At 41.1% G+C, this 288,358-nt stretch overlaps 2 protein-coding genes across 2 annotated transcripts; both read left to right on the top strand.

Annotated features, from left to right (window-relative positions):
- Positions 1-126,896: 126,896 nt before the first annotated feature.
- COL22A1 (collagen type XXII alpha 1 chain) lies at positions 126,897-255,766 on the top strand. Its single transcript, XM_032181166.1, has 60 exons — positions 126,897-127,268; positions 128,321-128,401; positions 128,994-129,107; positions 129,665-129,709; positions 135,660-135,713; positions 136,478-136,513; positions 153,508-153,561; positions 155,129-155,182; positions 156,773-156,826; positions 161,933-161,986; positions 164,124-164,168; positions 168,635-168,688; positions 170,466-170,519; positions 172,070-172,105; positions 173,165-173,194; positions 174,072-174,125; positions 175,049-175,102; positions 185,924-185,977; positions 195,165-195,218; positions 195,676-195,729; positions 196,686-196,739; positions 197,193-197,249; positions 197,402-197,455; positions 197,865-197,900; positions 200,640-200,702; positions 201,885-201,938; positions 202,756-202,797; positions 204,636-204,668; positions 207,868-207,921; positions 208,481-208,534; positions 209,698-209,751; positions 211,788-211,841; positions 213,416-213,469; positions 214,382-214,486; positions 215,013-215,057; positions 217,278-217,355; positions 220,802-220,837; positions 221,802-221,855; positions 228,227-228,271; positions 228,737-228,784; positions 230,730-230,843; positions 232,440-232,493; positions 235,158-235,211; positions 236,031-236,084; positions 237,439-237,492; positions 238,832-238,885; positions 239,690-239,743; positions 240,836-240,889; positions 241,561-241,605; positions 242,550-242,603; positions 243,598-243,651; positions 244,993-245,046; positions 247,627-247,698; positions 249,440-249,475; positions 249,730-249,774; positions 250,079-250,258; positions 252,473-252,539; positions 253,974-254,156; positions 255,005-255,082; positions 255,579-255,766. The coding sequence occupies exons 1-60, from the start codon at positions 126,897-126,899 to the stop codon at positions 255,764-255,766; spliced, it is 4,029 nt and encodes a 1,342-aa protein (XP_032037057.1).
- A 7,512-nt stretch (positions 255,767-263,278) lies between these two features.
- LOC116485676 (leucine-rich repeat-containing protein 30-like) lies at positions 263,279-264,079 on the top strand. The gene has a single exon (XM_032181165.1). It carries the CDS (start codon positions 263,279-263,281, stop codon positions 264,077-264,079), a length of 801 nt encoding a protein of 266 aa, XP_032037056.1.
- Positions 264,080-288,358: the final 24,279 nt, after the last annotated feature.

The following is a 288,358-nucleotide window of genomic DNA, read 5'->3' as shown; positions in this document are numbered from 1 at the left end:
GAGTTTTAGTTGTGCACCCACTTTTAGAGGCATAAGGCTTTTCAACCAAGGTCTTTTAAAAACAATCATTTGGAGGCACTATATTGTTTACCTTTCCTTCCTTTCCATTCCCATACCTCACTGTGCATTGGAGCTTTCATTCTGTCTCATTGCTTTATGTGCCTGAATTTTAGGACAAGGTTTTATTTATATTTATTGTATTTCACTTTGCTTTTACAGAGCTGTAGGCAGCCTTAACTGCTTTCTTGGAACACAGCAAGACACAGAAAGGGCAAGAGATGTATCATTTTATTTATAATGATACTAAGCCCAAGTACTTAAAAAATTCTCACCAATATCAGTGAACAGAAATTACCAATGCAGAAATTGATTTGATTAAATGAGAGGTACTGTGAAATAAGATAGCTCACATACTCCTCTGTTCATCACAGGAAGAACAAGTTAATACTATCCTTTAGTAAGAAATCTTTATGATAATTGGGTCTAGAGGTCCCAGCCACAGTCAAGAATATTGTTCTTGCCTGCCTGTAAAATGTATAGTCTGCACAAGACAGAGAGAGTGGGAGTGGAAAAGGGACCGTAGGGAGGAGGACTTACTCATCTTGACAGAAGCAGGAACAGAGCCCATCTCCAAAATCAGCATTAATTTAACTGCCTGTCCTTTATAGAAAAGCACCTTGTGAAATTAGGCAGAATTTGAGTGGAAATGAAGGCACTGCCCTATAATGAACAATACAGGCATAGGAGTGAGGTGGATGGTCATACTTACCAGAAATGCCCATCACTCAGCATGTCAGAGGAAGAAGGGAAAGATGCACACCTGATCCTCAGATAGGAGCTCCTCCAAGATAACATGAATTCTGTTCTTATAACACTATTTTCTATGTGTTGTGGAGGTCCTAATCTTCCTTTAAGCTAGTGACTGCAGTCTACAGGCTGCTGCTGCCCACTGCTTAGAAAGGACACAATCTCTGGGACAGAATGGAAAAGAGAATGGTAATGTTGCATTGAGAAATAAGTAAAGATAGACAACATTGGTGACTGTCAGAGGGGAGAAAAGTTCTGATTTCTCAGTTGTCAGGCTTATTTAGTTTCCATACATGGAGCCCTTTATTGTAGATTACTCAGGGGTAAGTCAGAGTGTGGAGTACAGTATTCAGGACTTATGGATATGAGAAGTACACTTCAAGGGACACCAAGATTGCACTCTTGCCAAACTCTCAAACAGGTAAAAAATGAATAGTAACCATTAATATGATGTATGATAGTGATCCCTGCACCTGTTTGCTTTCTTTAAGGGTGCCCCAATGGCTGAGGAAAAGCTGATGCCCAGATATAACTGCAACGTCAGTGAAGTTACCATTGTGAACCTGCAGCCCAAGAAGAATCCCATCCTCATCCTGCCAAAAGATAAGCCAGGAAGTGAACATAGAAGCTCTGGTTTCCATCCTCCTTCTCCCAGGATGTCAGAGAAGAGGATAGCCCAGGGAGAGAAAAATCTGTGGCCTGAAAAGGTAAAAAAAGAGGGGCCTTTGTCTCCAGGCTTGCATCGTGCGAATGAGTCGAGTAGCACAGAGAACATTGCCCTGAAAAGGCCAGTGAAGTTGGCTCCCCTGGAAATCCCTGTGGAAGTGAAAGAAGCCCAGCTCCAAAAGATTATGAGCATCCAGAGAGAAGCCCAAATGGCTGCTCAGAAGCTGACAGCTATCAACTCCATCAGCAATGAACCCCATGTGAAAAGAGTGAAGAATCTCTCCCAGGGGGAGCTGGAAAACCTTCATAAGATAAGGCTGAATGAGAAAGCTGCAATGGAGAATAAAGATAATCCCCTTTCTCCTAAAAGCAGCAGGCCCCTGGGAGAAATTCAAGTTATTTTGCCTCCAGAGACAAGCTCAAAGTTGACTAAGCAACCAGGTGTTGGAGAGGCTCCCAAGACACTTCATAAGCTGTTAATCCCCACTCTCCAAGTGGACATGCATGAAGAGTCTAACAGCCCTGACAGCATCCCTGATCCTCACCAGAACACTTCTAGACGCCGATTCAGGGTAAAGCACATGAAAGAGCAGCAAGAAGACCACGGGAAAGCCACACCCTTAAAGGTCACGGATCCGAGTGTGGGAGAAGGCAAGAAGAAATCCGCAGGTCAACGAACACAAAAAACCCTCAGCGATGCAAGCAAGCTCATTGAGAATGTAGCCAAAAAGCAGAAGGAGAGAGGAGCACAGCAAGGGGAAACAGATGAAGCTTCTTTTGTAAGGAAACAGTCTACCCGAAGGATGGCCTTAGGAGACATCATCCAGGTAGATGAAGACTGAATATCATGATATTGGTCATGCACGGGAGATTTAGACACAACAGCTACCCAGTAAAGTGCTTTAGACTGACTGCTTAGAAGTCTTCAGAAGAGTATCTAGAAGCATTAGTAGACCACAAAGTGAAAAGATGTTAGCTCGTTGAACATCTTCATACTTTCTGAGATGCACAGAAGTGTCAAATATCCTCCTACTCTGTTCAGTACTAGAAATGCCCTGGCTAAAGTCCTGAGCCCCGTGTGGAGTACAACATTTCAAGACAGATGTGGACTATGCAGGGAAAATCTAGTTGTGTCATGGGTGGAAGGACCCAGAGAAAAGCAGGATCCTGGAAAATCTTGTATCTGGTGCAAGACTGAAAGAAATAACTTTATTTGCTTTTGAGAATAGAGCCCTGCCCTTTTCATCTGTGGCTGAAAAGAAAGGAAAGACTTTGAAGAAAGTCTTCAAAGATGTTGAAGAAAGACTGAAAACGTTCTTCATATCCACTTTGAGCAGGACAAAAAGTAATTTGCTTAAAATTTAGCAAGAAACATTTAAGGTAGAAAAGGAGAAATAAATTTAAAGACAATAAACACCAAACAATGCTGTTTACAGAGATGAGAATCTCTGTCATTGAAATTTTAAATAATACATTAGACAAACACCTGCCAAGAATGACTTCAGAAAAGTTAATCCTTCACTCAGGCACAACAAGGGCTAGATGATCTGTAAAGACTTTCCACCCTTATTTTCTTGTGTTTTACAACCTGTCTCTTTCAGTTATGCAGTTGCAGGGCTACTAACCATGTCATCATCCTTTAGCACAAAAATATGCAATAAAAGTAAATTTCACTTTGCACTGATTCTTCTTCGTTGTCTTACAGCTGGTTTCAAGATATTCACCGAATCTTTCAAAAGGCAGTATCTAATGGATGACTGCTTCTCCTTGATTTCTTCAGATGTACTTCTGTTTATTCTTTCACAATCTCTTGGTAAAGGTTGGAATACGTAATACTTATATTTTGCCTTGTCTCAAACAAGTCTGTCTTGTACTTTTTACATTTTTACCTTTGGCCACCTTTTAACACCATTGTCATCTTTTGAAGACTGACTATTATTTTTATGCATTATATGAAAAAGACTAATTATGCATAGTCTCAACTAGCCTCAACCTAGTCCTGGAAGCTTTTTAGCAGTAAAATCTATTCTGTGTTTCTTTAAATAGCCATTATGACAAGCTGCCAGAAATGCTAGCACAGTGCAAATATTATTAGTAAGATTAACATGTAATGAGATTGTGTTGTAAATGGATTTTTTTTCAGCAAAAAATTGGAGGTTCATTATATCATGGTAGTTTTCTTGTTTGCTTGGCTGTGTGTTTTATTTTTTTCATTAAAATTTTGATGACACGCACCCTGATTGTTCTCTTAGAACAAAACACAGCACCTAGAGATACTTCTGGAACTCATTCTTGGACATGCAGTTAATTTTTAGGTGGTCCTGTGTGTACCAAGGAGTTAGACTTGATGATCCTTGTGGGTGCCTTCTGACTCAGGATATTCTATGATTCTGTGGTTCTTGAGTATGTGTTGCTGAAGGGAAAACAGATTTTTTGCCTTGTATATTTTTGTTGATCTTCCTTCCTTTCCACTCCTTTGTTTTGGCTTACTTGCATTCACATGTTTTTTATGCTCCACTTCTAGGTCTGTCTTTGTTTTGGGTACTTTTGCTATGGTTCAGTTCATTGTGCATTACTGATTGCCTGGTCTCAGGTTCTTCCAAGTATTTCATGAACTCTATCTTTAACCCCACATAGAGTTTTCAGTTCCTTACTGGGTGATTCATTTTCAAATCAAATGGAACAAATTTGCTTTTCTGTAATACCCAGACCTTTCTACACAGGCAACAAGCACTTGAATTGAGGCAACAGGAATTGAATAATCAGAGGCAGACCTAGAGGCAAAGTGTCTCATAGAAAGGGAGATATCTTAAGGCAAAGAGAAAGGGTTGCTTAGCAAACTGCAAATTGTAAATGCTCTAAGCACTTGTGTTATGTAAAATGAGACAAAATACTGAGAATAAGGGGCCAAAGAAACTACTGAAACCTTCCTTAATAGAGTAAGAGTCAATACAAGAATTAATGAAAATACAGATTGGGGAATAAAAGTAGAGGTATGGCAGCAAAGATATGAGGAAGCCGTATAAGATACTGGGAACATCTAGCAGCAAGAAGGAGAAATTATTTTTCACTCTAATTTTGACTGTTCTCAGGCAAAAAAAGACTAGCTGGCAGTAATTGCCAAGTTATTGTCTTGTAGGCTTCTTCAAGAAGTTAAAAGTTACCATACAGGACACGCTTTCTGGTGTCTTTCCCAGATACTCCTACACAGAAGCAAAACCAGCTGCAGAAACCAGGATTAAAATTGTGCCTAGGCTTGTCACAGCATCAGTAGCAGTAATTAAACAAATCACTCTGTGGCTTGCCACCAGCTCTATCTGTCAGTTTTCTATGGTGAGGGACATTGGGGAGTGAGGACCCTGAAACTATGCAGGCCGGATAATGCACGTTCAATTACAACCATTGTAATTGGTTGCAGAAAGTAAGGAATTAAAATCATATGCTAACCCAGAAGTTAAAATTACAAGGGATATGTCTTCCTCATGATGTCTGGGCAGTAAGGAGAAAGTCATTTATCTCATAAACTCAACTACACCTTTGACTCACTGCATCTACTTAATTGTGAATATAAAACTTCAATTTCAGTGTGTTTTGGTGGCATCTCACAAGTTCCCAGCAAGGCAGTATTCCATATATTGAATGTGATCTCCAAAGAAAATCATGGCTACTAAAATTTGTATTTGACAGAAGAAGCAAAAGAACAGCAAGACTGAACAGGTGAGTTCTTGAGTTTAGCCTGGCTTAACTTAGAAGCTACTTCCCTTCACTAAGGTGATGTGAGAAAGTAAACTCCTCAAGTGGGTATTTGAGTCCACACGGCTGGGACTCTGTCCTGGTTTCATCTGGAATAGAGTTAATTTTCTTCACAGTAGATGATATGGTGCTGTGTTTTGTATTTAGGATGAGACTAATATTGGTAACATGGTGTTTACATGGCAATGGGGTCTGCAGGGGTGGCTTCAGTGAAGCACCCAGAAGCTGCTCCATGTCAGATAAGGGCCAGCTCCAGAAAGCTGCAGAATGGACCTGCTGCTGGCCAGAGCCAAGCCAGTGAGCAATATTGGTTTCACCTCTGTGACAGCAGAGTTAAGAAAGGAAAACAAACAAACAAAAACTGCTGCACAACAGCAGCTTGGAGACAGGAGTGAGAACCAGCCCTGCAGCCCCAACATGAGTGCAGCAGGAGGGCAGGAGGTGCCCCAGGCAGGCAGCAGCAGTTTCCCTGTGGCCTGTGGAGAGGCCCCTGGTGGAGCAGGCTGCCCCCTGCAGCCCATGGGTCCCACATGGAGCAAATCTCCACGCTGCAGCCCCCCCATGGGTGGAGGAGCCCCCAGTGGAGCAGGTGGATGTGGCCTGGAGGAGTCTGCGGCCCATGGAGAGCCCCCACAGGAGCAGGCCCCGGGCCGGAGCTGCAGCCCATGGAGAGGAGCCCACGCAGGAGCAGGGGGTCTGGGGGGAGCTGCCCCCTGTGGGGGACTCATGCTGGAGCAGTTTGCTCCTGGGGGATGGACCCCATGGGACAAAGCCATGTGGAAGCACAGAATGGTTGAGGTTGGAAGCGACCTCCAGAGATAATGTAGTTCACCCTGCCTGCAAGGCAGGGTCACCTAGAGCACACTGCACAGGAGCATATCCAGGCACGTTTTGAGTATCTCCAGATGAGGAGACTCCACAGCCTCTCTGGGCAACCTGTCCCAGTGCTCTTTCTCCCTCACAGTAAAGAAGTGCCCTCTCATTTCCAGCTGGAACTTCCTGTGCTTCAGTTTGTGCCGGTTGCCTCTTGTCTGTCTCTGGACACAACTGAAAAGAGTCTGGCCCTGTCCTCTTGACACCCTCCCCTCAGAGATTAGTAAATATCAATAGGATCCTGTCTCAGTCTTCTCCAAGCTAAACAGGCCCAGCTCTCTCAGCCCTTTCATCCAATATAAATGCGTGCTGTCCTGGCTATTTATGCTGGTTAGGCCTTCCCACCCCATCTTATGCTGGCACTGCTTCTCAAACGGTGGTGCAGTGACCTGGAACAGGGAATTTAACATAGCAAATTCCTCAAAAAGATGAGTGTTCAACTGGGATCTGTCCCAGTCTTGATTCACTGAATTACTTCAGCCATGCTTAAGTCAGCATGAAGAAGGCAAGGACAGGGACAAACACATCCATTTTGGTGACTGACAGTACTTTTGTCATGTTAAAGTGTGTCTAAACTGTACTCTGAGGGCAATTAACTACTGTATCACAGTGCCAAGGAACACAGTGACATGATACCAAGTGTTGAAAAATATGGTCTCCATTCTTAAATTCTATATACTGAAGAATAATTTTGTCTTTGGTTTAGATACGCCTGGGCAGTGATAGCTAGAAAAGCAGTGTAGAGAATATAATGCTTCACTCTCCTTTTCAAATCTGTGCATCCTTCTGCTCTTCTAGAGTTTTTAAATCTTTTCAGTCTGAAATATGATGATAGTCACATTTTCCATAATGAAAAAGTGCATCACTATGAAAGGATCAAGAGAACTCTTGATCTTACCCGAATAATTTGAGAAGGATGCTCCCAAAATATTGCTTTTTGCTAGTAAAATTACTATGACTCAGTGTTATCTAATGTTTTCTGGTGTATAAAGTGAGTAATGAAAAAGCAGCCCTGTATACACATAAAACAGCATTTAGGATGCAAACTTGTTTTCAGAAGAGCCCCATAGAAAAAGTGAGATTAGGACAAAAGTTACTTTTGCAAGAGGGCAAAAGTAACTACTACTAACTACTACTCCAAGGTAGGTTTCGCAGAGAAGAACCAATCTCTGCTCCCATTTACATGCTCCCATTACAGCATCAGTCCTTGAAGTCAGTTCTGTTACTTCATCTTCAGACTGGCATCAGACAACATCTGACTCAAAAATGTGTCAAAACTGGGGATCATAGAATCAATCAGAGAATCATCTAGGTTGGAAAAGACCTTCAAGATTATCAAGTCCAACTGTCAACCACACCTACTGAGTCCCATCACTAAACTAGGTCCCTTAGTGCCAAGTCCACACATCTCTTACATACCTCCAGAGATGGGGACTCCAACACTTCCTCACGTAGCCCATTGGAGTGTTTGGCTGACACCCTTCTCGCTGTATCCTCCTTTCAGGTAGCAGCAGAGAGCAATGAGGTCTCCCCTCAGTCTCCTTTTCACAAGACTATTCAACCCCAATTTCCTCAGATGCTCCTCATAAGTTTTGTTTTCTAGTCCCTTCACCAGCTTCATTATCCTTCTCTGCACACACTCAAGCAACTCAATATTCTTGCAGTAAGGGGCCCAATCACTGAGGAAGACACAATCAGTGCACCTGAAATCTAATTGACTCATAAAAATATTCTCAAATATTGAGCAGAAAGACAAAAATTCCAGCAAATAAGACGAATCCATTCTTCTGTAAAGAAAGTTCTTAAAAGTTTGTTTTTTTAAGGATTCACATAATAGACTTAGATATGGTGTCTCAGTGGAAGTGTGAAGAGGGAATCCTGGAGACACTGGGTCCCAATCATGACTTGAAACAGTTGGGAGTGCTATGAAATTGCCAACTGTTGGGGCTGTCCCCCAGACTGTGCAGAAGTGTCACTGGAGACACTGCCTGGGTGTTTGCCTGCTGTTCTTTCTCCCTTCAGCCTGCGGCAGAAAAACTCAGTCTTTGATGAAAGGCAAGACATAGAGAAGACATTCAGGAAAGCTTATATATGTGAGGATTTGGAACAACAGGCTAAGATTTTTTATTTTTATTATTCCTTATTATTAGACTCCCTTTGTAATTGCCGTTAAGTTGGTAGTGATTGCCATATGGATTTTGTGAGAAAAAAACACCACAATTTTAGGAGATAACGATGTATTTATCAGCAGACTGAAAGAAGGGAAGGTAAAAGCCAGAAGCATGAAAATTGAGAAGCTCTCCAGAGCTTGATCTCACTCTGACTTCAGCTCTTGCTAGCAGTAAACTTTTCCCTGCCTCTTCGTGTCTCACGATTCTTCAAACTGTAGACTAGAAGGATGTGATGGATTCTCCAACACTTGAGACTTTCAAGGTTAAGCTACAGAAGGTGTTAAACAATCTTGTCTAGGCCTTGCTTTTATGAGGTTTTATGATAGGTTGAACTAGATGATCTGTGACATCCCGTCTTACCTGGGCTTTCCTATGATTTCTATGGTATCTATGATTTCTATGAATCACAGGGCAAGTCTGCATCTAGCAGTTGGTGCAAGTCTGGAGGAACATAAGTTGGGCCCAGCAGTAATGCATCAAAGGCTCTGCACTAGATTGTCCATGCACTTCTCTGGGATGTAACAAAGGGAGGAGTTTCCCACTGTAGAGGTTGTGATCGCTCTGGTACTGTGTGACTGGGAGTTTAAGCAAAAGCAGGGTCACTCCCAGAAGAGCTCAGCAATTCACAGTAGCAGGGAAATGCTGTTATTCTCAACTAGGATGTCTAGCTGTCAGTGTGAGACTTGGAGAGTGGAGAGTGTAAATGCTGGCTAGGATTTCTCTTGATCATGTAACCTGGGTACGTTCAACTCTTGGAAAAAGCTTTGCAACTTCACAAAAGAGCTGGCACCAAGCATGCCTTTGGGATAAATGTGCTAATGCTCTCAGGCCTTTTGTACCAACAGGTTGCCTTAATTTTCAGTTTGTGAGAGACATGATTTTAAACATAATTGTTTCGTCTGAATATTCACTGAGGCCCTGGGGTGACATGCTTTCAGGCAATTGCAGCAGAAACATCAATAAAAGGAGCAGTGCTGGAAAATCATTAGCAGAGTGTACTTTTAACTTTGTTCTTTGAGTACATGGGCTTCTACCCTGGGCAGGCTGCTAAGAGTTTTTCTGTCTCAAGAAATTTATTGTAGCAGCAGAAGTTGAAATTGGTTCAGTTAAAATAAAGAATGTGTGGAGCCTTTTGCTAAACCCAGAAGCAAACCCAAATCATGGGTTGTTAGAGGTACAAAACAGAGTGCATTTTTCTTTCTCATACTTCTCGTGGTAATTCCTCTTGGAAATAGGAACAGAAGCTCTGAAAGGCCTTTTGAGTGTTTCTGTCCCAGTAAGAAAGAGAAAGCAGCAAGCAAGCACCTTGTGAAAGTGTCAGACAGTTTTCAAAGCAAGAAAGATCCAGAAAGTCCAATAAAGTTAAGATAAGCAAAGAGAACATGAGGCCTTGGTGGAACCGAACCTTTTTATTAGATTTTGTAGTCAATGGGAAACTATTAGAAGCACTTCAGTGAATTTCTAAGGCAATCATTTTTTTCAGACCTTCTGTAGGTTTACCTATCCAACTCCTGACAGACACCTGAACAGGGATTTATTCTAACAGTACTACACTGCATATTAGAGGTGAGTCAAATGCACAGTGAGAGACATCTCAGCTCAGACTGGAGCTTTTCCCCTTATATTTCCATTTTCATTCTCATTTTGAGTGCCAAGATAAGAACATGGAGATCACTTACCAGTCACCATCAAGGGCAAAACAGACTTCACTTGAGGAATACTAAACTGATTTTTTGAGAATTACAGTAGGCTTGGATAGTGAAAGACAAAGACAAAAATATTAAAACTACACCTTCCCTACCTCCCACTATTAAGTCCTTGTAAGAAGGACATAAAATTATTAGAGTGTCTAAAGGAGGTCTACAAAGACGAAGGGTCTGGAGGGCAACACACATGAGAAATGGATGAAGTCGCTTGGTTTGTTCAGCCCAAAAAAGTCTGAGGGGAGGCCTCATGGCAGCCTGCAGCTCCCTCACGAGAGGAGTGGAGGGGAAGGTGCTGAGCTCTGCTCTCTGGGGACAGCGGCAGGACCCGAGGGAATGGCATGGAGCTGGGAGAGGGGAGGGTCAGGCTGGGTGTTAGGAAAAGGTTCTGCACCCAGAGCATGGTGGGGCACTGGGACAGGCTCCCCAGGGACATGGTCTTGGCAGCAAGCCTGCCAGAGTTCAATAATTGTTTGGACAGTGCTCTCAGAAATACGGTTTGACTTTGGGTGGTCCTGTGTAGAGCCACCAGGCCCAATGTCACCCTTCATCCTAACCCCTCTACCCCAGCGGTGCAGGGGATGGGATGGGATGCATCTGCAGGGCTGCTGGGGAATCCCTGCTGCCTGTGGGCCTGGAGCCCCTCCTGCCCTCCTCCTCCTGGGGCCTGGGCCCTCTGCTGCTTCTCCCTCGCCCTGGGCCTCCTCCTCAGTCTGTGCCTGCTCTGCCCTTTCGGAAATCTGCTTTCCCCAGAAGAGCTAACAGTCTGTGCCCTGAGGGAAACGCTACCCCTTTCCTAAGATAGGAAACTGAGAGATGAGCCCTGGTTTGAGTCACCCAAACCATTACAGGCAGTTAGGATGTAAAATCAACCTTCATAATCTCTCACTTCTAACAACCCAAGACTGCTGTTATAAGGACAGATTATGGAAGATTTTTTTTTAATTATTATTATTTTTCCTCTTGAAAGTGAGCATCATTTTTCATGCCTTCAATTAATAATTTTCCATCTCTAGGTTTTCTCTGTTCATTTTTTTTTTTTTTTTGATTTTAAAGATCTGTCAGTAGAAGGTAATGAAAATGTAAGCAAGCCAGGGTTGTGTGGGTGGGAAATAAACTTTGGTGTTAAATTAAAAATCACAGTTTGAGGTCTGGGTGCACTTCCAGTGGTAATTCATTTGGTAAATCAACTGGTTTGTCCTATCATCAAGCTGTCATTTCTAAGCAGTGCTGCACCAGGTCCCTGCCAGGGACTATTAAACAAGCCATTATTATTTCAGCCCCATTAGCTAACGGGATACACCTCTCTACCCAAGTAAAGATGCTAATCAGCTTCACCTTGAAACAGAATATTCAGCTTTTGTTTCTGAGATGTGACTTCCTGCATCATTACTAAATATCAACTGAAATTGTAAAACAAAGAGAGCATTCCACTTACAAAGGGGTGAGATAACCTGATCATTTCTTAACCTGGCAGTAAAGGAAAGTAGTGAAGACAAATCTGGGACCAGAGCTGCAGTTTCCATCAGGTATTATAGAATCATAGAGTCATAGAATATCCAGAGTTGGAAGGGACCCACAAGGTTCATTGAGTCCAACTCCTGAGTCCACACAGGACCACCCAAAAAGCATCCCATGTGTCTGAGAGTGTTGCCCAAACAGTTCTTGAACTCTGGCAGGCTCAGTACAGTGATCACTGCCCTGGGGTGCCTGTCCCAGTGCCTGACCACCTCTGGGTGCAGAACCTTTCCTTAACCCCCAGCCTGACCCTCCCCTGTCCCAGCTCCATGCCGTTCCCTCGGGTCCTGTCTCTGTTCCCAGAGAGCAGAGCTCAGAGCCTGCCCCTCCACTCCCTTCCTGATGGAGCTTCACGCTATCATGAGGCCTCCTCTCACTCTTCTCTTCTCTTCTCTTCTCTTCTCTTCTCTTCTCTTCTCTTCTCTTCTCTTCTCTTCTCTTCTCTTCTCTTCTCTTCTCTTCTCTTCTCTTCTCTTCTCTTCTCTTCTCTTCTCTTCTCTTCTCTTCTCTTCTCTTCTCTTCTCTTCTCTTCTCTTCTCTTCTCTTCTCTTCTCTTCTCTTCTCTTCTCTTCTCTTCTCTTCTCTTCTCTTCTCTTCTCTTCTCTTCTCAAGCTGAACAATCCAAGTGAATTCAGCAACTCCTCATACACCTTTCCCTCATGATGTATAACACAATATGCGTCCATCAACAGATCCACAAAGCTGAAGAAAGGCATTCTTGCTTCTAGTCATGAGTGGGCTGCATGATACTTGAGTAGATTACCTGAGACCTGACCCTGCCTGAGTTTTTAGTCATTTTTGTCTTCTGACTGTGAATCTGAGTCAGGCAAGGAAGTTATACAGGGACTATCAGCTTATGGCAGACAGCTGTAGATTCTGGTATACAATAAAATTCTAATTCATAGACCCTACAGCGCTGTCTATAGAGGTAAATTAAATGTCCATGACTGTTCTTTAACATGGAGGCCTGGTGACATGTGGCTATGCACATCCATACATTTTTACTCTCTTAAGTGCCATAAGATGTTGGCTGCATGTCAGCTACCTTCTGGAAATGATTCTTGGCCCATATGGATTCCTAGAGGCCCAGGGAATGCCTGGAAGGCCACCTGACAGGGCAGAAACCAGTCACCATGCATGGTAATGTGTCCTGGATCTCCTTAGGTTACTGATATGGGCTTTGCCTCAAAAGAGAAGCCCCTTTATTAATTTAGAATCCCCTTTATTAATTTAATTTACAGTCCCTGCAAGAAGTTATGGAAAATAAATATTTGTAGGTAAGATGTGATCCTTTGATATTCCTAGGCATGGTAAAGAATTGACCATATTGTGTGTCTTGTGCTGAATTTATTTAAAAGTGAAATTATTGTTTGAAAGGAAGGTGAGGGTATTCTTTCACTAGAAGTGGAAAGCTGTCACAGGGAAGAGGCTAACTGGTTAAAAAGGGGCAATCTGAAAAACTGTAAAAGAATAAAAATCGAGTCCTAGTTTCCTGGCTGAACATGATGCTCAGTTTATTCCACCTGATTCATTTTCCTCTTTCAGTTACCTTTGAAAGCAGTGCATGCTGTGAAGTTCCTTAGCTGCCTATGGTAATTTTCCCCTGACCTTATTTACCAAAGGATCAGACTTGGAATTCCACTTCCATTTTGTCAGAGGTAGCCAACCCTGCTGGTCTTCTGGACCTGGAGGGTTTCCTCTTCTCCAGCCCAAAAGCTGTGAGGCTGCTGCAGTTCTGTGTCCCCAGGTCCAGTCTGGAGCAAGGCTGAGCACTGGTTCCCAGCAGATAAACACACGCGTACCTCAGTGCAGACATTTCTTTTTTTTTCTGACATCCACATGAACAAAAACAGCACTTAGAGAAACACTGAGAAGGATAGTTTAATCCTCTTCTTCCTGCTGGCTGATTGGAATTGAAACCTGCTATTGGAATATAGAAACACAATGTGAGCCTCTCCAACAGCTGGTCTGGGACACCCAGTTTGCCAGCCCCTGAACCCCGGCCTCTTCCAGTTGCTGGCATCAAGATCTTTTATGCCAGTGGCCAGCCATCTCAGCTGGCAGCTCACTAGCATTGGCACTTCACACTCAGAACAGAGAAGGTACCTAGAAATAGGGATAAATGAGGATATAGGGTAGACTGTAGTGATTAAGCACTGTCTGACCAGTCAGACAAATGTACCGACAAGCAGCACAATAACATACAGCTACGTCCTTTTTCCTTCATTTCCTTGCTCTTGTTCCTCCCCAGTTCACCTCAAGACCTCCCTTTCCCTACCTTGAGTTCTTACTTTATGTGTTCCATAATACATTACTGTAACCCTCTTAAAACCTTCCATCTTAAATTTCACACAGTCCCCCAACACCATTCCCATGAGAAGTCCTCTACTCTTTAGGCAATAACCCCTTTAGGTTGCATGGATTTCTGGGGTGGGAATGTCTTTGGTTGGCCCCTCCTGGTGGGTCCCACACCAAGACAGTGCACTAGTCCTCCTATGATAGTGTGAACAGCAGCTGATTCAGTGCTCTGGTTTTGTCTGATTGGATTTTCACTGATTAGGTTATTAGTGTTCCTCCACCTCTTGTTGTTCCTCTGATCCTTTGTGTCTTTGAGTCTATGTGTTAACTTTGCTTAGCCTTTAGTCAAAATACCTGATATTTGCTTTTGTATATCAGCAAAAAGGTGTTGGATTAGTCTGACTCACCTACCTTGGTTCTGGATATGAAGAGAGGATAGGGTGCCCATGCTCCTAAGTTTCCAGTCAATCTAATTTGAAAAAAATAGAATCATAGAATACCCAAGTTGGAAGGGACCCACAGCGATCATTGAGTCCAACTCGTGGGTCCCCCCAAAAATACTGGGGACATGATTTATTAAAGGTCCTAGAGCTGTTACTGGCAGAACTGCTGGTAATACCCATGTCTCTTGTACCCCTGTAGTCTAGTACAATGTATGAGCATCATGCAGATAGATGGTGAATCTGTGCTTAACTTTTTGTACTCTATCCCCTCTCATCACAGACATTTTCACCTCTGTCATCATTTAACATAGTTGAATCGAATTGAATCAAAAGGAATCAAATAGAATAGAAGAGATTAGTCAGAAGGGACCTACAAAGATCATCAAGTCGAACTGCCTGGCCATGTCAGGGTTAAACAAAAGTTAAAGGCTTTATCCAAATGCCTATTGACTGCTGACAGGCATGGGGCATCAGCCACCTCTCTAGGAAGCCTGTATTAGTGTTTGACCACACTCATGGTAAAGAAATTTTTCCTAATATCCAGTCAGAGCATCCCTTTCCTCAAAATGGAAGTTTGAATTTCCATCACTGGAAGCACTGAATTTCTCAAACATCAGCAAGTGGCTGTGTCCTGCTGTCCTAGAAAGGGTTATTGCAGCAGCACTCCAGCAGATGGCTGGCTTCTGTCATGAATAAAGCTCGCCCAAGGAAAGTACATCATGCAGCAGCACTTGTACAGGAAGAGCAGAGATTTATTTCCTTCGGCTATTGATTAATACAGCAGTTCTCTTTCCACTTTGGACTCGTTAATGAGACTAAAAATAAAAACAGCTCTGTGCAGTTCAAGGAAGACAAATATGACAAAGCAAAGCAAACTGCTGACACAAAAAGAGTGCTCTTAAGAAAAAACACTGAATTTCATTCCTGGTTTAACTCTCATTCTTAAAAACTGGTACTACTAAAGTATTTATCACTTTTATTCTGGATGTATACTTTTTGGGTCATGCTAAAATAAGTGCCATTCCCCTTTTCTAGAACCAAAGGGAAGACGGAATGTATTTAAGCAAATAGATATGATTTGTCACAGCGGGAGTGTGAAAGATGAAACAAAAGAAGCCAGGCGAGATAATCTTGTGGTTCTTTTGCCTTCAGATCTGTGAATTAAAGTGAATGTGCCCAGCAGCAAAGCAAGCAGACCTTCAGAAATTGGAAGCTGTTGGACTCAGGTTGTTTCAAACAGAATCTTGGTCTGAAATTTTTCAGTTTTCAGTCTCATCACATACAAAAATAATTAAACCCCAGTTCTTTCTAACTATTGAAGTAAATTGTGGGGAAAAAGGGTCCCTAATCTAAGCATCGTAAGCAACATACATGGATGTTTATCCAGTACTGATGCACTGGTACCATCACTGCCATCTGTGCAACAGCAAAGTTGACTGAAAAAGGGAGATTTGCCATTATAAGCAGTAGAGGATAAAGTTATTGCCAGGCAGCCACATCTGTGGGGTGAATATTGTAGCACAATGAGTCACAGGAAAGAGGACTAAGGTGACTTCAGGGCCTGTCACCTCATCCATGTTCCTGCTTTGTACAAATCCATCCTACTCGTGCTTTTAAAAAAAATCTCAGACAAACATACAAACAAAGAAAACACCCCAACCTGTCCAAGAGTAGAGATTCCACATCTATTCCTTTATTTCCGTAGCTTTGTGAACATTCATCTTTTCTGTGACAATTTATCTCCCTAAATACAACCGAAGTCTATTGCTTGTTGACCTAACCCAGATGGCTATGCAGAAATATCTATTACCTTTCTCCTTCCAGCAACCTTCAACATATTTCAGGATTTCTGTCAAGTCCACCCTCAATTTCCTCTTTGCTAGGCTAAACAGTCCACTCCTTTCAATCTGTTTTCTTAGGTCATGTTGTCATGACTTCTGAGCTCTCTCATCCAGCTCTCTGAATGCTGTCCAGTTCAGCCATTTCATTCTTGTAATGTGGGGCCTGAGATGGAAAGCAGCACTGAGAGTTGCAAAAAGCTAGTATTTAAGAGTACTGGTTAAGCATCTTTAGGTTTGCAAATGAAAGCACCTGTTTTGCCATATGGCTGTTGTCAGTTCAACATGTGTCTTTCTTTTTTTGTTAGTGTAATGCCCTTCCCAGGTGAAGAGGTGAAGGGATTAAACACATTTGCCTGTATTCCAAGCAACAGTACTGGAGTTTATATTTGGAATGTGAACCAATCCATAAAAGTACTGCATTTCAAAGGCCCTCTTTCACATCCCATCTGTGCCATGGGAACAAACAGACCCATGGGTCATCCAGGGCAGTATTTTCTGTCTGACAGTTGTCGTCATTTATATTTAAAGAAGGTACCATTAACCTCACAGGAGATCATTGTGGGATGCTGTGGCCATGAGAAAGTGTTCTAATCCCGTGACAGAAAGACAGACTAATGCTTTTAAGTTTGATCATTTATGTACTCTTTTAAAAGCAGGGTATAATCCTCACTCACGGGGCTTGTTCACGTTCTCAGACTTCTAAATTCTTAGGTCCAGCAATCTGTAACATCACATTAAATCAATTTATTAACTTTCCTGAAGAAGTAATGGATTAGTAGTTATAGGGGAAGTGACATAATGGTACTTCATGACTTCTGCTGCCTTTTGGTAAGGTCCAACGTGACATTTTCAGATACAGACAATGAGCAAAAGATGGCGTGTGAATGACATTGGAAAATAACCCAAATGCACTCAGTCAGATTGAGTGGAGATGCTGATTAGGCTCCTACCAGAGTCTGTACTGAATCCATAATTACTGAGTTATCTTCATTAAAGCCTTGGATGATGGGAGGCAGAAGAAAATGTGTAGTTAACACCATGATGATGGAAAAAAGCTGAGATGAAATTATTTCTCTGTACTCATATTCATTTATGAATAGAAGAATATTGCAGTTACTGACATCACAGTTCAATACATGGACAAATCAGATAGGTATGAGCAACAAGTCACAAGGGTAGCAAAAGCTTTTGAGGATATGAAAGAATCTGGATTGTAAAAGCTAGAAGAGAGTGTCTTGGGAGACACCCAACAGCATTGCTCAGCTGCCTAATCAGAAAACTCCTTTGTTTTAAGGAAATAAAGGATATTTTTTTTTCCGAGTCCATTTGACAGACACAGTAATTACCTTACTCTGTAGCAAAGGAAATTTAGGATAATCTTTCCAGCTTTAATAACAGTTAGGTAGTTATACTGTCTTACAAAGGGGCTTCCAAATCTGGGAGTCAACTGTGAAGGCAACTGAAGGCAGGTGACCAAGATGTGGGATATATTAGAGAGATGTCATTCTAGATGAACTACGATTTTCTATATATTAATTAATCCAGAATTAGTTCACTCACAGAGGTAAATGTTCACATCTCTCCTGGCCTAAAATTCTTTTTCTCACCCTACCTATGCCAAGTTAGCTGTTCACACAATTCAGTAGGTACCAGACTGTGCCATCTTGCCACCCAAATACACTGCTAAATGATAGGAACCTACTTGCTTACCTCAAAACACGGATACATAAAATCACTTGCAACCTCACAAGTGAGTTAAAACCGTAACTTTTAGTGGAGCTAAACAGAAACTCTTTGTCCCCTGAGCTGCGTGCATATTAGTCATTCATTTAGATGGGGGAATTAATGGTGGCTGATAAAAAAAATATAATGGCAAAAACTGATGGAAATAGAAGGGACAGAGAACTTAGGGAAAGTTCAAAACCTTTAAGACTCTTTTGTCTTAGGTTTGGTCTTTGGTTTGCCTAGATCATGACAGGAGCGGAGTATTAAACAGCCAGCACAATTTGCAACACCTGACTAAAACTTTTAGTTCAGGAGAGGAGCACTTAACATTGGCAGTAGTAGGGAAAATGTTTTCTTAGGCTCCCTTTGAGACCATGAGTTAGTTCCTACAGGGAGACATTTCTGAAACAGTGTTGAACTCTTCATTAAAATCACCGAGCCAGTTTTTGGCTTCATTGTAATATTTCTTTCCATCACTAGCAAGAAAGCTCTAAAAAGCCCATGAATAGTCTGTTGTGATGGGGCTTTTCAGCAGACCCACATAACCCTCATGCCAGCGCAAGGAATATATCAAGCTGACAAGACCAGACTGAGATTAACATCCCATTTGATGCAACACATCCCATTCGATGCAACAAGAGTAATTCCTTAACTACTGTGACATTTTAGAGGTCAAATTGTTGGTCAAGCCAATATATGCCTTCCCATTTCTTAGCTACGATCAGTGATCAGGACTAATTATTATGTCTGAAACCTACCATGCTTGTTGTACCAGAAAAGGGTCCAGACCTGTACAATCTAGAGCCTAAGAACAGTGCTTTGCTTCATGACTTTCATGAGTATTCAGGGATGTGTTCTCCTATGAAATCCATACCCGAGGGTCAGACATTTATTCTGTGTATAGGATAGTTAAGACAACTTAAGCAAAAATATTTTTTTTTGTGAGTAGTCTAAAACCAAGATCAGATTGATTCACAAAATTTAGTTCCCAAATCAACTTTTAGCAAAACCCTGGAAGTTAAAAGTTTCATATTTATATATTGGGGAATTTTGGAAGGAAAAATGTAATTTTCAGTGGAAAATATTTTTAGTAAAGCTTTTTACCTTATGTTACAGCTGAGCTTTTCTTTCTGGGTTTATTATTTTTACATCTTTGCTTCTTAAGGTGATTGAATCAATCTTCTCACAGACCTGTCTGTGGGACAAAATGTGAATGGCTAATCCAGAAAACTACTGCTGTCATATTTTCCTGTAGTCTAGCTATTTCGTACAGTCATAGAATCATTTATGTTGGAAAAGACCTCTAAGATCATCTGGTCCAACTTCTAACCTAGCACTGCCAAGTCCACAATTAAACAAAATAACATAAAACAAAAGTTTACATGAGACATGATGTGCACATCTATGCTGTCAGATAAGTGTAGGTCGTGCACTCAAACTGAATTGCACCTCTGCTTTTTGAGATTGCATTTCAGGGTAAAGATTGTCATTGATTTTCATAGAACCGTAGAATCTCAGAATACCTTTTGTTGGAAGGCACCCACAAGGATCATCGAGTCCAATCCTGGCTCCACACGGGTCTGCCCAAAAATTCAGTTTTTGGGAAGATGCAAAGCTTTCCCAGTAGAGCAGAATGATATCCAAAATATGAGAAGCAAATTCCATTTGAAATGGATGTCATTGTTCCAGAAAGCAACTACACTTGGTCAGTAAAAGTTGTGAACTGTTTTTTGTCTTTTGGGCTCTCCTTCCACTGCAAGTGACAGTCTCACTTTTGTTACAGCTTCCTACAGTGTGTAGCACTGTGCATGGCTTTGCAGTGGGTAGAGGTCACCAGTAGAGTCTCACAGGGATGATGTGAGATCTTGTCTTAGAAAAAGAGCTGAATAACAAGGAGACAAAGCCCTCTAATAATATTAAATCATTCATGTTTGTGAAGACAGATGTCAAATGCACATAGTGATAGGAAAACTTCATGACACTGAAGGATGAGAAAATAAAACAGCAGATGAAATTCCTTATAGCTAGATTTAAAAGGATACATGGGAAACCAATCCTAAATGTATATACATAGTGATGAATTTTGAACCACTTGTTAAAAGAAGGTCTTGGGATTACATTAGGTAGATCTATGAAATGCTCAATAGCAGTTAAAGCATAACAAAACAAACACACACACGCACAGGAAGAACACAGAGAGGAAGACAATAAGGATTAAGTCACCTGATAAATCCTAGTATGACCAAATGTTGAGTACCAAGTCTGGCCCTTGTTGCTTCCCAAATAATTCCTCATCTTAATATGGATAAACTGCGAGAGAAGACTGGCAGGGATAGTCAAATGTCTGAGAAGGTTATAATATGAAGAACAAGTAAATCAGCTACAATTATTCAGCCTGCAAGAAAAGAAGACTTAAGAGGAATATGATAGATGCTTGAATGATAATGGAGATGTTGAACAGAGAATGATTGCACTCTGGTCTAATAGTAGTAAGGATCATCAAATAAAATGAGAAGTTGGTTCTTTGAACAGTGCGGTTTAGGTTTGAAACTTTCTGCAGAAAAATGTTTGCATGGGTTCAGAAAAGGATTGTATATTTAATAAGCAAGAAGTGCACTGTAAATTAGATACCACCCTCTCATCTAGAAACAATCTAACCTACAGATTACTGGAGCTAGGGAGATTATTCTGGGAAAGCTTCATTGAATATTTGTCCTGCTTTTCTCTAGGAATGTTTCACTGGTTAGTAGTGGAGTCAAGATCTGGGGCGACATGAAACTTTGGTCTGACTCAGTACAGTTCTTTTTATGTTCTTGTCATTTCTAAAACACGTGCATGATCCCACCGTTTTCAAAATGCAACTGGTAAAATCATCTTCTGGCTTGCCTCTCTGCCAAGTCGCCATACCATCCTGCCCTAGGCTGCCTGATGTGTGTTTCATGAAATTCAAGCTTCTCTAGTATTCCTACACAGCTCTCACAATTCCTTCTCCTCCCAAATTTTCCATCTGTTCATATTTTACATTATGTCTGAAGACGAAATTTGCAGTCCTTTGCATCCAGCAACAGTCTGGATCATCCAGTTGTGTGCTGTACTATATGAAAAGAATAATCTGTGATCTTCAAAGTTACTTCACTCCCCACTCATCTCATTCCACCTGTCTGATAAGACAAACCTTGTCTTTAGTTCTCTCCTCTCCTCTCAAAATTTCTATTTCTTTTTCTTATGCCTTTTCTCAAATGATATGTTATCTAGTGTTAATGTTTTTAACACGATAAAAAAAACACAATCAGCTCTTCAATTGGAAAATGCATTTTATATTCATAGATTTTTTTATTTTTTTTTATTTTATTTTTTTTTTACCACCTTGCTCACTCTGCACAGAAGCTGGCTGCATTAGTTGTCTGTTACTGCTGATGCTTATTCTTCTCCACGGTTTAAGGTCTTTGTCTAGTATGTATACTATACATAAAATATAGATATCCTTGTAACAAATTCATGTATTATTTACCTTTGACCACTTCACCAGCTCTATACCCTGTAACCTATCTTCCCTGACTAACTGTATTATTTCAAACCTTGAAAAAGCATTAGTTGGTTACCATTTAACATAAATTACCTTATCTCAGAATATCATCTTCATCTCTCAACCTTATTCCCTAAAAATTTCCTTCTAACATTTGCCTTGGCTTGAGGCCATGAATAAGCCAGATTCCATCTGGGTCATTATTTTTGTCTTCTGTATATGAAAATCTACACAACTTTGCTTTCTGGAAGTCATGGGAGAAGAAATTTGACTTTATCTTTAGATAAAATGAGATTTTTGCCTCCCAGTGGAATATAAAATGTGACTTATAGACCCAAAAGGTAACAAAATATGAAATAATTCACATTAGAATGCTATTTCTGCATTGAGAATGTTATTTTGTATTGAAAATATATGGAAAAAGTGTTTTATAAATATCTCTGGGCTTTTAAAATAGCTTCAAAAAGAGGTTGGCATAAGTAAGAATCTATGGCTGGTACTGTAAACAACATAAACTTCCAAACACCTAGCATACCAAATGACAGGTTAATATCTTGGGGGGAAAAAAAGGAGGAATAAATAAATAAATAAATAAATAAGTGCACGATTCTCACTTTCTTAGGATGCTCAGCTCCTTTGTATTTGAGTAATAGCCCCATCTCAAATGTGTGTCGTGAAAGGTTTTATACCCTCAACACCACTCACTGTCCTGTATTTCCATGGTATATAATGTGCAGTCTCTTGTATTTGATTTATGGCTGTCACACTGCTGTAAGTTGGGTTATAAATTCTCCAGCATGGTTCTAGAATTAAGCAAGGATGCTCAGCATACGAACAAGCTTTATTGATGTTGAGCTGTTGCAGGATGTACCAACCAGTGCAAGCTGGAGAAGAAACCATTTCAGATCGACTGTTTGGAGAGCCTGTTTCAGCTCAAATTAGAGACACAGTGCTAACTTAGAATAAATTTATTTTCTTATGGTATTGTTACAGGGTCGTGAGTGATAACAAGTACGTGAAGCTGATTTCTTGTTCATTCAAAGAATAAATATTTAATTTCAATGCAAGAACAGTTTTAAAGATTAGAAAAAAAAGTGCAAAAATAAGATAACTTAGCAAGACAGTGTATAGAAGAATCTCTCTCTCAATCTGCATTTAATTCTCAAGAACAAGAGGATTAAAAAGAATTCTTTGCTCATGTTTACAGATGAACTGCACAAAAAGCAAATTAATTTATTAGTGTATGTGTTCAACATTCAATGAGCAATATTTTTTTAATGAATTGGGACTTTGGAATTCCAGCTTGCTTGCTGAATGTAGGAACTCAAAGATGTAATTGGAAGAGAGGAAAGGAGAGGTCTCACCATCCTTACAGAGATGGAGATACTATATTTTAGTTTTACTTTCAGCAACCAAATCGACAGTCCTATGTCCAGTCTGCTATGAAACATCCTGGCTCCATCGAAGTCCCAGGAAAGAGACATTGATGTTGATTTACCATATTACAAGGAAAGGTGCACTCCGGGAAAATCCTTGAAATGTTTTTCAACAAAAAGGAAGAAAAATTGTTCAGTACTACTCCATCAGGAAAGCTCCATTTTCAATTTGTTGACTAAGACTTGAGCAGGTCATCACAGGCATTTTCAGAAGCCTTATTCCAATGTACCAGTATCATTAAAAGGGTCCTGATTCCAAGCGTGATATGATTGATTAGCTTGTTCCAGAACTCACCACCGCGGACAATACAGAGAGACAAAATGCAGCATTTAATTATAGAACTGTACTGTCACCTATGGTCAGCTATATAATCCAGAGAAACTACTAAATCTAACAGTAGTCTTAATTTGCAATAATTAAATCATATAAATTACATAGCATTTGGTCATCTTCAATATTTATATTATTACTAACTGAAACCAAATTGTATGTTTGTCTTTTACATTGCTTTTGCAGATTATTGTGGAGGGAGCCATGTGATTAATCTCATTTATTATATATGCAGAAGTTTGTTCCACTATGAATTCTGCTTACATATCAGCCAAATGAGCTGCTTCAAATAGTGATATTTTACAAAAAAGAGTTTCAAAAGGATGGGACATCATTAAGAAAGTTTTCTCCTTTTCTCTAGAATTTTCTGTCCCAAATTACATAGAAACTACAAATGCTGTCTTATTAAATATTGCATCTGTGATATGGTCTAGGTACAGTACATCTAAATTCATCAAATTAAAGGTTACCGTTTTATAAAAGTGATTTGTGAATGAAGAGTCACAGGAGAGATGGTGCAGTATGTGGCTATCGTTAGGTAAATCAGGAAATAAATACTTGGAGTATAGCAGGAAAAATCATTTGTGTGGCTTATCATTGTGCTTACAACTGCTTTGGATTAAATGGGATTTAGGTGTAGCTGGGCTTATCAATATGGGAATTAATTATATATGACTCAAGTAGTCAACTAAAGAATGATGTCTCTAAAGATCAGGCAATACATTTTGAAAGTCTTAGCTAGTGTCTTTCTATTTTTTCACATTTTGTTGCTGCTCTGCTTTAGTCTTTACGGATTTATTCCAAAAAATACTGCAGAATTAATAGAATTTTTATTTGATGTTAGATTAACTCCGTGAGTTCTTTCAATAAACTGTGAGGATTCCATAATTCATGATTCTGTAACTTTCAGGACTGGATGAAGTGGTGCAGCAGTGCTCATCAAACAGAAATTATTTATGAATCAGGATTTGGGAATTATAAATCCTGTAATTTATTGATAACAACAAAGCAAGATAATACGAAATAGAACCAAAATAACATGGTCTTGTGATACAAGTATTATATAAAAGCTAAATTGTGCCATACAGCACAATAACATGACAGAGCACACAGTGCATAAGACAACATGAGATGGCACCTATACTCTACTGCAGAATTTAGTATCTTTCTTTCATTGCTTTTAATAGCTTTGGGTGCAGAAAATTCTGCACTGCAGAAAAAGAAAAAAAAAAAAACCTACTATGCTGGATTTATTTTTTTTTTGAGACCATTTGAAACTGCTTCATGCCTTGAAATGCAAACAGTTTGGAACTATAACACATAATGCATATGAGACAATATATCTAAAAATATAAAAAGACCAGGAGTATTCCCCAGTGAACAAAATCTCTTCTTTCCTAGGGATTTATGAGTTGCCAACACACAGCTACTGATCTGAGCCTTGCTGACACCTGAATTTTCAGAAAATTTGTAAGAGAAACCTGTCAGAGCCCTGAGAGTCCATTAAGCTATCAGAAGAAAAGCACTGCATAATTGCAGCAATGTTATTGTGGAAAAACTGGCTGATGGTGGTGGCAATAGGGTTATATTTGGGATCAGAAAAACCAGTCGTTTCAGGCAGTTAAGGCACCGTGATTTGAAGTCTGTGCAGCTCCCGGGAGCGAACTGTTGTGGAATACAATGCCACAAAATGTTTGGAAGCAATATTCATATGGATTCACATGTGGCTGGTCGCATTTACTGAAGGAAGGGCTGTGAGCTATTTGAGCTGTACACCACTTCTTTGTGAAATCCCTGCACCACAATCACAGACTGAGAAGTTATTCTGGGGAAGTGCCGTGAAATGATTCCTGTTTTCTTAGCCACCTGCTGAGGCATCCATTCCTGAGGGGATGAGGCTAAACAGACCTTTTTGACCTGCTACAGCCATGCTCCTAACCGCAGGTTGAAAAGGGAAATCAAAAGCTCACGATCCAAACAGAAAGACTTGCAAAATTTGGGTAAATCAAAGTATACATCCATACAACAGTTATCATAGTCCTCTGAGCTGCTGGCACAGTGCTGTTTCGAGTAGAAAATCTAATCAGACAGCATTTTGAATTACCATCTACATATTCTTAAAACATTTTATGTTTCTCCCCACATCAGTGCAAAGATATTTTTATAGAGGAATGCTTTACCTTCTATTAATCACTCTGGTGATTCGAAGTAGAAGCAACAGCTTTAATAACTGAGTTTGCTTGAAGTATGTTGACAGATTATTTTTATAAGTAGTAGCTCAAATGCTAACTGCTAGAAAACATTTTAACACACATACTGTGCCACTGCTAAAGACAAAAATGAAGATCTTAGGTTATCTTCACTGTATGCAACCCTCATGTTTTGGTGCAGCATTTGATTTTATCTCTTACAGCTGATCAAGCTAATGTGTTGGTGAAAAACACCCTTTGCTGTTGGTGTCACCAAATTCTTGGGAAGCTTCCTGGAGAAAGCCACCACCACCATCCCACAGACTGGATATTTTCACATTAAGTAAAGGTAATAATCAAACATTGGGATGAAAAATAAAGTAACCTGAAAAAAAAAGTCTGAAGACTGTCAGCATAAATATTTTATCACTCTATTATGGGAAAAGTTTTGGTTTGCTGCTTTGGCCTAGAGGTGGGTGACTCCCTTTCCTTCTGCTTCTTTTCATGTTCATTTCCATGTTCATTATGTGAATGCTAGAATGGGAACAGTCTGAGACAGATGTTTCCTTTCCAGGGATATTGATACATATGCAGAATTAGAAGCTGTATTTATATATATGTGTATATATATGTGTGTGTGTGTATGTATATATATATATTTGTGAAATATTGAAATAACAAATAATGATAGAGCTGTAAATAAATTGTACAACAACTCCAGAAGCTGGGCAGGCATCAAGCAGGTTGTGGGTCCTTAAGAAATCTGTTACCTTCCTGCACTCACCTGCAGATGGGTTCTGTCATGCCTCTGAACAGATTTTCTAGTAAACCGTGGCTAAAATGCAATCCTGGAAAGTTTTAGACAGCCATACTAGGAAGACTAACTTCACCTCCTAATTCAGCAAATATGTACCCAAGTGCTTTGCTGAATCAAGCTCTCAATTGTATTGAGGTAATGATCCCTGCAGGAAACCTAAAGGGAACAGTAAAGGTGATGATCTTTCTTCATTAGCAAAATCTTTCTATACCCACACAGAAGATACAGATACAGACCGATTTCTGCATAAGGATGTGAGGAACTGACAAATGAAATGCCTCTCTTGCAGATGCACTCTGTCAGACAGGATGGCCATGAATTGGTCTTAACAATGTGCAAAGGATAACATTACTGTGCCTTGTCTCACTGACAGTAGCAGGGAGGATACTGGGGTGAGTGAAAATAACATCTGTCACTAGCAAAAGGGCTTACAGAAAGCGCCAGAGAGCTGCCAAAAGATTTTTGGTTGTGAGTAGCCTGGAGAAAAGGCAGTATGTAAAGGGGAGCTTTATTTTCCTGGAGGTATTATACCAGGAAAAACCTCCTGGAGACACACACTGCCCCATAGCAAGTGGATACCATGTATGTATCATATACAAAACTGGACGGAGAGGCTGACTCACCAGAGGGCCACAGAAATCGAGAGAGATCCTAATGAGCTGGAGAGGTGGGCTGACATCAAGATGTTCAGCAAGGACAAGTGCAGAGTCCTGCATGTTATTGGGGAACAACCCCAGGCACCGGGATGTGCTGGGTGCCACCTGGTCCTGGTGGACACCAAGTAGAACAGAAGTCAGCAATGCTGACCCTTGCTTCTTAGAAGGCTAATGGTATTCTTGGCTGCATTAGGCAAGGTTTTGCCTGCAGGTGAAGAGGTGTGATCCTTCCCCTCTGCTCTGGCGAGGCTTCACATGGAGTGCTTGGTCCAGTTCTGGGCCTCCCAGTACACGAGAGGCCTGGACCTACTGGAGAGAGTCCAGCATTGGGCCACCAAGATGATGAAGAGATTGGAGCACCTCTCCTATGAGGAGAGGCTGAGAGAGCTGGCACTGTTCAGCATGGAGAAGAGAAGGCTCAGGGTGGATCTTACCCATTTGTGGAAATACCAGATGGGAGGGCACAAACATGATGGAGACATCATGTGTGGTGCCCAGTGACAGGACAAGAGGCAACAGGCACAAACTAGAACCCAGGAGGTTAACGGGCTGTGGAGTCTCCCTGCTTGGAGATGTTCAAAAGCCACCAGGACATGGGCCCGGGCACATGACCTCCAGAGGTCCCTTTCAACCTCAGCCATTCTGCGATTCTGTGATTCCACGATTCTTTGATACATTCTGCTCTGCTTCCTTACCACAGCAACCAGAGACAAAACCTCAGAGATCCTGGTTGCAGGGAGCACTGAGGCCTTCCTGCTGTGTGTTGGTTTGTGACAACTGTCAGCAAGTGACAATCACCAGTGTGACCCCTTCCCAGACATCGGCAGGCATGTGAGAGAGGCCAGATGAAAAAACAGCAGCTAATTCAGTTCAGCGGTCTCCCACCTGCCAGCAACTACTACGGTAGTGCTGAAATAATTAATCATAGAGGGTCACTGTTATGTTCAACTTGGACTTTTTTTTCCCAAACCATTGGAAATATGTATACATGTTTTAATGAATTGAAATTATACACACATAGATACATACATATATGTTTCTTATATATATATAAATATATATATGTATAAAATGAATACATGTTACCCAATAAGTACTGAAATGTGACATAGTGGGATGAACTAAATTTGGTCAATTATTTTTCTTTGTAAAGCTGAAAACATTGTGGAGGGGAACGTGCAGTGCTCCTTCAACTTCAGGGTGAGCTGTAAGGTGGCAGAAATCACTATGTTTCTGCATGTGCCTATAACATTTAGCAGGCAGAGCACATTCAATAAAGCTGACCTGCCACCAAAGATGTGCCCAATTTTGGTGGAGCTGAGCTGACTCAAGCCAGTTGACACCCAAGGCTTTAATCCCAAACTGGGAAATTTTAGCAGAAGCAGAACAACTCCAAAGCTTTGGTGAATGTGCTGCTCACAGAGGTGCTCTCTTGAGTTGACCATATTTCCTGCTGTGCTAAATTAACACCTGGAAAGGCAGGACGTTGGTGCCGTCCTTTGCATCTCCTGCAACCCCCATTTGAGTCAAGCAGTTTGGGACTGACTGGGCTACCCTTCGAGTCTCACAGCCTGCTCTGATGAGCATTTGTCTATGATGACAATACATGGATTGCTACAGAATTGCTCCTTAAGGTAAAACAAACAAACAAAACAAAACAAAAAACTGCGGTCTGAAGTTTGCTGCTGTGGTGTTGTCAGATGAGAGACAGAGAGATGTGTCCTGGGGAGGGACAAAGGACTGGTGGCTCCAGCACACAGGGCTGAAACTGAAGCAGAAATATCCCAGCTGAGGGCTTTTTATTTAGACACTGATCTCAGGGAGGGGGTAAAAGCAGAGGCCACCTGTTTGCTGATCCAGAAAGAGCATTTCCTTCCCGGACTCTTTGGGAACGCATTTCGGTCCCTTCCCTGGAGGTGTCCCCCTCAGGGGACATTTCTCATCCCCTCGCTTGAGCAGGAGGCTCAGTCTGCCCCCCATACATTAAGTCTGCACCCCAATCCCCCTTCCCTCTGACATCTCCCTCATTGCCCCACATCCCTCAGCCTCCCTCAGCCTCCGCTCCCCCTCCCAAGCCCCCAGCCCCGTCCCCTTGCCGTCCCTCCCCGCTCCGGGCCGGCGGCGGGTCCTTCCCCGCCCACCATTTCCCTTCCCTTCCCCTTCCCCTCCCCTCGCTCCATAAACCCCTCGCCCGGCCCGCCCTGGCCCCTCGCCCGTCTCAGCGCCCGGCCCGGGCCGCTCCCACCCTCCAGGGCCCCGCCGGCACCCGGAGCCCGCTCGGCTGCTTCGGCGCCTCCTGCCCTGCGGCTCCCTCCGTGCTCTGCCTCTGCCTCTTCTTTTCTCTTTTCCCTCTTTTTTTTTTTTTCTCTCTCTCTCTCTCTTTCTTTCTTTCTTTCTTTCTTTCTTTCTTTCTTTCTTTCTTTCTTTCTTTCTTTCTTTCTTTCTTTCTTTCTTTCTTTCTTTCTTTCTTTCTTTCTTTCTTTCTTTCTTTCTTTCTTTCTCTCTTTCTCTCTTTCTCTCTTTCTCTCTTTCTCTCTTTCTCTCTTTCTCTCTTTCTCTCTTTCTCTCTTTCTCTCTTTCTCTCTTTCTTTCTTTTTCTCTTCTCTCTTTCTTTCTCTCTTTCTCTCTTTCTCTCTTTCTCTCTTTCTCTCTTTCTCTCTTCTCTCTTTCTTTTTCTCTTCTCTCTTTCTTTTTCTCTTCTCTCTTTCTTTCTCTCTTTCTCTCTTTCTCTCTTTCTCTTTCTCTCTTTCTCTCTTTCTCTCTTTCTCTCTTTCTCTCTTTCTCTCTTTCTCTCTTTCTCTCTTTCTCCTCTTTCTCTCTTTCTCTCTTTCTCTCTTTCTCTCTTTCTCTCTTTCTCTCTTTCTCTCTTTCTCTCTTTCTCTCTTTCTCTCTTTCTCTCTTTCTCTCTTCTCTTTCTGTATTTCATTTCTATCTTCTCTCTTTCTTTCTTTCATTTCTCTCTTCTCTCTTCTTTCTTTCATTTCTCTCTTCTCTCTTCTTTCTTTCTCTCTTCTCTCTTCTTTCTTTCTCTCTTCTCTGTTCTTTCTTTCTCCTCTCTTTCTTTCTCTCTTTCATTTCTCTCTTCTCTCTTCTCTTTCTTTCTCTCTTTCATTTCTCTCTTCTCTCTTCTCTTTCTTTCTCTCTTTCATTTCTCTCTTCTCTCTTCTCTTTCTTTCTCTCTTTCATTTCTCTCTTCTCTCTTCTCTTTCTATCTCTTTCATTTCTCTCTTCTCTCTTCTCTTTCTATCTCTTTCATTTCTCTCTTCTCTCTTCTCTTTCTATCTCTTTCTCCCCATCTTCTTTCTCCCCTTCTTTCTTCACTCCCTTCCTTCTCCCTTTCTATCCTCTCTTCCTCTCCTTCATTTCTCCCATTTTTTCTCACCTTCTTCCTTTTCTTTTTCTCGTTCTCCCCTCTTTTACTCTTCCCCTCTCTCTTTTTTCTCTCCTTTTTTTTTTTTCTATTTTCCTCTTTTCTTTTTTTTTTTCTCTTTTCCTCCCATTCTGTTCTTCTTTTCCTCACTTTTTTTTTTTTTATTTTTTCATCTTCTATTTCCTCTTTTCATTTTTTTCTTGTCTTTTTTGTTGTTGTTGTTGTTTCCTCTCCTCTCCTCTCCTCTCCTCTCCTCTCCTCTCCTCTCCTCTCCTCTCCTCTCCTCTCCTCTCCTCTCCTCTCCTCTCCTCTCCTCTCCTCTCCTCTCCTCTCCTCTCCTCTCCTCTCCTCTCCTCTCCTCTCCTCTCCTCTCCTCTCCTCTCCTCTCCTCTCCTCTCCTCTCCTCTCCATCCCCAGCAGAGGATGCAGCATTTTTCCCACCCCTGCTCCATCACCAGCACATCCCTGTGACTCTGCGTGTCTGCGTGTCCGTGTGTCTGTGCACTCCTGCCCTGCACACCCATCACCACAACACGTCCCTGGGGACTGACAGCTCTGCAGAGCGCACTTGGGCTGTGGTACAGGTCACCGGTGGTGCTGTGCTTGTGCAGGTAAGAGAACATCCTTGGTTTTACAAGCCTGGCACCTGGGACACTGTGACTGAACACAAACCTTGTTTTGTCCGTTTCTTTTCATTTTTCCTGTACACAGAGAGGTGGATCCAGTTCAGAAGATTTTTTTTTTCATTTGAATATGGAGACATGCAGGAACAGCATCTGTGTTTTAAAAAGAAAATTCAATCGGAACTGTGTTAAGCTATTTGAGGTTTGGTAATTTTTTCCTTAGTCAACAAAGTTTGTAGACCTGACTCACCTAGACTCTAGCTCAAGTCTTGCTCAGCCCTCGACTTGTGCTCGGCGGATGTGGAGAGCCTTCACTGCAGGTGGTAAAGCAGAGACGGGGAAGGGCTAATGCCCTCCTTGAGACGAACCACCCAGAAAGTTCAGAGCTGACAGGAGGTTTACAGATGTCAAGGTTGCATTATAATTGTTCTGTTTACACTTGGTTCTTCCAATCATACATTCCTTGGCATTTTGACGACCTAACACCTCCTTGTATTCTAACTGTGTGGCACTTCAGATTCTATTAGTATGTGGGAATACCCCGGCGTGTTAACGGGATAATGTTTTTTTTTTTTTTTTCAGTTCATGTTTATTATGAATGTGGTTTGCATCACTTTCTTGCTATAGCCTCCCAGTCTTCCTCTAAGCTGCCTTATTCAGCAGTTCTTTCCCTTCTGTATTTTTATAGAGCCAATGTTCTTAAAAAGTGTACTGACGGCTTCACAGCTGACACTTCACAGGCATTAGTATGCACGCAGTGCTGTGCCTGTTTGCATGTATTTTGATTAAGATCTTAAAATAACACAGCCCATCTGCACAGTGTGGACACTAATGGAATCATTCTCAGGAAGATGCACCTGCAAAATCTATGCATGGAACTGTATGCTGAATTTCTACCGAGGATTACCCTAGATGTATGCCTGCATCTCCTCCTTTTCTTTTGCAAATGCCAGTTTAGACATCGGACTGGGAGGATGTTTGTATAAATACTAAAGGAAACATAATATTTAATAAAATAGGAGGAGCAGTTTCTCCTAGGTCATGCAGTCAATCACAAGTTTTAGCCCACTTCAAAAGCTTCATGATTTTTTTAAGAGTAAGTATTTCTAAGCAGTTTTTATTGAACTTTTTAATTGAATCCTTCTGCTATTTCCTAGTGTGATGCTGCAATTCTTAATATATAGGAACTGCAGTTTGGATGTGTTTTTTGTCTGTGGATGGAAATATGCTCTGAAGTAAGCACCCAAGTAAGACATATCAAGTATATGAAAACATCTGTTAGAATTTACATCAGTGGAGTGTTTATGGAATGTTATTATGAAATAAAGTTGTAACTATATAATGCAGCTTTGCTGTTTATCTTTAATATGTGTGTTGTATTGCTGTGGATTCTGACAAGAGGCAGTGTGATGTTTTGGGATCCTTGCAGGGGGAAGCTGAGGCTTGGAGAAATTGCAGTACCATTCTGAACTTAGTGATAGGCAACCTGCCAACAGATGAATGTCATCTGTTTTTGGGTAGAATTATTCAAAGTAACTTGCAGAAGGGCAATCTTCAACACTTTTCAAAGTGAAGGGAAGAAAACAGGTCTGCTGGAGCAGTAAATGACAGTGCTGCTCTCTCCAGGGATCAGTTTGACCAAATCTTGCTTCATTAGTACAAATAGTATTCTCTATAATTAGAGCATTTGTCTTTGCAGTTTGTGTGAGACCTGTACCATGAATGAAAAGAGGCTTTTGGTTGGAACAGTATGCGTGATGGAAGGCTTAATGGGGGGGATGTATCAGTATGATTCATGAGTATGACTCATATTAGGATGGCGGAAGAACGAGGTCCCCAGTGGGTACCTAATGGAGGAGGAATTAGGTGGAAAAATCAGTTTGTTTCTGCATTTGTGGGAAGCTTTTTCTGAGCTCAAAGACCTAGACAATGTGTGGGTGAGCATGTCTGTAACACCTATACATACACATAAGTCTTTCCTTACTTCTGCTGACACTTCATACAGTTTTAGGGCAAATATCTTTGCTATGTGCCAGAGCTAGCTTTTCATTGTGGAAAGTATGATACTTTAAATAATAGGAATAAAAGTAGGCTTTTGTTTCCAACATGTGATAACTTCCTTGCTAAAATACGTTTCTGAGATTTGCTCAGCAATTATCTTGGCTTCAAAGGATATTTCAATTGTCACACTGTAACAGTTTTTGCTAAAACCTGTTTTGATTAATCACTGCCAGGTGATTGCAATTCCTCCCGTTTAAAAACCATTCTTAAATGGTTCCCCTTTCTCATAATGAAGAGCAAAACCTTTAAGAAAAAAGCTGCATTAGGTCAATGTCTCATCTGTATCACCATACCTGACTGGTACAGACGAATCCAGGCTATTTCAGCTGTTCAGGTAATGTTAAATTCCCCAAGCTTTCTGAGGTAAACTGTAATTTTACATGGTCTCCCACAACACCAAAATATCCTCATCCAACCTTTCCAGCTCTGTTTTCCCTCTTGAGGAAGATGTGGTGGTGCCACATCTTTCTTCCTTAGTTCTTTAGAGAGGAGCCATTCCTACACATCTTCCTTTGGCCAAATGAGTCTTAAGACATCAATGTTGGGTCCTTACTTACCAAAACTGTAGTAGACACTACCAGTTGTTATGAAGACATTTAGGAACATGAGAATTCATGTTTTGGGAACGAGGGAAGGGGGAAACAGCACCTACAGGAATTACTAATATAATCTACTTAATCACTGTAGCTGAGGAATTAGGAACTTATTTTTATTTTTTTTATTTTTTAGGAAACATAGGTAGAACAAGAAAAGAACACCAAAAGAAGACATTAGAAACTACCTAGTTAGGCTTTGAAAACTCTCTCTCTATCTATCAATTTGTTCAATCTTGTACTTCATTTTTCTTGGTGTTTACCTAATGGCTTGTTCTGTTGCTGCTGAAGGTTTTGTGATGCCCTCCACTGGAAGTGGCATCAGTCTTCTGAGGTTGTCATAAGCTAAACTCAACTCAGATGACCGTGTTCCAACTCATTTAGTGGTGCCAAGCAGGAGCTGGTATTTTGCTGGAAAAGAAGTTTCTGCAAAAGTCTCCAATTGTGCTCTTGGGAGATTTACACCTCTTAAGCCTTCACGTTGTCTGCTCAAGCCACACTCAGACTTTCTGTCTTCTTGGCAAGCAAGTATGAAATCTTGTGAGTTAAATTCCAACTTCTAGTCTTCAGTTTCAAAATTTGTTTAAAAAATAGCGGTCGGGTTCTGAGGTGTTTTTCAGAGGAGAGGATGTGTTTGTCCTAGATCTTGATTTATAAACTACGTTAGGGGTCAGTAAAGTACAAGTGGAATTAAGAATTTTTGCCTTAACACCATGGTTAAAAACTCCATTGGACTATAGTCAGAGGTCTCAGACAACTGATACTGCAGTGGCACAATGTGCTGCAAAGCCTTTAACAAGTCTCTGCACAGTCAGATCTTCTGTCTGTGAATGATGGATAACATTAGAAGAACCTCTTGAATCAGTTGTAACTGAAATCCTAAAAAAAGTTTTTTATTAATATGCTGCATTCTGATTTCTTAATGAGTAATGTATTCTCTACGAACTGGGAACATTTCCAGAATACAGGTTCCAAAATACAGGTTTACCTGGATTCAATTTTTGAGAATTGAAAGACTTGTCCTGTAACATCTTTCTAGTTTTCTGTCCTGGAGCACATCTCTGATGCAGAATTCTGGCCAAAGCTGTTATATGCAGGGGTGTGAGGCCCTGGGACTCCAAATTTGTCCTGGCATGGTTCTGAAGATGTGAAGCATAAGGAAGATGCAGAATGGGGCAGGCATTTTTTTTTTTTTTTTTTTTTTTTTTTTGTCTCTGAGACACGTGCATAAATTTACCTTACTGAGGTTCCAGCCCATTTCCATGACTCTTATGGTGTATTTGTACTCTTGAGAAATGTGCACAAAAAAATGGTCTTCAGAGATAATAACTCAACACTGATAACCCTAAAAAACCGTCTTCCATGTCAGGACTCTTCCCTTCCTTTTTATGATCTCCATTGCACTTGCTAGTGCTGGCTGCCATGGGAGTTGTGACCAGCAATTAAAATCCCCAGGTTGACAACCCCAGCAGAGGACCTTGGCTGGTGGCTCGGGGGAAGAGCGTGCACCAAATTCTTCTCCCCAATGTATTCCTGATTTTCAACTCCACTGACTAGGCTTAAATATTGTAGCAATTGCATATGGTCTGCAAAACGGGACTGATAGTTCTGGTTGAGGAAAAAGTTGCTTTTCTCTCTTTGCCTCTGTTCCTAGTCTGAACATGGGGGTGGAGGGGGCTGATAATATTTATTTTCCACCATCACTAAAAGGTCTATGAAGATTAAATAGCTAATGCTTTGCCTAGCAAGAAAAAGGTACATACGCATTATTATTGCCTTGGGAAAAGAGTTTCAGAATTGGCAGTAGGTGGGTAGATGGTGAGTGTATAGTCTGCTAAAGACTTGTGGTATAGATCATAAATTTGACCTGGCATGGGGAAAATAAGAAACAACCCACCTGTATAATAAACATTATTGATACACAACAGATGTATTACAACCTACTGGTTAGTGGAAAATTAATTTCACTAGGTGATACAAGTAGCGAGCTAGTTTTCATTTCCTTGTGCTGCTAGAAACAACTTAAAAAAAAACCAACAAAAAAACAACAGAGTTTGGTCTTGGGAGGTTGAAAGTTGGGCTGTAGAGCTATTGCCATTCAGATTATTTATAATATTGAGTTTTTCATGGCCAATACCTGGTATTTTGCATACAGTGATGAAGAAGAGTCTCAGACTTGTGACATAGTTTGAATTTTAAAGGCTGCTTGCTGTAAAGCAATATGAATATTCTTTAGTAACTTTCCATTGCTTGGTAGGGAAGTTAGCAATAGAGGGCAGGTGCCTGTGAGCGCTGGCACCTGCTTGGAAAGGCTTGTGCTACAGAAATAGCACCACAGCCCATCCTGAGCACCCCCTGAAGAGCCACAAATCCCACATCAGGGTGGATGTGGCTGCAGAGCTGGCCAAAAAGTGCAAAACCTGGAGCTGATGTGGTTACATGTCACAAATGCTCCTCCAGGCTATGTTAGCCTTGACAATTCATTAGGAATGAATGAAATTGAATTATGGGTCATGTATTGCAAGTGCTGTCAGTCCTGATTATGCGGTCATTTAGATTTCCTTTGCTCAGGGAGTACTGCTATCGCAGAGCTTATCTACTATGCAGTAGATGCAAGCTATCCTTTCCCAGCTTATCAGAATCTATTTACTTTGCATTGATTCAGTTCCTTAGAAATTAATCTTTGATTCTTTGCAAAATAGAAGGATCCCCCTGAGTTTGGTTTAAGCAACTCAATTTGATTATTGTTATGTCCAGAATATTGATTCTTAAGTAATTTTAATAAGAGATGTCAAGCCCACCATATTTCACATCACATTTGAGGGGAAGTTTAAACTATTGACAGTTTAAAATATTTTTTGGAGTCATGCTCTTTGATCAGAGCTTAGCCAATGCTTGATAGTTGTTTTGACTGCTTATTACCCAAGTGCAATTTTTGCAGTGCTGTTTGCTTAACCATGTTGAATTATGTGTCTGTTGGCAGCATCCAGGTAATTCTTTCAAAAGCAACCAAGTTTATATTGATTTTCATAAGAAGAGGTATTCTGTATATCAATTGCAATTACTTTTTTTGAGCTGGAAAGTTTAGAGATGGGGGAACCAGGGGAATTTCTGTTGGCTACACACTTAGTATCAAACTAATTACCACTTGTACAACAGCACAACAGTAATTGCAATTTTATCAGTAGGTAAAGGTTACAAATAATGTGTATGGATTGTCTTGGTTATTACTGGGGTTAGAAATGAAACAACAGCTTATACCCATTTCAGAGCTCTTCTTGTAATGGACATCCCTGCAACCCTTTATCCATTTCAGTGGTAGGACACAGCTTTTGCTCTGCAGCAAATGAAATACCCTAATTAAGTGATAAGGCAGGAATGCAAAGGAATGTGTGGTTTTCAGTACACTGTAATACTTAATTAGAGAAAAGTGCTCAGTGCTGTTCTTTGCAAAATATACCAGAAGATCTTCAACAAGCCCCACTGACTAGATCTAGACAGATGGTCAAAGGCACAATGGTTGTAATTCTTGAGTAGAAAATCATGGACTCACAGAATGGTTCAGGTTGAGGAAAATGGTTGAGGAAGGGACCTCTGGAAGTCATCTGGTCCAAACTCCTGCTCAAGCAGGGCCACCTACAAGTGTTTGTTGTTCAGATGGGACGTCTTGAGTTTTAGTTTGTATCCATTGTCTTAAACTAGTTGAGTCCCCTCTAAAAGGCACTGGAGCACAGTCCTGCTGTAGCACCTGAAGATCAGCTGGTCCCATGTGGGTGCTGGTAAGGCTCAAACCTACCTTATCTATAAGCTCTGCAGTGTCACAGCCCAGGGTGCTCTCAGGCTGAACACGGGACTTGATGAATAGTTCTGCAATGGCCAGTGACTCCATGTTCCTGAAGCAGGAAGAAAAAAATCATTCCTTTCATAAAGCACAAGGCTTTAGCGTAGGTAATAAAATTGTGCAACTTCTCTGGGAGGCTAGGGAACTAGTGAACTACTCTTTCCTAACAAATGGGTTGGCAACCTTTGTTTGAGTTCTGAAATTTCATAAGCCACCTCGTGCTTGAGTTGTTTCAAACCAATTTCTCCCTGTCCCGCTTTGCTGTATAATTATGGTACCACCTGTAGTGTATTTCTACGAGTTGTTTTTCTGTTTTGTGGAGGCTTTTCTTAATTATACGCATAAGTACTTTTATGATTCATTCCTGAAATTAAAGCAGTTTACCACGTGGGCTTATTTTATTCTTTGTCATGCCTTATTTTATTCTTTGTCATCCCTTGGGTTTATTACTGAGTGCATTTTCTTTTTTTTGTTGTTGTTGCTTTGTTTTGTTTTGCTTTGTTTTTCACTCAAGTTATTTGTTCATTTCTAAGTACTTTCTTCTTTTATTTCACTCTTCTGTCTTTTTTATTCCCTTCTTGTATTTCTTTTTACAGTGGATATCTCTATTGTCATCTTTTGTTCCCCTAGTGCCCTTTTCTCTTCCCTTAGCAGCTGTTCCTCGACTACAGGCCATGACCCCAAGAAGGCTGTAGCAGTTACGAGCGGGCTATAAAATTAAGTTGTTAATTTTAGTTGCAGCAATACAGGGTAGTCAGAGAAGTGCTGCTTTCCAGGACACCATCCAATAGAGCTGTATACTGACTCCCTTACTTAAACTGTTTCTGAGTTAAGACTAGTAATAACACATGACAAAGCAAACAGATAAAGCATAAAGTAACCTTGTGCCAAATTTCCCTGGTATGATCTACAACTTAAAAATGTTTCCTCTTACTTCAATTTCTTTTCATTTCCACTTCAGTGTTTATGCTTTCAGTCTCTCTCCCAGAGAGTATCTTTGAAGGTAATAACCCACAAGGTGGATCCCAGCCAGCTGAGGAAGCCACAGAGGGAGCTTGCATATACAGGGGAGACTTTCCCACCTAGTTGGAGGAATTCTTTTATCCTTCTCCTTGTTAATGATGTGAAAAATCACTGTATCACTGTCTGAATTCCCTTAAATAATTACCATTGCACGTAGCACAGGTAGGTATAGTTCCTGGGCAGGGATTGTGCCACCAATCCCTGTGAGGTTTGTGTGGCTGTTAACCTTTCTTGGGTCTGCCTGCCTCGTGCAGAGTGGCCCAGAATAGAATAAAACAGAATCATTAAGGTTGGAAAAGACCTCCAAGATCATCTGATCCAACCATCACCCTACCACCAATATCACCACTAAACCATGTCCCTAAGCACCACGTCCAACCTTTCCTTGGACACCACCAGGGATGGTGACTCCACCACCTCCCTGGGCAACCCGTCCCAGTGCCTGACTGCTCTTGCTGAGAAGAAATGTCTCCTCATTTCCAATCTGAACCTCTCCTAGTGCAACTTGAGGCCATTCCCTCTAGTCCTATCACTGGTTACCTGTGAGCAGAGGCCGATCCCCAGCTCCCCACAGCTTCCTTTCAGGTAGTTGCAGAGAGCAATGAGGTCTCCCCCGAGCCTCCTCTTCTCCAGACTAAACAACCCCAGTTCCTCAGCTGTTCCTCACAGGGCTTGCGCTCCAGGCCTTTCACCAGCTTCGTAGTCCTTCTCTGGACACGTTCCAGGGCAGATGATCACCTCCCTGACCCTGCTGGCTGCACTATTCCTGATACAAGTGAATATGTCTGAGACAGGTCCTTTCAGCCCAAGATGTCATGGTGGGTCACCTCACCTAGCTTTAGATGTCTGCTACCGAGTCCTCCCGCTCAACTGGACAGCCCTTACTCCCTTTGGTTTTGGGGAAGAAAAATGGGAGGTTTTACAGCATGATTCATCTGGCCTGTTTGAAATGTATTACTCCCTAGAAACGTCTATTCCTCTCTATGGCTTATAAAGGGACAGCAGTGGTTTGCTCGGATAGAGACAATGACACTGTAAATCTCTGTATTTGGTCAGTTTAATCCCCGTAATTTCTATAAGGCCTTAGCACATCAGTCAACAGAGTTAACAAGCAGGACTACATTCCCACAGACAGGCTGGGGGGGGGAACCATGGCTGTTGACCAACAAGCAGTGGCACCACAATAAATTAAAACTGTGGAAAAGTTTTGAATTGATTATTAGAGCAGTTTAGGTTGAGCAGGAGGCTCTGGTCTAGCTGTAGCAGGGTGATGTGACAATTTTATCCCAGATACCAGATTTAGGACCGTTAAGGAGATACACATTTTGACTATGTTGCCCACATACCTACGTGCTCAGTCATGCGCAGATGATATAGGAAGTTTTGGGCTGCTGGGCTGCATGTTATCTTAAAAAAGCTCTTCCCTGTCTCCGCCAGGGCCCATGCAGGAGGAGGGATTACACTGGCTTTGGGGAAAACTAGCCTTTGGGTTGATTTATTCATCCCCCATAGCCAATTTATGACAATGCTGTTATGAAGACAGTGTTTGTCTTGCATTGAAGATGGCCAGCAAAAATAATTGCTGGAGCATGGTGACAATTTTCTGTGAAGCAGACACTTACGTGTATGATCCTTTTGCTTATTCCTGTTATAAATGGGATAATGTTTATTAATTCTGATTTGTCATTAACAGGCTCCACTGAGCATGGATTTTTCCATTGTCAGTCCTAAGCTGTCTGCAGATGTTGACCTTTATCTGTGAAGTCTCTCAATTAAATAATGGTATTATGAATACTCTTGACCCATGCTTAGGTGGGGGGATCCATGCTATTGTACATACAGCTTTTCTGCCTCATTACCAGCTCTTCTTGTTTAGCTAACTTGTTTGCCTGATCCGATGATAAGTGCTAATCCCTTCTCTGTTCTGTGACATGATGCTGTCTGTATGGGAGAGCTTCTCTCCTTAAATATCCTCCACAAGAATGAGAGGGGCAAGGAGGCTATTAATCCCTTTTGAATCGTTTCTGGCTGTGTACTCATGGGATTTGTGAAATTCTGTCTATTAGATTGTAAACTCTTTAGGCACTGGGATCATGTCTGGTAAACAGGTGCCCTTTGCTGTCCCAGCAGAGATAACAAAGGAAAAGGAAGCTTTCCTTTTGGTGCAAGACTTGCCTTGCTGAACTGAGCTAAATTCTCAGCAATGTCACAGTAACCTTAGGCAAAACAGATCCTTCAGTGTCTAAGTTCCCTGTGTGAAAAACTGGCATTTTACGGACTAGCTGACAGGTGAATAGCCTGATTATAGCCCGTTTCTCATTCCTCCAGGACCTGTTTCTAATTCAGTTCATAGCAGAGACTTGCTGGGAGATGTATGCTGATGGGAGACTTGAGGCATGGCAGCATCTGGAAGATCAGTTGAAGGAGCACTTTATTTCAGGGCTTTAAAAGACTCAGGAGAGAAAAACTTGGAGGAATTAGGATGGGAAAATTATGTGTAACTCTTTAGGGCAGAGCTTGTCTTTGAATTGTTCCCCTGCCAAAATCCCCTAAGGTGCATTGAGAGGGAGTGTCACTAAACACTCCTAAATTATGCTTCAGGAGATGTAGGCAGGTTAAAAGAGGATTTTTGAAAGGATTTGTCCTACCTACCCCTGTTTTTTCCCACCTATGATGTTTATTCATTTACCACCTATGATGTTTATTTATTGAACAATTCCTCTTTCTTGCTGAAAACCTCCCACTCAGTAACTTCCTCCATTGCTGCGAGTAGACAGTGCCAACTGCGTGAGAGTGGTAGGTTTTACACTAGGTCTCACAACTCCCAGCTGTCTTACTGGGTTTTCAAGTCAGGTATCACCTGCTCAGCGTTCTGGAATTGCCACCATTCAAAGTGTGTTGTCTGCTGCCAAGAGACGAGTCTTCTTTTTGGGCATCTGTATGACTATAGGGCTTGTTTTGTCCTTTTAAATAAAACATGCGATGCACATTGAAGCAGCCCAGTCCTGTGATTCTTGGAGTTATGCAATCTTGTGTTTTACTGAAGATGATCCTCTTTAGGTCATGGTTTATCACAAAAGGCAATCTTGTGGTCTTCTTGAGCAAGTCAAACTGAATCACAAAAATAATCTATGAATTTGAGTCCTCTGAGGTGTAAAATCACTCTTACATATCCAAGAACAACTGAAAAGAATGGGAATTAAAAGCTAAAATTTGCAGAAGTGCTTGTCAGGTATTACATAGTGGGGGAAATTTTTCAAGTTTGTGTTATTATTTTCTAGCAGAAATAGGGTACCCGTGTCTTATTAAATAAATAAAATACCTGACACTTGAAGGAGAATAAACACTTAAATCATTCTGAGATGATTCCACTGACGTGAAAGTTTTAAGTTGTATTTGAAAATGCAGACAGCTTCCTTTGGTCACCATTGTATAAAAATAGTGGCATACATCTCTCTTTTAGCACCTGCTGGTTTGCCATAGGTTTTGGAATCCCTAATGTGTCCACAAGAAAAGCCGATGATTAAAATAAGTAGATTTTGAAGGTTGCAGAAGAAGTCTGAATGGATGCGGACTCAGGAATTACTTTACATTCAAGTCTATATTTGAGGAAAAAAAGGTGTTTTGTATCCTCTGTGGTCTTTCATTGTATCTCCTGAGTTCAGAAAAAAGCCTCTAACCTTGTGCACACTGATGCTTTCTTGCACAGTAAAAACTGACTCTTTGGGATATGGTTTAAGTGATGGATGAACAGAATAGGAAATAAAGGTAAGAAAATTAATGCAATCCTGCCCTTACGTTTAATGCTTTCTGGGAATAAATCCATGAAGTCTAGGGAGGGCTCTGTCACTAACAACAGCTTTCTGTGATTTAAGGTTTCAACAGTGTGTTTAGTGTTATATGGACTTAAGTGGAAAATGACTCCCAATTTATTGAGGCTTCTACTGTGGTTTCTTTATTTAGGAGTAGATTCTGTCATCCCAATGAAAAAAATATGGAGTACTTTAATCTGCTAAGAGGTATGTTGAGATACCAGTGGGATTGTCTGAACATCGATCTTTTTGCAAGCTGTGTTACTAAATCAGCAAGGCTAGCAAGGACTGTAGTCATTTCTGAAGAACATAATTCAGGGTGTGGTATTTCAAAAAAAAAAATGTCAAAGTTGGCTTCTCCTGATGTGATGAGTTCAGTAGGAACACTTGAAATATTGAAAATATTGAGCTTTTAAAATGTTTTCAGTAATTTGCAAAATGACTCAAATCTTTTTAAAAATTGTTTATGACAAATTACAAAAAAATAATGCACTCAGGCTGCTCTTTACATCAGAAGTAGATGAGCTAGAATATTGCTGGCAGCATCTTTTCTAGGCTAGTGCATCAGGAAATGCTTGAAATCAGACTAGAAGCTGGTGAGCTTTGATTGCCAGAGAGCAGTCTGAATTAAATGGGTATCTGCAAGTACTGGTGCATTCCCCAGTATTCATGGGGATACTGGGACCAGCACAGCAACTGGTCTTTAAGTGAAAGGGAGGGTGAGCAGTGCTTACGTGTTGTCTTGGCCCAGGAGGGAGGTAAGGGCTGGTGTTACCCAAGCAGTAATCATGGGAGGCACTGCAGTGGGGATAGCCCTTCATTGCCAGTCCTTTTCTGCTTTTGTGGTGGCTGTGAGGCTACTTTGGTCCCTGGGAGGGTGCAGCCTCTCAGGGCGGCGGGTGTTGTAGATCCCAAGTTCTGCCCACATCCTGCCTTTCCCAGCCTGTTTACTTGCAGGGCTCCAGCCTGCAAGAAGGGCATTCCTCTGCTGCAGGACAGCATTCAGAAACAAGGTAGGTCTTACGTGGCTGAGAAACACATGGTAGGCAAAGTACTCTTCCCACCTTTCTTTTTCTAAGTTGAGAAATGGGAGAATGTAGCCCAGTCCTAGATGATTGCTTTTCCCTTATAAATATTCCTTTTCTTTTGTGAGATTCACACCAGGCAAAAGCAATGCTGCTATTTATAAATTGTGGTTGAAGACAAGTGTCTCATTAAGTAGAAGAGTCATCTTAGAGTAACCGTTGAATGGACTTAAATGATTTGGTAATATATTTTAAGGGCTTGTCCTCTGAAGAAAGGTGGTTAAGCCTCAGTATCGGGGCAGTGATACTTCACTCTTGTCTAATTCCTTTTGGTCTTAAGATATATATTTTTTGTTATTGTTGGTTTTGTTGTTGGAGTTTCTTTTTGATAAGAAAAGAAACTGTTTTTGTTACACTAGCACATAGAGCTGCAGCTGCACATCAGAATGGAGTCAGGCGCTGAGATTCTGAAGATTTGCTGGTACAGAAAAATAATTGATTCCTGCTACTTGGAATCTGATGAAACTGAAATGTGTTAAGCCTTGATACTTAGCCTGCACTTGCATGATCTTTCCAATAACTCATGTTCCTTTGAAGTCATTTCATTGTCCTGACTCTCCTGGTCTTGAATTGTTGCCAGTGAATCTGAGTCCTCCTGGCGTAACTCATAGGCTGGAGTCATAAAGCTGACACTCTTGTACACTGGTATGCACTAATCTTTTTGCCTCTGGGATGTTATTAGGAACAGGATGACAACTTGTGAATATTTTCCAGGTATCATAATGTTTTACTGTATTGGAATGCTGAATAACATTGGTGATAACATCGCAGCAGTGTGTGACAGAAGAATAAGCATTTCTGTTGCACTGCGTTGCAGTGATCTGTGCTCTGGCTTAAGATGGACATGGAAAATCTTGGTGCTGAGACTTGTATTCTAGCTTTTAACATTGGTCTTTGCCTTTTAATGTTTTCAACCTTACAGGAACTTCACCTGAAAAGCATACAATAATAGGAAAAACTCTGGTCTAATGGCTCTTCAGTAGCATTGCTGTGGATATAACTGAATGCTTTATAAAAGTGACAGATCAGCTTTTACAGCATATGAAAACAAAGCTTTCACCTGAAATCTAATAATATGCTAGGAAGGGTGTTGCTCTGTAGTTTCTTTTTGTGTTTGTGTGTGTGTGTTTTATGGTGGACTCTTCTTAATTAGCAAAGTCAGAGGCAAGCTAGACAAGCTGCTACACATGAGTAAATGAATCAATATGTCAAACTAAGGCAGTGGTGTGGAAAGAGAATAAGGGGCCATTGTCAGTGAGAAGAGACTCAGGAGTGGAGGAGTGGATGTACCGTGCAATTTTGTCTGACAAACACTTTTCCACTGACTTCAGAAGTGGAAGGTGTGTGTCGAGTATGAAGAATTGTAACATGCTTTTGATCTTTTCAGTGTTTCACACACCTCAGAGGGAAATAAAATTCTGTCTTCTCAAAGGGGAGAGCAAATGTGAAGTGCTAGGGTACTCCTGTCTCAGTGACTTGAGAGTCAGAGCTGGTGTTCATACACGTGGTAGCACCAGAGAGATGAGTTAAACCTACAGCAGTCTTCTGCTCAAATGGTTGTTTCGAAGAATAAAGGAAACCCAGCACTCTCTTCTGGTCTTACATAGCTATTTCAAGGGGGGAAAAAATCCCTTTCAACAGAAAAATGTCAAACATAACTACTGCACTGTATGATGCCAATCATATAGAGAAGACTATGCCATGGGAAGGTGTAGTTTATGTCAGACAAGCTGAGTATAATGGCTCTCCAAAGCCATTTGTATCCCAAGTAGTGTTGAAGATTTGTTGCTTTACTGCACTTGCAAATATAGCAAGGCAGAATTCTAACACAGCAAATGTTTCTCCAAATCTAACTGTTACTTGAACAAAGATTATTTCTTTTCCCATTCTCTTTATGGTATTTTAGGATTTACACCAGTTATTGCTTTAGTGTAATTCTCCTCGGATGTCAGATTTGCCTGAGAGATGTAAGTCTTTGTGCCGGCAAGGCGTTTCACTGGAAATGAAAGCCACAGTCCAGCAGTTCAGATTTAAGCATGCTGAATTTCAGAGAGAAAATTCCTTCCCAGAATTTGGGAGTCACCCCAGCAACTCGCATGCCGTGCATGCCAAGTGGAAGCAGTATGGGTGGGAGCTGAATGGGGAGTGGGATTGCATCGGAAGACCTGAAAGTTAGATGCATAAACAACGGCTGAAAAATGTACTTTCTTAGGTAGCTTTAAAAGATGTTTTCTAGTAAAAACATAGTGAATGCAGTTGCTATAGCTACTGGGGGGGGGGGATTGTTGAGAACTTCTTGAGATACTTGCTGTTTAGTTGTACACAAATGCATAATTTTTCTCACTCGGAGGGTTCAGCATCACCTTGCGTTTGGCTTCTCTCCTAAAGCATTTAAACTGCCACTGGTAAGCAGCAGCAGTGTTTAGAGCTTCTGGAGGGCATATAAAAAGCAAGGTGCTATGCTGATCTTGAGGAATCTTTTCATTTTTTCTCTCTTTATTGCATAAGTAAAACACTGCTGATTTAGCTGAGCTGGTGTTTTATTTCATTTCTTATTTGCTCATCTGTTTGGGGTTCTTTTTAGGCTAAGAAATAACTATTGTAGAGTTTTATGATCACTTTTGTAGGGAACATTTTGAAATTTTTGAATATTACCTGAGCCTAGCAACTCAAAACTAGGCCCCAAAAACAAGTCGGGGTTTCAGATTAAAGCATGATGATGTAAGGACGCTGGAAACAGAAGATGAATGAATTCATTCTAGAGTTTCAGTATATCTGGTGATGGTAACTGATCACCTGAACAACTTTCTAGTTGTGGTGCAGGAATGTTTTGTCTCATAAATCAAGACTGAAAGCTCTCTAGAGCCGGAAAAGTACTGCCTCTTTTGTACAAGCTATAAATGAGATGCTGATATTTTAAGGATAATTTTGGACCCGCGTTACGGAGGAGATCAGATTGCACATAATCTTCCTTTTTATCTGCTAAGATCTGTAAGTCAGAGTTGTCCTCTAAATTTGTTGACATAAATATGAAAAACAGTCATTCCTTAAATTAGGTCTTATGCATACCCATGGAAAACAAGAGTTATAACCCCAGTTTTCATCCAGTAAATAAGTCTGTCAGCCATGCTAACACAGAGAACAAAACAGCAAAACAAGGACAATCTCATATATATATATATTTTAATTGAAATTAAAAGGTATACTCAAAGTAAAGAGGCAGCAACTTTATTTAAACTATTACTCTTCAGAAAACAACTGCTTTGTTTATTTATGTATGGGTAAATTTATGTGCATCTCTGCCTGTCATGATGGTGCATTAAATATTTTGCATTTGCCTTGATGTGAGAAGGAAAGCAACAAAAAACACTTGCTCTTTGCTTGGTGGGAAAGGAAATCTAGTGATAAAAAGACATAGAAAAGGTCAAGGAACTCAGTGCTTTATTTCACCTTTGTTTTTATTGGTGTGGTGTGTCCTCAGGTCCCCAGATCCTGGAGCCTACTTCCAGAGTCAGTGCGAGCATTTACATCAATTGAACATCAAGACTAACTTCATCCAGTTCAGTTTGTCTGTACGGAAAAGTCAAACTGAAGTTTCACCCTTTAGGCAATTCAAGATTCTAGAAATGCCCTTTTAGGTCCTGTGTCCATAATGATTCACCCAGAAATTAGGCTAGGTCCTGAATGGGATGTTCTTAAGCAGTCTTTGTGAAAGTATACACGATATATAGTATAACAGTTCAAAATGGCATTGCTCTTTGTAGCTTCACTTTGTTTCTTCTACCCAAACCTGCTTTTGTAACACAATTTCATCATTCTGGAAGGGGTATCTGCTTAGAAATCTGTATGTGCTTCTCCCCATTAGACAAAGTCTTTCTACTCAACTGTTTTCACCCTCTGCATCTGAACTGGCTAAAGTTTCCTATCGTTACTGTTAGTCTGTGAGTAGTTGCTGCTTTTGGCTGGCTTTATCTCACATTGACCGCACAGACATCTGTTGATACATCAGCATCTAAATCTCAGCTGTTTATCTAGGCTCTGAGGAAGATAAGCAGCACTTCTTGTGTGTAGCTCACTTGTTTAACTCATCCTCCTCAGAAAGAGATAAAATCAATCTAGGTATGGATTTGTTTTCTTCTCCATGAGCTAGGAGGGGGACCCACCCTGAGTAGCTCAAGTATAACACATACAATGTTAGTTAAGACACCTAATATCTGAATTTAGATTAAATAAAACCAAGCCAAAGCTCTACAGTGTCTTAGGAGACAGTGTAGTGTGAGAGAGCTTCTTAAATGCATCTCTAAAGTCCAGAAAGCACAGATGTCATTTGATTTAAGTTCTAGAACTGCTGTTTAAATGCGTATTTCTTTTCCATTTCTGCATTTTTTCCTGTCCTTTCTCCTCTACCAAAGTTTCCAGTTCTACATTTTCTTTCCTTTTCCTGTTAGCAGCTGTATGTCCTGCTGTCTGATCCTGGCATCCTCGTTTTCAGTTGTCTCTGCTTTTACTGCTTTCCTGATGTCACCATCCAGCCCTTGGCCATCCGCATGAACTGGTATGAGAACAAAGCACAGGGATAACGGGATAGCATCATAAAAAGACCTGTATGTAAGGATCAGTACTCTGTTTCTGAGATAACAATTCAGTCTGCAAGCTTGTCATTAGTTTTGGATTAATGGGAACTTTAGAAACATTTGAGTCCTTATTCAGTTAAAGTATCCTTCCTCTAATCATCACATAAAATCTTTGATATCTGCTACAGCCTATCTAGCCTCTCTCTCTTCTTTTGAGGTATGAATTCATGATATTAAAATACGAAAAGGAAAGGGAATCATGTAATTTTTAAGTTTCTGGTCTTTGACACAGCTTGGTGTCATAGGTGTCTTGTAGTTAATTACAAGAATTTGAGATATGAAGAAATGAGAATGTTAAGACCTGAGTTTGTTATTGTTCCATGTTTCATCCCCAAGCTTTATTTTTGTATAGCTGTCTTCCTTTCTGCTCTCTATTTCCTTCAAGAGAGTGACTGCTGCCATTTCTGAGACTTGTGAGAAGAATTAAAAGAAATGAAGCAGAGCGGAGGGGATCGGCTGCAATGAGAATTGAGGTGATTCAAAACCCTTCCAGTCAGTGTCAGGATTATTGACACTGACCCTTTGCTTGGAGCACAGACAGGCAGACAGAGCTTTTGTGCTGGGGTGGTAGATATTGACCTTTCTTATAAACTACTAAGAATCCTTCTGCAGCTGACACGTCCCTGGTGTGAGAGTTGTGTGTGAGCTGCGGAGCACAACTTTTGGTTTCTTACCCTTTCTGTAGAAGTGGCAGTAGTCATGAGAGCCCTTCATTGAGGAAAATTGGAGTAATTTGCACGCTTTCTCTGGCTACAGTTATTTTCTGTTTCATTTACAGCTTCCAGACCCTTATTTGCTATACTTCTTTTGACTTTTAACTTCTTCATTGGCATCCTGTTCTTACTCACAGCCCTAGAAACAGCAAAGCCAGGAAAAGGGACAGGAGTAGAGCTTTACTGCAGGTCTCCTGGCAGGATGATTCATGGGCAGCAATTTCCTCTCTGTTGCATTCAGAAACTGGGGGCAGGGAAGTATATTTTATCTCAGTCTCAGACTTAAGATCCTTGAAATTCTGCTTTTGCTTGAGTCTCATGTGCTCCCCTTACCTGCTAGTCCTGTGTTGATGGTGCTTACAATGTTGGGCAGAGATCCCAGCAGCATCACGGATCTGATTTTCAACTTGCCTTGACTCAAAGCTTGTGCTGCAATAAGGCTGTGCTTCTTAGTTCTCTCATTTCTCTTACTTTAAAGGAGCTTATTGTGACGGTGAAGGCATCTACAATGCAGACCCCTATGGTCAGAGAAGTTGCATTTTCCCTTTTCCTCCCATCCCTAGATCCTTTCATGAGAGAAACATTTTATGTTCAAGCCAAAAAAAAGTCTGGGTGACATTTAGGCACCTACTTCCAAGACTTTCAGTCTCAAATCCTCTGTACAGCACCAGGGATGTAAAGAATGGCCTTCTCCAGAATATGTGGTGGGAGAGGGTTGCCTGCAAGCTGCCAATTTCCTTGCCCATTCAGCTGTTCTTTTATTTTCTTTCTTTTAAAAGAGAGGTGGCAATGCTTGTTCTCTGTAGAGATGAGCCTGGAGATGCTCATCTGTGTGGATTTCAGGCAGTGGATCCCTCACAGGGGACAAGCGTTAAGTGAAAGCATCAGAGCAAGGCTGAGGATGTCACCCCCTTATCTGCACCTTCCCATGTGGTTCTGGGTATCTTCTGGTTTTATGGCCTTTGTTCAGAAATCTTTCGCTTTTGTTGGTGTGGTGTTGTCCTCAGTAGAGTTCTGGGTTTCTTTACAGAGGCCAAAAACATGAAAATTAGGCAATGAAAAGGCTTTGCGATTGATCTCTTAATCAAATGTAGCCATCCTTTCTGTACACACCTTCAGAAAATTTGACGGCCATTAACATGTTGGAACAAGTGGAGGAGAGATTCACCCACATAGTGTGCGTAGGATACATGTATCCCTGTATTTGGGAAATTATCTGTCCTCAGTAAAAATGTTGGGAAGTGGGTGGTTGATGAGTGTGTGGTACATTTCAAATGACTGTGGACCTTTTATTAACCCTTGGAATGAGAAACAATTGGTATGAGCTTATTTCTGGAACTTTTAGGGATTCTGGTAATCCCTTTTCATGCCATTATCATAATGCATTGGGCAAGAAATCCAAAGCAATGCTTCCCTGGATGGGCCTCAGTAGGACTTCTGGGAGATACATTCACCACGCTCCTCCCTGTTAGAAAAACATGTTGCCTATTTTCCAGATTTAGGCTGTTATCCCATCCCAATTCCTGGCTCCAGCTCTGTTAGCTGACTATATAAAGCCATGACATATGGGTCTTTTTACTGACATAATCCTGTACTGTACTAAAAAAAAATAATATATTAGGTTTCATTCCAGGAGCTGGAAGAACTTCCATGAGGATATAAAAAGCAGGAAATGGGCCCGGTATGAGTAGAGGACTCTCATATTGAATGGCCTCAAGGGGCTCAGTGTTAAAGGCTTCTTCCCAATAGTTAATGCGGGCTGGAACTGCTCTGTCTATGCCTGAAAGGAAACGGGGTTTGTGGGACTTGCCTCATGCAGGTTTTAGGGCTTAAGTCAATGGACTGGTGTCCTGTGACCCTAAAATAAATCAATGTTCTCCACACATATGGCAGTAAGGACAGTCAGAGCATGTTGTGCTGGGGATGTCTTGGGATTTTCTACTCCACTGAAAGTTTCTTCCATGGTTTGGGCTGTTAACTTCTTTGGATGTCATTTTGGTTTTTGACTCACTAACATCACTCCTTATTAATCTGGATAGCCTTTACACCAGTGGCTCTAAAATTAAATGTTTGAATTGGGCTCCTCTTTCCATGAGGATGCCAGTGAATAGTGTTGTCTATAATCCTAAATTGACAGTGTGCTTTGTATTACATGCAAGTGGTGGACTTTTCAGTTCTAGGATATGTGTGTACTGCAAACCCTGCTATGGTGACAATATGAGAGATGCTTCTGTGCTAAGTTTAAAAAAGTTGCCAAGGTAAATTTGGGGTTTTCGTAGCCAGTCCATAGAAAGATTTGATATACAAGAATACAGTTTAAATATGAAGTTACTTCCTCTGGACAAATCACTGGAAAGTTATACTTGGGGTTATTGCATCAAGGCTTTAGCCTGCAGACACTGTATGGCTACAGCAGGCAAAAATACATCGCAAAGTGCTTGAGCAGTACTTAGGGTATTTTAGAACTGCAGCAATTTGGCAGGCAACCAGTAATAGCTTGTTTTAAATCGTCTGTGGGGGATGCACTCACAAAGGATCAATTGGTGGGATAGACGATCTAAACGTGGGTTAAGGAGTCAGGAGCTGCCCAATTCCAGTTCTGACTTTCTCTCAGGTTTCCCTGCAAGAGCACATGCAATGCCACGGAGGTTAGAAGAACGTTTCTACAGCTGCAAAGTGGAGTATGCAGAAATTAGGAAATGCCCGTGCTGAGTTAATCCAGTCCCCTCTGGAGAATGTTGTCTGATCCTTTAAGACACTCAGTTACCCTTCTCTGTATGATATTTTTTCCCATCCAATTCCTGCCTTGTTCAGTCTCCTGGACAGACACCTGTCACTTAGCAAGCAGCTAGTTATTAATTTCCCCCTCCTGATTGTTCTGCATGCAATTTATTTGTTGCATGATCAAACTTCTTTCCAAATGCAGCGATATTAATCATTCACGGGGCCTGGCAGTTCCAGCACCAAGTGCTTCAGAGCACCAAGAGAGTTCAGCTAAGGCAAAGAAACCGATGGGTTTGGAGGCTCTGCTGCTCTTCCCTCGGTGCCCCATTTCATCTCCTGTCAAAATGACAGATCTCTTTGTCTAGCATTCACGCCAACCATCTAAGTGCAAGCGATCTGCTTTTTGGGGAGCAGTTTAGGAGCTGATTTTGAGACGTGATATTGCAAAATTTGGGAAGAACCACCAGCTCCCACAGTCTAAGTACTTACAGCAGGTGTTGGGGACCTCATGGCTGGCATGGTTCATGAAAGTCCCCAACTAACCAGCTGTGGAGCTGCTGACAGTCTCCTCCCTGGTTTCACAGATTTTCCATCGGTTGTAGTTAAACAAAGTACCTCGGGAGTAACTGTGGTGTTAGCAGAGGATTTTCTGCTCTATTATTCATTTGGGTTTTGAAATAATGCGCGCTGAAATCAATGGCCCTGTTTTCATTAACTACACTTGGCTTTAGATCAGGCCTGGAAAGATGCATGTCTTCCAGAAATGCCATGGGATGATTTCTTGAAAAAGCATTGAACAAAGATATACGATGGCATGAGCTGACTGGGGGGGAGAAAGCCCCATCTCTCTTTTATATGGTGTGCTTCCTGCTCATATCAGCAATAATTTAGATAATTAAATTGCTTAGTTCAGGAGTTGGAAGAGACACGATCAACAAGCTGACTCTACTAGATGTCAGATGTATTAGTGTTCTTTTTTTTTTTTTCTTTCTTTCTTTTTTTTTTTTGTTCGTGTGTGTGAAAAGCTGTATAATCGGACACCGTCTTTTCCACCCTAGGCTAACCTCTTCTTCAGAAGAGCATACTAAAGACATTTAAAATCACATTATGAATGCCAGCAGAGCTAGAACATTTATATGGTATATGGTGATGTGCAGCAGCAGACAAATGGGTGAGATTAAGAAAATCAATATCAGCACCCCTAGAATTTAACAGTGAGATGCACAGGTTGGTGTCAGGATCTAGTAAACCATTTCCTCCAGTAAAAGCTCAGGTATGTTAATGAGCACACTTCAGTCCCCAGCTAGACATGCTTTTTACATTCAGACTTGAATCACTGCTCCTTGCACTGTCCCTGAAGGGTCTTTGAACTTTTGCTTGCATGAGGTACGAGCGGTTTTATTAGATCGCACTGCTGAAATGATTGCCTTAGTATTGACTCCAGGTTTTTTGTTTGTGTGTTTTTGTTTTTTGAGTTAATACAGTTTTGTGACGGACTCATTTGTATAAAGGATGAAGGATCAAATAAATCGGTCTGTTTGGTGTGTGTGTGTGTGTGTGTGTGTGTGTGTGTTTTTTCCCATCTCTGATTCACAAAGGTTTTTGTGTCGGTGACATGCCTCAAACCAGGACAGAAGAGCAGAGTCTGGGGGCTGAAGCAGGGAATATCTAGTACTTGTGCTTAAATCACACATCCTAGAAATGCTCTGAAGTTTTCTGCTCTGCCACATTCTTTGTATCTGTCCCTTCTTTTCATTTTTGCAGGATGCCATTTCTAAGCACACAGTTTTACTTGTATTCTTTAATACAAGTTTTCCCTCCTTGTCCCCTGAATTACAATGATGTGACAGCACTATCTGAGAAGTGGGGCTAGAACAAAGTCCCTCTATTGTCCCTTCTGCATCCAGCCCAGGTAGGACAAAACCAGAGAGAGCAGGACAGAAAACCCCATTGTCTTATTTGCAAAGAGCAGGGGCTTTGTTTTCCAAATGAACCCATGTCAGGATATTCTTTTATTTTGGTTCAAACAGGAAAAAACAAACAAACAAACAAACAAAAACACAAGAAAATGCAGCCCGGCTATGTTGTTTCGTTCTGAATGTGTATGGGATGCTTTGGATGCAGAGCCCTAGCTGTTCTCAGCTTCCGTGATGCTCAAGAAGACGAAGCAGCATCCCTTACAACACAGGAGTACAAGAGAAGCCCAACAATGAGCAAAAGAATAAAATATTTTTGAGAAGAGAAGATCCAGTTCTCCTTCAGCTCCTTTTTTTTTTTTGTTTTCTTTCTTTTTCTTTCCTTCTTTCCTTCTTTCCTTCTTTCCTTCTTTCCTTCTTTCCTTCTTTCCTTCTTTCCTTCTTTCCTTCTTTCCTTCTTTCCTTCTTTCCTTCTTTCCTTCTTTCCTTCTTTCCTTCTTTCCTTCTTTCCTTCTTTCCTTCTTTCCTTCTTTCCTTCTTTCCTTCTTTCCTTCTTTCCTTCTTTCCTTCTTTCCTTCTTTCCTTCTTTCCTTCTTTCCTTCTTTCCTTCTTTCCTTCTTTTCCTTCTTTCCTTCTTTCTTTCTTTTTTTTGTTTTTTTTTTTTTTTTTTTTTCTTCAGTGCTGCTTTTTATGACTGTACATTTCCCAAAGTGAGTTTACTTGCCACGGATGCTCACTGACCTAACTCTATACCACCCTCCGAAAAAGTTAAATGTTATGCAGAGCTTGTGTCTATCTTCTGCATATTGTTTGTTCAGCTGTGAGGCTGTATGAATAGCTTGGTATTATGCCTGTATTTTAAGCACAGAGAGCTCACTTTAACGTTTACCAGCATGCTTTTCAGCCCCGATGCCATTCCTACATCATATTTGCATGTAGCCAGAACTATTAATTTCTTTATTCCCTGGTAAACTATTAAAAATGGGACCTCGGGCACAGAGTTTGCAGTTTGGTAGCAAACTTGGACATAATAGGGTTTGTCAGGTCTTTTTGCAGTATCACTTAATACATGTAAATGTGTCACAAAGGGATCCCCTAGTGATGCTTGCAAAATAAACAGAAAAAAGAGGTATTTTTAAAGGATGTAAATTGATTTATGCCACCTGAAGGAAAAATATTCCCAAGTGATAGGCTGAAGTAAATAGTAATAACAGAAAACCACGTTGCCCAACTGTAAACAGAGTCCCCTAAACATAATTTCTTATTCTTGGGTCACTCTGAAGCCTAGACTGTGCCAGTCTGGGCTCCTTTTCAACCCTTCCTCCTGGAATAGGATATAAACATTGATCAGATGCTGTGACCACAGACTGGGCTTTGTCTCATGGTGGTGAACTGAAATGGGAAGGAAACTGCTGTGGAAAACCTCTCACTAGAAATGCTTTATCTCCAACCTTTCTTCTAACACCCCCGAAGACTTCATTACTGGGATGTGAGTCTTGTTGATGTGGATGGGGCGCTTTCTTCTCCCTGAAACATCCATACATAAACCAGTTGCAAGTTAAGAGACTTGGTTCAATTCTCTGTGCTGTAAAAATGGATAAAATGATGTATTTTGGCCTGAATGCAAGAATAACACTGAACCACAAATGTGCATTAAAGCTACCACAGGTTATGATTCTAGATTTTAAGCAGATGTTCTGATTTGATTTGTGTTCCCCCTCTCCCCCTATTTTTAGTCCAAATGACTGCTCTGAGATACCTTTCAGCATTCAAAACACTGCAATGAACTCTTGAAGTATTTTAGCCTGGAGTGGGGATGAATGACTTCAAAACACAGCTCTCCAGTCCTTCTTTTGGGGCAGAAGTACGGGAAGCAAACCGTGCCCCCCAAGCTTTCCACGTTTGCTGTCTTCCGAGCCAGCCTCAGTTCATCCCGGCACCGTTCTGCTGAGTGACACCAGCTGCTGGTCTGCTCCATTTATCCTGGCCCCGTGTGGGTTAGCAGCTGGCAAAGGCTGTTTTTAATAATGTATTTATAAAACTTCACTGGTGTGCAAGCCCAGACACACAGAAATGACGTTTTGAGCTCCCGGTGCTGAGAGTGGAGAATGCCCCGTGGCAGATCTGGTTTCCCATCTCTCGCTGCCACCCCTAAGTGCCAGAAACCAATGTTTCCTGAGAAATACACAGGAGGAAAAACCTTGGGCTCCCATAAATATTTTAAATGGTGCTTGCCCCAATCCCTCCGCAGGCAGCTGCCCGATCAGTATTTCGGTAATGCATTTATTTAGAAGGAAATTCTAACTACTGTAGGGGACTGTGATATTTTAATGCCTTTTTTTTTTTTATATTTTACCCTGCAATCTCTTCCAGGGAGCTCAGACCTGAGCACCTCACTGTCTCGCAGGGACACCATCTGGCAGAGGTGTAAACTACAGCACCTGCTTGTACCCTTTGGATTTTGGGATGCTGTTTGAATAAAATAGCGGACTTTTATTTATTTATTTATTTTTGATCCTTTCTTGAATTTATATTCCACTGCTGGCAGATGCTTCCTACTTTTTATTTGCGGAGTGCAGGATGTGTTAGGTGCATTGTTTTCTTCTTGTCTGTATATGATACAGATTTTTTAAAATCAAGAGGCCTGTATTTTGTCCTTGGAATAAGAATTTACAGCTATGTCTCAATGACTACAGAAGATTTTTCATTTTTTTGCTTCCTAAGCCAGAATGATGTGCAATTTATTTCTGAGAGACATGATAGAAATTGGCCCAACATTTGACTGATCAAGACTGTATTTGAACAGATGCTGACACCACCGTTCTTTTTGTCTATGATTCCCCCAAAACCCTATGGCTTTGAAAAGAAATAGCCTAGAATGCATAATCAGCCCTACAGCAATGATCTACAATATAGTTGGCTTCTGTACCCATCAACAGAAGGAAGCTGATGTGCATGTTAAAAGACAGAGGAAGCAGAAATTCCTTAAGAAAATGAACCAAGAAATGTGTGCACTAAGAAAGAAAAGATGGATTCAGGAGCTGGGAGAAACTTTTCCAAAATGATTCCTTAGGCAATAAGAGATACAGAGTGGAAACTGTTTCCCCTTGCATGTATGAAGCTCAGTCCATAAAATTGCAATGACTTTATGATCTTTATAGTAAAAATTAGCTTTTAAAAAGAGTAAATAAATAATTAAATATTGAAATAATATAAAAAGAGTTAGCTTAGTGTTAGAAAATGTAGCTAAATTTTAATTGCCTTGCTACAATGCCTGCTGATTTCCGTGGCTTCAGACAGGGTAAATTTGAACCAGTGACCTTAAACTGAAGGTGTTCCACCCGAGCTTTTGCAATTCTTATCTAAATAGTCGAAAGACTCGTTCTGAAGCTGCTGAGTTTAATACTATAGATATCAACCGAGAGCAGCAAGCAAATGCATGAAAACAGCCACGTGTTTTTAGTGCTCAGCATTTCTGGGGCTTGGGAACGGAGATCAGCGATGGGTACAGTGGCAATGGGTTGTGTGTGATTTGCAGTGGGCTGTAACTCGGTTCCGCGTTTTGTTTCCCCTAACGATGAATGTGTGGGAGGGCTGGGTCAGGAATGGTTTCCACTCCAGTGCGTTGATTGTGTAGTTGGCAGTGGGCTCAATTAAAGTATAATAATCTGGTAATCTCTCTCCTTTTTTTTCTGTCCAGGCTGCTGCATGCTGAATAGAGCCAGTGAAAGGCTATAGCATTTGAAAAGTAGGTGAACTTCTTGCCTCTTTGTCTGAGTGGTTTGTGTCTGGTCAACAAAATGACAGGCGGAAGCGACAGCTCCCCAGAACGGTGCTCCCATGGCTTGCATCATTGCTTCTGTTTGTTTTTCTATGAGATAACACTTGCTCTTTATTTTCCTTGCTAGACTACAAATTGGATTTCTTGCGAGCTTCTCACCACAGTGAAAAGACAAGCTGATGTGAGGAAGGAGATATGTCTGTTATGGGAAGACACCGCGTACCCCATCTCCTGGTTCTTCTTACACTTGTGTTCGGTGGGGAGAGAACTGAGGCACAAAGAGCAGGTATGCAGCATCCCACTCCTGTTAAATAGCTGCTGGGGCTTTTATGTGGCTGAGATGCTATCATTGGTAGGAGGAAAACAATAAAACAAATTAAAAAAAAAAAAACAAGCAAGACATTTACTGCTGAAAAAACATAAAACAGACCTTAGGGATGGAGGTAACTCAGGGATCAAGGTTATGATTTAACTAGAGTTCCTGGTTCTGCTGTGGGCTTAGACAAGTTGGCTCAGCCACCCACAACAAAGGGAGAAGCGTGATGTTTGCTCATGGATATGCCTCATCCATGGAGACGGCATGGAGACCATTCCTTACGTTGTCTTCAGGGGGTTTCAGGTTAGACCTGGCTAATCTTCCTTCTGGCTGGCTTTCCTGGTGCACTAAACAGAGTCAAGGTACTGTACTCATTCTTCTGGCTCATGGTTCCTACTGTCTAGAATGGACCCTGACCTGGTTTTTGGCCTGTGCCAGTTAGCGCCATCCCCCAAATGCCACTGAAGGGCAACCTGCTGTAGGTGGGCCTGCTTGAGCAGGGAGTTGGACCAGATCACCTCCAGAGGTCACTTCCAACCTCAGCCATTCTGCGATTCTGTAAATGAGGGTGGTGTGATTGAGAAGTTGTTCCTATGGGTTGTCTTCACAAGGACACATTATTTTTTGAGGGGAAATAGGAAGAGATATCTAGAAGTGCTAGAGATCAAGGGGAAAATACAATTGTAGACCTACTCTGCTTATTTGTTATGAAAGCCCAAAGGTTTATTTATTATCTTTTATTTATTTATATATGTTTGAGGTGGAGTCTTTCCGTCTCTTTTTCTAGCGAAGATGCTATTCTGTAACCTTGGCTAATTTATAGTAAAGAAAAGGAGTTTTTAGACTCTCTCTGGCTAAGGAATAGCTGCTTTACAGTGATGTTATGTGATCTATGTAAGGCTTTTTGTATCAAGTTTAACAGGAGTAAGTACTTAGTAACAAAATAATGTGGAATAGCATTTTTTTTTTTTTTGCTTGTGGATCGCTCAAAGAAAGGAAATGGTGGTACCATTTATATGTTCTTTCTGTGATTACTTTAAATAATTTGGGTCTTATGACTTGTTTGTGGACTATTTTTAATGGCAATATAGCAAAATGGTTGACTCAGTGTCTGAGCTGGTGAATACAACTCCTAGAATTATGTTTCCACAGAGCATTCCTGTAATTACAAAACTGAAAGTTCACTTTCTATGAATTATCTCCCATATTCCCTTAACATGAACTGTTTCTGCCAGTAAACAACATTATAATAGCATTCTTGGAAAACAATCAATTTTGTCCAGTAGTGGACATTACTGTGCTAAAAATGCAGATTAATATTTAGTAAAAGCTTTTCTGCAGCATTTAATCTCACTGCCATCAGGTCTGTAAGCAAAGAATCACTAACTTTAAGAAAATGATCCCGAAAGACCATCTTTTTCTTCCCTGCAATACTGCCTGAATAGGCATTGCTTTTTAAACTTCAAAACCACCTTGTTTTAAGGCTCATTGCCCTTGAACACAGATAGGATAGATTCTTTCTGTTGTGTTTGTTTTTAAACTGCAGCCACCTCACCTGCTGAGAGTCATTAAAATGAGCAACAGGAAGGTCTGTACCTTGTGGGCTTTATAGTTAAACCTTTATATTCTTTAGTTAGTCTAATTTATTAAATATATATATATTTTTTTATGCATCATAGATTAACATAGTGGTGTTTTTTTTTTTGTTTTTGTTTTTTTGTTTGTTTTTTGTTTTTTTTTTTCATTTTGAAAGCAGAAATTTCTTGCTTAGCCTTTACTGTTATATCCTTTATATTTTACAAAGTGCAAGCAGAACTACACTTGGCAATCTAACCTATATACACGGATGTAATGTAATTGACATCCAATAATATAATTCCATATATTCCATCATCTTCATGCTATCGTTACCCTTGAGAGAATTGCTATTTTCCTCCTTGCAGCAATGTTCAGAAGGCTGCTCATGCTGCTGGTGTATCTATCCAGACCTTTCTTGCTCTGTGGTTAGAGAAAAGCATTCCCTCACTTACAAAATGCCATCACAGAACATGATCTTGTGTGGACAGGTTGTTCCCAACATGAACCCAAACCCATACATATTAGTTTTTCCCTTAGATACTGGAGGAACGGCAGCACCTGGGGGAGCTCTCTGGAATATTCCTTGCAACAGAAATTAACACAGCAAGAGATGATGTTCATTTTCATCACCTGCAACATTCTGGGACCTTTATAGGCTTGAGAGTTGGGCCTGTGTCATCTTCATAACGTTCAACAAGGCCAAGTGCAAGGTCCTGCATCTGAGTTGGGACAATCCCAAGTACAGATACAGGCTGGGTGGAGAATGGATTGAAAGGAGCCCTGTCGAGAAGGACCTGTGGGTGTTGGTTGATGAGAAGCTCAATAAGAGCTGGCAATGTGCACTTGCAGCCCAGAAAGTCAACTGTATCCTGGGCTGCATCAAAAGCATCATTGCCAGAAGGGCAAGGGAGGTGATTGTCCCTCTCTGTTCTGCTCTTGTGAGACCCCACCTGGAGCTCTGTGTTCAGCTCTGCGGTCCCCAGCACCAGAAGGACATGGACCTGTTAGAAAGAGTCCAGGGGAGGGCCACAAAGATGATTAAGGGCTGGAGCACCTCTCCTGTGAGGACAGGCTGAGGGAATTGGGGTTGTTCAGCCTGGAGAAGAGAAGGCTCTGAGTAGACCTTACAGCGGTTTTTCAGTGCCTAAAGGGGGGCTACAGGAAAGCTGGGGAGGGACTCTTTGTCAGAGGGTATATGAACAGAACAAGGGGAATGGCTTTAAACTAAGAAATAATAGATTTAGACTAAATGTTCAGAATAAATTCTTCATTCAGAGGGTGGTGAGGCACTGGCACAGGCTGCCAAGAGAAGCTGTGGATGTCCCATCCCTGGAGGTGTTCAAGGCCAGGCTTGATGGGGCTTTGGGCAACCTGGTCTGGTGGGAGGTGTCCCTGCCCATGGCAGGGGTGTTGGAAATGGATTAGCTTTGTGGTCCCTTCCAACCCAAACCATTCTCTCATTCTGTGAGGTCTGAAAACAGCAGCTGGGGTCAGCCACTCTCCAGGCACGTCCACAGAGGTGAGGCAGGTTTGAAGTGAAGCTGGGAAATCAGTCAGTGGCTAAGGCAAGGACCAAGGGTGACAACTTTACCTTAAAAGCAGCTTGCAGAGGAAGGAGAGGCAAATGTTTCTTGAATGCTCCTAGAAGAGATTCCTGAGGAGTTCACCCAAGGCCATGGATCCCTGATAGCCAAGCCCCACAGAATAACCATGCTCTCAGGGCCCTGGCAAGGATTTCAAAACTTCCACAGTGAATTTTTCAAGCATTTCCTGTTGTTGTGCTTTGGTTCACGTTAGTGAGCAGCCCTGTATTAATTTCCTATGAAACTGAGCTGTGAAATGCACTTCAGATGCACATGTAATGTATCTTAGTCACTGATGTGCATTTAATTGCTGGAACTTGGCTGGAACTAGTCTGATGTGAAAACACACAAACTGTAGAGCAAGAATGACTGGAATCACATATTTTCACCACTACTCCCAGATTTTCTGACCAAAGGAAGTAGGTTGGTTTATCCAGGTTAGAGCCCAAAGGAGGTCATTGCCATAGATGTAGTGGGAATAGTTGGGGAAATCAGGGTCCTATAATGAAACAGGACAGATCTGCCCTCAGTGGGTGTGGATAGATGTGGGCTAGCTCAGAGCCTGGCAAAGCAGCAGGGTTTAAAAGCAATTGCCAGCAATTCAGAGGACACATATAACATCTCCAGTTCCATGGGGCAAAGAAAAGCCCTATAAAAGGGATGCAGTGGCACAGGCACTTGTACGGACCAGCTCTCTGTCATGCACCATGTTACATGTGGTTTTTTTTTGTTGGTTTTTTTTTTTTTTTTTTCATGTGATTCGTTGTACTTCCTGAGGTGATGTGGGAGAAGAACTACTGGAGAAATGATGGCTGATGGTTGTGACCATAGATACATTGACTTTGTAGAGCAGTTTTCAGTCTTGAAACTGTAATTTGTTAGGGACTATAGCTTATAATAGTAAATTAAATATATCTATGTATACATTTTGTCCAGCTGTGGCATTATGTTGATATGTCTTGGTCACCTCTGGGTCTTTTTATGAATATACTGCTGGTTGGCTTGTCTGTGTTCAGAAAGAGATAGAAAACATCTCCTGGGAGATCTATTTTCTTGGCAAGCAGCTGACAAATATATGACCAGTCTGGTTTCATAAGGCAAGAAAACTGCAATTAAAATACATTTGCCTTTTGGATTACATAGGCCTCAGATTACAAATATCATGGCTGCAGCCAAAAGGGTGTTTGTGGAGATAAGTGAACTTTTCTCACACAAAGGAACTGCCCTTTGTTGTCAAGGAAGCCATCCCAGTATTCAGTGAGTCATCCTTTAGTCAATAGTCAATGGCAGAGAGCCTCAAAATCAAAATAATCTTGTTATAAACTTGCTTCACCAAGATATCATGCTGAGCAGAAGAAGTGCTTCTAGCTAAGCATAAATAAATCATAATGCTAATGCAAGAGGGAACATGAAAGCTTCACTACTCAAGGTCAGGATTGGCAAAGGGAAGGTCAGAGCAGGTCTCTTGAGCTGCCAAGGTCATTTCAGAGCATTGCCTGAGCAGAGGGACTGCAATGAAGTTTTTAAAAGAGAAAAATAGCTTCATATGCATGCAGATGGTGTAGGTGAAAGATTGAGCAAAGGAAGTTAGTAGTGCAGGAAGAGAAAGGCTTTGCATTTCAAAGAGAAGCGTGTGCCGATCTACTGTAGATGTCCTGAAACAGATGAGGTGAATCACAAGGAAGAGAGGCTGAGAATCTGCACTTTCTCTGCAGGATAGGGAGGTTTGCTGCCTCCTCAGAACAGCTTGCTGAGGAGCCATGCCCAGGGAATATTTGTTATATCTGATACTTGTCTTTCACCTTCCCTCAGCGATATATTCTGCCACTCCTGCAGGTTGCAAGAACGTTCACTATGACCTCGTGTTCATTTTGGACGCCTCCTCCAGCGTTGGAAAAGAAGATTTTGAGAAGGTTCGGCAGTGGGTGGCTAATTTGGTGGAAACTTTCGAGATTGGCCCAGATAAAACCCGTGTAGGTGTGGTGCGATACAGCGATCGGCCAACCACCGAGTTCGACCTGGGAAAATACAAAACCCGTGAGGAAATCAAAGAGGCCGCCAAAAAAATTAAGTACTATGGGGGCAACACAAACACTGGAGATGCTCTCAGGTACATCAACATGTACAGCTTTTCCAAAGAAGCAGGTGGGAGACTTAGTGATCGAACTGTTAAAAAAGTGGCTATCCTTCTGACTGATGGAAGGAGCCAGGATTACGTCTTGGATCCAGCCACTGCAGCCCGTCAGGCTGGAATTAGGATCTTTGCAGTGGGTGTTGGCGAAGCCTTAAAAGAGGAACTCGATGAGATTGCTTCAGAACCCAAGTCTGCTCACGTGTTTCATGTCTCCGATTACAATGCCATCGATAAAATTCGAGGGAAGCTGAGAAGGCGTCTCTGTGAAAGTAAGTAGAGCTCCCAGTTCTTCTACACAAAGAGAATTATAATAGGTGCAATTAACATTGGTCTGTGATTATTTCCTTCCATGATTACCTGGTTCTAAGTCTATGCTGATAGTTCTTTATTTTATTGTTTTCTGCTCTGTTCCCCTCTGTAAGAAGTTGTTTTACTACCCAGCGTGCAATGAAGCACTCACTTTCTGGGTTTTTCTGCCCAAGTCACCATTAAATACAAGACAGCTTCTAGTGGTCACCTGGAGAGCATAATATGACTTCACTTTTTGTTCTCATATAGTTTAGTTACTCTATTAGATTTTGTATTACTGAATAGATTTTAATCTATATCCAGTGTATTCTGGCATAGATGTGAAGGTTGACAGCTTATTCATACCCAGAATTTGATCTATTTTGTATATGAAATGTGCTTTTTTTTGCCTTTTTTTTTCCTTATTTTCTGGCATTATAATATGAAAAGAGTGCTCTGGATGCTTCTGAGATTAATCCTTTAGGAAACAAAAAGATACTTTTAATTTTTGGCCTTTCAGCATCCCAACTCTACTGACAACTGGTGTTCACAAGTGGTCTGACTACTAACCACATAAACCCTGCTGATGTTTTGAATGGTGTTTAATAAAGAACAGTGTCTGAAAATCACACAGTACAAATGAACTTTGAATTTCTAGCCCCTCGGAAAAGAACCGTAATAGCATTATATCTGCTATTAGTACTTCTTACCTAGGTCTGTGTTGCCTTCTCAATAAATCATTTGCCCATCTGACAGAGTATAATTCTATTTGCCCGTGGCTTTCTGAGCCCATACTAGGTCCCCACATAAGAGCATACCACTCATTATTAAATCCCAAAGGATTAATAGGATCATCCTTACTCCAGAGTGTGATCATTGTCACTTTCCAGGGTGTTTGCTTCCACCTTCACTGGTGGGTTTGTTGGAGAGAAATAAAACCACTGAAAGGGCAGGTGAAAGGGAAGAGTTTAGTTGTGTTAGATACAGAGAAATTTAAGGGGAAGGTGGACTGCTAAATGAATTGTTTCAAATGTGAGAACAAAAGGAATCAGACTGCCATCGATGAACATTATTAGTAAGAACATTATTAGTAAGAAAGCTAGCAGAGAGGAAGGAATTAGCTGAACAAACAATGAGTGGATAATGTGTACATTTGGAGGGACATTAAGGCAGAATAACAAAGTGTAAGGAAGTGAACAGTGACAAGGGGAATTGAGTATTTAAGTACATGGGACACAGTGAATGCAGGTAGATTTGAAAGAAATGGATCTAGGATAGGGGAGTTATTCCAAGGCAGCAAACACAGGTGCATAAAAATGTATTAATCTTTGCGATGGCATGATTTCCACAGGAACAGAATTTTATAGGGGATAGGTGTACAACAGGTGTTCCCAGGTGGTGTTTTTCTGATTCAAGGATGCTGTTGAGATGCTCTAATGTCCCTAGACATAAGGACATTAGGCTAAGGATATGGTTTAGTGGGGACTGTTAGTGTTAGGTCAGAGGTTGGACTCGATGATCTTGAGGTCTCTTCCGACCTAGAAATTCTGTGATTCTGTGATAGAACCTTCATTCCAGTCTTAACAGGGGAGACTTTCTACTCAATGTCTGGCCTCAGTCCCTCTCACCACACTGGGAGCCTGATCTGGTTCTGTTTTCATTGGATATCAAAAAGTATTTATTCTCTTCCTCTGTACAGCAGTCCTTTCTCTTTGGATGGCTATTACAGAATCACAGAGTGGCTGACGTAGGAAGGGACTTCTGGAGGTCATCTGGCCCAACCACGCTGCTCAAGCAAGGATACCTAGACCAGGTTGCCCAGCCTTGCTAGAGCAGGTTACATATCTTTCCCAAGTCTTTTCTTTCTAGAATGAATACAAGGAAACTGCTCTGAGGCAGAATAAACTTGTTTAATTTATCGTTTTGCATGTTTTGCACTTAGTAGAAGGTGTCCCTGCCCATGGCAGGGGGGTTGAAATGAGATAATTCTTAAGGTCCCTTCCAACCCAAATCATTCTATGATTTTATGTGAAATGAAGAAATTACGGGTGGTGCTGGAGCTGGCCGTTGAAGTAGGGTACGAGACAGCAAGAGCACCATCAGCAGAAGTGTTAACGTAGAGATCAGGTAACTTTCTAATCTGAATATGTGAAATAGAAATGTTTTGGAGGATGGCAGAGCTGGTGGAGAAAGAGACCCAGTCTATTCTGGTGCATGTGCCACTTTTAGTTGTGTTAATATGGTGGGAACAGGAGAGGGGTTCACCATAAGGGCTATAGGTATACATATTTAGAAGGTAAAACTTACAGTAGATGTTGTAGTTAACTTTCTGTAATTTTAATGTGACAACACTGCATAAAACAGGAATGTACAAACTACTGGGTGGGTGGAAGACGTGACAAGGGCACATGCCAAGTTGTTTGGTTCGTGCACATTCTGAGATAAAAGCATGTATCATCAGAACCAAGCCAGGGTTTTAATAGACATAATCTTCTGTGAGTTCCTGGGAGACACATGAATCAATGAGTGGAACTGGTAGGGAGAAAGTTTTTTGTTGTATTGACTAGTGATGAGTCTTCCAGTCCCTGTGCTACTGTACTATGGAACGTGAAGAGTTGTGCAGTGTTGCAAATACAGGATTTCATGCCAGCAGCTGCTCATAATCTCTTGTCTCCAGTCTCACTGGATGTCTGTCCTAGACTCTGTCATTCCGTCTTGTTATATATGACTGAAATTATTTCTAAGAATATGTCATTATGAGCATTAGTAACATTCTCGGTCTCACTTGATCTTGTGGAAGTAAGCATAGCAGAATCAAAAAATAACATGTCTGCTCAGTGAGACATGGTGGCAGTGGGAGATATTTTTGCCAAAAGTCTCTGTTACATTCTGGACTATAGTTAGCAGGCAAAAATGGGTGATGGTTTTACAAGACAGCAGGAGAGATGTATTCTGCTAAAAATTCCAGAGATGCTACTTGGTTTCTAAATAGGATTTCTGCTTATATGTTGTAGGGATAACAACAGACCTATGGAATATTTAAAAATATACTGGCACCTGCTTCTGGGAGGTAAATAGTAGGCTTATGCTTGTCAAAGAGAGCCAATTGGCTCACACACAGGTTTATTCGAAGCTGAACTTGATAACTTAGTATATGTATAAAGCTGTCAGACTGGCTCAAATCTGTTAGCTTTGGAGGTTAACAGTATCATCTGGTAAGCCTCAATGGGGGAGACGTTGCAATGGTTCCCTAAAACACCCGTATTTCTTAAATAACACTGATTCCAGTGCTCTGCACATTGTAATATTTGAGTTTATTGTGTTATCATTAAGCCAGACAAGGTACAGTTTTCAAAACTGACCAAAGACTTTCCAAAACTTTCTCACTACTCACTGGCTCCATAAAGAAGAAGTCTATGACTTGGACTACATCAACATGTATGATTTTGAAAAGAAATTTGGCATTAGACCTATAATCACTGCTAAGAGCTATTTTTTCTACATCTAATAATAGGAGAAGCACACACAGATGTTTTCTAAGGAAGTACTGTGCTCAGCATTGGTCTCTGTCCAGTAGTGAGCAGTATGTATAATGTAGCCCTTCCTACAGTCAGTTTTTTGTTGCCTGTGAGAGTGATTTGTATGCCACAATGAGTTTTTCTGCAAATGTGTAGACTAAAGAACCATGTCATCATACAAATCTCAAGTTCTTTACAAGTACAAGGAACTAGAGTTGAAATGTTTTGATATCTGGTAGGTACCAATGCTTTATTATTGATTTCAAAGCAAGTAACAAGTCCTGTGATGAAGTCTCAAAAGCAATCACATGTTCAGATGATACATAAAATGTATTTTTCTATTTTGTATGTGTCTTTCTTGACTTTGGGTTGTGTGCACAGTGCATAAAATAAGTCCTGTGCTGCTACTGCTCTATTTCTAATGCAAAAGGGGCTCTGACTTTCAAGACTCCAGCTTGAGTACCATTCAAAATAATATTCTAAAAGCTTCAAAGCTGTCTTTTCTTTGAAGTCAGCTTTCCTCAGGTTCATGGCATGTTCGCAGAAGACCTTGTCATCAGAAAAGAGGGCTGTTTCTTCTTGGCCTTCAATATTAAAACTATCACATATACTGAGAACAAAGGGTAGGCATCTGAATTGCCATATTTTGTGGCAATTCAGTGACTGACAATTCCTGAAAGACTTAATCACCGTGGTCAAATTTCAACTGAGCATTTAAATATCTGAACACATCAGTACTTAGCAATATTTACCTAACTGTTGACATGAACATTTTATACTCCTTGTTGAGCTCTGAGATTTCACTGTAAAAACATTTATTTCTAGATAGCTTTGCGGTAGACATCATGAAGTAGGGAAGGAGGTAGAACTCAACAAGCTGACAGGAGTGAAAAGCCTGAAATATTTTAATGAACTTAGTTGTGGTAGTTTTCTTTTGAACTTTGTGAGCAGAATTTGTAGACTTGGGAATCTGTAGACTGGTTTAACCTTCAGAGTTGGAGTATGACTCTGTTTGTGTTCTCCAAAAGTTCAGCTTCGCCGTAGTTTTGTCTTACCTGCTGGTATTGCAAGGTCATCTAGAAGCTGCTTTTCATTATTGTGATCACTTGTAGAGACCTTCCACAAATGTGAACATAACTTCTTGTCATCTGGGAAGAACTTGGGGCATGCCAGAAGTGGACCTATAAATTTACTTGGAAAAAATTGTGGCACATACCTCCACGTTGAGTGCAGAGAAGGTTGAGGTGTTCTGGTGTAACAGACTGGCTGAAGTCTGATTAGCACAATATGTCCCATGAAGATTTTCTAACTCTTGTGCTTCTGCCTCATGTATGCATCATGCCTGCCACAAACAGCATTTTTACTGTGACGTTCCACATTCAGCTCTTTAACAGTATATCCAGGATATGTGCAGCTACTAATTTTGATTAGTAATGATGATTACTATTCTTTTTGTTTTATTAGTAATCAATGATTTTGATTCTCACTTGCAAATCTAGGCACTTCCAGATGTTTTGGAAAGTCTGATAAAAGCTGAGCAAACATCTGCTGCTATTTTAAAAAACCTGCAGTGACCCAGCTGGTATCACCTCTGATGTCTCTTGTTGCTTCTTGATGCTCTTGTCACCCCCAGCTGCAGTGGTGGCTTTCTCAAACTCTGTAGCATCTCCAGTTTGTAGTAGTCTTTTCATGTCACAGATGACAGGATCACACATCCTTTCACTCCTACACTTGCTGGATAACAGCAGTTTCCTGATAAGGCATAAAAAATCTGTGATATAATTTCCAATTCATTTATCTTTTGCTTGAAAGAGGAGAAGAACTTTCACTTTTCATGAATGGTGGGCTGAGAGGGCATAAAATATTTGATGGGCTCAATGGGAATGACATGCAACTTCCTTCTGCTATTTGGTGGGTTGAAGGACAGCCTGATATCTTGGTTTATGGCTCCAGCAAACACAGCAAGGATATTCTTTTTTTCTCTTGCAGCATTTTTGTTTGTTTGTTTTCAAAACAAACACTTGCCTTAAATTCTTGAATCCAATTTCCTACTTGTTGTGGTCATCACCAGCTTAAACCAAAACCATTCCAGAGCTGGTGAAACGCCTGAGCTCAAGGTTGAGCTGTGACTTCTGGTTGCTCCAGTTCCTCTGCAGATCCTGTAGAAGTAACTGTTTTCCCAGAGCATAAATACAGTCCTGTATGGCTTGTGTACAATCTCTATATCACTTAAATAACTTCCTATTTCACTTGGGATTCTGAAATGAATAGGTTTATTCTGAGTTAGCAACAGTGCTGTTTTACAGCCAGTTAAGCCCAGCCCTGCTGCTAAAAAAGAAAGGCTTACTCTTCCCAGCTTCCTTCTCCCATCTGTCAGCACAGGCTTTTACATGGCCCCACCATGAACTACAGCAGGGAGACAATGAGAGTTGTTGCCTTCTTTCCTGGATTAATTTGCACTCTGATTTAGTTCACCGTGAAGCCACATGGCCATTTGCTGTTCCAGAGGAGAAACTGGCATGAGTGAGAACAAGAAATTAGAGATGGAAGGAAGAGCTGGACTGTGACTTTTGGTACAGAACTGGTTCATGCCAGCTTTATAAACCACATATCATTTGTTAAGGGCTTCATAATATGTTCTCACTATAAACATGAGCCTTTTTTCTGCCATCCTACGGTTAAAGTGTGCACAAAATGGATTGCTAGGCAGGTTCTTCCCATTCAAACTCATCTTCTAGGCTTCAGCACAGCTTACTTGCCTTGAATAATCTGCCTGTTTAACAAAAATATCCCATTGCAGACTGATCTCTTCATGATTTCATTACGTTTCCCTTAAATAGGCTGTTCAGTATGAGTAATTATTGCTGCCTTGCCACTAACTTAGCTTCTGGTTGTTTGGGGTGGTAGCTGTAACCACAGAGCTCTCCCTCCTTGGACATGCACTGTGCCTGGCTGGGAGCATCTTCCTGGTGGTGGGATGAGTGACCCAACTATTGCTCTCACTGCTACTACTTTGGAAAGGGATTTATCAGTTTGGTTTTCTTCCTGGATGCTCTGGAGAACGCAATATGCTAGTCATTGTCTTCAGGTAAGGAGGAAATTCAGCCCTGCAACAGCTGTGGTCTTGCTTCTGTTTTTGGTCATGGAGCAAAGGTGTGGATTGAGCACTCATCTAAATAACATATTTTTAGAAGTAACTCTGTGGCAGAAAAAGGAGTTACTTCTACTCAGATATAGCTGAAAAAAAGGAACCTGTTCCAAACCTATAGCTTCTTACAGACCACTGGGGACCTTACAAGGGGCTCTGAAGGTAGAGATATAATAAAATGGCATCAATTAACTCTTCTGCACTTGCCTTTCTTATCTCCAGTTTCTTTCTTTCCAGTTTCTTTCATAAAAGTAGTAGCATCATAAAACATGGGCAAACTTTTACATAAAACAATGAATCTCTGGACTGCCAACAATGTATTCTCCAAAATCACAGAATCTAGCTGAATGATAACATCTCTTCTAGCTTGAAATAGTTTTTCTTGCTTTTCAGTTAAGAAATCTCTCTGAATAATGTATAATGTGCAGCAAAACTAATTGTAAAGGCAGAGAGAAGATTAGACCCATGACAAATAAAAGTGAGCCCCAGACATTAGAAAGAAACATTGAGACACTCAGGGAAAGTATGGGTCTCAGTGACAGGAGAAATTACGTCTTATGAAAAAATAATGTGCCATTTAGAGAACAAAAAGAGGAAAAATACGGTGACTGTGGGAGCCTTTCCTAAACAGGGTAGGAATGAAAGAGAAATACTGAAATAGGAACAGACAAAAGACTGGGACATATTGTTGTGTGCTGAAAGTTATTAGTAGCTTGTGTTTCAACACCGCCTGCAGCCCTCATTGATTTTGCAGGAAATCAGGGTGCTCAGCACTTTCCAAAATGAGGCTGTGGAGCCCAATACTTATCCACCTGCAATCAAAGGAGGCTTTCTGTCTGCTCCAGTGGACTCCAAAAGACAGGGTGAAAGAGAGGGCTCATCCTTGGGGTAGTACTTGGGTGTTTCTAATGGACCTGGGAGGAACCCTCAGCGGAAATAATAACCTCTGGGCAGGTGCTCAGCAGGAAACTAGGGCAAGGCACACAAAAACCTCTAAGGTTTCAGGTTTAGTTAAAGACTTTTCTGTCCAAGCTGAACAGAGAGATGAGGAGAAAACCACTGCCAGGTGTCCTTTGAAAAGCTAAAGGGCCTATAAAGCTCAGCAGCTGTTGTGTTGTCAGGGCTTTTTTCCTCTTTACTTAACAGCCCTCTAAGCTGACCTTTCACTGGAAGAAGGCCACTTATTTAATCTTCTAGGCCTGCTTTTTTGTGCTTTATGTGCCACAGAAGTCTAATGGTATCTTTCAGCACGTGGAGCTAGGCAATCACCCACCATGGTTAGGTGCAACACTAAGTTAAAGATTTCCTCTGCTCTCCTTTGACTTGGGGACAAAGTTCTATTTAGGATAGGGAAAACCAGATCTGGAAACATGCTATGGACACTTAGCCCTAATTCTGCTAACAGAGCTGTTACAATCTATTTCAAGTGACAGAGAAGTGTGAGTGCTCATCAGAGCATGCCATACAATGCCTCAAAGATACCAGTCAAAGCACGCTTTTTTTATTAGGCTTTTTTTATTAGACTTTTTAGGCTTTCTCCCGAAACTTGGGGTATTTCCTGAGCCCCACAACCTCTTATGAAATAAATGTTTCTGTAATCCTCATATAGTAATGATGAGCTTGGTCTCTAAGGTTTTGTATTGTTTTTTCTTCTCCTGGCTCCATATTATTGAAGGCTGAAAATCCTGTGGTGGATAGCTGCAATGACATCTGCTACAGGTGATGAGGCTGCCTGAGTCACTTAGGCTAAAGTTTAGCACAAAAACTCTGTCCTGGTTATATACAAACTTTCTCATCAAAGAGTTTCACTGGGAAACTTGCGCCATTTTGCAGTGTTGAATCAAAATCTTCGTATCACCTGAAAGCTGAACTGCTTTTGGAAACCATTTCACTTGCAGAGTTGAACCATGAAAGCAAAACCTTGCTGAGACCTAATTAACCTGTCACATTAACAACGCCTGAAACAACCTGGGCAGGACCACCTATTTATAGGATCTGGGATGAAACCACTGTTTCCAGTTGTCTGGCTGAATTGTGTTTAGGACACTGTGATGTTTATCCCTGTGCCCAGGACTGAAGCAAATCTTGTCATCTAAATTTCTAAGGGCTTATTTTGAAGGTTTTTAGGTAGATCTCTGATACACGGAAAACTTGTCTGACTCTCTGCAATAGAGATCTTCACCCAGATGTTGTTACTGGAATTCAAACTCAAATAACCATTTCCTTTTTCATCCAGCACTAGCATAAAGTGAAGTGATGAATACTTTATTTTTTGGAAAGCTTATAAAGTTTATCAGTTCTTTCTGCTACTGAATTTCATTTCTTATTTTGCTCTCAAATGAGCTGAACCAACAGAAAAAATTGAATTGCAGTGTACTGGTTTGTTGAGAATATTTCTTCCCCAATGGTAGAGCCGCAGTGTGGTTTAGCTGGTGGACTATTTTTGTTAGCAAATTGTAGGGTTAGAGTTGGTTAGAGTTTCAATCCCATCGAGGTCCCTACAAGCTACACCCAAAGACCAAATTCCTTTTTTTTTTTTTTTTTTAATTGGTAATTGGTTTATAATATGAAACAAAAGCAGGGAGAGCATTTTGAACATCTAGGGTTTTTTGTTAGAGTAGTAATTAGTGTCTTTAAAATGCAAATAAGAGATTGTAACAAGCCTGGTGATATTGATGTAGTTACAAATGACAGAGAATGGTATCATTTTCTGGATGTCAGAAAATGCCTTTTGGTGTGCTCTCTGTTTTGGGAACTGTGAGTACTAACGCTGATCAAAAATAAGGAAGGTATATTTCAGGAAAATTAGCTGGATCAATCGGATACAGTGATTTTTGTCCCTCACTGTTCATAAACTGTTAAATATCAGTCTTGTGTGATGTCAAATTTCAAAACTCAGTTCATTTCATCACATCTTAATAGGAAAAATAAAGTGTCAGTTCAGCTATAACTTGATCTGTATTCTAGGAAATTAAACAATACATACGAACACACATATATTTATATATATGTGTAAGCTCTAGAAAACAAAGCTGTGTCCTTTCAGCCTGAAGCATCAGTCCTTCCTTTTTTTTTTTTTTTTTTTTTTTTTTTTTACAGTGAGGCAGATAAAAAGCCCTAACATGTTAAAACCCTAGTGAAGATGAAATACAGGACATTTTTACTGCAGTGTAACTACACACGATCAACCCAATCCACCACCTCTGGGCAAGCCTTCGTTTAGCTACACTGCAGTCAGAATCACTGTGCTTTTTTCCCCCCAGGGTTTTATAGCAAGATGGATAACATATATTAGTTATCTGCTATAAAAACCTCTCACTTTTGGCAGTGAAGACATAACATCTCTGTGAGAGGCTGCAATACTAATATAACACAAGTAGGATGGCGCAGCAGAATTTTAGTCTCTAGTGCTAACGCTTTTTGGCAAATCACTCTAATTCCTTGAAGGGTGTTTCTGAGTTTAAAACAGATGTTGGATCAGAACCGAGATCCATAAATTGAATTAAATGATATTGTATCTTTACCTTCAGGTGTCTTCAGTGGGATTCATATTTCCTGACTTCAGTGGCCTGAAAGCTATTTGTCTAGACCCTTTTGATAGTCAGTGAGAAGGAGTAGACACCTCCAGAGGGTGATTCATCCTTTTCTAAGAAGACTGTCCAAGACAGGTGGCATGATTCAACTTTGGAGTGCCTATCTCTTTTCATTAACTTCTGAGAGAGCTTAGATAACTCGCTTGTATCCCTCGCGTTGACAGCCAAAAGCAAATGAGTTGAATCTTTCCCACAGTACTCTGGGAATACAATAATGTTTGGTTCCTTATTCTAGTAAATCTGGCTGTTGGGACCTGCGTTACAGGTGCATATATAAGCTAGCGTGGTTGTGTCGTCCACATCACATTTCTTGTCTACTTATCTGAGGCTGTGGTATTTGTGCAGTTGCAAGAGACAACGCCAGGTTAGAAAAATATTTTCTAGTACTGCTAAATGTTTTGGGTCAAATGTTATATTAGTAAATTGCACTTTGTCCCTCAGTCATGTGCAGAAAGGACTACACTTGCAAAAAGAATTGTTTCCTCTCCTTTATCTTGGGATCCTTCCCAAGGATTGTGGTAAATTGGCTCTTGAAGTAAAGTGCACAGTGATAGTACCTTGTGCAGTCTCTTGGCTCATTATAGCAAGGAAATAATGCTTTAAAAACCAGCTAATGGCTGAAATACAATTAGGAGTAATAGAGAAGGAGACAGCTATTTTAATTAATGTTGTTGAAAGACACCTTCACTAAGGATAGCCTTTTTTTCCCGTTAATTGAAGCACGTAGGTTGCATCCTGAGACAGGCCCACAAATCCACTCTTGTTTAATGATCTTTCAGGTTATCACTGTAAAAAAGACAGACACAAAACCAAACTGTTCTCTGTACTGGAGTCAAAATGGGAAGGGTCCTAGCTCAGACCTGTTCACATGCTACCAAGTTCATGGTATGGGCCCATACCAGTCATCTTCCCATCTATGTAAACTAAGAATCATAGAGATCATGTGTAGGACCTGGTGAAAAAGCCCAGCTGAAGAACTGCTGGTGCTTCTTGTGGGTTTGGGACTATGAACTGGAAAGCTGGCAAGTGACTTTGGATCATCAGAGTGTCCACATATGGTAATTAAAAAGTCTTGAATAAAGTTCACATCAATGATCATCTGATCTCATCAATGTATGTAAATACCTGAAGGAAGGATGCAATGAAAGTGGAGCCAGGCTCTTTCCAGTAGTGCCCAGTGCCAGGACAAGAGAAAATGGGCACAAAATGGAGCTCAGTAGGTTCCCATCAAGCAGGCTTCTGTGCTGTGTGGGTGGCTGAGCACTGGCACAGGTTGACCAGAGAGGTTGTGGAGTCTTCTCCTTGGAGATCTTCAAGTCCCTTCCCTTCGATGGCTAGATTAAGAACCTTGGATATCTTCTTTCTTCTTTTTTCTTTTTTTTATTTTTCATTCCCTATGTATGCACTGCCCTACCCCAGGGGTCCTATCAGAATATACACATTGGCATAATCCCCCTGCCCTCATGCAGTTTAGGGAGAGCCTGCAGTCACAACTCACCTTCCAGAGACACGACCCCCTTCTAGACTCGTGGCCCTATTAATTCTGAGCTTGCTGCTTTAATGAAAAGGTTAACAGAGCATAGAGCCAGAAGGAAGCCATCATTATCTCAGCTTTATCACACAGGCCGTGAGACTCCCTGAACTGTGAGTATACAACGTCTTGGGCAAAAAAAGGCAAAACGTCCTAGAAAATTTACTCTGCTAGTTACAAATCAATATATTTAGGATGGTATCTGCTAACTATTCCTCCAAGCTATCAGAGAGATCTGGACTGGAATAGTGAGTCATGCATGTTGATTTTTAACAGAGCTGTTTGAGGAGACGAGTGTAAAATTTGCAGAGCTACAAATCTTTTGAAAATTCAACATCATTTCCATTGGCTATCTCTATTCCTGTTAGCAAGCACAGCAGCTGATGCTTGGCTTTTTTATCTGATAAACTGTTCTTTGACTTCACAGTGGCCTTGATGATAACCTGAAGAATTAATTTCCTTGGACTAATATTATATTTATGATGTATTTTTTACCAAGGTAAAATTTATATGGTCACAGTTTTATATGCCGTGAGACACTGCATGTTCACACAATGTAGGATGGCACACAGGATCCTCTTTATGGCTGGTTCAGAATCAAGGATTTTTATCATCTATATTTAACAGTTTATCCCAGTGGGTGGGATTTTTTTTTTCATTGTAAACCTTTTTGCATATTATAATTTAGCTAAAAATGCTGTCCAAGATACTTGCTGACATGATGAGAATAAGGCACAGGACCTCTAAGCAAATGCAATTAGTGCATGGATTACTACACTCTGCAACCACACTCAGCCCTACAAACTATTTTTGGGATGATTACATACCTCAAGTAATTTGGCCTTGGAGGTGGCTATATTTATTTGTCTAAGTGCAGGAGACCTGTAATAAAATAAAAAAAAAAGTCTCAGTTTTTTTCTTTGATTTTCATGGGTTCATGCCTTGGCCATAAATGTTACAACCCGTTGAAATTTCCAAACCCATCTCTTCGTTTCACAGGGACAGGAAAGTTATTCCTTGTTCAGATCCTACTGGAGATTGTTTCCTTTTTATTTATTTATTTATTTATTTTTAAAGTGCTCTTAATTCTTAATTTAGATTACTGCTAATGCAGTAAGATTTATTTTGTGGCTGTCATCTAAAGCTCGGAGTAGTTACACTCATTTGTGTTTACACTCAGTACTATCTCACTGCAAGTTATTTTCCACGAACTCCTAATGTAGTAAGATAATATATATTTTTTTTTAATTAACCAAAACCTCAGAGAAAGTATTAGACTCTGATTTGCCACAACATTGCACAGCTATTTACATCAGTCCTGAGTCATTTCTGGTGGATTCAATGGTTTTCTTCCGTTCACACAGCAGGGCAGTAAGAGATCTCAGAGGAAAACCTTAGGTGACCTGATTTACACGCACATCATGCTGGAATTAAGCTGTTTGAATACTGCAGCAGTGGCACACGTCGCCTGGTGTTTCCCAGCAGGTCTTGAGCCTAACCTTGAAGGATCTCTGCTGCTGAAGGAGCCACCCACATTGCTCTCCATCTCACCTATGTACTCACAGACTGCTGTGAGGTTGGGTTTGTAAGATATCCTCACCACGTTGGTGATTTTATTAGATTGTAAAGCACCGATCTGCTGTTAGATGTGGTGCATCTCCCTTCACTATGGGGAAAACTCTGAAGATTTGTGTGAGAGGCTTGGTGCCTAAAGAAGACGCATGATCTTGGTGTAAGATCTGTTTCCATTCTAAAACACAGCTTGTCCTGTGAAGCCAATGCAGAAAATCTCTTTAGGAATTTATTTGTTTGGGTATATGAGGTTGCACTGGGTATGGGGTTTGCATTCCTACATCTCCCTAGTGTGCTTCAGAATTCAGTGTGGACATGGCCTGGCTTTGTAGCTTTCCAGATTTTGTTTCTGCTCACTTGTCTTCTCTTGCTGATAAACAGACATTGTCGGTGTCATGCTAGGATGATGCAAGGTTGGGGCAGTTCAGGAGTGTTGCAGCAGCCCTTGAGGCCGTAATTGTGTGAAGCTGGCCCCTTTCATCTTCTGTTCTGTTCTTTTTTCTTCCCAATAATTGTCTTCCCTTCACCACAAAGTGTACAGGAGAAAAACAGCTTTTCAGGAAAAGTGTTTTCTACCCGTAAATCTGTGTTGCAGTGGGAGGAGAGGGAAAAATGCCAAGAGAAGCAGATAGAAGTGCAGAGTCACAAAGAGTTTGGGTTGTCTGTGGCTTCTCCCCTCTGTTTGTTATGGCATAAGCTTCCGAATCACCTGGTGACAGCAGAAGGCAATGGAATTAGTGCCCTCCTTCATCTGTTTAGCTTAGGGAGCCACAGCCTGTGGCTGGGTGGTTTCAAACTGAGTAGAAGATGAAGTCTAGATCAAGACACTTAGTGAAAGGTGGAAGCTGATCATCTTTTTGGGGGGCATTTCTGGCTGATGGGGAACTCCACATCTCCTGAAGGACTTGAGCATATTCCACAATCTTCACTTGGAGTTGGGCTCCTTTGGTTAGCAGGCTCCATCCAGAGCCTTTCTTTTCACTTCACTTTACTCAGTGCTTTTTATAGCATCTGCTAAGGGATTTTTTTTCTTTAATGTAAATATGTGCATATATATATATATTTATATTCATATATATATATAACCACATGTGAATCAAGTGATTTTCTTTCAGTAAATGTAAATCCAGGGAATGTAAACCACAGGGGTGGCTAAACATGCTATTCATGCTGGGTGGGTCTGTGCTCCCATGGGGGGAGCAGAAGTCCTAATTTCAGGATAGTACAGACTGAGTCTCCATCAAATAGATGTTTAATTATATGATTTTGGAGGGGACAGTGGAGAACACAGACATATATCTGCAATGTATCTATAACTGTATAGTCATTTTCTGCTTAAGATTTTTTTTGTTTTGCCTTTTTTTTTTTTTTTTTTCTGACATTGTGCATTATTTTCCAAGAATTGGTAGGAACTATAAAAAAGCAGCTGAAGTCAGTAAAGAGAAACCCACTTCGGGTCTGGGTGTCATTTGTTTTCCTGCTCATAAGCGGAGCTTTTCATCTCACTCTTGTCTCATCATCAGGCTGGATGCCAAGTTTGAGTCTCCCTACACTTTTAGGTTTGTAGCTAAGGAGGAACTGTGCTGGAGTGATAGTGTGAAGAAGTGTTAAATGTTATCTTTCACCTAGGAAAATAAAACACAGAGCTTTCTCCCCTAAGATTCTGCCTAGCATCATTTAACCTTCCCTGCTGGATACACAGCTTCTGCTATGGCAGCTCTTTTCAATGAAAGTGAGGCATATAGAGATGAAATGCAGCTGCAAGTGGATGCTTTCTTAGTTAAATAATGTACACCACGACAATGTTAATTAAAAAGCAATTGCATTTAGCAGTTAATGTACCTGTAGTTAAGGCAAATAGGATCTGCATACACAGCTTTATGTTTACTTGGACAGATACTTTATGATGAAAACTTGTGTTTATTCAATAACTGCATGAAATACCTTCACAAGAGAGTCCTTGAGCTGCAGACATGTGGTACTGATACTGCTTCCAATATAGACCTATTAAAATATTGTCCTGTCCTTAGCAGGTGCTTGCCCAGCCCTCCTTAAAGATCAGCAGAGAAGACATATCTATATTCGAGTCTTGCGTCTCTGTTTTAAATATATAGGTCCAAATTCATTCTTGCTCAATAATTATAGCACATATTAATCCGCCTCATGATTCAAGACTTGCTTCTGACCAGGGATGAAATTTTGTCCTTTACTGCCCAGAGATAATATTGCCATTCTCTCTTTCTGCTTTTCATATTTATTAAAAGGCCTCTGGAGTCTCTCTGGAGATTCTCAGTTTTATTATATTTGGAGAAACATGATCTCAGTAACATACTCTGATTAAAAGAATGGATTTTGTGTTTTTATTATTATTTTTTTCCTGGTCTAAGAATGTGGCTTAAAATATACTTCCTTTCAAAGAAGACTGCCAATCTGTTTAATGTATAATTCTTTACTTTGGGCTGAGTCTGAATCTTATCTTTATGTTACTGTTTTATTTGGAGTTATAAAGTGACCTTGCACTAACTTAAAAAATTCATGCCACATTAAACACCAGTCTTGCTAATGATCTAAATTCCCAAACCACCTGTAGAATAATATATTAGGGGGTATGACCGTCAGTGCCCATCATGCCTTTGAAGAAGTATGGAAAGCTGAAAACAAAGGGACAGTCAGCTGTATTAGAACTTGTTGCACTCATGGGAATTGTGGAGTCAACCACAGCCTCTGCATAACAAACCGGACCACAAACACTTTGAAAAACACTATGGCACATTGACTGGCTAAATCCCTGCATCAAGACAAAAGTGGAAACTGAAGGCTGCTTCTCAAGGGGCAATATATATATATATATATTTTTTTTTTTTCTTTTTAATTCTGAAGCTAATTAATCACTGCAACAAGATCACCAGGAGTGTTGCTGGAGTGTGTCCCTTTGGTCTTTTTAAATGCAGGTTGATGCTTTTGTAAGAGATGGTCTTGCTCAGTTCATCCTCAAACTGCTGGTTTTAACAGAATTTCCTTCTGCAAAAGAAGGGATTAATTCCCAAACTAGCAGATATTTCAGTGGGACATGAGCAGTCTGATGTCCTGTACAAGAAGCTTTGATGCTGGTCATTCTCTGTAGCTGCAAAATCTGTTAATCTGGTAGTAAGAGATGAAAAACCCTCTTTGAGAGATCACCAGTACAAGCTTTCCTCCAGACAAAAAGCTACCAGAGCAGCTCTCTGTCAGACTGAGCTTCCAGACTCTGGTGGGAGGGATGTTTAGATCTATAACTGTGTATGTGTGGAGGGTTGTTTTTTTTTTTTTTTTTTTTTTTTTTTTTTTTTTTTTTTTATTGCAGCAACTTTGCCCTGGCATGAACAGAAAATGGGAAGAAGGAAAAATGGCAAACACGTCCCTGATTAGAAGGCAAACTGTGCCCTAATGGAGATGATTAGAGACAAATTGAAGACTTTGTTTGTACATAAGGCAGTAGAGTGCTTTTCTTGTGTGGTGGCCTGGAAGGCTGCCAAGATGTTTCTCAGTTAGCTAATCCTGAGTCAGTTAGGGGCACAGAAAACAATGCCACGTATCTAACACTTCCTAGGGAAAGAGGGCATACGCTCATGCCGGTGATCACTGCAGATAGCAAGCTCTCACTTTCCCACCGGGATTGCTGGCTCCGTAGATACTCTGACCTCTGACCTGCCTGCTTCCTGGAGAGGCAGTGCTGGGTCAATTCAGGAGGAACTGGTCTTGGAACTGATCATTGTAAAGACAGAGAGTTCTGCTGTGAAGCCAATGCTGTGATGGCTAGGGAAGGCCAGGTGAAGTGCATGGTATCCCTGCCCATGGCAGCAGGGTTGGACCAGAATCAGAACCATAAAATCACAGAATCACAGAATCGTTTGGGTTGGAAGGGACCTTAAAGCCCATCTAGTTCAACTCCCCTACCATGCGCAATGACACCTCCCACCAGACCAGGTTGCCCAAAGCCCCATCCAGCCTGGCCTTGAACACCTCCGGGGATGGGGCATCCACAGCTTCTCTGGGCAGCCTGTGCCAGTGCCTCACCACCCTCTGAGTGAAGAATTTCTTCCTAACATCTCAGCTAAATCTCCCTTCTTTTAGTTTAAAATCATTCCCCCTTGACTTATTGCTACCTGCCTGACCAGAGGATCCTTAAAGGCCTCTTCCAACCCAAATCACTATGATTCTATAACTTTATGGATGGGATGGATGAAGTCTGACATTGAAAGGGCTCAGTCCTGCATTGTCTTACTTCTCACATGAAAATTCATTCTTTCTGTAACACTGTGTGTCACATAAAAGCATGTCCTGCTCAGAGAAGTACCCCTGTGTAGGCCATTCCAGGCTGGAGTCACAAACATCTGGAAGACATTCTGCCTGTCTGTCCTCTTGGCCAGCTACACTACCACTAGTAGCTTAAGGCAGTGTCCTGGTGAAGCTTAAGCTACCATTGGTAGCTACCACTGGTACTTAAGGACTTAACATGCCCTTGTCTCCTTTGTGCTCTATCGTAAAAAAAGCTGGAGTAACCCCTTCACATCCTTGCCGTTCTGGATAGCTCAGAGTGAGCTCTGGGATTCAGGCCACTCTCAGTAAGACTTCTCCCTCTGTGGGTTGCTGTGCTGAGGAGTAGTGATGGAGACCTTGATTCTACACATACACACACAGTGAGACAAGGAGAAATGTGCTGTGTTAACGTAGGTGCTTGTGAACTGTACCACTACCTGTACTGGGCCTGGCCCTGGTGCTATCCCACCACAGGCCTTGGGACACTCCGTGGGTCCCTATGAGGAGCAGCTGAAGGAACTGGGGGTGTTCAGTCTGGAGAAGAGGAGGCTCAGGGGAGACTTCATTGCTCTCTGCAGCTCCCTGAAAGGAAGGTGTGGGGAGCTGGGGGTTGGCCTTTGCTCACAGGTAACCAGTGTTAGGACCAGAGGGAATGGCCTCAAGTTGCACAAGGGGAGGTTCAGGTTGGAAATGAGGAGACATTTCTTCTCAAAATGAGCAGTCAGGCACTGAGACGGGTTGCCCAGGGAGGTGATGGAGTCACTGTCCCTGGGGGTGTTCAAGGAAAGGTTGGACGTGGTGCTTAGGGACACGGTTTAGTGGGTGACATTGGTGGCAGGGGAATGGTTGGATCAGATGATCTTGGAGGTCTTTTCCAACCTTAATGATTCTATGATTATGTGGGTTCACTCTGTGCTAATGAGCACTTTCTAAACAATGCCCGGACATGGTTCAGGGGATAGCAAAGTCCTGGGCCAGGAAGCTTTCCCTAATAGGCAGTGGGAATGTGCCATCCAATTTTGGGGTGGATGGGAGTAGAAGAGTTCATCTCTGCCTTCTCTCCCTCATGGCCAGGGACCAAGTTTAGTTTGTATAGAAATATGTAAAAAGCTTTGAGCACTGTAAAGTGGATAGGATGTTTGAGTGTGGAAGCATTGGGCCATACTGCACTATTTTGGGGGTTGGTAGTGTTGCCCTCAGCTTGTCTTGAATGCTTGCATTGTCTTGCCTTTCACAGCACAGCCATTGAGCCTGTAATTAGTTCATACACTTACCGCATCCTTGATGGTGTCTTCTTCTGTGTGGACTTGGGTTTTCATGCAGTGAACCATGAAGTCTAACCTGATACATTGCTGGGATGAGGAGGCCAGTGAAATACAGAAGCTCATGGCACCTCATGATCAAAGGCAAAAACGTGATTTATTATATACAATTTATATAATTATATGATAATTACATATATAATTTTATGTAATCACTGTTTATTAAGGCAAAGTTATCTTTGACCTCTCCACAAAAGGCAAGCTGAGGCAAGCTGCCATTCCCTCTCCTCTCCTTGCTTCCCAATAACTCTTTGTGAGCCTCATGTAGATTAATCTCAGTTGAGGTGAATATCTGCCCAACCTCAAATTGAGGTTTGGGGGTTAGCAGCTATAACAGGACATTTTGCTGTTTTATAGCAGATCATTAGGGATAAGGCTCAGTTTGTGGTGTCCAACGTTGCACATTTAGCTTTGTTTCACTGCTATCAGCGACAGACGGGTGGTCAGAAAACAAAACACCCAGCTACATTCTGCACTCATTTACAGTGATCTAAATCCAGATTAATTTCACTCTAATGAATGAACAACTAAGCAAAAGAGTTGGCCTATCACCACACTTAGCACTAATTAGTATTTTTCTTACCAATGACTGCAGAAAAGCCGATCTGTTTTGTATTCTGAGCTGAAAAAACACCCTCTGGTTTGCAGTAATTTTCATCACCAGCGTGTATATCATTCCCCCGGGCTTCCACAGCTGCTTAGAAAATCCTGTTGGGGGGACAAAATAATTTAGCCAGGCTGCTGGTGGTGAGGAAGTGTGGTGCAGGGAAAGCTACACATGTGGTCTGCCATGGGGACTTCCTGGAATTCATGCTGGCCTCGGCTTGCTTGCATCTGTTTTTGTGATAGCTGCTTTCCATGCAAATAGACCAGCTTTTGTGAAATGCCACCGTGGACCTGTGTGAGTGGCAGCTGTGCTCTGCAGTCAGGGTAGCTTTGCCTTTGTTGGAGGGGTTGGTAGTTGCTTTTGGTTATTCAGAGCCTCAATTAAAGGAGGAGAGCTGTGGTTATTAGTTGTGCTCACTGGGGCAGAGCACAATGATGTCTGCTCGGCGTGCGAGGGAACCCCCTGGCTGCTTCAGACAGCTCAAGCTTCCGAAAGACCCAGGAGAAACAGGGAGGGGAAGAGGACAAAGTGCCAAGCAGGGGTACTTTGGGCTAAACATGCCGCAGGCATCCTACACTCTGGAGGGGATGCGGGACAATGCGTGGGAATGGTGCCGGTGCCAACAAATCCTGGCAGAGGGGTCTTTGTTCTCCCATGTTGTTTGCTGAGCTGATGGGGGTCCCATTTCCACAGTCCTGAAGTAGCAGGTGGCAAAGAGCCAACTGGTCCACTATGGGACTTGTGGGGTGTGTTTTGGAGTTATTAGGAGGTTTATAAGAAATGGATTAACTTCCTTAGCTCTCTTTTTCCATCCCCATCCTTCCCCTCACATGTATGTCGCATAATTTTTATAATGAACTTATATTTTCTGCCACTTTATGGTTTTCGCCACTCTAGCTAATTACACAGACTATTTATAATCTTATCAGAAAGTGATAAATGAAAAGCTTTAATATGTCTGGTCATAATCCTGTAGCAGACTCCACCACTGTTACTCCCATGTCTATTCACACGCAATCCCAGCACAGTATGTGTCCTGCTACACTTCTGAAAGCTCAAACTTATTCTGCTGTGATCCTTGTCCAGAAACAATTTCTTCTTCAGGTCAGCACATAAAATCTGCTCACCAAGGCTGTATCTCTGCAAGGTAAGTCAGGTAAACATGCACAAACCTTTACCATATTCAGCTAAAGCTCAAGTCTCTCTTTTAAAGGGGAAGCATCCAGCCTCCACACCCTGTATAAAGCATGGGAAACAACTGCTTAAGTGTTACATAGAGCTCAAAAAAAAAAAAAAAATTAAGCACTGATTGCACAAATAGGAATTTACCTCTATCCTAGTGCAGAAGGGGGGAGTATTATCACAGAACCATAGAATCACAGAATGGGTTGGGTTGGAAGGGACCTTAAAGATCACCTAATTCCAACTCCCCTTCCATGGGCAGGGACAACTCCCACCAGACCAGGTTGCCCAAAGCCCCATCCAGCCTGGCCTTGAACACCTCCAGGGATGGGTCATCCACAGCTTCTCTGGGCTGCTTGTGCCAGTGCCTCACCACTCTCTGAGTGAATAATTTCCCCCTTACATCTCATCTGCATCTCCCCTGTTTTAGTTTTAAACCATCAGCCCTTGTCCTGTCATTATCCAACCAAGCAAAAAGTTTTTCTCCATCTTTTTATAAGCCCCCTTTAAGCTGCAGTGAGGTCTCCCTGGAACCTTCTCTCCTCCAGCTGGACAGCCCCAACTCTCTCAGCCTTTCTTCATAGGGGAGAAGAATTATCTCATATTACCTGAGATAACAGATATGAAAGAAAAAAAAATAATAAAAAAAAAGAAGCAACATCTGCAACATTCTTGGTGCCCATATGGCTCTTCAGGGGTGTGCAAAACAAAACAAAACAAAACAAAACAAAACAAAAACACCACCAACGACAACAAAAAATCTCTTGGGGAATTAGTGTTTTAAAATATGTGGTGTCTCTTCAAGGACAACTTCCGGAGATGTGTTTCAGCACAGACCAGTTGTGCTGCTAAGCTGCTGCTGCAGTTGGTGGCAGCAAATGTGGCCTTCCTTGAGTCTGCAAGAGCTTTTCAAAAGCCATTTACCATCTCAGGCTGGAGAGATGGTATTGCAGTATGAGCAATGGTTGAACGTTGTCCTTCAAGACTAATCAGAGGCTCTTGAGCTGAAATGCTCTACTTCTGCCTACAGTTTTTATTTTATTTCTGATTGAAACATCAGTTTCAATTCTCTCTTTCCTAACTGGCAGCAGATAAAATTATCTGCCTCCTGCACTGTATAGCCCTACGTGCATGTGCTTGTGGACATGACATTGTGTAGGAAAGGAAACCACTCAGAAATGTTTGGGAACCATTAATTAAGTGCCTGTCATAGGGAAAATGCTAATTCATTAAGACTGGAACTACCTGGGAAAAGCCAAATTAGATAAGTTTTTGGTGATGAAGGGGAATTGGAAGAAAAAAAATATATTATTAAAATGCTTGATTTTAACCTTTTTTTCAAAATGAAAAAGTTCCATTTTTGGTTCAAAATGTCCATTACTTAATGCATAAAAAAAATAAAATACAAAAATCAATGCAAATCACGTTCCCCTTCAGGCAGACAGCATACTCAGCTCTCTAGGTAGGAGCTGCAGGGATTGGTAGAGTTGCACTAAGCTTGCAGATCCTCAGGTGACACATCGTGGTGTACTTTTTGTGACTATGTAGCTGCAACTTTTATAGCCTGAATTCCTCCTGGAATGTCTCTGTGGAGGTTTGGGTCGTCTTGCTGGCCGGCTAGCAGAACAGCACAGTTTGATTCCAAATACACACAGACGACGACACATGGTTACTGCACAGTGCAGCAGTCCTGTATTATGGCACAGGACATGATAAATGGGAGCTTTTCTTGCACAGATAGGCTCTGAGTGAGGAATGAAGATCTCAGTATCCAGAAGTGGCAGGGTTGTAGCTGCTGATTGATACTCATGTGCTCTTTGTCTCTTAAATTGTTTCCGTTTCGTACTCTGGGTTGATTCTCTCCCCCTCCCCTTTTTGCAGTTTTCTTGCTTGAAGCATCGTTTCAGACCTCTTATATCTCCTTAACAAAATGAGTGATTGCCATTTCTGAACAGGGAAAACTTCATAAAAGGGAGAGGAGGGGAAGCATGTTCTTGACCGATGTGTGCACCTGGCTCGAGGAACAGAGCTCAGCTTGTGCCTGCTTTGATTTATAGCTCCCAATTGCTTTGCTTTCCAGGTTCCTGTTGTAACTTCCTTTCTGTAGCAGAGAGGGGAGGGGACAGATATGGTTAAAAGCATTTCCCACTTATTTGCTGTTCTTGCAGCTGCTTTTAGGCTTGAGGAAAGAGATTCCTGGAAGTTCCTGTGGAATTGAAGTGCCCATGTCTCCTGCAAGCCTCCTTAGAAAGTATGGACCTAGTGGCATGGTTGAGAATGGGCAGGTGGACAAGGCTGCTTGGATAAAATGAATATTGGACTGCAATTGCTTTTCAAGACATGAGTCAGAAATTTTGGCCTGGCTCTTCTAGGTATGTTTGAGAGCTGTAAGACACAGACAGTCCCTTGATGGTTCTGAATTCAGTAAAGGTGTCAAAGGTGTCATTGATAGAAATGACACTGAGGCCATGAAGTGTGTCCAGAGAAAGGCTGGTGAAGGGCCTGGAGCACAAGTCCTGTGAGGAGCGGATGAGGGAACTGGGGGTGTTTGGTCTGGAGAAGAGGAGGCTCAGGGGAGACTTCATTGCTCTCTGCAACTGTCTGAAAGGAAGCTGCAGGGAGCTGGGGGTCGGCCTCTTCTCACAGGTAACTAGGGATAGGACTAGAGGGAATGGCTTCAAGTTGTGCCAGGGAAGGTTCAGGTTGGAAATGAGGAGACATTTCTTCTCAGAAAGAGTGGTCAGGCATTGGGACGGATTGCCCAGGGACGTGGTGGAGTCACCGTCCCTGTGGTGTTCAAGGAAAAGAAAAAAAAAAATAGTCTCCCACAGAATTTGTGGAACCCAGTGTAGGCCAAGCTCAAAATGGCGCTCTGGGAATCACTCAGGTGGGTCCCTCTGTGGTCCCTTGAGGCTCATTTTTCCCTGCTGTTAAAAACTCTGAAAGCTGGGTTGCAGCAGAGCTCTGGAGAAATGAGAAATTGATGCCTGAGCAATATATTTTTGGCTGAAATGTGTGTGAACAGCAAGCTGGAGGGATATTGCTAGGGAGGATGGAGGGAGCCTATGTGGCTGGAGCCATGGCATTCACCAGGTGCACCCAGCCCCTTCTGCCAGGACGCTAATTTATCCTGGCTTCTTCTGAGAGGAAACTAAAGTCACTTATTTATCTTCAAAACCCCTCTATTTTGCAAAGGTGGTGTTACAATTCCTTACAAAACAAAAACAAACTCTTAACCAGAGTCAAGCCTTGTATTTATACAGAAATTTCCTGGCTTTGCTCTTGTGATATAATTATACCGTTGAAGGTTTGAGTCCCAAAGCCGCTGTTACAGTATACCAAAAAATACCCACGTGGAAGATGATACTGTTCAATCTGCAGTTGTATAATTACACCAGAAGAGTAACGCCAGTCAGAGTCCCTTTAAAACATGTCCTTGAGCTATATATCTCTCTTGAAAGCTATTTGAGTACAACTAGTGTATATTTATTGATCGGCCATAATGGCACCAGCTTTAAAAGAAGTTGCTCCTAATTAATTCAGTTCTGGAATTACTTTGAAGGAACAAAATGCCACACTTGGGTTTCTTCTTATAATTATTGGGAAGCTCCCCCCCCCCCTTTATTTTTTTTGTTTTTGGTGAAAGTTTAACAAATAGAGTAAACTTTTCTGTCTTTTCAGGATTTGCTTTCTTAACATCAATTATAAAACCTAACTTGGGGCCTCACCATTTTGCCAGTGCTTGCATTAGGAGCCTCTGTACTCTTTTCTCTTTGCTATGGCACACATGAGGGTAATGGATCAGTGGGCTTGGACCTCCTTCTGCAGATCTGTGGCTGTACCGCTCTGCTGGGCTTATTTAGGAAATATGCCTTTCATGAGTACTGAGTGCAAGTGAGATGGATTGGGTTTTATAGCAGAAATACTGTAATGTTCCTATTCAGTGAGACCCAGCGCATCCGAGCTCTGCACTGAATTTGTTTTTAATCTCAGGTTTTTCAATTACAGAGCTAACACAGAATCGCTACTTTTAAAACCAAATGAAACAAAAACACCTTCTCTGTCCTGTCAAAAGCATTTTACAACATTTGAGCCCATCTCCCTGTTGTGAGATTTGCTGCTGGCAAAATTTTGTTTCCATATTACTTGCTTAATAGTGCAGGAAAAAAAGATAAGAGAGATCCATTCCTCATAGCGGAGATTCTTCTCCTCCTGATTCTACAATCAACACTTGCACATGTAGTATTGATCCTTATAAGTTTTAAAACAAGTACAAAGAACAGATATTTCAGTTCAGCTCTTCTTATGGAGCACAGAAGTCAAATTTGTTCATTACGCTGAAGGATATTGGAATTAAGCTATATTGAGGTGGGAGGCATTTAAGAAACAGCTGAGGATGCTCTAGTAGTTGTCTAGCTCTTCTGCTATGCAGACCCTAAAACACTGCTGTAGCAGAGCTGTGGTGTGTGGTAGGGCATATTTAAGCCTCTTTTCCTTTCCATTCATAGACCACACAGACACAGTCCACAGATTTCTTTGCATTTCTGCTTACTGTGTTTGAATTAGAAGCAAATTATAATGCTAATAGATTTAATGGTGAAAAACAGTGGAAATTTATCTGTACTTCAATCTTATTTGTACTTGAATAAAAATATATTTATTATAATTAATTATCACTGTATTATTATTATATGGTATATGTAATGGTTTATGTCTATATATTATTTATAAAGTATTAATAATTGTATTTTAATCTGTATCTTATCTGAGTTTTTGAGACAACAGATCAGAAAGTTAAGCCTGTTTTCAGCAAAAAGCAGAGGGAAGATGAGGGAAGATGTACAACAGCTCTTCCAAACCAGAAAGAACTGACTTTAATTCCACCCTTGAATGAGGAGCTGCACCTGTCAATTATATACCGTCAAGTACATTATATATTGATCTCTTCATCCTGTAATTCTGAGTTACTCGTTTGATAAGTGGTAGCTTTGTCTGACCACAGCCAAGTGAACAATACCTTTAATCCTTGTTCTTCATCTGGGACACAGAGGCAAGCAGGAAACTTTCCCAGCCTTACAGCCCATGATGTACACGCAGGGAATCACCTAAAATTGATGTGAGGAACCTAGTATCTGGGTTTGGGGACATGGTCCATTTGTGCTGATAGAGCAGCTGTGGGATATGACTCAAACCCACACTGTCAATCCACTGAATATTTTATAGGTCATCAGCATGAAGCCATTTTGATGGAAATTTTTCTGCTAAGGCACTGATCAGCCACTTGAGAAAGCCAGCAGTTCTTTGGGTTCGAGCACACTTTGCAAGGTGAAGCTTCACCCCTTGCTTGAGATGGACAAACCCGAGGGAAAGGGGTGGACTTGCCCTATTGCAGTGATCATCTCACAGTTGGGATGGAAAGCGCTGCAGCTGCTAATTGCTTTTCTCAAAACCTTGTGCCGTTTGCCGACAAGCTCCTTGGCACACAGTCTGTGTGTTTGTTTAGGGGCAGACACAAGCAAATTAGCTTGGAAGTGCTGAGGCCTGATGCTATATTCATATTCCCATAGTGCCATTTATTCCAGTGGGAGCATGTGCAAATTAATTCTGGAGGCTGCTCACTTAAATGGTGCTAATTGCATCGGTCCTCTTGACAAGATACGTCTGCTGTCAGACGTCCAACGAGTTTCTTGCGTTTGTGTGGGTGTGTTAGAGAGGGAGAGGCTATCGGAGAATCTTATAGTGTAGGTGTCTCTTGGAAAGAGGAGTCCTCACCAAGATTCGGGAGCTCCAAAAGGAACTTTGGATGGAGATTTAAAGACAGGCTAATGGATTAGCCTGGAGATAAGGCTACTGAGATGTTCAGAAAAAAATATTAATACATTTTTCTTTTTTTCACCAGGTTCAAAAGTACTTTAAGTGCTTGGAAATCCCAGAACGCCCTGCATTTCCCCTGTCCTGACTTAAACAGGATAAGATGTTTCTTGGCTGTGCAATCAGCCCCTTCCCACTTTCTTTTTTTTTTGAAATGAATGCATGTAAAATTGATGACCTGTGACCATAAAATGAATTTAGCAGTTTTGCCCAAGAGGCTCCTTTTGATCTTTATTACAGAGCTCTTAGCAAAGGATGATATTTACGGGTTGTATCCGAACTAGGAACCGTAAATGTGGCCAGAAGCGTTCCTGGGCAATGTAATGCACTCATCTGTGCTGGTAAACTCGGAGAATGATGTCTGGCACATTTGGCCCAGGCCAGCTAATGCTCTGTCTGACGATTTGTAGGGCCCAGATGGGCACTTTTAGCATGCCAGGGACTGTTCACGGACAGCAGAGGCCTTGTTTTGGAGGCTAAAACCTTTTGCTAGCATAGACGTGAACTTGAACATGCCATGGCTTCAGTGCATATGACCATGCTTGTTTTACTTGGATAAATGCAACTGTGACGTCCTTGATAGATGTCTAACTTGGGAACCGTGTGTCCTCAAGTTCCCCCTGTAATCAGAAGGAAGGGAACAGCTTTTTCAGGGGTAAATCAGGGCACCTAGTTTGGGTTTCTGCTCTGAATTGCCCTCTGAAGGAGCTGTGCTTCTCAGTCCCTGTAGAAGGAGTCAGAGAAGAACATCCTCCTGCCTGGGACCTTAAATGTGTGTGGTGTGAATACACCCTGGGGTGTAATACCTACTAATAGCTTTGCTTGCCCTCTGTGTGATATATGGCAGCTACTGAGCATTGCAGGGCACTGAATGCATGGTTATTAGCAGAGCCACATTTTCTGGCCGCTGTGCTGATAAAAAGAGAGAGAGACAGACTAAAGTTATGTGAGAGCAGATACCTGCACTCCCACCTCAGTCACCTCTGATCCTGCTCTGCAGCCAGGAAAGTTCATGAGCAGGACTGAGCTGGGTGCTGGTGCTTATTTAGTCTGAATTACAAATATGGCAACCTCATCAGAGTCAGAATCAATGTAGGCACTATTTGAAGAGAAAAAGGCAGAATCCACATTGGCTATAGCATCCACGAAGTGCTGATTTTCCTGGCATTGATGGACTTCAAACTTCACGGTGTACTAGATACAACATGATTCCAGAAAGGAAGAATTACATTAGGCATTAAACTGCAAGGTGGAATCACATAATTGCTGTGGTGCTCTGTTTTACTTACACATTGCTGCAAATTATAATGTTAGTATAGAAGCAATTGCAGTATCATTACACTGCCAGTGCCGCCACTGCAATTGAAAGATATGCCAGGTTTTTTTTCCTTATGAATTTGTTTTCAAGGGTGGGTTGCACATTAAGGATCACTTCATTCTTTGGTAAGGAACATTTGACAATGAACATTTGCAAAAAGTCTTTAGTGCATATGGGCAGAGCGTGGAGGTATACTTTTAAAAGAAGTATTTTTAAAAGTGTTCAAAAAAAAAAAAAAAAAGAATTTTGAGGCTTCATAATACTCCATGCAGAGTGTTTTATAAAAGGAAAAAAAAAAAAAAAAAAAGGAGAGCAAATAAAAGTAGTGCTATATATAGGAGTCATTTTTGTTATCAACTGACTGCGGGGAGTTAAGTGTTCTGGAGGAACTGCTGCACAGTGAACCAAGTAACTGAAGAGCAGAGCTAATGGGGTCTGGGAGATCTCCACTGAGAAACTAGTTTCATGAAATCTCCTTAACATTAAGAAGAATTTTGTCACTAGGCCCTTGTCCTATAAGCTTGAGCTTCGATGGGAAAATTTCTTCCAATGCAGAAAAAAAAAAAAAAAAAAAAAAAAAAAAGCAATAAAGCAATATTAACTACCAGAGAAAAATGAAGCTTGTTCTGTGCAGCTAAGCTCTTCCCCCTTAAATCCTTCAAATCTCTCTTATTGGCATGTTTAGCTCTGAAAAACACACAAGGTCCTGAATTCATCTTTGGACACTGGCCAAAGAAACGTTATCCTTTGCAAATATTTTGAGTTATGGTCTAAATTTTCGGAAGACAGCTTTTAATGAGGCTTATGAATTGTGAATTATTTAATGAGGCCTGGATTTGCCAGGCTATTTCTTTAGCCATGGGTAGAATTTGTGGTAGGGTAAAGATCTGTCTCAGAGCATAAAACAATTCAAATGTTTAAATTAGGTAGATCATGCTTTTTAGGAGAAAGTGGATGCTTTCTGCTGCAGAAATGGAAAAATGATGGAAAATGATGGAGATCCAGAGAGTTGCTGAATCTCTGGCAAAGCACTAGGCACTGCTGAAATTCTGGAATCCTAAAATTCTGGTTTTGGAAAAACAAAAAAAAGAAACATGGCAATAAATAATGCTTGCTTTAACCTTCCTGTGTTTCTCTTCTCACCTCTGCTTTATTCTCGTGTAACTTGACAGTTACACGTGTTCAGCATTCGTTATACACAAGTCCCTGGAGGAGTGCTTGGCAGCTGAGGGCTTGCTTATTCTTGAAAGAATAAAAATGAAATTGAAGAAACTGTTTAAAAAGTTTTGTCCTAAGGACAAAAGGACAGAATGCTGGAAACTGGAGATTATGTTTAGCTCTTTGTACAGAAGGTTTCTCAATAGAAAACCCTGAGGGGCAGAAGGATCACAATGCTCCTAGTCAAGGATCAGTGTAACAGGTGTGATACTGAGACTTCTGCAGCTCCCTCAGGAGGGGAGCGGAGGGGCAGGCGCTGAGCTCTGCTCTCTGGGGACAGTGACAGGACCCGAGGGAACGGCATGGAGGTGGGACAGGGGAGGGTCAGGCTGGGGGTTAGGGAAAGGTTCTGCACCCAGAGGTGGTCGGGCACTGGGACAGGCTCCCCAGTGCAGTGGTCACAGCACTGAGCCTGGCAGAATTCAAGAATAGTTTGGACAATGTTCTCAGACACATGGTCTGATTATTTATTTATTTATTGGGGTGGGGACCCAAAAGTTGGATTCGATGATCCCTGTGGGTCCTTTCCAGCTCGGATATTCTATGATCTATGACTTTAACTGAACTTTCAAAGGGAGGGAGTTGCCTTCTCAAGGATGTTGGATTTAGGGTTCTCAGCAGAGAGACAACCTCATGTCCTCCTAACATGAGCTAGTCCAGAAGTGGAAAAAGGAAATATCATAAAGAAAAAATTGCCTTGTGCTTTAAATCTGTCTCAATGCAGCTTTAAGGGAGAGTTTAGTAGATTTAATAACCCACTGCAGTGCAAAATCATTTCTCCATTTGTGTGTTTGTAGACCCTAAATGGGGCTTTGTGTTGAGCAAATTCTTTACCTTTCCCATTCCCTTTTCCTCCCTTCTTTCTTTTTCTTTCTTTCTTTCTTTCTTTCTTTCTTTCTTTCTTTCTTTCTTTCTTTCTTTCTTTCTTTCTTTCTTTCTTTCTTTCTTTCTTTCTTTCTTTCTTTCTTTCTTTCTTTCTTTCTTTCTTTCTTTCTTTCTTTCTTTCTTTCTTTCTTTCTTTCTTTCTTTCTTTCTTTCTTTCTTTCTTTCTTTCTTTCTTTCTTTCTCTTTTTCTTCCTTCCTTCCTTCCTTCCTTCCTTCCTTCCTTCCTTCCTTCCTTCCTTCCTTCCTTCCTTCCTTCCTTCCTTCCTTCCTTCCTTCCTTCCCTCCTTCCCTCCTTCCTTCCCTTTCTTTCTTGCCTGCCTTTTCCTGCCTGCCTTCCCTCTCTCTGTGACGCTGTGTCTTTCTCTCTGTTCTTTTCTGTTTTTCTTTTACTCTCTTTTTTTCTGTCCCTTTTCCTTGACTTTCCTTTGACATAACAAGGAGAGTTAAAACATCAGATCATTCACATTGTTCTTTCCTAAATTCTTAGCTCTATTATTACAGTTTCACGTCAATACGTTATTAATGCTAATTTAATGCTACTGAAAGTTTCTGAGCTGACATGCTCTGCTGACACGTCTTACAGTGCATATACTCCGTAAGGTGCACTGTCTCTTTTAATTTTAAAATATTTGACAGCTTTGGGATTTTTTCATGGGGCGTAACTTAAAGGATGATATGTAAAAGTGAGGTTTAAATCACTCATTATCATCAAACAGATTTCAGTATGATTTGCTTAAAGAAAAGGGTGTTAGCTTCACTTTCAGGAAACAACACTCTGCTTCCTTGAACCAAGGAGCTCAGATGAACCAAGTCAGCATGTCCAGTGATGAGCAGGATTCAGAGGAAGATATCGACATCAAAATAAGTGGGACAGAGAGCCCCATTTCCTTCAGGTTCTTAAGCATTTTTATGATGGGATTTTCCTCACCTGTATTTAAATGTCTTAAAATAAAGTAAAAGAGATATGTAAGCTCTGTTTGTATTCAGTGCAGAGAAGGACATTTCCAAAGAGTGTTGCAACCCACCTTAAGCCTGGTGTCCAAGACAGCTGTAGAGGGTGCTGAGATAGTTCAGAACAGGTAGAAGCTTTTCAGAGCCTGGTGTATTGCATCACTTTTTGGTGCATTGGGTGCACAGGCACTGTGAGACTTGTCAGCATCTTTTGAAAGGATTCATGAGACATTTTCTGTAAGAAAGTGTCCCCAGTGCTTGGAAATGATTGAACATCTTTTTGAAGGATATACAACATCCATTTCTCTTTGAGATTCAATTGTCACTATGACCACAATATTTTTCCCAGTATTTTCTGTTGTTACTCTTTTGTACTTAAGACAGTCCTGCAGCAGGCATCCTCTATGCTAATATGACTCTGTTCCAGAGGACCTAGTAGGATGGAGTGAGGGAGGACAGGGATCATGGTGGAAAAATAGAATTTTTTGTCAAGATCATCATCAGCCCTGGAACAGGGAAAGTGGAAAACCATTGTTCCTGAGTCAGCCTCAAGACTTGTGTGAGGCTGATTTGGATCCTCTGTTTTCTCACTGATGAGAGATCCACAAACAATTCCGAACAATTTGGAGTTTTCTGGAAAAAAAAAAAAAAAAAAAAAAAGAAAAGAAGGAGATGATCTCTAGCCATCCCAACAAAGCATACTGTCATTGCTGGAAAGTGTGGACTATTACAGTAGAAAGTGTTGACTACTATAGGATAAGAGAAGAAAGATACCTGGGAAAAAATTTAGCTGTTGAGCACAACACTAATTATGGGCCTTTAAAATGATGATAATGTATTGCTAATTCAAAAAGTTATTCAAATGTATAGTTATAGACCGGTTTACCTGATTCAGTCACAAAAAAAAAAAAAGAATAGTTGACGTGGAAGCCGGTGAATAAAGTATTACAGATGAGAATTATTATGTATCCCTATTCAGGGATTATATTTTTATGAGAAGGAGGTCATCTCTAAGAAAACTCATTTCTTTCTGCGAGGAGTTATGGTTTGGTTGATATGGTAACTACCCAGATATAATATATTTGTTCTTAGGCATTGTTACTGCCTACTGAATGACATTTGCATTAAAAAGTAACACTATACAGTGGATTAAGAACTGACTGAACTCATGTAGCAGGTATCGGTGGAAAGGCATCATTTCTAGTGCAAATGTAAAAGGGATATATAGAAGTTCTGGTGCTATTCCAAATTTCTGTGAACCCTATGGACATAAATATAAAATCTTTGTCATAATATTTGTGGATAGAGCAAAGGATTGATAGAATATTGCATAAGGCAGAGGACAAGGAAGTAATTTTAAGCAATATGTATTTAAAAGCTACTGCAAAATTGTATAGCTTTGCTCCTGAAGGAAAACACCAGGGCTGTAATTTTATTTTATGAAATACTTAACGTGCATGGGAATCAAATTTTCTAAGGTAGCCAGAAAGGACATAACAATGACCAGTGGCTGAAAGCTCAGGTTACTTAGTTGTGTCTTCTCTTTTACAGAATGCTTAAATGCTTACAAATTAACAGAGGTGTAGCTGCAGTGCAGATTCTATTACTCTATTTGCCACTCATGTTGGATGCTCACTGCTGCAAACCTTCTGAGGAATTCTCCAAACACCACAAGTGTTTGCCTGAAGCTTGGCCTGGCAATAGAAAAAGAATGGGTGTAAGCACTCTTCTTTAGTGCTAAAATCTTTATCAGGGATCTGGAAAAAAGAAGGGATCTCCAAAAGAAGGGAACAGCTTTTGCCATCCCTTTTCTCTCAGTGCACCCCTGGATGTAGCACTGGGACCTGGTTTCCAGCTGGGACCAGTTGATTTGCTTTCATTCTGGCACAGTCTTCCTTTGGACACAAGGAGCCGTGCTGCTAAGTTAGATGGTAAAGCACTAGCCTCTGATACGTCTGTACGAATTATTCTGTAGCTGGAAAGTGAGCATAGCAAATATTTTCTTTCCCTTGTGGATTATTTGTTCTTGTGCATTAGATATGGTCAGGAAGGCAGTACAAGACATCTGTAAAATAAAGGCCAAAGTGAGGCCACAGTTGTTTAAGAGGTAATAAGAGATTTAAAGGACAAAGTTATAAGAAGAAAATTGGCATTTCTATTTCTTTGTGGCAAGAGAGTTCTGCATCAAGGCCAAACATATAGTTTTTCTGTATAATCCTGGTTCAAACACAGGAGCTACAACCAGGAAGATTTTTCTAGCCCATGCTTCCCTGCTAGGAAGCCATGGTTCTTTCTAATTGAACCTAGTGGAGGGTGTCTGATGTCATTAAAGATTGAAGTGATAATTAATGTATCTATAATTTAGCAGCATTAGTTCCCTGTTACACGAAGAGGTACCCTGCTGTGTTTGTGACTTGTTTTATTCTTCTTTGTGTATCTCTCTGAGGCAGCATAGGTGAATGGCATTTTTGTGATTTTATTTATTCCTCCCAATTGTTTACTCTTTATTTGGGAGAATTTTGCTCATTTTGATTTCTTACTTTGCTTATTTTATTGCATAGCCATACATCTTCCAATTCTGTGACCAGGCCTCAGAAGTACTGTTTCCTGCACTGACTCAGTACCTGTAACCAAAAGAGCATTCGTTCTTAGCAAAAGCAGAATTCAAAGCATCAATTTAATATCTGCACAGGGCTTTTGATACTTCTAAGCAAATCTTTTGTCAGTACAGCTTGGTTTTGAATGGGAGAAGTGGCATCACTTTGGCTCTTGCAAGTCGTAAGGGTTTCAAAGTTCTCCTAACAGAGGAGAGTTTTGCTATTGTGTTGGGAGGTTGTACAGGCCTCTGATGAAGAGGAAAAAAATGATGATTTCACCTGTCTAATGCAAAGATATAAGTAGTCTTGAATGAAGTATCCAGGTTTTCAATCCACTAGGTAAAATGGAGCACAAGAGATCTCTTGCTAAAATTTACATGAAATGACCCTGTGATCACTCAGTATTGGTTCCTGGTAGTGGATGGTGCTGCATCCAGCTCTGGGGTCGCCAGGACAAGTAAAACGTGGATGTGTTAGAGCTGGTCTGTAGGCGTCTTTATCAGGCTTTGTAGTGATAGGACAAGTTGTAATGGTTTTAAACTGAAAAAGGGTGGTTTTATATTATATATAAGGAAGAAGTTATTTACTCAGAGGGTGATGAGGCCCTGGCACAGGCTGCCTAGAGAAGCTGTGGATGCCCCATCCCTGGAGTGCTCAAGGCCAGGCTGGATGGGGCTTTGGGCAACCTGGGCTGGTGGGAGGTGTCCCTGCCCATGGCAGGGGGTTGATATTAGGTGATCTTTAAGTCACTTCCAACCAAACCCATTCTGTGGTTCTGTGTGATGTGAAAAAAAGGTGATGGCTCTGAATTTTATCTGTAGAAGCAACAGCCCTGAAGGTAGCACAAAGAAAATCTGCTTGCATGATTCTACTTGGCAAAGAGATGTAGGCATAGAACCACAGAATGGCTTGGGTTGAAAGGTACCTTACAGACCATGCTGGTGTTTCTCTCAAAAACATGCTGGTAGGAATTTGACTGAGGTGCTCTACAAGTACTGACAAACTCCTTGCCTATGTGAACTATGCAGCAGCAGATGCTTGGCTGAGTAAAGACACTTTTGTGCTGTGTTGATACAAAATTGTCCCAGTTCTAAACACCCTGGATAACACATGCTAGTAAGAGTGACTGCTCTGTGGTCTCCTTTGCTGCTGCAGCAAAGGGTGGCTGGATGTGTTCAACTGCTTTTTATTGCTGTGTTGGCTTTTGGGACTTCTGGCAATGGATTTTACAGTCTTCTTTGTTTCCATTGAGCTTAGCGTACCTCAGCTGCATCTGATAATCTGGCCCGTAAATTCGTCAGCACAATGAAACAGGAAAAATATCTGATTTCATTGCTAGGCTTAACTAAACATTGTGGAATATCAGATTTTTTATTGGAAGTTGGAAAGCAGGAGGAGAAATGTAGGTTCTGCTGTCAACATCCTCAGACAAATCATTCTTACCTCACAATTTTTATGTAGCTTCATGAACAGTTCAAGGTGAGCCTACTGAAGAAAGTCTTCAGAGAGCCCTGTGGGATTGTGTCCCACTGGTGAGGGTGTTGCCTCTGCTGGGGTCACTCTTGCTTTGACTCCTGGCTCCATGCTCTTTTGGAAGCAGCTAGCCCTTGCTGCTCCTTGACAAGCACAACAACTGAAGGAATAATGTATGAAATATCAGGTGAAGATGATATTATGCAGCAAGACAAGTTTTGCAACTGCAGAATATATATATATATATATTACGGTGTTTACAATTAGGCAAATGGAGGAATGGGACTTAGTTTTCCTCACCTGGCTGCATTTAAATAAGAGAAAGGACATGAATGTGGGGCTGTGCATGCAGTGTGTAGTCAGAGGTTCATTTGTACATTCTCATTAAACCTCGAGCTGGTTGTCCCCATTGATTACAAGTGTGCAATTATCTATTGATCTGGGAAAACAAAACATAAATAAATGTTGCTTCAAAGATATGTCAGGAAAGAGGTGAATAGGTAGACAGTTCTCCGCAGAAAAGCATTTACCCACAGCTGTGATGACACTAATTGGGAGCATGAGAAATGACTGGGTGTTTTCATGATTTCCTTTGGAGCCTGTGTATAGGGCTGAATGTTCTTCAAAGTTTTAGTCATACTTAATAATGCTTTCTGCTTGAGCAAACTCAAGGAGAACAGACACATAAGAGTCATGGCCCTAGAGCAGTGTTGTCAGGGGAACCACGCACAATTCAGTAAGATACCTGAGAGTGGGCTTCACTTTGACACTGGCTTCTTATGGGACCTTTTCACGATCAAAGTCAGTTCATCATTCCGTGCTCCAGATTCTGCTTCCCATCTTCTTTCTGTTTTAGGTAGAGATTTATATATTTATGAGTAGGAGCTGTTCTATCTATCTGAAAAGTTTGAGCAGCACCCAAATATTAACTGGGCCTTGAGATGGGCCTTCTCACCAAATCTGACAATGGAATCATATTTTAAATATTCTTAAGTTTTTGTGCCTTCCATGAAGATTTATGGAGTAATGAAAGAAAGCCAAAGTAATGACCTAGCTGTGGGGAAGGCTCTGTTTGGCTTCTTGGCTGGCTGGTCAAGAAAAAGGTAGCTCAAAACCAGATGAAGTAAGTGTCTTTAGTCTCTTGCCTAGCCTGTGGTTAAGGGATAGGATAGGGGAAGGGAATTTAGGGCATGTAGAGAGAGACAGGGAACATAATTTTTGCAATGGGACCACATGGAAGTGTACAAATCCCAAGAAATCAGGTTCTGTTAGTTCCATATCTTGCAAAATGATGTATTTACCTGTAATAATTTTGTACTGGTTCTTTTGCTTTTTCAGATGTTCTGTGTCCAAACGTCCGTGTGGAAGGAGATCGATTCAAGCATACCAATGGAGACACTGATGAGATTCCAGGTAAAGAGACACACTTTTTGTGCTGTAAATTGGGGGTTGAAAAAATAGAATTATACATTTCTGGTGTGATGTTCTTATCTGTTACACAGTTTAGCTGTCATTTTTTTAATCTAACACATTCAGTGATGGAGAATTAGTCTAGAAACTGTAGGACTGGAAAAGAGTTATCTGACCATGGACAGAAAATTTATCATGAGCTTTTTTTTTGCTTTTTTTTTTCTTTCTTTTTTTTTTTTTTTTTGACATGGCAGAAAATTAAAAAGCTAGTGGGTCTTAGAGTAGTGGACAGAGGAAAGTAACAAGATTGGAGATTTTTTATGTATTTATTTATTTTTTTAATCACTCAACATTTGGTGAGTTTGAATGTCCATTTATTTGGTCTCTGATTGTTGTGGGATGACCACAACCAATAGTAATTACCATTGATGATCAGGTTATACATATGTATGTAAGAGAAAAACAAAAGGAAAGAGAGAAAGAAATTTACAAGAAGAACCAGCTCATCTGAAACACTGGTGAGAAATCAAGCGGAAAGCAGATTTGGTTTTCTGTGGGTTCTGATACATCCTTCCAGGCAGATGAAGGACTTAATTTCCCAGACATATGCAGGGGCTGTGCTTCTTTTCTACCCACCCAAGACTGTTTGAGCTGTTGGCAGAGAAAATCTGTGCAGCAAGGATGTGCTGTGAATATCTCTGATTGACCCAAAATCTGTGGTGAGAGGCACGAGGCTCTTCTGAAGGTTGATTATGAGTCAAAATGGTAAAGGTCTGACAGCTCTGCTACATGTTAAGAGTTTTTTTCACTGGGGGACTTTCACTGCCTGCACAAAATATCGGTTCAACTGTGCTGTCTGTAGGCAGCTATTTTGGCTGCAGTCTGGCTTCACCTAGGCCTGTGATGTTGTTGGGTGGTATCACCTTTTCTGGTTGTCAGACGCAACCCCATAGTCCCCATACACCCAATCTCAACTGCTGTCCACTTCTAGGTCTTGTGTCAACTGTGTCAACTTATTCTGACAGTCCTCCCGGGCTGTGCAAATGGTAGAGATAACAGATAACCATACTAATTCTGAAGGAACCTGTTTGCGGTGGAAGTTGCAGCTCAAAATGAGTAGGAGGATTGTATCCCTCTCACAAGATCATCTTCTACGTGATGCTTTCCAGAAGTCTGGTGTTGCAAATGGCTGCCTATGTCTAGTCCGTGTTTATCAGAGTAGAATTTTAATTCATGTGCTAATTGATACACCCTGTGCTTTCATTTGATTTCAAAATAAAATCTGATAGGAAGCGTAAAGGACAAGTGTTCCACTTCAGGTCCAATGCAAGAGTATTGAGTACAGTGAGGTATACATTTTTATATACATGCACATTTATATATGTTGATAACTATACTCTTCTGCAGTGTTTCTGTCTTTTAACTGTAGACTAGTTCAGGTTGGAAGTAAACAATGGAAGTCATCTGGTCCAACCTTCTGCTGGAAGTGAGACCTAACTTCAAGGTCCTCTTTGAAATTAACAGATTGTTTTGGGCCTTGTATAGTTGAGTTTTGAGTATCTTCAAAGACAGATTTTCCATGAGTCCCCTAGGCCCCTGTTCCAGTTTTGCTGCTATCACATTTTCTTTTTTTTTTTTTTTTTTTTTTCCCTAATATCTAATCAGAATTTTATTTGTTGCAAGGTTTCTGTTCTCCTGGTTGGACAGATAGCATGGTGCAGGCATTTACTGGACACCACAATCCTCTGTTCACCATTAAAGCACAAAGGCTCATCGTCCTATGGAGTGGCTTAATAACAAGGTTATTGTAATATTTGACTAAAAATGGTCTAGAGGTCATTGTGCTGCTGCAGATGGATCAGTATGGGACCAAAATGCTTACTTATGCACTCCCTGCATGCACTGTGATAGTTTCAGAAGACTGCAGGCCCTTGAGTCCAATTCCAGCAGAATATCATTGCATTTTCTGAGCTAAAGTAATTGGAAAATTTCTGTTGGCTTAGACCACTGAATTTCCTTTTCTGAAATAATGTGTTATGCTGGTAGTTGCTGCTGAAGGGCTTTTTTTGTGCTGCCCCAAAGAGGACTGTGCTGCAGTTCTGAGGAGCAGCTTTCCACCCACTCCTCACACCTGTGAGAGCACTTCAGCTCTGGGGTTTCTGTGGATTCACCACTGACAGCACAGAGGGGAAGGCAGTTCCTCTGCCAACTAGTCCTCAACTATTAAAGGATTTGCAGTTAATACCTGTGTCTTCCACTCCACTTGGAAGCTTCATGAGAGCCAAAATTGGTACTTGCCTGCAGGCTCCTAGCACGGCAATTCGCAGCAGCATCCTGCACAAGTTTGTTTCTAGACTGGCATAAAGTGGAGCCCCATAGGGTGGATGTTGCAGCTAACCTCATTTTAGGGTTGTGTTTAGGCTGTATTAAAAGGCTTCTCACAGCAAACACCTTTCCTCTTTCTGGCAGGGATAAGGTGACAGAACTGGAAGTAAGAAGGAGAAAAGTCCTAAAGTCCTTTTTTTTTTTTTTTTTTTTTTTTTTTTATAATTGATTGCAATGCAGCAGCACATGTCACAGGCAATTGTTTCACACAGAATATCACCAATGCCAGCCCTTTCCCATATACAATACCTACGTACACATAATAACACAACCAGCGACCTCTAAGTGTCTGATTGCAGTTAGCTGAATGTGAATTGAGTCACTTTGGATCAGCAAAAGTAAACATAAAGGCTAGATGATAGATGAGGTATAAAAGGACTAACTTTGTGCAATGAAGGGAGCTGGTGGTGTCACTGAACAGTGGAAGATGTGTGGGATTTTGTTAGGGTTGAGGCTGAGGGTAGGGGCACAGCTGAGAGCATGGCCCAGGCACAACCCAACAAATAACTGCATGAAAAAGGATGCTATCAGCTGGAAGAGAACCAGCAGACTAAAATGATATTTTCCCTTCAAAAGGCAGGTGCTTCTTTTCTTTAAAGAAACAGAACTAAGCTAATCTCATCTATCTGAACTTCAGCAAGCATTTGCCAGAGTACTGTATTGAAAATAATTGCTAAAATTAAAAAGGATAGATATTAATAAAAGATATAAAATGAGACAGAAACTGGCTAGCAGGGAAGTAATGATGGAGTTTCTAGGAAAGGGAATAACAAGCCTGAGGGCAGACACTGATGGACCTCCTCAGGTCCAGTTTTAGGTCTAATCTTCTCTGTGAATATCCACAATATAAATTAGGGTCAAGCTATCATGCAGGAGGAACTGGTTTGTCTCAAAAGCTTGGGATTTTTTCCAACTGACTTGGGACCATTTGTTCAAAGGATGTGTTATGGGACTTAGGGATCAGGACCAGGAATCTGTGCCATAAACCCATATTTTTTGACGGCGTCTTAGCAGATGCTTGTAAGCCACAGAGCTGTACAGCTGGAGGAAAAGACCATGGTCATTGTTGGATAGGGTAAAGTAGGTCTTGTAGAGATAGGGAGGAATTCATGGGAATGGGCAGGGTTTTGGTTGCAATTTATCTAGAAGAGCGTGCTTAGACTTCTTTGGTCAGGAAAAATGGGTTTGGTCTCAAGAAACTAATATTGTGTTCAGGAGCCAGAGAGCCTATTTTCAACAGGAGATTACAAAACTGTAACATGCAGGTGGAAGGGGGAGATATGATTGCCTTCCACAAATAGATCAGGGGAATAGCTGAAGGGAGATAGGGGAATCACTCAAGCTAAAGGACAAAGAGTATCATAAAAAATGGGTATCAGCTGTTTAAGAAATACATTCAGGTAAGGCATTAGAAGAAGGCTTCAGACTGTCAGAGATACAAAGTCCTGGAACCAGCTGTGAAGTAATAGTAATGGAGACAAACAGCAATGGACAGGGCTACTTCTCATAGCAGAAGGCTGTACGCTGACCCTCTGGTATCACAGCATTTAAATGAAAAATCACGAGCTGTAGCATCAAATGATGGTTGCCACAGTGAAATATGATTGCATGAGGTAAGGATATATAGGCAGCTTTACTGTACTACTGATACAAATTTTGGCAGTGAAGTGAAGCAGCATCTGCTGAGCAGTTCACAACACGTAAATTCTGAATATAAATGTGTCTGCACGCATTAGGAATCACACTGGGAATTCTGCAAGAAAGAGAGAAATCTGGTTAGGATACCAGGATAAACACTGTTTCTCTTCCAGAAAGTCTGATGTTTTAAAGCAATGCTTAATGATACTTAAAATGAATTTCTTTCAGCATCCTTGTGGGTACCATGAGTTTTTGTTTTGTTTTTTAATCAAGAAGGGAAACGAAAACAGAAGAGGGTTTAACTCATCTGCCCTGAAATATTCAAAATAAAACCACAGTTGTAATACTTAATCTCTCATATATTTCTATATTGTTATTTTGGTCCATCACTGTTCAACAAGGGATCATAGCCTACTACGAATTGTGTCCAGGCAGGAAAACAATGATAAAATTTTGCACCCTGAAGATATACCCCTTGTGTAGTTTTATGAACTGTTATATTACATTGAAACAACACATGAATTATCAAGCTATTGAAAAATGAATTATACTTCATGAGGTTTTAAAACTTCACATTTGAATTATTTGGTTATTAAAATAGACCTGCAGGACATGCAGGATTTGGTTGCAGAAATCTGCATGATCCTAGATGTAAAAATGAGCTGAGCTCTGGTCTTCAGCATTGTCCACCAGAGGAGATAATGCTACTCAGCAGATGTTGGTTCCTATTTTCAGAGTGAATCTGCCACAGAAGTAAAGAACGACTTGCACACACATTTTTATAAAATGGTAGGAAAAATTAACCCTGGGGAGGGATGCTTCCAACCACTGCATAACATTATGCATAACGTACAAGCCACACTGGATGGTGTTAATGGGGAAAGGAGGAAACATGAAAGCCCTGACTCTGTCTCCTAAGTAGTCACAAAGGCCATGGTGTGAAGAATAGCAGACATTGCATTTTGGGTTGTGCCACGGATTGACCTCAGCAATCTAACTCTCTTCCCCATCTCTGAAACCTTCATTCACAGATGAGCAAAATGCCAGCATATTTATGATCTCCGTGTTTTTCTGTAGCTCTATAAAAGACATTTGGGCATTCTACTATAGAGACACCGGCTGTAAAACTAGTAGCCTACAATTATAGCCTGTAATGGCTGTGTTTAACTGTCAGCATGTCTCCAGTGTCCTGTGGTTTGCCATACAGGGTCTGCATTCCAGAGATGCCAGTGACTAACCAGCTAATTATAATATTCCTGGGACTATTTATATTTTTTATATTAAAACGTGGTAGCAGGAGAGAACTGGAACATCCAGGCTTTTGAATCTGCAGAAGGAGCACGTTAGATCCATGTCCCTCAGGGGGCAAAAGTGCTCTTGTCACAGCATGATGGGCATTTTGCCCTCCCTTTGCACTTGGTACACTGCATCATTCATCTCAAAGTCTCCTTGAGAATCCCCTGAGAGGCGAGTGGTGAATCCAGGAATAGCTGCAGAGCTCTGTAGTGGATCACTGACTTCAGACAGTAGATGCATGCAGTTTTGCAGCAAACTTGAAGGTGGCTATTCATGTAGACACCAGCCACTCAATCCACAGTGGTGTAACCATATGTGCAAGACTGGATGTAGCTATGAGAGATGAGGGAGAAGGATGGAGCTTTCCTGTGCCAAGGTGCAGTCACATTGTTCTCACATTTTTCAATAACCACCCATGAGGTGATGATAGAGTGGAGGAGGCCAAGAGCTTCTTCCTTCCTTCCTTCCTTCCTTCCTTCCTTCCTTCCTTCCTTCCTTCCTTCCTTCCTTCCTTCCTTCCTTCCTTCCTTCCTTCCTTCCTTCCTTCCTTCCTTTTTGGGCCCCTCGCTACAAGGAGGACATCGAGGTGCTTGAGCGGGTGCAGAGAAGGGCGACGAAGCTGGTGAAGGGCCTGGAGAACAAGTCCTACGAGGAGCGGCTGAGGGAGCTGGGCTTGTTCAGCCTGGAGAAAAGGAGGCTCAGGGGCGACCTTATCGCTCTCTATAGGTACCTCAAGGGAGGCTGTAGCGAGGTGGGGGTTGGTCTGTTCTCCCACGTGCCTGGTGACAGGACGAGGGGGAATGGACTTAAGTTGAGCCAGGGGAGTTTTAGGTTAGATGTTAAGAAGAACTTCTTTACTGAAAGGGTTGTGAGGCATTGGAACAGGCTGCCCAGGGAAGTGGTGGAGTCACCATCCCTGGAAGTCTTCAAAAGAGGTTTAGATGTAGAGCTTAGGGATATGGTTTAGTGGGGACTGCTAGCGTTAGGTCAGAGGTTGGACTCGATGATCTTGAGGTCTCTTCCAACCTAGAAATTCTGTGATTCTGTGATTCTGTGATTCTGTGATTCTGTGATTCTGTGATTCCTTCCTTCCTTCCTTCCTTCCTTCCTTCCTTCCTTCCTTCCTTCCTTCCTTCCTTCCTTCCTTCCTTCCTTCCTTCCTTCCTTCCTTCCTTCCTTCCTTCCACTGGGCCTGTTCAGCCTGGAGAAGAGGAGGCTTGGGGAGACCTCATCACAGTCTACAACTTCCTTGTAAGGGGGTGTCGAGAGGCAGGAGACCTTTTCTCCATTAACACCAGTGACAGGACCCGCGGGAACGGGGTTAAGCTGAGGCAGGGGAAATTTAGGCTTGACATCAGGAGGGGGTTCTTCACAGAGAGGGTGGTTGCACACTGGAACAGGCTCCCCAGGGAAGTGGTCACTGCACCGAGCCTGTCTGAATTTAAGAAGAGATTGGACTGTGCACTTAGTCACATGGTCTGAACTTTTGGGTAGACCTGTGCAGTGTCAACAGTTGGACTTGATGATCCTTAAGGGTCCCTTCCAACTCAGGATATTCTATGATTCTATGATTCTATGATTTTATGATTCCTTCCTTCCTTCCTTCCTTCCTTCCTTCCTTCCTTCCTTCCTTCCTTCCTTCTTCTCAACTTTTCCTTCCTCTCAACTTTTCCTTCCACCCTACTTTTCCTAGGAAGTTCCCCATATACAATTTGATAAAGAGTGATCAGCATTGCCTTAAGTGCTAAAGATCATCCCTGAAGGTCTTCAGGAAATGTGTAGATTTAGAACCCAGTAGCATGATATAGTGATGGACTGTAGTACGAGGTTAAAGGTTGGACCAGATGATCTTAGAGGGCTTTTCCAACCTGAATGCTTCTATTATTCTATGATCTCTGTTCTATACGAATCTGGAGAGGTGGATTTGAAGCCTGGCTCCTGAGACAAATGTATCTGACTATAGCTGCTGTGTCTCCATGAGAAGCAAGCAGGAAAAGCAGCAGTTGATGTGTTGTCCAAGAGTCAGCATTGCGTGAGCTGGAGAGACTGGATGGACTTATGTGGGTTGGATTCATCCTCTAGGCTGGTAGATGGGATACCTGTGGAGGTAGTCTTAGGAAGTCATTTTCAGCTTTGATTTTCAGGAGGCTATGGACTGTAAAATAGCTAATCTCAACAACATATCCGGGTTATCACACTTAAAAGAACTTTGAAGGTTTTCAGAAGTCACCAAATGACTCACCACTCACTGTTCAAGGACATTTTAGTACCCAGTAACTCCAAGAAAAGCAGCTCAAATAAGCAAACGATTGCCAATAAATCATCTGTGAACTGTAGCTGTAGCCGCTACAGTCCTATGGGCTAGCTCTAACCTGTGTGTTAGGTGTACACCATGGCATGCCCAGTGTCCAGATCCCCCAGTTATCCAGGATGGGGACCTGTGGTGGTTTCACTTGGGCTTATGAACAAAAACATCCTGCAGATTGTACATCATCACACTGCCCCCAACAGAGCTGGGTTCAGGAATTTCTTGAATTAAAACCCCATGTTTTAAACTTTTTTTTTTTTTTTTCCCTAATATGTTCACAGTTGTAGCTACTTCCCAACATCATGGATCTCAGTGGACTTTTCATACTGTGACCTGAACAGCTCTAGGCATTGAATCTGCACTGGAGAAGGTAGCCCAGATTAGCTGCTCAAAGACATCAGGCAAAATAGAGAACAAATGCTGAAATTACTTTAGGATTTGCTACTGCAGGAAGAAAACTGGAATATTTGGTAAAAACTGAGCAGTCCCCATGAAAACCTTTCTCTGGTCTGAATCCCAGCAGTAACAAATTTTGACTTCTGCATTCACATTAAATACTTACATGGGTTAACCATGCACAGAAATACGCACATGAAATATTCAGATACCTGCATATTTTAAAAATATCTATCCCCAAAGGCTGCAGTGTTTTTCTTGTTATTTTTGTTTTTAAACTAGTAGCATTTGCTTTCTTCCAGAAGTCAAACAAGCCTGGGCTTTTTCTTACTGCAGTGTATTTGAGGTTGATAAAAGAGAAATAAATTCAATTTCTGCCTCTTCATAGCCCAAGAAGCAACCAATCCTTTGGCTATAAAAAGATTAATAGTTTGGAGAATGGTGAGGTACCTGCCAGATATTTCTCGGTCCAGATAGTTTTGATTAATCCTACTTCAGAAAGAGATTGCTGCAAAAGAAGGTACTGGAAAAAGCATCTCCTAGATTTGTCACTGCAAGTGTTTTGGCCATTGTGCACATAAGATGGGAAGAAGGTGTATATACAGTTTCAAGAACCTCCTCCTAATGCTTGGAAATAAATCAGCCTGTGTGATGCAAATGGTCTCCAGTGACTGCTGTGGTCAGTTTTGAGATCACCTACAGGTTTAATCTATTTGGTACTGATTGTCTGGCACAAAGCAACCAGCACAGTCTCTTAGAAAGCAGTCCCTAGCTGCTGTCATATTAGGCCTTGCTCATAGCACCTAAAATTAACACGAGTACTTTTACTTTCATGAATAATCTGTTGATGAGGTTTTTGCTCATGTACCTTTCCACAGCCTGAAAACACTGGTAGTCTTTTGGGCAAGCAAACAGTAGGTAATGTTGAGTTCATCAGTCCTGCCACTCTCATATGCACTTATCTGCTGTTGCTCTTCTCACCTATATGCAAAGAGTTCTCCTGGGTCCACTGTGCTGCCAGCAAAACCTTTATTCAAAGAAGTGTGGAGTCCTCCCCTCCCTGCTGCTAACTCAAGTGGTTACCCTGTGGTTAGTCCATTTGATGGATTTCCACAGAGCACCTCAGCTCCTGAGGAACTCAAAGGAGGGTTTCAAAATAGAGGAACTAATTAAAATCAGAACTTAATACAAATAGTCCTGCTAAGTTCAGCTGGTGCAAGCCTATCTGGCATACAAGGACATCAAAGGAATAATGAACCCCTGTTTAATCTTGTAAATCACTGGAGCAGGAAAGGAGCTGAAAGAGGGCCGATGGCAGTAAGCCAAATGTCCATCACCGAGAAAATGGAGAATGACTTCTACACAGAAGAGCCTTCAGCAACGAGGTGAGAGTTCAGTGTCAAGACCAGCTTTCAGTGTCATTCAGTATGCCACTTGCCCCTGTCCGAAAACAGAGGCAAACAGATAAGAGAGGATGAGTAGGCTGGTGTAGATAAACGGAACAGTGCATTGAATAAAGTGGCGTGTTATTAACATGGGATCAGGTGCTGAAATGTGCTGCATTAGAGACAGCTGCCATAGACATGTATTTATTTCCTGCTCTTACAACAGGCCGCAGGTTAGATTCTACCAGGTGTGTCCATCTATAATATGTGTATTCATCTACTTGCTTATGACTTTGACCTCTTTCTTTCTCTCTAGTACTGCCTCTGTGGTCTCGTTTTCTTATTCATTTTATAACCCTCTTATCTTTCCTGAAAGGTTATCTTCCCCTTCCTGTGTAAGTAAAACCATAGTAAAACTATGTGATATCCCTCAATGTCCCTGCTTCTGGTAATCCCAGATGCAGACTGAAGCTCAAGCTGAGGTTGAATTCATTTTGGCTTCTGCAAGGGACTGTTGTGGCTTGCTGCTTTGCTGGGCCAAACAAAAAGTAGAAATTGTCCCTCCTAGTATCATGATGCCTAGAAAGCAAACCAGGATCAGTAAAACAGCAGCCTGAGTAGTGGCAACAGGTATCAGGGTACATCTGTTTTATTATGGTTATAAATGAGACCATCTAGAATATCTTCTAAGATACCTTCTGGAGTATCACCTGGAAGGTACTTGGCTTGCTGAAATAACTTCTTCATGCTGTAAGAGCTGTTCCTCCTGCTTCAGCAGTGCCTCATTAGAAGCTTAAGCTCTTACCTGCTCTTCCCAATGAGGCTGTATTAAAATTCCAGTGGGTCTCATGGGAAGAGAGTCAGATCATGAAGTGCTGCTTAAATCTCAACTGTAGCATCTGTGGAAACAAAGGACACTTGGTTAATAGCAAGAACTTCTTTAAAACACCCTTGAGGCCCTCTAATCTATAGGCTTTGGAGAATTGTATAGTTCCAAAACTCTCTTACAATCTGCTTTTAAATGTAGCAAATTAATTTTAAGGACTTGTGCAACCCATTTACTCACCACACTGCTTCACTCAGGGTGTGTGGGCAGTGAGTAAATCTCTCTGGTTTACTCCTCAGGTGCAGTCCTTAATGATCTGGGAGTAAATCAGATAACAGCTGCTGGATGCTACTTTTGAATCAAACTGTTAAGCTGGGAATGCTGGATGTAGGATGAAATATCTGTGCAGAATGTAAGATACTGCTTTCTCTGTTTTTGTGGGAGAGGTGAACTATAGGGGGCCAGAAGATAGAATTCTTATCCATTGTAAGTCTTTGGAAATCACTCAGTTGTTGACAGCCAGAAAGGTTTTCCAGGAAAAGACCTGAGGGTAATGGTGAATAAAAATTGGACATGAGCCAGCAATGTGTTCTTGCAGCCCAGAAAGCCAACCGTGTCCTGGGTTGCATCAAGAGCAGTGTGGCTAGCAGGTTGAGGGAGGTGATTCTGGCCAACTCAAACCATTGCATGATTCTGTAATAACATCAGTGCACAACATCTCCCCTCCTAAATACTACTTTTATTGCCCAGTGATTTGGGCACTGATGAACTGTTGTGGATATGGATAATTTTAACACAGTGGAAGAACTTTGGAGATGGAGTATTCAGTTATCCCTAAAAATATCCCTAATTATCTAAGGTTCTGTCAGCTCTTGCCAGAATTTCCTTTCCTGTGATGGAAGGAATGTCAGGAACAGCAAAAATGCTGTAGCAGATGATGGCTACTATAACAGTAACAGCAACACATGTTTAGTAAAACAGTACATGTAGGTTTCCCCTTCAGTCTTTGGACACTTACTTCTGTCCCAGCCCTGGACTGAGACACATCTTCACTGTCCAGAAAGAACTATTTTCAGCCTAGAGCATTTTGGAAAACAAGGATGCCAAGGGTTTAGATACAGTAAAAGAAAAATTATAACTCTCATTTATACTCTGACTTCAGGTAGCTAATTGCCAGACACAGCTGGCTAAAAATACATCATTGAATTTCAGAATATGGCATGGTAGCTTTTTCCCTTTCCTTTTCCTTTTCCTTTTCCTTTTCCTTTTCCTTTTCCTTTTCCTTTTCCTTTTCCTTTTCCTTTTCCTTTCCCTTTCCCTTTCCCTTTCCCTTTCCCCTTTCCCTTTCCCTTTCCCTTTCCCTTTCCCTTTCCCTTTCCTTTTCCTTTTCCTTTCCCCTTCCCCTTCCCCTTTTCCCTTTTCCTGTACATATTAGCAGACTATAACTAGGGGAGGTAATAAAAATGGCCACCTAAGGTGGTAATAGTCTTGCAGACCATATTGGAGAAATTGAATGAGTGTGTTCAGGATCTAGTGAACATGCAGGCTCTTCATTGTGAGCACAGGCAAACCATGTAAACTTAACTTTCATGAATGCAGAAATGTTAGGAAATAGAATTGATAAATTCTTGTATTTTCTGAAAGACTCCTAGGTGACACTATTCTTCCTAGGAATTCATACACTTCTCTACCAGAAAGTTTACTGCCATTGTCCTCTGCTAGTGAAAGTAACGTGCTGTCTTATCACAGGCACTACAGATTGCCATTTTCAGAAGTGTCAGAGGAACAGTAGCTGATGACAACCTCCCTTGACCTTGGCACTTGGCAGTACTCCATCAGTATCTAGACAAGGCTGATAATTCAGCTTGAAGTTTAACTAAGACCAGCATATGGAGCATTTCCTGCAAACGCCACTTAGTTTTATATTAGTGCTTGTGGCTGGAAATCCTCTGTGATAAATGTAGTCCAGACACATCACCTGAGGCTCCAATGCCCAGTGCCTTTCCAGATTCCTTTCTCACCTGATTTCCACGTTGCCCACAAAAAAACTTTTACAATTAGAAGTAGTCCACTGGCCCCCCAACAAGTGTTACCTCGAGCTCCTTGGGAATGCAAAGCAGGAACCTTTTCTTAGAAAGTTTCTTTAGACAAAATAAGAAGCTAATGGCCCTGTCCTACTTTGAGAAGACTTTCCAAATATGCACACTGTTATGTTTCTGGTTACTAAAACTTCTTGCTGTTGCTTTGGTTTTCTGAGTTTGGGTACTGTTTTTTCTTGTGACAATCCCCTGCCCCCTAATACAGATTCTTAATGGAATCAAGCAGAAATCCATCTTGTGATCAGGGGAACCAACTATGGCCCCTTCAGCCTCATCTTGAAATAATTACTATTAAAAAAAAAAAAAAAAAGTGGGTCTGTGAGACAGAGCTCTTTGATCACCCTTTAGCCACACTTTAGTGTGTGGCAGTGTGCAGTGTGGACATCCTTCCTGTAAAAAAGAATCTGTTGAATGTTAGAGGTAGACGATGTAGAAATTGTCTAGTGCCAAGTTTTACCAATCTTTTCCCTGCAACAGGCAGCCTACTTTCTGATTCTGGGAAAATGAGCTGCTTCCTGTAAGGGGCTATTACTTGCAAGTAAAGATACATTCGGCTGATTTGATCAGTAGAGCAGTGCATAAGAAATTGCTTTTCAAGCCAAGTATGCTGTTAGGCATCTAGGCTTCTCTTTCAGGTCACTGTTTTAATTTTAATGTTAACGGGCTAGAGTGTGCTGCTTTTCAGGTGACGTGATTAGGTTAGAGGGTTTCAGTGGCCCCATATTGTTTTAGTAGCCATAATGAAGTAGGAAGCTTATGATCAAAGAGTATTATTCATCTTATTAATTGTCATATTTATGGCATTACTGATTAAATAATTTATAAGCCATCTGGGAAACCACACCTGTCCTTTTACACACATAGGAAAAAAAATAATCCTTTTCAAGCAAAGCACCTGAGAACAGAAAACTTCCCCCCTTTCATCCTGTGCTGGAGCATGGTGCAATGGCTTGGTAACAGAACCTTTGTCCTTGCTAATTCAGCTAGATATGTTTCTTCCACTTCATTTTTGGAGAGGACTGGGAAGCTATGTGTAGGACCTCATTTTCCCTGTAGCCCTCAGACAGCATTTGACTTGTGTCTTCTAACCATAGCTCAACTCTCAAACTCCTGTTTTCCCACATTTGGCTTTTTGGAGTTGGAGACATCTGTGAATTTTCTTGGATCCAAGGATGACGCCACTCAATGCCACTCATTGGCAGTGACAATGTGATTTGTTCTTGATGGTGGAAAACTAATGTGCAGCCCAAATTTCTGCTGTCAGTCCATCCCAGAAATGTAGTACAACAGACTAAATAGGCAGTAAGACATTTAGGGAAAGATCTAAGTGAACTGTTTTCACTGCATTGTTAGCAGCCAGGTAGTGCTGGGTGAAAGATTCTTTTCAAGTGTTGGAGAAATTATTACATAATAACTTATTTTTTAGCAGTGATATTAAAAGCATCACACTGGTTCCCTCACAATCCCAGTCCTAGTCCTGAAGTCAACAAGGGAAGAACATATTCAATCCAGTGCTTCCAGGCACATGAAATAAACAAAATAATAAAAATAAAGACTATATATGTTTTCTTCTCCTTCAACTAGAATAATCTTGGAGATTACTTTCAAGCACAAATTTGTATGGTACTCTTCTCATGTCTTCTTTCCAGTCTCACCTGGGCAATCTGCCCAGACCAATCTCTCAACTCAACTGACAATATTTGGGGTTTGTTTCTTCTCCCTCTTAGAAATGGTATAATACCTGTTTAAGGGAATACATAAATGGTCAAGAGATACTATTAAGGAGATTCTGTAAATGGTCAGGATAGCAAACTTAAGATATTGCTCTTCTGATTTTAAAAATCTGCAACATTTATTCAATCCTGAATGCAAATGAGGCAAAACATAAATATGTAATTATGTAAACACAAATATGTAATTATGTAACCATAAATTATGTGTCATTATTTACATTTTTTTTCCTCTTGACTTCTGCTTCATTCAATGCAAAAAAAAAAAAAAAAAAAAAAAAAAAAAAAAAAAGATAATATGTACAATAGGTGGAACAGGTGGAAAATACCTCACTTCAGTGGTCTGAAAATTATGGTCTGTATGGGCTTCCATTCTAGTGAATGGAAGGAGGTAGGCACTGCCAAATAGTCATATGGCCTGTCTTTAGATAGGTCCAAGACAGATGTGTTGAGTCAGCTACCTAGATACTCCTGTATTTCTCTGCTGGCCCACAAGGAAACTGAGGCAACCTGCATACATCAGAAGTCTCCTGTTTTGGACAGCTAAAACTAGGTGAGGTGCATCCCATTCTCAAAACACAGTTCTTTGTTTAGTGCATGGCCTGATGCTATATTTTCTGTAATGCTGCTAAAATCCTTGAGGTAATGGACGATTGAAATGTCTATTGCCTCCTCAGGTTTGGTAGGCAATGAAATATCTAAGAGTGTGAGTCATTTCACCAGCTATTCATCAGCTACAGACTTTACTAGGTAAGGTTTAGCAAGGAGACTGAGCATCCTAAGCTCTCTTTATGTCAATGGAGACAAACATGCACTTTTAGCATCTGTTTTAGCATGAGATGAATCTTTCCCTAGAAGTGCATGTATTCAACCCTCTTTGCCTGAGAATCTATGTTATTACACTGTCTAAAGAGCTGACCTTTAGCTAGATGAAGTGCTCCATGTGAAGTGCTCTGAGAACATGAATTTGTTTCATAGCTCTTTCTAAGGAAATTAGAGGCAATACCTGAATTAAATACAGAGCAAAATCATGGTGTAATTAAGACAAAAGCATTTGCTGATTTTGGGTGTGCACTCTGACACATTTAGAGCTCAACTTTTCCATGAGACTAAAAGGACCTTCAAATTTTCAAAGAACAACCCTCGTTCATTTCTAAATTAAAAGTATATCAAAAAAAATTTCAAGTTGTAAATCCATAGCCTGAATACGAAAAAGGTATAGTGATTTACTGGTGTGCTTTATTCAGTTCTGAATGCAATTGGACACTATAAGTTGTATGTGACCTACCCTAAGTACTGCAAGTTCTGCTTGCAAATAGTCCTAATAGCCTTGTTTGCATTTCATTGTGTTGTTTAGGAATCTCAGGAAAAAAAAAAAAAAAAAAAAAAAAAAAAAGAGAGAGATGGAATAAACCTGACTCTTGGCTTATATCCACTGCAAAAACACGCTAGTGTGCACACCTCAATAGTTACTTGTGATGTGAATGCTAACTTGAGTTTTTAGAGAAAGATGAGTCTAAGTTTGGATCTGAGCTAACTTAGCAGGAAATCCTTGTCACTGTATCTTGTACTTGTGTACCTGAGCAACATTCAGCCTTACAAGGTCCACGGACTGAGCAATTCTTCATGGCTTTTAGACTCTTGTGACTTGACACTGTGACATGGCTTGGGCAGCTTTTCAGCCCTATTCATTCACACCTTAGCTCCTGTGAACAGTGCACAATTTTCCTTGCCTGCCAGTACTGGCTCTTACCAGCAAAGCTCAACTGCCTTCCTCGATTTTCTGCAGCTGGTGTAGATGAAGGATATGTATTGCATGATGAAATGAGCTATGGGAGAGTTTATATGGGCGACTCATACTGCATACTGTTTTTCATGTGATAGCCAGCAGGGAGCTCTCGTGTTCTGGTAGGGTCTATTTGCTACGATTTATAGCTGCAATCGTGGCTGATTACTGCATGTCAGAAGGGTGTATCACTAGCGTTGCTGCAGAGGTGATTATGAGGTGGAGCCATGAGGCCCTGGAGCATCTTAACTGCCTATTTGCCCTCCTGAAAGTCCAGTAAGAGCTGAAAATAGAGTGGGCAGGAGGGAAAAGCTGTTGACAGCCAAGAAAGTTACTGTAATACAAAAGGCCTCAACTTGGCACCAGGCAACCATTTCTGTCTTTTCAAACAATTAAGATTATATTTCTTCAGAAAAAGCAATTTCTTTAGAAAAAGCTCCATGTCAGAAGTTTTGTACTTTATTTGCTGTCTGCTGTCACATCTTGATCTGCCTGGAGGCTGGACCACACATTTTTTTTGCACCTATTTATTCCTATAAATTTGAAAAATGATATCATTAGGCAGGTTCCTTTTCCTATTGCAGCAGTTTTGAAGTCCTGCTGTGGCTTTCAGTGGAAAAGATTCACAAAGGGAACTAAGAAGCCCGAGAGTTTTAAGGCTTAAGTTCACTACACAAAAATGTTTGTCAATTCTGAAAAGGATTTAGGAGCTCACTAATTGAACAATGTTGAAACTCCTGTCATAGTTCAACATCAATTTACTAAAATAATTTGTTTTAATATCACCAGTTTCATGTATTGAAATACATCCATGGGATACCATATGTGCAGTCCCGTGTCTGAGAGGGGAAGGAGATGCTGGAATAACCCCAAAAAAGAAAGACATGGGTTCTGTTTTAAGCCACAGAAACACAGAATCACAGAATGGGTGAGGTTGGAAGGGACCCCTGGAGGTCATCTTCACCAACCCTCTGCTGAAGCAGGGTGGCCCAGGACTATGTCCAGAAAGCTTTTGGGGATGTACAAGGAGGGAGACAACACAACCTCTGGGCAAGCTGTTCCAGTCTTCACTCTTTCCTAAGTCACTCTTGGCCTGGCTTTTGCACTGTCTTTGCCTCTAACTCCACAGTGTGTCTGGTTCTGGGAGCAGCTAATAGTTTGGATGTGCATTCTGTGGAGGTAGTTTGGAGGTAAATTCAGGATAGTTGAATCCACAGAGCACTGCAGCTCCAGGATCTAGATACATTCAGGATCAAGGCACAGTTGTACCCACTCTGTCCCTGGCAGGGTTTAGTACCTGGGACTTTGCGTCACAGAAGCATGGGCTCTTTGTGGCTGGAAGGACATTGGTGCTAGAGATGCATGGACCCACATGAACAGCTTGAGCTTGAGCTAATAAGCCTTGTCAGAACAAAGTCAGAAGCTTGACACAAGTGTCTGCAGTCCAGATTAACCACTCATAGTGATGATCAGTTAATTGGACTAGGTTGTATTAAAACTATCAGAAAAGTGTATGCAAACAAGTGTCTTGCACTAGCAATTTTCAGTAAGTATTACAGTTTGCACACATGCATTTTTCAACCTTATCTTAGACTTTCCAGGGATTAATGAATTATATAGTATTTTCAAGGCGCTGTGGCAATGCAAACAATAACTGTTGATTTCTGGAGAACTTTATTTTAATTTCTCCAAGACTTGTTACATTTTGACTCTGAGCTTGGTTTTGAGATTTTGGGCTAAGCAGATTAGGCCACATGAGAATTTTGTTCTGGCTTTTCCCAGCAACAAGGTTAATCTCTGAAGTGCTACATCTGTGGGCTAAGATAACCTAAGTACGGTTATAGACATTCCCCACTGCTCCCCTTTGTGTATATAGCAGCCTGATCAATGCCTTGTATTTGTACTTCTGATACGGACAGGATTTGACCTGATGGATTCGTTCAGCGTGAAACAGATCTTTGGAATGAAAGAAAATGGAATTCAGAGCTCTTATGTGCGACTTGGAAGTTTTCCTGTTGTTCAGAAAACTGAGTGAGTACCCTGGTCCTTCACTGTATTTTTGTCTGAGACTCTGATTTTTGTTGTTTGGTTCCTCTAGGTTTATTGTGAAGTACCTGGTACCTACAGATATTCTGCTGCTTTCATCAGCTCTTTCAGTCCCGCTGGCTCAGAATTTATAAAAGGTGCTTGGGATCCTCTGTACCAACTTGAGGCTTCATGCTGGTAGACAATGAGCCGGTCACAGTGTATCTCAATGGCTGTGAGGAGCAGTATTAAGAAAGTCACAAAATAATTTAGGGCCTAGTAAATAGACTCTAAAAGGAATATTTGGTAGCTCTCCTGTTGAGATACAGAATCATAGAATCATCTAGGCTGGAAGAGACTTTCAAGACTGTCAAGTCCAACCATCTTGAACTGGAAGTGCAGGTCGTGACCTGGTTTTCTTTCTCTGCAAAGGGCACAGGCTCACGTCTTCTATCTCATGGATGCAGCTGGTGATGTGAGACTAGTCCCCACAGAGGTCTGAGCTTCTTCCCCTGTTGGCATCATGGGCAGATGGGAGATGTGGGTCACAATCTGTGTGTCTGTCTCCAAGAGGTTCTTGCATATTCTACATCCTGGGCATAAATGGAGGTGCAGCTCTTGATCTGAATCCTCACAGAGTAGAGATCCAGTGGGCAGGGCTTTGATCTCTTTGGGATTGCAGAAACAAGGTAGGATAGCTCACCCACCATGGTGACACCACCTATTCAGGAAGGTTGGGTTGGGGCAGTGAGGAGAAGGAGTTGCACTGTGTGTGAGAGCAGCAGGGAGGCATGGAGCTCAGTTTGACAAAAGTGTTTTAAGTAGGAAAAGTAAAGATTTAAGTTTTCTTGGGTAAAAAGTAAATGTTTAAGATTTTTCAAGTTTTAAGAATATAGATCTTGGAGTAGTCCAGTAGTTTCTGGGATCCGAAAAGCTCTGTGAACTAACTCTATGTAATTGGAAGAAACTCCTGCTGTCTTTTGCTCCTCTGTCCTTTTGCCACATATGTAAGGTGAAAATTAATTCCAAAGTGAAGATAATGACAGACTAATACAATGTCTAACAGTTGTGGAATTGTTCTGACCATAAGGAACTGAAGTTCAGGCAACCTTGAACATGTTTGCAGTCCCTTTTTGGTTTTTAGAAGATACTGAGTATTTTTTTCATTAAGTCCTGTAGAGACAATGTAAAACTGTCTACAGGATCATTTACACCATATTATTTCAGATATTTTTAGAAATATTAGCAAATAATACACTTCATAATCTGAATGTCATTTGTGGCACTGTAGTGTATCTTCTAACATTTTTCTTCTAAAAATTACCAAAGTAACTCCCCTCACTGTGAATTGTATAATGATGGAGATTCTCTGAGTTCAAGTGGGTTTTCTGGTGAAAGCTGCAGTTCAGAATATATTAAAATATATTTGTTAATTGCAAGAGACCACTTTGTAGTAGATATTATCAGTTAGCTAATAAGGTTTTTGGCCTCATAGAAGAAGGAGCAGTTTTTAATCCTGTGTCACCATCAGTTTGGTCCCTGGAGCCTTTTATAACCTGAGGCTGCCAGTTGTGTCGTAGGCTATCAGACTGTTTTCTTTTTGGGTTGTCATTTGAGTTGTGCTAGCATTAGCCTTGAAAAGAGTGAGTGCATAATTTCACTGAGTAACCACAAGCCATAGATTGAATTGTCATCATTAACATCTTTGCAGTAAATTTCACTCTGCTGGTTTGAACTTCAGCTTAAAAAATCGATGGTAATTCTTTTCCTTCTTACAGATGAAGGCTGTTTTTTGTTGTTGTTGTTGGATTTTTCATGTTGTTGTTTGTTTGTTTTCGGTTTTGTCTCTTCTATTTAGCTCACTGCATCTTTGAGATTGTCCCGTGACTTTCATTTGCTTGATTTCACAATATATGTTAATCTTGTAGCCCACCTGGATTGATTTGCTCTTCTCTCCTCTCTTTCTTTCTCTCTCTATATATAAACACAACATAAAGAGTCTTAAAAAAAAAGTCCAAAAATGGTTTATTGAATGGAAAACTGTTTGCTCTAATGCCCATGAATGATGTCAAGTCTCAGGGCATGTAAATTCATCATCTGGAAGAAGGCCAACAAACTAAGGCATCTTGGTCTTGACAAGTAGTGTATACATCGCTGATGTGTGCAGGGAAGGAAATAAACCTTTTTTTTTTTTTTTTTTTTTTTTTTTTTGTCTTACAACAGCTTGTGGGTACAATCCTTGCTTGCTGTGGCTTGTAATAACAAGCAGTAGTGTACTCTATCACTGGAGAGAGTTACCATCAGGGCCTGTGTAGAAGGTAGCCCTCAATGCAGGGAACTGCAGCTTCTACTTAAGAAATTCTGGGAGTGTTGATCTACTGAACTGGAGCTCTGGGAAACAGGACTAATGCAATCCTCAGGTGTATAAGCAGGAACTTGCAAGTATGGGCTAACTATCTCTGTTATGAGGAACTCTGTCAGCACTTCTTTTTCCAGTCTTTGTGTCCATAATTCAATAGATAAGAATGAAATGAATGGAAGGTTAAAGAATCAGGAAACAAGTCTAATAGTGAGAAACTCAAGCACAACACAGTCAGGTAAAATTAAGAAGAAGTTAACAACTGGGGTGATCACCACTTATAAGCACCTTTGGGGAATGAAAGGTTAGTAGAGGGTCTTTGATGCAATGGATAGTGGTAGATTGAAAGCCAGTGCTTGCCTGTTAACATCATCAAAAAACAGCTTGGAAGAAATGCACTCTTCTAATGAATGCATTTACCCTCTGGAACAACTTACCATGGATTATAGAGAGCTGTCCATTTGCACTGCTTTTAGAAATTAAGAGCTGAAGCACTTTGTTCTTGTTTTTGCTGTTGATGTTCTCCCAGAAAAGCTGAGGAAGCAAAGCCAGACCAACCAGCTATGATGACTTTCCATCTGCTCAGATTGCATCCATTTATTTGTTCATGTTGTTTTTAAAATAAGTAGGATATTTTTGCCCAGTCTTTTTTTTTTTTTTTTTTTTTTTTTTTTTTTTTTTTTTTTTCCAATTGTCTATTTTGCCAATTGGGAGTAAAGTATCCTAAATTAGTACATTGAAATGACTAAGCTTCCTTTTAAATGATTAACAGAAACATAGAACTAAGGAAGATTTTTTTTTCTGTTTTCAGCCTTTTGCATTTTAACTTCCATACTCCTGTGGTTTGGGAATGAAACCAAATGGATATGTCACTGCAGAAGGTGTCTGCATATTTGGTTCATTTTACTTGTTGGATGTCAGGATTCAGAGATGGTGCATATAGGGTCATTGCTCACAGAAAATGAAATCTCATAAGGCTGAACAAAACTGATAACTGGAATAATAAACAAAACAAAAACATCTGTCCTGTCTTGCAGATAACCTCAAGCAACATTTAGCAACTGATAGCTACATCTCATAATTAGATACAAAATCGTTAACCAAGTAATATATTTAATTCACTTTATTATCTGCTTAAAGGATTTGTATCATTTTATATAAACACTCGTACTTTTACAAAGTGCCAGCTTAGTTGCATGGGAAATGTGCCTATTAATCTTCCAATCTGGAGCCTACACCCATGAACTTTCTTCCCGTTCATAGTGAGGCACCCTGCGAGTGATCAAATGCAACAGACAGGATGCAATCTGTGTCCTGGGCACTGCAGGACTGGCAGGTCTCTCTAGCTGCCTGAGGACTAGTCTAGTGCTAGTGCTTCTCCCCACAGCTCAGGTAGCTGGGGCTCTCCTGCTGTTTGCTCATGGCTCCTCAGTGGATCTTCTGTGCCCCAGATTTTGGGTTTGGTTTATTCAGGCATGTTTCTCTTCACGGTTGTCTTGGCTAATGACAAGATTTTGGCTCACTAACCCATTCTCTCCTCCGTTTATTTCTTCTGGTCCTAACTCCAAAGGCTTCATTCTGCAATGTATATCCCTCAGTCTCCTTTTGCCTGATCTGGCTCCAGCCTGGCTTGGTTCTTATCCCAGCTGCCACCTCACAGAACTTCTTGATGCTTGGCTGGCTGTTCCTGTCTGGAATAGCCTGCTGTTACTGCCCCTTCCCTTCCCTTCCCTTCCCTTCCCTTCCCTTCCCTTCCCTTCCCTTCCCTTCCCTTCCCTTCCCTTCCCTTCCCTTCCCTTCCCTTCCCTTCCCTTCCCTTCCCTTCCCTTCCCTTCCCTTCCCTTCCCTTCCCTTCCCTTCCCTTCCCTTCCCTTCCCTTCCCTTCCCTTCCCTTCCCTTCCCTTCCCTTCCCTTCCCTTCCCTTCCCTTCCCTTCCCTTCCCTTCCCTTCCCTTCCCTTCCCCCTCTTCTTCTGCTTCTCATCCTCCTCTTCCTACTTAGTGGTTAGTGGTTTTTAGTTGAGGTGAAAATGGTCAGATTTTCTAGGTGTATTCATTATGTCCCTTCCTCACCAAATGCAAACACCTTATTAATAACCATTACATTCCTTGTCTGAAATGAGAACCGATAATCTTATTTTTCTCCACTGTATTATTGTTATAGATGTAGGATATCACTCTGATTGTTACAGATGTAAACTCTTATGCCAAACAAAAACATGTAAGAAGGAGGATATATCGTGTAAATGGAAAATGGCTAAGAGAGTCTCCTGCCTGGTCATTATCATCTTTTCTTTGTAGAAGTTGTGATTTACCTGACCTTGGTGATGGTTTAATTAACTCTTAGACCAACCTGCAGCACCAGAGGATTCCCATGTCTTGGAGTTTTATAATGAGCTCTTCTGCAATCCATCCTGTTGTCAGAGTTATAGACCAAGAAGCCGGCAGAGAGCTCCCTGTAGGTACCAGCCATCCAGCAAAGCTCCATAATATGGATCATCAGTTCAATTCAGCCTTGAGTGAAAGAAGGAAGTAAAACATACCTAGGGACAGCAATTCCTGCCCTTGGATTCCTAAGTATAGCTGGGCTTTTAGATGGACATCACTTTTTAGTGAGGAAAGAAATGAAAGCTCATAAACAGAGGTGCTGTTATTTATGCAGTAATGCGTCTCTGTAAAAGATGCAAGGACCAAGGACTTGAGAAACAGCTTTTATCATATCTTCAGAGCAATGAGCGTTTTTAGGTTTGCTTTTGGCAGGGAGCCTTTTTCTGTCTGGTACTTGCAGTCAGTTCTTCAGCACCTTAAAAAATCGGTTGAGGTTGACAGGTAATAGGTCATTATAGCTTTCTATTACTGTAAGTCAACCCAATGGACCATTTGCCAGCCTCTGTGTGACGATGTGTGGCCAGACTCACAAGGATATTTAGGTACCTAATTCTCAGTTATTTCTGTGGGTATTAAGCATCTGAAAACCTTTTTCTGAATTTAAGCTTGCATGGTGATATTCCTGTTTCCAGATCAAAAGTATACAGAGAGACTGTCTGAGCTCAGAGGCCAGCAATCAGCTCTTCCAGATTTGGTTGTAGGCTGTCAGGCCCAACACGGTATCATCACAAGGGATTAACTTCAACCACATGCCCGTATACCTACCTGCTCAGCAAAGCAGCGATGCCACAGTTACAGACACTGCCTTTAATTTGTGCTAGGAATGAAGCACGCCTGTATACATGGAGTTGTAAAAGCAACAAGGAAAGGCAGCATGGAAAGCAAGAGTCAAGCTGCTGTTGATGTGATAACAGCAAACGTGTTATGGACCAGGACAGCTAAGCACCCCCAGACCTGTAAATCTGCCATCTTGTGCCACCTGGGGATTAACTGAGAAACCATTTTTCTGCTTTGCTTTAATTCGGGAGGAGGTTAGAGTTGGTGGTGGCATGTAGCCAGAAAAATAAGTCAGTAGGGTTCTTTTGTGCCCAAAAGGCAAACCAGAGTCCTAAAAATCTGGGTAGGGACGCAGCCCACTAAACCCAGCTGTGATGATGAAGGTAGGTGGTGAGGAGTGAGTTAAGTTAAATGCACTGGGCATCTATTCTGAAACAGCAGAGGTTTAGGAGCTGAGCCACAGGGAAATTTCCATACAAACTGCACTCTCATGTGGAAATGTTCAAGAGGATGCAGTGATAAGAAAAGTGTTTTTAGCTGTCAGTCTTCCACCTTGCTGAAGTTTCTTGATCTGTCAATGATGTTAAAAGCCAAGCAAAGCTTCTTCTTTGACAAACACGGAGACAATGAGTGTCCAAAGCCATTTGACAGGAAATTTGCACGAGGGCATGTCAACAGTTCAAGAGACCTGGCTGGGTGCCCTCTCGGGAGGGCTGATGTGACCAACTTTGCTCCCTCTTGCCAAATATCCCCTAGTTTTTCTTGGTGGTTTTCAGTGCCCAGTCATGCCAGTTTTATTCTCCATGGCAGCTCTGCCATGTGACAACTGACAGGCTTCTTGTTTCATTGTTAAGGGAGGGAATGTCTGGTTATTTTGTGTACCACAGGGGAGATCAATGCTGGCATGAGGTGGATCTGTGACCAGGGAGGGATGGTTCATGAATGCCTATTACTGAGAAATAAGACAGCCTTGTCTGCTCTCCAAAGGGAAGGAGCTGGTTTAGTTTTCTCTTGTGCTGGAAGACTCCAGAAGGTGCCTTTGCCCCCAGTGGGAAGACCAGCTTATAATGATGCATAGTCTCCATGGGCTTTTTATACAGCAAAAACTACAGCAGTGGAAAAAAAAATCACAGTAATACTTATTCTGAAATTTAAACTTGGCTAAAAATACAGGAAATTCAAAGCACTGACTAAATGATGATTGAATATTTTGGCCTTCAACTTTTGCTGTAAATGTAAAACAAAGCATTCTGGAAATGCTGAAGATGAGATTTTTGCCTTAAACTCCAGTAACAACTTCTAGCTTTGCATGCCGTTGGGTTAACCGTGCCAGTTTCTGCATAGCAATGGACTGTGTTGAGTATTCAGTATTCCTTAAGAGTACTCTCTTCACTGTTTTGCTCTTTTGCTCTTTATTAACTGCTGCTGTTGTCTTTTTTTTTTTTTTTTTTTCCTAATGGGTGCTTATGCCTGACTGCTCAGATGTCCAGAAGCAAAGACATGATATTTAGGAAGGGCCTATTTAGGAGTAATCAGAGGAGCAGGCTGTCCTGGGCATTAGGAACAATGAAGTTAGCTGGGTAGATGGGACTATTCAACTGGGAAAAGAGATAGCTTAGAGGCAATATAAGTAAAGTTTGCAAAATCATGAATGCAATAAAAAAATAGAAAAATAATTGGTTCATTGTGTTGCACCGTTATAAAGAGAGCATAAAGAGAAATCATAAAGAGTTGGAGGGAGGGAGAGCATGTTTGTTCCATTCATCCTCATTCCTAGATGTCCATTTATGCCTAGTGACAAAAAATTGTGATTTTGGGTTAATTATCCCTTCTGTCCAGCTCATTTCTGGTATGTTCTTATGTTGGGGTTGAGTCAAACAGTGCTGGTTTTGGTTAATTCAGACTTATGCGTGGACCATGGTGTCACAATGAACAAATTTCTGCCTAAGGTACTTGTAAAGTGTGATTTGAGAAGGTTCTGTTCTCCCAGGCCGCCAGCCAAGGAAAATATCCTTGGGCAGGAATGAGGTGTAGTGCCTATTTTGGGGGAAATATCACAATATTTGTTACTATAATTTGGTACATTTATAGAGGATTTCAAGCATGCCTGTCCACTGTCAGATTTCAGAGGTCTCCAGTGCATCTAGAGAAGAACAGGACGATTTGCTGCATGCATGAACTGAATCATCAGGTGAAAATCAATTGCTTTGACATGATGAATCTGAGACTGAAGCTTTTTGCTGTTCCTTATTTAACCTGAGAGCTTCATTGTTGGAATGGAGAAGGGCTCCTCAAGGACAGAACCACCTGGAGGGCACAAGCTCATGTTCATCTTTTTTAAGCTGCCAAATACAGCAGATTTTGTGGGAACGACATGATACTTTTGGGAAGCATTGTTGGGACATGCAGAGTTTTTAGAAATTCTGCTCTACACTGCTAAGCCTGATACATTGCTCTCTTTTTCCCTCCCCATGCCAGGGATGTATTCCCACAAGGTCTGCCTGATGAATATGCCTTTGTAACTACCTTCAAATTCCAGAAGGCTTCCAGAAAAGAAGACTGGTATATTTGGCAGATTATTGACAAGTACGGCATACCACAGGTATGAGACCCTAAGGTTGGAGTAAAGGGCCATCTTTTCCAATCTAACATTCTTAGTATTATACTAAGCTTAGAGATTTGAGTGTGCTTCAGCAGGAGATGGTTTGGTTGGGTTGTATGTTTTTCAGGGTTTTATGTTTTGTTGGAGACAGCTGAAAACCTGAACTGTGTAGATGGAGAGAGAAAAAAGAACTCAAGATTCTCAGTAATATTTTCAAAAGCGCCTTCAATTGTGGTGCCAAAAGTGTTCTTAGAGCCTCATGAGCCTTGTTTCATGCACAGTCTCTTGAACTTTGGCCACTAAGTGTTTGTGTACCTGCTTAGTTTACAGACAGCTGACACTTCTAAGCCAGCACTGATCTGAGACGGCATTTCTAGCCAGCATGGTGCCCAGCTGCATGGAGATGTTGTGTCAGGTTTGGAGGCAGCCTACCCTGTGTTGCTTCCATCAGGCACAGTTTGGTGCCAATGTGGCCAAACTCCTTTCAGCTTTGCAGCTCATGGATGCTCCACTGCTTCCCCAGGCTCTGAGCTCTGCTCCATTCCCTGCTGCTTGCCAGTAACTGTCTGTCTTTGATAAAAGAGAAAATCAATTTTTAAATGAGCTAGGAGTATAACGTCTTCAAAAGCCTATGTTTACCTACTCCGTAGCTTGCAACATGGGGTATGTGTAGCACGATGTTGCTAGGAATGGCTTGTGGAGAGAAAGGCAGAGACATGTAAAGGAAGAAAGATGGAGGGAATCAATGGTGAGGTATTGATTCTGCAGTGATCAAGTGGAGTGGTGTGATTTAATACAAGATTAAAATGGAATTTTGTTTTCACTCATTTGAAAATGCTTTGCCTAAGAGTGGTCACCTGGGACTTCATTTTTTATGTATTACACTATATAATTTTACTCTGAAAGGAAGACATTTGAGGCCATCTATCCTTAAACTTCTAGCTTTCCTCCATCACTAGGCATTGTCTCTTTTATTTCTAATTAAATGATTTAGGTCAGGAACCAGTCTTCAGCACTGACTTCAAGTCGCACAGCTTGTCTGTGTCCACACTGTGTAATAACATGGTCCTAGGTCTCCTCAGAGCCCGAGGCATAATCATTATTGTGTGTTTTGGTCTTCAGTTCAAAGTGTCTTGAATAATCTGTAATGCTACAGCGGAGCAGACTGTTTGCATATCAGGAAATGAGGGGTTTGTCCATGCCCTGTGGGATGGTTGAGGACATGTGAGGGGGACTAAAGAGCACAGAGCCTGCTGGGAAGTAGTGGAGGATTGCACAGGGTAAAGGGATCCAAAACAGGCTCAGCTTTGTCTGTATACTTTTGGGGAGACGTCTCTGACATGTGCTAGCACCCAACCGTGCCCAAGCATTGCCAGGGAGGCATTATGGTGGCATGGGATGAAACCATACCAGGGACAGTGCTCATGAGGAGAGGCAAGGTCAGGATGGTCAAGGGTTTGTGCTCAAGCCAGTGCCCAGCCCTGTCTGTTCACTAGAACAGGTATAGGCTCCCTATCCAACTTCATATCTCATCCAAAAGAACATCCTCTGCTCTTTGCATCAGCTTCTAACCAAATGCCTGTCTTTGGGGTGTCAGTTGCAATGGAAAGCAGGCAGGAGGAAGGAGGAGGCTGTACACCTAATGGCAAAATCACCTCTGTCTGTTTTCAGGTCTCAATCCGTCTGGACGGAGAGAACAAAGCCGTGGAGTACAATGCCGTTGGGCTCACCAAAGATGCCGTGAGAGTGGTCTTCCGCAGCGCACGAGTCAGTGATCTCTTTGACCGCAGCTGGCACAAGATTGCCCTCAGCATTCAGTCAACAGCTGTCTCGCTGTACATAGACTGCAAGCTGGTGCAGATGCTGCCTATTGAAGACAGGGAAAATATTGACATTCAGGGAAAGACTGTGATTGGCAAACGTTTGTATGATAGTGTCCCTATTGATGTAAGTACTGCGTGTATCAAGTAGAACTGGTGTAACTTTCAGTGCTGGGCTTGCAGCATGTGATTGTATTTTGGGGCGTTTTTGTTGTAAATGTCCCTTATCCTAAAGCAGCATAACTGGAATATTACCTGTGTTGCACAGCTAAAACAGATTGGCATTTCATCGCGTGTAAGACTTGTGGCCTTTTTATGCGAGATTGTCAATATCTATGTAAAAGGGATTAAAAATGAGAAATGTATTTCATCTTTCGGTCTAGTCCCAGGATACACAAGAGTTAAGATCAGAGACAAAATCATCCATAAATATGATCAAAATAAGTACTGAGCTACACACATAAAGATGTTTTTCTGTCCAGTCTGGCCTTATGAAGGTTTCCACTTGTGACAGCAAGGGATGGGGAAAAAAAAGAAATCCTGATGACTAAGTAGAGTCATGACATAGTCTCTATTCCTTGGAAAATAAGGCTGATATTAAATGGCTCTTGCTCTAATTGAACTTAAGGTTATACCTGCACATTGGTCTGGTTGCTGCATTAACCTGGTATAACTTAAGCATGATGGGTGGTTTGAGACTTAGGTAATCTTTCTTAGCTGCACAACAAGGATGGGATGTGCATATTAAGTGTGCTAATAGCATTTCTCACACAGGGGTAAATGGTCAGAAGATGCAAGTCGCAACAGGAGAAAAACAAACCTTATATCTAGATGAAATTCTAGGAAGGATATAGGTGGGCAAAATATGTCTTCCCAGACAGGAATTTGGCCAGGACACAGCGATTAGCAGAGTTCCTTATTGTATTAAAACCTGCATCACAGAGTTAATAGGCGTATTCAGGGGCTCATTAACACAGCACTCTTGAAGAATGCTGAGATATTGGTCTGTTATTGAGAGAGAAAGAAAGAGATTGACTACGGGAGTCACAGAATCGCCATGAATTTAGCCCCATCTGGTTTTTATTTGCATTCATCTGCACTGTGTGTATCCAAACAAAAGGACATGTGGTCTTTAATAATTCACTGTCTCTGAGACTATTGCCTCACTTTGTCTTCCAGTTTGATCTTCAGCGGATGGTTATTTACTGTGATTCTCGGCATGCTGAGCTGGAGACCTGCTGTGACATTCCCTCTGGACCAGTAAGCTTCTTTTTGTCATTAATTCATTTTCACATGAACACTCTTCATTGAAATCTATTACACAAACCAGGAAATTTATGACAGTGTGGGTTTATCATTTTTATAATGATGGTGAATCAAACCTAGCTATATAATTGGTAAAGTAGCAGTGCCAGAAGAGAACTGTAAAGGGATGAGTATGAGGAATTTGAAGTTTCCAAGTCACTTTTTCCCTGTCAAACTGTCATGGGAAACAAAACCCTGAAGTGATGATGGAACAACAGAAATTCAGCATGAAATATTCAGCACGAATCCCACTGGTTTTATTTGGGGAGAGCTAACACAGTGCCAGTTACTGCTTAGTTTCCTGTGCCCAGCTCTCAGTAGTCACTTCCACTCCCCTTTCACTCTTCTCCTCTCGATCCTGGTTAAAGAGATTCATTGTTCATTTTGCCACATTTTCTCCCATTGCTCGAATGAATGGCTTTTGTGGGATTTCATTCCTAACATATTTAGCTGTGCAGTAATGCCTATGCGGTTTCTCTAAAGTGGGTGGAAGATAAAGTTTTCTAGCATCAAAGTCTTCATCATGACCCTGAGTGTTTGGGTACAGTGCCAGGTCACGGTCCTGACAGAAGCACCTCCCATGGAAGTGAAGCCCACTGTTGGCAGCGAGCAAGTTGCCCACCTCAAGACCGTCAATTGCTCCTGTTCTGCTGGAGAAAAGGTGAGTGTAGAGTGTGTTTTTTTTTCTGGTATGTTGAATGGGTTTGGAAATAATGATACCATGCAAGTGAGTTATAAGAAAGACCGTGTTTGTGAAGTGCTTGGAGACCTAGTGGTGGTAAGCACTTCACAGAAAGAACCAGATGGTGGGATGTCTATAGAGGTAATGGCAATCTTCCCAGGTGTTTTATCTTTATTTAATTCAGTTTTGATCGTGCTGATAGTCTTGAAAGCAACCTTGGAGAACAAAGTGGTTATTTTTATCCACCCCAGTCTTGTGCATCGTTCTTCAGTTGAGTAGGAAGAAATTCTGGAAATAAATATAGCCACCCTGAGAAAGATCTCATACCTTTTAAAAATCATATAATGCTTGTATTGGCTGTGACTGGGACCTCTGAGCAGCCAACTTCACTGTCACTGCTTGTGAAGACCTGTCACTTTTAGCCTGCTGTCCACTAAAACCAGAAAACCTTTCTGTTGTTCTCAATGACTGTGGGATTGGGTCCCTTTGTTATATAATGGCAAGATCCATCTGACTAATCATGTTTTTTTCTTTAGGGTGAGAGAGGCCCAATCGGCCCTGAAGGTCCCAAAGGCCAAAAGGTCAGTAAGATGTGCTGGTTCATCTGTCTGATAAAGCCAACAATAAAAAAAGGCAGTTTCAGAGTAAATAGAGGAGTTGAAGATTTTGAGAAATAAGGATCAATTTGACATATCACTAAGTTCAGATACTTTTCAATGACCTTGGAGTGCTGGGGATTCTGCCTGACTCGTAGCTTTGCTCTAGGCTTGCATTTGAGCCTCTGTTGCCACTTGAGAATAAACGTGTTCCAAAGTCTTTTCACATAGGTTCTAAACTGGTGTTTTTTGCAAACTCCTATTTTTCACTGGGTCATGCACAGCTTTCATGATGAGTCACCTGGAAACCCTTCTGTGCTGAGCCTTGCTCAGCAGCACTAGATAGCTGTAGGTTAGGTAGCAGCCTCCCAGTCACTCTCTACAATGTCTCCTGAGAATGGGGCAAGGGATTAGCCACAATCTGTTATTAACGAGCGCATTTTAGTCATGAGCTGATGTTAAATACAGGCCACTTTCCTTAGTACTCTTCTTCCTAGATAACAGGGTAGGAGAACGGTTGTGATGGCTGCTTCAGGTTTCACAGTGCAACCTCTATATTATCCTGCATGTTCTGCAAGCTTCTTTGATGTGTGTGTGTTGTGCACATTCAACACGCAGGCATTCTCCTTCTTGCATGGCTCTAGTTCGAGCTGTGAAACAGACTTAGAGGAGAACACTTGTACTGGAAGAAAACAAGGGTTCATGTTGCTTTAGAGGTGAAAGTTGGTGGTGTTGGTGGTTCCCAGTTTCACCATCTGTGTGATTAAAAAGCCTTTGGGGAAGAATCTGTATTCAAAATGTTTCTATATGAATCACTTTTGCAAATTCAGTGACTGAATTTAAAACTGGTGAATAAACTCACTGCAGCCCAGCAAAAGGTATTCGGTTGTCCTGAAACACTGTGAGAGAGGAGAGGAGAGGAAAAATATCAGGGTTTTGGAAGGTCAGATATCCTCAGCACTGATTTTGTTGTGGTGGTGTTGGTGTTTTTTGTTGTTTTGTTTTGGTTTTTGTTTGTTTTTTTGGGGGGGCAAACTTTGCTCTTCTGCCTGCAGAGAGAAACCTTGAGTGATGAGGATCTGTGTTTGGGGGTATGTTTTCTGCTGGCAATAAAGAGCACGGGTGCATTAGTGTTCAGATGTGCCTGACTGAAACTGCAGAAAATATTTCCTTATGGGAATATAAATAGCAACTTTCTATTTTAATCTGTGACAGCCTAAATAATAAGGGGCTGTTTTGAAGAATGGCAGAGCCATGACTCCTGTGAGGGGGCTGCAGAAGGGCGATGAGGGTTATAATAAAAGTGCCCTGCAGCAGCATCCCGTTGTCTTTCAGTGCTTTGACAAGGTCTGCACACTGGCAAGGATGTCTGTAGTGTGCAGCACGGCACAGTGTAGGAGGTACTAGTTGTTTACATAAGAGGCTATGTCCAAGCACCACAGCAGGAGCCTTTTTTTAACAGATCTCCAAATGGCTGTCCCACCCCTGCAGGTGGGTGACTCGATGGCTCTGGAGATGTGTATGGCTTTTTGTTGGATGTAGTGTTCCATGACTTGCATGCTACTAAGGTAGGGCCATGTCACAGGCACTGAGAGTCGGGGATGATGCCACTTAGATGGCTCTGACAGCAGTCTGGTACAAACAACTGATGATTTGAGGCAGACAGCTTAGCTTCTTTATCTGCTAAAGAAGGCAAGCCATAGATTTGATTCCTGACTAGCAAAGATTAAATAATATATAAAGCCCTTGACAACAGTCCTTGCACAGGCCAGCCAAAGACCAGCTTGCTGGAGATCAGCTTTGTCCCAATCCCTGCTCTCTGTGCAGAGACAAATTTCTCTCCCCTCCTTTCTATTTGTGTATTATTGAGCCACCCAAACTGAAATGCTGGCAATAGGGAAGAAAGGAGGTGCTATTTGCAGCTCTCCAGTATTACCATGAGGTGGGCCAAGGCCCCACAGAAATGACTGGCTTCTGCATTATGGGGTAGAGGTGTCCAAAATACGGTCTAGGGTCATTCAACTCGTCTCCTTGTTTCTAAGGGGCAAGGTTTTAAAGTTGTGTTGTTGTGTAATGAGGATGGCTCTAAAGTTTTTTTGTTAAGGGAATGAATATTGAATATTTCTATTTGTTACATAAATCTAAGAGCTGTGGCTTCAAGAAATGCTACAAAAAAAAAATAATTAAAAAAAATCCATATCCACCATACTCTTAGGTTTGATTAAAACACGCTAGCAAGCAAGTACAGCCTAAGAAAAGACTAAGCATTAATTGACTAAATGGAGAGGTGGGAGTAAAGTAATTAAGAAGGAAAGGAATTATCAGAAAAAGGTAGAAACAGTGATGTCAGGACTCTGAGTCAGAAGTCATGATTTTCTCTATAGACATCAACATAATTGAGCATCTCTTTATTGGGGGTGAGTTGCAAGGCTGAAATCTAATCCTAAATAACCAGAGCCCTAGGGATATTTAAGTGGACTGTAGGCACTTGGGCATTATCCAGAAGTATTTTACAGGCTGGTACTGAGAAATACCCCACAAGGGACCTTATGGCCATATAAGTACCCAGGAAAGCAGCTGATGTAGCTGCTTCAAAAAAAAACTATGTGCAGCTGGTGTGAGTCACCTGAGAAATGAGTCCCACTAGGGGGTACTAATAGCAGTGGAGATCAATGACAGAAACCAAAATAAACCCCTTGCCCCCAAAAGGGGGATCTTTGGAGAGGCTGATAAAAGGAAGAGGACTGTAACACTATTTCTCTAGAGTAAGATAGTTGTTATTGTTGTTTTGTCTTGGATTTCTTTGTTTGTTTTTCCCTGGATTAGAGCAGTAGCTGGTGGCTTATTCATTCCTTGTCCAAAGTAGAAATAATGGCTACTTTTTTTTTTTTTTTTTTTTTTTTTTTTTACTTTTTTTTTTTTTCTTTTCTTTTCAGTCAGTTTGAGGGTCTGTTTAGCAAAGTGATTGTGACAGTCATCTATCCGGGTTGAAGGCAAAGAGATTAGTGTTCAGGCTCCATTATCCTGAGGTCCCAAAATATATTTCTTCTTTTGGTAAGGGTTGTTTAGACAAGCTTTTCCTATGGTGCTATCTGACTGGGGTAATACTCCAAGCATATACCCTGCATGGGAGGATAATGAGTTTCTGTCCTTCTTTAATTTGACTTTCAAAACCCATGGCAAAACAGGAGCTTGCAGTTACTAGAAAAAAGTAGAAAAAAAATATCTTAGAGATGAACATTTTTGCTTCAGTCATCTATGCTGCCAAACTTGGGTTTCTGTACGGAGACGCACTGTACATGTTTTGGAAGGAGATACAGTAAAGGATGGTGTTGGGGAAGAGCAAGATAGGAAATAGCCTTGGAAGAATTGGCTTGAACTTGGGTCTTATTGACAAGTTTTAGATTCTAACAGCCCAATGGAATATATTTTCCTTCTGTACTTGCCACCCATGCTGTGTTTTTTGGAGGCAGACAGGCTGGCTGGAGCACTGGGCTGATGGTCAGTGGGCTTCTGTTCTCTTCTAGGACTGCTGTCAATCTGTGCTCCAAGTTTAAGGAAAATCTTTTATATGTGGGATCTGTTTCCATCCACTTCACAGAAATGGTGTTGCTTACCTGCCTTTGACTATAATGGTGTTTGGTTTTTTTTCCTCTTGGCAAAATTGATATGGATGTTTTCAAAAGCCTATCTGCATCAGGGGAAAAGAAAGCATGATTTTGAAAAATATTTCAGTTTCTGGTGCAGCTAAACACATTTTTTGGACAGAGATCAGGACAAAATGAATCACAGAATCACAGAATTTCTAGGTTGGAAGAGACCTCAAGATCATCGAGTCCAACCTCTGACCTAACGCTAGCAGTCCCCACTAAACCATATCCCTAAGCTCTACATCTAAACGTCTTTTGAAGACTTCCAGGGATGGTGACTCCACCACTTCCCTGGGCAGCCAATTGAGATAAAAAAAGAAATCCTATGCAGTCCACGTGGGACGACTGGGGAGTGGTCAACTGGGATGACTGGTCACTGGATTTACTGCCATTGTGGCAGTTGAAAATTCCCATTCCAGGTCTGAGATATTTTCAGCCTGATACCATGTCTACACCAGACTACCTAAACTGCCTACAATCAAAAGTCAATGGCGGGTACCAACAGGTGAGGCATGTGCAAGGAACAGTGTTACTGTGTTTCAGCATGATGGATGGAAGGCTCAGCAGTATTGCTGGTATATGTGTTCTGGGTGAGAACCAGGCAGGAGGTAACTAGAGGTGCATAGGCAGAGCCTTCTGCTCTCCATCACCTCCTGGTGCAGGAGGACTCAAAGGAGTGACTGGCAACACTAAAAATAGCTTTAAACAGGTCATTTATGTACATACGTACATAAGTAATGTACGTATGCTCAGCTGGTCCCTCTTCCAGTCTTAAGACTCTGGAGTACATGACCATGATTTTCAGGCATTTTTTTCTGCACTTGTAGGTTTTATCATCTTTAGTTCTATATTTGATAGATGTTTATCAAATGGTACATCTTCCTTGGCTCTCTGTTTATTTCACTCCTTAACCTGGAAAATATTTTCTCTTTCCTGGGTGAAAACTATCCTTCTTCTACGGGGCCCCCGGCACAAGAAGGACATGGAAGCACTAGAACAAGTCCAGAGGAGGGCCACAAAGATGATCAAGGGGTTGGAGCACCTCTTCGATGAAGACAGGCTGAGGAGGTTGGGGTTGTTCAGCCTTGAGAAGAGAAGGCTCCAGAAGCACCTTACAGCAGCCTGCAAGTGCCTAAAGGGGGCTACAGAAGATCTGCGGAGGGACTCTTTGTCAGGCAGTGCAGTGATAGGACAAGGGGGGGGTGTCTTTAAACTAAGAAATAGAAGATTATGATTAGATATAAGGAATAAATTCTTTCCTCAGAGGGTGCTGAGGCACTGGCCCAGAGAAGCTGTGGATGCCCCATCCCTGGTGGCGTTCAAGGACAGGCTGGATGGGGCTTTGGGCAACCTGGTCTGGTGGGAGGTGTCCCTGCCCATGGCAGAGGGGTTATAAACTGATGGTCTTCAGGGTCCCTTCCAATCCAAACTATTCTATGATTCCTAGAAAACAAGTGAAGATAAAGTTTTGTCTGGGTTTTATTTGATCACTGTTCCTCCCTATATACTTGTTTTTCCAGTTTTTGTTTCCCTACCAATCATAATTTGGATTTTTTTAATGTTTTCAACTATCTTTTTACATCTTACCTTTCTTTCATTTCCATTTGTGGAAGCAGTGAGAGTGACTGTGTGTGTTGTACCTTTCTGCTAGGGAATGGAGGAGTTGGCTGATCATGAAAACCTGATGTGAATGAAAACAATGTTTTTTCAAAATTGGAAGTATAAATATAACTCTAAAGTCCTGACAATATTTACAGGTTTATTTTTTCCACATCTTAGGTGTGCACCCTCTAGGTGTTATGCAAACCAACTTTCTAAGTTCTTCCTGGTTTAAGAGAAAATAATGACTTTTGAAGTACTTCACAATAGAGAGCTCTATGCCTAGCCAGTGCACCCTGAAGGGTTCCAGCAGTATTTTCATATGAAAAATAGAGTGCAAAATCAATCTGAGAGCTTGGGCATTCAAGTCTGTATAAATGTAATGAAGTCCACCCCGTCCTTCTGGACTTTCAGCAGGAGCTGAAATCTCAGTAGAGACTAGTGGGAACAGAAGTATCCACAATCTCAGCCAAGCCCTCATTGCACTGCTCTCCAAAAAGCAAGTAAAAAATAATGAACAACCAAATAAAACCACAAGGCAGCCAAAACCTAACTGTGAAGTGCAAACACCAACATCATGCAGCTCACAAGTGAGGACAATGGGGAGGATAAGTGGAAATTTTTGTCCATTATTTCTGGGCCTGTGGTTATCTCTGTGGTATCAACAACCTTTCTTCTTTTTGAAGGGAGAAAGCGGCAGTCAAGGGCTTCCTGGACTCAGAGGAGAAAAAGGAGAGTCAGTAAGTAAGAAATAGAATGATTTTTAGATAACAAGGTGGAAATACAAGTAGTTTTTCTCTCCTCTACATGGAACATTTGCTCACAGTGTTAGTGTACTCTGTTTAATATGTTTCTCTTGCTGGGCCTTTATACCAGGGAGAAACTGGTCTTTCTAGCATCCATTGGCCTTTCAGGGGGGAATGGATGGGTTCATCCCTGAGTTTAGTTGATAATTAACTTAGTATTGGCATTTTAGTTAAAATATGTGTCTTGGATGTACTTGGTTTTAGCACAGCTGCACGTCCAGCAGAGGACAGTAAGAGGCAACTACACACAAAGAAGATGCAAATCTCTCCCAACTTCTTTACATTCAGATAACCAAGATCCTGCTTTCCCCAGCTGCAATTAGTGCAAATGCCAGGCTGAGTTTTTAAGCAAGGAGGTTTTTAACCCTCAGTCTAATTAGAGTTGCTGGCATCTTTGATTTTGAAAATGTAATATCAGACTCTGGTATCGGTGAAAAACAAGATGTGTTTTCTGGTGCTAGAGTAGGAGAATTGGGGATGGGCTATCTATTTTAATTTGTAACTGAAGTATTTTTGAGGGATTTTGCCCCGAAAAGTAACTTTACATACATTAACCATCCTGTGATTTTGTGCATATATGTATTAGTGATATTTATGCACACACACACATAGATATCAAGGAAAAGATGAAATATGTATTTACAGTATAGTTTGACACCCTTGCTATTAAATGTACGTTCTTCTTTTTGCATTTCTAGGGCAGAGTCTATGGCAGAGGAGAAAAAGGAGAAAAGGTAAGATCTAATCCATTCTTGAACTAATTAAATGAGAGATGCTTGCTTAGCTTGGAGGTAACTTTTGGAGGGCACAGAATGCAATAGATGTGATACAATTGGATCTTTGTGGGGAAGTTTTATATTGAGTTAAGCTTCCTTCTATAGAAAAGCTTTCAAGTGTTCATTGCTTTTCCCCTTCATATTCTTTGAGTTTCCTTTGTGCACTGGACATGTAAAATGCTATTAAATTGAAATCATAATCTTTGTTTTATGTAAGCAGCAGTGAGTTCATGGAGGATAATGCAGTAAAGTAACTGGCTGGAAGGATGAAAAACAAACGGAATGTATAAGTTCAAGTTTATTGAATTTTCAACAGGATTAAATTTGGGTCATGAGGAGACTGCTATAATTCTTTTTTTTCCATTGGATATTTTCATTAATAACCTGAAGGACAAAAGCCAGAGTATTTTCATATTGCAAATATCAGTTAAGATAGAGAAATAAGACTTAGAGTTTTAAAATTAAAGATAGAAAGTAACACCACTGAAAATTGCTGGATCATCTGTCTTGAAAAATATGTTCAACTGTGATCAACAGTGAGAAATAAAGCATAATTGGATTAATGTATATCGAAAGAGACATGAATTTCCAGACAATTCTGGTTGGGAACTTCCCACTCCCCCAAAAAATGAGGTTATACACCTAGAATGAAAAGGGCAAGTAGCTGTTTCCCCCCACAACTCCATATTGCACCTGGCTGTGTGTGTTTTCCTTTTTTTCCAAAATGAAATTTCATGTTGTGGGGTACAATGAGAAAAGATCAACAGGAGGGTCTAAGAGATGGATGGGATGAAATAAGGAAATCGTCATGCTTCATACTGCAAATGGGTTTAAGAGTCTGTGGACCTGTTTTCCAGGGATTCTGTGGCTACCCGATTGCTCAGGGAATTTAAAATAATATTGGATTGTGATCTGAAAGGAAGATTGCTGCAGTGGCAAGAACATGGCATTTATGGCCATTCCATCTCCTCATTTGTTCTTTCTATGATTATGATATATTGATTGTATATGGTGGTAATGTGTCATGTGAAATTACAATCTAAATGAGGGTTGCTCATGGCAGGAAATATTATTGAGCTGGGCTAGAGACATGGGGGCTGTAAAGCGCACATTTCTGCATCCATCTTCCTGCAGTCCTCCTACTGACAGCCACTATTTAGCCTCTGAGACTCAGAATTCAGCCTTTGGAAACCAGCTCGTGCTTGGCAGGTGGTGAGAGTCAGCAGTCTGATGGGAAACATGATGTTTACAATGTAAGTTGTGCTGCAGTTGAAGCAAGTTCCTGTTTTCTTATGTTCTGATCTCTGCAAAAAGTGGTGGAAAACATCACTCCATCTATAGTATTCTCATGCCTGGAAAAATAGGTCTGCAAATCTGGATCAGAGGGGGGAAAAATAAGAAGATCTCCCCAGACACAATAGGTTTGCCCAGAACTGCTCTGATTGGGATAGCCAAATAACTCAGACTGCCCCAAATGACTGTAAAGGCACAGAGATCCCGGAGCTGATGGCCAGCTTATTTTGTTGATTTGGAGCACCTACCAGCCAAGGCAGCATGTGCTCCTCTGCAGAGGATGTGCATTTGGGAGCCAGTGTGTGTGCCTCCCGTGTCCACCAGTGCCTGAGAGTCATTGCTGTTGCTGATGGAAAGCAAAAATTGACGTGCTGTGACTCCCTAGCTTGATTAAAGGGAACATGATGGGGTTTGTGTCTGTGTGTATTTTTTTCTGAACATAAAAAATCATCTTAAAGTCAGCCTTTAGGTGTAAAGGTGAGCATTCAGTAGCAGAAAGTGGTAGGTAGGGTAGGGAGGTCACCCCTGCATGTTTGTGTGCAGTGGATATATGGCTGGAGGACGTGTCTGTGTCTTGCTGTCAGAAGAAGCCTCTTTGAGAGGGAAGGGGCCAGAACTACGGGGTGATGGGCTACACGTATCTGTGATGCTGATTGCCATCTACCATCCTGAAAAAGGAGGAGCACAGCCTAGGAAACGAGACCTTTTCCAGACAGGAGAACGTGACACACCTGGAAGGAGAGGATTCATGTGGCTCCTTTTTGTTTGCCTGCTGTGCTGTAATGGCTGCGTGAGCATGAATTCTTGTTTTTCACTCTGGCTGTGACAGCTTTATGTTTCCTTGATTTTATGGGTATGGGCCAGGGCTAGGAAACTAGATCAGAGATATTTGACTTCAAACAGCTGCAGTCCGTGCAGTCTTTGTTATGTGTGTGCTGTGGACTCTCTTGTAGGAACAAGGCTCCCATCCTAAGTGTTGAGAGAGGAAGGTTATCACACCTTTGAAAAGACTGAGATGATGAGATTAAATCAATCCCCTTATTATAGTATTGCTTTCCAGCTGTGCTAGTGCCAAACACCTGCCAGATCGTGTTTTTGCCAAGTATTGTGTGTAGGGCAATTACGTGAGGTCTGAGGCATTTGTTAGAGGACAAATCCAGTGCTTTTCCAGGAGGACAACAGTGGCACTGGCCTTGCTTCCCCAGGCCATTACCTCAGTTATATCTCTAAGTTAAAGCCAGAGTGGTGCTTGCATTAGAACACATAACATGCCAAGCACATCATTAGTGGTAAACCAAAAGATAATAGCAGCTGTGGCTAAAAACCTAATTCATGTCGACATGAGGTCTTGTGTGACTTTGTAAACCAAGAAATTTGCTGTGATGGAACAAGTGACAGCCCAGCGTGTCCTGCCAGCCCTAAAGAACTCAGCTTGATGGAGGATGATCTCTAGGTGCAGAAACATGCAAGTACAGACCAAGGAATTGTACACAGATACCAAACCAGAAAATAACGTAATGTATCTTCAAGTGATCATGCAAACTGCTCCTGGGTAGATTTTCTTATTCAGGTGTGGTTCTGTTGCCATTGCTCTGTGTTGGATCTTGATTTTCTGCTGTTGGCCATCATCTTTCAGCCCTTGAAGTATTTAATCCCTGTGGCATTAAGACATAGTCTGTTATATTTCTGTTCCTAAATTTGTGCTGTGTCTTTATTCACTTGTTTTTCACACATTCATGTTACCAATAGGCTGATTTTATATGGTAAAATATCCAAATCTGTAACATGATCAACATGAAAGGCACTGTTTTGGCTTTCTTCTGTAGGTTATTTGAGCAGGTATTTGCTAGACCAGATGGCCTGGTCCTCCAAAGCTTATAAAGCATATCTTCAGACCTCTGTTCCTCCAAAAGGGATGGGAGCAGGAGAGGAATGAGGGCAAGAAGAACAGCTGTAGAGCATTTTTTAAGGATGTTTCAAACAAGACGGAGTTTCAGTGACTTGATCAAAGTCAGGTAAATCACATTTGACAAGGGAGGTTCTGTACAGTTTGTGGTCTGCATTCCTGGGGCACAGCCATCCACGTCACAAGCCACTCTGCTCTTTTAATGCCCCCGTACAAAGTTTAATTTAGAGGCTTTCAAAATCTTACACCCTTGTCTTGCAAGGTGCAGAGTATTTTCCAGCACTGCTGAGCCACCCTTGCCTCCCAAAAACCAACGGTGCTGAGAAGGGTCTGTGAGTGAAAAGGGGAAGTGATGGCTTTGTATGTGAAAAATCTGTGGTACTCTGAGTGGTATGGACACATCAGTAGGAATTCATCTTTTCATTGCTTCTTTTATTGCAAAAGCTAAGGGGAAGCAAAAGAAACGAGCTGATGGCAAGTTTCAAAGGAACGAAATGAAGTTGCTTTTCATACAGTATGCATTGGAGATTCTCCTTGCAGTTTGCTCTGGAGGATGAAATGTGTGTGTTTAAAAAAATAAAGTTCATACAAATTCTTTGAAGAGAGACATCTGTCAAGATCTATTCAGTACAAAAGACATTATCTTTGCTTTAGGATGTCTGCAAGTCACTTTCAATTGTGATGTGCAATCACAGGACAGTAGGCTGGAGAAGTCTCCTATGAGGCCACTGCTGCAGATGGGCTATGGGCTGGCTGTTCTTACAGTTTTTGTTCAACTCTTGGTGAACCTCCCGAACAGCCTCATTGCCCAGGAGGGGACGGAAGTTTCCCCAGCCTGTTCAGGGTTCGGGACAATGCTGCCTAGAGCTGTTGAAGAAAAATCTCTGGCTCCTCGTGTGTGGAAGAACAAGATATAGAATAGCTTGGTTAGTAATGTGTGGTGCCAGGGAGAAAAATGAATGAGGATTTTGATTAAAAAGTTGGGTCTTGTGATTGCTGCTTTGATTTTTTTCCATAGGAAGCCACTCTGTAGAGGAAAAAATTCTAACCCAGAGCACCCACCTTCCCCTGCAGAGGTGTGGATGAAGGTTTCATTACAGATTACAGTGCTCTATGGGAGTTCCCTTGATAATATGTTTCCAAGAGTATCTGAGCTTTCCCTTTGTGCCTTATCTGTTTCCCTTCATGCTAATAATCACAAACGCATCAATGAATATGAGAAACAACTTTAGAAGATTAAGTCTATGTTCTCCTAAAATGTGTGTGGGGTTTTGTGTTGTTGGAATTTTTTCATGGTAATGACTTGCCCTGATAAAAAATTCAGGCGGATTATTATAGGATTTCTAATGAGAATAAAACCTCTGAAGTGGCTTGGCTTATTAGAGATGCAGTGACTGCAAGACCAAGCATAGAGAAGCAGGCAGATTGCTAAGGCTCTGGACTATGCTGCAGGAGAAGTGGGCTTTAAACTTGGTTCCAACAGATTTGCTGACCTTAGGCAAAGCAGCTAGTCTTTGTTCCTGTAAAATGAAGCTGGAGACTCTCTGTCCCTCCAGGCTTTGAATATCTTTCCTGCTATATCCTTCAAATAAAGGCCTTGCTTCCCTTTCCCTTATGTGTCTTCCAAACTGGAGATATTGCCATTTTTAGAGCTTCTGGAAAAGCTGTGGAAATCCACCCTGCCAGATGCAGTCTATCTACGTGCAACCCTTCTCTCTCTGTCTTTACCCCGAGGCAGCTGGATATAAGAAAGGTCTGACCTAAAAGCCATGTAACTTCTTTGCCCCACATAACTTCTTTATCAGCATGGTTTACCAAATGACCACAGTGCCTCTTGGTCGGGGCTGGCTGGCAGCCAGCAACATGGGGCTCAAGTAAAATGGGTGCAGAAATGCCTGAAAAAAGAACATAGCTGGAGTCTAATGTTGCACAGGTTGGAGGGCAAGGAGAGCTTTTGCCTGGATTTTTTTTAAGGGATGCATTTGGACATCAGAAGGGCTGTTATAGTGGCTCACTTGCTGGAATTTTGGACTTGCAGAGCTATACTGTTTGAGAGTCAAGTCCCTGAGTGTCAGGGTGCAACAAGGGGCAGTTACACCCCAAGGGAAATGCAGGCTGGAGCTGATATGCCATGGCCGGCAGCATAGGGACCTCACAGCACCCACATCATGGAGCAGAGTGGGTCACTGATAGAACTCAGGTTCATCCAGGAGTCTAGATCACCAGGCTCATCCCTGGTGATGAAGCAGATCAAAATCTAAGTCGGGAAGCTGAGCCTGAAAGGTAGGGCCAGGAGCAGCCAGGTACATGGCCAGGTTGCTGCAGTGCGGTTCAACTAAGTGCCAAATGTGAGAGCCTCAACTTCAAACCAGCTTGAATACAAAGCAGGGAGAATAACCAAAACATAGTAGAACATGTGTTCTGAGCATGTATACAATGTGGAGTCTAAGCTTGCAAGGATTAAGAATCAGTCCATATACCTAAACTGATGTTGCGTCCTTTTGCCACTGAAGCCTTGAGCCCTGTTGCAGGCAAGATGCTGCAGAAGTTTCTAGGCCTTGCTTGGGCTGCTGTAGTGTTTGGATAGTCATCAAGTTCAAAATATCTTGAATATAGCTTGGTTTACCTGGGGCTGGCTGGCTGAGAGGAGACTGAGGGCTCTGGGAGGCACCAGGGTCCAGGACTGCAGGCAGCACTCTTTCAGCCAGCACATCTTGACAGTAACAAGAAGGTAAAACATTTCCAAGTTCGGAGATACTATTGAGTCTGAAATTGGAAAACAAAACAAAACCCCAGTCACCCAGTAATTGGTGTTCCTTGGAGACAAGGTCTGTGGAAACATTGCCTCCTCAGGGCATGGTTCTTAGCACTCACATCTTGTTAGTTTATTGCCAAATGAAAAATAATGTGAGCATAGCTCAAATTGAGCTGGTAATGGAAAGTGAAAGTGCAATATCTGCAGATTTTTTTTTTCCTTATATATATTTTTTTTCTGCTTCTGGGAATTATATCCCTCAGAATCCATTCCTGGCTATGGGCTTCATCTGGTTAAGGTCATCCAGCACTTAACCTCCCCATCCAATGTTTACATGTCTTCCTAATGGTCTACATCTGTATAATAGCACCTCCACTAATTCCTAAGGCTTTCGTGGAGCTCATTGGAGTAATTTGTAGCTGTCATTTCTTTTCTGAGTCTTCTCATTAAAGAGTAAGGTGTAGTAATGTCGCTGTCTGCCTTGGTGCTCTGAGTACGGTCTGAATCCTCTTGTGCACACAGACAATTTCGGTCTGCACCTCAAGTATTTCTCAGTCCTCTTAACTGTAGTTAAAGTACATTCTGCACAGCTAAATAACTGTGGTTTGATGGAGTTTTTTTCTTAACAATAATTAGAGGGCTTTAGAGAAATTCTGTGGTTTTCTGTGACCCAGAATAACAGCTGCAGATGGTAATAAACAGCTCAAAGCCAGATCACTTACTAATTGTGCATCGTGACAGCTTAATTCTCAGCAGTGCAAGGGTACTAGTAACTTGTTTTTTACTTACATAAACTTAGAAAACATCACTTTATTTTTTCTTTCTTTCTTTTTCTCTCTCAGCGTTGGACTCTGGCTGGCAGGCACACTGCTGGTATATAATGACATCTACTGGCAACCAGAAATTTGTGAAATCCCCAGCACTTCTTTAGAGGCTTTCTCTGCCAAGATCCATTGGCAGCGTAGAAAGGAAGCGAATGAGAAAGATTTGCCATCTTTTTGCTTCCTCTGTTAGAAGAGCTGGAGGGGAGAGGTAGAAAAAAAAATCAGATTTCCTTGATTCTGTCATTTATAACTCTTGCTCAGATTTGAGATGTTCCTGAGAGCGATATTGCAATTGATAGGTATGGATTAGCTGTCTGTTAGGTGCAAAAGTGAAAAGCTTTGCTAGCGGTGTGAAACAGGTCTTGTAGCCTATTGAATTACAGACAGCTGAAGCATTACACAAAGCAGGTTGCTATCTGCTGTCTGTCAAAGCCATCTAAGTTCTCTCTGCCCCTCTCACATTTTCACATCTGCCCTTCCAGCCAGCCCATGATAGCCACGCAGCTTTTCCTCCCTCTCAATGTTTCTGATATTAGGGCAGGGGCAGTGTCACAAGCTCTGCTCTGCTGTTGCAGTCAAACAGCCCAGTTTTTCCCCTTCTCATGGTGTGCTCCGCTGATCAAAGCAGTTTCCTGGCTGAATTTCCTTGGTCATGGCTGAGCACCGTGGCTCTGTGACAGTGCAGGTGGAGGGGCAGGTGGTATCACAGCACCCCTGTGTTTCATGCTGTTCTGTATGAACCCTGGTACCAACCTGGACATCTGAAGTTCACCCTTTTGGGTCTCTCACCCTTTGTCTTCAGCACTACCTAGTCTTCCAAAGCCTACAAGACCTGTTGTCTCTGGATATGACATATAGATGATGATTTTTGTCTCAGACCTTTCTGGGCAATGAACACACACACAATAGCAAATGTTTTTTTCATGGCAAATGCTTATTTCCCAGTAAAACAGTGAGAAGATCATTAGTGGTCATTATTTCAAGAGAATCAGATGCATTTCGTGCTGAAGTGGCCTGGAGATCCAGTTTTGTCCCCAGCTCTGGCATTGGCTCCACAGGGGATCTTGTCCTCAGCTTTTCCCCTTGTGACTTGGTGTCTCCATATGTAAAATGAGAAGAATAATCACAGCACTTCGAAATGAAGACCTGGGAGCAGCATCGCTTTATAGTCCAGGTAGGGGAAGAAATCGTGGGCTAGTTGATGTGGTTAAACTTGAGGAAAAGCTTTCTACACGCTTCAGTGAGGCACTGGAGTAGTCTGTAAGTGGTGAATGTGGAATAACAGAAGCAGCAGATGTATTAGAGCAGGTTTTCACTGGATTTTGGAGTACCTCAAGACAGTACTCCCTTGCCCTGATATGCTCTTCTCAGATGTTGCACAAAATGCTGCTGACACTTTTAAGGGGTGTGTGGACGTCTGGAGCATCAGGGGCTTCCCAGAAGCAGAGCAAAAGGAATTAAAAGATTTTTCTAGCAATATAAATACATATCAATCCAGCACCTGACTAATCATCCACATGCTCCAAACTATTTTCTGTGTGCTATCTGTAGATGTAAGAATGTAAATTAATAAGTGTCATGATATATGACTGAGTTATTTTTTCTACTTCAGTGGACACTTCCCCTCTAGCACTTCACAAGCTTTTTGCCTCATCCCAAGCTCTGGCATATACCAGGAAGGAGCATCAGCTTTTACTTTGAGACAAGGAAGGTTTTAGAGCAGAGCTGTTCTGTTTTTCACATTTCAAAGTGTCCAACAAATGCATCCTCTTGTCCCAACCATGAGAAACAGAAATGGGAATTTAATTTTGGTAACAGTTCTTCCACATCAGTAGAAATTTGGGATGGATGAGTAAGGACCTCTTGCTCACATCATATCTGGTTTTATTGGCTTTCCATGATCAGGTATAGAGGATTTTTTATGTTCAAGATATATTTTGTCACTGGAAAAATAGATGAGATCTTATTATCTGGTCTGGTTATACAAGGAAAATCTGTATCCCTGGGCTATCTTTCACAAGCAGAGAGGATTCTGGCTTTCACCATGTCAAGGCAGGATACAAATGATCTGTCAATCAATCCCTCATCTTGATACATATTGTTCAATAATATGAAGTCATCTTTGCTTTCTCTTTCACACTGGATTTCTTAGGTGCTCCAGGGGCCACCAGACTGTGCTACATGTGCATCCTGATTAGCACAGGGATTTAAATCCTACTTTACTGTGACAGTCTTTTGCTGTTTGCAAAGACTGGTACATAGGCAGAATACCAAGGGAGATGCAAGCAGAATCAACTGAGTTGTCTCTTGCCTTTGCTTGCATGTTTTTCCTCTGAGATCTGCAAGAAAATCTGCCTCCCAGCAACTAATACTTTTGCTGCTGGTAATCCAACCTCTTGTAATCCATTTTTTTTTCTCAGTTGTTTTTCTGAACTTGAGAGGATTTGGTCAGTTGATCAAACAACTCGTATAGCTGTTGAACAGAGGAATTTCAAATGCAACAGCTAGGACATTATCTGTTATCTCCCTTGCTTTGTTACAGAGGTAGATGTTCAGTGCAAGTAAGTCTTGAAGGCAGTCTTGATACAGGTGGGGCAGTTGCTTAATACATGGGGCAGTTTTCATACTGTTGAATTGACAGTTGAACAGTTGTCAGAGGTGTCAGACCATCCCACTCTTTCAGGAATCCCCTATGTAGTTAGTGAAGGAGTGTCACAGTGGACTTGCAGGTAGTATGAAGCTAATTAGCAGTAATGATGAGTGCTTTGAAGTCTTAGGAGATTCCCATCCTATTCTGAACACTGACCTTGATCAGGATACGGTCGGTTACCAAGTCACTAAGTTCTGATGAATCTTCTCACCTGCAGCACCAAGTTTATGGGTGTATATTTATATATATATATACATATATATATATGTTCGTAACTATCATTTAACAAGCTGTCTGAATACTGGGCTGGGCTTCCTGATAGACTAAGCACACTTACAACTTCTACTGACTCCTGTGTATGTTGTCCACATGGCTTTTCTTTTTATAAAATCAGAATATAATACTGTGACAAAGCAAGATGATTTTCTTCTCTTCTTAGAATGAACTGAAGTGAACTCCTAGTTGAAATGAATGTCTTATTTCTTGCAGAAGCAGAAGATAATGCCAGTTTTGTTGTCAAATTTTCCAAGATATTAATAGAGTTTTAGCATCATTAAGCTAATACAATCCTGCATCTGTGCCTTAGAAAATGGCAGTCATTTGTGTTGCCTGTCTGGTCAGCAGCTTTTGAAAATGGAGCTGGGTGACACATCCACTGCAGCTCTGCATCTCAGTTGATCTGCAGATCACCTCTGGCCTTTAATGAAACTTAATATTTCCCTCATCACTCCAAAACAAAACAAAAGAAACAAAACTAAACTAAACAACAACAAAACAAAACACCAAGCCCAGGACTGACAATATTTCTAAAGACATACTCAATTTGCAACATCTCCTTCTGCACTTTTCTCATCAAACCCTGAAAACTGTTTAGGGCTGGATTAGCAGCAGCCACTTACCCACAGTCTTTTGGTTTATCCTTTGGGAACATCAGGTTGCCAAATTAAATGCAGGTCAAATAGCCAGGAGAAAGATTTGACTTATGGTTAGGGCACTGACCTAGGACCTAGGAAATTTGCAGTGAGTTTCTATCTTTGTCACAGACTCTGGGGCCTTCCATGTGTTTCCAGTTGCACCTCTGACTTATCACCCTTGTGGAATGAAAGCAATATTGGAGTTGCTGTAAATTCTCATTTCACAGGGATACCGTGAAGTTAATTAACAGAGGAGAGAGAGGTGTATTAATCATGAAACGGTAACACTGTGCAGCTCAGTTTTCCTTCTGTTTCCATTTATCTTGCCCGTTTTCTTCTATTTTGATTCAGCTTTTGCTATTTCATCTCCCACCTTGGCCATAGATCCCCCGCCTTGCCAAGCTGTCAATATGCTGAGTGTGTGATTCATGGAGCCCTGCTTGGCAGATTTGTGCAGGTCTCCCAGTGACACCTCTATTGATGTTTTGTGACAGGGTTAGACATTTTTATTTCATTTTGGGATTAGAAAAGGGGTGCTTTTGTGTTAGGTGTAGACCAATCTGGAAGAGAGAATAAAGGTGGTATATAGAATTGACCTTGGTGTGGTACATCTTCTGTAGTCTGCTTTGTGAAGGTGAAGGAAAAGTCCGGTGATTTACTTGAATTTGACAGGAAAATAAGAATCTAACCATGTGTTTTGGACTGTCTTTTTTTTTTTTTTTTTTTTTTTTTTTCCCATTATTTTCTTGTTTAGTTTGCTCTCATTTCCATTAACATAGGCCACAACCCAGAGTTTGAAATAAAATATGTGATTATAGGCCACAGCTGCTCTCAAGTTGGAAGAAATGTTTGTAAACTTGGCAGCTGCTTAAGGAGTTGCAAGTGGAGGAAAGAAAAGCAGTTAAACTTGAGCAGATTGCTTAAAAAGCAGCACTGATGGGTTATTCCTTCCTGTGCTTTCCATGTCTCTCTAGAATCAGGTAATACTGAATTATTGTATCTCTGTATCTTTCCATGTACAGGAGGACAACTTCTTCCTCCATTTTAGGTCTCTGTTCTGAGGCTGGATATGGCAAAATCTGTGTAGTAGTAGTTCCATCTTTGAGGAAGCATATTATCTAGCAATTAGATTATCTACTTTGTAATTTTACAATTATCTCCATTCAGCCATCTGAGGATCTACATGGGATGTAGATATAATCTAGTCACAGCCCATATACATAACATTCAGTGATTATATGGGCTAGTAAGGCTCAGTTTAACCCAAGGGAGGGGAATCTTTGGATGATATGCAACAAATTAAGCTGAGTGTGCATTATGAGTGCATATGGTGAGCATGTAATGATAGGTTTTAAAATAATAATTTCAAAAGAGACCTTACGACCTTCCTGACCATGGAGGGATCTCTAGCCTAGAGCTGACATGATTTGGTAAATCGATGTGACACTGGTATGCCAGGAACTTGTCCTTACTCAAATCTAAAAATGGGATAACTGCTGATGCACAAGCCAATAAAGGAACCTATCTATAAATGTTTATACTTTCCCAGCTCACCTGTATTTTCAGCTGCTGTAGTAACCTGAAGCTGATGGGGATATCTTTATTCTTAGTCATATCAATACTCTGCAGCAGCTGAGAGTTGCCTGGGCTCTCAATTTCTTTGGGATGTGGCATTTTCTTTTGCCCATTGGGTCTGGAAAAAACACATGGCTCATAAAAACCTTGCTTTGAGACACCCAGGAAGGACAAAAGTAGTGCTTAGGCTTGCTCTGTATCTTTTTCTGTGAGACTGAACACAACGATTAAATACAAGCAAATTCAAAATTCTATCTTACTGAATGCTGCCTAATCTTTTTGTTTTAGTATGGCTTAGAAAACCTCTTAATTTGCTCACAGAATTTGTATCAGTTCATTAGGGAAAGAAAGATTGAGTTCTCGGAGTGATTTATTTGGTGCTACATCCTCAGTTTGTAAGAGTCAGTATTTTGGGAAATTCCTAAGCCAAACTGCCATATTTACTAATACACTTCTTCACAGGTAAAAATACATACATGCTCAAACATTTTTGCACAAAACTATAGGCCAAGGAAACAACAGGCCACCCCACCCAAAGTATGAAGGTACTCCATCAAAACTAGGAGCTGTTGGCTAAGCCTAAGGGAAGCTGCCTTAGAAGCTGTACTCTGTACCTCTCCTTAATAGTAGTCTCTTCTGCTTCTTCCCTGGAGTCCTGGTCCTTGTTACCTTCCTGTCCTAGTCCAGATGTTTCTCTAGAAAGGAGAAAAAGTTCCCTAAAAAAGTTCAGCTGTCCATAAAGTAGATGGGTGGCAGCAGAAATGCATGGGATAAAGAGTTACGTACGGTTTACATGTCACCACCAGAATCTCATTGTGTCGAAGCTGGGAACACAGCCAGCCTGTGAATATACAGAATTATTTTTATCCTTCTCAGTGTGTACAACCACGGTTGGCCTTAGTGCAAGAAATGCAATGAGTTTTCTTCCCCAGGGCTTAATGCCAGCTGCTGAAGCTGACCCATTTCTCGCAGCGTGATAACTAGATCCTTCAGCCCAGTGCACTTGCAGAGCCGTGTCTGCTTGGCAGCTATTTCACTAGCCTGTACCCTCTGTCTCTGCTATTTCTTTATTACATTTACATATCGCTTGCAATTTTGAACTGGGCTTTTGAGTGTAGTGACTGTCATTTAGTATTTATTCATACAGTGTCTGACAGAGTGACCCAAGCAGGAAAGAAATGAGGCCTTGCTGTAATTCAAGTAAATACTCATAGAATGACTCTTGAAAAATGAAAAGTGGCATTTGTAGAAATATCTAGCTACCCACTAGGTACGTTACCTCTGTATGCTAACAGTCTGTACCACTATATGACTTCAGTGCTTGCAGTACCTACCAGCCCTCTCTTGCTCAGCAGTGGCTGCTTCCACTTGGCTGAGAGCACACCACAGTGATATCCCACGAGAAGTCCTCTGGCCACTTGAGATCCGATGGCAGCTTGCCAGATGTAGACCCTTCTGTCAAGGGTTTTGCCAACGATGAGCTAATCAACGTGTTTATTCTCTTGTTAACCTTGGTGGGAAGGTTTGATTAAAGGCCACTGGCTGTGCAGCGCAGAGGATGAAGCTAAACATACGTGGCTAGATTTTCAGTGAATGAGGAAAAGACAGTATGTTCAAGAACTTAAAAAGAAACTAAAAAGTACTCAGGAAAATCTACTGCCTTCCTTTTGAGCCTCATTGCTGGAGTTGTAACCTCCCCAGCAAGAACTCCTCTTCAAAACCATCATTTCAGGCCCCTTTGATTTCTCCTTCAATCAATATTGTCATTCTCTAATTGCAACTTTCCCTGGCCTTAGTGGTTTCCAGGAGAGATGCACTGGTCCTTTGCTAACCCAGCTGACCTAATTGGGGTGAGGGCAAGGGGGGAACACACAGCTTTGGGGTACACCAACACTTCCTGAGGTCTTAGCAGCACAGTAAGCCCAACAGTTGGGATCTTACCTGGTTAAAAAATAATTCTGTTGGCCACTTGAAAAGAAAATGTGATCATTCTGTGATTGTGATGCAGTTCATGAATTGGGTACTAAAAAGGAAAAAAAAAAAAAAAAAAAGAAAGAAAAAAAAAGAAAAAAAAAAAGAAAAAAAAAAAAAAAAGCTTAGTGAAATAAATTGCCCTGGCAACAGAACTCTGTTCCAGTTAGCTGCGTCCTTTAGTGAGGGTTTTGGCAGCTGGCAGTGAGCTGAGGGTGCAGGCTCTTGGTTGCTTTCCATCCCTGCCTGTCACAGCTCCTTTGGCACCATATGAAAGCACAGCAATGTCAGTGCTTTTCTGCTTCCCGCTCTCTTCCGCTGATCACTCCTGTAGGTTATGCACTTTACTTTGTGAACGTGCGTGTTTCGATATAGACAACACAATCTCAAGCTTTTATTGAGGTTCCAAGAGCTGCTGAACCTACCCTTTGCCTGACAGTCTTTTCTGCTGGACACAAAGCAGTTTTCCAGGGCTACAAGGGAGTCAGATGAAGTGGCAGAAGTAGGAGACCTACTTTGTTGGGTGGTGGCATTCAGTGGTGGTTCCCCAGTGGATGTTAAACTTGTATTGAGAATCTAGGTTGCTTCTGCACAGTTTTCTGGTAAGGCTGGTGGGTACTTGAAGATTGCCACTGCAAACTGATTAAATTTATTTCTAGTGAAGGGTCAGTTCTGTGCTGGAGCACCTGGGGTGTGCCACACAGTGCTTATGCAGCAGGAGGGAGGCTGTGGCAGTAGATACAGATGGAGAAAATGTCTTTAGGGAGCTCCTTGGAGAGCTGGGCTTTGCTGGTTCATGTACTCCTTGAGCATGGTGAATCCCTGAAGCCTCTTTCCCCTCCTTGTTGACCCTGGGGCTGATCAGTGGGCTGAAAAGCTGCTCCTGGTATGTATGATCACTGGGTAGGGGAGAGTCTACAGTTCTTTCCTGAAAATGGCCATGCAGTCCCTTCATTGTGAAGGCCAACACGTTGTTCTGGACTTCACATCTTTGCAGGCAGCTTTCTTGTGGAAAATCAAAAGGGGAAACCGAAGTGTATAAAACCCTGAACAGCTTGGTCTGAGTTCACTGTTGATGGTGCTTTTCATTAGGAGACATTTCTTCTCAGAAAGAGCAGTCAGGCATTGGAATGGGTTCCTGAGGGAGGTGGTGGAGTCACCGTCCCTGGGGGTGTTTAACTAAAGTTTGGACATGGTACTTAGGGACATAGTTTAGTGGGTGACATTGGTGGTAGGGGTATGGTTGGACCAGATGATCTTGGAGGTCTTTTCTAACCTTAATGATTCTGTGATTCTATGAGTGGAAGGTTGGAGGAGAAACATTTTTAGGTGCTGTCCAACATGAATGGCTCATTGAGCACTGTATGAAATTTATTGACTGATATCAGGGTTACTTTGTTCAGCTATGCCAAGAAGTTGTTACTTCATAAAGAAGAAGAAAAAAAAAAAAAAAAAAAAGAAAAATAAAAGTTATTTAACCCTATTCCTTTAATTTGCCAAGAAAACATACAAATCATTGTTCTACCTATGCTGCACATTTTGCCATGGAACAGCAGTTTCTTCAAGTTATATTGACCTCTTAGAGCAAATAATTTCCTTTAAAATCACATTTGCTATTTGATGGGTTTTCTATCTCATCAGGGAGCCGTTCAAATACAGCAGATCTGATTTGTACCACTAGCTGCATTGGAAATCCTAGGCCGAGTGCTGCATGAAGGTTCAGTTAGCAAGAAATGTGATTATTAACGTATTTATGACTTCAATTTACATATAGAGTACAGATACTTTTCAGATACTGTCTTTTATTGTCCTTTAAGTGCAAAATATACTCATAAGTGCAAACTATGCTTATAAATAAGGCCATATTTTGTCTTTTTGTCTGAAATTGATTGGAACCTTGCCCTTAGAATACATCCATCCAAGTGTACTAGACTGTTCATGAAAAAAAAACAAAGCAGATAAAACAGAATGGCAGGATTTGGCCTGAACTTACTTGCATAGGTAGGTAGTCCATACGTGTTTACAGTTAGCTTAGAAAATTCCAGAGTTGCTGGATACATTTCTAATTTTCATGTGCTTGGCTTAACCACTTCAGTGTTATTTCAATGGGATCTTTCTGTGTTACAGAAGTAGACAGGGAAAAAGCTCTCAGTGGCTTAGCTCTGCTTTGTGCCATGCCACTTGCTAGCAGTCTAGCAGTTTTAATCATAGAATCATAGAATCATAAAGGTTGGAAAAGCCCTCCAAGATAATCTGGTCCAACCATCCCCCTACCACCAATGCTACCCACTAAACTGTGTCCCTAAGCACCACGTCCAACCTCTACCTAATGTCCCATGCATGGATGTCCACCGTTTCAGGTAGCAGAAATGCTGGTAACCATCCATTGTAGGACACATGCCAACGTCTCTTGTAAAACCCAGCAATGCTGGATCCTGGGTGCCATCAGTTGAAGCATGAACATGCAGGACAAACGTAGGCAGGCTGCTGGATTTTGAACAAATCTGTGTAATACTGGGCATAATCCTGCTCCTTCACTGAGTACTGTCTGAAACGTGCTCTGAGTCTTTGAAGACATCAGCTGTTGACTATGAGAAGTACCTACTGATAAAGGTCTAAATGGAATGGCTTCTAAGGTGTACCTTATGGCTTAACGTGAACAGGTAAAAGGGGAAATAAATGATATATCTCTGGCAGTATGTTGGCCACAGAAAATTTCAAGTCCCTGTACTTTGAAATGCAGCAATGAGAGTTTGTCAGTGAAATGTTTCTATGCTTGAAATAGTTTTATTTAACAAGGATATGCCTCTAATTTTGTTCTTGGAAAAAAGACTCCTCCTGGCTGGTATTTACAAAAAAAAAAAAAAAAAAATCAGTAAGAGGCAGATGGTTGGAAAATTGGAAGTGAACACATTCAAATATGGCCAAGTTGCAGGTGATTGAGCAGCATCTTTTACAGCAAGGAGGAGAGGTTGGCCTCAACTTCCAAGAGGTAACTGTGATCTCTAAATACACAGATATATATACTATTTCATACAAGGTACATTTTGTTTTGGTGTTTTAGGGTGAAGAAGGAGCCCCCGGCTTTCCTGGATTGAAAGGTGATAAAGGAGAAAAAGTAAGTCCGAGCCTTTACTAACTACACTGTGATGTGTTCATAAAGCTATTGAGGAAGGCTTATGAAAATAGATCTTCGTAAGTCTTTTGTCTTACCTCTGTTTTCTTTTTGTGTGTTAGCAAGATGCTAAGAAAATAAAACTGTGTTGTGCTGTTTGTCTGCAAAGTAACCCTTCGCATCTCTAAGCCTGTGCTCGGCCACATTTGGCAAATATGTGGAGATCGCAGGGGCAGGAACTTTGTCCAAAGGCTGTAAAACTCTGAAACAGGATAGAAGAGGGCTCAGAGCTAAGTGTTTCCACACACAGGAATACCGATATTTCTTCAGTATGAGACATAGAAGGCAAAAGAGTATCATGTCCTTTTTCTTCACTGAGCATAAATAACCTTTGGACTGAGATGGCCTTTTGCTGCTTACTGTGGCAGCCTCGTATAACACAAACAAACAAAGAAAAAGATAATCCAGTACCAGGCTTGCTCTATCTGTTAGTATTTACTCTGGACACTTTTGTCAGAGATGCCTTAAATGTCATTTGCAGGAGAGATTTCAGCAATTTAGATGTTTCCCACCTGTTCTAAAACAGTAAATATTCAGGATTGCAAAAGGCAAGAGCCCCCTCCAAGTAATACACAGCAAACCTGTTTGGTTTAATCAGAGCCCATAGTAACCATTTGCAGTGCCTGTGCCTGTTTCTCATTTGAGGCTTTTTTTTTTCTTTTTTCCTTTTTTTAAATAATCCTCCTAAAAAGAAACTGCTGCAGAACCTAGGAGTAAAAACACTCGGCCAATTCCTTCCCATGTACTTGGGCTTTCCTGTTCTGTGTCTATTCCCTTCCCACTCTCCATTTGTTCTTTAAACTGCCAGCTGCATGCAGTAAAACTTGGCTTTCCCCTGTGTTTGCTGCAGTCCCTGTTATCTGTGCTGCTGCCAGCCTCAACATATTTAGTCCCATTCATCCTGGTGTGCAGACAGATTTAAGAAGCGGTGCCTGGTTTTCCTGTTCGTTTGTTTTCTACAGCTTTGCACATTCCCAACTCTGAGCCTCACTTCCCTGTAGGTAGGGTAGTTCCTGAGGGCTGCTTCAGTTTTTCAAGGCTTCTTTTCTGTTTGCTTTTAGGCTCATTGCTTATGTTCATTACAGCTGTGCCCAGAGGCTTCTGAGCTTTGGAGTGGATGCTGTACAGGCACGGAGTCGAAAATAAATAAAAAATCAGTATTTAGTTACAAAACAGCAGGTTTTTGAGACAACAGAATGGTGGACAGGCTGAGGAAAGATGATATTAAGATGACTCAATGGTTATGTGTCCCATCGGCTGCAGAGCTTTTATATTAATTTACTCTTAAGTGAGTTAAGTGGCCAAGAGTGCCTAGTTCCTCATTAACAGCTCATCAATTGGCCATAGTGTGTTAATGTTAGCTGCAGCTCCTCCAGAGACTGTAAATAATAAATGTTTGTGTAGAAATGATTCTCCTCATTCCTTATTCTTGTCTTGCTGCATTACTCATGTCCTTGTGCTTGCAAGTGGTGTTAATATCGTGCTGATGACAGTCCTGTTGTTGTTACAGGGGTCCCTTGGCTCGCCTGGCCTCCCAGGGAAGGATGGAGCAAAAGGAGAAGCTGTAAGGTTTTTTTATTCTTCCCCCTCCCCCACCCATGTAATCCTTGCATTGCAGTGCAAGCCAGGCAGTGGAAATCAATCTGTATTGAGTGAAACACGTCTTGGGGATTTGTATGGCCATTTTAGGAGCAGCAGAAACAAACGGCAGGAGGTTAATAGCCTCAGCACTCTCCCTCTCATGTTCCCAGCGACAGTGGGTGTTGTACGGATTAGCCATCCCCAGACGCTCCAGGGGCAGCTCTGTTCCCATTCATTAAGCTGGAAGAGGGGGGAAGTCGTGGCAGCCTAAGTTCTGGGACTCGTTGTGGCTGTGGTGGTTGATAGCTGCAGCTGCAGAGCTCAGCAATTTGGTTTGAGTCTGGCCAAGAGACGTCAGCCAGTGGAGAGGGCAGGGGGTGCTTCCAGGAGCATCTTGTGCTTCCAGGAGCAAATAGATAGGTGTGGGAGAAATATCACAGAATCATAGACTGGCTTGGGTTGGAAGGAACCTTAAAGATCATCTATTTCCAACCCCCTGCCATGGGCAAGGATGCCACCCACTACATCAGGTTGTCCATGACCCTATCCAGCCTGGCCGTGAACACCTCCAGGGATGGGGCATCCGCAACCTCTCTGGGCAAACAGGCAGCTCAGCCACAGAAACAAGGACTTGAGCTCTTCTTGGGCACTGCTAAAAGCTAAGGACAAAGAAGGAGGTTCAGAGATAGGTCAAAGAAGGACAAAGCATACCAAATTTTGCCTTTAAAAGAATTACACATGAGGAATAAAACCACAGATAAATTTTCCAGCATCTTATATAAATGTGTTTTGGAGTTTTCATCCTTTCCTATGTTCGACCACTGGAGTTCAAACACCATCCCTTTCAATTTTCTTCATCCCAATGGTCTGTTATTCTGAACTCTTTGCCTTACTTGACTTCTTTTTGCCTTAGCTGTCCTTGGGGAAGGAACTTGATCATCCCATTCACCATCCCTTTTCAGCAGTCATTTTATGGTGTCTGGAGGAGCTTGGGGAAAGGGCTTGGAATGCTTCAAAAGTAATGATACACAGCAGAAAAGCTCCTACTTCTCTGACACTCTACATCCTGTTTCTGCTTTGTGCCACCTGGACCCGTGACCTGCACAGGCATAGTGTGCCTTATCTCTTCCAGAACTGGTACAACCTCATTGCTTCCTGCATGGCACGGTCTGGTATCGGACAGTGACTTACTTGGGTTTGCAGAATTTCTTACAGGATGTGTTTATTGCACCAACCAAATGCAATATGTTATCTCCAAGGAATCATCAGCTGAAGAATGTAGTTGGTGCAAGCTGTTTGCTTCGTACAGAACTCATTTCTAGCTATTTCGGTGGTTGTGTTTGAAGAGCAGATGAATAACTACTTCAGTTTTTTGTTTGTCTCCTTCTGCTTTTATTTTTGCAAAGAAAGCACAATGCAGACTTTTAGATCTCCAGATAATGGTACTCAGGACTGTAGATAGTGGATAGAGCTTCCATTTCTAAAGCTATATATAAAGACTTCTTTGAGTTATCTTAGCCTCTGTAGAAAAAAAAATATTAGCATTTACCACTTCTGCTGCTGTTACTTACAGGGTGAACCAGGACAGCCAGGAGCATTTGGTCTGCCTGGGCCAGCAGGTCCAAAGGTAAGCTTTCAATTTCTTCTTTACATGGGTAAGTGTACCTTTTACACTGAGTTTTTGTATGTGTGGATTGCTTGAATTATTGTTTTTTGTTTGGAGGCCTGCTGACATAACAGAAATTAGGCAAAGTATGTAAAGAGATCTTTTATTTGATCAGTATAGTTAGAGAAGGTGAAGAGAACATGTTTCAGGGCACATAAACCTTACTTCATGTTTTCAGTAAACTCTTCCAACTCTGACAAAGATGCAGGTACATATTCTCATGAGCAATGCTTAGTCTTCCTTCCAAAGTCTCAGCTCTCCTTGCCTTGTTCCCTGGTTAGTGAGGGGATAAATAGCCATCAGCTAGTTTCAGTCATCTTTATGATACACAAAGACAATGGTGCATTAGATTGATGAGTGTTTTTTTTCAGGGATGTCATGCACAGCAAGTTCAGCTCAGCCTATGAAAGATGCGGCAAGGATAATAGATTGATAATCCAAATTTGCTTGACCCCGTTCTGCTCCCATACATGCTAAGGTCTTTGAGCATCACATTTTTCTGGAAGAGCTGTATCTGTTTAACTAAACCTCCTGTTGAGTTTACTGATGGCTTTGTCCTCAAATAGGAGTTAAATACCTGAATATTTTTCCAGATGTCATCCTGATGGTCACCTGGTTCTGTCTGAGAGGACTCTATAACGCAGTTTATTTATAGTTTATTTATAGTTTCTTTTGGGTTTCTCAGCTACAGAGAGGCTCTTTCTCCAAAATATCTTGTTTTCATAGAGGGAAATGTTCATCATTTCCTAAAGTCTCATCAGGAGGGTATCAGAACTAATGGTGTATTTGTGGATTAGTGGAAATACTTGGCAGCCATCCCACGGTTCTCTGCAGGAGCTGTATTGCCTTCAGCAACATGAAGGGGTTGATTGTGGAAGCTGCATGGCAGCACATTCAGCAGGGGATAAATGACAGCTGTAAAGCAGGGCTGGGCTGAGCTGAGAAGGGGTACTCTGGATATTGTTTTGCCCTTCAGTGGTATTAGGAAGTAGATGAAACGAACTGGATTCATCACCCATAAATGCCTGTCAGCTGCATCTCACATATTATATAATAAACAAATACATGTTTTCTCTATGCCCTGCATATTTTCTGTAGTGGAATTAAAAGCCAGTAAGCTCTACAATACCCAGTCTCCTTGTACAGTGAAGCTTCTCACTTTTGCTTTACAAAGCTTTTACAGACTAAGCTAAATCGAGGCAACTACATCTACCTGCAGAAGGGCTTGATCCTGGAAGATGCTCTGTATTTCCCACCAGGATCATCAGGCACATGTAGTTCAGCCAAATAATGCACCAATACTGAATGCAAGTTCAGCACTATGGGCTGGGCAGAATAGGTGCTGATGGAGCTGAACCTAAACACAGCCTGAGTAGAGAGTGCCAAATGCTCCTAGAGAAGAGGTGAGCTGGCTAACCCCCATCCTCTAAGCTACAGTGGCTAAATATAAAATGATCATGTGCTGTCACGGTGACTTTTATTTATTTGAACGGATGCACTGGCTATTTGCAGTGTCCTTGAGCTGGATTCTGGCCTGAACTATTTTAAGAAACAATCCTGATTTTGTTGTCAGGGCTTTAAAAGTCTAAAATATGAATCAACACTCCTTTGCAAAGCCCAGCCGCCTTGCTGGTGTGGAACGGGGTGTATAGAGATGCGTGGAGCTGGCAATCAGAAAGGTCATGTCTCCAATTACAGTTGTAATGATTGCTTTTTGCCAGATCACTTACTTTTATTTAAATTCATCGGCATCAATACAGTGGCTCCAGGCTCCATAGAAACCTACCTTGCATTTTCTATGTTCATTTGGGATGTGGTCCTTCCCAGCTCAACCCATCTTCATTTCCATTAAGCCAGGCAAGCTCAGTTACACTTGGTAGCTGTACGTACACCCCTGGAAATTCATCTGCTTGGCTGAGGAATTTCCAATCTTTTGCCTCAGTGTCAATTGCCAGCAATTTCTTTCTTTTAAGAAGGTACCAAGCAATTTTTACAGACCTCATTAATTGCATGATGAAATTTTCAGCAGCACAGAAAAGGGTCTTGCAGACTTCTTGTTATAAGACTTCACTCCCTAGGAGTACCCTAAATAGATGATGAGTCCATTAGGGTACATGTATGATTTACAGGAATTAAATGCCCTCTGTATGTGATTTCTGTCTTTACTGTTTTTGCTGCTCAATGAAGTCTAATGGGGAGTTGTTCCTAGCTCAGTGTCTTCATCATAACAATTATTTTTCTTCCCCCAACTCATCAAGCTTGGTGGGTAAACTTCAGTGGTCGGTAAACTTCTCCATCCAGGAAGGATGTCTGATCGTGCTGGCTACAAGTGGGTGGAGGCAAAGAAGAGCTCTCAGTGTCAGCCTTGTGCCAATCCAAGTCAGAGCGTCTGGTTATAGAAGGTGCTGTGGTAGTCTGGGATGTCAGTAAACATCAATTGCTCAACGTAGAAGGCTCCCATGTAAATATGTGGGACGTGGCAAGATAATTTAAATGGAGTAAATGAGTCTGGAAAAAAAAGCACAATTCCATCACTATGGTTTTATAGCAGTTAAATAAAGCTTGAATGTTTGAGACCAGACCCTTTAGCCTATACAGTCCTGCAGCAAATACTCAACCTTTTTCTTTTTTTTTTTTTTTTTCTTCTTGTATCTTTAATAAAAGGTTAAAGAGATTTTTTTTTTGTGGCTGTCATTGCTGTTGAACTGACATAGCTATAGCATTGCTATCTGAACTGACAGATATCTATGCTCAAAAGGAAAAAAAAAAAAAAAAAAAGGAGGAGACAAAAAATAAGCCTTTGAAATATAAAGTATTAGGTAAGGCTTTCATTTTGACAAATTTCCTAATTCTTGTTCACTTCAGCTGTCGAAGGTCTTGCACTTCTCAGGTTTACCAGACATGATCTCAGCACAGGCCTTGAGTGGGATCAGCAAGTCTTCCCGTCCAGACAAACCCAGTTTCTCTATCTATAATATTTGCTGCCTGCTATAACCACAGCTTATGCAACAGTCTGAGTTGGGTGTTGAGAATTTGGACAACTCAGAGCAAGCTTCTGATTCCATAGGGGTTTTGCCTGGAATTTGACAGTATTATTTTTCGGCAGGTTGAGATAAGTGTTTGCCTGCTTCTCTTTCTCTGTTATTAGTGGGCTTGTACAGCTGACACTGCCTGATGCTGTAGAGATTGACTTTGCTTGTGCATAAACCCAGCTGTTGTTAACCTGTTTGTGAATCTCCCCATGAGTTTGCAGCGTGGCTGGCTTCCGTTCTTAACCTGGGTTCAACTGTTTTACAGCTGGGCTGATGAGCTGCTCGTAAGCTTCGGGGCATGGTTTCATCTGTTCTAAAGAGCAAAGTCCTTTCTGGCAAAGGCAGGGGACAGTTTTGGCAATGCACTGCTTAAAGAGGTGGTGAAACTCTTGCCAACTACAGTCCAGCCAGCCGGCCAGGTCTGTGCTTAACAACTGTTGCAAATGAGATTGTCATTTTGGGCTAAATGCGAGTGTAAACAGCGGCGTGACATGACCAGCCTCCCAGGCACTCGTGCTGGGACAAAAATACCCCAGTTCTGCTAATAGTTCACTCCAGACACATCTTGTATTTTTAAATGTTTTATTTTATTTTTTAATAGGAAATGTCCATTAAGAAGGAATGTAGAATCATTTAAAAATACAATCCTGGTCTGTTTTGAAGCCCTATCCACTGTGGCAACCCAGTACAGGCATTAACCAGATAGGAGAGGGGAAAAGAAGGAAAGAGAGATAAGAAACAACATAATCAGCCCGTCTGGTGATGTAAGAGGCCTACGCAACTCTCACGGCCACCTTATCAGTTGTAGGCTGCCAACGTAGGGTTGCTCTGAGGGCTGATCCTGTTCAGCCAAGGATCCAGACAATTTGTGGGGTTGTAAGGTGCACAAACACACAGAGAGAGCCTATCAGTTTGCCATCTCTGAGGGAGACAGCTAGTGTATAACCAGCTGAAAGACTGCTGAAATGTCTCTGATCCTTGTGTATTTGTGTTGTTTATGATGAAACTGTGGTCTTTTTTGCCTTAAACATATTTGGGGCACATAGAGTCATAGAAAGGCCTAAGCTGGAAGGGACCTTGAAAGATCATCAGGAAGATCATCAGGTTGTGAGAAAAGGGAGCCAAGATGAGATTATCTAACACCTCTTGAAAACCTCCAGTGATGGGAAGTCTACCACATCCCTTAGGAGGTTGTTCCAGTGATTGATTTTTCTCACTGTCAAAAATATCTTTTGTACTTAAAAGCAAAACCTCTCCTGGTGTAGCTTGTACACAATTGCCCCTCATCTTTTCTCATACGGCTCCTTGTGAAAAGAGAGCCTCCATCCTCTCTGTAGTAAGTACAGGAATACTGTGATGAGGTCCCTTCTGAGCCTTCTCTGCTCCAGGGCTAAAAGACATAATTCTTTTAGTCTTCCTCACAGGCCAGTTTCTCAAGCCCATTGATCATCTTCTTTGGACCCCCTCTAGTCTGCATCTTTTTTGCATTGTAGGGACCAGAACTGGACACAGTGCTCCAGATGCGTCCTGACAAACACTGATCATGAGAGAGGCATGATCACGTCCCTAACTTTGTTAGTAATGCCACTGTGGGTGCAGCCCAGGACCTGAATTGCCTTCGTTTGTTAGTTTTCATACAATTCTTGCTTGCACACTCTTCCAACCTGCCCAGGTCTCTTTATAAAATGTCTCTCTCTTCTGACCTGTCCACCTCACCACCAAATTTACTGAGTGTTTTCACCTCTGAAACAACCCATAGAGGAATTTGTGTGTGACAGGTTGAAAAGAAAGGCTGGAAGCAGAACAGTAAAACTTGTTAATGCCTGAGTGCTGGGGACAAAATCAAACATTGGGGCATCACTTTGGGTAAGTAAAGTCAGACACTGCTCTGCATATTAGAGCTGAGATAACTGAGAAGCCTCAACAGTCCCCTGTGAACCAAGGAATACAGGTTACATTTCTGAATAACTCATTTTTGGGGGTCTTTTATGTGAAACAGTTCCCATTGCTTTACTGTATCTCAATTCTTTGCCAGGGATCTGAGGGAAAACAGGGTCCTCCAGGCATTAAAGGCTACGTAGGAGCACCGGTAAGTTATGATTCCTATTACATTTTTGACATTCTGGAAACTTTATCCATTTTTTTTCAGTGTGTTCTGCCCACCATTTTTTTTTTTTTTTTTTTTTTTGGAATTAAGAGATATCAAGTATATCTGACTATTTACCTGTGCTCCGTCCAAATAGTGACATTTTCTTGACTTCATTGAGTTTCTTGTGACTTCTTTAAATGAGAGCAGATCTGTACCTACTGCAGAGCTGTCAGTAGAAATTACTTGATTACCAAGGTAACAGCTGGGGATTTTGTGATGCTCCCACTGTAATGCAATTGCTTTGGTCTGTATTGATGCACCATTTATATGGTGCTTGAAAACTTCATCATAACACCAAGCAAAACCACCAGCTCTCAGTGAGTTTCCAATCATATTTTCAAAACTGTCAGGAAACAGCACTTTGGACTCAGGGGACAGACCTGCCTTGAATGGACAGACAGCAATAAGAAAATAAATCACATGCTGTCAAGTTAGCATCTCTGTCTTGTGGTCTCACCTTGGTAATTACAGAGGCAGCCTTATAGCTGGTGTTGCAAAGGCTGATTGGATTTGCTGGGGTTTAATGACCTGGCTGTACATCGGTGTGCTTTAGTGGCATACCAGACGTGCTCATGCACCAAAAGATTTCCCTGTGCCAGCCAAGGTCTTGCTTTACAACTCACTACAAAGAGACCTGATGTGTTCAAAAGAGCATGGGTGCTTATGTCTTTGCCCAGGTGTGTGCTGTCTCTCTGCATGGTCTAACATCGAATTGTGTTAGGCAAGAAGAAGATGAAATGAATAGAGGGGTGGCATTACCTGCCCATGTCCTAGATCCTTGCAATATTAATGAGATAAATGGACAAGGAGATGAGAATATTTCCTTCCTGCTCCCTGAGTCACCTTTCTGTGTGAAAAGCAAAGCACCCACCTGTGGTGCAGTGTTACCAAAGGTCCTGTCCATGTCTATCATCAGACTGACATTTGGCTTGGGCTGCTGGGCAGGAACAAGGCTGTAATCATCCACGCAGTGTGTATGAGGGCCCCATGGTTATTAGTGCATTAAGGGAGTCACATTTTAAACCTCTTCCCATCTGCTTTTGGGAAGTAGTGGGGTTATTGCTTTGCCGTGTGGGAAGCTGTGCAGGCTCATTTTAGGTTGTTAGAGGTAGATGGAGCTGTGCAGAGTTTTCTCACAGTCAACCATGGCATGAAAGCTGAAGTCCTTCATAATTATCTGTGTCATCCTTATGGACCAAGTAAGTCCAGACATGTAGTTCTCATCAGCTTGGAGTTAAGTCTTCAGCACAGTGTAAAGTAAACTAAAGTTTAAATATAAATATATTGTAAGAAGTGTTTCAAACTTCAGCAGTTTTGGAGAGATCACTACTGACTGAGCATATTTGTCTGCCTGTGGCCTTAAGTCGATTGCTCAGTTGGTACAATAAAGGTAAAATACACAGTGCTTCCTGTGCTGAGGGGGGCTGAAATCCATTCCTGCCCATTTTGTTGATCGCCTATGTTAGCACTGCTGTCTTTCATCAAACTGAGCTCCAGCAAATGGTTCTGGTGTATCTGGGAGAAGATGAATTTTGCTGTCCAGATGAACTCTAGCACTGGTTTCACAGAGCAAAAATGCACTTGGGCCTCCAGGACAGGGATTTTTGCTTGCCAGTTCTCAGAGGTACCTGCTGTCTGTCTAGCTATTTCATCCAAAACCACCAGGAAAGGGTATTCTTGCTTGTTTATGCGATAGGTTTTTCCATCAGCATTGTCCTCTACCCGAGTTCTCATTGTTTATGAGCAACACAAAAAATGTGGAGTAGTGGGTGGTTTCTAGACCATCTGCAGCTGCGGTGTGTTCCCTGTCCATCCTCACTGCTGCTGGCAGGAGGATCATGTGTCTGGGAACAAGATAATATTACAGACAGTCTTGGGTCCACGGGTCATCCCTGCTCTTTTTGTCTGTTTAGACCTTGCTTGTGGCCAATGTGGAGTACTGGCAATGAGGTAAACGTCCTTGAGGTTCACTTAAATAGATTGTGCAGATGTGCAGTGATTTGGTGACTAATTAGAGGAGGTAGATATGCTTCTTATTGAATTGAATTCCATAATCTCTTTTTGCTTTTCTTTTTAGGGTCTCCAAGGAGAAAGAGGAGAAAAAGGAACACGAGGAGACAAGGTATTCCTGCTGCATGCTAGGAAAAGCCGGGCTGTTCTTTGCCTTTTTCCTTTAAACCACCAGCTTTGAAGGGTGATGTTGGAAAGTTTCCTCACTGCTGTGCACCTCCTGGTGCTGTCCATGAATGACCTCCCATGGGAGTGCAGGAGGGGTTTACAGGTCTCTTCTGTCTCCTAAGGCCACATTTAAGTCTGGAAAGAGGAGGGATGGGGTGCTGGGATGCCACTGAGGACAGCTAGTGGGGTGTCCACGCTGTTTGCACCACTTGTGAGCCCTGAATAACCACTGACTGCTGCTGACCAAGTTTTCATCCAGTATTTCCTTGTCTTGGTGTAGTTGCTGAGATGATCCAACATTTCTGCCTTCTCCCATCACTGTAAGCTCAGTTTTTAATGAGTACCACAAAGTTTCTCTATTAAAAGCTTCATCCAACTGGTGATGCTGATGATCCCCAGTTTCCTGCTCTCTCCTGTCTGGGGATATGGTTTTTATGCAGCACAGGACTCTCTGGGATTTGAACCACCTTTATGGTTCAGTGAAGAGGCCAAGTGCCTATTATAACCAGAGTACACATTTAAAAGGAGAGCTGGGCAGACACAAAGCCCTTCATTATTTCAGTCTGCTTGTTGTGTTTGGAGAGATCTCAGATGAGCCCACACTTCTGTTGCAGACCTGTCAGCCATTGCTGAAGGCTTCTCAGAAATGCCTGCAAAAATGCATTTTGCTGCCTCTGCCAGGAGAAAAGGGTGACGACTGGGTCCAGCCCTGGGAAGCAGTGGAATGTATGGCATAACCAGGCTCTCAGCCCAACCAAAGTTCTCCATCTTGCTTGGGTCTCAAATTGGCCCTGAGGCAGGAATATCTCAGTGCCATTCTGGCAGCTTTGCCTGTGTTCAAGCTTCCTTTAAGTGATAACCTGGCCATAAGTGTTTGTGCAAAGGAGGGAATAGCTTGCCAACTCGTCCTTGTTCCCATTTCTCACTCTCTCTCTTCCTGGAGAAGAAACATGGAAATGTAGACCTTGCTTCTGCCTGGCAGGACAAATGATTAACAGGCCCTTAACATGAGATACTGCATTTTGCTTTCCTGTGTATTAGGGTGTCTGTTCCCACCATTCATTTTGTTGTTTAGTTAGAAGTAGCCATGGCCAGGTTTCATATTACCGATTCTCACCATTGCAACCAGAGCAAGAAGCTGGATCTCGCTTTATCTTCATCATGCTTTTGCCTCAGCCCCTTGCAGGACTGGTGTGTTGTGTCTAGCCGGTGCTTCAGCTGCTTTTCCAGATGTCAGGTTGTCCAATCTGCTGGAATATTTGGCTCCTGGATGAAAATCTGTCTTTCTGACATCACCATGATGGCAGAGAGAGCTGGAGCAGTGTGTGGGCTGGTGGCTGACTAAGCTAAAGATTAAAGTGAGAAAGGAATGAAATAGGTTTTGTTCCATTATAAGGATATGAACAATTAGAGCTCCCTTTTATTTCCTTTTTTTTCTTTTTTCTTTCTTTTTTTTTTTCCCCCTTTTCTTTTCTTGTATTTTCTTCCTGAGGCAGACAGATCTCTGCTTCAACAATTGTGCTTTGTTTTTTTCCCAACTTGAAGCTGTTCTCAGAGCATCTACTGCTGCTGCTTTACCTTCCACCAGCCGGGACTACTGTGAACACAGTGGGCGTTAGTGTGGCGGGCCAAATATTTCCTTGTCTGCTTTTCAGTTTGTAATTTGAATACTGACACCTACGCAACCCGTGCTTCTTCTCTGCCTGAGGAGAAGAGTGTTTATTGTATCAGAGAAGTGTTACCCATGTACTGATTACTGGTCTGTTCAATCTGTACCGCGGTATGACAAAAGTCCTAATATCCCAGAATAATATCCCATCTTGCCTTTATGTTCTTATATCTTGCAACCTCTGATGGAAATACTGAGGTTTTGTAGTGAGGGTCCCAAATCCAGTATTATCAGTTACATCTAATCTTTAGGAGAACCACTGGTTATTATGAGCGGCATCTCATCCTTTTGTGTCTGGTGGGCTCGCTGTACAATTCTATTTTCACCAAATCATTGTAGGCTGATGTATAAATTTTCTTCAGCAGGGGAAGGAAAGGGAGTCTTGAAGTGAAAATTTGAGAATAAATCTTTTATTGAGCTTTTTCTTTCTTTGAAGAAAAAAATTCTGTCTCTAAATGGCATTTTTCAAAGAATGAAAAAAATCACCTAAGAAATAAATTTATAATAACAGATTTTTCTGAAGACACAACTGAAAGAAGAGTTCTCTGGAACATTTTCAAACAGCTCTAGTGCATGCATTTATATAAATAATACATTTGCCTTTCCCAGCCCCCATTAGGAGCAGTAAGAATATTGACTTTTTTTTTTTTTTTTTGGCAGCTAAATGAGCGTGTGTGAAGTACTTGTTGCTGCACTGTATTGATGCTAACAAATTCTCTTGAGAATATAGTGCTCATTTTGTCAGCAACCCACCAGACTGTCACTGAAAGTCTCAAATTCAGGATGCTCATAGCTGGGTTAGACAGTGCAAATGTTTTATGAATGTAGAAACTGTTGCCCCAGCAGTGAGTAGATCTGGGTGCCTGACACTGCTTTTCAGCTGCTTTTTGTAGGGTGTAAGTATCTCTAATTTCACTCCTTGGATGCATCTTTTTGAAATAACTTTTCTGTTACAAGACCGATTGACTTTCTAAAGGGAGGAAAGAAATGAAATGATTTGCAAATCCATTGCTGGATGCTGAATTAAGGCATTTTCAAAAGGAGCTAATTAAATCCAATGCTGCAAGTGTAGGTTTGTTTGCATATAACAACTGAGATCTATCAGAGATACTGTGGGATAGTAATCAGAACTAAAAAGTCTGAAATTAAAAAAAATAAAAATAGAGTAAAGCTAATATTTTGCTGTCACTCCTTGTAGTTGTAGAATTTGTTCATGTACACTTATGTTAACACTAGCAGCGTGTGTATGTATTTGATTATTTAAATTCAGCAGTGTATGCAGGCTCCAAACAAAATCAGTGTTCCATTCTACAGAGATTTAAGCACTTAACACAGCGAGAGAAAGTCCCCGCTCAATGAGTTTTAAATTATGATGGCTACATGGGCAAGGGCCATGATCTGTAAGGAAAGAAGTAAGTTTGGCGGGATTGATCTAGTCATCATTTCTGTCAAGGACCTGGTTTATAAAATATGAATTATGCTTATTAACTTTGAACATGGAAGTACAATGGAGGTCAGGATCAGAATTCAAAATGGTCTTTTACATGTAAATGTAATCCCCCCAGAGCAGAAGATGACATTGAGAAGCAAGAATAGGATGCTGCATACACAACTAATTGTGCACTGCTGCAGATTAGGATCATGGAATCACAGAATGGTTTGAGTTGGAAGGGACCCTAAAGATCACCTAAATCCAGCCCTCCCTCTCACAAGCAGGGACATCATTGGGAACTGATTAAGGAGCTGTCCTGCAAAAGGTGGTTTGGGGTAAAGCAAACATTAACCTGGGATTTAAACAAAAGAACAGTCTATAAAGCATGAAATAATCTTTCTTCTCAGAGTTAGCCTCAGCTGTGTCCAGCTTCGGGCATCTAGTTACAGTCAAGACGTGGAAAAATTGAATAATGCCCAAATAAGAGCAATAAAAATGATAAGAGGTCAGGAAAATACACCCAGTAAGAAAAGTTGAAAGTACTGAGGTTGTTTAGTCTGGAGTTTGAAGTTTGAGGGGGGAGTTTTGTAAGACTTCAGATACATAAGAGGCTGTTGTAAAGATGAAGGGAGCAATCTGTTTTCTGTGTCTGGAGGGGTGAGGAAAGACGTACTAGTTTGAAACAGTAGTGAGAAAAAAGTCAGGTTTAGACACAGGGGAAAAACATATCTGCAGGTGTTAAAAGTAAAGCGGTGGAATAGGTTGCCTGTGGACTTTGGGGACTGTCCATCTCTGAAGACATATAAGAATGGATTAATTGATCCCCCAGGCTAAGGAAAGCAAAGGTGAAAAATCAAACATTTTTCTGAAGTGGGTAAAAATGTCCGGTTCCTGGATTTTTGGCTCATTATTTTTGTAAAACCTATTACAGATTGATGTTCTCCTAGTTTATATGAACCTGGGTCAGAAGGCAGAGGAAGGATGCCCAAGTAGAAAGCTGGCACACAACCACTTCTCAGAATTCACCTCCCAGTTACCTGATGCTAAGTTTTCTAGCTAGATAAGTGCCATCAGTTAGTAAAGTTAGAGGGGATAGAAGTTTCATTGCATTCACCTTCTTGTTTCAGGATGCTCCCAGCAACTTTTCTGAGTACACATATGTGGACTTCAGGCATTTTCTCTACCGGGCTAGCTTGAATTACTTTTCTTTCGTCTTTCTGCTTGGAAAGAATAACATGGACATTTCTTGTATAACACTAACCCAAACATCACAGATGTGTTACAGAGTTTTTTTCTCATCCTTCTCCAGGGAGAACGAGGCCTAGATGGACTCCCAGGAAAGCCAGGTGTGGAGGGGAAACAGGTACGTGGCAAATACTCAGCAGCTGGAGGCTTTTCTTTGGAGCGAGTGAAAGTTTCTTTAAATTTAAGACTTATCTTGGACAGCTGCTGAGTCATGACAGGACCCCATTGCATCAGCAGTTTTCAGAATCCTTATTCTAAGGCTCTACATGTATGTTAGCAGTTTTCTTTCTTTTTTCTTTTCTTTTTTTTTTTTCTTTTATTCTCCCTTTTCTTTTTTTTCATTTTTTTTTTCTTTTTCAAAATTAAATAGTAATGCAATATCCACTTAAAAGTAATGCCAAACCTTTAAACATGATAGGTTAGAAGCTTGTCTGAATTTTTATCAAAGACATAAGGAAGCACAAATGAAAAATTTAGCTGTTTGATCCTGACTTTTATAAAGTGTGTTTTCTTTCCACCCACAACATGAAAGGAGGAGAACTGGGTTTGGTTTATTTTCAATAGAAAAACTATAGCTTGGAACTATTTACATTTTTAAGACAAGATGAAACCAGAAAGTTATTCTATAAAATCAGTACACTTCTGCAGATTAGACAGATAACACTTTGTCTGTATCTAAAACTATCTATAGATCCCACAAGACTGTTTTCATTACTCATAGTAATGTCCCTAATGAGAATCATCCTTTACTCCCAAGGATCTTCTGGTCTAAATAGCAAAGGATGGAGTAAGAAACAGAGACAAGTGATGTGATTTGCCAAAAGTCTTTGCAACTAATAGTTACCACCCTTGAGCCTGAAGCCTCCAGGCTCCTGTGTCTGCATCCTATCCCCTAACCCTCACTGTTTCCCTCTATGGAAAGGATCGTTTGGAGGCATGATTTTGCATTTGCAGAGGTGGAGAAGCTGCCCAACTGCATCGCTTTCGCTCTTTTGGCAGTCGGAATTTCAATTTGATTTGGTTTATTTGGGAAGTCATTTTGTTTCCATATCAGACATCTTTTGTATTTAGATGGCAAGGTGTAGTGTCATAAGTAATCACAGTCTTTGTTAAACTATACTTTCCTTTCTGTGAGGTGATAGAGATTATTTCACTTTTTTTTTTTTTTTTTCTTTTTCTCTGTGGGAGATTTGATAGTTAATCATCACTTTCTCTCTGCTGTGTTCCTCAGCCATGGTTTATCCTATGCCATGAAATATTTCTCTGGTTAGTGTTTATCACTATCCTTATAAGATGGAAATGTTTCCCAGTGTTAGATGTGGCACTGGCATCTCAATGAACTATGTTCACTGTGCCTGTTGCGTTGTTTACAGGACTGGTTTGTACTTGCAGCAAGTGTGGATGAAGTGAGAAATTGCAGAGGGATGTGAAGGTGGATGCTGATTGTTTACTACTCCTAAGGAACAATTTCTCCAAGTGACACCCTATTACAGAAGTCGGGTTATTCTGAAGTTTTTCTGCCTTTTTCATGTCTAGACTCCTAGCAGTGGGCAAATATTCACGCCTGAATTTTATCCTAAATTTTGTGTTTGACACTGATTTACTCCCTGAACTGCAATCCTTCTGAACCAGCTGAAATTGGATTGCTATTATCGTGCCTGCTGTGGCATCTCCATCCTTATTCCCCTTCCTGTCTACATGGTAGAGCCAAAGCAGCCTTGAGTGTTGTATTAGCTGTTATTGCAGTGCAATGGGACATAACTGTTGATACCCAAACCTGCAACTTTCTGTTTGTCCTGTACTTTAAAGGGAATTGCAAATGATGACCTGGAATAAGTAAAACAAAGGTAAAAGGTATACAAAGTATGCAAAACTCTGTTTTTTCCTTTTTACAGGGCCCTGCTGGCAGCCCAGGTCCTCCAGGTGCCAGTGGGACCAAAGGAGAAAAGGTGAGTTGGGATGAGATGTACAGGAGGCATTCAGAGACATCAATTATTTCCTCCTAGAGCCCCCAGAAATATCATGGCTGTTGACTTAATATTTATCTTATTTATGTTTATGTGAACATATGAATGTTTAACTTTCCTGATGTTGCTTCAGTCTGAAATGGGAGTGAGAGGTCAAACAGGTCTGGTTGTAGCTCTGCTACTCCTAGTTTAATCGTCTTTGTGGAAGTAGAAGGATGTAGAGAGTAGTTTGGTCCAAGAAGACTTCATCAGTTACAAAAGGTGAGTAGAAATTTCACTGTGTTTGTGTAGAGGCTGGTTTTGTGACCCAGAAGATGTTGAATTGACTCAGAAAGTGCCAATCAGATGAGACCGGTCCTCTTATGTGCATGATAATTATTCATTGCTCTCAGCAGCAATTTCAACCTTGTTATTTTACAGATTTATTAAAGTTTCCAGGACAGCCTTATCTTTCCCTTCCTACTCAGGTTGACATTGTGGTTTTGATATTTCCTATCTAGTTCTTTAGCATGAATAGAAAGTTGTGTCCAGTTCTGGATTTTCTTTCTCCTTTTCTCATCCAAGCAGTGAACCTTATCCAAGAGTGCACAGATCAGAAGCAAATCTTATTATTTTCCCAATCAGATTGAAAATATATGGGTGAGATCTCAGAAGCACCTACAAGCAGGGCATATCCATGGAGATGATAAGAGAGAGCAATATCTTTGTGCTCCAGGATGTTGAAGTGGATAACAATCTTGATTTCATAACACTTCATCATCTCTCTAGTAGTTGCATGTAGCCCTTCCAGAAAACGTTTAGCTCCTTGCTCCATAACTTTCAGTGTAAGTGATGTGTCTCTTCAGTCCTTCTGACACAGTATGGGCACACTTTGGAATAAATAACAAATAGTAATTAAAACAAAAGAGAATGAAAGGTATGATGGGTCACTTGGAGACCTACAAGAATAATGAAGAAACGACAAGCGTGTGAAAGGAAACATGATGATTTTTGCATTAGTTTGTACCTAAAGTGAAAGAGACACCTTCTGGAGGCATAGTCATAAAATGTAATAAATACTGGACACCACTGGAGACAAACTGCTGGAATAAATGGATAGCCTAGGTGGCAGTAAATCATGTAGAGTGGATCATGTGGAGTAGCATCCTAGTGTCCTGCAAACACAGGATCATTCTGCTCTGTAAGAAAGACTTCAGGAAACTGGCACCATTTTAAGTCAGTAAATATCGTTGGAATCAGTGTGTAACATCACGGTGTCACAGAAGACAAGCAATTCCTGCATATATTCACTTGTAGGGTAGAAAGAACAAGAGTTAATGGGGATTGCATATTCATATCTATCAACTCCGGGTTGGTATAGAAAATAAGAACGTACAAGAGCAGTTGGAAAACATATTGAGAAGTTTGCTTTTGTTCTGTGTTATGTAGTGTGTTATGCTGTGTTTTGTGTTATGTTGTGTTTTTTTTTTTTTTTTTTTTTTTTTTTTTTTTTGTTTTGTTTTGTTTTAAATTTCTGTCGTATTTCCCTGCAGGGTGAACCAGGGCTACCAGGATTGCCAGGCTCTTCAGTAAGATTTTTTTTTTTTTCAAACGTTATAAGCTATATGGAAGCTGGGGACTCGAGAACTTTATTAAATGTTCTTAAATAGATTAAAAAAAAAAAAAAAAAAAAAAAAGTGAAGTTTAAGCCAGTAAAGATTTCTGAAGAAGGACCATGACAAATTCCAGTTAGGAAATGTCCTGCCACAATTTTGGGAGATATTGAAATGTGAAGATTAGGACTTCATGAGACAATGAAACGTTACCTCAGGTAAATCAGAGAAATGCTGTGACATGACTTTGTGGGTTCCAGGACAGCTGTTGAGCCAATGCCAACAAAAGTGGTAAACGACAAGCCAAGAAGATAGAAGAGAGGGGGCTGATCTTTCGCATGACGCTAGCTTTACATGTCTTTCAATATCTCCCATCTCTTGTCCCATCTTGTCCCAACTTGTCCCATCTCTGCCCCTGCCTTCAAGGGACACAAGAATGTCTACAGGTAATCTCCTCGACTAGAAAGTTGTGGAAACCAAAGGAGGGAGGGAGAAAGACTTCTGGAAAACAAGGAGAAAAAAAAAAAAAGAAAAACTGTGTGGGTAGGAGCCTCTTACTGTTCTACTTAAATGGGAAATTACTGATGTGATGGTAGTTGCCAAGAGATTTTGAAAGATGTACATGAAACCTGAAAATGAGCACTGTCTTGTCCCAGTGCCCACTGAAGTTTCAGGAGGCGGGTGCAGAGGGCTGAGAAGACCGACAGTTGTCAGTTACGGCCCTGATGGTTGCATCAAGGAGAATTATGAACTTATTTATACTGACAAGATAATGAATTATGTTCCTACTGTTTATACAGCCTCACAAATCCCTTCACAGGGAACTGAGTGAACAAACCCTGACAGTCTGAGCTTCTTAAATAGAAAATATCCCCCAGCCTGCAATGGGATTTGAGGAGTTGTTGCACTTAGAGTGTATATTAAGGAAATGGCAAGGAGAGAAAAATAAACTGTGTGGGACAGTCACAGCCCAGAGCCTTCCATGTTGTCTTTTTTTTTTTTTTTCCCCTGTATAACCTCACATTTTTATTGCAGGTACACACTGAAGGCTTAAAAGGCGAGCAAGTAAGAGAGATTCAATATCTGTGCTTCTGCTGCAAGGATGCTTTTACGTATTTTAACTGTCTGCTAGATTAGATTTTGCTTTAGAATGATATTTCAAAATTAAGGTGGATAAAAGCAATGTCAGGACATCAAGAAACAAGTTAACATACTTACAGCAGGGAAAATAAACAGAAGAGGGGAAAGGGTAACATCCTTAGAAAGTGCAATGAGTCTAACACGAGTGACAAGTGTAAATTGGAAGGGGTCAGCTATGCAATTCTTTACATCCTGGAAAGTGTTAATATAAAAGTGAAACTGTGTCCAAGTTTTATGCTGAGTTTGTGTCTGAACATGGCCACTCAAACAGGGAAAAGACACCAATTTCTTCTGTCAATTTTCCTACGTATATTTTAATTTTTACTTTGTGTTGTTTTAAGTTGTATTTTACTCCTATTTCATGTAATTATATGCGGCATACATACAATACTTTAAAGCCCTTCACAGCTGTGCTGGCTCTGGGGAAAATGCTGCGGAAGCTGCTTTTGCAAGAATTGCTTTTCTCCACTGCTGAACCCCAGCCCACAGTGTTTTCCTGGAATATCCAGGATAGCCCAGGGTCTGTGGCAGAGTTACTACCTTTGAAGAACAGAGAGCCAGTTACGGATAAAGGCTGGCTAAGTGTGGGTGGATCAGTCTGCGTGCAGACTAATGAGTGCTGATAATTCAAATAACCCCAGGGTGAAGTAGAAAACCAGCTGGTCTCTGCACTGTTTTTTTTGGGACCTATAAGGAAAGGGGTGGTGTAGGTCCTGTATAGATGGCTCGCATGAGTACTGTGTCCATATAATTTTTCCTATAGATATTTTATCTTATTTTATTTTTTTTCTTATGTCTGTAGGGAGAGCCTGGCCCACGAGGACCACAAGGCCAACCTGGACTTCCTGGACCTCAAGTAAGTGGTTTATCTCACTGCTTACAAGCCCCAGAAACTGAAACTCAAGCTGAGCTGAGGTATACATGCAAAATCTTATATGTTATTTGAGTACTAAGAGCTTAATCAGTGTGCCCAGCCTTCTGTTTCTTCACTGGTGAGAGAAACTCTCCTGCTGTTGGTGGCCACTCTGGATGTATGGAGGTGGCACCCAGGACATAGGTGGTCATGACACAGTGGCATACATTACCTCAAGGCTGTTGTCCTGCAAAAGCTGATTCTTTTTCCATTTCTAATGTCCTGAGGAGCTGTATGAGTATTCAGCACATCTCAGAGAGGAGCCTCAACGGTAACCTCTAAGTCATCATAGAATGATGGGCAAAGAATCATTGCTTTATGCCACAATGTCCCAGCAAAAATCTTCTGCATATGAAAAATAAGAGATGTGTGTTTGTGTTTCAGCAGGGAATACAACACAATATTTGCAACAATTTAAGCACTCCAGTATTCTTACTTTTCACTTGATTGCGGCTTCTTCCAGGTACATTTTATAACCCAGCTCTGCAGGAAATCTCACTTCAGACTATCACTGCTGTCTCATTTGCACACACTCTGTATTTCCTCATTTCTGAATTGTTTGTTGTGTTTCACTGTTGGTTGGGTTTTGTAAAATTGATGGCATTGTGAAGATGCATTACTTAGGCATATCTGCCTTTAACTATGTAATTGTGTGGTCTGGATTTAATCAGGGCATTGTCACTTTTTCTCTATCCTGTTTTCTTATTCTCTTCTGCTCACAGGACAATATAATTATCAGTTAAGAACTGTCTAGGTAGCCATTCAGTAGCGGTAGCCCAGAAAATGGTGACGTAATTCATTAGTTTTTTGTTTTTTCGTTTGTTTTTAACTTGGTTAACTTTCTAAAAATATTTTCACTTTTAAAGGGAGAGGCTGGTCCAGAAGGCAAGCCTGGAGTCCCGGGTTTACCAGGTCAAAGGGTGAGTTGCTCTTTTTATTTAATGTATGTCTCAGTGTGCTGAGGACAGCTGTGCTCAATAAGCATTGATGCTTTGACTCACCTTATATTCAGTTTTTTACTTATTTAAGGATCCTTGAAGCCTGGATCCTTTCTCTTGTTTCTTCTTTATAGTCCAGCAACTTTCAGTACCTCTTGGTATGAAATTCAACAAATTTGTGTGCAGTAGGACCCTGGGAAAATTTCTTGTAATTTCTTCTCCTCTCTTTTTGTCTGCTTCTTGGTGCCAAGAGGATTCTTGATCCTCTTTCCCACACAGACACTTTGGAACCCCTATGTATACATATATATATGTTTATCAGAGGTTAAAATAATGGAAGCTTTATTTCTCACTGATGTGCCCCTTCTAAAGGGATGCTCCTGAGTCATACTTGGCCACATGGTTAGTCTTTTAAAAACATAGTAAAACATCTGTAGGAGGAGCAATGAGTGATAGGAAAGATCCAAGAAGATGTCTTCTGGGAATAGATTTTGAGCACAGACAAATATCCCCTTGCACCTTGTAAATAGTAGAAGAGCATAAAATCCAGCAAAGCCTCCTATAGAAGTCTCATAGAAGCTATCTATGAACTTGCCATGCCTTGTGAACTGACCTACAAAATCATTTAATTTTAGGTGGAAAATGGGTTGGAAGATTCTTAGAAATGCATTAATTACTAAAAACATAAAAATGGAGTGGAGTTTTCCTGTGAATGAAACTTGAAATATTTTTACCACTGTTAAGATATGACTCTGAGTGTGTAGAGCCTCTGGTAAGATGGGCAAGTTGAAATTTCAGATAAATGGTGCTGTCTTGGAAGTCAAATAAATCCAAAGACACCTTCAATACTTTATATAAATTAAAGCCATTCTTTTTTTGTTTGGTCTGTACTCAAACAGAAGATCCCACAAAATTCTGGTGTACCATTCTCCACAAGGAGGTTAGATAGTATATTTTTTTGTTTGTTTTGTTTTGTTTTGTTTCCTCTTCTTGTATTTTAAAAAAATACTTTCTTTGACTCATACCTATATGTTGAAATATTCAAGTGCTGATAAAAGGGAAATTTCATAGTAGGCCTAATTATTTCTTATGAATGCTCTGAGCATGCCTTTCCTTGCTTTAGCCCATTTGTAGGAAGAACATCTCATTAAGCAACAGATAAGTGTGGGAGTGAGATACATGCTTAACCTTTGTGGAGACCGTCACTTCAATCTCAGTATTGGTGTTTGATGGGCTACTTTTTTAGGTTGTCACAGAGACTTGATTGTAGCTTAATCCATAGAGGAGGTCACAAGGGTTGCTTGTAGTGCTTGGCACCTGAGTCAGCACCAGTGGTGTTAAAAAGTGGGCATGAGAGCCCTACTTGGGGGCATGTTAGGGTTATGGGCAGAGGACAATACAGGGAGGAAATATATTTTGGTAGGTGGGTTTCTATAGGCTTCGAGTTGAATTGCATGTCACTGACTGGAACTGTAACCTTGGCTTTTAGGAATCTTCTTCCAGAGAATATGTGCCTGCAGTGTTATGTTAATGCCACAGTGGAAAAGGGCATTTATTTGCTTTCTTGTACTTTTCCAGTGCTTAGAAAATATCAGCTAATGGCTTAGCAAATAACTCTGCTGTGCTTTACTTATGAGTTGACAAGTTCTGAATTGTCCTGATTTTAAAGCCTGCTGTGAAACATTGTTTCTTGAGTAAGATTAATAGAGCGTATTAGCTGAGTAAAGGACAGTGATCAGTCAGGGTCTGCGACAGGATACGAAATAGCTCCTGCTAATGATCATTTGATTAGAGATGTCATTTGATACATACTGTGTTTGAATGTTTCCCTAGACTCTGTTGTGTCTAGCTAGTTAGACTTCTCCTAAGGGTCTTTATTAGTCACCAGGCGTCTTAGGTGGTTAGATATATTTTTTTAATTAAAGGCTGTTATTCAATGACGGAATACCTGGGATGAATCAAAGCCTTGGGCTTGGTGGATATACATGGATAACCTACAGATGTTGGAGAGAGAATGGATTAGCAGATGCTACTGATTCACCATTAGTACAGTTGTTGCCAAAGCACAATTCCATGCATTGATTACCATTTTACCTAAATTTTGCTGCAAAAACAAGTATTTCCTTAAGCAGATTTAGAAGTTAAAATGCCAAGAGCAGTAATCATCTCCTGCTCCTTCTCTTCCTCTGAAGCTACAGCTCAGATCTGCAGTGATTCTTCTAGCACACACCCAAACAAAAAGACTTTCTAGCAGCACAGCCCAGCAATGAGGCCGTGGCCTCGGTCATGATACCACAGATTCATTTGTGACTCTGGCCCTGGCTTGTAAGACACTGGCCACATCTCTCTTCACCTCTGTATCTGCTCTATATAGGAGCAGAAGTGTATGGTTATACAAGTATGTGAGCAAACCAAAGAGAGCCAAAGCAGTGGTGTGAGTGTGTGTTTGTTTAACACTAAGCAAGTTTACCTGCACAATTTCAGGTCATGCCAACTAGTCTCATACAAATGTCAGAAGAAATTCTTTCCTCAGAGGTGGGTGGGACACTGGCACAGGCTGCCCAGAGAAGCTGTGGATGCCTCATCCCTGGAGGTGCTCAAGGCCAGGCTGGATGGGGCTTTGGGCAACCTGGGCTGGTGGGAGGTGTCCCTGCCCATAGGAGGGGGGTTGGAATTAGATGGGCTTTAAGGTCCATTCCAACCAAAACCATTCTGTGATTCTATGATTCTGTGATCTGTGAGCTTTTCATGTGGAGCTTAGGCCTGTTGGAATTATTAGCATAGTCATAGCTTTCTTCATTGTGGTGAGGACTGAAAGTCAGACATAGCCAGAAGCAGATTTGGGTCCCTTTCCAGCATTGTTAGCAGATCTGTGCTGAACAGCTGAAAAACACTAAATGTCTGCTTGGCTGGCCCCTCTGCTGTTTTATACAGCTGGAGTTTCAGGATATGATGTTATGCCAGTTTATATCTCCTGAAAATTTCATTCATAAGGGACTTACTTCATAAGTCTTCTGCACTAATATCTTGTAACTAACTGGACAGATTACAGTGCAAGATTAAATTCCAAGTTCTGATCTGCTTGACTTCAGAGCCATCTCGAGTAGCCAGCTGCAAGAGGGGCTGATATAAAACAGTTGCTGTTCTGCAGTATGATTCAAGTTCCCTTTGGCTGTATGATCCTGAACCGAAATTTAGGTGAAGATGGTGTGCACACACACTGAGCTCCTGTCCTGACACATATATGCAGATACAACCATTTGCTGGAGTTCTTAGAAGGCTGCAGTACTTTAGTTAGCTGTAATGTAGCTGGAATGGACTACTAATGAACTAAAGATGTTTGGAACCATTTCACAGAGGAATTCATTCATGCCTCATAACACAGTCTACTGGAAGTGAAGAGATTTTGAAATCTGTGAGGACAGAGCCATCATTGGATGATGTTAGAAATGTGATGCAGGAGCCACCTACACAGTGTACATGAGGTTTCACAGAAGATGACATAGTCATATGGTGCCAAATACCCTAGTGACAGTTTGGCCAACAGGAGTAGGGTCATACATTTCGGACAGACTTCTAGGAAAGAAGGAGGTATGATATTCTTTTGGCATGAATTGCTGTTCCTGTTGAAGAAATAAAAGAATATATGGGTTAGTACAGTTGGCAGTAAGCAAGGAACGTTCTTCACAGAGTCACCATTTGTGTCATAGGAAACACAGGAAAGATAGTACGGGTTTAATTTCTTAAGATGGTTCCTGCAAATTTAATCTTTCATTTAAATGCATTTGCTGTACTTTTTGGCCAAAATATTTTTTCCAATCACCCCTGCTTAGACTGAACAGTTACAGAGTGTTTTGCTAATGTTTGACACAACTATGGCTGAATAACCAGGTGGGGTGAAGAAGCCTTGTCATCAAGGCTTTTGATGGCCCAAGGCTTCTTCTGACCTGTATAAAACCAATGTATTAAGGGCAACATCTGTTGCTTTTTGAGGGCTCACCACAAAACCAGACTTTCTGTTTGCAGACACCGAGAACCTTAGGTAAGGCCTAGCCATATCCAGCTAGTCTCCTCCAAGCAGATTTGAGCACCACAGTGCATTTTCAGACAACTTTCCAGAAGTTGTGGACAAATCAGGATGCTCACAGCTGTAACTGGTGTGTCCCAGAAAGTGTGCCCAAAGGTTGGGAATCACTGCCCAACAGGAGGATGAACTCTGGGGGAGCAGGTGACAGTCTGGAAAAAGCACTACCAGACCCTAGTTGGCATTAGAAGGAGAAGAGCTCCTAAGGTGATGCAAGAATGTGATTGAGTGTCTTCCTAATATTTTATTTAGAAAAATTAAACAAGACACTTATGAGGGCAGGGAGTGGAGGCAGTGTTGTACTCTAAAAAAATAAAAAAATAAAGTAAAATAAAAGTGATGGTATTGTAGTGATCTTATTGCCAAATTTATCAGAAGCTCACCTTGCTATCTATGAACCTCTTCCTCCTGTAGTCCATTCCCAGGAGCTCCAATATGGACAGTGCATTTTCAATGTAATTGTAATAATGCACACTTGCAGATAAAGATTTTAGACAAGGAAAGGTAATCTGAGGGCTGCTTACACCTTGTGGAGCTGCCCAGTACTGACAACACACTAAGGAGAGCATAAGCTGCGGAGACAGAACATCTTTCAAGCATTTAAAAGAAGTTCTCTGTTAGTCTGCTTTAGTTGCAGGTCTTGAAGTCCTTTATGGGCATAGAAAAAAATGTGCATGATCTCCTTAGTACATCTGCTGAACTGCTAATCTGACAATTCACCTCTATCCTTTGATCCTATCTGGGGAGGAGGATATAACAGTTCTAGCCTGAATCAGACAACTGGGTTATATTCATTTTATTAGCCAGCTGCTTCAAAGTGCCTGACACCTAAGGTCTATATTTTGACAATGATACCCTCACATCAAGCACACACAGTGCAAAGAATGTAGCTTTGCTGTTCTTATCTGTCCTGTAAGACCTTTGAGTGAGACAGAACTGTTTCTCTGACTTTACTAAATCTGCCTGAAAAAAGAGTTAGAGAGTCTGTATTCATTTTCCACCCCCCACCCCCCTCTCTTCCTGTCCTTTTCCTGTAAAATGGAAGAGAATCGAAGTACTTTGATTCTTCTCTTTTTTTTTTTTTGACAACTGGTCTACTGAATTTTGTTGGAAATAAACCCAACTTTCTGTGCTTGATAGACGCAAGAGGTGCAGGTGACTGACATGCTCCTGAAAAGCATAAAAATGTTTGGGCGAACTAATGTAAATGTGGGGTTCTTCTGAAGTGTGCTAGCACTGCTAGCAGGTCAAGGGAAGTGCTCCATGCTGGTGCAGCCTCACCTCAAGCACTGTGTACAGTTTTGGGTATCACAGTCTAAGGAGGACATAAAACTGTTAGAGAGTGTCCAAAGGAGGGCTACAAAGATGGTGAAGGGTCTGGAGGGGAAGATGTTTGAGGAGCAGCCAACGTCCCTTGGTTTGTTGAGCCCAGAGCAGAGCAGGCTGAGGGGAGGCCTCATGGCGGCCTGCAGCTCCCTCACGAGGGGAGCGGAGGGGCAGGCGCTGAGCTCTGCTCTCTGGGGACAGCGACAGGACCCGAGTGGATGGCATGGAGCTGGGACAGGGCAGAGTCAGGCTGTGGGTTAGGGAAAGATTCTGCACCCAGAGGTGGTCGGGCACTGGGACAGGCTCCCCAAGGCAGTGGTCACAGCACCAAGCCTGAGGGAGTTCAAGGATCATGATTCAAGGATCATGATTGAAATTTCATAAGAAAATCAAGAGAAAACATCTATTTATCCTGTAAGAGTACTTTCCACTTAGGCATGATGTAACAGCTACCTAGACCCACCGTGATTTTGATGTGTGATATTGCAGCCTAGTTTTCTGGATTTTTATTCTCAGAATTTTCTCATGCTCAAAGAACAATCAGTGCACAGCACTAAAAAATACACGAGTCTCACAGAATAGTAAGAACAGTCTTATGGAGAAAAAAAAATCTTAATGGAAAACATCTTTTAAAAGTTATATTCTTTAATGAATGTCCTTATCCATGGTTAAGACTGCAATGTAACCGCGTCAGGTAGATAGGTAATAATAATTCCCCTTTTTTCAACTTATTTGGTGCACAAGATAACTTATGCACAGTCAAGTACAGAATGAGAATGAATTGGATGTCAAAACAGAATAACATAAAAAATTTACTGCAAGGCCTTTCTTTTGTGAGTGAACTGCAAAGTTCAGGATTGCATTCTTGCAGGTTGGAGGCAAGAGGAATGAGGGCAACTGCAGGAGTGCGTTACCAAGGGGTGTCTTCTGCATCCTTAATTCAGCTGTCATGTTTCAGCAGGTTTTCATGTGCATATGTCCACATCCCTTAAAAGTTTATCCCTGAAGTCAGAGCAGCACAAAAAGCTTAACAGACTTTTCTTGACTCTTTACAACTAGATTAACAAGGCTGTGAGTCTCAGTAACTGCTAAATATTTGTTTTACAATATAGCCTAAAGGGTTCTGTTAAAACTGGGAACTACAGGGTTCAGGGCACACCCTCCACCCTCCAAGTGTTAAAAAAAAACACTTGCCAATACATGAAAGGTTTGTCCCCATTAACTGTAATGGGAGAGATAAATTTCTCAGATCCCTGGAGGCTGCTGAGCTCTTTTTTGTGTTTTTTTTTTTTTTTTTGATGGCAGGACAGAAATACAGGTGTTTGACTTTCCCCCTCTTGACCTCTGTCTCCTGTTAAAGTGGATTGTTGCACATGATGTTCCTAGTTTGGCCAGTCATAACTTGAAACGGGCAGCAAACAGTGTTTCAACTCTTATTTCTCTGTGTATGAACTCCCCTTGATTTGAACAACCTTAGACTTGTAAAGTGCATGGGAAAAAAATGGTATTTCCAGAAAAAAGATGTGCTGTGTTTGGTAAATAATGCAGAAGAGGAAAATCATTTTGCCCAGCAAACTGAGCAGACTTAGTTTGAAAGAGCCAGTCCCAAAGTGTGACTTCTTTCAATGTCCAGAAGTCCTAATAAGTCCCTTATTTCTCTTTGTCACATCAGCCCTCCATAATCACCCATAGGCCGGCCAGTCCCAGTGGTGTTTACATGCACATGTAGACACTCCTGCTTCTAAATTTACTGACATTGTCCAATACATACAGAGCCTGTAAAAACATGGTGCCTTTAGGGTGTTCAACCATTGATTGCAACTGCTGGATTTCCTCTGATGATGTATAGGTAAAGAGACAGGGCTGAAAGAGGTAATCCTATATCCCACCCAGTTTACAGAGAAAACAGTTGGCATTTATGCTTGCAGTCATATTAATTCACAGTTAAGGGTTTTTCCTACATACTTGGTACCAAAACCTCTCTTCCTGGGGCCAAACCTCAGTGAAAATCATGTTATGAGAATATATAGCTGTTCAAGCTATTGGACAGCAAGTTAAGAAAGTCTCAAGCTATGATACCTTTCAGAATTTCCCCTCTAGCAGAGCAGAACCAATATGTCCCTCTGGTTTCATGTCTCCTGTATGGTAAAGATGTTTCCAGTGGTTAGTTGTGTTTGTACGTATCTGTGGGTGCTTGAACTGTTTGGGTGATATTGCCCTTGCAAATTTCAGCAGCGCAGAAATTGAAATATAAGTAAATGAACAAAAGGAAGGAAGAAAGGATTGATGGTGTAGATTAAATCCAGAGTGAAACTGTAATTGTCAGTGAGGTAAATATATTCATTTCCAGTAAGACACATTTTTAACTGTGCTATTATTCAAATTGCTGATAAAGGCAAATAACATATATTTCATATATTCAAAGAGTACACATTCTTACACACATAGCTGATTCTTGCTATAAGTAACAGAGCATAATTGCTAGTTTTGTCTGTCATATTATTAGGTGATGTGACATTTCACTGAGCATTGCTCTCATAGGTATAATTTCTCCCAGCAAGTATTTCTGTACTTTCCAGACAGGCTGTAATATTATGGAGCAACCCTGTTGTAGTTTGATTTTGGCTAACCTCTGAGTGGCCAAAATGTTCCCTTCACAATGGGAAATACACTTTCAGCCTCTCTGTCAGTATAATTATGTGCTGCTCTGAGGGATTTCTCAGTGTTTTGAAAAGCACCAAAGTTTCTCAGTGTTATACCCAAGAAAAGGATAGACTCCTTTCACATCTGTTATTGCTGCAGCAGATTAGCGTGCCTGGCCATTTGTGTGGAAACAGAAGAACTAGTGTATACTTATCTCAGACAGCAAAATTTGTCCTTCCTCCCTCTTCTCAGCTTTTGAGATCAGTTTGGGAGCAAACTGGAGCTGCTATCTCCTTCCTCAGGTTCCCCAAGTAATTTTATCTGATGCCACCAATTTTCCAAAAAGCAGTATATTCAGAAAACTATATCTGGATAATGCTCTTAAGTCACTAAAGTCACATCCCTGTGGACCACCAAAATAAGGTCTATATGTACTGCTTGGTTGCAAGGTCACAAGTCTCAATGGGATTTTGTTGTCCTGAACACCAGCATATGCATCAGTCATCATGGTTTTCATGTAAAGTACATCACAGGGTGTATTCATGCTCTCCCAGCTGTCAATGCCTGTTTTGGGGTGACTGCTCAGGAAGCTAATTCCTTTATGCTCTTTCAAAGGGCTATCAAAATGTTTATGTCAGGTATATATCAGGTTTCTTGTCTTCATCTACCGCACTCTCTGATTTAATATCTCTAAATAGAACTGAAGGAGATGCACAAACATTGCAAGGGGAGTTGTAAAAACACCCAGTAAGCAATGAAGTTGGTGAGACATGATGGAAACAATAATACTGTGTTTTCTGCTGCCCTCAGTGTTGTAGCTGTGGAACCAGACATCTTAACACATGGTTCCCACGTTGATAGAGAGCTGGAGGTGAGATGCTTCTCGTATGCAGTCATGCTCATCTTCCATGTTTGGCCCAACATACCACAACCCTGTATATTCTATTCATATTCTTATCTATTTAAATGAGTTTTTTTAAGAGGGTGTCTTGTGTGGTCTCACTGTCAGTTGGCAACATGAGTCTCCAACTAGGAAATGTGTTGATTCGTGTGGTGACAGAAGTCCTCCAGGTTTAAATGGACTTTGACAAGGAAAGAAGTGATGGATGTTGGAAAAAGCAGAAGGAACACTCATGAACAGTGCATGTACTTGAGAGCATTATGAACATTTGCGTTGGTATCAGGGTCCTGGCAATGACTGCAAACTCTTTCTGGTACCCAAGGACCTCATAATTGTTCTTTTAATATTTTTCTTATATTTTTCTGTACATGAGAGCTGATATTTTTATTATCAAAAAAAATAAGGAAAACATAAGATTCTGACACCCCAGCTAACAAAACTCAGTCAATATTTTGTAAAATGTGATGAAAACTTGTTTTGTTTGTGATGTGTTAGCTGTTTCACTCATTTAAGTCAACAAGAATTATAGAAATTGTTTCTGGATATTTCAGTAAAGAAAAATAAAGGGAAAATTACATATCTGACTTACACATCTGTATGACAAATCACATCATCAGTCACACGAAACTTGCTTAATTATAATATCCTTCTAAAAAGAAAAGCAGTTTGGGTGAGAAGCAGAAATGAGGAAAAAAATAATTTCTCTGACTTCCTGGTATTTACATGATTTATCTTGTAACCTCCTAGCACATTATGAAAACTCTCAGAATTACTAATGATTCAGTATCTATACATGTCAGGGAAGGATAGATTATTTTCACAAGAAAGTTGAGTCACAAAATATGTGACTTGCCCAAAGTAACACGGCAAGTAAGCTACTGAGTTGAGAAACAAACCAAATTTCTGCCTGAACTCCAGTATTTCAGGCACCCTTTCTCCATCCTTTCTTCCTCTTTTTTCTCATGTAGGACATCTTCCCTGTGAACTAGTTGAGATCAACCCCATAGAGAACACAGGTGAAGGAGCATCCACATGGGTGCACTTTTCTCAAGGGTGTGCTCCAAGTCCTGGCTTATCCTCCCCTTGCAGTACTGAAGCTCTGCTGTTCCTGTGGAGGAAGTTTTTTTTGCTTGCAGAGGAGTCACTGAGCTCTGTCCCTTAGTGATAATGCCAACTCCAGTTAGAAATGCCTCATGTATTCATGTTTTCTGGCATAGGGATTGTGAATCTTTTATACATGTATTCCTCCATGTAGCAGAGTTCTTAATTATTTTCTTTATGTGTAAGGTAGTGCAGGGAGCACAAGGGACACTGCTTGGCTTGGTTGGGAAGGGGTGAAGGTCTACACTGGTAGCAGAGAAAGTGCCTCTTAGTGTGTCTGCACTTGGTGCCTCTCTTGGCAGTATCTCAGCATTGTGCCTTCTCTGATCCCCTTTGGGCAACACCCAGGTGTGATTGCAGAGTGTTAGAGGTCAAGAGACGCAAGAAACAAACCTTCATTTATGGGGGTGATGGTTACACTCCATCTGTGATGCTTTGTAGATCCAAATTCACAAGAAAGAGAATTTGAATTCCCTACAGCCTTTGAGAGACATTAATTTCCAGATGTGACCTGTGCTAGGATCGCATGTCATTCTGCCTTTTGGTGCACATACTTGGGTGGCAAGAACCACACAGACCACTGGAGTTGCACATCCAAATGGTGTGTGCTGCCTTCATTTCTAGCACTTATGTTTTGTATACCCATGTAATGGAGATTTACCAGTTTGGGGGTAAAAGTTTTTGGAAAATCTCAGTAGCATTTTTTTTTCCTTGGTGTCTAATATTTGCTTTTCTGTTGAACACATAGGGTAAGAAGGGGGAACCTGGATTCCCGGGAATCAATGGTCTAATCGGCCCTCAGGTAAGTGGCAATTTCTTCTTTTTCACATAATATGTGAGAAAATGTATGTTGTGGCACCAGGTGCCTTGGAACCACAATGCAGCATTCCATGAGCTTATTCTCTTCTCATCTATACTGTCTTTGGAACTTTGAAGGTGTTTCACCTTTAAGATTTACTCTGATGTGCATAAGAGTCTGCCTGTCTGGCAGCAATTACTTTTACCTTCCACAGTTTTTCAGCATCTTTGTATGAGGGCAGAAGGAGGTGTTTTGTATGTGATTTTCCCATTGCTTTTGCATACAGTGGTATCATTCCACAGGGAAAGCAATGACATGTTCTTTGTAATATTTAGGACAGTGCCTGAGCTAATTGTTGGCCGTGTGAATTGGCAGTTGCAGATATATCTCCTGTGCTGCAGTCTTGAGGGAAAAACAGTTTAAAAGGTATTTGCTTTATAGAAAGCACACTTCTTTGCACGCCGTTTTTTTTTTTTTTTTTTTTTGGTTTGTTTGTTTTTATTTGCACATCAGTTTTTGGTTTGGTTTGGTTTGTTGGTTTTTTTTGTTACTTTGATGGTCACATTTCCACTTGTTACAAGGTGTCATGAGCTGGCTTATTAGGGAAGGTACAGACAGAGGCTTAAAACTATGTCTATTCTCCCAGTGAGGGATGATGTGGAGAATGTTTTAAGTTCATGACCCCTTATCTCTATTTTTTTTAAGCTTTTGTCAAGATAATGTACCAACTTGCACCATCTGTAACTTTATAAGGACAAAACAGTGCTATGTGTGTCATGTATTGTCAAGGAGGGTTTGTCTCTACCTTGGAACAACCCATTCTGCTCTGTGCTGTTATAACCCTGGCACTTGCCTCTGGCTTGGCTTCTTGCTAACTTTGTAGCCAAATTCAGTCAACCCGAGTCACTGTTTAGGGTCATTCTGCGTAATGAGAAAAATATCTTTGGGAATGTCCTCAGGCAGGAAGGATTTCAGGCAAATCAGGATTTGCTTCAAGCTAATCACTCAGGAGCAAACTGAGTATTTCATTTGTTCCCCTTCTCAAGCTAACAAACAGTGTCTTTGACTTCAGGATTTTGTTACAACACTCAGTTAAGTTTGGAGCATGAATGAAGAACCTCCATTACTACAGCTATTGGTGATGTATTGCAACAAACAGCATACAGCTCAACAGCAGATGCTGATTTTTCGTTTATTTCCTCTGGCAAGCTATGCCCATGTAACCAGGAAACATGATCTAGAAATGGATTCTGCAGCAGACGTTTAGCAGTGAGCAGTTCCCATGTCTGCAGAGGCCGTCAGCGATGCAATCCAGGGTTTTCAGATCCTGTGCGGGTGAGGACCCTTGTGTTCAGCTGGGAACTTTGCCCTGCCACACCACCCGATATTGATCTACATATTTTTAAGACTTTTTCATTTGGTACACTATTTGGTTTGTAAATACTTCAACAGCAGCCTTCAAGAAGAATGAAGGCAGTATTTCCAATGGATTTAATTTTAGTATTTTTTTTTCCCCCGGGTAATATTAAAAGGTCTCCCCACGCCTTCTGAACTATGTGTGTAGCCACCGGGAGAGGATTTTCCTTGCTTTTGGGGAAGATTTGTCTCCATGCATTAATTCTGATATATCTAACTATCCATCCAAACAATGTCATACTTGCTCAGCTCAAGTTCTCTGTAACTTTACAAAAAATATATATGCATATGTTAGCAATTTCATAAACATATCTGCGAGAACTGCTGACATAGCAATAAGTAGTTTTCCTTTCAGCACAGGCTAAATAAAGTTTTCAAATTTTATGTTAATTAAAGCTGCATATAGTGCTAGCCCCATTGAGGGATACTTAAATTGACTCTTCCTCCAAGCTAACTGTGAGGATGGAAAAACATCATTCCTATTCCTGCAGTGACACGCTGTCCCCAATATATTACTGCAGATTTCCATATTTCTGTTTGGAGAAAGTGCTTACGTTCAACTTGTGACAAAACTACTTTTCAGCTTAACAACAGTTTTTATGACATTAGGTTTCTAAGCACTTTATCAGCATTTCTCTCTCTCTTTTTTTTTTTTTTTTTTTTTTTTTTTTTCCCTCTCCATTTTACCTTAATCACTCTATGCCCCCAAAATACCCAAGAAGAGAAGTGGTTTCCTTAGGCTGTGGTTACAGTGAGATTCTTCCAAATGATTTATGGAAGTCTGGGCCACCTGTTCCCATACCATCTTCATGGTGTTGAGGACCAACAGATTTGATTTACTCATACATTAATTAGTTTAGGACACTAAAATAACCTCCCTTCCTCTGCTATTTTAAATTTAAATATAGTTTTGTTTTCTGACCTGTCTGCCTCCATGGACAGCTGTGTGGGCAGAAGAAAGGAATGGAGATAGGGGTGAAGAAGCCGTGTTGTTACTGAAACACATAGAAAAGGCCACAAAAGGATGCCAGTAGATTCTTACCCCCTGTTCTGCAGAACCCACTGGGTCAACAGATCCAGTGACAACCCGCAGCAGAGATGATGTCTGTCTGGCTGTAGAGGACCCTTGATTGGGCATCTTCATATTTCAGAGTTAATTAAGTGACACATCTGATGAAGCAGTGAGAAGGCAATTTCTTAGCCAGCCTGGGGATGTTTTGTGACAACAGGGTAGCCACAGTTTTGCCTTTCTCCTTACATGCCCCAACTCAAACTAAACTTTAATCTAAAAAGTCCTTTTGATTTTTTTCCTTCTAAATCTGCCATGGTGGTGAGCCTGTCCATGTACTTGCTTGTTCCATGTTATCCAGTCAGCACCCCCAAAAAGGAGCACCTATTTTCATGACCCTTACAAATGTTGCATCTTGCAGTGCCATTAAGCCCTGGGCATTAAACACATTGGGGTTTATTTCCCCTCTGGATATTAATGTTTTTCCTGCAGCAGAGACACAGACATCTGAGCTCGTAATGCGTTTGTGTTGTTATTATTTACTTGTACTATTTTTGTTTGCAGGAAACTTAATCATGGGCCAAGCTTCTATTGCAGTAGGCTGTTCGAATGCAGACTGAAAAATGAGCATTTCTGCAAAGTGCTTTCAGTCGAAACAGATGGATGAGTACCAAGCACGGCAAACAATGAGGCTGTGCATTTCTGCATGGTTGCCTGAGATCCTGATGTACCGCATCTGTCCCGTTGTTGGGAGGAAGAGTTCAGAGAAGGGGCTGAAGGCAGTTGATGAGGCACCTTTTCAAATGCTTTTCTAGGCATGAGGGGTATTCTGAGGAGGCAGGAGATCCACAGTTAGGCATGGTACGCCAGGTGAGCTGTGAGGGCTGCATTTGCTGGCTCAATAAAGGGGGAATTTGATGTCCCAGTACCCGTTGAGGGCTCAGACTCTGGGCTGAGTCACTGTGTTACCAGGGCTGGGATTCAGCTCCATAAACAAGTTCTTGTTACTGGCAATTAAGGGCAGAGATGCATGTGTCTGTGCTCCTGTTAAAGTTGACTAAGGTCCAGTTAATACTGGTGGTGGAGCCCAGGCAGCCATTCAACTCTCCTGAAGCAGCTACTTCCAAATTCTCCACTGAGCCACTCTCTAGGCTTCCTGAGCTGAGCAGGTGCATGCTGTCCACCAGTGGGAAGGCAAAATGATTCAAAACTATCTGAAATTTAAGTTAAAGTTCCATAACTTATGCTTGTGATATGTCTGGGCCATTATTGAGGTTTGCTTTATGGTAAATAACCTGGTGATAGAACTAAGACCTGTAAGGGAGACCAGTACAAGCTGTACCTTTTATGGCTGTGGCTGGCAGTGATTCAATTAGTATAGACTCATTTGTAGGGTGTGAGATCAAGCCCAGCTTTTCTTAAGTAGCTCAGAGGAAATAAATGGTATCCTTCGAAATGCATGGTGTCCTTAATGTCCTTTTTGTGATGCAAGTTAATACTGCGAAATGTAAGAAAAATATACAGGCCTCAGCTGCAAAGCTCAGATTGAATTAAACTATGCCAGTGCTGCTTGAAATTGGAAGATACTGCTCAGAGCTATCTTTAATAAGATCTATACCTTTAACAAAACAAAGGAAAAAAAATCACCAGACTGTAGACCACTAATAGTACTGAAACAAGAGACCATAAGGAAGATTTTTTTATTCTCTCATTTGCTGTACTGACTCAGTAAAACAACTGAAAGCAAACAAATAGGAAATAAATCTTAATCGGTGGACAAAAGAGATCATGTTCATATCTTACACTAAGTGATGAAATTAAACAAATACTGCTTTGCACTGAAAGCAAGAAATTCTCCTGCAGAGACTGCCATGTACAAAGTCAACTTTATTCAGTACCCTTACAGAGCTGGAAAGACAGTTCAGGGAATCTCTGTTCAATACATTTATTTTTTAAAATAATGTTGGTATTCCAATTATAATGCCACCTGGTGAAACAACTGGAGACCTCATTCATTTATAAATTATGACAGTATCACTGAAACCAACTATACAGGATACATCATAGGAAATGTTCAGATCTGTTGGCTCCTCAGGCTTTTTGGTTTTCAGCATCATCAGCAGTACCCTTTTCCTATATCCTCTTATCTTTTCTTGGTTTGTAAGGCAGGATTCAAGCAAAGAAAGCAAAACAGTACTCTACTGCAGCATTAATGAAGATAACTCACAGGAGTTGTGTTGTTGGATGTGGTCATGCCAGAGGTGAAAAAAGATGAGCAGATGTGAGAGGCAGATAGAGACTGTTCAGATGTAGTAAAGGAGAAATAGAGATCTGGGGTAGCAGAGGACATGGTGAGGCACATGGACTGCTCCACACAATTTGCTGCAACAGCCAACTTTGATGGGAAGGAAAGGGAAATAAAGGGGAGTCATCATGGAGCCAACAGGTCAGGTCTGTGAGGACTTCCCGAGAGGTGAAGGGAATAATTGGTTCTGAACTGGAGACAAGCCCCAGCACTGGAGGAGGAAGACTCAGCACCGTGTCATTCATTTCACTATCATTGTGGCAGGAGACAGGATGTTCCTGGATGTCCTGGAGGTTTGTCTCATTCATAAAGATGGCACACTGCCTAAAGGGTCCAGACCACAGTCTGTTTTTTTCATGGATTTAGGGCTTTTCTAAGCCTTTCTCACAGTGCTAGAAGCTCTAGGCATTGGCATGGAATAATATGAAGAAAATAGGGTTGTGCAAGCTTTGCCTGCAGAGACGGATATCTGGAAAAGCCATCAGACTTCAGTTTCCATCTTGGAATGACATCTGTTCACCTTTCTTTAAAACATAGCCATTCTTTTTTTTTCCTGGAAAATAGATTTGGGCAAACAACCTACTGATGCAGTCACACACAAAAGCTTTTGTTCCTTTTCAAAGTTTCCTTAGGGAGTGCAGAACCCAAATCTTAATAGGCCTTTCCCAGCCTGTCTTTCAGCAGGGTATGTGCTGGAAGGAGAGAGCATCCTTTAGTGGTTCCTGGAGAACAGGCACAGCTGTACCTTCAGTATCATGTCAGATTTCTTTCCTGAGAACTGTCCTTGTATTACATTGTCTTAGGAATGGAGCTAGATAAAACATAAGCCTGAAAAATATCCCACACCACAATGTCTGTATAGTTGTCCCTACCCTAACACACACACCTGTTATCCTGATATTTGGATTTTAAAGAACATTTGCAATATTTTTGTTTCCAAATAGCAGTTTGATAATAACTTCTAAACATTTTCATAGAAGAGCCATGTTTTGCATTTGTTTTCCAAACTGAGATTGTATACTTCTGTTTTGGAGAACAAAGTTTTTATCTTCCATTTTTTTTCAGCATGTAGGAAGCACACATCGGCATCTTTACCAGTCAGGAAAAACAAAAGCAAAAAACAAAAACAAAACAAAACAAAAACTCCATCTATTTTTTTCTTCTGGATTGGAATTTTAAAGGGACAGCCTTGGGATTTGGGTCAGGGACTCTCATCTGTATAATTCATCAGATGTTCAGTGAAAAAGGTGATCAGCAAAATAAGGTGCTTTAATCTGGATTCAGGACAAAAGGAAATCAAGGAAAACAGATTGTGTGAGATTTTGGTATTAAACAATATTGGCTGTCCTCCTGCTGCTTTTTTTTTTTTTTTTTTTTTTTTTTTTTCCTTCTTTAACACTAATAAATGCTGTCAGTTAGTTTGGACCTTTCTAAATACTTGGGAGAATAGTTCTTTCTCTGAAGTGTACTCAGAAGTGGATGTACTGGTGTACACGGTCAGCTGGATCAGGCTGTCAGAATCCTGCATGCTTCCCCAGGATGCAGGTAGTCAAGGCATAGAATTGTTCTTTCTAAATCCATCTCAGAGAGTCTTTATCAGAAGAGCTATCCATTTTGGGGTTTCACTTTGTTGGTGCACCATGTGGTGAAGTTAACTGGGTAGCCCAGTCTTAGGCGTAATGTCCCAGCTGATTGCTTTCAAAGGGAGTAATGGCACTGAAAAATAGCAGTAGTCATGGGTAAGGATCAGTGTGCTTCGATTTCAAGACTCAGGATTGAATGAAGTTTCTGTGTTCCAGAATATGGAAAGTTTAAGAGAAAAATCAGAAATTCTTTGGATAATAGGGATATCCAAAGTTGCTAGGAGAAAGAGTTTGGACCAGGAGGATGTGGAGCCACATGTTTCAGGAGTTAGGCTGCTTGCTGATGGATACGTGAGTGAAACTTTTCTTAAGGGGAAGATTGATCCTGTCTAGGGTGTGTATCCTACATGGGGGATGACCAGGCTGATGCTGAGTCCTGGCTGAGGTTTGCTGTGGTATGGCAGTTTCATTAATCCTTATGGATTGTTTACTAGATGCCATTGTCACAAAAATCAGAAAGAAATGATAATTTTTATAGGTCATGAAGAAGATAAAAATGATGCTATTAAATATACGGAAGTATGTTCTTTGCTCTTATAAGCCATTTTTTAAAATAACCTGCACTGTTAGGTAAAGCATGACTGTTTCTGGAAATGTCTGGGTGTCAGACAAATTTCACACCTCTTGGTAGAAGCTCCCTGTTGTAGGGCTATGGGGAATATGTGTTTGATCTTTGGAGGTCATGAGGTCATGGCAGAGAGAAAGAACAAAATTAGATTAATATGTAGGAAACCAGGAAACAGGCAAGGAAAGCTTGCAAAGGTAAATTTCACACTTTTATAATTTTTTTTTGTGCTTATGTACAATCCACTTGGCTGTTGAGTCAGTCTGTTTTTGTATTTCTAAAGCTACCCTTGACTTCTTTCCTAGCACAGCACACATTCTTCATGACAACCACTTCTTGGAGCCCATACCTTATTCAAGGCCTCCCAACAATACCATCCTGGTAGGGTTAGAGTAGGGCCAAACAGGACTTTGAGGTGCCTGGCATCTGATCTCCGTTCTGTTGCCCTCTGCTGGTATTTTTTTCTAGTACTGGGCTATTTTGGACTGTTATTTATTTATTTATTTATTTTTATGTCAAAATCTCTTTTAAATGATCACACACACGGATGGGCTTATCCAGGTGTGTCCTGATGAGTCCAGAGCTCCTTAAATGCAGGCCTTTCCTGCAATGGCATCTGAACCCCCATGCCCAGAATCAGGTACAGGGTTCCCCAGAAGTTATGTCAGCAGCATCGGGCATCCCAAGGCATTTGTTCCTGTGGATTTTTGAGCTGTGCTCACACTTGAGACACTCTGCAAATACTGATGGTGGTGGTGGAATGATTCCATGTCTATTCTGGACTGAGTTGCAGTGAAAGCAGATTATGGGTGGTGTATAAACCAAGTGCATCTTCAGGTCTCTTTTTTGGTTGCTTAGCACCATCTATTGGTGAGATGATGTGCTCTCTTCTGGCTGATTTTTACAAGCATATTCTAAAATGACTGCTTATCCAGTGCTTTCTCTGTCAAACTATGCCACAAAAATTGCCTTGTTCTTTTTCATTATCACCATTTTATCGTCTCCAGCTACAATTTTCCTTACATGTTAAATGCTAATATTGATCCATGACTTGTAATATCATTGTAATAAAAAAAATCACTGTAATAAAAAACATATTGTAATAAAAAAATCACAAAAGCTGTGATTTTTGATATTGATACTGAATTGTAACACAGGTCTAGCAGAAAAGAAGCTAACTAATCATTTTCTATCTTGTATTGGTTGCTCACTTTTAATTTTTTACATAGAGTGTTGTATATGTTTTTGTTTGGTTGTTTATTTGTTTGTTTTGGGATGTGTTTTTGAAGTACAGATATCAAAATTCCCTCTGTGCTGGAAACTGAAAATGACTTAAATCATGGTGTTAGAAAGTCTGAAAGAGACAGACAAGGTTAAAGTTTCAACTCTGTCATGTATCCATCCTTATACTGATTGCATAGGTCCTGATACAAAAACCACATGAACACAAGCTTCATTGTAAGTACAGGATAAATCCTATCTTGTCATCCAGCAGAAGCTGAAGGTAACAAAAACCTCTGTATCTCAGGCAGCCTATTAAGATTTGTCAAGTATAGAAAGAAAGTCCTCAGCTAGGAACTCACTTTTAACAATTTACCTTGTACACAAAAATAAATCCCTATGAAAATTGGATAGCTATTGAGATGAAATTTTCCCAAGGGAATTTTTGCAGGAAGGTGAGTAAGACTTCTAGGACATTTCCAGCTGCATGTGTGCATTGAAGTATGAGTTTGTGAAAATCTTTTATTGTCATAAAGGTTAACATAGAGCACTGAATTGGTGGAATATTTATTTTAAAACACCTGATCCAATATACAGTTCTCCATACACTTGGATTCTTATTCAAAAACAAGCAAGCAAACAAACAAACAGAAACACCACAAGTCTGTGCCATTCACTAGTTACTTCAGAGATCTTTTTGCAGTAGCAAATCATTTGTTTTGAAACTTTAATCAAGATTAAACTAGGCTGGATGCCACAAGGGGTCCCACTGTATCTTGTAGTGGAGTCCAGGATGGAGCTCACCTCGTAACAACAGTAACTAGTGCCTTAAGCAGGAGATCCTGTTCTGTTCGTGAGCACAGTTCCCTGGGAGCTCAATTTGGCATCTTTCAGGTTTTGGACACAAGTTAATGAAACACGAAGCTCATTGCTGATGCTGTTTGGAATGGGCTGCATTTGCACAGAGGAAGGGCCTGAGGCTTTTTGCCACTATCAGGGAGATTAATAAATGGGTTTTGCTTCTCTTACAGGGACCTCCAGGGCCCCCAGGCATTGCTGGATCCCCTGGACCACCTGGAGCACCAGTAAGAAAACAACTTTGTTTGTTTATTTGTTTATTTTTGTTGCTTGTTTTATATCAAGAAATAAAAAAATAATAATAAAAAAAAAACAAAAAAAAAAAACAAAACAAAAAAAAGAAAAACAAAACAAACAAACAAACAAAAAAAAAAAACAGGAGAATTTAGGTGATTGGATTTCAGTGGGAACTGAGACAGGCCCTCTGGCAATGTGTGTTTTCTCTTGTATTTTCATGATGAACAGCCACAGCTGGCCCTGCAGGACAATGTCTCTGCATCAAGCACTGGAATCACTTTGACGCTACTTGCACAAAAGTCAATGTCTGCAGGATTCCCCACGGCAGGGACCTGACTTCTGTGGAAGGGAGAATTGTATTTGAATTGAAAGCAGAAGCCTCCGGTGAGGTGGCTGTAAAGGGCAGAAATACTGATTTTGTGTGTGTGTGCTGGATTCTTTTTTCAGGGACTGCCAGGAGAGGCTGGTGTTTCTGGTAAAACCGGACCCCCGGGACCAGCTGTAAGTTTGGAGGGATGGTTTGCATCGCCTCCATGCTCTCCATGACTTCACATATTTTACTTCTAAAGTCTTTGCTCCCTTCCTGCAGGTTGTCTGCAGGTTTTAAGTGCTGGCTCCAACACTGTCTCCTTTAATGCAGGCATTAGCCTGATGCCTTTAGTGATCAAGAAGCTTACTAGATGCAGCTGCACACTGGGACTGTGATATTTTCATTATATGATAACTTTCAAAAGTCATTTTGCATTTGGCACAATATTCGTCTTCCAGACCTGGAGTTTCCTGAATCAGGCCAAAGAAGTGAAATAAAAATCTCAGTTTTAGCAGAGCATCACAATTTCTATTCACTCTTATGTCAAGAAAGGTGAATTATGGAATACTTAGTATTAAGAAGTGCCAGCTACAGCCTGCAGTGTTTGGAGATTGACTGATGCTCAGAAAAGGGATACTTTTATTTTATTTTTTTTTTTCTCTCACCATTTAAATGCATTTTAGAAGTAATTTTAATTCTTATCTTGCTGAATCATTATGTCTATATGTTGTATAAGATATTACTAATATTTAAAAGGTGAGACAGACTTTAGAAAATCTTTATAGGTAAATAATAGAGATGTACAGAAAATGATAAGTAAAAATGCAATTTTTAAAGTTGTTCAGGACTCCACAGTCTTCATAAAACTTTTATATTGTTTTTTCTCTGTAACGATACTGACATCCAGTGGTCGTTCACTATAATTGTGATACTGAAAAAAGGCCGAGCAGGTACATGCATATGCCTTGAAAGAGGTTTCGTATAATTTGAGTCACAGGAATGAAAAAGTCAGAAGAAAATGAATGAAACTGATCTTTTTCTTAAACTTGGTCAGTGGCAAGAGGGATGATTTCAGTGTGCTTATGTTTAGCTTGCTGTTAATGATTTAAAGAACGGGCATGTAGGGCTGATAATTTTTTCTTTTTAGGGTTTGCCAGGCAAAGATGGATTAAATGGTCTTCCTGGGCTCCCAGGTCAAAAGGCAAGTGACACCACAAACACTGGCATAACCTACTCACCTGGCAGCTTACCTGAGTGAGCTAGCAAGCGTAAGCAGGAAGGGAACAGATCTCCAGAGCCAAATACACCTCACCTGATTCCTCTGGTGAAGCTGCATATACCTCTTTAACACTGATACACAGCCCTTTGCAGTATCCAGCGCACTTCCAAGCTACACAGCACGTTTCAGCTCTTGATCACCAGTCTCTACTCTCCATGCAGACACCACCTACACTGAAAGATCAGATTCAAAGGTTTCACCTAAACATTCCAGTGGCCAAGACTCCAACCCCACAATTATCTGTTTTTCTTAACAGAAATAATGTAGACTTTTTTACCACATACAACTTAAAGAAAGTGAATGGAGATTTTGTTTTCCAGCAAATTTACTCTGGAAATCTTTAATATAATACCAGTTGACTTTGTGTTATTCCAGAGATATCCCGGTAGATTTATTGGTGCTGCAGATGTGCCTGCAAATAGTGCTAGAATGGTAAAACTTTCCTGGAAAGATACTCCCATGTGGCTCCATTTACATCTTCAGGCTGATACTGGGGCTTTGAGTCAAAATATTCCTCACTGTTGCCTGCAGACATGTTCCACTACCAGAGGAGTTTGAATATTAACATCTCGTATTCCCTGCAGGGAGAACAAGGGGAAAAGGGTGAAGAAGGCTTTCCTGGAAAAGCTGGCCCCAAGGTAAGTAATTTTATTGAATAGTTTGCTGTAGCCAGAGTCAGCCAAGGTGTGATTTTGGAAGGCCTTGTGCTGAAGTCAGCAGGGTAATGTTCCTCTAAAGTTTGATGGATAACAGGGTAAGAAGTTATGGCTCAGTGCCTCTTACTGTTCATGGTGTTCCAAGTTACCAAACCACATCTGATGCTCCTCTCTCAAGTCTACATGTGTAGGAAGATCTCATCTGTCCCTTGCATTGGATCCCTGTGGTCTGGGATCCTAAGACATCAAGAAGGCAGTTTCAGTGCCTTTCTGAAAGTAGGTAGAAGAACATGTGCCAGGACAATAGAGGGTACAATTTACCAATGAGAAAGCATTCTTGCAACAGGGTCTTGTCCTTACACTGTTAAAGTTGTGTTTTTGTTTTTTTCAGGGTGACCCAGGGAGCCGTGGCCAAGCTGGTGAACAGGTGAGCAGAAAAAATTATGCTAGCAGCAACTTCAGAGCGATGTAAAGCCATCTGCCAATAAAAAGAAAAGTGCAAGTCAGCAAGTGAATGGATGAGACTCATGGTTGATCAAAGTAATGTGGACATTCCAGAGCAAATATACTAAATCCAGGTTTATCTGTATCTCAGAAAATTCAGTCTTCTTGTTGCAGGTGGATAAGGAAGAAATGGAAGGCAGAGTGGCATAAAAGTTATTGTTTTTCCTTCACATTGCACATAAACCCACCGTGCTAGTGGCAGTTCTGGATGATGGTGAACTTTTTGTAGCTATGAGATGCAAGGGGTCATGCAGTCATTTCTAGATCATAAATGCTTGTTAGCACATAACCCCAGCTGACTGTTAGAAATTACACAGTTATCTTCGTCTTTATGCACTGGGATTTAGGTTTCAGCAGACATCTGTTGAGCTCAGAGAGGAACAAGGGAACCATCCTGGGATTTCCTAAAGCTGCCTGGAGCCCAATCAGGACCACTAACCAGAGATGTTAATGTCATCGTCTGCACACCAGCTTTTCACCTGCAGCATGAAAATCTGGAGAAAGAGATACCTGTATCAGTCTTAAATCTTTGGCATACATCTTTGGATACTGAGTTATAGAGTATAAGCCAGTAATAGAAGAGTCTCAGAGCTTCAGTCTTCTCTCCTACCGGTCTCAGTCCAATTGTCTGCTATAAAGATGAAAGGGGAGAATGGTCGTGACCTCTGCTCCCATGTTGTCTTTTGCAGTAAAACAGATCACACACTATCTGTACCATCAACTGGACTAGAAGGAGTAGCAGAAGAAGGTGTCCATGAGGAATTTCATATAGCAGCTTTCCATAAGCTGTGACAGTCTCTCCTTGCCTATTCTCTTTGAGGAGCTAATTGCCATTTTCCCTTATTTGTCAGGGCTGTTTTGAATTTTAATCCCCCTTCCCAAAACACCTCTCTCTCCACAGTATCGTGTTCTCCATACATTATAAAAATGTTTCTGTCACTATTAAATAGTGCAAGCCCTTAGAGGACTTCACTTCATCTTTCTCTGAATTTGAAAGGCAGCAGCCAGTTACAGGTGTGTGAATGTAATTGTTTAATCAGTTGTACACCACCCTCCAGAGAGCCTTCTTCTACTCTGTTTTTCTGTAGTTTGCTAATGAGAACGTTACGTTGGCCTGTATCAGACGTCTTACTAATGTCAAGATACATCACACAAATGCTTCCTTCTTGCCTGCTTAGTTATCCTGTCAAGGGAGGGAACTGGATGGATTTAACATGATTAGTTTTTAGCAGATCCACATTGACTGTTTCTTAATACCTTCCTGTCTTTGAGCTCATACAAGCTCATTGACATTTTGCTTCAGTAGCTTTCTAGAGACCATATTTACACCACATGCCTTTATTTTTCTTCTAAATACTCTCTTTTTCGTCTCTTTAATATTAGGCTGTTTGTTAGTCCTTCTCATGATCTCTGGGATCTCATCATCAGCCAGGATCCCACAGTGGCTCTCAAAAAACACCACTCCATCTCATCTCCAAATGTCACCATCTTTCAAAATGCTCCAAACATTGTCCTGATGTTCCCAGTTCTGCTCAGTCAGCAAAATATCTTTTTCCTCCTGTGAGTCCTTCTGCAGACTCATTGCACCTATATCACGATAATGTTTGGACTCTTCTGATAAAGAGATAATCTCTTTAAAGAGGGGATTACCAGTTATAAATTCATGTTCCTACAATGCTTAGTGCAATTGGGTTCTGTCCATCACTGAGATTCTTTTAGATATTGAAGTACAAATACATGTAGCAGGATAGTTATAAATAACAAACCCTGTGATTATTTTCAGATGACAAACTGGGTCAACTTGTAGCTAAGTTTAAGAATACTTGATATATTTAGAACAAACCACATGACACAGAGATTACAATTACTCCAACAGCAGGCATTATAAAGCAGAAAGTCAAAGGTGAGGCTCAGACAGAAACAAATTCAAATGTGAAATAGTGCATCAAGACAATTCTAGACCTGTTCATTAGGTAACATCTGTACTGTTCAGATTACTAGAATATTGTGTTTGCACTACCAGACTACCCAAGATGATTAAAATATTAAAAATATATATATATATAAAATATTTTCTTAGCTGCTGTTATTTATTTGCTTGGTGCTGCTACAAAACAGCGTGAAGAAAACTTGCTTTAAATTTCATGGTCTCAGTTAACTGTGTAAAGGCAAAAAAAGAGAGATCTCAGTTGCTGTTTTAAGTAACAATTTTGCAAGAAAAAATATATGTTGTAATTGAACAAGATGCTGTTTTCTCCCATCAAGACACACGTATAATGATTCCAGGGCAAAAAAAAAAGTTCAGTACAGCCCCATATGTGTTGTGGTGTGACTAGGTATCAAGAAGTAACTGTGCACTCACTATGAGTGCTGAACAATTCAGACTAATATCAGTCATGCATTGAGATAGACAGCTAAATCAAGGTTTCATCCTTCCCAGCCTAAGGGCTAGCTGGATTAATCTGCCCTGAGAGCCAGCCTTGATGTATTTTTAGATGACATGAATGAGCAAGTGAAGAGTTTAGCCTGCCATTCTTCCCTTTCATTCTTAATGATGCTTGAGATTTTGAGACTAATAATGTTTTTTGTTCGTTTGTTTTTAGTAGAAGGCATTCTTGAGGAATGTTCCTAGATTTCATCTACTACTTTCTCTGACTTTCAGGGTGAGGCAGGTCTTCCTGGTCCTCGGGGCTTGCCTGGACTGAGAGGAGAAAAAGGAGACCAGGTGAGTAACTTCGAGCCATAACCTGATTTTATTTGTCCATTTGGTGCCAGGTGGACACTTCGGTGCCTCAAGTGTGCCTAGATAATATTCTCTCTTGGTGGGTTTGCTGTGGTGGCATCTAGCAAGACCACCAAGTACCCCTTCCAATGTGGTACTTCACTGCCTCGTGACCACTACTGACTGCAGTGGAGGTGCTAAAGAACAGGATCTATCCTGAGCACAGAAGGTTTTGACTGAAGTCATAGTGCTTGCGAGGCAGTGGAAGAGGTACAGTACTCCTTAGGCATTTTCAGAAATACCGGCATGATTTAAAAACATTAGAAAAATGATGATAACAACTAAAATGCCAAATTCCTCTTGTCACTGAGCTCTGGAGTAGGTTCCAGACGGTTGGATTATTTTCTGATGGCCTAACTTCCACCCAAGTCCTGATGTTTGATGCTTCCCCCAGCTAGTTCTAGACCTTCAGAGACATCTACGCACTGAAAAATAGTTGGATCAGGGACCTGGTAGTAAATTTAGCCACGTCAGTGAGGCCATTAGTCCTGATAGCTGACTGTGTGCTTGAATGTAAGCAAGAAAGATCTAAAATCGACTCAAGATTTGCTCGTTGATTTGCTGTATTATATACACTGTACAGTGTAGAATATAGAATATATTCTCTGTCTACATGAAATCATAGAAAGGTAGGTCACCTAGCTCTTATGTGAATACAGGCTAAATATGTTTGTTTATGCACTTTGAGGAATATTCACATCATCCTTGTTAAGGGTCTTCCATTCAGGACACCAAGTTTCCTGGGTAAAGTAGAGATGTAGGCAGCAGTGAATGGATGACTCAAGTCTTTCAACATAAGAAAACTAGTAGCACCGTTGTTCTCTCTGAGTCTTAAGTTGGTTCTGCTTCTTGTCTTTTTCGAATGGAAAAAAATCTGTGTTTTAAAACTGCATCAGTCAATAGGACCTTCCACATGCAAGTTGATTTAGGATTAGTGCTTTCCTTTCCATGAACTTAATCACCAGTGGTTGTTTTTTGAAAATAGTGTGGATTTTGTGAAGCCATCTGAAAAATGTTACCCTTTCAATTGTTTGCACTGCATCTTGGATGACAGGTAAGATCAACTGAAACTGTAAAATGAGACTGATACAATCAAATTTCCTGCTTTCCTTTTTCTACGTTTAGGGAGAAAAAGGAAAAGATGGTCTCCCGGGACTGAAAGGTGAAAGAGGAGAAAAAGTAAGCCACTAATTGGTGGGCTATCAAACTACAGGTGCCACTTCCAGATAAGTCAACCTGGACTTCCCAGCTGATAGATCCTCAGGGTTTGGGGAGGGGTCATGAGACTGGGATGGTGCAGGAACTGCAGAGCTCTGCAGTCCCATTGGGGGATGTACAGAGGAAGGAGGAACTGGAGGAAAAATGAGGGGGTAGATAGGTAGGAAAAGATTGTTATGAATGAACCACGTGCCAGCTACTGGAGTCAGACCAGGGCTGTGGGTGCCCCTGGCCTGTGGTGCCAGCTACTGGAGTGACTGGGAGGGGCTCAATGCCAGCAACTGGAACCAGTGGGGTCTTCCACTCCCAGGCACTGGGGTGGGAGCAGTGTGTGGTCCCCAACCAGCTACGGCGGTGATTCTAGTGTGGTTGAGGTGAGTGTGCAACTTTACCTCACATAACAGTTTTAGCTAAAACACACTTTCCAATCAAGAATTCTGATCATCTTTAACCTAAAATGTAAGTTAAGCTCTATATCACTCCTACGGGGGACGGAGTAATGTTAGAAATTCACTGCAAGGTGATAAAGACAACAAAGTGAGCATCTTGTGTGCAACAAAATTAGGATAGCAGAAATTCTGGCCAGAGCAGCAGGGTAAATTCCATCCATGAGACAAGGCTGAACTCAGGGACTCTGGGATTTTCAGTGTCTCTGAACTGACAGATTGTCATTAGGCTACGTTTCATCTGTAATGTTGCATCTTCTTGATGGTAAAGCTGCATTTTATTTGCACAGATTTTTATATCCTTAGTTATATTCTTCTTTTTCTCTCCCTAGGGTGACACAGGTTCCCCTGGCCCACCAGGCTTACCTGGAACAGTAAGTAAGGTTATATTTTGTGCTGCAAGCAATGTTCTGGGCATCATTACACTTCTTCCACACAAATGCCTCAGTAACAAAGCTTTTCAAGATCTGTACTTCTTTGCAGAAACATTAGGACCCATTTACTCTCAGATTAACTCCCTTAGCTTGAGAGAAGCACTATTAAGGCACATTTGGTCTTTTATATTTTCAGGAGGTTGTGCACTCCTCTGCCTCTTTGGAAACAGCTCTTTCCTATGTCCTTGTTTTGTGGTAGCATTTATTTTAAATTTGCGACATATTTAGCAGCTGTAGGAGCTGATGACGAAGGTCATGGGTGAAGATGGGGAGTATGTTTGCACAGATTTTCTAGGGTGAGCTAGATTTTCCCACCTGGAATCTCCCAGTAGATGGGATACCAGAACAGATGCCAGTGAACAACAACTTGTCTTGTGGTGAACAATTCGCCTTTTCCCAGGAAGAGCAGAGGACTCCACTTCTCACTGACAGTAGCTTATGGGGTGAAGGATTCAGCTTCAATGATGCTGTAACCTCCCAGAGCCTTTGTTGTGTACAGTGCTATCCTGTGCTGAAAGCCCAGGAAGATCTTCTCATCCCACAGCTTGTACCTAGATACTTGGGTTCAGTACTGCATCCAGCCCACACCCAAACAAATCATATCTGATTACACGTACCTTTTGTATTAATAAGAGATATTAAACAAACAAACAAACAAAAATCTTTTTTTTTTTTTAATGAGCCTGCACAATGTCTTTTGGAAGCCTGAGCATAATTACAACAAAGGTAGCTATGGGCAATTTAAACCAGCAACCACTGAAAGTAAATAGAAAATCACCACATTACCCTCTAGCAAAATTTGAGTAAGCAGCTTGGAGCAAGCACTAGGAATGGGCCTCTCATTGCAACAGAAGGGCTGATCCCAGCCACAGATCCTCCATAAAATGGCAAACACTCACATTTCAGCTTTGCTTGCCACAGCTGATTACAGCTGCCACATTCACAGATTATGGAGAGAATTTGAATAAACATCTGTTGGTGAAAATCCAATGTCTACAAGCCTTCATGCAGCAATGGAGGAGGTATTATAACTTCTTCCCTGCCATCAGTTGGGTCTCTTTACTCTGTGACAAAGGGGGTCTTGTGGGAAGAGTGTGTCTTGGTCAAAGGTTTGGAAAAGTCTTATAAATGTAGTACCACAAGGCTAGGTATAAAGATATGACTGACCACTCAAGCTTCCTGTGTTTGTAGGGAGAGGTAATTTCTATCTCAGCTGTAAAAATAGACAACAATTTTGACATGTTCTCATTTCATCAAGGACTATTTTTTTTTCTCCTGATTTTATCAGTTTTGATGATAAATACTGCCTCTCTCTACTAAATGAGATCCTTATTTTTGGGGTCAGTCCTTCAGGATGATCACGTTACGAGACAACCACCTATGTTGTCTTATATGTCTTATAGGTGGTACAAAGTAGAGAGAAAAATTACCAAGCACAGTCATGGAGTCAGAAAGCTTAATAATACTGAAGATGGCTCCAAGTGGAAAAGTGAGGGGAGCTTGCTAATAGCTCAAGGTTAAAGATTGTTTGTCTTTTCATAGGGGTGGGACATATAGGGCAGTTTTGAGTTTATGTTCATATTTCAAATCTTCTAGGAAATATCTGATACTTGTGGGCTTTTTTCCAAGCAGCCAGATGTTATAATGCGTTGCTCATTTATAAACCTACTAATGGATACATTCAATGTATAATCTATAATGACAAGGAGAGTATGTAAGTTATTGCATTTCCAGGAAAATAGATGATGATGCTTTTAACACTCCTCTTTCTGTTCCAGACAGCCTTCTTCACCCCACACCCTAGGATTCCTGTAAGTAACATCGCTAGCAAAGATGACCTCTAGTTTGTTGCCTCTCTGGTAGAGACAGAGTACCTTAATATTTCCAATGTTATTTACATGCTTTTTGTAAAGAGCTCAATTTGAGCCTGGTTCTGGGTAACTTCACCATTGTAACTAGCAGTGCTGAGTGCCACAGATGTGTCCTGGTACAGCAATGTCCAAATCAGCTTTATTCAGGAGACAGCTGCATGCTGTCCCACTGTTTAAATGAGGAGTGCTTGCAGTACATAGTGGGAATTACCTGGCATTATTAGGATCACATCATTGGTATGTGAATAAGCCTGTTAAGGATCAGGAGGCTTTATGGCATGTATAAATGGCAGAGGTAGACTGCAATCACAGTATTAAAAAAAAAAAGTGTGTATGACAGGTTCTTCAGAGGTGGAGGAAATAGGAATGTGAGGTAGTGCTGAAAATGGAGACAGGATTTCTTTGGTTCTCGCTTCCTTTTTGTTCGTAGCTTGCTAATATATATACAAAGGAAATATGCAGAAAAATGACATCTTATGTGGTCTTTGTAGCGCTGCAGTCACAGAAGGAGTGCACAGGAGGAGCAGTAACCTTTTGCTTTGAGTGCATTTCTTTTGTAAATGAGCTGCAAGACAGTGAAGAATAAAAGGCTTGAAGTGTGTCAGCGGGTTGTATTGCAGAGTTTTCTCCGTGTGCAAGTTAAATGCGATGATGCTTACTGTTGCACAGAACTGCACATAGCATTGCAAGGTCTGGGAGGAGAAGGGGAGGTAAAAATAGTTACCTTTGATTTGCAGCTTTCCAAATTAAGGTGTCAGAAGGTGATGATATGCCTCAGGAGATTGTCATGGGTTATGTTATAGAGGCTGCAGCAACAGCAGGGTGCTGAAAATTGTCATGCACTCTCCAAAACACAGCACTTGCTTTCCATTCAGTCTGTGGTGTATAGTAACAGGGGGAGGCAGGAAACACAGCCTGAATAGAAGGCAGCAGCACCATTACTCTGTTTCCTCATTATTAGTTTAAATCTATTTCATTTAAAACACACCACAATAATTGTCAGAAATGGAAAAGCTCTGACCAAGTGAGTCAAAGGCTGCTATTTACCTATCACCACAGCTCGGTTGTGTGTTTTGGGTGCCATGAGCTCTGCAGAAACTCACTGATCCAGCAGGGCAGTAGAGGGGTTTCTTCCACGGGGCACGGTGAACTTTTCCATGTATATCTATATATCTATAGAAAATTAAAATTATTAAATATTTCTTGGAGATGGGGTGCATAAGAACCACAGTGGTGGTCAAGTTTGATGTCTGGAAATGGCAAAAGCAGTAAAACAGGAGATGACTCCTCACTGCCTTCTGCCTCCCACTGCAGCTGTCCACAGCTGAGCCCCCACTCCCTGCTCTCCTTCAAATGGTACAGAAAATATGAATGCATTAATTGAGAGTACAGCAGGACACTGCCAAGAGAGGAGGTCAAGAAAGCTGTAAGCTACCAATCTGGCCCAGCTTGGTAGCAGCTGTTAGTTGTCACCACATCAGTTCTGTTCATTGAGCTGGAGAAAAGAAGTGGGTGGCAGTGGATTAAGTCCAGCTGCCAGGGGCCAGAGGTCTCCACAATGTGCAGCACTAGTGGACAGTGTTAACAGTCTCAGAGGATAGTCACGGATTCAGCAAATTTGGGAAGGACTTGTAGGCAGATTTGCTGGCAGGTTGGGTTAAGGAAAACAACCTCTGCCCTTGGTTGTGGCTGTGCAAGGACATCAGACTGGACTTTTGCCAATTTTGCATTGACATGCAAGTCAAATATCAAGGAAAATGTAGGAGAAAGGAGAATATTAAAAATGCTTCCTCCTTTTACCTCTTGAGTTACTTCTTCCTTTTGCAGTCTTGTTCTCCCTGATAATACATGCCCTTATTCACATTTAGTAACACCACCCTTAGCTACAAATTTATTAATATATGTATGTGCTTTGTTGCTCTGCTCCCTTAAAAGGGTTTCAGAGCTTGAAATGTTATTGTGCAAAACAAATTTCAGGCACAACCATTCAGGTTTGTTAGATAGGACTTTTGCTTTAAGTACTTCATGTGGTTGCACTATTCTTCTGAAGGCCAGTAGATGGCATCAGGGACTGCCTCATTAGAATTGGTCTAATGGGGTATTAATTGTAAAGTAAAATTCCTCAAATTATTTATCACAAACCATAATATTTATTCATAATGCATAATAAATACAGACATAAGTAGTATTTATGCTGTTACATTTATTTTGTCTGTTAGAGAATCATTTGCAAATGGACTTTGAATTCCCAGATGTTGCAGATATGATTGGCAAATAGTAGATGTGAATAAAATACAAACTGGTTTGTTCACGGATTCTGCATTTTGACTGATCACTATTCCTTGTGTGTGTGCTGGGGGGTGCTTAAATCACTGATGTTCTTATTGTTCCTTGATTGCATAATTGAAACACCTCCTATGATAAATAATGAATAAGTAATGAGTGCTATTGCCTGAATACATATAGTCATATAAATAAACAACCATGGTTATTCAAGTAGTGACCGAGTTATTCTGGCTGGTACCATAATTGTGTGCAGTTCCACCCAATTTATAAAAAGCAGAAATATGTACTTATTGATTATTATTAAAGAACGCACAACAAAACTGATGAACTTCTGTCTGAAAGCATCTTCAATTTACTTAAAGAGGAAGAAGAGAGGTAAATTAATCCTATTAGTCAGTGATGGTAGTGAAGGATATATTGACAATGCAGGAGGGGGGTAAGCTGCATGAATTTGTGGTGGTGTTAACAAAACTAGAGATCTGGAAAAGCCATCTAATACATATTTCTGGAAATGCTCAAGTTGAGACCCTGAAAACCTCTGTCTTATAGGTGGAAAAGGGAGCTTGCCCGTATGTGGAACATTTTTCCCCCTGTAGGACTGTAGGACCACATTCCTGATGCACAGCACAATGCAGTGGCTGTGGTGCTGTTGCTGGTGGTTGTGCCATCTGGCCTATTAATACATTGGAGCTGAATTGATCAAATTTTAGGACCGTAAATTCTTTAACTACTCTTCTCCATGAAGGGAAGCTCTTCTCTTTTTAAACTGAACATATTTTGCAATTAATATCACAACATGACTGGTGTGCCTTCTAGCTTTTATTTCTCTGTTTTTTCTTATTGTTTTATATAGGGTGAACCTGGACCAAAAGGGGAGAAAGGAGATCAAGGAACAAGTGGAGAACCTGTAAGGACAGCTACGTTTTTTTTTCAGCTAGTTTTGAACTTTATCAGGGAGAAGACACGTCTGAAGACTGTCTGTTTTGGAAGGAGAGGGTGGGACATGCTCCTTCTGAAGCTGGCATGCTTCTCTCATCAGAAATGGCCACGGGGGTGCTTGGCTTTGGCTCTACAGGAAGATAGATGACTGCATGAAATTAAGCACCTGATTTATATCCCAGGGCCTTAGTGGCTAAGGACTATGGGGTTTGCAACACAGAGCTTGGCTGACAGTAAGGTTGTACAGGATTTATTAAGGGCTTTTGAAATGATGTGACCCAGCTAAATTATGCATTTGGCTACTCTGCTTATATTCTGCCTTGCTCTTGTTCTGGAGGGAGCCCTGAGGAGCGGCAGACTCCCATTCAGTCACAGCCTCCATAAAAAAAAAAAAAAAAAAAAAAAAAAAAAAAAAAAAAAAAAAACTTTCTTCTCTTGATGGGGGGAAGGAGAAACATCTTCTTTTGATGAGGAGAAGAACTGAACAGTTTTCTTCAGCTCTTCCACCTCAGCTTCTGTTTTTGCAGGGATTACCAGGGGTCCCAGGTGAACAGGGTGTCCCAGGACCTGCAGGACTACAGGTAAGAAGGGACAGAAAGAAAGAAAGCCGTGGTATGACCAAAGAGGACTGCCTTCATGGTGCATTTCACTGGAAATAATCCTTCCCCTACACACCGACAGCCCACATCTCCTTCATTTTTGTAAGTTCAGGGACTTCTGTAGAGGTATTTGTTCATGATGGACATCAGGACAACATAAGGAGAATCAAAGCAGAAATATGTCATCTCTGAATCGAGATGAGTGTCATCTGAGAGACTCAGGAACTTCAGGTTCCTTCAAGAAAGCATCTTGTTTTGGTGCCTTCAAAGCACAGGTCTCACAGATAAGTTACTGCAACGCATTAGCAAAGTGTTGCAGAACATTCAGATTCAACCCCAGCCCATTTGATCCCAAAGGCACCATGTCTTATCTGAAATAGATTTATAGTCTCAATTGTCTTCTAAAAATTTATTGGTTCATGCCCATTATTTCCATTTACCACTGAGGTATGATTCCATGTAATCATGTAGGGGTGTTCACTCTGCCTTCATCTGTACTGTGTCCAAGCTACGTAATCATCTATTACTAGGGAATCAGCTGTATAAACAAATTAACAGCAGTCTTAGCATCATGAAAACAAACAAACAAAAACAATAATGCCATGCAATTTTAAACTCACGTTTGCTAAAAGGGGGACCAAATCAGTTGGTAGACTCCTCTTAGTCCTGCCAAAAACCTTATAAAAGAGCTAAGGCATTTGAGTCATATGTAGGAATGGGGCAAAGTCTCTGCACTGTGATCTGTTTTGACCATTTCTAAATGATTGTTGTTTGTATTTGAGAACCACAGGCAAAAGCTCCTCTTTGCAGGGAGATCATCAGAGTTCAGCTGGCATTGAAGTAGCAGGTAGGCCGGAGGATAGGAAAGCGCTTCCCCTAGATGAATGTCTGCAAGTTTCAGCATGCAGTGCTGTGAAATAGCCTCTGAGCTGATCAGTCATTAGTAATTCCTCTTATGTCCCAGGGTTTTATTTTTATATTTCATTTTCTTGCTGCATAGAGAACTGGGAGCCATTTCCTCAGCTGTTAAACTCCTCCGTGAATTGATTAGCTGAGTGCACATTCAGGCATTTTGAAGTCTTCTTGTCTGGCAGGCAGTCCCATCCCATCACTAATCAGCTGGCATCTCTTTTCTTTCTGCACAGGGCACAAAGGGGCAGAAAGGCGCTCGAGGAGAAGTTGGAGCCCCTGGAGAGGCTGTGAGTAACTGCTTCCCTTGCAGCATTTTTTCCCTGATAGTAACACACCTGAAGGGACTTTGAAGTCTCTGCTTTGCAGATTCACAGTCCCAAGCAGCTTGGGCACAGGGCGCATCCTAATCTGCAGCTGGAAGGAGTCACTGCTTGTGGGGAAACAGACTCAGCTGCACCAAACCGATCAATGCCCCACTCAGCCCAGCTCTGAATTGTTTGTCTTTTGTTGGCCAAATCTCTCCCTCTCTAATAAAATGCCTTCTTTGCTGAGTGAGGTGAGGCTGAGCTTGCTACCTCACTGCGATATCAGCCAAGCCCAGGCAGCCAGCTTGTGCACGGAGTGAGCTTTGCATCAGCAGCCAGAATTAGCTTTTGATCACAGTTGGTTTTAGGCTTCTTAGTCAATTCTGCTTTCTTTAATAAAGCCTCAGCACCATAGGAATCATCACATACCACTTTTCAAGGCATGTGTTGTAGGGAGTGCTGCTATTCTCTGAAAGAACAGTGAAGAATTCAAGTCCTATTTTATTATTGTGGCAGTGTATAAGCCCTTTGTGGCTGAATAAAAGACCACGTACTTTCTTTTTAAGCAGAGAAGGAAGACTGAAGAACTATTTCAAGCAGTGACTGGGCGAGATGATGTTTGTATCTGGGAGAAGGAAGCCATAGGAAATCCAAGCAAAGTGTCCTAGAGCTTTGAAATTCTTTCTTGTATCTTTGTGTTCATGGTTTTCCTTCTTGGATTTGTGCTCAGATGTTGTATTTAGCAGTGCTTTGACCCTGAACTCTGAATTGCGTGTCCCTAGCATTCTGTCACTCTCAGTTGAAGGACTCCTTAAATTTTGTGGGGAAAAAAGTTAAAAAGTGTCCAGCTATCCCCAAACCAATTCATTGGTTTTATTTCTTATTATTACCTGGTGTCTTGGAGGACATGAATGATGTGCAAGTACCGGCATATGTAAGCATCTGTTTGTTTGCCATTCTTTCACAGACTGCCACTGCTCTACACGTTTATTTTGGCTTATAGACCAGTGACTGCGAACAACACAGAAATGAGGAAACTTTTAATTCTCTTTTAGTGAGCCAGACAAACAGATAGTCATTCACTTTCTGAAGAGCTGTGCTCTGGAAGAGTTTCACCATATTACCATATTCCACTGTTTGCACTGTCCTGTATCTAGTATCTGCAAGATGTTGCTAACCAGCTCTTCTGATAGAAAGAGTTTCTATACTCCAGGTCAGACAGATTATTTCACTTTGCTGATGCAGATGTTTTTAGATAGCCTGTCTGTTTTTACCATGAATGGCTTAGGAATACTAATAAATATTCTTTTCCTTGTGAAGCTGTGGCAGCAGGTGAACCCTGGCTACTGCAGGCTGATGAAGGATTCCAGAGATAATGACTCTGACCTGGTGCTATCAAGTCTAGAGGAAAATGTCCAACTATAGCCTGGTAACCCCAAAACATACATCTCTATGGGGACAAAAAATCCAAAAGCATACATGCTCCTGTGTCCCCTGTACATGACTGGGGACATACATGGGCTCTTTCATCCCAAATAGCTTTCACTTGAAGACAAAAGTGCCTGTAATTCAGAACGACAACAGTCTGAATGGTTTCTGCTGTTTGTCTATGTAGTGGGAATGAGTATTTTCAGGTTTTGCTCCTCAGTGTAGAGAAAGGTAGAATTGTCAACATAGCATATTTTGTTGGCCTAGATTTTTATTTTAATGATGAATCAACATACTTTCCTCTGTTCTTTTGATGTTTTGGTCTCAGACCTTTCTTCCCGTATCTCAGTGAGATTTAGGATTTATTTTGATGGTGGGTAATTTAAGCTCCCTTGGAGAGTCTTCATCCATTTTGTATTGCTTCATGCTTCTTTACACTACAAAGTGTTTCACAAAAGCACCATTTTTTGTTTTGTGCTTGTACAACACCTTGTCTGACATGAACTCCAATCTCACTTGGAACATCTTGTTCCTGTGATAGTACAAGCTGTGAATTACATATGCACTTGCATTTGATTTTCTTAAAACAGGGTGTGACTGGACCAGCAGGGCCCCCAGGTCCAAGAGGATTGCCAGGAAATGTGGTACGTATGTGCTGGTGTATTTGTTTTCCCATCTGTGCCCTGATTTCTTTATTTAATATGTTTAGATTTCCCTCCCATGGGGTGTTTTATAAGGTTCAAAAGGCTGTGTTTCATTACACTTCTTTATGGTTGAATTGAAAGATGTGGTGGCACCTGGGAATGGTGTTTCCATTAAACATATTTTCATATTCATTTGTAACAAGAGGGAGGCATGGAGCTGCTTCACTCCTCATCAAATTGTCAAAAACATTTTTTGCTGCCAGCTCTTCAAGAGAGAAATTGCGATGTTTATTGTCTGGCTGGTTTTGTTTCCTTTGCCTCATTTCCATTTGTCCTTTCCTTTTGAAAACTTGACTTCTTGATATAAAGATTGCATAGTAAGCTCTTATTCTGTGTTAAGAAAACATGTAAGTATTAGATCCTACAATCAGAGCCTTGAAGTCAGTACAGCATCCTCCTTACCTCAGTACATGCTCATCACCATTATTAAATTGTGCATGATAGAGCTTTTATTGTCTGCATAGAAATCTTTAGGCTTACTCTACTCCCTGCTCCACCAGTGTAATTCTCTATTTAGAGCCTGGGATTTCTCTGAGTTTATGCTGGAGTAAGTGAAAAACAACACTTAAACCCCAAGATAAAGCATTCAGGCACAATGGTTTAGCACAGAGGGCTCTTTAAGGTAGAGTTTGTCAGCTGGTAAATCTGAGAAATCTTGAATTGCCTTTCTACTAATTGTTAAGTCACATTTCCTTTAATTGTATTAATATGGTGATATCATTTCAAACTGGAAGGTGATATCCAAAATGAAGACCTTGGTCAATTTCATATTCTTTTAAGCTAAGTTCTCTACTAGTAATACCAATATATTACCTATAAAATCTAATAGAGTTGTAAATGATTTTTACTGGTGCATAAAATAAAATAATTATTGCATCCACACATAGAAGTCAATCCAACCTTATGGTGCCACAGCATTTCATATTTTAAAATGGAGTACTACTCTGTAGCTTACACATATTTTGGTGAGTCAGGAAGCTACAGTATTTGATTTGGAGCTCATATATAATCATCTATATTTTGACAAGGAAACCTTTTTGATCTGCCAAGACATGAAAAGGGTCAAAAACTGAAACAAAAAGTAAAACAAACACAGCTACATTTTCCAGTTTGTGGCTTTGAAGAACATTAGCCATAAAGAAATGTAGACTTTGTTTTGCGAGACTTTTGGCTTCTTTGACACAGAGGTGATGATTAAGAACTACTGGGGATTTCACAGAATGAAACAGTTATTGGTAGAAGGAGAATGCACAAATCCGGGATTAGCTCTATTTCTGCTTCTGCTGTTCAGCTCTTTTTTATACCGAAAAAATAACTCCTTTAAGCACTTGGTACACAGCTCTTCTGTGGTTTTCTGGATTGTCTGATTCTCTGGATTCTCTAGTTGTCTGTACTGGAAAGTGTAAAACTGATACTAATCCTTGAGATAGACTGTACTGAATACACTGGTCTATCCATTTTCAAATATTGCCTAAAAAGAAAAGTTTTAATCCTTAAAGTTCTTTTCTCTTCAGGGAGTGCATGGAGATCCCGGACTACCAGGAAAGGAAGGAGAAAAAGGGGAAAAGGTGAGCTTGTTCTTTCATGGATTTGTTTCTTTTCTTCTTGGCCATTTTAAGTAACCTGGTAGGGAAACAACTTGAATGGGAAATTATTTCATAGGTTCATGGACTACTAAGACACATGGGCTCATGGGTCATCTCACCTGACCTCCTCTACTACAAATGCTAAAAGGACTTCACCCTCTTCAGCTTTATAATTTAGTAAAACCACTGAGATACAACCGGATACAGTGAAGTCATTGCTACCCATTTAATACAATGATGATCTTCTTCTGTCCTCACCACCCGACAAGATGGAAGAAAAGCTTCCTTTTGTTGCTTAGGAAATTGAGATCTCTGCTTTCCTGATAAACTGCTATAATTGGACCATTCGTTTAGCTTTTCAGTGCACCCTTGATGCTTTGCATGTCTGTTTTGCTCAACTGTTATGTCCTATCTTATAGCTAGGCAATGAGCTCTCTCTGAGGACAAGGACTTGTAATATACTACTACTTTTCACAGTGCCCATCATGCCAATGTCCCAATCTTTGTTTGCTATAGTAAGAATGATTAATCAGAGACATGGCACCCTATATGTAGGATATGGGATTTAAAATGAGGATGAATTACAGTTTTTTCAGTCAAATTGTGTTCCAGAATACTGATATACATCTCAGCACCATGTATGAATCAAGGGCTCCCTCATCTAGTTGGTTCCAAAACATTTTGAAATGTTGTTTTATTTTTTAAGGAAAATTACAAATATCTTGATATTCCTGTAGGAAAAGGCTTCCCAAAAAGAAGATACCTTGTGATTCCAAGAAAAATTCAGATCATGAGTCTAGAAGAAAATGCACATCTTTTAGTCACAATGAAAGATCTGAGACAGGAATAGTCTTTAGGGTGTGATTAACAGGTTTGTTGGATTGTCTTCTACAGGGTGACCCAGGAAAAGAAGGAAAAGTGGGTTTACCAGGGCCTGCTGGTGAACCAGGGCCTGCTGGAGAGCCAGGTTTGCCTGGCAAGGGTAAAGATGGAGAACGGGTAAGTACTGCTAGCAAGCTCTGGTCTCAGGTAGTTCAGTATGGGCTAGACAAACAAAGCTTCTGCAGTGAAATGGTGGACTTTGGTAAAGAGTTAGGTTAATCACAGATACTTACAGGCCATCTACCTGAAGACATGAAAGGTCTTGTCATGCAAAATGCTGCAGATCCCAGTGCTGTATGCAAAAAGGCAAAGAGAACAGAAGATGTATTTCTGAACATTATACCCTCTTCGCTGTGTCATGCTGGCCATCTCCAAATGGAGAACTCCATGAGGACTAACGATCAAATGTCCTTGTGACCAGTACAAAAACACCTAGATTGTTGAAAGTTCCTTAAAAGCATTTAGTTGTAATAAAGTTAGTAGATTATTTAATTTGCTTACAAGTTATCCATAGACTATTACAAGGATGGTGTGGAGCAAGGAGGGTGGTGGTGGTGGGGGTGGTTGCTGTTTTCACTGTCTCAAAGATTCCTGTCTTTGGCTGCGCAATGATGCTTCTTTGGTTTTGGTTCTGTCACTTTAGGGGGAAAGAGGTCCACCAGGCTTGCCAGGACCTTTTGGGCATAAGGTGAGAAAGTCTGGACTTTATTGTTCATTGCAGATTGCTTCCCTTCATTGCTGAAACTGAAGAAGAAGTTGTGGTGAAAAATATGGTCTGTTTTTCACCAGAAAATAGAGGTTGTGAAACTTGCACTCAAAAACTACTTAGGACATTCCTTTCTTTATTATTCCAATACCTCTATAGATGCAAATACTAGGATATGAATTAACTGTGTTCACTTTCCACATTTAAAATTTCTTCAAGTATTATGCAAATTCAACACAGACTAAATGCTAAATGCTGCACACATTTTCAGGGAAATTGTGACTGGGGACCTTTAATCCATGCAACAAGAGAGACATTGCATAGCAAAAGGATGAACTACTCTTGAGACCACCTGTCAACTCATCAAAGAACACTCCTCCATAGCATTTATTTCTTTCACCTCTCTCAAAGGGAAATTAATTATTTTCCATTGAGACTGAATAGGCCTGGTTTGCCTTCCTATACTGTAGCTAAGGCAGACTAACTTGTTGATTAAGTTAATGTCTGCAATGGAAAATAAAGTTTATTCCCTTACAAGTGCACAGCAAATAGAGAAAGGAGTAAAATGGCAAAAACATTTGCTTCTGGAAGCATCTGGATTTTACATGAGTCTTCAATCACATATATGAGAAATTCTTTTTGAAATGGCTGTTTATTGATCTGTATTGGAAGATGAATAAGGTATTGAAACAGATTTTGTAAATGACAGAGGTGGGAATATAGCAGTATAAAACTGGATCCATATAGGTCCAGTATTTTTTAAATACGCAAACTGCTATGAAACATTTTATTTTGATTTTGTTGCATTCTGTATAAATGATTTATGCTCTGTTGTATATACCTTGGTCAGTTCAGAACATAGACACAATAACAGAGTCAGAAGTAACATAAAAATCTCAAAAAAAAAAAAAAAAAACACAGTGGGAAATCTAATGAAATAGTCTGTTCAATATCAACACAAGATGGTAGGGATCTTAATTGTGCATGGAAAAATGCTATTGAACTTTTTGTATTGAAATCATTTTCTTGAACAAAATAACAGATAAGGGATCTGCAGTAGTGTTTGAACTAATCAGAATACATTTTCTCTCACTGTCCTTACAGTATTGCTTCTTTGTAATATAAGATTAGTTTAAGAAGGAAAGAAAGGAAATAAAGTAGGAGATATTGCAGACTAAATTCAGGGTGGGCAGAATCCATGGGTAACCATTTTTCTATCAAGCTTTTGTATAGCTGGAAATAGTGTAATAATAAACAACATAAATAAGACTCATTGTTATAAGTCTACTGCCAACGTGAGACTGACTCTCATAACCACAATACAATCCATAAAAATCTTATTTGATATTTCTACCTATAACAAGAAAAGAGAACGGACATTAAATTTAAGTACTGTATCTGAATTCTTGCTTAACTCTCTGTCTACAATGTCCATTAAACAGCGCCAAGTAGTTGTCTGTGCTCTGCAGGTTTTAATATAGAAAATTTAGTTTTCTGGAAGGGAGATCTCGCCATTTGTAGTGTAGTCCCCTAGAGAGAGTGGTAGAAATGCTTTAAAAATTATTAATATTCTGCTGTGAACAGTCCTATGTTGGTAAAGGAAAATATTAAGATGTAACACATCTTTAATTCTGTCTTCCCTGGATAAATAATCTTTATTTAGCAATGTTTGCAGTTTAGCTGTCTACCGTAAAAATGCAGAGAAAGAAAAGCACACTGTGGTGCTTAGTGTTTGCCCAAGCCAAGGAGAGTGTCTAATACCCTGCAGGCAATTGCAAATGTAAAACTCCATAAAAGCAGATGCGCTGTTCAACAAAAATCTGAAGTTCTCAATTTACTGCAGTGTATCAGCCACTGTAGCATATGGGAATACTGCTGGAAATCGGATGCTGTGCACTAAAATAAATTAAAATACTTGTAGAAGCTGCGTTCCTGCTCAGTTATGTGATGTGGTACGTGCTGACATGGTGTGAGTGCTCATGGAGGTGGGCTGGTGCCCCTCTCAAGGAGGGAGGCACTTTTCCTGGCATGACGTTACAGAAACTGTTTTGTATCTCTGTCCTGACATAACCTGATCCCATTCCTTGGTGGGCAGGATCAGGTCAGGATGTAACAATATTATGTTCTTTTGTAAAACCTTCTTGCATTTTGGCACATTTTCTCAACAGTGCACAAAACGTATAACTTCTGCCTTCATTTCAGGGTGAGAGGGGAGCTCCTGGCCTCCCTGGACAGCCAGGAGACAGAGGTGTTCCAGGAATCGGACTGGCTGGACCCCCTGTAAGTAGCAGGTGCTGCTGTAGCTTGTGACAAGATAAAAACCTAACTCATTGCCATCTGGAGAATGGGTTCTCTGTGCTCTCCTCTGCCAAGAGCATTTTATCCCCTGAAGATGCAAAACTGCAAAGTGTCCCAGAGGCTGCCATCCATGGCTCAGATGTCTGTTGTGAGGGCTCTCGATGCATTCCGTTTTAGTTGAAAGAAAAAGGCAGAAAAGTGCAATCAGAGTGATTGATATCACTGACTGTTACTTGTGACTTTTCCGCAGCATCTTGACACGCTGGCTCTGGATGTGAGCCAACATCTGTGCTTCTTACAGAAGATGTAACCCTCCTGTCACCCCATTAGGAGGGATGAATGTGGCAGATATGTCCACATCTGATAGGGAAATAAAAAATCAGGTTAGTTAAAATGCTGCGTTATAAGAGAGCCATCATAAGAGAGCCCCATAATTCCCCACAAAGATTTAGTTATGCACCTCATCCAGCTCTGCCCTCTCCTCCAACTGTTGTTGTTGAAGTTCTACCATCATCAGCAGGCCATGAGATGTACCTGGGACTGGCCTCAGAAAGTCTAGATTTTCATCTCGTAGGGATAAAAATCCAGACTTTCATCAATCCAGTACTTGACACGCATGACTCCTCTGGAGATCAGGGGAATTTGGGAGTGCTCTGACTGTAGCTTCCCTGCTCAGTCCTCCATCTATGCACTGAATGCACAAGTAAAATGTGTCTAGAAGGAATCAAACTTTATTCCCAGCTGCAATTGCTAGAGGATGTCAGAGACCTTGCATCCTTTCACAGCCCCTTGAATATGCCATGATACTGTACCAGTCATCACAGCCAACATTTTCATGCTCTGGTTATCTATACAGAAGTTTCCTAATTAGTACATGAAATAGCCTTGAAATGAGAAGTCATGTTGCTGAATGATACTGGCTGATAAATTTTATGGGATGTATCTCTATTTAATATTAGATTTTACCATTCTGAATACTATTTGTGGTAAAGCTGTCCGGGTCAGACATATAAGACACCAAGAACATGTCCTGGCCTTTATGGTCCTCAGCAATGTTATCACCGACTGAAGATTTTCTGGGTGTTATTTGTTATAATTTATATAAGAAACTGTGATGTTCTTGCGTTTCTTAAGGTTCAGTCATTAATATTAAAATAAAATTAGCAAGTGAACATCTGACTTGTTTAAAAGTCACTAAACTGTGGCTAGTTTTTAATTACTGATTTCTAGATTCAGTGCAGGGTTAGGTGAGCTTACTTCTGCACCCTGATGTACACTGGATACCAAAGTCATTCTTCATTAGGTTCTTAGCATCCACATCCACGAACATAAATGTCTAAGAACTTGACTCTAGATATAGACATCACTTCTCACACACTAGAGGATTACATTTTTACTATGTCATTGTTGTTTGACCACAGTCAGGATGAGTAGGTGGTGCTGGTACATACCAAAATATTCCTGATTGACTTCTTTTTATTTATTTTATCTGCTTCACTGAATATATATATATATTTAATTACCATTATGGTGATTTTCTTCACTGTAGGTTTATCATAACCGCAGCTCCAGTGCAAAGATTCAGAATTTGAAAAGCTCTGTATAACCTTGAATCCATCAGGCTTGCACAAAGACTGAGTCCTGCTAAAAAATAGAATAATCTCAGTGGAGCTGCTTCAATGCATATTTATACACTGAATAAAGGTGTCAGCCTCTACCCTTTTTAGCAACGTGACAGAACTGTGTATGATGTTTTCAGCTTCTAAGAGCCAGCAACTCTTTTTAATTGGAGTTCTCACCCTGTTTCCTCCTGTCCCCTTAACCTCTATTGGACTTTACACCCTGCATAAAAGGTATACAAAGAAGAGTTTTTTTTGTTTGTATGTTTGTTTGTTTGTTTGTTTTTACTTTGTCTGCTGAAGTATTATGTTACTATTTGCATAACACTGAGCCCTAAAAAGAGTATTAGGTGTGGTCTTCCCAGCTGAACAATAAACAGAAGAGGTAACTGTATGGAGAAATGGAGCGCATTCACGTGCTCATGTTCTAGCTCCCTAATGGAAACATGATGCATAAAGTAGCAGGGAGCTGCTCATGCTCTGCCTTTCCCTCTTCATATTACCATGGGTTCAGCATGAAGTATTTAGCCTGTGCTTTAGCAGACCATTAAGGCATCTCGCACGGAGAACTGTTTGAGGATTAGCGAATTAATGTGCCTGAAATAGAAACCAAAGGGAGAGGAGTAATAGTGTGAGCCAATTTATTCAAACACAGCACTAGAGATGTGAGGTCAAGCCTTGTTTGGGATGCATTTGGAATACCAGATTGACCCATCTCTGCTGGATATGGGTACCACATCACTACTGCGGTGTTCCTATAGGACTGGATACCTTCTAATGGGCTCACTGTACTATGCACCTAGGTAAGTTGCATCTCCAAACAAATAGCATATGAAAGTCCACTGGACTCCGTGCTTTGACCTCATTTAAAGAACACACAGGTCCCATGGGATGCTTTTCCTTGTTTTAGAAGTAGCTGAACACGGTGGCTTTTGGGACCCAGGAGAGGTGGTCCTGTCCCAGCCCAGCAGATCACGAGGCTGCTGTGATTCTGTGCCCGTGGGTCCAGCTAGAAGCAAGGCTGAGCCCATATTGCCAATGGGCACATGCATACACAATGCCCATGAACACACAAACGCTGACAAATGGACCAGTGCAGACAGACTGATGCCTTTATCAACACCCACATACACCTAAACAACACTCTGAGGAATGTGACTAAGCATGCCTTGATCCTGCATCTGCTCTCTGGCCGATCAGGTTGGAAGGCCACCGTTAGGTCTCGGACACCCAGTCCACCCAGTGCCCAGGCCCTGCACCTCAGCCTCCTCCAGCTGCTTACACCCCAACCTGTGAGCCCCTTGGGCTCACAGCCTCTCAGCTCAGCTTCTGGCACCTACACCTTCCTATTCACCAGCTAGTCTGACTTGAAGCTCAGCAAGATTCAGGCCCACAGGCTCAAATTCGTGAGCTCACCCATTCAGAAGGGTGTTACAAATTGGATTTAATGATGATACAGGACAGACTGTGGTGATGAAGTGGAGGGCTCAGTCAGACAAGAGACATGTTAAAGTACAGCTGACTCCTTTAGTCCCTTTTTCTGTCTTTTCTCTCCCATTTTTTCCCCATGATCCACTCAATTTCTCCCTTACTGTGCCTTTGATCCTCCCCCATGAACATCCCACTGAGAGTATTGCACACTACCACTGTGTCTGTCTGAGCAGCCTGTCAGACTAGCTCCTTTTTTTTGCTTTTCATTTTCTTCTTATTCTTATCTCTGTGCTTCAGGACCCACCCTGACCAGCCAAGAGGAGATGTTAATTTTAAGCTCTGCTAGTGTTCTGAATGCTGTATCTTCTCTGTTTGCAGGGCCCCGTTGGACCACCAGGAGACAAAGGGTCATTGGTACAGTATGTCTTTCTAACTACACCCAGATTTTGTGGGATGGGGCAAACAAATGAATTGTGCTACCATCATTGATTTCATAAAGGCATGATTAATTTATTGCTTTGGTTTGGCCAAGAAAAGTAGGGTCATGTATTAGCTAGCCAAAGGGGACTTCACATGGGCACTACCACCACCTATCTGCTCAAGTGGGTTGTGAGACCAAGAGTTATCTAGACTCTTGATCTGGTGACAGCTTTTCCTTACCTGTTAGTATAGTCCCACAAGTGGAAAGAATGAGTCACTTTTTTAACCCTTCACTGAGAACATTTTTTCAAGGCATATAATTCAAGGCACACTGCTATGAGATATAACCAAGGCCTCAAAGGTTTAAATTAAAGCATTTTTAAGCATTTTCCTTGCTTAAGTCTTACAGAAAACCCTGCCTTTAAGTATTCACCAAACATACCTAGTTCCTCAACATATGGTTGGTAAGGATGTAATCCACTGGGGTGTAGCCAATAGCTGTGTACTGTGGTTTCTTTCACTGGCATTAATTTCCAGTGCTATAGCCAATTCTGGTGTGTACCCATTTGGCACTGAGGAGCTGGACCTTCTTTTCTCCTCTACAGCCCCATCATCAGTCATATTTTTTCCCTGTTCATAAACTTGCCTGCCTATAAAGAGTCATTATTACCTTTCCAGTCAAGGTATGTGAGGCTTGACTTTAGTGATACACATAAAGCTCCATGAGGCACAGAAATGACTGTTACTGTGATAGTTCAATGTGGGATCAGTTTGTTGTTGTTGGCTTGTTTCTTTTTCTTAATCTCTCTTAGAGTGGTTTAACTGATAGTTTTTTGTTTGTTTATTTAATTAATTATTTTCCTAATAACTGTTGGGTTGAGAATTTCTTTTCTTCAGTTAATTAGAACCTGATAAGTACTGCTCACGTTAGTGGATTTTTCTGTTCTCTCCCTGCCAGGGTCCCCGTGGTGTACCTGGTGTCCCTGGACCACAGGGTCCTCCTGGCCAGGATGTAAGTAAAATAAAAGTGTAAGTGCCCAAGAAACTTGCCAGTGCTTGAATCTAATAAAACTTGTGCATATACTCAACCACAGTCGCTGGGTGTTACCAGGATGGTCCAAGGGAGGTGGTTTGAGAAATGAGGCTGTTATGTTTTAGGATTTCAGGATTTAGGATTTTAGGATTTTCAGAAAAAAAATAGGCAGAGTAACCTTTCAAGGGAAGTGGTGGACTTTACCACTGAACTATTAGTTTAAAATGACACCAGAGACCCAGGTTGGCAGCATACACTAGGGAATGATCCTACCATGGAAAAGGACGATAGTTGAGCCCTCTAGGAACTTCTTGGAAGCCTCTGAGGTAGGTAACCTGCAATATTTCTATAAGTGTAGGGCCACAGCCATTAAAAAAGCTTTTTATGAGCTCATTTTGCTGCTGCTACTGAGCTTGAGAGATGACACTTTAACCTCTTCTCAGTGCGTTTTCCTCACTCCTGCCATCTCCATGGTTGAGTCATGGTGCTGAGGGATAGAAAGGAATATGGCAGACTCCCAGCTGGAAAGCTGAGCCCTCTTGCTGCCTGCCTCTGACTGCCCCTCTAACTCTCTGCCTTGTCTCAGATGTTTGAATTTTTAATCAAGAGGTTTTAAACAGGAGATGCAATAGATGGGTTTATTACAACTGTGTCTGAGGACAGTGCCAGAGCCAACTTTTCTGAGTCTCTTTCTGTCTCTGCTCAGATCAGCATTGGCTGGTCAGCTCTTAAAGAGGCAGTACTACAGTCTTTAAGTATCTCCTTTTTCCAGCAGAAAATTACCCAAGCAGAAACATTCCTTATGGTTCTTATAAAGCGCATCCTCTATTACACAACTGTTTTAATTGCATTCAATATGCCTTTTAGGAGCTCTCTGTATTCTGCTTGATCACCTGTTAAGCAATTTTACCTGTGTTTCAGGATGTATAAATGTAACTACAGTGCACATTCCGACATTTCCTGGTAGAACAGCAGGGGTATCTAGTTTGACAAGATCATGAATTTCCAGTTTCTTTATCTCCACTTTCATTTGTGACTAGTACAAAGGATTTCTGGTTCTGCTTTAGCACATTTCTATATCAATGTAGCATTCCTGTGTTCTTTGAAGCATAGCCATTTTTGTATCCTCTTGTTTTTATAGTGTATGTCATCGGTTAGAAAAGCTCTGATTTGAATTGCTAATATAAACTTGCTGTGTAATTCCCAAGCCATTCAGTGGTAACAGCATTAACGACTTGTCTCAGTGTCTCGTCTTTTGCTGTGGTCCTTGCAAATGTATTCCATGTTTTTTGTTTTTTTTTTTTCTTCTGAGACTGAATAAATCTAAATCTTCTACATCACATTTACATACACTAAGCTATTCTCTGCCTTATTTTTCCAGCTGCAGAATCATCAGCTTTTGGAATCGTGCCTGCTATATGTTGCTGTTTACTCTGGTGCTGTAAAATCAGATTCACAGTTGTATTTTGGGAAGTGAAAAAGTAAATACTTCCTTTGCAGTAGCTTTGACCAGAATCATCTCCAACAGGAAAAGGTTGTTTGTTTGTTTGTTTTTCATATAACTGCATCTTCGCATCTTTCTATTGCCCTAAAAGCATGTGCCATAGTTTTTTACAATAGCGCTGCCCAACATTATCTTTTGAAACATCTGTTGGCAACTTGATCAAATATCAAGAGTTCTCAGGACAGTATGTTGCTTTATTAAAACTTAGGTTTTGAAAATCCTTGCCCACATTTACAGTTATGGTTTGGCTTTGTTCTGCTACTCTTAGTATAAGGCTTGGTGTTTATTTGTATGAACTATTCTCCAGAGTCCACTATGTCCATAAATCCCTCCACAGTTTCTTCTTCTGGGACAAAGCAGGAACAGAAGGATCTGCTGCTTAATTTTTTTATGGCTTCTTTGGCCCATATACATTGTTTCCTCCTCTCTTAATTTTTTTCCTGGTTAACTAAAGCCTCAATTCTTAAAGCCTGAAAAATGCAGGCTTTTTATGTTCTTTGTTGTTCCCTATGGTTGGACTACTTTGCTCAATAAAAGGACTACTATATGCCTAATTTCATTCCTTCTATTACTTCAAATATTAATTTTACTTGCTTTTGAAAAAAAGCACATTTTAAGCTGGCAGTATTCCTATATCAACCATTAAAAAAGCCTAGCCTTAAGTACCTTCTTCAGAGAAATTGGCCAGCTTTGTCTTATGCTCTGAGAACTGCAGAAAATAATTCTACACATTTATCTGGAAGCATCCACTCTCCTCTGCCTGTCTGCTGGGAGAGAAAATGTTTCCGTCCAACATACCTACTTAGCTCCTTTAGATTAAAATACAGTATGAATGACAAATTCTCTTGTCCTGCTATTAACAGTGATGGCACCTGTTTAATAGGGTCTTACTGTACTTTTATTATGATAATTTTAATTAACATAAACACTGAATTAATCACTTTTTAATTATGTTAATTATTACTGATAACTACATTCCAATATTACTGGGAAGCTAATCTTCCCCTGCATTTATTTGTGTAATTACAAAAACTTTGTGTATGCATACATTATTGCCATCGGATCTGAAAAGCAGAGTTTTCTGGTCTGTGCTTGGTTTTCCCATGTGGATAGAAGGCCATTTCCAAGGAATTCTTGTGTTTGGTTTAGAATCCATGAACCCCAAATCAACATAAATTTATTAACCCCCCTTTTGTGTTTTTATTCATGGAGATTAGAACACTTTTAAGTTATTGCATTTTGTGCTTAATTTTCTATCTTGAAATAGTACTTCCCCACCATAAGCCTTCAATTTTACTGTGGCTGGCTTCCTTATAATTTTTCTCTTTCTTTTATTTTCACATGCATCATTTGCCCAAGCATCATTTTTCAGTGTGTCATTTACACAGCTTCCACCCATTCTCAGTTTGGGCCCATTTGTGTGTGTCAGATTTTGCAGGCCAGTTGAGTACTCTGGATCCTGTGCATCACACCTCCTCATTGGTGTCTGCTTTTTCCTGCACTGCTGTGCCACTGGTATTTGTTATTCTAATCTGTATCAGCCACTGTTGGATGTGAACTCCTGAAAATGGTTGAACTTTGTGAGCATTCCAAATAGTGGTGTTTCTTTGAATCTGCATGTTCTTGCATCACATTAGCAGTTCTGTTTTTCAGAGCCAAGTAGTTTTTTGGGGTAGACTCTTTAGAGTCCTCCTCTTCTCTTTCTCTTTTCCAGTTTCCACCCCTGATAGTCAGCTTGTCAGGTGCAGTTATACTCCAGTTATACTCCATGCCTTCCTTCTACCATTTTCTGCCAGCTCTGAGTGATGTTTGCAGCTTGCTATGGACTGTCAGCCTTTTCTAACTCCAGGCCTGAATAGCTCAGCAGTCTTTTCTCTGCTTTGGACTCTGATTTCCATTGCGTGTTCTGCAATAATGCAACATGCTGAAGTGCCCGTGTCCTATGTCTGATTTGTTCCTTTCAGCTCAGACAAGCTTTCTTCAATGTAGACTCTGTTTTTACAGTCTTGTACCTTTCAACTCCTTGGCTTTTCCTGGGGATACTGTAGTTTTCAGATTTGGCAGCCATGGCACATAGCTTAATTTCTCCTCCTGGCTTACTTGCATCCTGTTAAAAGACATTACCACTCCACATCTTACAGCTTTCAAGAAAATAGGTTCATCTCTTTGTCTCAAGGCATTCTGATGTCATGTGGATATCACAGCTATGCTTAAATATTTCCAAGGATTTCAGTTTTAATTGCTCTCTTCTCATGTTTCTTTTCTCATAACAAAAAAGTATCTTCCTTTGCTCCTCTTTAAATAAAACTTCCTTAAATGCTCAAATTCTACCTCTAGTACCATGTCATACTTAGATGCCATGTCATACTTAGATGCCTAAGCAAAAGGTTGTCAGTGGGCCTGGTGGTAGAAATAGTTATTTTATAGCTACTTTAATAGCATAAAACACATTTCTATATTGGCTTTTCTATGTTGCTTTCTGATCCAGGATAATTCTCGTAGCTAAAGTCTTCGCTTTCTGTTGAACTCCTTAAAGTAAGTGCTGTGTGAGCCTTCCCGAACAAAGCAGATCTGGGAATATAAGGTCAGCACAGCTGGTATTTAGGCAATCCTCTTCCCAATTTGAGAAGCAGTTGAAGAGGATGTCAAAAGCATGGCCTGAAGATTAGTGATTGTGGAACAAAAGGAACTTTGGGATCATCCCACAATCTTATAACAACCACAAAGTTGCTCTGTAGAAACAGCAAAACTTGAAAACAGTTGTAAAGTTGTCTCATATTTCCTTAGTTCCCCAGAATTTGTGGGGAATTATGAACCGACAATCTCCTTTACACCTTACCTTCTCTTGATTCTTACATGTGGAGGGTTTAGTTCCTCAAGAAGCCATCTTTTCATTCACGGACTTCAATACCACTTCAGTTCCACTTTGGCTCCACATCAGTTTATATTTACCATTCATCTCTTAGAAATTCAAGGTAACTGAGTGGTTGTTGCTTGCTCAGAGGTGTTTAATGTAGACATAGGAAAAGTGCAACCAAGAGTTTCCCATTTTCTCTTTCCTCTGATAAGGGGTAGAGAATTTAAATGATGAGTGAGATACAAGGATCAAATTCAGTTTTGCCCTATAGCTGTAACGATAGTGCAGCAGAGTATCACAACTGTGCCTGTGTGCTTACCCAGTGCACTTAAGTCATTAATTCCCCAGGCAGCCCAAGAACTTCCCATCTGGTTGCCTGCATAAATACAACAATGGACTGATGGGAGACAGTGGACCAACTCAAGACAAGGTGATGGACATAACTCCTAATCCCCTTCCTGATAAAGCATTTGACTAATTATTAATGCAGTTTTCCAGGTGAAAATTTTGGGTAGTCTCGGACGATTCCCTAGACAGCCCCTGAAGAGCCTAGGCTGATTAATAGGCACTACTGCTGTTGATTAATGTCCTGGGTGAGGAATCTGGCACTGTCCCAGAGACCTTCCCAGGTGGGTGCTATTGCAGAAGCAACCAAACCGAGCAAAGCTCAGATACTTTTAAGTAGTCAGTGGAAACTGTTCTGCAAGTGCAATAGTGGTAATGTAGGACAAACTTTTTTGTATGACGTTAAAATAGTTAGAAGGTATTTTGTATGTAGTTTAAGATAATCAACGGCAGTGGATCTTGGATGTGCTGGAGTGGTTACGTAGTAGCTTGATAGAGGAATCTAGCTGAGAATGATTTTGGGAAACCTCACCCAGTCCAACTGAAAATGCCACTGCAAATTTCTGTCGCTATCTGGATGATGACCAACTGTCCTGTTCAAGAGATTCAGTTCCCCATATGAGTATTATTTTTATGCTAAGATTCCAAAAAAAAAAAAAAAAAAAAAAAGTTGTTTGTTTAACAAATTAATGACTTGCTAATTGCAAGAAGGAGATTCCCATTGGGAGTCCTCTTCCAAACCATGATTTCTTGCATCTTAAATTGTAAGGGTGCTGTTCGTTTCTTTATCTTTGTCATGAAAACCGACAAAAATACTCTCCCCATCCAAGGCAGACCGGAGGGGCAGGTGATGAGCTCTGCTCTCTGGGGACAGTGACAGTACCTGAGGGAACGGCATGGAGCTGGGACAGGGGAGGGTCAGGCTGGGGATTAGGAAAATTTTCTGCACACACAGGTGGTTGGGCACTGGGACAGGCTCCCCAGGGCAGTGGTCAAGGCACTGAGCCTGCTAGATTTCAAGAAGTGTTTGGAAAACACTCTCAGATACATGGTCTGATTTTTGGGTGGTCCTGTGTGAAGCCACACAATGGATAGTATGATCCTTGTGGGTCCCTTCCAATTCTGGCTATTCTATAGTTCTATTTTAAAAGACGTGGAGGAAAAGATAAAATAAAAGGTTTACTGCTATTTTGGGTACAAGGACATGTTTGCAAGGTACATGCAAAGAAGGGCCACAGTTTTTCAATTTACAACTGTCTTCAGGGATTTAAAGCTTCATCCTTCACACTACTGCTGTTCGTAGTGTTTCCTGGGACCAGAAGACATGCCAAAGCAATTTCAGTTGTTGTGTGGCTCAGATGAACTTCACCTGGTCATACTGTAGATAAGTGAGATTTAGGATGAAGTGCAAAAAAAGTGATTAAGAAGTGGAAAAAAAAAAAAAAAAAAAAGAAGAAGGAGAGAGAACACTTTTAAAGTTGTAAGTAGTTAAAAGATCTGACTGTGTGCCACATTCAAAGAGCAGTGGTGCTTGGTGGCAGAAAGCAGTAATGTATGTTAGCCCAGAGCAGTCAGCAGAGTGTGGGAGCAACCAGGGGGTTAGTGTGTGATACTTTCAAGATTTGTTTTTCTCTTGATTTGTAGGGTCTACCTGGAAATCCAGGGGAAAGAGGACCTCCTGGAAAACCAGTACGTAACTTCACTTCTATGTTACACCCCCAAAAGATGTCCTACTGTTGTTCTGTTCTCTGTTTTATCTCAGTTTGCACCTGTATATGTCACCTCAAGTGCAGTTCAGTGCTTTTTCCTTGATGCTCTTCTCAGGAAAAATACTAAAAACCATTAAAGTGTTAAGGTGAAAATATCTGTGATGGTTTTTGAACAGTATGTAAATAACTGGATGGCCTGCATGCAAATAAAAAACAAAATTTTAAAGCCAATTTTTTAACACTACTCTGCAGTACAAAATGCAAGGACATGAGCAAGAATGCAAAGAGCTCAACTCATCTCAGACATGGTGAAGTATATTGATAATGTAAAGGAGCATGTATGGTCTTGGCCCAAATTGAAACCAGGCCTTAGGCACATTCAGGAAAATTTCTTACTTTGGTGCCTTTTAAAATTGCCTGAGATAATTAATTTCTCATTCCACAGGGTTCCCCACCCCTGCTCTCTCCAGAGGACATCAATCTCTTAGTAAAGGTAATCAGCTTTTGAGCATGGTGGGGGTTTATGCTTGGTTCAAACCTGACTAACCTCCTGTGATGGAGTGTCAGAGTTTTAAGTTCCTTAAAACACTCTGCCAGAGGTTGAAAATTCCTTGAAAATTGCTTGCATTGCTGTTGGGACACACAAGAATGTGTTGGAGATCAAAATCCAGTGCTTTCTGACAATCCCCAGTAGTGACGTGGCCTACAAAGACATTTGTAATGTGGTGTGTGTTGCAAATGCTCTGAGACTTTTCCAGCTCTTTGACAGGCCTATACCTCCACAGAGAAATAAATACTGTCAAGAAGTATTACCTAAAGCAGGAAATGGAAATCACTGTAATCAAATGGCTGATGTTTCATGTACACCTGCAACAGTGACTAGAGTAGGTTTGAACTGTGGGTGTGAAGTCAATTTGCATGGCGCACCTAAGAGTATACAGGTAATTAACCCCAGCTGCACTCGTGTTTCAAAAGGGGCCATCTGTCTGTCTGCTTTTACTCTCCATGTAGACCGTTGCCTGGGAAATGAGTCAGTACTTGATAGATGCTGACTGCAAAATCTTTAAAGATTTACATGGGCTGAGTTGGGGGATTTTTAAGCAGGCTTGGGAAATAGCACGAAATCCTTTCTTATTGATTAAAAGAAACTTTATTTTATTTTATTTTATTTTATTTTATTTTATTTTATTTTATTTTATTTTATTTTATATATTTTTTTTTTACTAACTCTATTAAAAAGACCCTTTTAAGATTGCTGCTGTGAAATACCTTCATTGAAGAGCTCTCTTTCTCTGAGTATTTTTCTGGAGAATTCACTGTATTGCAATGTTTAGGATTTCTGATCAGGACAATAGCAACGGAGTGCTTGTGGAGTATGGGATGTCATTATGATATTCCTATGTTTTCATCCTTTGATTATGTTGATTAGGTCAACGCACCTGTACACCCTGTATATTTGTTCTGTTTGCTCCTTTTTTACTCCACATTGGTGCAGTTTACATAGAGCAGCACTTAAGATCCCAGATGAAATTAAGGCTCTGTTGTTCTGGGTGTCTCTCAAGCTCTTTTTATTTTTATTTATTTATTTTTTTTTAAGTAGAACAATATGCATGAAGGAACTGAGGTTTAAAAGGACATTTTCCCCCACAATTTCACAGTGGATCACTGATGGAGCTGGGAGCTGTACCAAGCGGACCTGAAGTCCTGTCTGCTGGGCAATGCTCTCTCTTGTAGCCAGGTTTCACTCCGCTTGTGCTGAAGGGAGTCTATCTTTGAAATGGAAATGTCATCCACATGGTATTTCATTCCTTAAGGGTAGTAGAAATGTGAAGACTACAGAGATAATCCTTCAAAGAGTTTTTGAAGGAGGGAGGTTGTAATTCTCCATGACAGAATTAGGCCAGGACACTGCGATATTCACTTGGTCATCATGAACTGCAGCAGATGAATTCTCCTTGGCCAGACTAGTTTCTGAATAGTTTCCTTTGTGGAATACCCTTTCTGGCACTGTGCTGCAAAGGGGTTTTCACTAGCAGTCTGTCCCCTTAACAGTAACTCTTTCCAGCTGGTGTAGAGTCACAGCTTACGAGTCTTGTAGCTTCAAAACAAAGCTCTTCTTGGTAGTGTTGCTTTGTGGCTGCCTGATCTTCTCATTTCCTCAGTTACTTGACCTTTCATGATCAGTTAGTTGCCCATGTATGATAGGAAACTTCCCATGGGAGCCTGTGTGATCTCAGCAGCTGACCCTCACTGTCCTCCACACTAACCTTACTTCAATTCTGTATGTTAAAATAATCCAGATCATCCCCAACGTGGTCAAAATGCAAAGGCCTATAGGTTATGCTGGCTTTACACTTGTGCATTCATACTAGCTGTCTTCAGGTTGTACTGGATGTCTTCAGTCTGTTTCTAATTTATTTAGTAATGTTTTCTCGTAGGATGTGTGCACTGAGTGCCCTCCTGGCCCACCAGGACTACCAGGCATTCCAGGCTTCAAAGGTGATAAAGGTCTCCGAGGACCACCAGGTAGAGATGGCCAGGATGGGAAAATGGTAAGAAAGCTAGGGAAACGGTCGTTCATTGGATGTGGTTTAACCCATTTTTTCTTACAATATTTTTACATGGTTTATATTTTTTTTTTCAGTGACAATGTACTGAATCTGTTGTAGATATCTGTGAAGTCAATGGATTGGATTTCAGTTGCTGCTGTGTCTGTAGATAGGCCAAGGCCATCTCTGCTTATGGTGACATAAGTATCCTTGGCTTTTTCTGTACTAGAAGGACCTAAATAGTAGCACTTACTTTTCTTTTTTTTTTTTCTTTTTCTTTTTTTCTTTTTTTTTTTTTTTTTTTTTCCTTTTGGCACGTTTTGAGCCTCGTAAAATGCATGGGAGCTGAAGTGGTTGAAGTGTTCCACAATTCTGTAATTCAGAGCTTACAGCTCTGGACCTGCTGGGTCCTAGAACACTAAGAAATTTAAGAGCTGCAAAGTAACTTTTTTCCTGCCCACCATTTACTCTGTGGGAGATACCAAATCATAGAATCATTCAGGTTGGAAAAAATCTCAAAGATCATCTGGTCCAACCCGTAACCTAGCAGGCATAGGTTGTGCTTGTAGTTCAGAAGGAGAAATAGCAGTGGTGTGTAAGAAGGAAATAGAGAGCAGTGCTGAGCAGTGAGCAGAGTCCACTGCTGGTAGGTCCATGATCATTATGTCGATTTTCTGTGGTTACAAGGATATCTGAGGGGAAGTGTTACAAGTAGCTGCAGTTTAAGAGACACAAATTTTGCAGAGGTCTTGAAATAAAGGAAGGGGGTTAAGGATTTTTAATAAATAACACATATTGAAATTAATCCCTTAAGCTTTTCAGTAGACTGTCAGAACAGGGTGAGAGGAAAAGTAATGATTCTCTACTATCCAGAGATCCTGTATTATTCATATCTCATATCAAAGGCTCTTCTAATGTTCTCAGTTTCAGTTTTCCTCCATCCATCATGCTAGTGGATCTCTATGCTTCTATTAAGTGGATGTAAGCGAATGAAAAAGTTTGAGGTCTAACTGAGAATTTGGCCCATCTATCCATTGATGCATCCCATTTGAACTGCAAGAAGGAATTTGGGAGAGGAAAATACAGTCCTTACTCTCCCAGGAAAACAGTCACTCCTGTAAAAAAACACATGGAGAAAGTCTTTATTCTAATTAATCATCATCTTGACCATACTGTACCATGGGGGTCCCAGCAAGAGAGGTTCAAGGCTTACTCAGAAAGGAGATTCCCTTGTAATTAATCCTTGCCTGGTACTATTGTTATGATTTCCACCTGAGGTCTTGTGTTTTCAGTAGTGGCCAAGGCTGTTACCAATGGACATATACAGTACAACGACAAATATTTCCTAAGGTGTAGTTTGTCTGGGAAAGACCCACCTACAGTGTTAGACGTTGTTGTGTGTTAACCCACAGGGATATGTGCTGACAAATCTGTCTGAAGCCATACTGAAGCATTGGCCCCAACTGAGGGGCAAATGCTGACATGCTCTGCCCTCCTGATTGGGAGAAAAAAAAAAAACAAACAAGCAAGCAAACACACAAAAACAAAACAAAACAGAACAAAACACTAGTATTTACCTCTACCTCTTCTGCATTGCAGGGAAATGCTGGTCCCAGAGGTCCTGCAGGCCCACCTGGGCTGGATGGTCCAAAGGTTGGTTCATTTTCTTTAGTTGCCTAAGCAGAACCTTTCTGTGATTAGTTAGTGATCTGGGTGACACAGGATCTTGGTGGCACCCATCCCTGTGTAAAGGGGTAGGACTGACCTCTTGGGTGGGCCCTGTACTGGTGATTCACTGTAGTACTACAGGCATATAAAACTGTACAGCTCTCCACATGAACACTTCTTCATTTAACTACAGACATCTACCATCCTTCTGTTCACAAAAACAAGCCAACAAACAAACAAAAAATAAAACAGAGTAATTCTGATTGATTCTTGAATTAATTTCATTTCATTGTAATTTTAATGAAAGACCTTAGAGTAAATGTGAATCCATATCAGGTGAGGAAGAAATTAAAACCTTACCAGTAGTCCCTCTGCATGATCCTCTCCAGTATGAATTTCATATGCTTGAATCCCTTTAAATTAAAGGGTGACTCAATGGGCTGCTGGACTCCAAATACACTACCTTTCATGGTTGCTTTTTCCACAGACTCTGAATATTCCCTGAAATATGCTGTAGGAAGAATCACTTGTTTCGTCTCTATGTTTCTGCCTCATGGACATAGGCCAACATCGAACACAATGTCTGTAGGATTCAAATAATGTCACATTTCCAGTGTTTCCCATTAATAGCTCTGTCATCAGTCTGCTCATAATGCCAGTGCCTGGTCAGAGTCAAAACCCTTACAGCTACCTAATGTGAAACAAATCAAAACAAATTAATGGAGAGAGAGATAAGGCATGAAAACCACAGTTCCCTCTATACTTTCCTGCATCCTGACCTACTGTCTAAAACAGCTTCTGCTATTTTAACATCTTTGTATTTGCGTTTATTAGAATGTAGGAAAAGCTAATAAAGATTCATATATATTAACTTCATATCTTGTAATTAGATGTATATTGGGGGTGAGCAGTAAAGTCTCAAAAGCAAATATGAGGTTGGTCAAAATGACAGTACATGAAATTTTCAAAAGAATTAGCACCCCATAAAGACAATAACTGGCAGAAAACCCATGCAGCCTGAGGCATACCTCATCAGCTGCTTTATTGAGTGCTATGGAAAAGTGTAGGTCAGGAGAGCAAGACTGGGTCATAGAATCATAGAACTGTTTGGTTGGAAGATCACCTAATTCCAACCCCCCTGCCATTGGCAGGGACACCTTCCACCAGATCAGGTTGCCCTAAGCCCCATCCAGCCTGGCCTTGAGCACCTCCAGGGATGGGGCATCCACAGCTCCTCTGGGCAGCCTGTGCCAGTGCCTCACCACTCTCTGAGTGAAGAATTTCTTCCTTATATCTAATCCACATTTACCCTCCTTTAGTTTAAAGTCATTCCCCCTTGCCTATCACTTCACTCCCTGACAGAGTCCCCCCCCAGCTTTTCTGTAGCCCTCTAGTAGGAAGGCCTCTGTAAGGTCTCCCTGGAGTCTTCGCTTCTCCAGGTTGAACAACCCCAACTCCCTTACCAGAGGCTCTCAACAGCTTCTGAGATTGTTTAGCTGAAATAGTAAGACCAATTTTAAACTGTACATGTACAGAATATAAAGTTAAATATTTGATAAATAGTCTAATTTCATTCATTTAGAATATCAATTATTTGATTTTTATATTCTGCACATATACAGTTTAATATTAAGTAAAATAGCAATTTCACAGAGTTGGTAAATGGTAAGAGAAAATACTGTAAAACTTTTGAGAAGGTTGCGAAGACATAACTGTCATTGCGAATTTTTCCATATATATGAGAAGGCCATATATATGAGAAGGCTCCTAGCGGGGTAAGACCCAGAGAGCACTTTTGAAAATGCAGTAAGTTGTCCTTTCCAGCATCATGCAAACTGGTACAATATCCCATTCTGAAACAGAGTAGTGAAACTGCAGATCTTCGCTCACGAGCTGCTTCATGCTTTCTGGCAATATGAATTAGGCCTATTTTAGTTGATAAATAACAGTTCTTCTTTCCCCACTTGTCTCCTAGCTCTCATGTAATGAACCAGAGTATCATTTCAATGGTCTGCAATTCATTAGTATCCTGTACATTGTTCAGCTCATAATTTGTATCCCTATCATCTCAGTATTTTTTGCTTTGTGAGATTTATCTTGTCTAACTGTAAACATTGATATTACGGACATCTACTTTTGAGTTTGTTGCCTCCGTTCTGTTGTCATGAGGACAGAGAGAAATGGGGAGAGAGAGGCACTTTATGGGTGTTAATTTTCTGACTGCACCTTAGAAATGTTGCTTTTGTTGCTGTTGTCCCTGAAGGGAGAGGAGATTGGTAGCTCATACTGTGGGTGCCTTCTTTGGACTAGATGATGCCTTACCAAAATCCCATTTAGTACATTGCCTAACAACCTGTCTATTTTTAAGGATGTGTCTGTCCTCTTCACGTCCCTGAGACTATATATAAATATATATATATATATAAAAGACTACACTGGGTCTGTTCAAAGACCATTTTCCCAGATATTCCTAGCTCCAACATTCGTAGAGAAAATCTAGGGCAGAATTTAAGAGGAGAGCAAGCAGGGATCAGTTCTTATTTTTGTGTTTTATGAGCAAATGTCCAAGTGCTTTATGAAATAGGTCAAAAAGCTGACACAACACTGAATCTAAAGTGACCTTCCATTACTTTTTTTTTTCATTATCAGGGTGCTAAAGGAGACCGTGGTACAACTGGGGATGCAGGAGAAAAAGGAGAACAGGTAAAAATTGAGCATGCTTTTCAACAGTGTCATCACTGTCACTCCTTCTTCATCAATAGCTGCTATAATGCTGGTAGAGGAACCAGAGACAGAAGAAAAAGACGGGAGCTCTCCATTGCTGCAAAACCTCAGATGGGCTTCCTTTCCCCTCTCCAGCAAAACATTTCCCTGTCTTGTTTTGGTGAATTCCCAAATGATTCCCAGATGATCCTCACCTCTACATTGGATACATTCGGTTCCCTAGAGTAACCAACTTCTGTTCATTTCCTCAGCTAATTTCTAGATGAGATCCAGGCAATTACGTGTCTCTGGGCTGAAAAAGCTAGTGCTGCTATTTATCCTGGACAATGAGTTTAAGGGTGGCCTCTTTTAGGAGGGATTGAGATGCCACAGGAAAGACAATAGTCTAAATTGGAGCAAACTTTTACACTTTTTTTGCCAAGGGCTGAGTCAGTAGTTGAAAGTGCAAATCAGCACATCTTCAATAAGATCTGTAGGATATTTTAAACAGCATCGATTTCCAGCCTGGTTTTGTGCTTTGTCCAGCCCCACGATGTTTGCTCTCACCTCTTGTTAACATACCATGAAATACACATTAGAGAAAGTACACCCTGAATGTAACTGTATTTATTTCTGAAGTGCATGTTTTGGAAACTAAGGCTTTCATTTTAAAAGCTGTGGTTCATTATTTCTTTATAACTAGCTCCCTGTGACCTGTCTTATTTTGATTTTACCTCCCAGTGCCCAATGACCAATGAACTTATATACAATTAGAAATGTGGACAATGTATAAAATCTCTCCCTTTTGTTTTTTTTCAGGGTCACCCAGGGATGCCTGGCTTCGCAGGGGCTCCTGGAACTCCTGGTCCTCCTGTAAGTTCTTCTGTTGCAAAGCAGATGGTCTGGTATTTTCCTTACTAATAAAGGTAGTTGCAGCAAGGAACATTCTCACCTGTCTGCATTGCATTTGCCTTTTCCAGTGGGTTCCTAATGGTCCCATGAGTGTCATAGAATTCCCTGCTCATGATAATTGCTATTTAATACATCAGCCACTTTTCATTGATTGCTTCAACTCACTCTGTAAATGGATGCTAAGCTTCACTCACTCTCTTTACACAAGGCAATGATCATGAAAACCCTTCCACAGAGACTATTTAGTAGTATGCACATAGGTGTTTCCTTATAAGCAGAGTAAGTTGTCAGTCTGGAACCAGCAGATCTAATAGTGGGTTGGATTCTCAGTTTTATGCAGTAGTACAAGACTAGATTTTTCTCCAATTTTTGTATCCTGTGGTTTACTTCTGAATTAAGAGGCCTTTTACATGTGTCCTATTCCATCGCAGTCCTTTTCATTTCTTGTTCTACTCTCTCCACAAATACAATGATTCTTCATTGTATTTATAAAGGCATAATACTGGGGTGTCATTGCAGAATCAATGCTGGAATAACTTGTCTCTCATGCTTGTGATATTGCACTTAAACTCTCCAAGAGCAGGGACTTTTCCTGAGCATCAGGCTTTTCTTTCCAACCCTCTTCTCTTTGCCCATAGTCATCACTACTCATATTGCTGCTTGCAGAGTAGTGGGGCTCTGCCGTTCTAAGGGTATGCAGCCTTTGTCTTTTCTGTGGATCAGCACAGTCTCTTCAAAGCTAAATTTCCATTGCAATACCTAAAGAACAGGAGGTACCAGAAAAAAGGATTGGATTAAAATTCTGTTTTCAGATGGTAGCAGTGCCTAGAGCCTGCTGAATGCTTTGCCACCAGGACAATACATGGACCCTGTTTGAGGGTCATTTGCAGTCCTGCAAGCTCATCTTAAGAAGCATTTTCTTAGGATAAACTGATAGCACAGGCACAGTTACTGCCCTGGCTGTAGGCATAGTCCAGTAGGATTAGAGCTCTTAAAACTATCCCATGACACTCTCACGTGAATCATGAATGGAGTGTCATGGACAAATGAAAAGTGAAAAATAAAACTGATCCTGTCAAAGGAGAGTAAATCGTGATGTTTCCCTAGACATTTTTTTCCTGCAACTTTTACTGTGCCTTTTTCCTCTTTCATTTACTTGTAGTTCCAGGGTGGTAGGGATTGCAGTCACAAATATAGCAAATGTGTTAATTATTCATTTAATTATTCATGTTGTTTCTGCTTTTTTTTTGTTGTTGTTGTTTGGTTGGTTGGTTTGTGTTTGTTTGTTTTTGTTTTTGTTTTTGTTTTTGTTTAGGGACCAGATGGGGCACCAGGACCAATAGGACCAGCAGGAAACCCAGGAGACATAGTAAGCTCTACGCTCTGTGTTACACCACTAGCCTTACCTAGACTTAGCTCTGTGAAGTAAAGCTGAGCTGGAACCAATGTAATGTCCTTTGAAAGGTCCCCAGATTATTCAATCTGAAACATCTCTACACCTGCAAGTAGGACCCACACAAATAGCAGCAGATTACTCTGTTCCTGAAGCTTTGTTTACTCACCAAAAGGAACTCCAAATTAGCCAAAGAGAAAATCCAGTCCATGGGACCTCTTTGCTGCACCTTTGCCTACCATCTAAGGAGGTTTCTGTACCTCTCGTCTATCTGTACTTGATATGAACATCTTGTAGCCACTATAATAGGATGACTTAATCTGTTAGGATGGCTCATGACCCAGGATAACACCTGAGTTGTGCCTGGGGATTGTCAAAACAAACCAGCACCATTTTGAAGAATGCCATAGCACAGACTGCTCAGATCCCAGGCCCTTAGACCATTCCCTGGCACCACTGAAAATATGAGTACAGATGTAAACTTCAAGAAGTCCATGAAGAATTTTTCTACTGCTGTTTTATTTGAAGAGTGTTCAGATGCTGTTTTATGGTAATGCATCACAAAACCCTGGGAGAGATGGGTAATCTGACGGCAGTCTGATTGATGCTTACTTAAGTGTGAAAAGGAAAAATGAACCATCCTGGAGTAATGCATGATTTAGGACTGTGTAATTCTGTGATTAATTTCTAGAGCAAGGTTTCCTAATCAGCAAGACACCTTTTGCACATCTGTTCAGTCTGAACTTCATCATAAGGGACCAGTAATGGTCTTTCTGGTTGTGAAATCAGTGAGCGCTCCCAGCAGAGAGCACAAAGACTACATGGACTTCCCTTTTTAAAAGCAGGTTAAGGCAGAAATAATTTGAAGGACATTGGGTACTTTTGTCAGTCCTGTAGAAAAAGACAGGGTTTCTTTCTTGGGACAGTCAATGAGGCACTTCTCATAACTGCTGATTCAGTAGATATAAAATATAGGCCTTCTATTTTCTGGCTGAACACTTCATGCAAGAAGCACTCAGTGTTAAATATAATTAAACTGCAGAAAAAAAAAATACTAGTGATTCTAGTGGTTTCTCCATCTGTAACAACTTATAATTAATATTGGATGTTTTGCTTTAAAAGAAAACTTTCCAATTTATGCAGGAATGAACTCAAGAAAACCTATATATAGGTTTATACCTGTATATGGTATGATGTGAGCTGCAAGACCAGATTTTCACAGTGGTCCCTTGTCAAATGCAGCATGTGATGGTTCTTCATCTGAGAAACATCTGCATGACTTGTCTGAACCACAGTGTTTCTGCTTTCTTTCCAGGGTAAAGATGGCCCTCCAGGTCCACAGGGCCCACCAGGTGTGCCAGGACTTCCAGTGAGTGCCGTTCAGCTCCTTCTCACTCAGTACATTTAACTGTTTATAAGCATAGGTGACATTTCTGGGGTGCTTTGAATGCTTTGTGTGATCTTTTAAGGGGTACCATATTGGTGCTATGTGTTTGATACAGGACACAATGAGCACCGTGTTTGATCACTTTAAATCTAAGTGTTTATTACCAATGTGAAACAGGCCTGTTCCTCATCCGCCTCCTTGTTCTTTGTCATAAATACTCTTATGTAGAGCAGAAAAATCACCTAATAGCTCCAGTATGAGGACATGAGGATTCATAGCCTGGAATACCATCTTCATCTCAGTCCATAGTTAAAATAATTCCTTTGCACTTGCTTAAGATCAAGTGCATCTTGGGCATAAACACTTCTCTTCTGGAAAACATATTAGTACAATATTTTATTTTGGCTTTTATGCCTAATAGAGATAGGGACAGAACTATCTCCAGTGCAAAGCAGTCTAGTTGATTGAAGATAATGCTGTTATAATGATTTATAACAGCTGTTTTTAGAATCTTGTTTTAAGGCTGTTGGCATACTTACCTTGCTGAAAAGGAGGAAACCACATAGAACTGCCATATGGAAAAGGGAAACAGTTTGTGCTGCTATAGTGGTGTGGCAAGGGCAGGTTTATGGCTGAACTGTAGAAATATCAGACTTTTTGGAGGGCTAGGCAAACTTAAGTAATGCCACAATGGAACAGACTTGCTATTGTGAGTTTTCACACTGACAAAGAATTTCCAATCTATTCTATAAACTTCTTATCCCCTGCTTTGCATTTCATTAACAGGGCATTGCTGGGAATGATGGCAAAGATGGCAAGCCAGGATCTCTTGGGGAACCGGTAATGTAATTTAAAGCTGTTTCACTCAGGCAATCATGAACGACATCCAGTTATTGCTTTTGGAGCTGCCTATCTATGGACTCCTCAGTGGGGGCAGGGAATCTGTTGGCACATCTTTTTTTAACACCATAAGGACTATATTGTCTTGATCAATTTATAACTTTCATGTACGAGCAATCTTGAAAAGAAACTGGGTTCTTTTACTTTTACAGCTGCCATAAATACTCTAAAACCTAGTGATTCCACCTTTACAACTACTGCAAATATTGCAGAGAAGGGAGGTTGTGCATTAAACTTGGGGATCCAATTTTTAGAGAGAAGATTATGGTGTATAAAAAATTTAGAGGAGTTGTCTTTAAAGAACCCTTTTCTGGGTTGCTCTCTGACAGTTCTGTTATCCAGAATTAAGAGGTTTGTATTTGTTGTTCTCTACTTAGTCTATACTTGCATTTATTGAGGGGGAAAAAAAAAAAAAAAAAAAAAGAAAAAGAAAGATATAAAGTTGTAAGCCAAAAGGAGATGCTAATAAATCAGAGAAAGGGAGATGTTAATAAATCAGATGAATATAATTCCTTGCAACTGTATTTGTTAGAAGAAGAATGTGCTTGCAGAATCTGGAGTTTCCATCCTCTTTGCCAAATGGTACTTGGTGCTTCTGTAAGGAGCCAGGTCCCCAGTCATTTAGGGGAACCAATAAGTGGAGCAGTGCTTGTCACAAAAGCTGTAGACAGCTGTGTGCTTGCATCAGAACACATGGTTTCTGTGTGCAGATAATTAATTTATATGTGCTGACTAGGTATTGCTGCAGTTGTGTGCATTACCCCTCTGAAATAAAAACACTGTAAAGTTACAACAGTCCAAAGGTGTAAGTGCCTTTGAAATTCAAAGGGTGCGCTCATGACAGTGATCGACGTGTGTGGGAATGTCTCTGTCACTGCTGTCCTTGCACACTCAGGCACAGACACAGCTGGAGAAACCTCAGGCAATCACAATTCTCAGCATTACACCTAAGGGTATGAGTGGGGAGAATTTTGAACAGCAGAGGGATGGACCTGAGAGCCTTGTTAACATGAACATGATTGTTTCCCATAGGGAAAACCTGGAGAACCAGGGCTCCCAGGCCAGGAGGGTGCCAGAGGCTTACCGGTAGGTAATTCTTCTGTATTATAGATGGGAAGCTTTTGTCAGACAGCTGACAACCCTTACTGATGTGATCAGGTGTGAGTGACATGGACAAAGGTATTGGGTGCACCCTCAGCAAGTTTGCAACTAAGCTGTGTGATGTGGTTGATGTGCTGGAGGGAAGGGATGCCATCCAGAGGGATCTGGACAGGCTTAAGAGGTGGGCCTGTGCAAAACTAATGAAGTTCAACAAGGCTAAGTGCAAGGTCCTACACTTGGGTCAGGGTAATTTAAAGGAGATTGGGTTCCTCACCTAGAGTTTAAAGCAGATAACCTCATGACACCCCTTCCACCAGACACCTGGACACACCTGTAGCTCTTGTGCTCTCTTATGTGTCCTGAAAGGAAAGAAATGATGAAATTAAGAGCTAAATGATTTTTTGGGCTGGTCATACCATGAATACATACCCTATAGTCTTGGTCTTGCAGCCTAAGGAGCTGTGGAAAGGACTTTTATCTCCCCGAGACGTTGTTCTACCTAATTGCTGCCTGACACATGGCAGCTCCATGTTGACCAGTCCCTTGTAACCACAAGAAAACAGGGAAAGTTATTAAGTGCACATTCTAGATAGAACATTGTCATTCTTCCATGTGTTACGGTAATGGGCGATGGTTTATTTCATTCTCTTTTGCAGGGTTTCAAAGGACAGAGAGGAGACACGGGTCCCCCAGGTCCCCGGGTAAGCAACATGCACTGCATGCATTGTGGTATTTTGGAGAAAGGTTTTATGAATTGAAGTTGACCTTTCTAGGGCTACAGGTGAAAATGATGGCGGGCCTGCATTTAACGTGGCTGTTTTCAAACACAACTTCACAGCCTAAAATCACAGCAGCTGTTTTCATTCCCTCTGCTGAAGTTCTACTGCTGGGTAAGGCGAGGCAGCTGGTAGATCTGAGCTCTCTAATGATAGTCCTTTGAGATAGTCCTTTGTGAGCAATATTCACAGGATGCCTCCATACTGTATCCTACTGGTACAAATGACATACAAGTTGAGGAAAGCTACTGCATCCATTGGATGAGTATCAGCTCTCCTCCAGAAATGCCTAAGTCATGCAGAGTAAGATAAGAAACGAACATACAGAAATGAGAATAGAAATGTTTCTAGCCGTTTGGCTTACTTGCCTGTGCCTCAAGAAGCCTAAAACTCAAGTCCTGCATAAGAACTTGGTTTCTCCATTCTGAGCAATGCAGTACAAAATGCTCCCTAGTGTAGAAAGTAGAAAACAAAACTGAACTTCTTTCTGCCTCAGTAATTCTGATTTTCCATGGGGAAAGAAAATGCTTTGCTTAGAGGAGCTTAGCTGAGCAATCCACTGCTAGAGCTCCTCATCCCTTCTTCCTTACAATAGTTTCTATACCATGAATAGGTTGGTGGTTTTCAGTCACTGCTGTAGCAGTAACAAATCTGCTAGGAGCGGTGCCTTATGCATCACTTTCAGAACACGCTTCCAAGTTATTTTTGTAATCTGTGTGACATGTATGATGTACAAGGCTCTTAATGGCTTTAAAAAGTCATCACTGAGCTCAGTCCGATATTGCAGAAACCCCATACCACTTGCAAAGGTGTTGCTGGCCTGTCATTGACCTTGAGCTGATATCCCTTTCTTTTTTGCTGAATTGCAGGGGGAACCAGGTGCGACAGGTCCTGCTGGGCGCGAGGGACCACCAGGGAAGGATGTAAGTGTACTATTTTGAGCAGCCATTAATCTTCTTCCTGACAAATGAAAAATTTCATTCACAGTGACCCCTCCCTAAAAACAACCGCAGAAATTGCAATAAAGGGCGAATTACCGCAGCAGTGCACAGGAAATGATTTGTACAAAGCTCATTAAGGTAACGAGGAATTTGAGAGCCTTTATCACCACTCGGCTGCTGACACTTAAATGTCAGGTATATCTTTGGAAAAGCAGAGAGATCTGTGCTGTTTAAATCCCAGGCTGTACTGTGTAGCCGTGGACCTGCTTTCTGCCACTCCTCCCCGAGCCGTGCTTCACTCTGTAGGTCCCACTGGGCCAGGTTCCGTCACACTTCTCCTGCAAAAGCTGTACCTTACTGCACACATAGCTTAACCAAAATCTATGTAATACTCGTGGAATGAGACGCTGCTGCTCGGAGGAAAGAGAGATGGTACGAACAGATCCTCTGACATTATTAACGTCAAATGCAGTCACATAACAAAGTCTCTGGAGAGCATAACTGAAGAAGGATCCTGCAGCAGCTGCTGAGCAATGTACCAGGTGGCTGATATGCCATTGCTGTGGGATTTGGGGAAGTGGTTTCTCATTTGCACCCCCCTAGTATCACTGGAAGACTGTTGTGCTGTAAATGGTACCCTACAAAGCAAAATGGCAGGTAGACCTAGGGAAACCCCTCAGAGAATACAGAAGCAGGTTGCTCAGGAGAGAACAATGTAGTCCAGTCCCTGAGGAATCCAGCTTCAAAATCAGCTGATGCTAATGGGTTCTGCTTGTAATCAGACTGCATTTGGTGATAAATGTTTACACTTCAGAAGAGTGGTCTTCCACTACCTGGAAGGAGGTAGTGAAGGTTTTCTTTAATGTTGTTTTTCCCTAATACACAAACAATGTAATTTAATAGGAACATTTTTAAATGATGTTTTGCTTGCCTGTCAGGTATTTCCCACTCACCAGAATACTTTTCTTCATTTCAGGGCGATACCGGTCCCATAGGGCCACAGGGTCCTCGAGGACTCAGAGGGCAGCCGGTGAGTTTTCTCTCCTGACAAGCAGTTTCTGGAGATACACTGGGTTTACTGGGGATGTTCTGCATCCCAGACCTCTGGTTTGGAAGAATGCTATGCAAAATCAGGGTGAAGTTTGATAAAACACTACCTTTTCTGGGGAAAAAAATAAATAAATCAGAAGTATATTGCTGGAAACCAATGAGGACTAATAGGAGCACAAAGTATTGTTGGTTTCTGACTTTGGTGGGAGAGTTTAATGATTTCTGCCAGGACTGCAGTGTCAGACATGCTCATATTCCAGACCTGCCCCTGATATATCACTTCTTGCAGAGCCTCAGAATATGGTTTTCAAAGGTAGACACTAACTGCAGGTGCCCTGTTTGAGATATTTGGGGTTCATGTGACACCATTCATTTTTGTCATGCTCTTTTCTGACAAAAAAGCATAATTTCAAGAAAAAGATTTATGTAATTGAACACATGTAGAGTTTTATTATATCTTCAGTGGAGAAATGGCAATTTAGTTGACATTTCAGAAAGTGTCATTTGGGATGTCTGAGAAATTACTTTTATTAATTTAACAGGCACTTCAATTCTCTTAAAACCCAGAGCTTTCCAAATTTGGATTCAGGTCTCAGTCACTGAAACTGGGCATATCTTTATTATTTTGCAATAAGAGTGATTTCTTTTCCTTCTGGGAAGACATGCTAGTGAAACAAATTCTGTAACATGTTCCGTATCTGGGCAAAATGCTGATTCAGCCAGCAATGCCAGGAGCTGGAATGGCAGGTCCCTTGAAGCTAGGAGGGTAGGGGGTTAGATTAGACTGTAGGAACATATGGAGAGCTCCTCTGTCTACCTTGTAATTTATCTCATTATTCCTGGACTGCTGGCATTAGTCATTAATGTGTTGTGCCCCTTCACAACAGTAGTAATGAATAAAAAGGTTTGAGGAGAAGGAAATTACCACCCCAAGCCATGTTCTTCTTTGGAGAAGAGCTACCTGGGTTTTTATATGTTGGAGGGCAAAGTATCAGTTTATCTTTTTTTTTTTTTTTTTCCTCTGCTTTGTTTCTTGATTAATAGAAAGCACGAGGTATGATTCTGAATATTGCCAGTAAAAAGGCTGGTCTTTATGGTCAACTCCAATGCAATGACTTTTTATCCTGTGATGGGGTTAGCCATGCACTCAGGCATGCAGAAGTTGTGGGGTTGACTGAAAATAGGAAATCCTTACTCTGTAATCTCCCAAAAGAGGAGGTTGGACGATGTTAGTGAAATCCCTGCTGGTATAGCAGCAGGTGGATATTTTTATTGATTGTGGTATATGTTACTTCACTAAACTTTTTTCCTTTTCATCTAGGGCAAGAATGGATTGCCTGGATCTGCAGGAGAGCCTGGCCCAGCAGGTAACCCAGTAAGTATAACAAAGTTCCCTTTGCAGCAAGCAGTTACATCAAGGAGAGGTGACGGATGGAGAGGGTTATGTATAGCAGCTTATAAGTTGCTTTGTCTGAAGGTAGAGGTCAGTGACCTGAAAATCATTGCCTGGCCACAACATCAGAGGAGTTTTGGCTATATTCCTGGAATTGAGCTGCAAGCTGGGTCATCTTTTTATTTTTATATTTTTTAATCAGCAAATCTGTTCACAGAAAAAAAAAGAAATGATCGATTACCTGGTATGGAGGAAAGATTGGCATGCCTCATCTTTACAAGTTGATTTAATTTTGCCAAGCAGAGACTGCGTAGCCAGCAGAGAGTTGTCACAGGGAAGGGGATGGCCTCGGGGAGTTGGCAGGCTGCCATGGAGGAACAGCAGCAGTAGAAAAATTCTCCCCAGGCACTTGGGAAAAGAGCAGGCAGTGGGCAGTAAACCAAGATCACAGAGCAGAATGAATCCCCCGGGGGCATCCTGTGTGTGGAAGAACAACGTGGTAATGAAGGGCTGTAAGGAGGACAGAAAGCAGTTGTTGTTTTTTCTCTGTTCTTCTGCTGCAAATTGTTCAGGATTCAGCAAACCCATGCAGATGAACCTTTGTGCCCACCAGCACCTATTGCAGTGCAGGGCTTTTCCTTCTCTTTGACCACCTAGACATTACAGCTCATTGGGATGGTAAATTCAGACAGAAACAAAAGGCATAGGAATCTGAAAAAATAATTGTAGTGGGACTTTGCTCACCTTTGTGGCACTCAGCCCTTGCAATACCATAAAGCAACCTCAGCCTTGCCACTAACTTGTGCCCTGAGCACGTTTTGCTTTGCTGCTCAGATGTCTTCTCTCATGAGGCTGCAGAGAAGCAAACAACACCTTTGTGCATGGGGAGATGATAACATGCAGGTGGGGTTTGGGTGGTGCAGTCTGCCAGCCTTTCCACAGACAATAATCCTCTGCTTTTTTTGTCTTTGCCACAGTCTCTTTTTGACTTGCTGGGACCACTGCCATTGCCTCTTACCCCATAGATCTTCGCTCTTGCCCTTTCAACCTCCATTTCTTCTTATCGTGTCAACCACTCCTCCCAATTCTTACTGCTTTTTGGCTTTCTTGGTTGCTCCCCATGTGTTTTACAAGGTTGCTGCGGTTCTGGAATGCTCTGTGAGTGCCAAACAGGGGTTAGCTTTTAATCATCATCATGTTATCACATTACCTACCTAGACAGTCAGATGGTGACCCAGGGTCTCACCAGGCCGCTTCCTGCACAAACACAGAACTAAAGCAGCCTCTGCTCCAGAGGATTTACAGTCCAAAAATAACGTAAGAGATTGAAAAACGATAAAGTCAGATGGATGAGAAAGGGGAAACAATGACAGTGTTGGTCAGCAGAACAGACAGTCATCTCATCAGTATCTTTCTCTGTCATGAAAATGAATTCTCTCTCCTTCACAAAGGTAATTATGAGAAGTGTTTCCTTGTGCTGTACACTACTCCATTTATTTCCAGCCTTGTCTGGAAATGCACCCATTTCCTTTGCAATTTGGTGTGACAAGCCAATATTTCTGTTTGAAGAAAAGGAGAAGAGAGAAAGATGATTGTGACAATCAGGATTTCTTTTCCACCTTATGAACTACTTCACCATTGCTGATTTGTATCACAAGGACATTGGGCAACACCTGCCAGGAGCCTTCTCCTTTTGCATCTGCTGTTTGACAGTGCCCATGCTGCTCTACCGTGTTCATGCCTATATATGACATTGAGGCCCAACCCCTAGAAACTCCAGACTTTTCTCTTTTGTGCAACATTAGCAATGCTTCAAATCACTGCATACTCAACAGCCACGTGCTTTGTGCCTGTTTGATTTGTTGGCATTCACTTGACAAGAAAATGAGCTTAAAATAAAGGCAGGTTTCATTCTAAGAAGAAAAAAAGGTTACATTCTGAATTAGAAGGTGGCAAATAAAGTTCTGAAAATAAAAGGTTAAAAAAAAAAAAAAAGAATTTAAAAAAAAAAAAAAGTATATGTGAAATGGATCTGTTTCCTGAACTGACATTTAAGCTGCCCTGATCTGTAAGAAAATGGGACAGTTTGGCAGAACATCACAAGAGATAAGTAAAAGGCAGACGTTTTTTAAATTGAACCTGAAAATAAGAGCAAAGGAGAAGCTCAGTAGCTGTTGTCTGTTAATTGTATTCTCAGATTTGAGCTATATGACCATCTGCACTGCTTCCCTGTTGTTGTGCATCGCGGCATTTCATCGGCTGCAATGACAACTTAGAAACCATGCAGCACCAGAAGTAGCTGCTGAACATACCTCCTGTCACTTCCATAATTGTCACTTTCTTTTCATCCTTTCACAGGGACCCCACACAGCTTATTAATAATGCAGACCTGGTATCTGCAATCTGCTCTTCTAAATGACTTTGTTCTTCCTTTCCTTGTCAGTTTTAGGAGCCCTGCTGCTACGGTGAAATTTGCATATTCCAATGTATCTGTAAGTGCATGCTCTGGAAAAGAGGTGGTGGAGAAAGGGCTGCTAGTGTATCTCTCATTTCTGTCCAAAGGGTCCTAAAGGAAATAAAGGAGAGAATGGCAGCCCAGGACTCCCTGGCTTCATAGGACCCCGAGGACCACCTGTAAGTATGTCTGGGGATGGATTAGAGCCACTAATTACCTGCTTTTAGATGGTGGGCAGATGAAGGTGGGACATAGTTTTCTTTAATTAGGTAGAAATCATAGGCAGGAGATCTCACAGAACCAGAAGCCATATGCTCTACTTCCAAAGGAAACTGGTCTGCAAAGACTGGCGTTATTTTTATGGGCAAATGACTGTAATCTCATTTAATGAATTGGTATTTGTCAGTCAGCCCTGGTAATGTGCACATTAATTGGGATGGTTCAACAGTCTTCTCAATACGTGTATGGGGTTATTTGAGTTACCCAGTCTATGTCTCTGCATGAACTCCAGAAGGGCTAAATCCAGAAATTTTAAGTGCAGATAGTAATATGGTTATTCTTGATATTTGCTGCTCCCAGGAAAATTCCTTTGTTACCTGCAACAGAGGCAAACTGCAATTAAAACATGTAAATATCTCCCAAATTGATTTAAAATAATATTCACATGAAAATATCACAGCTTTGAAATCCAGTGTCTTTAGCCCTTCCAAGGCAAGCAAAATAAGTTACTACATTCCACTAGAAGGGTAGAAAAGGTGAATGTTAGGTAAATATTTTCATTTCTAACTCTAGTGTGACAAAATGAGATTTTAATTGTTTTTATGTGAATCTAGAATTTCTTCCTTTTTTATTTTTTAATGATCAGTAAGGGAGTTTTGTGATGAAAAGAGAAGAAAAATATTTCTCTGGAAAATTAATTTAAGGCAGCAAACACGGTGGCCATTTAAAGCAGAAGTGGCCCTAAGGAATACTCAAGTGGGTCTGATGCTGCCTGATTTGGAGCTGATGTGATCACACATCTGTGATTAGTTGCATTGCTCATGCATATGGAGACGTATGCTAGCAAAGTGGAAGTTACTCCACGTATTGCCAGGTTATGGAAAAATGCCATCTGCATACACACATTACAGATATGATCACATGTGTGAATTGTAAATGGATTGTAAAGATGAATCCATCTACTCATGATATAGGAATGCAGGCAGAATTTTAGCAACCTGTAGTTTAATGTTTGCTTTGTTTCCATCAGTATGCTCCAGGACTGCAGTGATTTTTTTTTTTTTTCCTGAAATGCAAAGATTGTACTGCTTTATTATCACGTTCTAAATGTAGAGTATAGAAAAAAAATCCTGATGGGGTGCTTATTTAAATTGAGTTTATTTGATACAGTTCTAAAATATGGGCAAGCTTTCAAGCTAGAATTTGTTTTATAACTGACTCTCTATCCGTTATCTCAGTTTCTGTGATACAAGATGATACCTCTCATTACCAAATATGCATCCCTTACATCTTTAGACAGTTATGCCTATAACATTGGCAGTGCTTAAGCTAAACCAGCCCAAGTTAAAGGGTAGGAAGCTTTGTGAAACATCTGTAAGAAAAAGAAATAGAACTTACTGAAAGCGGAAATGCATTTTCAATAAAATATCTCTGCTGATCTCAGCTGGTTCTGTAGATGTGCTTTCCTTTTATTTACAAACAGATACATGGTATATAGCTTTACTAAAAATCCTTTCTCAATAGGATGTGCTTTTCCAGGAATGACCTATAGCAGTAGGCTGACAATAAATAGTCCAAACCCACTACTGTGTGGTAGAAAACTTGTGCTTTAGACAGAAAGTGAGACTCTTGGTTAATAGGAAGGGTTGGTCTTCCAAGTCTTTGCAGTACGGTCATAAATCCACTCTCTCTACTTCTCAGGGAGATCCAGGAGAAAAAGGCCCTCCAGGAAAAGAGGTAAGTTAAACTCCTGGTTGTTTCAGTGCTAGTGTCTCAGGAAAAAACATTGAGGATGCTACCTGGTTTGCAACAAACTCATTTTTTTCTTGATTTGTTGATATTTGAGAGCAAACAGAGAGCTCTCACGGATCTGTGGGACCAATAGGGAAATGTATTTTCCCCAGGTTGCAAGAATCATTGTGAATGCATACGTTTTATTACTTACTGTTATTATGGATAGCTCTTTCATGCTCACCTTTATTTTGTTGCAGGGTGCACCAGGGAAACCAGGTGAAATTGGCTCCAAAGGAGACAGAGTAGGTTGGAAAGTATTATTAGTTATTTCATTACACTGAAATAAAAACAGCTATTTTGAGGTAGGGGCCAGGGTAAGGGGTCATTTAAGAGTGAAGTGTGGCCTGTGGAGATCTGCTATGCTTCCCCTTTCCTCCCAGCCCTCTCTTTAATCATTCAGCGTCAGTAATAATTTGTGGATCATTTGTAATGCACCAGATGTTGTATTCAGTAACTTTGCCAGCTCAGCTGTTTGTGTTTTGCTGTGCTTGGAACTCAGAAGTTTGTCTTTTATTTTGTGGTGGTAATGTCAGTTTTTGTGCTTAGGGAGACCCTGGCATCAAAGGTGAAAAAGGCCCTCAAGGAGAAAAGGGCCCTCCAGGTGAACCTGGGATACCTGGTCATAAAGGTCATCCAGGACTGATGGGTCCCCATGGGCCACCAGGAGACATGGGGCAGATTGGACCTCCTGGTCCCCCAGGACAGCCAGGATTTCCAGGACCAAGGGTAAGGCTGCCAGATAAGGGCTTTGTATGGTAATTTTACTGCCACAGTACAATCCGAAAAGCTCCTATGGTAAGGCTGACAGAAATCTGAGCAAGGATATGTTACAAAGGGGAGGCAGCATTTTTATCTCTTATCTCTTCATACATAAAAATCAGAACTGTAAGATATTGTAGAGATTTGGTGTGGGGGTGTTAGATTGGACTTCAAGAGAGCTGAGCAATTCAGACCCATAGCCAAAGCCAGTCTCTGACTCCTTATATCTCTAAAAGCCTAATCAGGTCATGAGACTATGTCCATGGGTACCTGGAGTCTGAAAAAGCTTCTTCCTATATGGGTGTTAACGCATAGCATTTCACGTAGAGTTCTTATGCCTTCCTCTGCTACTGGTTGTTATGAGAGACAAAACACTAAGCTGCAGAAAGGTCACTGCTCTATTCCTGGAAATCCTGTAGTCAGCTCATCAGAATTCATGAAATCCCATTTTCATTTAATACATAAATATATATATATATATATTTTTTTTTTCTCTTTCTAACGGGAAACAATCTAGCTATTGAGAGTGCCTGAGGGTAATGTATGTAGAAGAATGGAAACAACTACTGACACTAATGAAGCTGCTATGCCCATCCTGAGGATGAATTTGAGACTACCTCGGGGGGAATAAACAGTAAAGTAATCTGTAATGTAAAGGCTGGGTAAATTTTAGACAAAGCATTTTTTTCACGTCTCAACAGCACAGAGAGATTTGATGATATCCAGTGATGATTATGGAGACTTAATGCAACTAATAGGGTTAAAACTTCAAAAGATAATATGTAAGCCTTCTAATTATGTACCACAACCATGTTTACTTATTGGGATATTCACTAAGAGACGTCACAAGTAGTTAGTAGTAATGACATTTTTTTTTTCTTTGTCACCAACAAACACATCTCGTTCTCATGCAAAATTTAAATTGTGAAGGAGGCAGCAAATGGACCAACTCCATACCTATCAGCATTTATTTCAGTTAAAATTGAAATGTTTGTTAGCTACTTAATAAAATCTACGGTTATTAATAAGGAATTATTTCTGGTTCAAAAGACCTCATTAAGTTTATGTAAACAGAGGGCACAGTCCTTATATGTTAAAAGGATTTGTCTGGGTGAAAAACAACACTTTTGTGTGAATAGTTTCATTCACAGAAGAATGCCAATTTTAGGCTGATCAGAAATGTTTTCAAAATTGTCACAAATTGAAAGAAGAATTTTAACCAAAAAATGAAAAATTTTTCAAGTGAAACGTATCACTTTACAAATTATAAAGGAAAATATTTAATCTTTTGTGCTCAAAATTGTTTATCTTTAAAATACAGCTAAAATTATTCTTCTGAGTTTGTGAAATATGGAAATATAAGCATCTAGTTACCCTAAAACCATTACTTTATAGTCTTGGAAAGCCTCAGCCAAAAATATTCTCCTTCTAGTCTACCAAAAATGATTTCATCAGTTTTTCAGTTGGACACCCAGTGTTGTTGTTTACACAGCTTTGAGTTTTAATGGGTATTACAGCTGTTTAACAGCACTGTCACACAAAGGAGCTGAGAGAGGGAATAAAAGATACTGTCCCTTGGAGGCTGTGCAAGGAACCGAGTCCAGGCAGCCCCATCTCTCTGTCTCCCTTCAGCGGCCTGGAATCAGGCAAAAGCTTGTGCATGTTTGGAAGAATGAGCATCGTGTGTGTGAATTGGCTTCTGTTCTGCTGAGATAAGGCCTGTCAGCAGGCGATGCATCCAGTATCAGCGCATATACCAAGTCCAGAGACTCTCCTTAACTACTCTGGAGGCACACATACTTCTCTCTGCAAGGAAACGTGCAGAGCTGAGGAAGCAGGTAGGCTGTCCACCATGGCCTAGTGGAGCAGAGGAAGTCTCCTGATTCAATTTCTATTACTTTCCCTGTTAGTGTATAGGAGGGAGATTTTATCTAGGAAGGAAATGAGGAAAGAGAGCAACTGTGTCCTCTGATCAGGCTCCCTGCTTACACCTTGACAGCCAGGTGGGAACTGTGGATGTTCTGAGTCCCTTTATGTTCTTCTTCCAGGCAGTCCCTGCAGCCCTGCATATGCACTAGGTGGAGAAATGCAACCCTCTAAGCCTTTCATCAAAAGTTTCATTTGCACATCTCCTGGCTGTGATTAGTATGTCTTATTATTACTGTGATTATTACTCCCTAGGGGGATCCTCCATCTCTAGAGACTTTGAGAAGACTCGTCCAAGAGGAATTAGCTAAGCAGCTAGATGGTAAGTAATCAGCTCTGAGAAGCCAACAGATAGATCTGAGTGCATCAAACACACTTCCCATAGCTGCAGTGCTATAACTGGCACCTGAACCTCTTCTGCTTTTGGGAGGTGATGTTGCAACAAGCTTGCCTGGAAGGCAGGTATGTGTAAAATGAAACGTGCTGAGCAAGCTTTACCATTCCCCAGGCTTGATGTTCCCATTGCAGGGGCTTTTCTCCCCTCTTCAGCCTAAGGACATTGCCTGTGCTAATCACATTGTGGCTTTTGCTCCCAACACAGCTTTGTTTTAGAATCATTCCTGCAGATGCCTGGGCTCAGATGGTAGGGAATAAAGAAGACACAAATTAGAACATTCATTCGGGGCCTTGGAAGTGAAAGTAAGCAGAGTAGAAGCCCACAGAGGGACTATGGGCCCTGGTAAACTTGCTTTGAGGTTCCAGCTGGAGGAGAAACGTTCCTGATTTCTGGTTGTGACACTCAATACCCACCAGTATGAGGAGAGGGTGCAGGGTGAATCTAGGCTGCTGTTTCTCTCAAAATATATGAATTGCAGACCACTACTGACAGTGAACTGCAGAGCTGTAGCGCTTCTCCTCACACAGCTCTTGGAGCAGCTGAAACATATCCATGGGAATTTTCCTCCACTCCAGAGATCGTGGTGAAATGAGGTGATTTATTTGAAGGAGTTTATTTACATGCTCTCAGACTTCGATTTCCACTGCAGCCTAAAAGCAGTCAAGATTTTGCGTCATTGAAGTCAACATAGAAAACCCTTTTCCCTTCATTCTGTAGGATGTTTTTGTGATGCTAAGTATGTCTTAAGAGCCCTCAAGGCTGCTTAGGGTTTGAATCTGGAAGCCACAAGCAATGTGCCTGCATGGAAATCAGAGAACATGCTGACACAGGGAGCTGCCTTAGTCACAGTTTCTGACTTCACAGGCAGAGATGGGTACATTGGCTTTCACTCCACATGTACAACAGCCCAGAACAAGAAAAGAAAGCTTTCTCCCTACAGAGCAGCCATGTAACATCTCACTGGGTAGCAGAAGCAATACAGACAGGCTCTTATTTTCAGATCAGCAATGATCACAGTTCTACAGAAGTCCACCAACTGTACAATTAAAGGAAATGATGTTTCAGATCCCTGGTGCACAAGGAACAGAGAGAAGTGTTTAGGATTCAGCATGAAATTCAGGAGAGGATTGAAGCTATGGAGAAAATAATGTTCAAATCATCTAGAAAGGTCCAGTGAGGCACCAACACTGCTAGCAGGGAAGGATTATGTGGGGATAACACATAATCCCTGTGACAACACATGGACTTTACTGGACTCTGTTTCTGGACACTCTTTTACTGGACACTGTTTCTGGCTCTCATGTCTTGGAGCACTGACCTTCTGGTCTAACAAACCCATTCATTCCTCTCTCTTCACAGCAAAGTTAGCCTATCTCTTGGCTCAGATACAGCCTGCACATGTAAAAGCATCCCATGGCAGACCAGGACCTCCTGGTCCCCCTGGGAAAGAAGGACTACCAGGAAGACCCGGCCCTCCGGGAGAGCCTGGCCGGCCTGGACAGACTGGGTCTGAAGGGCTACCTGGCCCCATTGGCCCCAAAGGTGAGCAAACCTTGATACGTTCAGGAATTCCAATAAAGGGATGTGTCTACCGTGTGTTCTTCAGAGTAGGCACTGGGTAGCAGGAGTATATCTGAGGTGGTGAGTGACAAGCAGCTCTGGTGAAGAGCTAGGAAATGATAGGACATTGATAGGACAAGTAATGGTTTTAAATAGGACAAGGAGTAATTTTTTTAAACTAAAAAAGAGCAGATTTTGATTACTTTTAGGAAGAAATTCTTTACTCAGAGGGTGGTGAGGCACTGGCACAGGTTGCCCAGAGAAGCTGTGGATGCCCATGGATGCTGTGGATGTTCATGCTTCAAATTGGTTAAACTGTTTCCCTAAGAGTCGTATTTTCTGAAAGCCTTTTATTTATTTATTTTTAAATACAGTCATCCCATAACTTGCCAGATATTTGAGTATCCTCCAATTTTCTAGTGTCTAAGTTTGTATCATGGTCTTACTTTGCCTTGGGCAGACTTACTGAGATGTTTCAGTGATACAAGTAGTAAGTGGACTTGCTTAACAACTTTGGTATTCACCTCTCCTGTTAGTAGCCTCTAAGTGGCACTTAGAAGTCATGTTAGAAGCAGGCTCAGTCTTCTAAAGCAGATTTCGTGAATGTGGCCAGCAATTGCAGAGTGTGTGTTCTACCTCTGATCAGAATTGGAGTGGTTCAGGTCTTCATTCCTCCTTATGCCCCATCTCAGAGGAGTGACCATAATTAGGAACAGCTTTTTAGCAAATATATTGGCATTGGTGTGAATGGAAGACCTGTGGTAGTATTATTTACATCTGCAGGTAATGCTTATAGATTTATTGTTGTTGCTTTTTTCCCCTCTCTACAGGAGAAAGAGGAGCAAAGGGTGAGAAAGGAGATACTGGCATTGGCCAACGAGGTGAAATAGGTCCTCCAGGAATTCCAGGTATGTTTATTCAGAAAGCGCCACAGAACATCACTCAGAACAGTCACGAAGACAAGGGCTCTTCAACATTAGATAAACTATCAAGATAACATAAATAACAGCATACACAGTTTCTGTAGCCAGTGGCCCAAAGGGAAGAAACCTAACACTAGCATCACATCTGGCCACTTTTCAACATCTGTCCACTTTTCACTTTTTTCAACAACCCATGTTGTTGAAGCATAACAATGTGGAAACTCTACTATATGGAAACTCTACAATGTGGAAACTCTACATTTGTGAAAGCATAGTAGAGTTGTGCATACAGGGTGGAAATCTTGCATTCAGAGGATCCATGTTTGCCATAACCTTGTAGATAAGTGCCAACCAGACCCAAAACTGTAGAGGCTGATGCCTGCATCCCATGTGGGAGTACCGCAGTCTCCTGTGATGTTGCACTGCTGAGTATGGTACCCTAAGGGTGCCACTCACCAAGGGCATTGTGTTTTTATTTTAGGCCTCCCAGGGGAGCCTGGCTATGCCAAAGATGGGATGCCAGGACCACCTGGCCCTCAAGGTGAAGCTGGGGTGCCTGGTCTCATGGGCCCACAGGGACCTCCAGGAGCCAATGGACAGTGTGACCCCACTCAGTGCGCTTACTATGCAAGCCTGGCTGCCAGGCCCGCCAATGTCAAAGGGCCCTAGCATGCAGGGAGCATCCCCAGACTTGTTTTTAAAACTTGAATTCATCAAGCCTGCCAAGAGCTCTCGGATGTCTTCGACTGTGTTTCTTTCATGGGAGGCCCTCTAAAGCCAACAAATGCTGCCGGTCGGTCAGATTATTTTTATTAATTATTATTATTATTATTATCTTTGATGTGATATGTGAATTTGTTCTTGTTTTCTCTAACACCAGGGCATATTAAAACATTAAAAATAAGTGTTTTTTTCTCTTTTGAAGAACATACGACATGGATGCATTGTGTAGCTGTTTATGCAAAACAATTCAGATACCACTTTTTTTTTTTTTTTTTTTTTTTTTTTTTTATGATGTTAATTCTTTCCAAAGCTTTACCTCTCACCTTTGAAACTGAAATCAAATCCTGCACTGTGCAGCCAGGGCATTAACTGTGAGACAGTCTGACTGCAGGATTATTGGTGCTAGCTGCCATCTACATGGAGAGGAGGAGGGCAAGACATCTTACCCATGCCAAAGCTGGGTAAGATGGCTCCAATATACTCAGCTCACAGTGGACAGACACTTACGGACAGGCAATGTGTTCCTTGGAAGCTTATCTTCCTTCTGCCAGGGAGATGCCTCTGCAAAAAGCCGTGATGCTGTCCTCCATCAGCTCAGGGTTGCCAAATCCGCTTTTCATTGTCAGTGCACACATAATTCCCTACCGCTGCGTCACCCAAGAAATTTGCCAGTGAAGCACAGAACATCTTCTGATATTAAAAATCTCAGGAAGCCAAGCACAACCCAACTTCACTGCTTTGAATGATCCACCATGACAATAAGTTGGCAGGGTTGTGTCTTAGAAGGCAGGTGAGAGATTACAGGCTGGTCTAGGAGAGTGTTGATCTCTAATGAAAAGGTCAGATCAAATTGGTATTCAGAAACCCAGAGAAAATTGTGTTTGAGAGTGAAAGCCAAAACTCAGACATGGGTCCTTTTTCCTTATCAGCTCATTTTCAAAATCTTAAATAAAGAGATAATAAGGGAAAGAGTCTGAGAATGCCTTTATAATTGGTCATTTTGGTCTAACCCTCTGAGACTTGCCCATACACAATGGTGTGGATCTGAATGATGAACTCAGAGATGTGTACCAGCAAAGGAGCTGCATTTCCAAAACTCTTCTGAACAAAGCAGTTTGTACTGAAGGATCAGAGTAATGAACCTGATACAGGCACTAAGTGCTGAATCTGTTTAGAAATCTCATCAGGTCTTTTGCAGACAGAAATGCAGGCCCCCTGACCTGGCGTGTTCTCCACATGGCACAGTGCTTCCAAGCTGGCTAAGCCAACCAGAAACCACAGCTGTCTACAACCCTCCCAGAATCAGACACTGGCTAAAGCCCAGAGCTAGCTATTTGCCAGACTTGGAGTCTTTTCCTTACCCTGCAGCAGATAAAATTTGCCTCTGCTTTACTGAAAAATGAAATTAAATAGCATGTTCACTGCCAGGGTTAAACAAAGTCTTTCCCTTTTAGATCTCAGTGGTGATATTTTTGCTATTTCCTATGCAAATAATCTCTTTGATTTGATTTTACTGTAATTCTTGCTATGGAAAGACCAATCAAAGTGAAAATATCATGAAGTGAAAAGCTCACTGCTTTTTAGTAACTCTCAATAGTATATGTTGCTGTACTGCATCTTAAGCCAGCTCGCTATATTTCAGTATTAGGCAAGCATTTTGATCACATCGTATTTAACAGCATCATTTTTCCTAGTCCAGTTTTCATCCCTCCAGTGGGGAGGTACAACAGGCTTCCTACTCAAGAGATGTCTCCCAATATAGCACCAGCCATTATTTTGAATAAATATGACAATGAACAGGTTTTATGGAGGTCATGCATGTTAACTCTGCCATATTAATGTGACATTTAGTTCCTGTCCTGATGGTAACTCGTCAGACTCTGTATCGTATATGTTTATATGTGCCATGCATGACATATACTTCAGTACATTCAAACATACCATGTGAAGGCTAAATACATAATGATATTCTGTTAAGCAAATGTCAGGGTCTTTCACCCTTCCAAGACTGTATAATTAGATAAAGGAGATCTTGTTGTTTTGTTTCTTTGTGGGTTTGTTTGTTTGTTTTTGCTTTATAGTTGTTTTCTTTTGTTGTTTTGTTTCAGTTTTGTTTTGTTTTGTTTCTTTTTTTTTTTTTTTGTTTTGTTTTGGGGGGCTGCTTTTTTTTTCAGACAACTTTTTTCATCTGTAAGTCTTTTAGAGTCATTGCCAGGAGTCTGTGTTAGCAAAAGTGAGGCACACCTGCACCTTCAATAGCAATTAGAAGAACTGCATGGGCTAGTCACAGACTAGAGCTGTGCGATTTCTCCACCCTGAAAAAGGGACCCAGCCTAACTTCCTTTGCTCTATCATATTCCCTACTTTGTGGTTGTCTATTCAGTCCATTCCCAGAGACAGCTTTGCTTTTGTACTCTAAATTTAGTGGATGCCATTTCCATGTTTCTTCTTAAACCTCGTTGTCTCTCCAGCCCGTTAAATGGCATTTACCAAGCACAATCTGTTGGTAGTGAGGAGCATGAGACACATGCTGTAGACCCAGATTAGCCACGCAGGTGCTATGGGCATAGACATCAAAGGGAGGTTTCTGTAGCTGCTGCTCCAACAGAAGCAAGTCCTGTGTGACTGTGCCTAAAGTCAACTGAAAATAAATAAATAAACAAATAAATAAGTAAGATAAATGTCTGTGCAGGGTTCCTGCCCTACAGACTCAAGCAGAAAAAGCTGCACCAGTTTTTGCCTCAGTCTGCTTGTGGGTATTTGCAGTCTTTGGAAAGGTGGCCTGAGATTTCGTTCCAAATTAAATCTGCCATCTGGGCAGACAATTAAATGCCCGAGTACAGCCCTGGGCATGGTCAGAAGCTGCCCTCCAAAAAATGCAGATGCCTGTGTGCCTGAGCAGGTGCCTGTGTGTGCAGGAAGGTGACAGGCGGGCATGTTTTTTCTGTTCAACACCTTGCAAGGCAGCCTTGGATGCATGAGGTGGCAGACAGGGAGGAGATGGTGCTTGTGGCTGCTTCCCTAACCACTCCTGTACAAGATGGGGATGTGGCTTTTGCCTCTCAGTGTTCCTGGCTCTGAAACAAAGTGTTTGGTACATCACAGCAGAGTCCATTCAGTGAATCTGAGACTGAAATCCAAGGATCCACTTTTATTACTGTTGGATTTCTTTTCGCTGGCCCTGTGGTAAGAGAGGACGTACTGTTAAAATCACACTGTCTGTCTCCCTAATGCATTTTCTACATATTACAAAGGTGTTAATGATACATGCATTTTTTTTTTTGATGTTACTGGGAGTTTTTCTTTTTTAAAATAAATATGTAAATTATTGCAATTATAGCAAACAGACCATTATTCCATTACATATTTTGCCTGTCAAGTAAATAATCTAAAGTTTAAAACAAAAACAAAAACAAAAAACTACTCATTTGGGGAAAATAATTTTGCATGTTACATTATTTAACAATTTATACTTGCATTCTAAACTGCTTTTAATTAGCTTCTTCTTGGAGTTCTAGCAAGGAATGTACTATTTTCTTCTTCACTGTCTTTGGAGAGGCTTCTCTCATGACAGCCTTCTGATGCTGCTTTCTTGAGCTGTCCTTTTCACACCTCTTCTTGTTAATATGGGATAATTAAACTGTCTCAGGTTGAACTCCGTTCCACATATTTATTTGGAAATGTGTAATCAAAGCAAGACTACGCTGCCCAGGACAAAAACAAACGTGTGTGTTTTTCCAGAGATGCAATAAAAATTCTGCAGCAGCTAAGCCCAAGGTCTTTACTCTGAGTGCAAAACCATCTGGGAGATAAACACAGCTTTCAAATTATGAACAATTTAAAAAAAAATAGCATTTACTGATGGTTTAGTCTTTTAAAGTGGAAACTTTCCAAGCCTTGCCCTGCTTCAGTCTGTGTTTTGGCAGCTTCTGGAGCAGGACTTGATGCCTATGCATGGCTGGGTACCACAAGGGATGTCCTAGATCTGCAGTAGGCATCCCTGAGGGAGATTACGGAGTACCTCAAATGATGTGAGATGCTTGTATCTAGGTACCTAAATCCCATACTCAGTCTTTCACGGTGAGATTCAGAATCAGGCTGCGGCACCTGCATTTTGATGTCTCTAATGTGAGAGGGTGATTTAGCCCACCCTAAAGTAGTCAGCTGAAGCACTCTGAGTTGTGTTGCCTGGATTAACAAGGTGTTCATGAAAGAAGAGTTTCTGACAGCTATTTATCCTCTACCTTTCCTGACTCATATTTCCACTGAGCTGGTGTGGGGATAGCTGTTACAAGTGATGAGGTGTTGGGTGCTATGGGAATGACTGTCAAGCATCTCAGGGGGAGTGGGACAAGGTTATGGCATGAACCTGTATTGTCCTTTTGCCAGCAAAAAACAGGAAAAAAGTCCTTTAAATATCTGCAGACATCCACTACCATCTATTTCATTCTCTGTGAGATCAGATCAGTTCTGCTGAGCATGAAGTCTGCTACTTTGTGGCAGGGTACAAGAACAGAACCAGCAGTGGGGGTAAAATCAGGCTCTTGCCCTGATCTGCAGCCCTACACAGGGGTGAGCATCCAGCAGAGACCATCAGGGGTCTTTGGTGTGGTTCCTCCAGAGCCAGCTCTGCTGGGGGAGTCTTTACATCAGGCACACAACTGCCTCCTACATCCCAAGCATGGTACTTATCATAGAGTTCATCAGTGTCTGGGCTTTCATTTCAACACCTTGTAACTAGTGAGGTTGAATTAAGAAAAGCCTGCTTAGCTTCATTGTTTTGTTTATACCTAGAAGTCACAACCAGATTTTTGTGTTCTGACTTGTGAAATGAAAACAACCAGTTGGAAAAGCCTGAAGAGAGTATGAACAGGAGACTGTGCTTGTCTGAGTTGCATTACAAAGCAGATTTATAGGCTAAAGTCTGAATTCCTCATGTACCTTGATTCAAGACTCTGCAATATTGTCATTAAAGTTAGTCTAAATTAAAAATGAAAACAATATGCTGAGTCTCTGAGGGGGATCATATGTTGACAATATGGGCTTCTTGTTATTTTATTTTTTGGATCATGAACTGTATGGAGAAAGCACAAGGGAACAATTTGACTGAGGGACATTAATCATACACTGACATTCCTGATGAGACAGCATTAGGAGGAAGGATGGCCTGCGAGATGGAGCAGAAAAGAACCTGGCACCTTGGTAAAGGAATGCCCAGGGTCAGACCCCTGGAGGAAAAAGTGCAGTAGGGAGAACAGTGCCCAGCATCAGAAAAACCTCTCTCTAAGCTTTGGTTCAGCATGAGGTTCTATCTGAAAGTCTCGGGTTTTGATGTGGAGAGAGAAATCTGTTTAAGCAGAAGGTGGCATGTACAGCAATTCAGTTTATTTCACAGCACAGACAAAGCTAATATATAAAAACCATTTTTTTCCTGTAGTAATGGGGATGGCTTTTGTTCAAGTCTGAAATGACTCTCATTGCAGTAAATTCTTCAGCAGTTTTTTGATGGGAGTCTTATTTTTATGGTTAATTGTAAAGTCTGTCATTTCTAGTCAGCAACTTTCCCTTGCAAGTGAAAAAAAAAATTTTCACTTTTCCTTGGCTGCTATATTCATCTCTGATATATTAATATATTTCCAAGTTATTATACACAGTCTTACTTATAAACAGCTATTAGACTTCCTCTGATGAATATTTTTTTTTTTAATGTAAAATGTCCACCCCTTCTTGATGAAGCTGCTATAACCTTCATGCTATAACCTTCATGGGGGGTTGGACCCGATGATCTTCCAAGGTCCCTTCCAACCCCTTCAATTCTGTGATTCTGTGATTCAGATCCCATTGACATTAGCAGTGACCCAAACGACAAGAGTAACCATTCCGTGTCCCCAGGATCTGCTCACACCATCGTTCACCAAATTGTGATAGTCCCAGCTCAGCAGCTCGCATGGTCCCCATCAGGAAGCCATTGTCATCCTAGGAGTTTATGATGCAAAAGGAACCCCATAGCACTGATGGATACCAGGGAGGAGGTAGTTTTCTCTTACAGGTGAATCAGAAATTCAGAGCTTGATTTCAATAGGGCTAGGGTATTTGCAGTCAGTCCAAGTTGAGGATAACAGTCAGTATGCAACAACTCTTAAAATCTGTATCTGAGGGCAAAATCCAATAGGAAACAGGAGAACCTAAATTGTAAATTCAGAAATGGTATTGGTATTCACCTATAATCCCCAAATCCTCTAGTCAGCATCTTCTGGCTAGCAGGCTCCCAACACTCTCCACACATCTGTGCAAGCTGGTGTTGGGAGACAGGTTCCCTGCAAACTCAGCACCATCCAGGGCTGAGGACATCGGATCTGGAGTGGGGAATAGGAACCCATGCATTCACTGTCCACAAGACCTGACCTGGTAGACCTGTTCACACTGCACTTACAACACGTCTTCTGCCTTTAATACTCAGTGGGAGATTGTGGAGACCCCTCCACAACCTCTTTTTCCACAAGAAAAGCATCTGACATGGTCGTTCTAAGCATTTTTTAGCTGAAAACCTTAAGGATTAGAGGATGAAATAAAAGAGGTAGCTTTCTCAGCCTGAGGCTTCAAACCCACAACTGTGTCCTTGTGGGAAAATGCCCTGCTCTCTGTGTTGCATGCTGTGCTGAGTGACTTAGGATAAACCTGGTATTTTTCATCTATTACAAAACCATGCAGTAAGGAATAATAAAAAAAAAAAAAAAAAAAGTTTTTAAATATGCCAGAATAAGTGCAGCACAAGAAATACCCTATCTCTATGGTGCAGAGGTTCATGTGCTCAGCAGGAGAGAGGATGACTTCCAGATTTCAAAACTGATGCTTTATTGTGTTTGGTTAATGTTAAAGGCAAAAGCTGTCCTGGAGGGCAGGGCTTGTTCCTGGCTGCCATCTCCCGAGCCACCAGCTATGAGTCTGTCTCCTTGTCCCATTTACCATGTGCTTTATCTACCCAGCCTTGCTGCTTCCATTGCAATCCCCTGGGAATGACCAATGTAAATTCTTCAGACAAACATCTTAGGTGCACCCACCAGGACAGCGCTACAAACAAAAAATGCTTTGAACCAAACTGCTGACAAGCACAGGCACAGCACTGCTGTTTCACTTTCTAAGCACCAGCAGACACTTGCCACCAGCTGAAAGCACTGAGAGGAAATATTCGCAGCCCGGGAACTGGGTTTTGTGTACGCTGCAGTGCCGGGAGGGAAACACCTGACCGAGCAAGAAGGGCAAATGTTTGCTCAGTGGGATGTCTCTGAGCAACCCAAACACTCCGCATGTGTGTTGTTACATGCCTGGCAGAGAGGAAAGCTGACAGAGGGCCTTGATCAACTGAGAACCTCAGCAGTTGCCCGTGGTGCATGCAACAAATTGTCTGTCACCCTCCTGGGCTTAGTTCGGCCAGCTACATTTCTTTCTGGTGGAAGAATGAACGCAGATGCCTCCTTCAGATGTGCCCCTACGGGTCCTGACCCACTGTGGAGGTACCTTACAGAGCACGACCCAAAGTACGAAGGGAAGAAGAAACTGAAGATCTCTGGCAGAGAGCTGGCAGCAGTTCCTGAGCAGGTCTTCGGCCTGGACCAGCTGCAGGTCCTGGAGATGAGCCCAGAACGGGAGAGCTGCCTGAGGCACCGCCTGGAGCTGCTCCCCCGAGACATCAGCCGCCTGAAGAACCTCACCCTCCTTTACATGGACTCCAACAACCTGAAGGCCATTCCTGCCGAAATCGGCTCTCTGAGGCACTTGGAAAGGCTCACCCTGAGCAACAACCGCCTGAGCTCCCTGCCCCCTGAAATGGCAGCGCTTCAGAGGCTGCGCAGCCTCCACCTGGCCAACAACGCCCTGGCTGAACTGCCTGCACCCCTCTGCCAGCTGAGGGGCCTCACCTTTCTGGACCTGAGTGACAACAAAATCCGCACCATCCCCTCCAGCATCCGGCATCTGGAGAAACTGGAAACGCTGCTGTTGCTCTTCAACTCCCTGGAGAGCCTGCCTGAGGATATCTGTGTTTTAAGGAACCTGCACACTCTGTGGCTGGGAAACAACTGTTTACAGGCCCTTCCAGCAAGCTTTGGGGAGTTGGTGAACCTGGACTGGGGATGCAATTACTGCTCATGCAATTTTGAGGGGAATCCGCTGGAATGTCCTCCCCCTGAGATCTGCAGCAGAGGCCCTGAAGAGATCAGAGATTATTTCTTGTCGCTTCATAAGGCACAGAGAGAATAGACAACTGGTGCCAGTCCTCCTGGGGTGACTGAGGTGGAATTATGCTCTGCAAATCATCTGCACAGGAGAAATGTGTTTCAGGTGGAAAAGTCTGGTGAAATCACTCTGTGGAGCTCCAAAGCTTCCTCTCTGCTGTACCGTGATTTCTCTGGCAGTCTGTTTTTTGACACGAGTACTGAGTGATGGTCTATACCTTTCAAAGATTATTTCAGGGACAGCTATAATCTTTTTAGTTTTTATAGTTGTATAGATCTATCTCAGGAAATGTTGTAGCCATAAATTCAATCTGAGAAAATAAAAAGTATCTAGTCTGAGAGTATAGAGCACCTCGTGGCTGTAAATGGCAATAATGCATAGTTTTCATGCTGGTCAGTGTTTGAGACTGGACTTGCATAAGGTGCAGGCTGAGATTTGTGGAAGTGTTTAAGACTGTACAGACACATGGATTTGGATTTTCTTGAGGTGGCTCAGAATCTCATTACTTTCATTGGCATTTTGCAGTTTTGCATCCAACACAAATATAGAATCAGCTCAGGGTTCTGTCTAGCTCTTGATGGAAGCAACCTGTATCCAGGTCCCACAAGGTACCACATAAGTGATGTCTCAAGGCTGGGAAAGTGTTGAGAGATATGAAAAGAGAGATATTAAAATATGAGTATGCAAACTTCCTGCAAGGGAACACTTCTGAAAATTCCTCTTTATAATCATAAAAGGCTTCATCAGTGTTACATTATGGAAATTTGCTGAGACTCCTTTCTGTTTCATTCTGCTCTCCCTTCCCTCAGTCTCTCATCAGCATTTTCTTCCCACCTCTCCTTAGCTTTGCTCTTGTTGAGTGTTTTCTCTGTGGCTGTTGCCTCTGACATTATCTTCCTGTTTCATTATTTCCTCCTGAAAAGCCTCTCACTTCCTTATAAATGCTTTTCTTTGCCCTCTCTCCCCTTTGTTTTCTGTTTCTCATTTGGCCGGTGTACAGAAAGTTGCAGCTTTATATCTTTCCTGGAAAGGAAAAGGGCTAAGTCAGGTCTGCTGGGATCCGAACCCGTGCTTTCAGGGATCATGGAGAAAAGGAGAGATAGTGTTTGAGACACTGATACATGGACCATTAAATCTACTGTTTGGTCATTTTCTTCTCCTCGTAGCAAAGATCAGCACGAAGAGAACAGGAGACCTGAACAGATGCTGAAGTTTTATTGGGTAACGAAACACAATGCCAGATATTCTTGGCATGAAATGATTTGTACATTGCTCTGACACTGGGTCTGCCTCTTACCTCTGTGAAACTTTTAAGCCAGACATCACCTTTTGGTGATTTACTAATAAGATTTAGTATAGGACTAGTATATCAGATAGCAATAAATCAATGCATGGTAAAAAAGGGCATGCAGTAATCACACACCAGCTTGTTTGCTTGTTTAGAGCATTACATAATGGCAATATCAGCAGCGGAGTGTAAATAAAAACAAGGTTATTCAACTGTTCTGGAACAAATATGGGACTGAAATTGTAGTAAGAGTGGTCTTTTTTAGAGGCCCATGTCTGACACACTGAATTCTGCCAGGGCAACATCTTTAGCCATATGGTAAGAGGGACAATTTGTTGTGTCCTTTGTCAAACCATTCAGATCCTGGCTTGCTGTTTTTTTTTTCTGCACTGCACAGAGTTTGAGCTTGAGGATCCATTTCCAATTTTTGCAGCATTTCCCTTCAGTTTCTTGACCAGTGATTCCCAAATGGCAAGCTGACTTCAGCTTCTTTGGGGAGTTTACAGTGTCCCACAGCATTTGCTTTTGTATTTGGCCAATGTGTTTTCAAACATTAGAGGGTCCTGCAAGTTTCACATTGAGGAGTCAAATTCCTTTCAAGGCCATTCAGAGCTTAGTTCAACCAGTCCCTCTCCAAAATAAATAAATAAATAAATAAAATAGTTCTGAAACATGAAGCATGATTGCATCCATATGACTGTCATTCCTGGGAATAAATGGAGCTAAGAAGGGAGTTTAAGGTTTAAAAGAAAACGTAATAATTAATAAGCAATGTCAATACCTTTGCTTTAGTTTTACAATTTGTAGGGATCTAGAGAAATTCTGTGAAATCAATGCAAGGGAGGGCACTTTGCCCATACCATCATGGTGCTTGTGTAGACTGAATATATTGTTTGGCAAGAAGAAATTCTCTCCCTGTATCATGCTTTGTCCTGGTTGCTTCCAAAATCTCACTTCCCAAAGTGGAAACCCCAACAGTGCGTAAGTGTTGTTGTATTCTAGCATCTGTGTTAGTGGCTTAGTTACACAGAGCAATAACTAGATCTTGGTGTTGTCATTAAGAAGGTATTAAAATCTAATCTCAAACTGCTTATCCTGTATTTGTTGTACTATCTGTATTGTTGCTAAGCACTCTCATTTGCCTGTGCTCATTAAAACTTCAAGCATTAGTATCAGAGAACAGCAAACTGCTAGGTTATAAGCCCCTGATGAAAAGGCCTAGAGATAGCCCCAGATTCTGGAGGGACACTGTTAAAGCTGACATTCAGCACTGATGGGAGTTGTGCATGCATTTCCCCTCATCCCACGCTGTACTGCAAACAGACTGGTGCAGAAGAGCGTTGTCCCCTGGAATTGCATAGTGCTTTCAATTGAAAACTTTGAACTCTTGCAGCAGAACAGTAATGAAATATAAAAGCAGTGAGTGAAGAAAAAAGCTCCAAATAGGATTTCAGAAGAATTATATATATAAGGGCAGAGGGCTTTTTAATTTAACATACAAATGCATAACACTTCACAGGCTGGTAGCTCCAGCCAGACAAGTTCAGACTACAGATAAGCTGCATATTTTTAATGCTGGAGAGTTCACCTGAGGATATGGCAGATTCTCCACCAACTGAAGTCTGTAAAACCCACAATTTAGCTCACCTGAAGGTGTGATGGTAACACTCCACCTTATTTTATGCAAAATGAAGGTTACAAAGACTTCTTCTGTCTTTGAAAGCAAATGGCTAGAATTTATGGCTGCCATAAATCTAAAATAAATAAATCTCATGCCTCAGCATGAACTTCAGCTTCTTAATTTTCAGTGGCAAAGAGCAATACTGGAAAAATTGAAGGTCACCAAGCCAGGAGTGCTGACCAGAGGGCTCTTGTGTTTGGTGCTGGAGTCTCTGAGGTGGTAAAACAAAACAGAATAGGCAGTTTCTGTTCCTCTTCCTTTGGGAGTCAGCTGCAGATTTCCAGAAGCAAAAACAGAAGACTGGTTCTGAATTCCTTTAGAGGGCAGTTTAGCACCCTCTGGTTCTCCAAGTCCTTGGAAAGTCGTGTGGTTGATCAATCAATTACATATTAGTAGGCAGCAAAGGAAACACAACTTTGCAGATCCCAGAAGACAAAACACACTTCAAGTAATGTCCTAAACACAATACAAATGCATTTGATGTCTGAAAGAATGATGCCAGTTTCCAAACATGTAGTTGTTGGGGATCTGTTCTCAGATGTTTTTCACAAATTCTCTAGACCAGCAGGTTATCTACTGAAAAGGCCATCATCACTGACGCTGTTCCTCCTAGCTGGACCTACCCCACCACCACTCACCATCCTGCCTTCCTCCATGTTCTGTTGCCTCATCTCAGAACTTGTCAGCCCAAGTTCAGAAAAGATTTTTCTGGAGAAAATCTGAGTCAGTACAAGAAGTTCAGGTCTGACATGAACCCATGGAGTCTATGGGTTTAATTATGCTTGACTGCATGAAGTCAATCATTGTCAGAGGCATCAGACTCAACTGGAGATGGTTCCTTGCACTTGGGCAATGGTACCACAGGAGAAACAAAGCAATCTGTCATAAGCAAGTGCCTTATCTTTCAGCACATCAAATTGCAATAAAAGCTTAAGTATCATCTCTAATGAAGATCACTCTAAATTGTTCAAAGAAAAGTTTTTAACTCCTCAGAGTGTTCTGCCCATAAGGCAAGAGACAGGTAGTAAATGGTGCCACAAGAAATACCACATCCAAACTGTAGATTTAGTGTGCGTGTGTGTGTTAGAGATCTCAGCGGTTGTCAAGAAGCTTTTTATTTTTCTGCCACCCTATGGAAACTGTAAAACATGCTGCCTTTCTCATTGCACGCAAACAAACTTTTCCTGAACGGTTCGGGCAGCAAGAAAATAGCAAGTGCGGAAGAGACTGATGCAACAAGCAAAGCCCAGATGGAGCAGCCCACACTGAGGCTTTGTGCTGAAACTCCCTGGGTTTCGTCAGGCTGAAACATTTGAGAGAGCCAGCATGGAGCTCACTGCAGCTCACTCCCAAAGTGGTCCCACACCCAGTCATTTGGTGCATGAACTTTATGAGGGCTTGCATTCAGAAGGATGCAATGACTCTTGCATTGAAGGTATCTGCGCAGTTACAGTCAGGCCATTAGCACAATGTTGTTTTCAAGAGGAATCTTTCCATTACTTTGCACATGTCACTGTTGGAAAGTCCAAATTCTTCCTGTAATTCAAGCATATTCGTGTTCATTTCCTAGAAACTAATTGTTTTATTCCTGTTTGCAAAACCCTTTGACGTACATGAAGCTTGTTGAAGAGCTTCTTTTGAGGCTTGTTGAAATTAAACAGACACCAAGTCTGCCAGTCTTTCTGTTCTAACCACGTTTTCTGCATCTCTGATGCTATCTATCTTTATGGAGATGTCACATTCAAAACTGAATGCAATATGGTGTCTGAAGTTTTTCCAGTGCCAAGCTGAAGGACTACTGCATGTCTTGAAAGTTACTCCATGTTTGTTCACCCTTCTTTGGTGGTGATTTGCCTTTTTTCAAGAGCATGACGCAATTCAGCTTGCAATCCACTGTGACACCATGCTTCACTATGGCACTGCTATTAAGCAATTTTGATATCGGTGTATACGTTTTTTAACCTTGTGTTCTGGTTTTAGTTGGGATAGAGTTAATTTTCTTCCTAGAAGCTGGTCTGACGCTGTGTTCTGGATGCAGAATGAGAATAATGCTGATAACACACCGATGTTTTAGTTGTCGCAGAACAGTGATCACACAGAGCCAAGGACCTTCCAGCTTCTCATGCTGCCCTGCCAGTGAGGGGCTGGGGATGCAAAAGAGCTGGGAGGGGAGAGAACCAGGACAGCTGGCCCATGCCACAATGCATCATGCTGAGCAATTAATATGGGATGGCTAGCCAGGGTAGGGTGGACCACTGCTCAGGGATGGGATAGGCATCATTCAGCAGGTCATGAGCAATTACATTGTGCGTCACTTGCTTTGTTTGTTCTTTATTAAAGCTTTTACCTATTCTTTTTTTCCGATTCTCCCCTCCATCCCATGGTTTGGGAAATGAGCAAAGAGCTGTGTGGTGCTCAGCTGCCTGACGGGTTAAACCACAATACCTTGCACTTGCCCCTGCTGAAATGCAGCCTTCTACACACCAGACAGGTTATGCAATTTTTCAAGATCATTCTGAATTCGAATCCTGTCCTCTTATACTTACAATGCCTCCGAGCTTTATGCCACCCGAAAATTTAATAACTGTACTCTCTTTCCATCATCTAATTCATTAACGAAAACACATACCAGAATCAGATCCAGAATAGACTTGGCTGAGCTCCACTTTCTACATCCTTCCACTCTGACAAAGTACCACTGATACCCTCTCCAATACGTTATCAAACCAGCTTTGCACCCAATCTATCATTGTCTCATCTAGACCACGCTGCTGCAGCTTGTTTATGAAAATGTCACATGCAAGTATTTTGGAAACCCTCGTAATGGTAAGACTGTGACAGCTACATTTCCTCTATTCTTAAAGCCTGTTGCATAGCTAAAAGTGGAGATTAGATCAGTTCAAAACATAGGCTACTTGTCCTTGCTGCTATATGAAGCAGCCACTGCTGTGATTTATAATCTTGCAGGCATTTATGAAATGGTTATTTGTTCCAGGATTTTTGCAAAGCTTGAAGGCAGGTCAGAATCATTTCCCATACACTTTTCCCTGCCCTATCTGCCCCATCAAAAAACAACAACAAAAAGTAGTGCCATTTAACTTGGACTATACACTATACCTGCTACCCTGACTTTGTGGCTTTATGCAGACCTGATGCTTGGTGAAACAGCCACCTGCAGCTTCACCTTCTGCAGAAAGGCTGAGGGCTAGTCAGGGCCCAGAGCTCCAGCAGAGCTCATCCAAGGACAAATGCATACGTATTGGAAGGATTTGGTATGATCTATACTCTGTCATGACAGTTGTGATGTGCTTTAGGTCGCCCCACGGTGGTGGTGGAGGGCTGCAGCTCTTCCTGATGCCTAGGAAACACAGCCCCAAAACATCTGGGACAACCATTTGCTTGCATTTCCCTACGTGGTTCCTGTGCAGAGTACTTTGGCCTGATCACGGTTCAGGGAAAAAGCAGTCATTGCGAGGGGGAAAGTGACCCAAGTCGCAAGATATCCAGCTTGTCTTGGTCTTGTCTTGACACCTGTGCTTTTCTTGCTGCACAGCAGAACTAAACAATCCTGCTTTCAAACTGATGTCCTTAATCCCATTGCTTAGATTCAAAACAGGATGAGTAGCACTCTATTTCTAAGAGGACAGCAGGAAAATGGTAGTTTTGGTCCTGAATAACAAGCTTCAGTAGCTCACAGTGTGCATCTGTGTGTGTTCCCTGGGCAGCTGTCACCTAGAGGATACCTACACCATACCTACACTAGTAAAAAGGCTGTTTCAGATCAGAAGCCTTTTCATCTAGATGAAAAGAAGATACCTTTTTATTCTCAACACTACCGCTGGCTGTTAGGAAGTTCATCCTTTGCATTAGGTCTGTATGTTCATGGAAGAATAGAAAAAAAAAAAAAAGTTAGCTCACACAGGCTAAGCATCTGCCAGTGAAAGACTGAATGCTTCTGTATAGCTTTCTCACACCAAATACTTTTGGACTCCAGCAATTTCTAAACATGTACATAGCAATAATAGCATGGTTCTGCTATTTGTGAAGCATTCTTTTCAGCTACAAAGCAGGCCTTATCCAAACTGAGTAACTGTGGTTTGTTTCCAAGTTATCCTTTATTCTTGATACTTTTCAACCATGAGAATCAAGAACATGCCCGTGATACCCTCTTCTGGTGTTTGGCATTGTCAGGGTTTGCACAACTGGAAAGAGCAGTGTGGCCTAAGGTCTGTGGGACTGCGAGCTCTGTAGATTCCTTTTGAGCTTGATGTCTATCCAAAACCTACCTGTCCTTCCAAGAACTTAGACTTGCCCCTCCTTTTTCCTTCAATTTCTGGGCTCTTTGTCATCTCTTTGCTTATTAGATGGTGTTTCTTGTTGGGAACACAGTTAACTGCTGCTCTATATATCTAGATTGTTTGTGTTTGAAATGTTAAGCTTATTTTTCCTTAACATTTTGTATTGTTTCAGTATCTATGAAGCCACATTCCAGGTTGACAGCAGTTCTGATAAATTCTGCAAAATCTCATATGCTGGGGTTTTCATTTGTTTGTTTGTTTGTTTATTTGGCTTGTTTCCTGGAAAACTTTTGTTGATCTGACTGAATCAAAATAGAAGAGAAATTGAAATAAATTATATGATGCCATGGGTACCCATGAACGTGGATTTCACATCCTCATTTAGCAGAGCCAGAAGGCAGAGGCTCCCTCTAGACCCCAGTTCCTTGCCCTGTTTTAATACTCAAAGCACTTCACAGACCAACACCCTGCACATGGTACCCTCTGAAGTAGTTTCTTTTAATCCCTTGTTAGTCCCAGCTGCCAGAAGAGCCATACTACTTCAGATCAAGGGTTATCTTACACCATCTGTGCAGTATTCTCTCCTCAAGTATGCCCATAAAAAAGAAGCCCAAGGGAAAATAAATAAATAAATAAAAAAGGAACAACAAAAAAGTATTTAAAATACTAAGTTTCTAAGTTTTCCTATTTTCTAAGTATTTTTGGTTCAGGGGAGATGTTGGCCTGGAGCAGCTTTTCTGCTTAGCAGATAATCCCAAACAATCTCCCTTCCAGTTTGCCTTGAGCCCATGAAAACTCCTTGTATCCACAACATCTTTGGCAAAAAGTTTCCCAGGGCTACAGCCCATTTCAGAAAGAATCGGCTCCTTTTGAGCCCTCCACTGGCCTCACTCTACAGTGCCTTGGAATGACTCTGAATAATCAGTCCCCATTCACCCTCTTGCTGCTTGTGAGATCTGGGGACTTCACGCTTTCTGCCCAAGCTACAGCTTTCCTCCCAGCCACTTTTCTTCCATTCTTCCTCTGCCTGTTCCATGTCATCTCAAAAGCTTTTTTCTTCCAGGCACATTCCGTCATGCTAAGGAAGGCACAAGTTTCACCTGGCCTGTTTGTTGGATCAGTAGCAAAAGGAAAACAAACTGTCTTCCTTGTTGCCCAGCTACTGCCCTTGAAAGAAAACACATAAACAATATATTAAGCACACACCACTAGTCTCAGTGAACTTTTATTTTGGTTTAAATAATCCCTCTATTTTTTTTTTCCCCTGCTCTCTCTTTCCTTCCTCTCTCCCCTTGCATTTATTTTTCTTTCATTTTCAAAAAATGATAATTCTTTTGCAATTAAAATAGAACTATGATAGTTTTTGAGCAAATATGTAAATGAAAACTAAACATGTTTAGGGCTGAATTGCAAGGTCTCTGTGGGAAAAAGAACATACGACTAATAGTAAAAAGCAAAGATGCAGTCATCTAGTACAAAAATGCAAGCTATAGCTATAGTGAAAACTGCTTTAGTTCCACTCACTTCTGTGCAACTGCAGCAATTTACTTCACTTGACCTTTAATGTGAGATTTAGCAAGGAAATATTTGATATCCTGCTTTATTTGCATGAAACATGAAAGGTAGATAAGTAATACTGCCTTCTTATGCAGATTGTTCCCAGAATAACTTTGATACAAAGTTAGAATTCAGAAACCTTGATTTCTTGCTCAGATATCTCTTAGGAAGAGAGAGGTGGCCAATGATGACATTAAATCTAGACATCACAGGCCCAAACTCTTCCATTTCTCAAATTCTTCCTTAAAGTCCTTCAAAAGTTATACTGAGAAGCAGCACAAATCTGTTATTTAGAGAAAAATCTATCAGTCATGTTAAAACAGGTGGAAATGTCCCTGTCCTGAAGGTTAATGTTCTGGCTTTGCTTGCTCCAGCACTTTGTGTGACTTGAGAATTAGTCCTAAAATTCACACAAAATTGCCTCTGCTGGAATCCCATCATAAAATCGTTGTATAGTGCTTCTGGCTATATGTGAAGTCATTATGGAGCACTGATTATTCTGGAACCCTGAATTCTTTTAATAAAGAACAATGATTCAATTCTTGTCATCTTCATTTTACTCCAGAACTTTGATGTACATATCCAGATATCTGCATATAACCTTACAGCTCTAATTCTGCCTTGCTAAAGACTGAAGCAAATTTTATTTCTGAGAGCTTTAAGCCCTCAGAGCTTTTCAGGACAATCAGTGTACTAGAGTACTATAAAATAGTAGAATATCTGAGCAAGACATATAGTAGAATATAGTGGTTGGTATGGTGCTGTGTTTTGGATTTAGGATGAGAATAATATTGATAACACACCAATGTTTTAGTTGCTGCAGAGTGGTGCTTACACTAAGTTAAGGACATTTCAGCTTCTCCTGCTTGCCTCTGGTTGCCACCAATAAAAGAACTGTGAACCTTCAAGTGCTGTCTGAGCCCTCCTTCCCTGTCCTGCATGGTGCCCCAGACTGACAAGGGGACATTTCTGCATGCTGCCCCTGGGACAGGGGAGGAGAGGGCCTGATTGCCTCGGGGCTGTTGCACCAGCCCACCAAATGGCCACCAAGGCCTTTGGGGCCTGTCGTGAGAGGTCTTCAGTTAGAAGCCAGTGTGGCTGGTGGGGCATTGCTGCCATCAGCTCCTTCTGTCTTCAGTGACTGGAGGGGTGGTTGAAGACAGAGGCAGCTCCCCTACACACAGCCCCATACTGCTGCTCAAAGAAAAATGACAGTCCCATTGGAGGAGCTGGAGAGAGGCCTGGTCAGGGCAAGGCTCATTTGCTGAAGCACTTCTGAGCCTGGCCTCTCTCGTTGGCACTTGGAGTGTGCTTGTGTATGTGCTTCAGGGGGGAGAAGACACACTCTTACTCATCTTTGCCTTGCCCCCTCCTCAGCATCTGTGAGGCTCTTTTGGAGGCATTGCAAGAACATCTCCTTCAGGGCACATCCACCTTCTGTGTTGTGACATCCTCCATGGGCTGTCCTGTGGAGATCTGCTCCAGCATGGTTCTCTCCATGGGACCTTGGAGCTGGGAGCTCAGAACAGTGTGGGTGGGGAGGAGAGGAAATGCAGCACACAAAAGGATGACCTCAAAGAGCGACCCCTCACTAAAAGTCCAAAGATGGATGAAATGGTATGGCTGAGGTGGAAAATGAAACACTACAAAGAAAGGGATGACCTCTATGGCCAACCCCTCAGTAGTTGTCCAAAGATGGATGAAACAGTGTGGCTGAGGAAAAAAGAAAATGCATCACACAAATAGGTGGTCTTGATGGGTGTCCCCTCACTAAATATCCAAGGATGTTTAAACATGGTGCAGCTGGGGAGGAAGAGGAAGCACTGCAAAGAAATCTGTGGCCTCTATGGCCAAACACTCAGCAAACATCCAACCATGGATGATGGGGAAAAAATGTGTGGGGAGCCACCAAAAAAGCACATGCAGACCATCAGGGAGCTGCCTACAAAGGACAGCATCCAGCCCACAGATGGACACCCACCAAAAAGTTGGACGCCCACCAGCAATTGAGATTGTTCTTCTCTCTCTTCTTACTATGCTGAGGCCTAAATGTCATCAGGTAATGTGGTGAAGAAAAAGTCCAGCCCAGCAACTGTCACAGGCTTGTCTTTCACAAGGGAGATGAGTGACAGGCTGAATTAGAGACAGAGGATGGCAAAGCTGATATTACATAGCTGTTTGTTTTAGCTGCTGCTTACTCACCCGTCAAAGGTATCTCGAGCTAGACTACATTCATAATGCTGGCCCACAGCAGCATCTCATTGTGTATAGATTTTTCTGGCTGCTGACTGTTTTTATCAAGAGCTCTGGAACAACAATAAAAAAAAAAAAAAAAAAAAAAAAAAGTCAATAAGACTGTGTGCAAGTTATTGAAGAACCTTCAATCCTGAGGGTTAGCAGCAAAAGTTTCTATCCATTTTTTTATATAACAGCTGTGGAAGTCGTCCAGGAGCACCGCAGAGTGTTTTCAGAAAAAGATTGCTTTTATCTGGTTGACAGTCTTCTATTTATAGTTAGCAAATATTTTCATGGTACAGATTTATGAGCACTCCATATGCTTTGGTATTGTGGCTCAAGCTTAAAATGGTTATAAACATGCGTCAGGTTGTATGGGAAGCTTTTCTTTGGGGAGGAGCAATAGAAGATCCATCAGTAACTTTCATCTTAAGTGCAGAGCTGCTGGACACAAGGCCTAGTTATGAATAAAAAATTATGTTATCCCCTAAAATGTCAAGCTTTATTATATATGTGTGTATATATATATATATATACATATAATATATATATATATTTCAATTAATAATAATAATAATATTTAAAAAAAATACAGAGGTAAGGTACCCAAAATCTGTGAGTCCCTCTGATTCAATATATTCAGTAATAATTATGAGGCAGAAGGTACACAGTCTGCATCTCAAACTCTGGATACAAGTTTATTACAGTCACTGCTGAAGATGCAGCTAGTTTGGAGAACAAACATTACAACATTGCATATTTCCTGGGATGCAAAGCATTACTACACTCCAGAGCCAATCAAGCATTTATTTAATAATCAAGGAGGCAGGAGTTTGTACCCTAACTGATTATCTCAAAGATTCATTCATTTATACCAGGGCATGATTCCTTGTTCTTGTGGGGAGGTCACTGCTGGTCTAGGACACATGAGCAGAGTTGTGTTGGTTGTTATTGTGCTACGGCTCTTGGTCACCTGTCTTGGGGGTTACTGTTTGATGTCTCTGGTTGTCTTTGTGCTTCTCCCCCATCCCCCAGACCTTCCTCCCACTACCAGGATGTTTCCAGCAGCTATGAGCTTTACTTTCTTCTTTCCAGGTCTCCTTTTTCTTCCCAAGATCACTTATTCCTTTCAAGTATATGTCTTCTCTTCTTGCCAGACTTTAAGCCCACAGTTTTCTATCTGAATAGTCTATGTACAGAAGCACAGCATGTGGTCAGCCTCCTAACCGGTGGTCCTGTTTCATGTTTCTTTTTTAATAGGAATTTTCAGGATGTGTAACTTCTGTTTTGACCACAAGTTACCAAAATATACAGCCAGCCTTTACTAGTTGCAGCTAACAGATAGCAGGCTGCTGCTTGAGAGTTCAAAAGTTCAATTCCAGACATTTCCCACAAACACGCATACACCCAATTATCTGCCGTCTGTCAGTTTTCACAATTTAAGCTATTTTTTGCCTATGCAGGGTTATAATTTGAAAAAATCTATGGATCACTAGATGAGAAGTGTTGTCATTCAGGATATTTAAGCAATCTTAAATTATTGTCACCAGAAGGCATCGCTGGAGTCAGGCAAAATGATTTTTGAATTTTCTGCCTACATCCTAATAATTAGAAGCCCTCAATTCTTTTTTTTTTTTAGAAGCCCTCAATTCATTAGAAGCCCTCATTTTTATTTATTTTTTTCCAGCTAAAAAGCTGCTTAATTTTGATAATTTCATAAGTCCATCAGAGGTCATTGAAGGTAAACAGATCTTACCCTCCTTACCTATCGATTCTCTTCCTCCTTTTTTCTCATTTTAGTTATTGGAAAGCCAAATTATGAATCCTACTGTTTTGCCTAGCATAGCTGTGCTTGCAAGCTATAGGGCTGAGGTCTTGCACCATAATGCACTCCTTGCTGGAGATTGGGTTCACAGGAGGTCCAACTGCACGCACTCTTGGAAAGTAGAGAACTAGGACATAAATAGAAATCTGCCAATTTTGGGTTTAACTATAATATGTGTGGCATAGCTTTCATTTGTTATTTCCATTTACATGAGCCTTGAAAGTGATTACTTCATGATGGTATTCAATGTATCATGTAAACATTTAGAATTTACTGATAGATCCTTGTGATGACTGAGGGTGAGACAAATCTGCCATGGAGGAGTGGACTCCTGGACTTGTTCTCACTCTTCCTTTGCAGTGGAGGCCTAACTGTGTAGTGTGAAAGTAAACATTTCAAAGTTCATAGCTCAGCAGCTGGTGAGTCACTCTGGAGCCAAGGTGAATGTCAATAAGAAGAGATGCACTGTGAAAGGTGATTAGTTTCTATAGAAAGACCCGGTATCCATTATCAGGTGTTGCTGCACTTTAATTTAAAAGGTTGGAAAACTGTTTTGACCTAGCAGATAAGAAGGAAAATGTGAAAATGTCTTTTTTTTTTTTTTTTTTTTTTTTTTTTTTTTTTTTTTTTTTTTGTGTGTGTGTGTGGAAGGTCTTAGCTGGAACATTTACTTAGGTCTACTTGTAGCAAATAGATATGCTCATCTTTCATACCTTTTACTTATATCTGTGCATTGGTATCAAGAAGATGAAACCTGTGCCAGAATTGCATTGGAAAGCTGTGGAAACACAGAACAAAACAGCAAACTCTGACCTAAAAAGATGTTATCAGTGTAGAGCATCAAAAAATCTAGGTGTGCACAGGCAGTGGGGAAACACAAGGGAAAAAGAAGACACTGCAGTTCACATGAAAAGCTCTGAAAGATACAAGGATTTGGGAAAATGTTCTTTAAACCACACACGGATAAACTGGGAGGAGGTCAGCGGAGAGGAATGAGAGTACGCTGGCAGAACTTAGAGGCTATGACTTTTCATTAACTCAGGCAAGAAAAACAATTGTGTGATTTTATCAGTAAACTATAATGGCAAAGAATAAGACTCCCTTGGAGAAGCCAGTGAAAACAGAGAGGAGGAGAAAGATCTGTGCGGTCTTGGTTGAGAAAAAGGTATTACTATAATGAGCTGAGCTGTTAGAGCCAGATACAGTTAAGATTATGCAATACTTGCCCTCATTTCTGTTAGCTGTAACTTTTCCAAACTTTAATTATCCTGACTGATTTTTTTCTTGCTGGGTGTGTGCCTAAGACTGAAGGGTGTGTATATGTTTCTTTGTGTGTTGTCCTATTTCAGTCATTCTGAAGACTGAAAACTGGTTTTATTTATTTATTTATTTATTTTTCCATGTGAGAGAAAAGGCACTGGCCTTTTCTTTAAGATGCTCTAAAGTGCAGAGTAGCTGATAGTCAAGTTGTTAAAAACCTTAATATTGGAGATATTTTTTTTGCTGCTAACTCACAAGACTTTTAAATCTTCTGGAAAATATGGTAGAAGAAAAAGGTCTCAAGACATATGCTCCCTTGAACTTCCCTTGGCACCTCACAACAACCCTGTATGCAACAGTGGCATATGCACCTTCCACAGATTGGACAAGACCTTCTCTATGTTGACTGCGGTCTGTCAGAAGACCTAAAATACTTCTGACTAAATCAAAATACACATTCGGTATGTGGATGTTCGCACAAGTGTCAACATGCACTTTAGGCTCCAGAGAAACCTGGAGGAGAGCAGAGCTACCAAATGGTGAGGAGAAATGAACTGTTCTCTAGGTTCCATTGACTGAGGAGATCTCTGTTAATGGGAGCTTGGACACCTACGTCTAGATGTAAGTACTTGAATTTGGACCTGAATCTCATCCCTCCCGTCTCTGGCAAGCTGGAGATAAAGAGTGTTGACAGCAGAGGGTGTTGACAGGGAATGAAAGCTGACAGCAGAAAGCCTATCATTTGTGCTCATGGTTGTTTCTTGTGCAGGCACCATAAATGGAGGAGAAGAGATTCTAGCTAAAACTGACAGTGTGGGGTTGCAAGGCCAACAAGCCTGGGAGGAAAGCCCAAAGAGCCCAAATACAAGCTGGCATGAGGATGGATTAGGTACAAGGACCTAGGGGAAAGATGGCTGGAGAGGAGAGTCCACTGGAATGGGAATGGGACAAAGCAAATTGAAACAGAGCCAGTAGGGGGGATTTTTCTTGACTGCATGAAATTATTTCCTGGATTGGAATATGTGAGCTACTTTTTTTTTTTTTTTTTTTTTTTTTTTTTTTTTTCCTATTAGAAAAGCAAAATAAGGCTTGAAGCCTGCCCTTGTATAACATGCAGCAGAATCAAATTCCTAGGCTTGAAAATATCTATGTCATAACCTCATTTATTCGGAAAATGAGGGACAGATGGGGAAGAAAATAACTTTTAGAATTGTTGTAGTTTTCAATAAAAGCAAAACAAAACAAAACAAAACATGCCATCAGCAACAATAATGAAACATTAAAGTATCTTGACAAAATCTCTTGCACACTCACCACAGTGCCTCAGCATGTGCCTCCTGGTGCTCTCCATTGGTAATGACCTTGCACAGGGATCATTCTGCTGAATCTGTGCTTGCTCACCTATACAGCTGAAGTTTGGGTAAGAGAATAGGAAAAAACAAAGCACTGGGCAACTAATCCACCTCTCTCTCCATCTTGTCTATATCCAGACTAAATACTACATTTTTTTTTTCCAAATCTTTCTGAAAAGAAACTAACAAATTTGATTAGTTAGTGATCAGATTACTAGCTAGCTGCTCCAACACCACAAGGTATAAGCAAGTAGTTAAGAATTTTTCTGAGTTACAGCCAGTTATCAGACCTAGCACTTCTGGAAGCCCTCTAACACTTACATGAACTTTAACTTCGGTTATCTTTGCAGGGTCCTTACATTTCAGTGTTTCAGATTGTCTGTGCCTCATCCTAAATACAAGAAAGTCACTGGGAAGTGCTTGTGTTTTTGGAATTGTCTTGTCACATAGATGGATATTATAATTAGTATTTTATAATGCCAAGGAGCCCTGGTCATAGATCAAGAACCTGCTTGCATTAGCAGCTGCACAAAAAACTCTCCATCCTTGTAGACAGCATCCCTTCCCCTCTAATAGGATACACTTCTGCTGAAGTCAGGTCAAATTCTGCTGTCAGTTACCCTGGTGTATATTGAAAACCCCTTTGTTGTTCTTTCAGTGTAAACAGAGAGCAGAGTACAGAGCAAGGTTCTTTTTTGTTGTTTTGTTTTGTTTTTGAAGTGAATGCCCTTCACCACTGTAGAATTGCCTTCTAGAGCAGAAACCTATCACTGACCTCTGCTGCTTAATCTGTCAGATGCTGACAGTTAATACACAAAATGCCAAAAGTGCCAACTGGCAGTCTGTTGCTCAGATGGATTAAACCAATTATTACAGTTCTCCCACTTTCTGCTTTCTACTCTCCCTTGACTTCCTAGATCGTTCTCTGCATAATTTATGGTGAAGCTCCTTATATGACTGTGATGAAGTTGTGTTGTCTTTTTAAAAAAGAGGTACAGTATGGGCCTTCTGTGTGTGGTTGTTAGCATTGAGCAGATGGACCTGACAGAGGTCCTGGTACTGGGAACATTTGGAGGATGCCCTGTACATGGCTTTCTGCATCCTTTCCTCTTCCTAAATTTGATCATGGTATCAAGTTGTTTGCCTGACTCTGAAGGCTGAACTACTCAATGCTTTAAAAGGTTGTCTCTGTGTAAGGAGGACACCCCAGCATAAGACTGACTGCACCCCTCAAGGTAATCCTGAAACCTCTTTCTTTGGATGCTCCTGCTTCTCTGGATGCTCCCAGCGTTGGGTCCACAGTGGTACTACAGAATGGGTGTGTGAAAGTTCACAAAGAATCTGATTTCTGTGAAGGCTGTAGGTCTTCTTTCCACCTGTGGTCTAGAAGAGGGTTGTTCCCCTTGCCAGAGATTGGAGAGGGGTGTGCAGTGTGTCATGATATGTACACAGGACTAGATGGCCTCACCCTTCTGCTTTCTGTTCCCTTCACTGTAGATCAGTGGAAAGAAAAATCATCCTCATAACACTCATCTGGGTCTTGTACTCCATCCATATCTGAACAAAGATCTGAGGTGGCTCCATAGTACAGGGACTCCTCACATAGCAGAATGGTTCGGGGCTCCATCAGCACGGGGCTGCTCCAACCCATTCCTGCCACAAGTGTGCTGATGGCTCTGCTGGTCACGCTATCATTTTGCACATGTTCATGGCTATGTTTATTTAAAAAAAGCATATCAGCACACTGGAACTAGTAAGTCCTGGGTAAGTCCTACCAGTTCCGTTGGATAAATTCAGACCCAAAGAAGACAGGCTTTAGATTTTTTCCCCTTATACATTAGTAATATATTCAGTTACTACTGTGAATAGCACCTTTTTTTTCTCTTGACACACCTTGCTGGGCTCAGAGACCTCCAGAGGAATCAGACAGCTATACCACAAATTGTGTCAAAAAAGGAGATCTTCTCTTTGCCAGGATAGTATGGGATATTTCTATTTTGTTTTGTATTATTATTATTTGTTTGTTTATTTACTTATTTTCATATGTAGTCACTGCCTGCTCTACCTTTTGGAAAATGATGTACACAAGTCAGACAGTAAATCAATAAAAACAATTAGTTGTCACCGTCACCTTTGTTGTTACTCTTGTATGATTTTTTTGACTCCTGTTTTTCCATCTGTTATATTCTTTTCCTGCTGTGCTGTAACTGATCTCCATTACAGAGTGTTGCTGATGTTGTTATTTTTGTTTTTACTATACACAGAATATCAGATCCAACCAAAACAGCTAATTTTAATTAAAAGGGTTGTTTTTGTTCTTTAATGCAGTCAGATTTTCAGATTTCCAAACAGTTTGGCAAAAAAGGAATTCTCATGACTAAAAACTTGTTTTAAGATTATGATCAGCTGTCACTGGTATAATTTCCCTCTGTCCTAAGAAGGAAACGCAGAATACCATATGTTGGTTGAATTATTTAATGTATGATCTCTATCTCACCTTTTATAATTGGTTAATATTAATATTTTAACAAAACTAAAGTTTTATTAAGTATTTTGAAACCTGAAAAAAATATCTGCATTGTAAAGTAGGTTCCATTGAATGGTACTGCTACCCTGTTTCTTAAAAAAATGAAAGAACAAAGGCCCCAGGATTGTGCTTTACTTCTATGAACTGGATGAACATTTTTGTACTGGATTGTACATAACCAGTTCACATAAAAATGTGTATTCAACCCAATCTGCATTGCATATCTTCAATGCATCTGTTCAATAAACCTTCAATTACACAACCTCTGGCTGATCTACAGTGTATCAATGCATTTATCAGTGCTCCACAGGTGTGATGCCTTAAAACCTTCAACAAATATATCCAGTGCTGTCTGTAGGTGCATTTAGCTGGGAAGACCAACAGGTTTACTCCTCCAACTCTCCAATGTACATCTTCTAGCTCTTCCTGGGCAAGGCTGAAGGGAGTGTTTTAGCACTGATGAACCCCTGCTATTTAACATAAGCCATACCAGGTCTTCCAGAAAGAGTAGCACAAACATTTTCCTTAAAACAAAACAAAACAAAACAAACAAACAAACAAAAACAGACTATGGGTGAATATTCCACCTACAGATGTGCTTTGTCTCTCTGCCATGCAAATTAGTACCTCAAGGATACGTCTTCATCCTCTATTTCGCTTCCTTTTCCTAGATTAAAGTAGAAGAGTATCATACATTGCACCAATGCAATAAGCCTTGCTGTAACTATGTGGCTTCACTGGAGATGGCAGCTAAATGGGTGAAAAACTGCCTTATTTGGGTTTTATCATCAATCATTAAAGCTTCCCAAAAGACAGCTTATCTAGAACTGCAATATTTTTCACACATGCAGCTTGAAACATAGTCATACTAGTGTGAGTCAGAATGGAAAATCAAAGCTTATATCACAGAGTTTGTATCTAGACGACCCAAGATTCATTCTGGGCAGTTCTACTTTACAGTTTACACTTGTTCTGCATCTTAATGGAGGTGACCACCTCTGTGGAGGAGGCAATAGAACAAGTGACATCCTAGCTAGGCCCATGAAATTAAGCTGTCATCTATTAAAGTTTATTCTCCAGTATGTGAACTGTGACAGCTGAGGGCTCCAGTTGATGATCTTCAAAGGTCAGTAACACAACAGGTTGCTGTAAGACTGTGACTTGGGATTTTGAGCCTGATTCAAAGAGTGTATTGATTTGCAACAATCTTTTTTCTGTGTGAAATGGTAATACAATGTTTTGCCTGGGTTATATGTAAATTTCTAAACAAAAAAAGAAAAAAAAAAGAAAAGAAAGTGACTGAAGGATGCAGGAAATTGAGGGGGTCTTAAAGCCATGGTGCCAAGCTAGCTGGTGACCTTCTCAGCAGGAGCTTAATGACATTGACAGCAATTTGCAGCTGTTTGTCAAAATGTAAAGGTGAGACTTCAGCACAGAGCATCAGAAAAATTCCTTCCAGGTATGGTAATTAGGGCATAATTAGAACAATTTACAAAGAAAGCATGATGTACTGTTCCTCACCTGGGAACACAGAGATCTCTCCTCCTCATGCTATAGCTCAGCTGCATCCATCAGTCCAAGGGCCAGGCATTACATTGTTGTTCTTTTCCTGTTTCTGACTAATTATTTAGGAGACGTTTAGACCTTTGCTTCAGAGAGCCATGCTTTGGGAAAATAGAAACATAAAAAAATCTGAACAGGAGACCACTATTGCCAGGTGCTGAGCTTTTCCCTTTGCCCTCTTTCAACAAGAGGTAAGAGGCAGCAAGGGAAGAGGAACCTCTTCCATCTCACCAAATACAACCTCTTAAAACCTCTTCATTTTCCTTCTCTGAATGTGGCTTTTCACTCTGTTCTCCTCCTTATGTGGGTCATCATGTCTAAAGATGATTCCCTGTATATTTTATATATTGCTTTGGTTTTGATAATAAAGGATGTGGGTTTATTACTAATCTCAAACTTTCATGCTTAAACTGATAATGTTTCCATACTTTCAACTGTGGAAGAACAGAGTTAAATCCCTCATTTTGGCTAAGGGAAAGAATCACTCTGTGTTTTCTTTCATGCTACAAGCACTCACTTCCTTGAGGGTGTTTTTAATCCTACACAACTCTGTTTTGTTACATCTCTTTGAATACTCAGTAGTAAGAGTAGCTCATTCAGCACTAAGAGTAGCTTGGGAATTTCTGTGGGTGCTTTTTTGAAGATTAAATGGCTTTCAGGAGAAAATCTTCCTTTTTATCTAAGTTTTTCCTCATCTTAAATGTAAGGTCCTAGCTTTTTGGAACATATTTCAGGGCAGCCTGAAATAGATTGTTCTTATCTTTATCTAATTTTCAGTGGAAAAATAGTCACAGCATTTCATTTTCTCTCCACCTCTTCTTCGCTTTATTTAGACTGAGTAAGCTAAGTCTCATTAAGTTCCTTTCCTATTTCATCCCTCACAGGCCTTTTACCACCTGTGCTATGCAGCTTTGTTTCAGGCTATTTTAAATCTCCACTACTCCAATTTCTATGAGACCGAGCAAAATAGTGTCGTGACAGGTATCATTAGCAAGATTAGATCAAAACTATCCATAGGGGATGTTGTAGGCAGAAATATCCAGCTCCCTACGTTCTTCAAAATAGGTACCACTTGAACATCATAAGAGGAAACTGTATAAAATAACTTTCTTTCTATAATGTGTTGCTTTTTCAAATACATATCCCTGATGGGCATGCTAAACAATGAAGCTGCACAGAACAGAATTGATTAGCATATCATTTGTTTCATAAGTAGATCCTGGGACTGTGGGTATGCTGTGAGTAATCCTGGGGATGCTAATGATAGCTGTGAGCAGAATTAAGGTGAGGATGGACTGTGCTTAAACATCAGCCCTCAGCAGTAGAGGAAGAGTTCAGGTGTTCCTCGCTGGCTATAGATGGGAACCTGTACTGAATAGGACACAATATAGTAATCTAGAATGTCTGTGTCCATCTGGAAGAGTTCCACTGAATTTATTGTAGATCTCAAAGCTGAAACTGGAATAGCTATATCACGTTCATGATATAGACACTTTCATTGAGCTTGCTTACAAAACTGTGAATATGGTATTGCCACTAAGGCTGTTACAGAATTTAAAAGGCACACAGTAAAGTAATGAATTAAAATGCACACTCCACCTGCCTATCATGTGCCAGTGTCCCCAGGAAACATTGTCCTAGCAGTTGGTTGTGGTGCTCCCTTGTGCATGGAGGCCATTTACTCCAGGGCTGACCATGCTTAGCCATTAGGAGATGAGATCGGATGAGATGACAGCCTGTGCAGTGTCACATGTTTCTGTTTATGGTCTTTTTTTCTTATAGGATTTGCTGCTCTTGTGAAGCAGTATCACGGATGAGATCACTTTAGCTTTCCATGGGAGGAAGATCTAGCTGATGCAGCAGGTATTCAGAACAGGCATGTATATTAGGTTCAAATTCAGCTCCTTCATCTGTGGCTGTCTAAAATTTAGGAATCTAGCCTGAGTAAGTTGTCTAGTAGTTCATGGAGAGAGAGGTAGCTCCAGGGGACAACACATCCTGTGGTAATATAGGGGTCTAAATTAGGCTGGAAGAAGGATTCTCTGGGGCGCCTATTTCTTCTGGCAGCTTTACCCTACCCGCCATGAACTTGGATGTTGGAGCCAACTTTCTGTTTTGTCTTTTTAAAGCCAAATTAGTAAGGAAGCCATTAATTAATAAGTCAATTAAGAAGGAAGAAAAAGCAGAAAAATAAGATAATGCTCCAAGGATGGAGCATTATGTTTTGTTTGTTTGTTTTGGCCAGGGAAACAACTCTGACAGAAATCTTTTAACAGTGTCTACGATGAAAAAGGCAGTGTTATTTCTGTTTCAGCCAAAGATAATGACTACATTTTGTGGTCTATTGCATTAATTTCTTTAATGAGCTTGTGTTCCTGAGAAGAGATGACAAACCTAGATGCAATTCCTGTCTGCTATAGGGCAGTTACAGCACATCAGCTGTCACGACACATCATGACACACATACAAAGATTTTACAGGACTTTGTGCAAGAAAGAGTCCTTCTCTCTATCTTTCATTTCCGAGAAAATAAGAAAAGTGATAATTAGGCCTATTTAAGAGGTCTGGTTTAGCATCATGTGTCTTTCACACAGGCTACTGGGAAGTTTTTATAAGAAAGAGATTTAGTTCACGATTAATCCAAACCTTATTTAAACCATGACCTCACTCATTCATTAATTTATTTCTCAATAGAGTCTGGAGTGAGGAAAATGATGTGTGTTTCTGTCACATAACTTGTTTACATCTGTAATCTCTTCCCATCAAAAATACCAACCTACAGACAAAAATCACTAGACCTAGGAAGAAACCCCAACTTGTGAATCTGAGTCTTGTGGGCCAGGACACATTTTATTTTGGAAGCATTTATTTCTCTTTTAAGTGTAATCATGCAAAAAGTTAAACATTAAAAACAGCAACAAAAGAAGATTATTGATTTATGTAACATCATAAAGGCATATCAAAACCCAAAGAACTTACCTCTGAAGTACATTTTAAGGGATGTACACTGCATAGTAAATTAATTTTACAGTAAAAGTATGGAAAAGTGGATTAATTTAAAGTTTGCTTATGAAACCTGAAACAGAAATACATAAATGGAAAAAAAAAAAAAAAAAAAAAAAAGGAAAGAAAATTGTTATGCAGGCATTACAGTGGAAGAGCTTACTGCTACAGGGGAAAAAAATCAGAGGTTATTCCCACAAAACTACACTTTTGTCCTGGTTTCATTAGTTTACAGAATTATATGCATAAATCTCATTGCCATCTATAAATATTAATGTTTTTCAAAAAGTCTAGATTCCTACGTCTAGACTGTGGATACTTGACTGAAACCACTGCCAATGTCTGTTTAATAAAGGTTTTTTTCTACAGAAAAAGAAAGGATTATTCAGGGTACTTTGTCCTTTCACGAGGTCTGAGTGCCAGTCTGGAGGACTCTGTCTCTCCACTGGCACACCGGCTCCTTAGAGGGAAGATGGATCAACTTTTTGCACTGGTGGATTGAATCTGGACCTCAGTGTTCATCTGGATATTGGCTTTTCAGTCACAAAGTGATCCCAGATATAAGGATATCTGCTGTGAACAGAAAATATGCATGTGATAAAGAAAGCAAAGTTTCTTCATTTTAAGCCTTGATATACAGGCAGCCCAAATAAGGTACATACATACAATCAGGTCCCAAAACAAACAAACAAAAAAAACAACCAACCAACCAACCAGAAAACATATTTCCTAGTGCAAATAAAGCCACCGGGACAAATTGTAAAGGAGAAAAAATGTATTTTGGTAATGAGATTGGCTATCTTTCAAATAAAACATTTTAGTTTATCTATCTGGCTTGATGCATATATGCTTATTAATAAAAAGTGAGCTAGATAAGTAATGATTATGAATTTCTGTGTTATTACAACTCTGAAGAGTACTTCAGGGGTCAGGAACCAGCAGTATGTGGGGATGTCGTAGACATTTTGAATGGGATGTTGTAGAGCTGTGCCTGACTTAGAATGAGAGCAACTGGGCACAGCACCAGTGAGGAGACGAAGGGTCCCAATGTGCTCCCAGTGGGCGCTTTGTAGGGTTGGGTCCCTAGTCTGGCAGCATCAGACTTCATGTCAGAGCAAGAGATAGGTGTCACCACTGGAAGGAACCTGGGAGCAATGCTGCATTTCATTTAATTCCTCAATGGTAAGGCTGGTGAAAGGACAGCAGAAATTAGTACTGTTTTGAGGTACTAATGAGTCAACTAAATGAAATGAGGATAGCTTAAAAAGGCTTAGATCTTGTTTCTGATGTGTAAAGGAAGATGAAATGACCAAGGGAAGTTCATGGGCAGTGATACGCCCAGTTAGCTGCTGAGCAGGAAAGGAGATGAACTGAGAAGAGTGTTTTCACTGTGCACAGAGGGGGATGAGGCAGACTGAGACATGACTATTTTTGTACCTTAAAGAATAGGAAGTGGCAGGGCAAATTTTGGCTATGATCCAGTAGTAACCACAAATTATCTTATATAGACATTTATATAGAAGGAATAAATTTCTAACTTGGTTAAAATTAAAAAGCAATAACCTAAGTAATCGACTGGTTGATAAATCAGTGCAGTTCTGGGACAGAGATAGAAGGGAAAGAATCAAATGAGAAACATAAAATCATGAGTCCAGCTGGGATAACTCTGAAAAACATATGTTAATCACCTTTGCAAGAAAAGCCTCTATAAGTC

Source organism: Aythya fuligula, chromosome 2, assembly GCF_009819795.1.
Source record: "Aythya fuligula isolate bAytFul2 chromosome 2, bAytFul2.pri, whole genome shotgun sequence".
Classification (NCBI taxonomy): Eukaryota; Metazoa; Chordata; class Aves; order Anseriformes; family Anatidae; genus Aythya; species Aythya fuligula.
This window is presented reverse-complemented; position numbering and strand designations above follow the sequence as displayed.

Coding starts and splice junctions, on each gene's coding strand:
- COL22A1 (XM_032181166.1), top strand. CDS start 126,897: ATGCCTGTCTTTGGGGTGTCAGTTGCAATGGAAAGCAGGCAGGAGGAA. Junction 242,604..243,597: donor AGGGACCACCAGGGAAGGAT/GTAAGTGTACTA, acceptor TCTTCATTTCAG/GGCGATACCGGTCCCATAGG. Junction 250,259..252,472: donor CAGGATTTCCAGGACCAAGG/GTAAGGCTGCCA, acceptor ATTACTCCCTAG/GGGGATCCTCCATCTCTAGA.
- LOC116485676 (XM_032181165.1), top strand. CDS start 263,279: ATGAACGCAGATGCCTCCTTCAGATGTGCCCCTACGGGTCCTGACCCA.